Source organism: Lethenteron reissneri, chromosome 44 (assembly GCF_015708825.2).
Source record: "Lethenteron reissneri isolate LAM-NWPU_2019-01 chromosome 44, ASM1570882v1, whole genome shotgun sequence".
In the NCBI taxonomy this organism is placed as follows: Eukaryota; Metazoa; Chordata; class Hyperoartia; order Petromyzontiformes; family Petromyzontidae; genus Lethenteron; species Lethenteron reissneri.
The window spans coordinates 13,730,454-13,955,495 of NC_083822.1; the positions used below are offsets into that span (position 1 = coordinate 13,730,454).

Below are 225,042 nucleotides of genomic sequence, written 5' to 3' on the forward strand. Positions count from 1 at the left end.
AAATGCATCTCCGCTTCATGCTGTATCTTCTGCTGGCATCTGTGAATCGGCAACGGAAATTCTACATTGTAAGGGCAAGGATCGATCCCTCTTAATCAAACAATCATCGTACAGGGTGGTCCATGTCTTGTGCCCCCCCCCCCCTCGTAATTATCTAACGTAATATTTATTAAAGGTTTATTTAAAACAGAAAAGAATATGCAACGGGATAACCATGTTAGAGGTCAATTAATTAGGGGTTACACGACTTCTGGACCAGCCTATAGATGCTTATTAATCCAACCCTGGAGATGGATCAAGACAATACAACACTCGTATGTGGGCTCGTGATGACTTATAATGACGGTGATCCCTATAATCTCCAGTTTATAAGATGCTCCGGAAAGACACACTCCAAACTTGTACTCGATGTCAATAAAGTTATCAAAATCTGGTCACACACCTAACCTATTAATATACAAGGTGAAAAAGTGCCTCGTATTGCGAATACTGCCCAACCCTTGCGTAGGATGATGAAATTGTATGAATTGTGAAGATGCTGATGGAACACTTTTATGAAGCTCATGACGCACCACTTGTATGGTGATCATGATGATGACGGTGAGATTGTCAAGTTGATAGTTAAGATTAATGATGATGATTAACCCCCTGCTGGGATATGAACTGGCTAACCTACCACAATGAGAGCAATGCTACAAAGACCGGACTGGCAGATGTAAAGTTAAGCATTGTAAACCACGTACCCTGCTTCCACTGAACACAGCCAGTGGCTGTCCTTATTTTTACTGCGGCTGTAATAACCATGACATAGTATGCGTCGTCAGTTTCACAGCAGATGTTAAAGATCCTCCAATGGCTTTCACAAATGTAAGCCATTGTGTGTCAGCGTCAGGATATAAATATACCTAATGTAACACAGCAATCATTGATCCCTACTGGCAGAATAATGCCCCAGGTTAATCTTGCAAAATAGACAATCCCAGTCTCTGGTTACACAAAAGAAAGTTAACATACATAACTCATTGTGGACATGACTGTGTCGAAACAAGATGTTACCCTCTTCATAGATGTATGTAGATTTGTATGAATTCGCTGGAATCAGTATACCTATATGTGCACACGTACACACTTCATAAGTGGCAGGACATGTAGAGTGGTTTGTTGTTATTCTGGCTCTATACCATCAATGACATGGGAGATGTCTATGCCATAATTTATCGGGCAGTTTTGGTTTCCGCAAAATCCACCACAAGAAACCAGTCTTGCAAATCAACGGAGACATGTGGAAGCACTTCTTAAAAAACAAAATGTGATTCGTGCATGATAGAGACGGATACAACTGCATGCATAATTAAAACATGCCAAGCAATAGAATGTGGTAAACTGCAACACAAAATAGAGGCTTGCGTAGAGTTCCAACGTACTCTGTACGGTGAACAACACAGTCGTCAACCTCCAATTATCGTCGTGGTGGAGGGGGCAATCACCAGGGCTGGGGGAGGTGGCCCATCGTCTGAATGGATGTCAAACATCGGACTGCATGGAATCTACCTTGGTTGAAAGATGCAGTGATTGACGGATAAAAGTGGAAAGACACTGCAATACATCAATGGTTAAGGAAACAGTCAAGCTCCAACGGCCCTGAAGACTAAATGACTAAAATCGATGTTTGATACACAGCAACCTCACTGATGCGCAGGCCACAGAAAACGTCTGAAGAAAACTCTCAAAGCGATTTAATTGCCTCGATTCTGGACAGAATTCCAATACGTCGGCCCATCGAGTGAACACTCACCATCTCCCCGTGGTAAGGTGATTGCAGACATGAACCAAGGGGCCTGCCATTGCGTTGGCGTGAACGATTCACGCCACACGCTGTTATGTGGAGCCTAAAGATCCAAAAGAGCAATCTGCCCGGCGTGAGATGGCTCATGCGATGCCCATAAAGAGGGGGGGGGGGGTGATCGTTTGTCCCCCCCAGCCCTCGCATCGCAGAGGGCCTCAGGAGGGCCGTAAGCACAACACCTTTTGGCGATCCTGGGTGCATCGCCCATGGCAATGCCTCCATCGTCACTGGAGCACCAACTTTGCCTGCCCTGGGTCAACGTCCCTTCAGCCTGCTTTTGAACATCACTAAATCTTGTCTTTGGGCCCCTTGCTCCACCGAATTATAGATGAGAACCTTTAGGAATTTTGATCCTTGTTACTGTGGAGAAAAGGGCAGGGAAGCAAGTGTAAAAGTGGACTTAACGACACGGCATGCACAAAGCGGGGAGTGATCGCCATGCATCGTGTTACAATAACATTGTTGCAAAAAGTGGCGTGAAGCTCGATACAGGCAGTGAAAAAATAATAAACATCAGCGACATTTTCCATTCAAGCAGGAAAGTAACATTAGCAAAGCAAATTAATTAACATCATATTCTCACTGCGTTACCATTCCGCCTCCCTGGTAGTCATAACGAAAACGTCACGCTCCGTATATCAAGAATATAAATGGTGGGGAAATTTTAATAATTTATATATAGCAAAGATGTCAGTACCCCCACTGCAGAATTCACCATTTACAATGGACTGCAACCTCAACTACCCAAGGCATACATTTATATATAAATATAAAAAGTGTTACATACATAGCATTATTAGTGTGCTCATCAGGAGTGCTTTCCACATTCATGTTACATTTCAACACCCAAAATATTGAACACATAAAACGTATCAATATTGCAAAAAGTGCCAATGCTGTTTAATAAATTATACATTATTTACGGCATGTTTTAATCACCCCACACGGTAGAATGCAACTCAGTCTTGACATCAAACAGCAAGAGTAAATCAAATGCAATGGAAATCCAATGTTGATCAATCTGGCACTTCAAACAAGCGACATGGGAGATGCTCGTTAGCTCCGAGGAACGGAGCGCGGCTGATTAACGGAGTGCTCGACATTGGAAACCATGAGTGTTTTCCATCCACACAGCTCACTTCCATTGTTATGTTAATTAATAAAGACCACAATGCGCTGCACATGATAATTTGTTTTGGGAATTCACTTCTTTTACTGAATTCACAAGTAACTTTGATTTTTTTTATGTGCCCATAACGACTGTGAACTGACAGTCCAACGCTGCACAATGCATTTTCAGAGAATTGCATGTTGGACAAAGAAGGCTGTAGTGTGATGGTAGTGATGAGTATGGAAACTAGGGATACGTGCAGCATTTACCCAATGTGCACAAAAACAAACATCTAGAAATGTATCAAAGCTGCAGCAGTCAACTCTTCACAATTGTATGGCACAGTCCGAACATGAATGCACCAGCACGTGCAGACCGGGCTCCTGCTGTCACCGAGCAAGGAGGGTAGTTACCTCGTCCGATACATGGCACACCGAGCCAATACTGTTCCTGCAAAGCTCGCGAGAGCAGCGTTCCCATTTGAGGTAACTGAATGCAATGCAAGTCACTTTGCAGCACCACAACTGCGTTGTCAGTCCGCAACACTGCCCATATACTGTATATTTTTTTAAAGATTACCAATCATAAGACGCCAAAGATTCACTTCACAGGGATTCCACGTACGCGTGTCCTTCAAACACCACTCATTCAGGGGCGTGGTGCCTGTTACATCCATTGTCTGAACTAAACCTCGTTATTTCCAATTACGGCTGTCAACGTAATTTATAATCTGCACAGCGTGGAAACCCAGCTAACAATAAGCCATCATCGCTTTGCACAGTTTACATTTAAAATTTCGGGAGTTCAGTTTTCAATGTTTAAATTTGTTCCAATTTTTATGGCACAGTACATATACCCACTCACCTGATGTTGAGAACACAATCTACCCGTGTACCCTTTCCCAATAGTGGACCTCTGCACTTCTAGGTAACCGATTTCATTAGAACACCCAGTTCACAGCCACACTTCTTGGACCATCTTAGAACGATAACTTCCACCTGCCAATGTTGTTTTTGGTTCGTCACCAATCCACGGTTGATCTGACTTTCTCTAGCATGTTGCTAGCTTTTGGCGGACACTCTTCCATTTGCCATCATTATACTTTAAATGTTCCAGACAAGCAAAACCAAGTGCATTATAAGCAAAATAAATACATTTCTTTTGCACATAGGCCCCAAAATAAATATACGCAGAGCAAGCACAAAAATGTATAAGAATAAACTGCAAACGAAGGCTTGACTACAGGACTGCAGCGCAATGTTCCATTTGATCGTCACCAAAATCCCGAGGTAAGTTATAGAATGCATGCTCGGCTTTCCTCGTGTTTGGAAACCGATGCACTCTTCGTGAGTAAGATGACAGTGTCATTGTTATCTAGCAGCATTGTGACATGCCACTCAATTACCACTGACAAACATTACTTATCCCATAAAAAATAACATAACAGAATCACCACCCAATATATATATTTTTTCAAATCTCGTACACGTGCGCGCGCAATAATCATGCGGCCGATGAAATGTCCACGAGTTACCAAAATGATAAAACTTGGAACATTGTGATGAAGTCCAAGAAAAACATGGTTTTTTGAAAAGCAGTGTTTGAAAGCCAAAGCCCAAGTGTTGACTGTAATGCATATGAAGATAACGTTGAGTTCCAGGAGAGCCATCCCTCGATTTACGAACGGTATCTTTACGAAATTTTGTGTGAATGCAATTGCCAAATTATTGAATGGAATTTCACTACGGCGCTCGCCGTGAGATCAAAAGAGAAGCGACGTGGCATGCTGCGTCGTCATCGACCCGCGGCAGCGTCACGGTGCGCCTGCGGTGCGGCAGCAGCAGCGGCGGCAGCAGCAGCGGCGGCGGCAGCAGCAGCGGCAGCAGCAGCGGCAGCAACGCCTCCACAGCGCCTCGCCGGTCATCTTTTGGCGAGAGGTTAATTATTTTTTTTTAATTATTATTCAAGAATATTATTCAATCGTTTTAATATGTATGTCCTTTATTAGTGATATAGGTCGTGTATATTTTTAGGCTAAGAGTAGGGCTGGAATGACTGTCCGAAACACATGCCTAATCTTGAGTATTAAATTAATGGGAAAAGCCATTCCGATTTACGAAATGTAGTTTTAGCGTTTTTTTTTAAGAACGCACTGCTTTCCTAAATCGAGGGATCCCTGTTTTCTCACTCGAGTAAAAAAATCATACAAATATACACAGAGTATCTGTAACAAGCTGTTCAGAATCTCATGGTTGACATGCACACAATGACACATTCACGGGCGTTACGCAATGTGCTCAGCCCACGGTCAACTGAGTTTTTTGGGATACCGATGACAGCCCAACAAACCTGCGTACTCGACCCAGAGCCCTCCGATCCACATTCACATTTCTTGTTCAATCAAAAACTTACGATCAGCCAAACAGGTGCAATCATGGTCGTGAATCAACCTGCTCACTGCCACAATATGCATTCTTGGTGTTATTTGAGGGAGAAATTACGAGCAATGTTGGCCGAAACAAGAAATAACTACCGCCTAATAAAAGCCACACTGCCCGAGGATAATGATTACAAATGCAAAGATTTGTTCTGTTTAAACCCCTTAGGCAATGTTTGTCTTTAGGTTCTAAATGACTGTTGTTTCAATGTCCTTGCTTCCATCAGCCGTTAGGCATGGTTACCATTCACAGAGGGATCATTTAATTCTTTGCTCGAATAAAAAGTAAAACTCACCGTGAATTCAGCCACACGCATCCACTCTGAGTGGCGTTTTACGCGAGTCTCAGTCATTTACGAAATTTTTCGAAATTTGTCACCCAACGCGAGATTCTATCTCTCCTCATTTTGCATTCGCAAATAAATGGCACGAGCGGCAAAAGCACCTCGAACGAAAGCGGTGCACGCCGCAGGTGTTGGGTGCAAGTAAGAACACTGCTGCGGCGACAGGGTGCATCCGCACTATTCTGGTATCCACCGCAGCTCCATTACTTTATCTTCCCTTGCGAACACACTGCAGGGAGATGTACGCACAGCATGACAATTCTCCACGGGTCGGCTCACAATTTCCATCAGAGCCACCTTCTAGGGGTTTGTTAGCGATGCCCTAAGGCCGTGTCTCCAAAATAAGTTCTTGCATTAAACAGCCAATTGCCGATTAGGAGATTGGACACAACTGGCATGTGGGGTGGTAGGGGGTGGTTATAAGACCTGCAATAAATGAAACCCGCTTGCTACACGTACACGCCCAGCCCCTGGGGTTACAGGGAGCCTGCTTCAACTCAAAATGGCACGGCTCTCCCGTTACACTCTCCCTGCAGCAACATGTCACGCGACAAGCCCGCCCACCACTCCACTCTGTAACCACCAGCTCGCCAAGGGTGCCCTATGGGGTAGGGCATGCGCCCAGCCAAGCCACGGCAAGGTGAATGCGGACAGCTGCGGCGCGTGGGTTATGAGTGGACGTATCGCACGAGGTTGTCGCGCGACAGAGAAGATGCCACAACCGAGGACCACTGTAAACAATTCCACAAGGAGCCAGTTACCCTCAATGGTCAAATCCAGCACGGTTTGGGGATGACGCACTCAACAGTCCTGAAATGGTTGGGTACAAAAAGTACGCTTCCATTCCTTCGTGGGCCCCAGAGGTCTCACTCTTGCTTGAAAAGACCCCTACAGCCCCAAGTTCCACCATGAGGGGGTTGGTAGCGTTGCAGATAAAAGCCAGCACCAGAGGATTGGGGCGCATCGTCATTCAGCCTGAGCATTTAGTATTCAAAACAATCTCGTGCAGCCTGACAAAACTCATTTAAATAAGAATCCAAGATTTAACAAACGTTAAAGGCCTTTTAAATTATTGCCCACTTCTCATCAGAGAACACACGCCAACGCACGCACGTAGCACAGCACCAAAGGCCAGTCTCCATGCAGCACGTCGCCATGACATTGAGGGAAACCTCTCCCAGAGAGTCGGGTTCAAAGGCTTCGATTTATCCTCGCTCTTCAGCACCACTCGGAGCCACTCCGCCGCTCCCTCATCAGTCGTTCATTCGACAGGAGTCTCATCGGAGGGGGAGCACTTAATTCCTGGAAGCGAGCAAGGACGGGTGGTGGGCACGGTGCCACCCGCGCGCTCTCAGTGGGGGGGGGGGGTCCTGCCCGACCCATTTGCCCGCTGGACTGCGTGGCACGGCACGCGAGTACCCGAGAGGGTCAGCGGCGTCCTCCTCTGCTACCGGAACATGTAGATGGCGATGCTGCGCTCCGGCACGTGAGTCAGGTTCAGAGATTGGTACCTGCGGATGCACCACGCAACCGTTACTTGACACTCGCTCGTACGTTGCGTACAGCCCCTTTTGGTGGCGGATATAACCACATTTGCCAATGTGATGTCACTGATCCTTACTCCCCATGTATCGATCGTTCAATTTTAATGTGTCATTTAATAGAGGGACTGCGAGTTGTCTTGGTGTGATCTGGGAGTGTTGTTGTTTTGCTGCCTTGCACAAACTTTCATTTAAGTGTTTAAAAAAATGGCAAGAATTTACATACTTCTGTACTTACTTCATTCATTTTTCATGACTTGCTTATCTCTATATTTCACTACTATCGTTTTATTTTGGGGTTTGGTTGTCGTTGTAACTTGCTCAGCTGGCCCTTGTTGGACATCTGTTAAAAAGAGCTTCATAGCTCAACAAATTCCCCCTCCAGTCTAAATAATGAGTTATTATTTAGTCAATACACTCCCGGACGAGTGATTTCAACCTGGCTATAAATGATAGCTCAATGAGGTGGCTTATCATGTGAAAATTAACAGCAGCCAAAGACTTGAAACGCACGTTTCAAAATGTGGGGGACCCGGGAGGAAAATCCACACGACCACGGTGAAAACATGCAAACTCCAAATACACAGCAGCAGGCGTCAGGGTCGGGATCGAACCCACGACCCCCTGCATACCAGGCGAGGGAGTTAACATCTCCAAGCCACCACGTTGCCCTATACAGTGTTCTCCAGCTTCCGGAGGCCTCACCACTCTGAACTCTTGTGGAAGTAGTATCCCTCGATGGAGGCGGTGGATTTCTGTAAACAGATGTAATAGAAGCCAGCAAACGATGCCCCGTTGATGTCCCGGATTGTGTGGTCCGGTACCAGGAAGTGTTCCTGTTAAATTGCGCACAGCGGGGTCCCAAAGTTACAGTCAACAAAGTGTTAAAAGTAGAGACAACCCAATAGAAATGACATCTCATCGCGTATCCACAAACGGAGGCTGTTTGTCTCGGACTGTCCAACACAAGATATCTGTGAAAAAGCTTCAAAGATCATTGCATTCCCCCTGTCCAAATACAGATTCTGATTATGAAGCGTCACTACTTTTTAACAGAAATAAATTAAGAGCACCATGGTGACAACCTTTAGTTTGGTGACAGCGTCTTGCAGTAACATCACAGCTCTCCTGAGCATAACTTTAAATCGGATGTTTCTCCTTCCGAAAGCTTCAAACTCATGTTGGACAGCCCAAGATATGCGTCCGATGTCCGTATCATTATTTTTAAAGCAATTTTTAAAGATCATAAAACCCAGAAATTCTTCTCCACTGCAAACTTTTGATAAATCTCCAATTTTATTTATTAGGGCTACTTTATGTATTAAAGATATCTTTCATTTTCTACATTTATTTCCTTAATATATGTTGACATTCACAGCCAAGGTAAAATTGCGACCTAATAAAGACACATTTATTCTGGAAACAGCACCTAACAACACCACAGAGCCATGCCAACTTCCAATTCCTGTACGTAGCCAATTGTAGGTATCCAGTAATGAGCATATTGAAGAATGAGCACATTGAAAACATTTGGTACCCGGTTGCTTAGTGTTTAGAGTAAACTGTTGGAAAATTATCTTCAGTACCTTCCATCGCATGAAGACAAAGTCGCTAATCTGAAGCTCCTGGTAGTCGAAATCGTCCGAGTTGAACACTTTGGCAAACTGGTAGAAAGAAAGAAACTTTCCCTGGAGTACAACAGGGAAATTGGTAATTGTCAGACATCGCATACCAGTTTTTTTTGTTCAAAACAGCCATCAACAGAACTGATAATCATCACACAGCTTAAGTGGAATTGAAGTTAACTTAATTGTCATGTCAGTGCCAGTGCTGCGTTCGGATTTAATCACATTTTACAAAATAATGCGTTGAGTAGATCAATGCCCACAGCCCTGCATGACACAGAACTCGAACCCTCTGCACTCCCGCCGGGACCAGCCATGGCCAATACACGATGCCAATAGAGTAGGCGGACACGTAATCATTTGACTCGGTTGACAGATTACACATTTACTGTACCCAAATGGGTTCTCCCTGATCGCCAGTGGTCGCGAATGTTTTCATGGAGAAATTTGAGACAGATGCCATCCACACATCCACCCTACATCCTTCCTTGTGGAAGAGATACGTAGATGACACGTTCGTCATCTGGCCACATGGCCAGCCAGCACTAAACCAATTTTTCAACCACATCAATTCCATACACCCAGCCATCAAATTCACCATGGAAGTGGAAAAGGATGGCAAGTTACCTTTCCTGGATGTTTTGATCGAGAAGAGACCTGATGCCTCGTTGGGACATTCTGTCTACAGGAAAGCCACCCACACGGATGCCTATCTAAAACCTGACTCCCACCACCATCCAGCCCAGAATAATTCCCTCATCAAAACACTACACCATAGGGCCCATTGCATCTCCGACCAGCACCACCTAGCCAGTGAGCTGGAGCACGTACACCAAGCCCTCAGGATGAATGGATATTCTGACCGTACAATCCGTAAAGCTGTCTCCCCAGCCATGGGGAGACAACCATCCGAGTACCCAATCAAAACCATCACCTTGCCATACATAGCAGGGGTTACCAAAAAGATTTCCAAAATCTTAAACAAACACAAGATCCAGGTTCGTTTCAACACAGTACATAAAATCCGTGATTTAATCCCATCTGTAAAGGATGTGATTCCTGACATGCAATATCCTGGTGTCTATAAACTAAGTTGTGGCTGCGGCAGCAGTTACATTGGGGAAACGAAACGACATGTCTCGGACCGTGTTCGCCAACACAAGGCAAATCTGAGGCACGGTAGGACCAATACATCTGCCGTTACGAATCATTGTTTTAACGCTGTGGGCACACACAATATTGATTTTTCCAAGACGAAGGTACTTTGCAAACCCACTGGCTATCATTAGAGATTTGTTCATGAAGCCATCCAGATATATAAACACGGACACAACTTCAACCAAGAAGATGGGTACAAATTGAGCAATCATTGGAAGGACGTGATTAACCAGGTACAGTCTTAACCTGCTGTGATGTTTCCATCCTTCCTGCGAAATTTAGCTGACTCTCCGAGTTGCATTATTAGGTTGGATGTCTTTGTATTGACAGGCTGGATGTCCTACTCACTCAGCCACCGATGCAGTGACATAGGCAAGTCATCGATGCATCGACATACAATACAATGGCCACTTACACAGCCTCAGGGAGACCATCTCGAGCCCCGCCCTCTCACCCTGAGGCTGCACCTATCTCAGGCCTACACAAGACCTTGTTCCAGTAGCTTTCTCTCTCTCACCTGAAGACGGTCGCTTGTGTTGCGATCGAAACGTCGCGATCTATTAATTTTCTACCTACGTGACTTTACCGAAAGAACCAAAGAGTATGGATTCCTGCAGTCACGAAAGCTTCAAATCTAGATTTCCTGTACTGTTCATGTAAAAGTCACTCAATAAGATGACAAAAAGAATAGGCGTCACCCATTCTGGCAATAATACAGGAGGTGTTAATATTTTCAAACACCAAATAGACACCTATTGCAATGCGTCAAGTCTGCATTAACCAGACATCATACTTGTGGTAAAACATACATAAAAACAAACATGCCTTCATCAAGTCTGCATTAACCAGACATCATACTTGTGGTAAAACATACATAAAAACAAACATGCCTTCATCAAGTCTGCATTAACCAGACATCATACTTGTGGTAAAACAAACATAAAAACAAACATGCCTTCATCATGTATGCATTAACCACACATCATACTTATGGTAAAACATACATGCATACATACATACAAACAAACATGCCTTCATCATGTATGCATTGTCTTTTGATATTGGCATTGCCTTTGTGCTGTTCGCCTTTTTGGCATTCTCTGGTCTAACACTGGTGAGACAAGGTCATAAAGGAGGTGTAGGCCAATCAGTTCCAAAGACAATGCATACATTATCAAAGCACTTTTGTTTGCATGTTTTACCACAAACATGATGAGTAGCCCTGAGTAGCCGCATCGTATAAATGCAGTGGAGCGAGAGATATTCGTTTTATTGCGATGACAAGTGGCCCTCCCACGAGCTGCCCAAGGCCGTGCAGTCCCCTGCGCTGTGCTACCCCCTGTCGTCAGGATTCTGCTGCCGTACCCAGTGCTTGCGATCCACGTCCTCATCGGCATCCCACTTCCTTGTGAGGAACGGGCGCTTTGGGCTGATTATTTCACCGTCAAAAAACGTCGTCAGCTCCGGGTACTCCTTCACACACACACAGACAGATGACACGCACATTGTGCAGAATTGTGCTGTCTGAGACATCGGTGGTCGTGAGACTTACATGTTTATTATTATTCTTTTGTGAAGTTGTGACTGTCTTGGGAGAATTTTGTTGAGGCCATACACATTTAATAATAACCCGTCATAACTAATCACAATCGGCAATGTTGTACATGCAGTACTTTGTTTAATTTGGCCAAGGCGTGGCAGCAGAGCCGCAAAGTTTAATCTCAAAAGTGCCGAGTCGGAAATTTGAAATGCATGAAATCAAATAATAAATATTGCAGCAAGGTTACAACAGCAGCAGTAATCAATCAGTGCACTACGAAGGTAAGTTCAATAAGTAAACGTGTAACAATTCGTTAAACTATACACACCCAACGAGTCAAGATTAAGCAATAATGTGCCACGCATAGACACAATTATGCTGCACGCATTGTAAATTGACAAACTGCACGAAGGGTCTGCCAGACCAAGGCAGCCTCACCTCCGTCAACCCCTTGATCTTGAGGTAGCCGCACAGGAAGGCGCTCTCCATGTCCACGTGCTGCAAGGGATTGGCGACACACACGACACACACGGCGCACACAGCAGCAGCAGCAGCACCGTTAGCCGATGGTGTTTCGATTGGCCCAATTGGCATATGAGGTTGTCCAAAAGTCAAGTCCGTTTGTGAGAACACTAAATTGACAAAGTGCATTATTATAGCACCTTAACATTGTAAATCTTCCTTTAAACATATACTGTAGCTGAAGATTAGTGCTGAATACAACCACATTTGCCAATGTGATTTGAAACTTTGATCCTCATCCGTGTATCGATAGTTCAACTTTAATGTGTAACTTCATTGAGGGATTGAGGTAATTTTATTGAGTGTTGTCTTGGTGTGGTCTGGGAATGCAGTGGTTGTTTTGCTGCCTTGTCCAAGCTTGAAAAATTGGAAGGGATTTATATACTTGTACAATTCGTAATAATGCACTTTTTTTATTTAGAGTGACTTGCTTACATTTTCTCTATTTTGCACTCCTATCGTTTGTTTGTGCATTGTGTTTGTTGTTGTAACTTGCTGACCACCCGCCCTGACTGGAGGACATCTGTGAAAAAGAGATGCATGGCTCATCAGATTCTTCCTGATTCTGGCCCACACCCTGCTCCCATGGGGGTAGCATTCCACACAACTGTGCAACATCTTTGTGCAGTAGAAATTGTTACTTAACTTCATTTTGCCGAGTGCATTATTAACTTTAAAGCAAGTTAAACTTACACTTTGTTTACATTTACTTCCGTCTACTCAAAATAAGCAACACCGACTGCTCCATTGCACTCGTCTGTGGGTCCCCCTTGATCCTGGTTCGTCATGATCAACCCACTGCTGCATTAATATCTTCCCCAAGCTGCTGCACTACCCTGCAACGTAAGAATCCGCACAGCACCTGCTACTGCACCACCCGCCGATATCATTGCTCCGTCTCCACGGTGCAGGAATGATCTGGGGAGGGTGAGGCTCAGCGCGCTGGGCCGCATCCAACACAACCCCAGGGCGCGCTCCACGAGACAACTCAGCCTGGGACCCCCCCGCCCACAGCCCAAGCCGGGACGCGCTTCTCAGCCGTCGGTGTCGCCAAACCCGCGCAGTGTCCAGCATCAAAGTGTAACACAATGCCCGGTACAGCTCATCTCCTGCCACCCCAACGCAGATGCCGGTTCCCGTTCTGGCCGGGTCGACCCCTCACTGTGGCAGCAGCTCTCCTACCTCGGCTGCCCCCTCCGCCTCCCCTCCGACTTAAATCGCCGCCGTCGCCCGAGGGAGGCCGCCGTTCCCCACGCGAGAGCTGCCGCCAACAGCCCCGCGGCCTTCCCCACGCGGCACGCGAGGTGCAGCAGGAGGGGGGTCCCGCCTCCTCCTCCTCCTCGCGGGTCACGCGAGCGGCACTGACCTGCAGCACGACCTCCACGTCGTACGACTTGCCCTTGCTCTTCTGCTGCCCGCGGAAGCGCGCGCCGCTGTACAGGAGGCCCGCCACGGCGCCGGGCTGCGCGGCCCACAGCGGCGGAGGCGGCGGCGCCTCCTCGCCCATCGCCGGCGCCTCCTCCTCCTAACGCGACCGCGCCAGCCACCGCCGCGCTCGCATCTCGCTGTGGCTTCTCGTTGTTTGTCTTGTTGTTGTTGTCGTTGCCTTGTTGTTGTTGTCTTGTTGTTGTTGTCGCTGGAGCGCCCCGCGCGTTTCTCGCCTCACGCCCAACGCCGCCGCCGCTCTCCGCCTCCTTCCTCCTTGCAAAACAACGCGGCTGCCGATTGGCCGACGTGCACCCCACGTGGTGCGCGTCGGGGTACGCCCGGCGTCATGTAAACGCGATCGAGTCAAACTCGCCGCCATATTGGTCAGGGAACAAGATATTGCGTACGCGGAGCAAAGAGTCGCACTGTGATGACGACGGCCACCGCTCCGGGATGCGCGTCGCCACGAGCATCCCTTACAAACATGGCCGCCGCGACGACCCCGGGCGCTCTCCGCCGCGACCCCTCTCGACCCCTCGACCGCAGCGGGTGGGCGGCACGTGGAGCGTGCGGTGCTCTATCCGCTGCTTGCGCCTCCTCGTCAGCAGCGCCGGCCTGGACGGGCAGCCCACTGCTGGCAACCCGCCTGCTGCCTGCAGCCTGAGCTCGTTCCATCGCTGCGTCTCCCCGCACGCGCCCCGCTGGGTCGACGCGTGCCGTGCCCCCTCGCCGCCGCAGCTGCCGTCACCCCCAGAGCGGCACGACGACGACGACGATGCTCAAGGGCGCGTTGCAGGTCTTCAGCGCCGCGTCCCGCAGCTGCGGCTGCAGCGGCAGCCCCGGCAGCCTCCTCCTCTCGGGGGCGATCGCACCGCGGCGGGAGTCGCGCCGCTTCTTCCGAGGTGAGATGAGGGAGGCTCAGAGATCGATGCCCGTGGCGCAGCGCGGTTGGTGTGGGCCATGGCGCCAGTCATCGCACCACGGGGTCCTCGTCCGCTGCGCAGCTTGTCTGGGCTGCGCCCCGAGTACCGGCGCAGGCTCCTCCTGGTACTCACAGACTCGAGAGCCACGATAATCAGCTTCCATCTCCTCGTCGTCGCCGCTCGCCCATCAGCTACCCTGTCAAACCACTGCTGCGGGATCACGTTGGCCGAGACAGCTCACGGGCGAATGCACCTCAATCTATCACAGTGCTTTATGTCCCTCGGTTGAGCAGATGTGTAACATTTAGTATTAATGCAGTCGACATGTGCTGTTGTGTCTCTTGCAGAAAAGAAACGCGTTTACAACGATGTGTCGATAACACACGGGGAAGGTAACTACCATTACAAAACGGCAGTGCCACCAGTGCCATGCATCATTAGACTATGATGACGATGATGATTGTGTACACTTTTTATAATGCGTAGCAGACACAACCAAAGGGTTTCAGAGCGCCGAACTAGGGCAACAAAAACAATCTCTAGTTTATTTCAAATATCCGAGGAAATAAGTCGGATTTTAGTTTCTAAATGGGATAACTTCAGCGACCAGGCGCAGATGTTGAGGCAGAGCGCTCCAACTCCGAGGGCTCTGGAGGGGCGCGGTCACGGCGCGTGAGGCCGTCCAACTCTTAGAACAAGAGTTGTAAAGCTGCAGTTTAAAGGTCAAATGTCGAGGCAGTTGCTGAAAGCGTGCTTGAAAGCGTGCTTTGTGAATTAAGCAACTTGAGTTTGGGCCGTGCACGGAGCTCGGTTGGAAGCCAGTGTCGGTCCAGTCGGATGTGGGAGATCACCACGAATGGCAATGTCTGGGTCCCTTCCATTGTAGAGCGAACCCATGAGGTCGGCATTGACCACGAACTTGGAACTCACCATATTGGTCCCACATCTTTGACGAGTTACCCTTCAACTTCATTTACAAACTTTTTTTTAACGTGGAACTGATTTACATTAAATCTCGTGACAGCGTCGGACGCAATGACATTTCTCGAGATTGAAATAACTCAAAGGAAAAAAAACAACATTACGAGTGTGGGAAATGTGTAAACGCTATTGATCCAAGTTGCAGTTTATTGGCGTAGCATTCCAGACCCTGGGGGCATCACCAGCAAGATGCATCAACAGCGGTAGATGCGTTCCTGAAAAGTGCCGCGTTCAGCAAAAACAATAATCGCCATAAATAATGTAACAATAAACTTTAGTGAGATAGGATGTAATATGCACACAGTGATATGCTGAGAGAAATAACTGAGGGTACGCCGCCGCGTTACTGTATGATTCCGTGTACTGTATCACTGTACCGCTTGTCAGCCGTGCAGCTCAGGAAAGTAGTTCGTCGTCAACCGCTCGGAAACGAAGTTATAACGGTCCGCGTTCCGTGTTATAACGATGCGCGAAAAGTGTTCCTAATGGAAGAACCGTGTTATTATTATAATAGCGAAAGCACGTTGTAGTGTGAACACCGCGCGCTGAGCGAGGATTTGCCGTGCCCTTGATGGTGCAACGCTGCACCCACCCACCGACGGAGAGGCGCGTGCGTCCCAACAGGCGGCATGTTTGAGGTGAACCTGGACCGCCGCAAGCTGCGCACACCGCAGGGGAAGCTGTTCGCCGTGCCCAGCGAGGGTTTGGCTGTCGCCGTGGCCACCGAGTGGGACATGCAGAAGACCGTCATCCAGATGCACAGCATGCACCTGGTGAGTGGTGCATCAGCGCTCAACGCTGCTGCTCCTCCTAAAATCAGCCGGGGATGTCGATATCGCTGTTCAACCCAAGGTTGACAGTGTAAATACTTTAGCTGTACCATCTTTTTGTCTGCAACGTGCGATTATTATTCTTCTCATAAAGAAGATCTAACGTGAATAAAACGCTTGCATAAAGTTGTATAGCTAATAGAGACTTACCCTGGAGAACACCAGCCACATTGATGAAAGGGTTGCTCAAGACTTGGGGATAAATGGATAAGCCTTTCCGGCCAATGTGATGACGTCGCACATCATGTGTGCGCCGCTCCTCCCATTGATGCCATTCGGTTTCGTTAAGTCGTGGTCAAATCATCCTCATGACTCATACAGCGTGGACAGGTTTTCATTTGGCACGCGGATTAACAAAGGCCTGTAAGAAAAATACCGTGATGTATTGATAGGAAACGTTTTATAATAAAAGGCAATGTGATATGCCTCTGACTAAATCACCTGGGGAGCGCCTGATCCGATCCAATCTCGGGAGCTAAGCTGGCTTGCAACTGCATTTGGAGCAGTTGCTAAATATCCTTCGCTGCCTTCACGGCGTGAGCAAGTTCCGATCCGACTGTGGATTGAAATCTGGCAGTGGATTGACAAATGGGCTGCACGTGCACACGCAGAAAAGTGACGTAACGATTGCGACGGAACGACGCGCCATCTCTCGCCGGCGTGTGCAGACGACGCTGTGCAACACGGCCCTGGACAACCCGACCCACCGAGCGCCGGAGCAGTTGGCCTCCGCCGCACTCAAATACCTCGACACCGACACCATCTGGTGAGGCGCCCCCCCTCCTTTCCCCCCCTCCCACTCCCGCACAGGTTGGCAACTTGGAAATGTTTTCCACACGCAGCACACTGCACCGAGATGTTAACTACCTCGCCAGGTGTCCATGAGGTTGTGGATTCGATCCCGACCCGTACGCCTGTATATTTGGACTGTCCATGTTCTCCCCGTGGTCACGTGGATTTTTCTCCGAGTCCTCAGGTTTTTCCCTCCACATTTAGAAATGTGCGTTTACAGAATTTGGCTGCAATACATTTCCACATAAGCCACTTCGTTGGGCTATCATTTGTGGTCAGGTCACTTCTTAAAAAGAGCTACGTAGCTCAGTGGGGCTTACTTCGAAGCTTGTGTGCTACTTTCTCGCTGTACAACTGTAATTGTAATCGACTGCTCTTTTTTTGGTCGATTACTTGGGCCCCTTAAAAACTTACGACCATCTCTATCTACATTGTGCCTCTTGAAGGCAGGGAACCCCCTATTAGCACGGCTGATGATAATGATGTCACTAAGTCCTGTACATCACCACCTCCCGTCCAGCGCCACACATGGGAACCGAGGGAAGACATTTTGATTCTCCAACTATTCACGTGTTCGTCGAGTCATGGAGCCAATGTTCAGTAATCGATTGCTTGATAATCGGCGAGGCCAGCCCTAATGGGACGTGTGTGGTCGTCACAGCTACCGCATGGAGGAACCGCCCGCGTTGGTGAGCCTGCAGCAGGGAGAGTGGGACCCGGTGCTCTCGTGGGCCGAGGAGCGGTGAGTCACCTTCGGCCTTCTGATAAAAAAATATTCTGATTTAGGGTTCAGTGCTATTGCCAGCGGATCAGAGAGGCAGGCCAAAACACGCATAACGTTCTCACGGTTCAACATTCATGCGAAAAGCTGAAAAAAAACATTTTTTGCAGCTTGCTTGTGTTCTAAGATTGTACCCAACTCCACAGAACTGAAGTGCATACGTGAGTTGTGCTCTCCCCGTTACCCATTTCCGCGTGTTATATTTTTTCCGTGTTTTTAGATAACCAATTGAGGCAGGAGCAGAATTCTCCGGGATGATTTGGCTTCTCGCACTGAGATGAATTTTACATGGGAAATCAGGCTCGGCAGAAATATAGATTTGGGGACAGCCCTGCCCAACTCGTGTTATACCTCGAGAAACTCGGAAATCATGGAAACACTTTGTTTTTTTTAAACAAACTCGAGTCATCCATATCATTTTAATTCTGGGAGAAATTAGGGCAGCTGCATTCGAGCTGACTAGTTTTCGTCCTCCATGTAAACCGAGGTCTAGATGTCCTTTGCAATCATTCCTTTGACAGGTACGGCGTCACCATTGGATCCTCCACCAGCATCATGGGGCCAGAAATCCCGCAGGAGACGCGCAACACGCTGAACCAGCACCTGCTGTCGTACAACGCCTGGGCCCTCATCGGTATTGGCACCCAAAGTGACCCAGACCACGAGGCAATTTGGCCCTCCTTTCATCGACCACAGCCGGGCGAGCTGGGTTGATGAGCGTTCGACACTCGATGTGATGCACGCAAAGCACAGAGTTATGCTTCTGCTACCCGCTATATGGCCACAAACCTTTACTCATTTGAGTTGGTGGTCTGAAACAAGACTGCATTTCATTTATTCGGTATGTCGATGTCACAGGACATGCTAGGCATGATGGGAGAACCAATTAATTGATCACAATCACTCATTTTGGCATCTATAAATAGCCTTTAGTGTGTATCATTTGTTTGCAGCGTGCACGCACTTTTCTGTCTGTTTAGTTTCTCATCATTTGCAGAAGTGCAGTGTTCTAATCACAATAATGCGTAATTTTCACTCCATTGGCTCTAACCTGTGACCACTGTCGTGCACGCGTGTGCAGGCCTGGAGTACGTAGTGATGCAGCTGAAGTCTTTGGTCCTGACCCTGGCGCTAGTTGATCGACACTTGAATGTGGAGGAAGCCGTGCTGCTCTCTCGCCTGGAGGAGGAGTTCCAGGTATTGTCCTCGTCTCCCGGCGTGCTTGCACCCTAGACACTGCTGAGCGCTTGACACAGTCTGCTTTTCATGCTGAAAGCAGCTCCGGCCCTAATTAACACTTTCCAAATGAGGTTCAAATCGTTCATGCATTAGCTCTGCCCATCTGCAATGAGGGGGGGGGGGTTGTATTTTAACTTCACTAAAAGATAGTCCAATTGTGAACAACTTGAGTATTTGATTGTATTGCCATTAGGGATTTACTCTTTTGAAAACTGGGTGAATTGATCCAACGGTTGCGGCACTGCCCCCTACTGCCCACATCGTAGCTTCGCAGCAGCAGCAGCAGCAGCACAATGACAACCTCTCTTTACGCATCGTGGTCGCCCATCCAAGCACCATCAATCCAAGCGGCTCAAGCCTGCTTGCTTTTGACGATCTTCCGAGATCGCCACACGCCGGGCGGTTTGGTTGTAGGCTTTGAGTCGCGGGCGCAGGCGTCGTGTTCACCGCGGGTGCCGTCGCGCGGCGTGACGCTCTGCGTGGCGCGCAGATCGCGCGCTGGGGCAACGTCGAGTGGGCCCACGACTTGGACATCCTGCAGGTGCGGGCTCGCACGGCCGCCGGCGCCCTCTTCGTGTGCCTGAGCTGCGAGAACGCCGTCTTCAAGCACAAGCTGCTGGCCAACGAGTCGTGACTGGGGGGCCCAAAGAAGCTTCCCCCCCGTGGCGTGCAAAGCATCGGTGTGTCGACCATAGGCTTGCAATGATGCATCGATTCACAGATTACAATAAGAGTCTTTACTATAACTATTTAAATTTTACCAGGTAAGGCTCACTGAGCTATTAGCTCTTTCAGAAGCGACCTGGCCATAAATGATAGCTCAACGAAGTGGTTTATCGTGCGGAAATTTATTGCAGCCAAAGACATTAAACGCACGTTGATTCTAAATGTGGAGGGAAAAACCGGAGGACCTGGCTAAAAATCCACGTGACCACAGGGACAATTTGCAAACTCCAATGTACAGCGGGCGTCGGGGTCGGGATCGAACCCAAGACCTGCATTCCAGGCGAGGTCGTTAACATCTCGCCACTACGACACCTTTTTGCTCCTGGTACACATACTGCGAAGTGTGAATTTTAAAATAGCTTTTTAAAAGAAATAAACTCGGATTTCTGCAGCACAGGTCGCAACAGGCCTCAAAGTGCTTTACATAAAGCTTGAGGTATGGAGAAAGCCTGCTGTACAAACAAGGGAGTTTTGAGACAATTAAAAAAGTGTAACAGACTCAGATTCTCCCATGAACCGAGGAGGAAAGGAATTCCACAATCGTGGAGCCTGCCTGCAAAAATCTCCATCTCCCATAGAACAACAACGTGGTATTTATGGAATCATAATGAGTAGGAGAGCAGAAACAGATCTACGTTTTCGCAGTGAATTGTAAAACTTTATCAGATTGGTGGTGAGATATTTAGAAGCAAACTCATTAAAGGCCTTTAAGAGTCACACGTCGCATGTAATTGATTCGCGTGACGTCTGCAACCGCCAGTAGCGCCACATTCACCGTATTGGTAAACGCAGATTCTTGAATTGAACCGTACCCGCTGTACTGACAGTCGAATAATGAGGGGGCAGAATCGTTGCAGGCCTATTAACACGCTTCATGATGTTTACCTCTTCACGTAGAATACCTTGCTGATGTCATCAAGGAGCATAAACCATCACACAAACTCCGGTCATCGTTGCAGCAGTGGCTTTTGGCTCAGCCATCGGACAAAGACGGTTACCGCGTTACATGCTTTCAAACGCGCTTCTGCAGCCATCTGGAACCCTCTTCCTTCCAATATTAGGAAGCCACTGGAGCTATGCACTTTGAAATCATCGACATTGAAAACTAATTTCTTTAGAACCGATTTTGGTGTTTTGTTATCCTTCCCCTGCACCTCCGATTAGCACAGTTAGCGACGTAAGGTGCAAAAGAAGTTCAACACAGATACATGCTGCACCTCCAGTGAGCACGGTTGGCTATGTACGATGCGAATGAAGTTCAACACACATACTGCACCTCCAGTGAGCACGGTTGGCTACGTACGGTGCAAAAGAAGTTCATATATACATGTAATAAGGCTTTGACAGAAAATAAATGGGAGGCTGAATTATTTTGTTATGTTTTTGGTTTTGTTGCTTTGTTATAATAAAAGAAGAGTGAGATGTCTGGGTCCAAATTTACCCAAGAAACAATTGCTCTGCAGTTCTCTATATTAAGATGTTTTCAGCCAATCAGATTTCATTATACATGCGGGAGAAAACCCACGCATGCGAGGGGGCAACACTATCCCACACCGACCAAGAGAACATTACGACATGACAATGCTGTCTGAAGGTAACATTTTTCAAATTCAGAGGTTAAGTGGCAGCGTCAATGCATCGGATGCCCACATGGATGTCATTTTTCTCACACTTACGTTTTTTATGACAAACGCAACCCCAGAGGCAATGGCAAGGGCTATAAGCAACCAGAGTCATTAGCATAGACTTAAAACACAACCGTTTGTATTATTATTGCATGATGTTGCAGTCACACCGAGCTCACAGATTAGTGAAATTTACAAGCCTGCTGATTTGTGAGGTTTCCACAGGATGGCCGTACATGGGTCTGTGAACCCATTCGTGCAAACTGGTTAACGTTATCTTCTCAATTGTGGACTTTAAAATGATAGCTGATTGAAAAAAAATAACTGGTCAAACATCTCAATGCAGGATGCTCTTAAACAGAGATATGGGATTCGGTGAGGCTATCCTAGATTAATAAATTACTATAAATGTTATGACATAAATGTAACTATAACGTTTTTATTTCGCTAGATCAGGCCCACTGAACTATGTAGCTCTTTTTCAGAAGCGATCTGGCCACAATTGATACCTCAACGAAGTGGCTTAAGTGGACATTTTTATCATCCAAATATTCTAAACGTATATTGATTCTAAACGTGGAGGGAAACCCCAGAGGACCCGGCGAAAAATCCACGCGAAATGGCTTTGAGCTACTCTGGAAATTAAAGTCCAGGGCGGTTTAAATGTGACACCCACTCGCAACGCAAGCAGTGATGCGGACAGGGACCAAAACCTCCCTCCTCCCTCGCACAGCCAACCCGAGCTCGGGGTGGGGGGCTCCGTAATCCCCCCGAGCTACCGTGGGCCACTGAGCCCTGCCCCTCATGGGTGACCCAGAGCTGGTGTAGTCGGCAGCTTCGCCATCAGGTCCAGCGGCAGAGTCCACATTAATATCAGCAAGCTCATCGTCAACAGCGACATCAGCAACATCAACAGCAGCAGCAGCAGCATCTACATCAACGGTGGCACCAACACGAGCGGCATGTCTTTCATGGAGGTGCTGATGCCTCGACCACTGAACACGCCTCTCGGACGCCTGATAGGTAAGCGTGCTCACACACACGCACACACCTGTCCAACCATAGCAGCAGTGCAGTCTTCACTGTGGCTCATTGTTCAGCTCACGCCAGCAGCCAGTTGCCACCTCTGAGCTACAGTAAGAAGAATATGTCGCAATTCTAGAAGAGGAGAGCACTACGTGTGAATGCCTTGCCGTGAGTGGTGTGCCAGTGTTATACAAATAACAACAGGCGGCATCAATTCCGTCTACGATCCTGGGAAAACCTGGACCTGTGGTTCCTAACTGCAGCCCATTCTTACTTTCTACCGCACCGAGTGTCCGAGTGCTGTGTTCAGTGGAGTCCTGCCCTTGGGCCAGTCCTCAACGTGGTCTGGGCATCCTCTAGAGTCTAGATTGACTCGTTGAAAGTCAGGCCACCATCAGTCATGGAAAGACAAAGGTGGTTTGGACCGTGTGTGGCACTGGGCACCCCACTCTTTATGATGTGCCAAGCATGCCTCAAGAGATGCTTGCTAACAGCACTTGCCCTGACAACCCATGAGGCAAAACGGGCACCTGTGTCTATGTATATACAATATTCCTGTGAGAAAGAGACACTTGATATGCCATTGTGTTCACACATTTGTGATTCTGGGCCGGAATGTTTATTTTATGAAGCGTTAACCACACCCAGTGATAGGCGATACAGTGCAATATAGAGGAACACTTTGTTGAATGCCCCATTATTTTTTATTATGAAACCGCTGCAGCTAATGGATATTGCGAAGCCAATTGACGTTGATTTAATTGCAATGCCACGCTGTTTAAAGTATTTGGCTGCTGTAAATTTCCACAATATAAGCCACTTCGTTTATCGATCATTTCTGGCCAGGTCGCTTCTGAAAAAGAGCTAAACAGCTCAGTGGGCCTTACCTGGTAAAATAAAAATTGTTTTTAGTTTTGTTTTAGTTGTTTAAGCCGTGTAATACAGCACAGTATAACTGGAAGCTCACCTCACTGACGGCACACGCACCTCCCCTACATGGAGCGCTGGAGAGCCCCACTGAAGGGTATCTTTGGCCTACTCTTCCCACCGCACGACTGTGCTTCACTGGTTTGTACTGCTGGGTGGTGGACAGAGGCGTGAGATTTGAATAAACTCACCCCCATTGTTTCAACGAGAAAAACTCAACACACTCGTCAACAACAACACCGCCTTAAAAGAAAAACGTCAAAGGCGACGTTTCGAGCAATGCCCCTCCTTCATAGCACATTTGTGTGTGGTACTTGTGCTTCACTGCCAATGCAGCAGCGCCAAATACGAGGTCCAGGAGATGTTCGGATCACCTGCTCAGGAGTCCCAGGCCGTGGCTCTCTGTTTCTGGGCTGCGCCTTGGCCACTGTGCAGCCCCAAGCCTCGGGGCGCGTTGCCTTTGCTGATAAGACGATCAGAGTCGTTGGCGCTGTTTAAGTTCGTCTCGAAAACTCACCTCCGTAAAGTGGCCTTCACCCCTTAAGTTCTGGCCGTTTACTCTGCAGGTTCTGTTTATTTCCTGCTTTTCATACACGGTGTGCATTGGTGTGGATCTACGGATGAAATGCGTCACTTTACAAATGTAAAGTGTGCTTTCATGAGTATCACTAAATGGCTGTTTCAACTGCTGAGCCGGGAGGTCGCACGCGTGGCCTCTGCATTGCAAGCCTGGCGCGCTCACCACTCCGTGTCGTCGTGGCGCCAGTGTCCGCATTGCCGACGACGGGCAACGTGGAAGCTCCGCTCCTCGGCAATCATTCATCGTGTGACGGCGCGGAAGCGGATTCAAAGCGAAGCGTTCACGACTGAATCTCTTTATTCGCCGGGGATACTGCGAGCGTCGTGGGCGAGACGTCGTGTTCGCGAGCGCCCATTCATAATTGACGGGCGCGGCTATCGGGTGACACCGCGCACGGGCAGTGGCGCGTTAGCAGCGAGACACGCGTGCGACCTGCAGTCGTTCATCTAGCCCTCGTTGGCCACATCTTTGACTTCTCAAGACGCGTGTCTATCCGAGGGATAATCAAAGAGCCTCTATGTGTATGCATGCAGACGCGCTCCTGCAACAGAACACTGATCTGTTGGCAAAGGAATCGGGGGAGCTCAGGACTTTGTTGTGTGACTTCGCAGACATGTTCAGTGAGGGTCCCTGCGATGCTGGTCGCACGACGCCGATGGAGCACCACATTGATACGGGCGATGCGCCCCCCGCTCGGCAGAACGCCTATAGGATGGGTCCTAGCAAGACGGAGCATGTGCGGCGGGCAGTGCAGGAGATGATGGAGTCTGACATCTTCAAGTCCGTGGGGGGCACCGGTTGTATTGGTTAGGAAATCGGCTGGATCCTTGCGGTTTTGCGTTGACTTCAGGCAGCTGAACAAAGTTACCTTGGCAGACGCCTACCCGCTCCTGCGCATAGATGACTCATTGGATGCGCTCACAGGAGCAAAAACTTTCTCCACACTTGACCTTTTGGTAGGATTCTGGCAGCTACCACTAGATGCCGAATCCAGACCGAAAACGGCTTTCAGAGCGCCTCAAGGCCTCTTTCATTTCATCTGTTTGCCGATGGGTTTACAGACGGCTCCCGCCACTTTCCAGCGATTGATGGAGTTGCAGCGGGCGTCGTGTCTCATCCATCGCGCATTCACCAGTGTCGTCTTCGGTGCAGTCAAGGTTGCATTGCCCACCAAACACCATAGTTCCGTAACACAGCGCGTTGCTGCGCTCTGATTAGTCGAGACTTTACAATACACTATGCTTATTTTATTCATGGCAGTTTTAAATTTGAATACTGTACGGTATAAAATCTAACATTATTTGCAGTATAAATTGTATTTGTTTACAATATGAATGGTAAGTTATGAAGTCTGGGAAACGTATCCTCATAGTGCAAATGTTATTCAACAAACGAATTTTCTATTGATGAACGAAGCTCCAGGAACTCATCTATCTTCTTGGTTCTTTCGGTAAAGTCACGTAGAAGGGAAGTAATAAAATAATAAAAATAAAACATAATAAAATTATTCTCACGACGTTTCGGCCACAACGCAAGCAGCCGTCCTCAGGTGAAAACCAGGTCCGTCGAGGCGACAGAGTCTGAATGAAACAGCACACGAGCTTGGAGCATATATATAAGCTGGGCGCATTGACAAAGGAATTTGCATATCAAGAGGAATTTAGCATATTTATGAGAAATGCAGGAATGTGATTAGTACTGCATATGCATGTGCATTATGCAGAATTAACAGCATCAAAGGGAGCTGCATTTGCTGCTGCTGCTGCAGTTGCTGCTGCTGCAGTTGCTGCTGCTGCAGTTTCTGCTGCTGCTGCAGTTTCTGCTGCTGCTGCATTCTACCCACCCTAATGTGTATCACACTGCTATATATTTACTATACAATTACGACACCATACATTACTCTGCACACTGCACCATGCCAGTGAGTGGAACGCGGTCTGAAAGTCACCGTAAACGTGAACACAATCAGTTAAGATCCGAAATGGTTTATTACGTCCTTCCAATGATTGCTAAGCCAGAATCCATCTTCTCGGTTGAAATTGTCTGTGTTTGTATATGTGGATCGCCTCATGAACGAATCTCTCATGATAGCCAGATGGCTTGCAGAGAACCTCTGTCTTGGAGAAGTCAATGTCATGTGAGCCCACTGAATTGTAAGAGTGATCTGCCACGGCTGAGGTGTTTGTCCTACCGTGTTTCAGGTCTGCCTTATCTACTTTGTATATCGAGGTGAAGAGGAGTCGGAATGTAAACAAACATTCTATTAGCCATCGCGATACGCAACACTCAATAAATATATTTATTATTTTTTCATATTATACCGTAGATGGAAATGTTTTCCTATTTATTTATACATTTCAGTTTTTATGTATTACTTTACTTTTTTCCCCCATTCAAATAATGGTAATACATCCAAAGTTCGTTTAACTGAAACTGCGCATATCAAATATTCGCATATCAAGGCATTACTGTACAGCTGATACAGTGCACTGTGCCTCTTGGTGCTGAGAGAGTGCGGACTAAAGCTCTGCCAACACCAATGAAGGCTTAGCTTGGGATTAATCCCTCGACTGTGGCCCAAGTGGGCCCAGAGGGCACCCTCCCCAGCGGTGAGGGCAACGATGGTAATCTGGAGTTTCCTTCTCTGGTGTGATCGTGCATCTGTGTCAGACGCTTAGAAATAAAGCTCCAATCTGTATCTGCATTTAAAATAAACACCGTTATTGATTCACTGTACCTTACATTACCCTTTGGAACGACGAAACGTGAAATATCATGTAATCATTTAGGAAAAGCTTCTGTTATACACTATTTTTTAATTTTACCAGATAAGGCCCACTGAGCTACAAAGTTATTTTTCAGAAGCGACCTGACCACAAATGACAGCTCAACGAAGTGGCTTTTCAGGTGGAAAATTAACAACAGCCAAATACTCTAAACGCATGATGTTGATTCTTAATGTGGAGGGGAAAACCGGAGTACCTGGAGAAAAACCCACGCGACCACGGGGAGAGACACACGCAAACTCAAAATATACAGCAGCAGCAGGCGTCGTCAGGGTCGGGATCGAACCCATGACCTCGTGACTTTTTTTTTAGGGTCCTGCAGGGAGGTGTTTGTCCCATCCCTCATGAAGAGGCGGTGTTTTTCTTGTCGGAGGGAACTGGAGAAGCTGGAAAAACAATGTCTCTGAGAGTAGAGCACTCCGAGGTCTGCATGGATGAGTTTACAAACCCGCTTGCTATACTGCCACATTCTGGCCAGCTTGCAGCCCAGCGGATTTGGGAGCCTTATAAATAAGTCTGTGTGATTCACCAAGCTTTGCTTCCACAGTTGCCTCAATGTTCAGTTTAATACGGTAATTATTTTGTTATTTACAGATTATATTTTTTTAAACGAGACACTAAAATGTTTCACTGACCTCGCGTTCAAGTTACAGTATCTTGAAATCTCATCTCTCTGTACCCTTAAAGGCACAGCCCTGCAATTCCTTGGTCACGCCACCACTGATAGAAGGGGCTTCCACAAGAGGCCACTCCAGAGTCCTTCGAGAGGATAATGTTCCTAACTCTTCCACGCTGGTCAGACTATTGGAAGAGGTGGACATGCCCACACTTGACCCCATCGCACACGACGTACCGGTCAATTGTGGCCATGTACCCATTGATCCTGCTGAATACCCCCACAAGCCCTACGGCTGCCCCAGGCCACAGCGATCGACGCCAAGCACCGCTGCGGCAAGACCGAATGCCGTGTGCAACGCCGGCAAAGCGATCTTGTGGGTTGTTTGTACGTCCCGTGTGCCGTCGGGAGTAGAGCAGGCAACAGATGGCGGGCTCTTACGCGAAGACTGGAGCATGATCCTGGAGATCTGTGACATCGTCAACGAGACGGAGGATGGGTAAGGCCCTGCAGTGCACACATGGCTTCCACCTTGACCCGCACCGCCCATGTGGCCATGGCTGAGCCCGGCTTCCCTGGGGGTCACCGAGGACACGAGTCGGCAGCTACGTTGGCCAGACCTGGCTTTCTCTTCTTCCTAGCATTTCCCCCACTCATGTGGGGTCTGTGTTCCTGATTGTCTTTACTCATTCCTGTCCTAGGCCATCAACTCCACATTCACCCACCCACAGAGACGCCACAGTGGCGAGATGTTAACTACCTCGCCTGGTATACAGGAGATTGTGGGTTTGATCCCAACCCTGACGCCTCTATATTTGGAGTTTGCGTATCTCTCTCTCCGTGGTCACATGGATTTGTATCCGTTTCCTCCGGTTTTTCCCTCCACATTTAGAATTAACATTTAGGGCATATGACTGATATATATTTCCACCTGATAAGCCACATTGTTGGGCTATCATTTATGGCCAGGTTGCTTCTGAAAATGAGATAGAAAGCTCAATGGGCCTTACCTGGTAAAATAAAATTGTTGATAGTTTTAGTAGTCCTTCACATCCTGGTTAATTACATTGAACCAACTGTTTCTTCTAGGACTGCCTCTCGGTCTTCCACCTGCCATGAAAACAATGGGCAGATTGAACTGGTTTTGCACACACCACATGAGACGTAGATACCAAATACACTGCTGGAGAATAAAAGGCTTCCTCCTGTGTGTGATTGTGGCTGTGAACACCATAAGGAAGACAAAGGCGGCCGGGCGTGGTGCTGGCCACCCACCCCCTCGTGTGCCGTGCTGGCCTTCATAGGTGCTGGCTAACAGCACTTGCCCCAACAGTCTGTTAAGGCTACACAGGGCATCAGAGCCGTCCGTAGAGTACGGCGAATCGGGGCGACCACCCCGGGCCTCGCGCTTTAGGGGCCTTTGCGCTTCGATATCACGGTGTCAGATGTAATACTTCCACTTTATTCATTATAAAGGTTTTTGGGTTAGATCACGTTGTTTATAAATGTGTCGTAACCCTCCACCACCCGACACGGCCAAACAGTAAAAAATGTGTCACATTTACAAAAGACAAATAATTCACTACTAAACGTGACACATTTTTTACTGTTTGGCCGTGTCGGGTGGTAGAGGGTTATAACACATTGATAAATAACGTGATCTAACCCCAAAATCTTTATTATTAATAATATTGGTCGCGAAAGCCTACGTGTTAAACTGACTTCCACTTTAGTTTGAAAGTGTTGGGGGGGGGGGGCACAGCGCGATTTGCCCCGGGGACCCCACACCCCCCCCCATGGAAAGCCCTACTGGGGGGGCTGATCTTTGTTTTCTAGTCTTTGTGGCACGATGAGCAGTGCCCCATGTGCGTGTGCGTGCCCAGCCCCAGGGATGCTCTGCGGGCTCTCAAGAGACGTCTGGGTGGCGGTGCCAACAAGAATACCCGGGAGGTCATGCTCGCGCTCACGGTGCGTCACTGACCCTGGGCCGTCGGCACACATGGCGAGCGCACCATGTGTGGGCAGGGCTGTCCGTAGGGGGTGTGTGGGGCCCGGGGAATAGCTCACCGTGTGGGTCACCCCTGAAGCCTTCAAACTAAACCGGAAGTATTACGTCTGACGCTGTGACGTCGAAGCGCGGGGCCCCCTGAAGCGCGGGACTCGGGACGGTCGCCCCGACTCTCCGTACCCTAGGGACGGCTCTACGAGTGGCCTGCGATCACGCGTGGGAAGTGAGAACTCTGCTTGTAGACTCATGGAAAAAGACCGAACACATGGCACGAATGTCCCTGCAGATTTTGTTAATTTAAATTGTAGACCAGATTTACATCCAATCACAGACCGCCCTTGTATTTGGAACCCGGCACCCGCGTGCTCTGCCAGGTGCTGGAGAGCTGCATGAAGAACTGCGGGCACCGATTCCACGTTCTGGCGGCGAGCCGCGACTTCGTGGAGGGCTCTTTAGTGCGGCTCATCCTGCCCAGGAGCTGCCCAACACCAGCGCTGCGAGCCCGTGTGCTACGTCTCCTGCAGGTGGGCACGGCCAGGGGGGCACTGAGGAGACGCCGAAGATCGGTGCCGAGGCAGTCCTGAAGCAGAAGATTAGTGCTCCGATACAAGAGCAGCAGCAGCAGCCCCGTTTGCAAATAAGATTTGTAACCTTGATCCTTACCCGCCCCTCCCCCGTGTCAATAGTTCAATTTTAATGTGCAATTAAATTGAGGGACTGCGTGTTGTTGCCTTGGTGTGGTGTGGGACTGTTTTTGTTGTTTTACTGCCTTGCCCTAGCTTGCATTTAGTGTTGAAAATTTTGCAGGAATTTATGTACTTATGCAATTGGTACTAATATACTTTCTTTATTTCTAATTATTTTTTTTAAGTAACTTGCTTACCTTTTCTCTACTTTGCACTCCTGTCGTGTATTCTGTGTGGTTTGTTGTTATAACTTACCTACCACCCGCCCCTCCTGGACATCTGTGAAAAAGAGCTTCATAGCTCATCGGATTCCTCCTCCAGTCTAAATACAGATTCTGATTCTGTATGTCTGTGTGTGTCGGTCAGGCATGGGCAGACGCCTTCCGCAGCTCAGCTGACCTGACAGGGGTGGCCCAGGTGTACGAGGCACTGAAGAGGAAAGGCGTGGAGTTCCCTCCTCCCATCGCACAGGTGTCTGCTCCTAGGTCGCTCTCAATGCCAGAGAGTAGAGCAGGGAGAGAGTAAAGCTGGGAGAGAGTAGGGCTGGGAGAGAGTAGAGCAGGGAGAGAGTAGAGCTGGGAGAGAGTAGGGCTGGGAGAGAGTAGGGCTGGGAGAGAGTAGAGCAGGGAGAGAGTAGAGCTGGGAGAGAGTAGGGCTGGGAGAGAGTAGAGCAGGGAGAGAGTAGGGCTGGGAGAGAGTAGGGCTGGGAGAGAGTAGGGCTGGGAGAGAGTAGGGCTGTGAGAGAGTAAAAAACGAAACAATTGTTTTCACCAGCCAGGTAAAGCCCACTAAGCTATATAGCTCTTTTTCAGAAGCGACCTGGCCACAAATGATAGCTCAACAATATCTGCCCCCTGACCAATTAACACTGCCCATACCCTTGCGCTGTGTTTGTAAGAATTTAGCAGCTCTGACCAAATTGACCACGATGCACCTAAAGGTCCCGTGTGTGTGCACACGTACAAAGAAGGAGGAGAATTATCATCGAGAAGAAATGGGAGTGAGGAGGGGTTTTATTATTGCAGTATTTATTTTGGGAGGGCTTAACGAGCCACATGGTGAAGGAACGGAGATGACAGTTCAGTTTGGTCAAAGAGAGAAAATAGATTCCTCACTCGAAAGCGGCAATCCCAGCCAGAGGAGAAGAGGAAAGTCTCGAGGTCTGGGCTCCTGATGTGTTTCGCTTTCCTATACTTTGCACTCTCGTGTTTTTGTATTTTTTCTTGTTGTAACTTTCTGACCCGCCCCTACTGGACATCTGCGAAAAATAGTTTTATAGCTCATCGGATTCCTCCAGTATAAATAAGATCCTGATTCTGATATGCGACGGCGAGATACGCGACACGGTCTGCCATGCACAGGAGACAGAAACCCCAAGCTGGGACGAGACGCTGAGCCAGCCGTGTGGCCCCAGGCCCGACCTCCCAGTGTCGTGGGGCAGCACGGCCGTGCCCAGCGACGGCCTTCAGCCACCGGTGGACGAGACCCGCGCAGTGAGACCCATGCACAACAGCCGCCATTCGCCACAAAGTCACCGTGACATCACCACGGCGCTTGTGCCGGGGGTTAGGTGGACTTTAAGGTCATGTGAAGTGTCAAAGGCTCCCCGACAGGAGGTCACGGGACAGACCCAGGTGTCGTGGGTTGACTGAGATGACTGGCATATACACGTGCACTCACGTGCTACCCACGAGACACATGGCCATGTGAGCCACAGACACACACCATTTCGATTAAGTCCTCCCTGCTTAGCTACATCATGTGCAGAGGAAGCTGCCACAGTGTAATGGTTAGTACACCACCGGGCATGCAATCCAGAGGTGAACGGTTCAATCTCCCGTTGTGGCAGTAGACACAATGAGCTAGTTTCTTACCCGCCACCCAGCCTCTGCCAGCCAATAGTATAAATGGGTATAGTACAATGAACAGGTGGGGTAAAGTGTGGATACTCCCCAGTGTGGAAGAGTAGATTGCATCGAGAACTCAAAGTGGAAGTCCTTCCAGCAGCAGTGGCACGAGCGAGCAATTGCAGGGTTGCACCTTTGCACATGTCCAGTGAAGTGGCACGTATTTATTATGTTGGCGAGTTTTAATGTAATGATGGAACTTTGTGTTGCAGATTCATGCCAGAAAGGCACCACGTGTGTAAGCAAAAGTAATATTCACTCGACTCGATGTGTGCCTACAAACCCGGCGGCTTTTGGGTAAGGGTGGCGGGATCATGCGGCGACGGAGTGGTCGTTGTGCGTATTGCTTCACCTGAACGGTTGCTGTGGCCACAGATTGGGGTGATGCGGGGCCGCCCGCTGATCGTGGCGGCTCAGCGGGCGGCACGCGACCTCATGGCGGCTCTTCGCAGCACGCAGCCCGGAGTCCCGCTAGCTCCTTCCGGCTGGGAGCACCTGCAGGTGGATGTGGGTGGCAGTACGCGTGTGTGCGTCCAAGTGCATGTGTGGGGAGCGGTGGTGTAGCGGTTAGCACTCTGCGCTATGAACCCAGCGGCCAGAGTTCGATTTCCGCTCACGGTCAACAACAGTGGCGATTCTCTGAAGTGGTCCTGGGCTTTCGTGAGGTTGATTCAGCTTCACTTGGTACCTGGTATGGTGTGCAAACATCGCCACTCATGAGACAAAGGCAGCCAGGCATGGTGCCGGACACCCACCCCCTCGTGTGCAGTGCCGGCTTTCACGAGCGCTCGTGAACAGCACTTGCCCCAAAGTCTGTTAAGAATTTCCGGGGATCTTTGTCTTTGTGTGTATGTGATCGGTTTTCTTACATATCCACCTGTCAGCTTCAATGGCAAGTCGTCTCTGTTGAGGGTCCTGAGTACCGCACGTCTTAAACTCACAGGGCAGGGGACAAGTCTCCATGTAGAACGGTCTACATGGGGAGCAAGGTACTCAGATGGTAAATGTTGTGGCTTTGCTCTCTAACACGAATTGGCATGTTCTGTTTACATGACAAACCATACTAATTGACTGTGTCGAGTGGTGGCGGGTTTAACGACACTTTATATTTACGTGATCTAACACAAAAAAACCTGTATTATGGATGATATTGATCACAAAAGCCTACGTGTTAAACAGAACTATCATTGTTGACTATCCACGAATGGTACGGAGATGATGAGCTGAGTATACGTCAAGACATGAGAGTTGGGCGTATGTCGCCCTGCATACACGGTATACATTTATGACATACCAAGTTTCTTGCAGAATTAAAATAAAATTGATACGACAATTGGAACTCAGAAACGTCTTAAAACGTTGTGGTGCCTCTCTCTGCCATGTTTGGCTACTATTTTAAATCCCCCCCCCCCCCCAATTATATTGCAATTATGGTGTCATGTTGCGAGACAAGGACATTTCAGTTTGGAACTCTCACAGTGACCAGTGAACCACCTTGTGTAAGAGAATGGTCCCAGACGATGCCAACACAGAACTCCTTCTTCAGTCTCACTGTCTGCACACGAGGGCCACTCCCTGTATGTGTCATGCGAAGAGTGTTTGTCACACACCAAGCAAACGAGATTTGTTCAATCTCAGCACTGGAATAGGCTGATTTATCATGCAAGCCAAGTGTTTGTTGCAGCCATTGGTGAATGGGCCGAGACTTTCGCTACACTTGAGAACAATATTTAATCACGGTGGCCTGATTGAAACTGGCTCTCGGCCACACTGGTCACTCGCCCACGCAGTCACCTGGCCACCTCTTGCGGTCAACACTGCACGCACCACACCGCACCACCCCGGCCTCGATCGCCGTCTCCACCACCGCATGCCCCCCTCGCAGGCCCTGGCCGCCAGGTGTGGGACATTCCGACGCCGGGTGCACGAGCTGGTGTCGGAGGGCGTGGAGCAGCAGGAGACGGAGCAGCTGCTGGCACTGAACGACGAACTCAACCGCGCGTTGCTGCAGCACGAGAGGTCTGCACGTCCCCTCCACTCGCCCCACACATCCCCTCCGCTCACATGAAAAGGGTTATTTAGGATTCATACAAATGATGCACCGATTGGTTGATGGCCGGTGGTCGAGACTTAATGGTGGAGTAGCTACCGAGAAGGGAACACACTTGGGAAGATGGCCACTGAGGAGATGGAGCAATGGAATCGCTTTGCGTGCAGTTGCTGCGTTATTTGTTGCATAGTAAGACTGTGAGAGATGGCACACAGCTTCGTATGGGTCTTGGGGCCATGATTTAAATGGGACCCTCTGTCCAATACCCCCCCTCTATGTAGCCCGGCACCTGGACCCTTCCAGCCCATGACTCTGATGCAGTTGCAACACTTACACACTCTATGGCTATGCCACTGCATGGAAAGGACCAGTCTCTCCATAAGTCTTGCCACAGATTGTTACTCATTTTATCTATTAATTTTGGGGTGGCGAGATGTTAGTTGCCTCGCCTGGTATGTAAGTGGGAGTAGGCTCGATTCCAACTCTGACACTTGTGTATTTGGAGTTGACATGTTCTCACCGTGGTCGCTTGAATTTTTCTCTAGGTCGTCTGGTTTTTCCCTCCACATTTAGAATCAACGTGTGTTTAGAGTATTTGACTGCTATACATTTACACATGATAAGCCACTTCGTTGAGCTATCATTTATGGCCAGGTCGCTTCTGAAAAAGAGCACTATAGCTCAGTGGGTCTTACCTGGTAAAATAACAAATATTTTAAACGGTTACAAAAATCCTAGGGGGTGATATCTGGACATTGCATACGGACTGCTGGAATTTGTGTTTGAGGGTTCCTGCGATGTATTCTGCTCCACGCAGATACTGCCAGGCACACGTGGGCACCGGGGAGCACTCGTCTGGCACAGCACCGGCAAGTCTTGGTGAATCGGAGCTATCGGTGGCCACAGACGATGGCAACGTTTGTTCAGATGATCTGGCACACAGGTACGTGAAAAACAATTGCATTGCTGTGCCGGAGCCAGGTATCGTCATTCAGACTATGACCAACTTGCTCTTGGTGGCTTCTGGTTTTGTGAGCAATGAGCATGGACAAAAAAGGTATTTACAAGACAAGACCTGTCCAATCATATCTTTACTTATGACCGCATAGGTTTTCAGAATTGTGCTGTTCAACTCTCAGATCCGTTTTTGAGTTGTATGGCATTATGTCGATATTTCTTCAGTTCCTGAAAAAGCTCCCAACATATAGAGCAAAACGACGAACATCGTTCCAAACAACGCATGGCACAATCTAAAAACTCATCAGAGAGCTGTAAGTTCAGCCTGAGATGGCCAATGACCAAATCTCCCTCAGTACCCAAAGTGTGAGAAACTGAACAGTATTGAGCCAGCTTCGTAATTGGATGAGAGACAGCCTGGCTATATCAGGTGTTGTAGGCTTGGACTGCAACTGTGTGGAGCTTTTAGTATTGTCTTTATCTCACGTGTGCGGGGTTTCTCCACGTATTCTGATATCCTCTCATATGCCAAACATTAATTAATTGAATTTGCCAAACATCCCATTTCAGGACTCTCCTGAAAAGGAGTATTGAGCCTCACAAAGGGTATTGGATGCTAACGACAGGCAATATATTAAATCAGTACAAGCAAGTCAAGTAACAGTAGCGCACATTTAAAAGACAAGAACGGTAGTTTATATCCACATGACCCTTTTTGCCGGTATCAAGATTATGAAAAAAGAATAGACTTTAACCTTTCCGGAAGTAACACGGGAGCCATTAAGATATTCAAACACCAAATAGACACCTTTTGCAAGGCGTCAAGTCTGCATTAACCACACATGCTTGTGGGAACTGTTCAACCCGAAGTAATAATTCTTTGATATTTGCATAGCTTTTGTGCTGTTCACCTTTTGGCATTATTCTCTGGTATAACACTGGTGGTGAGACGATGCCATGAGGCTGTGTCTGATGTAGGCCAATCAGTTTAAAATACAATGCATACACATTATCAAAGTACGTTTGTTTGCATATTTTACCACAAGTGTGATATGTGGTTAATGCAGACTTTATACCATTCAATAGGTGTCTATGTGGTGTTTGAAGAGCTTAATACCTCCTGTATTATTGGCAGAAAGGTTAAAGCCTTTAATTTTTTTCAATGGCAGTTTATCTACGGTCTACAATGCCAATACTCTCGTGAAATTCTGTGTTATTAAACAAGGACAGATGCCAGTTATTATGCATTGCAATGTGTCTATGGGACATATTTGTCAATAAATTGAGCTTGCCAATGTGGCAAGCACAGTGTACTTTTAATGTTTACTAGACATCAGAATTCATCTTAGCAGTCAACACACATTGACTGCATTAATTTTATACAAATTAAAAAACCCCAGCAGCCATGTGATTATAAATTCTCCTAAAAAATATAAATTTGGCTAAATATATTTGTAGAAAATAATCAGATAGTTAAACATAAACATAAAATATATTTAAATGGAAAGTGACTTGCATTTCATAAGAATCGCCCTTGCCAGGACCCAACTAAATTCGCGTTGTGTATTTAAAACTGGAACAGTTTGTCTTACATGGGAACTTATTTATATATTACAATATCATGTAGCCATTGCAATGATTATTGCATCAGGGAGAGAGAGAGAGTCTGTCAAAAGGCCCATTGAACCAAGCACACAAGCCAAGCTCCAGACATCTCCATTGACACTGAAGTACAAAAAGTATAGTGACTTTACCGAAAGAACCAAAGAGTAAAAAGTATAGCGTTGGGTTTTTGTGAACTTTACATAATTCCAATCATATCAATTAACTTTACACATTCGAAAGCCTCTTTCTTGGTGGGAAGACAATCAGGAAAGCCTTGCTTCTGTATGTGTTCCAAACACTAATAGTTTTAGTGTTTTACACGTGGGAGGAAACTGGAGATATTTGAGAAAAGATATACATAAAAAAGGAAAGAACCTTTTTAAAAAAATGTGAGAATTATTACACTGAAAAACAAGCTGGCCAATAGTCCTCAAATACTGTACGTAGAAAACCCAAAATATATAACACTGATTCACCAGTGGGGTAAACTGCATCGCCTGGTTTGAATGTTGACATTTTTCTTCAGTCGCAATAATGTTCGCACTTTGCGGACAACCGTGTATGGCTGTGCCATCAGGGTTCATCGCTGAGTTCATCACTTCTTCTCCAACTCTTTGACCCAGGTCACGCCCACTGGCAAATCAACTTTTGTAGCAATCAGGCAGCATTTGGCGGGGAGAGCGTGACACGGGCATGCCACTGGCGTGAGAGGTGCTGCTCCCCCCCGCCCCCATGTCACTGCCACCCACCGCCCGTGCGATACCCCCCCCCCCCCCCCCCCCATGCACACGCCTCCTCCACTACTCCATCCCCACCCACAGCTGCATTAGCGATCAGCCGTCACGGCGAGCCTTCTGATACGTCGTGAGCGAAACCAAAAGACTCGCGTGGTGCGCGCCACTCTGGAGGACGTCCAAACTAGCCGACCGCTGGTTGGACTCGAAGCAGTTTTTGAATTCAAGCACAAAGGAAAGTTGAGCTGATGTTCTTGTGGCACTTTGCATCACCGCAATGGCCCCGAAGAGCGTGAAGGTGCTCATCCCGTTCGTGTTGCTCTGCGTGGTGCTCATTGGCGTTTACTACGCCGTGGAGCTTCTGGTGGCCTCGGCAGTCTCCCTGGAGGAGGGCGACGCTGCCTCGGACATCGGCGGCGACCGGGGTTCGCCTAACGCGACCCTACGGGGAAACCTGACGGCGCCTTCGGAACCCTCTCTGGTCTCGGCAAATGCCAGGACGACCGTCAGGGAGAGCTCCTCTGGCATCTAAAAATAAAGCCACGCCGACTCGACAGTTCGATGGACGATGGACGCGCAAGAAGTTGCTCACGGAGAGCCAGCGATACCCATCGACAAGGGGCACAAAGGCAAACATGTTTTGAAGCAGCTTGCAAATTACTTTTTATGATTTCCCAACCCATGTTGAATTTGCAGAGAAGAAAATGCCAGCATTTCTGCTGTTTGGGCTTTCCAGATGTAACTTTTGTGAAACGTAGCAGGACTTTTAGATTTATTTTTTTATTGGTACCATTTAATGTTTTTTTTCAGTTGACTGCAAGTTCCCAAGTGGCTTGAGTGGAAATTGGCATTTGTTTTTGTCCATGCAATGCAGTCGCGTCACAGAGGACCTACGCATGAGAGTGTATGCAGAGCGTCTGGAGGCTGTGACTGAAGCGGTAAGATCGGGTGATGCTGCCCAGTAAATTTGCACACTACATTTATTTGCTGCTTAATTTATTGCAATGCTATTTATTGGCCTACTTACACCAGGCTTAAATTCTCACAAAATATATTTCGGGTCGCATGTAGGATGGAGTAGGCGTGTGACTCTCAGCCACAGCCATAGCGAAGAGATATTAAAGATGTGGTGTGCCGGGTGTGCTAATAGTGTCTGAGTCACTGACCCAGTTAATATGAACCCCTTTACTTAAATGAAGATTAATTGCATGTGTAATGTAATTTGCATGGCTGTACAATGGAGAAGATGCCATTAATTTTAACTTCGCCAGGTTGACACTGTCTCAATACTCAAATGTCACATAAAGCGGTCTGCGTGCAGATAGATGAACGTTATTGGTGCGGCGAGCACTTCCACACACGAGTGATTTGATGAATATACAATTCAGGGTCACAGTCCATTCAGTAATCGATTCTGTATTTACCATTGAGGTCATTGGCAGCACTTTTAGTGGTTGCAGAAGTGAAGCAAACATATTTTGTACCACATACACGCATTGAAGATAGTGACATCCTATGCACTTATCACGAGCATACGATTTAATATGAATATAATAATTTGATGGCACCTTTACTAAAAATGACGATTTAATATCGATCGAAAATAATTCACGGGCCTTTGTCACTCCACTGCTGGATGAAGGCATCCCCATGCCACGTCGGTGATGGGGGTTGTTGAACACACGTGACCACGCTGGTCAGTGTGGGCCAGTGGACGGGCGCAATGGGCACCAGGACCAGTTCGGATATCACTCGGCACCAATATTAGCGTGGCTGAGATTCACACTCAGGTCGCGGGGCTCACGGCACAGTGTGCGAACCACTGCACCACTGCTCCCTCTGTGAGATTATTGTATTTTCTAGTACTGTACTCTATGTAGGAAAATAATAATCTACTTAGAAAAACAATTCTACAACTGCAACACGAGTTTGTGCAAGTGCCATCTCTATCAGTGTTGACCCAGCGACGACTCGAGACATTTGGTCCGCTCACTGATATCCTACACCTTGAAAACAGCGACGACGTGAGGCAGAGCAGGGGGAGCGGCTCTGAGTTGATGGATAGGATGCATCTGGGACTGGACAGGGGGCTGGGGGATGGGCTCAGCAGGGTGGGTGATTAATAGCAGGAGGGAGAGGGAGGGAGAGAGGGATATTGTGGACATTGAAGGATTCTTGGTTAGTGGAAATGTTTTGGCACTACACCGTCTTGTGCTCTCCGATCAGCTCCGATGCGAATTAATTTGAAACCCATCTGTTGTTGCTGCCCAGTACTCTATGTCCTGCATCTGCTTGCTAAAAAACAACCCGCTTTCGCAAGACCTCTGCAATTCAGCAACATGCCTGCTGCATCGGAGCTGTGGTGACATAGATGTGTGCATGCGTGGGTTTGAGAACAGCCAAATAAGGTTTAAGCATGTTTTTTTTATAAACTAAAAGGGCTGATGGTGTCTAATTGTTTAAGCGTGTTTTTGGTACAAAGACCTTTCAAGATGATTGTTTAGCCAGGTGAGGACTCAAGATCCGGATGAATTTCAGTTGTAACCACACATTCAAAGTTACCTTTATCCTTGCCAAATAAATCATGGTACATCATTTTCAATCGAATGTCTTCAGACATTCAACTGCTTCTCTGCGTCTCTCAATTGCAACCTGTGTCATGTTTGTGACAGCATAATACATGATTTGTTTTACAAGTTATCTAAATAGCTGATGATGATCACATTTTTATGGTGGAAATTTTATCCGACACCATATTTTCTATTATCTGCACCCCGCGTAAATCTGTGGACATATCTGTTACCTATGAACAGATTCTTCCTATTATTTATGTATTTCTAAGAATATGAGAACCCATCCCGAAGTGGTGGCAAATTCCTTCTGCTAACTGCGTTCATCTGCAGACGAGTCCCCAACAAGTGGCCTCCTCACAAGTGCCAAATGATCCCTTTTATCCGCCTCTTTTATCGGATGTAGCTGAGAATTATGCTATTTTCACGTAGCCGCTGATAACTGCATGGCAAACAGGAGTTATTAATTTCCATGTATAATTCAGGTAATAGAATCGACAAATCGGTTCGCCCTTATCACCAACGGATAGAAGGAGTATAACTACACGCGACTCTATACTTGGACACATGGCATCATTCCAGCTACCCAGAAAATATTACTGCACCCGATACCCCACATCCAGTATGCCTCTCGCTAACCTGGAAAATATTTGTTGAGAAATGTATTTCATTATCACGTAAAATTTAGCCGCAGAGTTAAGGTAGTAAACATTAAAAAGTATTTATACCAATTTTATCTGCTGTGCTCAATGACTGATCTACCCTCCTGCATCTGTCTCTGTTTTTTACTGTCTCTGTTTCTCTATATTTGGGCCCTCTCTACCAAATGCATGCTGCTGCACGTGTGACATTGATAGTGGCTTCTTCCTGTGCACTTGGAACCCATAGACATCTGGCTAGCCAGCCAGAACATGGTGAGCCGTCCAGCACAATCACATTTCCATTCGGATTGTTTTTCAATAAACACGTTTAAGAATTAGTCTACTGCCGTTATGTAATGGCCAGCACACTGGACTTCCAATTCATAGGTTGCTAGTTCGATTCGATTTCCCAATGTGGCAGTTGAAATAACGGGGAAACTTTCTTAAATCTCGCAGCCTCTGGCATCAGCGCGAATGGGTGCACCACAGTTAGTCGATCGGAAAGTCGCGTGTGGTGGGTGAGTGTGGTTTAGCCTGCAGGCTGGATTGTGTGAGGAGCTCACAAATCCTTGAAAGATCTAGACAAAGTCCCATCGGTGAGCTCCTCCGGCAGGCAAGGCTGCGTTGGCTGGGTCATGTAGCCCGCATGCCCAGCCACCGCATGCCTAAACAGCGTTTGTTCGGCCGGATCGAGGGGGCTAAACGGGCGCGGCACGGGCTAGAGAAGAGATGGAGTGATGTGGTGTAGGAGGATGTGGAGCTGAGTGGACTTGCCGATGACTGGTACCAGCGGTGTCAAGATCGGCCTCTGTGGAAAAGGCTCGTGAAGGATGCTACTGGGCAGTTGGAGGCAGTCGCCCTCCAACAACAACGGAGGGTGGAGGAGCGATGCTCACAACGGGCGTTCGACACTTCACGTGGCCTTAATGTGCACATAGCCTGGCACAAGCGTCGTGGTGACGTCACCGCCACTTAGTGGCAAATGGCGGTTGTTGTCGTTATTGATCTTCGGTACCCCTATCTCTTACAAGAAGTCTGGCCAGCTTGGAAGAGTAGGTCAAATTCTTTCTGGAGGTACTTTCTATGTCTCCCTCTCGTGGAAGTTTTCTGCCAGTAGAGTATTGGTGTAAGCAAGTAATTGCTATTTTAATACAACGGCTTCAGGGTGTTGCAGTTTAACATGCAAATATTCTTTTGATTTTCAGATTCCTTTGGCACAACCCTCTTTTATGGACGACATTGAAAAGTGGCTGAACTCCGATGTGGTGAGAAATGTGTTGTCTCATTCCCCTACACCTGATGCTGATAAAACGATACATACCAATATAATGCACACAGCAGCCACATAGAATGCTTGTGATTAAATCGGGTCCTCAACTGTAGTGAGTTGATCGTCTCAGTCCGGTCACCAACAAATGCACAAACATGCCACCGCAACAAATTTATCGCAGCCCATATACTCTAAATACATGTTTCTAAATGTGGAGAGAAAAATCGGAGGAAACGGAGAAAATCCATGCGACCACAGGGAGAGAGACACGCCAACTCCAAATAGAGAGGTGTCAGGGTCGGGATCGAATGCACGACCTCCTGTATACCAGGTGAGGTAGTTAACATCTCGCCACCGCGGCACTCCTTGTGCTGCTCTTTGAGACATCTTTGTTTGGTGAAATGATGCTGATCACAATGTCAGAATAAATTCGGGGGAAAAATTATTTTATGAAACAATAAAAACGTGCAGGGGTTCCAATTATAAATTGGAAAAACAAAGCACTTACATTAATACACAATATACAGTGTATATCCTGTTTGTCATGTATTGCATTCAGAATGCACCTCTACAAAAGGTACAATTAAATACATGTATACCATTTAATAATGTTGATTTTCCAAAACTTATTTACCCAAGAAAATATAATTAATTCAAGCAAAAGCAACTTCCTAGAAATCAACTGAAAGTCTTTTGAGTTGCAATTCTTTTCTCCGAATATATATAAAAAACTCACTAAAAGTGAAGTTTCCTTTAAAAATATATAACACATTTTATTTGATGTTCAAATGTACAGTGTAGTATTTATGCAAAATACAAAGTGAATGCCTCTTGACATTTCAGAAAGGAGATGTCGAAGATGAAGGTGATACGACTGAGGGTAAGTTAATGGACGCAAAAAGCTTTAGCTATCAAATTTAATGCAATAGAATGGCCTCTTGTCAGGGATGCAACCAAACGTTGGAATGTTGGGTGTGCTCTTTGTGAATAGTTCCCAGTGATTATTGATGAATGTACAGATAGGATCCAAAGTCTGCCCTCAACTAAAAGAGGCGTTCTAAAGTCCTGCATTATGATTATTAAATCAACACAACTGCTGCCTACCGCCTCCGTTCCGAGCCCCACTGTTTGTGCACTACTGTCTATGTGTTTAAGGCTTACGCCATCTCGACAATGAGAACTTATGACACCTTGTGAAAGGGAGAAAAGACAGATTTAAAAATTCCATTATTTTTGTCCAAAATTCTGTAGGTGTCTCTTAGCCATACCTAAAAATGTGGGGGCATCTGGACACCACACAGTGGCTCTGCCCCTGCCTCTCATGGGCTTAGCTATGCATCAACAGCAATATGGTGCATGTGGCATTTCAGCGGGTGGGCCGACAAGATAATTTCCAGGCTCGTTAGTTGGTCAGTTTATTCAGTTTTTGAGTTAGCTGGCACATTCTTTTTCTCGTGGTCCACTTATAGAGTATTTGGAGCATTTGGCTGTCGTAAATTTCCACACGATAGGGCGCTTCATTGGGCTATCATATGTGGACAGGTCACTTTTGAAAAAGAGCTATAGAGCTCAGTGGGCCTTACTGGGTAATTTTTTTTTCTTTTTCTTTTCTTTTTTCTTTAACCTACCTGACTTTACCAAAAAAACCCAAAGAGTATGGATCCTTGCAGTCACGAAAACTTCAAATCTAGAATAAAAAAAAATTGTTTAGTAGTTTTAGTTTAGTTTACAAAGCAATTAAACAGAATAAAATATAAATATAATTTTGATTTGAAGCTTTCGTGACTGCAGGAATCCATACTCTTTGGTTCTTACGGTAAAGTCACGTAGGTATAAAATAAAATAAATCACGACGTTTCGGGTGCAACACAAGCGTCCGTCATCAGGTGGGAAAGCATGATCTGCTACTGAGGCAGACTGTTTGCCCAAAACGTCGTGATTTATTTAATTTTATACCTACACGACTTTACCGAAAGAACCAAAGAGTATAAATATAATTTTCAAAAGTATAGGTGAAGGTGCTGCCCTGATATGCTTGCTCATTTAAGTGCCAGTGGAAGGCCCTCCACGACAGAGAGCTCTAAAGCCAATCTAGAGGATATTCAATGGCCTTCTGTTCCATGCTGGCCAGACATCTTGGAAGAGGTGGGAATACCCACACTTTACCCCACTGCACATGACCAGTCGATGGACTGGTTTACCCATTTATACTGTTGGGTGGACATAGGTGGTTGGGGATTTACAAAACTTGCCAACAGCTTCAATTGCGGCACCAGGAAAATTCGAATTGGCGACCTCTGGATTGCCGGTGCGCTAACCATCACACCGTGGCAGTATCCAGCACTAAAGACGACAGTAAAGTATGAAACAATCAAAGTGCTGTGCCTCGGAAGCAACACTGACAAGGCGAGTGTTTGCATTGCAGAGTTTGAGCGGTTCCTGGGGCGGCGTGCGCGAGCCGTGAAGAGCGACAGGCCCTCAGGACCCTCCACGCTGCCCATCGGAGATGCCAGGACTCGGCAGCCCCCCAGCCATGACACAAAGTGACACGACAGCCCGGTGCCCCCCAGTGGCGTAGCTATCGAGTGTGCAGGCGGTGTACCTGCATCCCCGGGGCAGATGGGCCCAGTTTTCGAGCCCTGGACAGGAGGAAAATAGGACAGGGGGCCCCTTTTATTTCTTACGCCAGGGCCAAATGTTAACCTCACTACGCCACTGGTGCCACCGCCCACTCTTTTAAATGCAAGAATGTGTTTGTTCTCGGCATGCAATGATTCACTGCATGAGCAATTTCGTTGAATTGTCATGAATCAGGATATTTTGTGTTTTTTCTTGTTCTTCCCATCCCATGTGTCGTCTTCTTAAAATCCTTTATATTAAGTTCACTTGCTTGCTTGCGCGCTTACGACCGTGCAAATCTTTCGGTCGTTTTTTTAACCCACTTCCCGTGATCCAATCGAGCTGACATTTTGCACACAGACTCGTTGTGCGTGACAATTTATTTTCGTGAAAAATTTTTAGCAAAATTTTACACTTTTTAGGAAAAAATTAATTATATTTAATTACCAATTGCTTAATGGTGGCAGGCAATCATCTGACCCATAGGTGGCAGCCATCTCAAGCCAGAGGACGAGAGGACTCTAGCCGCCACACATATAAAGGATTTATAGTGAAAAACTTTATTTTTACGGGTTAATTTTTTTCTGTCCTGTTTGTACAGTTTTTCTTGCCCTTTGCCTAGATTTAACTTGAACAAATACTTCCATATATTTTGTCATCTCTTATACGGACAATTTGATGCATATTATCATGAGCATAACAATTATATTAATCAATGAAGCAATGTATCGTCACATGCCTAGTTAGTGCATTGTGAGTTTTAAAACTACATGCTCATCGTTTCTTCTTTGTCTATATTGGGTTCTATTTTGTGAGTATTAAAGCACTTGTTTTAATATACATACGATGTATAAACAAGATTATCTGCAGCTGGACAGCATTTGTGCTGTGCCAAATGCAGCCTCCAGATATTATCATACCCAGGAGCACACTCAGGTTTTATAGATGTTAACTTTGGCAGAAATTCTGGCCGATAGCCTTTATAGTACCCCAACTGGTTAATTATTGCAGCGTGTAGGCAACAGCCACGACAATTACAGTCAAGTGCTCTCTTACCAATGTTTTAATCTCTTTTACTGTCGACTCATTTTGAACCAAAATATTTCTTTCAAACATTTTTCAAAATGTTTAGAAAGCGCAATGGTTCTCTTTGCAAATGTGGATGCGGTATCGAATCGTCTTAAGAATCAACCCTGCCTACCAAATACATCGGTAGGGTTGGCGAGTTCGCAATGTAACCTCAATCAATGAAGGATCGGGCCGTGCATCATTTAGTTTTGCGCCGAGAAGCTCACAAGCGATGGGCCCTCTCCTGGCATTTGTTTGACGAGTGTAGCCCCAAGGATTCCAGCGAGTGATGCCACTGGTTCAAAGTGCTGAACTGAACCGTCACTGCCAGATTCTGGGAGAGTATTCTGGGGTTTGAAAGAAGAGAGAGCTCCCATGAGGAATTTCTCATTGGGGGAATTTAATTTCTGTGACACCAGAGGTGGTAGCTAGTAGCAGGGTGCAATTTTGGGCTGCCTTGCACGTATTGTGAACTGTGCCGTTTGCTTGTATCGACGACACGGGGTCATAACAAGGTTCTGTTGATTACATAGCTCATAGCTGCAAATAGCAGAGTGGTGTAATATTGTCCTTGAATGTTTGACGTTCATGCAATAAGCTCATAAAAACAAGTCTATAACTGTATTCTGTGTTGGTTTTCAAACAAATAAATTAAAATTGTATATACATGCAAATGCTCTTGTATTTTTATTTGTAACCTTCATTAGACATTCAAAAGTGGTATGATTATTGTATTGCAATATCTACATGCTTAAAATTATCTAGCCACTAAAAGATACGTCCACATATCCTGCAGTGGTTAATGTACTGCATAACTACTGCTGAACGCACGTGATACAGTACTACTGGACATGTGAAAAAAAGCTTCGGAACTTATAGGATTCCTCTTGCAGTCTCAATAACGATTCTGGTGCAATACAGTTTGTTGAGGTCACAACGCAGAATAATAAAGATGATGATGGTGGTGGTGTTTGACGATTTGAAGGGAGAGCGGCCTTTCAGCGAAGTAAAACGTTAAAGACTGGACAGGATGCACGGAGTTTGAGCCAATTCTGACATTTAAAAACCAAACCACGAGGCGGCACTACTTTCACCATGAAGCAATTATTAAAAGCGGATCATTAAATCGCGACCTTCCATGGTGATAGTCATCGAATCACCGTGTGGTTGAATCGTCAAGCATTCACAAGAGCTCGCGAGTTGGAGAGACTGGCATTCGTGAGTAACGTCTTAGAAGGATGAACATGCGACCGTTCTGACAATGTCCCTTCGTGGCACGTAAAGAGCCTTGGGCTAAAGCACGCCTCGCTGTTAGATGCGCGTCCTTGTGAAGGCAGTGACACTGACGAATTGGTTGATTCCTGTCGCTATTATTCTATATTATCGGTGCTTGTCGCTATTATCTATTATTATCTAATAATAGCGACAGCGCTGACGACGGCTGCGGAGTGGAGCAGCCGCAGCGGGTCCAGTGGGTGGCGCGCCACTGACGATTGGCGAGAGAGAGAGTGAGAGAGGCGTTCACGCAGCGTGCACGATCCAGGCCGACGTGTAAGAAGACGTCGTAAACAACGACACTCATGCACACAGCAACACGCTCGCCGACGTCAGTCAATGTGGATCGTCTTTAGTAACAGCCGCAATCAATCCACGGCCGAAGGGACGCCCCGAGTTGCAGACCGTCTCTCACAATCCCAATACAAAATAAATTACAATACATATCGCCATATATACAGAAGGCAAAGTTGTGAATGTGTCTGTCCAAAATGTGTGGCTGCTGACATTTGGTCCACGCCCATTTCAAACTTTATAAACAGTTCAATCTTGAAAAATAATACAAATATCACTATTTTTTTTCTATCTACGTGACTTTCCCGAAAGACCCAAAGAATATGAATTCCTGCAGTCACGAAAGCTTTAAGTCCAGATGTAACATGCAGAGTGCGTGCAGTGCATACTTGTAAATACACAACTCAAGGTAAACAACCTCTGACCTGGCAACGGGGTCGCGCGCCCAACCTCCCCCCCCCTCGGTCACTCCGGACGGAACCCAAGAAACTGAGCCGTGACGTCAAATCAGCCCACCGCGGGCTGCGCTCTGATTGGCCACGGCGCGAGTGGCACCACCTCTACGACTTTCGCGTCACTTCCGGCGTCACCCCCCCCCCGACCCCTCCCGACAAGATGGCCGCGGGCGTGCAGGAGCCCCCCGCCTGAGCTTCTCCCGGCTCCTCCGCGTTCTGCAGCCTCCTCGGCCGCCGTCTGCCGCCCCAAGTGCGGGCATGGAGGCGCAGCCTCCCGCGGTGGCCATGGCGTTCGAGGAGCACGGGTTGGACAGTCTGGACCCGAGCCTCGCTTCGTCCAATGAGTTCGACAACGTCCTGCTCAGCGAAATCGACGGTGCGCGGCTTGGGCGGCGGCGGCGGCGGTCACTGGCTGTCAGAGTCGCCGCGTGTGTGTGTGTGGCCGTCTGTCGCAGCGTGTGTGTCTGCCTGTCACTGTCATATTGTGTCACCGTGTGTCGTCACTGTCACCGTGTCACTCTCACCGTGTGTCGTCAGTGTCACCGTGTGTCAGTGTCACCGTGTGTCAGTGTCACCGTCGTGTGTCACTCTCACCGTGTGTCGTCAGTGTCACCGTGTGTCACCGTGTGTCGTCAGTGTCACCGTGTGTCGTCAGTGTCGTCAGTGTCACTCTCACCGTGTCACCGCGTGTCAGTGTCACCGCGTGTCGTCAGTGTCACCGTGTGTCACCGTGTGTCGTCAGTGTCACTGTGTCACTCTCACCGTGTCACCGCGTGTCAGTGTCACCGTGTGTCGTCGTCAATTAACGGAGTCGTACTGTTCGCGTGTCACGGCGTTTGTCAGTCAGTGTCAGACCTTTACACCGTCAGCTGGACTTACACTGCCTGTTAGTGTGGCAAACTTAGTCACTTTTGTCAATGTCAAAGACTTACATTGTTAGCGTGGGACCCATTATAGTGGCCGTCACTGTTGCAGTGTCAGCTTTAGAATGCCAGCTACTGTCTGTGTTCGCTGTTCACCTCACGCGATATAAATATGACGGTGTCCGCCACGTGGTGTCAACCCTCCTCGCTCTCAGCTGTGCGTTTATCCACATGGGGCTGTACACCTGCCATAAATGTCCACATGATCTTTCATTTGTCGTAATATCTTCCTACCTAAGTTGTCTCGCCGTATTTTGATTGGAATCGATATCCGCTTGTCAGTGTGTGTGTATATATGGCTGTTAATCTCCACTAATCAGGTTGTGCATTTATTCTCACAACTGTAAGGTTGACCACCTCTTAGTCTGTCACTGCCTTTCTTCTGTTGTTAGTGGCTTGTGACAGGCGTGTCTTGTCACATTGCCCGCCGGTCGATGAGGCAGGTGGACTGCGAGACATTCATATCTGCGTGTCAGTGTATTCGCCTGCTAGATTACCTGAACTTAATCTTAGTTAACCTGAAAGATTGTCTACCTGTGCCCATAAGGACAGTACAACTTCCACTGATAATTGTCTACATTTTTATTTTCTGTGCGGTTGTCCATTTGTTGGCTTGTGTGACTTTTAAGTTTATCCGTAACTTTTTCAGCCAGTCCGGCTTGTTCAACTGTCCGCTGAAATAATTCTCCTGTCTGTCTCAGATAGTCCACTTGCCCACCAATCATATTGTATGACTGTTCAGCTATCCACCAGTATATGCTCTTTGGACTGTTGGCCTATCTTATTCAGTACATATGTAATCACATTACATGCATTGTAATACGTGTCTGAACATATGGTCAGTGTTAGCATTCATAGTTGCAGGACTCAATGTATTGACTGCTGTCCGTTTGAAGAGCATGGTACAGTATTCTAAAATCTAATTATTTAAAGTGCACCACATTGGTCTGATCCCTGTCTTCCCATGTTTTCTACTGATGCAGAGATGCTGCAATACATCAACACCCAGGATGGTGACTTCCCTGGGCTGTTTGATGGACAATTATCCACAAATGGTGGCTCGGATAATAAAGGTTCCGTACAGCCCCGCTTGACCATGGAGAGCACCTTCTCCCAGCCCATGGCCCGCCAAGCCCAGCAGCAGCAACCAGTGGGATTGCATCACCCCAGCACCCAGCAAGCACAGCCCACGGGAGTGGTGCAGCCTTCACCTGCTTCTACACACACGGCTCCCACTTCACAGAAGCAGCTGCAGCTTACCAACACCCAGGCAAGCCACCTCCCATCACGAGCTACTCGGGTCATTTTACACCATGACCGCCTACTCAGGCAGGGCATTGACTCATGTGGGGCTGCTTTTCAGTGCAGATGTGAATGCCATAAGCTGGCATCGACTACAAGCAGCCCTGTATCGTTTTGGGGAGCGATAGTGTCGCGGTTAGCGCACTGCTACGAACCTAGTGACCCGAATTCGATTTCTGCTTACGGCCAACATCAGTGACGATTATCTGAACTGGTCCTTGGCCTCCCCTAGGTCGACTCAGCCTCAAATGAGTACCTGGTGCGGCGTGTAAACATCGCCACTATGGAGAAAAGGGCAGCCAGGCGTGGTGCTGCCACCCACCCCCCACGTGTGCGGTGCCAGCCTTCATCGGTGCTCGCTAACAGCACTTGCCCCAACAGTCTATTAAGGCTATACGGGAGATCTTTGTATTATTCCAATAACTACTGTTACACATCTGCTATAGTTATTTAAATAATTGCGACTGACCTGCAGGAATTATAACAGAAACAAAATTCATACGTTCCAAAATGGTTTGAAAATATGTAATCCACAACTAACGTGCAGAGTGTGTATGTCTCGGTACCCGCAGACCCAGATCATATCCCAGCTGCCTCAGGCCACTCAGCAGAGGCAGCAGCAAGCGGTGGTTATGACACAGAGCTTCGCGGCCAGCCCCACGCAGGTGCACATCACGCAGCCCACCTTACTCAACTACTCCCCGCAAGGCACGCTTACAGGTAATGTCCGTGAACTTATAGTTATTTTTTAAAACATTTTAAACAAACCCATATCCTTATTATAGTATATTTGTACGTTACTCTCATTTGTTGACAATCTATGAACTTGCACCAAGAAAAAAATATAATGTAAAAATCACTGCCTTTTAAAAATACTGCATTGATGTCTTGTTTACATTTGTGTGTGCACACTATTGCTGGTAGCATAGTGATGAGCACACTGGGCTTTGAACCCAGCGTCTGGAACTTGATTCCTGGCCACAGTTAAGATCTGAAAATTTTCTGAACTTGTCTTGGGCCTCCCCTAGGTCGACTCAGCCTTGAATGAGTACCTATTTTACTGTATATTAACAGCAACATTGGGGAGACAAATCTGGTCGTGGTGCTGGCCTCACTGTCTCCTTGTGCGCCATGCCAACCTTCATAGGTGCATAGGTGTTCGTTGACAGCACTAGCCCCAGCAGTATGTTAAGGCTACATGGGGTCTTTATTTGTTTGCTATTTTTCAAACATAACGCCTGCACATTTCTCGCCCGATTGCACGTGCTGTGTCGCAGCTGTACCAGCGCAGCAGCAGATACAGACGGTCGTGAGCACGCCCTCCCTCCAGCCCGTCACCCTTCAGCACCACCTACACAGCGTCACGCCCACTCACCAGTTCCTCACCACTTCCGCTAGTCCCACCGGCATCTCACCTCACGTGCAGCACGTCACTATGACGCCCCAACACCTCACCATGACCCCGCAGCAGGTCACCATGACCCCACAGCACCTCACCGTTACCCCACACCAGGTCGCAATGACTCCGCAGCAGTTCACCATGACCCCACACCAGGTCACCATGACCCCGCACCACCTGACCATGACACCACAGCACGTGACAATGGCGCCGCATGCGCAGCAGCTGACCGTCTCGCCGCACATGCACCAGACCATCGGGCCGCAGGTGAGCTGTTTGATCTTCCGGAGAATTTGTTTTATCTTTACCTTAACTAATGCAGAGATATGCATGCTTGGGATTCCAATGAGGCAAAGATAAGAACACATGGATGACACATTTTTGACTGTTAAAGAAACTAACTGGGATTGGACAGGACACGTTGCCAGAACGGATGATAAATAACAAGTGGCAGCCGAATGAGAGAACACGCACGTCCCAAGGGACCTCTGCCACAAAGACAGCGATAAGATCAGCCTGTGTGTGCAGGTGCTCGGTGAATTTTTACATCAGGACCATGAGAGATGGTGACAGCTTGGGGAGGCCTTCATCCATCAATTCATTGATTATGGGTAATGGTGGTGATGTGACCAATGCTGTCCAACAGGTTTTTGTTGACTTGAGCTTATCAACATATAGAGCTTGTTTAACACGTAGGCTTTCGCTAAATATATCAATGTGTTGTTATAACCCGCCACCGCCCAACACAGCCAACTAGTAAGGGTTGTCACGTAAACAGAACGTGCCAATTCGTCACTAGTACAGCACACGGGTGTGTTGGAGAGCCAAGCCACAACATTTACAAACGGAGTACAACGTTTCGCCAGTAATTACAACTAGCTTCATCAGGCGACAGCCAGATTTGTGGAGAAGTCTTACTGTTTCGTACCTTATATAGAGGTGTAGATGTATTGACCACCTTTCTGTGCTCTTGCACAATGTGGGGGGGGGGGTGGGGGGATTACCGAGGCAACGTACATTATGCATGTGAATTATGCGAGCCCTTTGAACTTGTCCTTCCTGTCTATTGTGTTTATTAAAATAGCCCCTCCAACGGTAATCCCTATTGAAGTACGCTGCCCTTTGTAGGCATGCAGTTAAATAATGTATTATTTGAGGATTCGCTTCCACGCAAGCACTAAGACGGTAGCTATCCGAACGGTTAAAGTAATTTTTATTTCTTTAAATTTCGATAGATTCTCGAATTAGTCTTGGCCTGTAGTTGCTAGTTTTGAACAAAACTTCAACGTTATCAAAATCAATTGAGTGTCCTTGTTGGTACGCGTGTTATGCTGCTGCTGCCAGTTGCATTTGAGATAATTTAATATTTCTCTGATGTTCTTTTGTCTCGTGCTGATCATTCGTCCTGTTTTCCCAACATAACATTTAGCACACGTGCAGTTAATCCTTACACACCTTCTGTTGATAGCTTCGGTAATACATCTTTTGTACCAGATATTAAATTCTGTATTTTATGTACCGTGCCAAATCTGTGTATCTTTGCCATGTGGCCAGACCAGCAATGTGTCATCCATATATCTAAACCAAGCAGATGGTTTTAGTGTGCTTTTGTTTCAAAATTTTCAATGGACAAATTCGCTATCACAGGAGACAAAGGAGAGCCCATTGCTGCTCCATACTTTTGTTTATAGAAGTCACTTTGCCACAAGAAGTAAATGTTCTTTAGACAGTGGTCAGCTAGTCTTCGGATATCTTTGGCCAAACCGTTGTTCGTTACCAGAGTGTAATTTAATTGATTCGTTGACCAGAACCCTTGTGAACAGAGAGGTCACATCAAAACTTACGAGAATATCATTAGGATTAAGCTTAATATTCTTAATCATATTTATGAGATATTTAGAGTTTTATGGATATGAAGCTTGGCTTGCAGGACTAAATGTTATGAGGTATATTTGTATTTTTTTTGTTTTTTAGTATGTTGTTATCCTGATCACGTGTCTGAAATGCTGCAGTTTCCTGTGCAACAATTCCTCATTTAACGTGGTAGTTGCGATGCACGCACACAGTGATATGGCGGAACAAATAACCGAGGGTACGCTGTGCCACGCCTCTGTATCATGACGCGTACTGTATCATACTGCTCAGCCGCGCAGCTCAAGTAGTTTGTCGTCGACCGCTCAGAAGCCGCGTTACAAATGGTCGCGTTGCGCGTTATAACGGGAGCGTTCAGCATTGTAACATTGCATGCTCGACATTATAATGGGCGCATTTCGCGTTGTGCAAAAAAAATTATCGAATGGATGAACCCCGTTTTGGTACAGCGAAAACGCGTTGTGTGCACACCACATGTTAAGCGATGACTTACTGTACTTGGGCTGATATAGCCTTCCTTCTTTGTCTCTCTTGTTTCCAGGACTTCTTTGTGAAATGTAAAGATTTTTCTGGCTTTCATTTCGAAGGCAGTGATTCTCCTAATTCTTTATTTTTACACACTGCTGTTGAATACACCAAGGAACTCGATGTGTTTATTTGATGTCGGTGAGAGTTACCCTTTGTCAAGCCAAGTCTCGTTTTTATCCTTTTCATTAGTGGAGATGTCAAATCTCGTGTTCGCAGATGCAGCAGGTGACGATGTCACCCCAAGCGATGTCGGTGATGGTATCCCCACAGCAAGTGCAGCAGGTCCACAACATGCAGCAGGTCCACAACATGCAGCAAGTGCAGCGTCTGGCTGTCAATGCTGTCAGCATGTCTCCACAGGTGCAGCAGGTGGGATAACCCAACCACTAATGTCAGAATTAATCTTTCAGTAGCGTCTGCAACGCCACATTTAACACGTAAAGTAAGATATTGCGCTCATATTCAAGAGTTTTAAGATGTTCTTTGTGGATTCGCAGTGTCGCTTCACCACATTATGTATTACTTGAAAGTTCAGCTGTTGATTTGCTGTCCGCAGGTGTCCTCTTTTACTATGTTTCCACAGGTGTTACTGCAGCCCCAGATCATCAAAGCGGACTCTGTTCTACTGACGACACTCAAGGCAGACCCTGGCACGGTGGTGGGCACCCCAAAGGGACCTGGCAGTGGCGGCAGCGCAACAGCGCACGCCACACCTATTCAGGTGGCCCCTGCCTTCACACACAGACTCGCTGCTGTTACAGACACCACTGTGCGTCTCTACTCGCAAACTAGAGTCTTCAATGAAGGCTATTATCTATGACGTTTGTGTGTTGGTGTTAACGTAGACATTTCCAGGAAGTCCTCGTTTAATGCGGAAGATGTGTTCCTGAAAAGTGCTGCGTTACGTGAAAAGATTTCGCCATAAATAAAGTAACGATAAAGTTTGGCGAGATACGATGTACACACACACAGTAAGATGGTGAGACAAATAACTGAGGGTCCGCCGCCACGTTACTGTAAAATTCCACGCGCCATAACGAACCGCTTAGCCGCACAGCTCCAAAAAGTAGTTTGTCGTTGACCGCTCAGAAACCGTATTACAACAGGGCCACATTCCATGTAATAACAGTGTGCGTTATAACGGGCGCGTTCTGCGTTGTGCAAAAAGTGAGGACTTATTATTATTGGTATTGTTCTTTAACAAATAAAGTTAGAGGTGAATTTTTGTTCCTGTTGGGATGGGAGGTAGTCATTTTCAGTCAGTGGTGTAAAATCTTACCTTTGTTTCAATATCCGAGACCAGTCCTGGCACTTGAGAACCATCATTTTAACTCGCGGTGTTTGTCGACCTAGGAGGAGTAATGGGCCAAGTCAACCAAGACGAGGATATTAATGCAAAATGTGTCACCCATGAGCTCATGTAATTGCTCTTGTGTATATTTATATATACTGGATAGTTATGCTTAATTATTTGTGGACCGATAAACCGAGTTGAGCATTAACTGTGCTTATAGAATAAGGATTTGAAATAGAAAATTGTAATTCTTCGCTACTGCTCACTTATAACTCGGTGACACTGAAACAGACATCTTCACCCCGTTTTAGGTAGGTTAGCAAAAACTATGCAGCCTGCCCCTCCCCCATTACCTCAGATAATCATCAGTTCACTTTATGTTTACAATGCCTATTGGCACACTTCACGTGCTCACGACCTGCATTGTTTTATATTTCACTGCGACACTTTTTAGACGCTGATGAGTGGAAACGCGATCCTGACCACGATGCCCATGGTGGTGGACGCGGACAAGCTGCCAATCAACCGCCTGTCGGCGAGCAGCAAGCCCATGGGGCTGCCCAACAAGGGGGAGAAGCGCACGGCGCACAACGCCATCGAGAAGCGCTACCGCTCCTCCATCAATGACAAGATCGTCGAGCTCAAGGACATGATCGCCGGCAGTGAGGGCAAGGTAACTATCTCGGTGAGCTGGGGGGGGGGGGGGTGTGCAGAGGAGGCATTGTGAACACTATTGCCACGATACACTTGAACACATCGACTTTTGCAACCGATTTTCATAATAACGTTTTTTGGGTTAGATCGCCTAAATGTATAAATGATTTGTAAACATACCTCCATCCGACACAGGCAATTAGTAAAGTGACTACAGCTTCACCAGGGAAAACATCGTCAACTGAAATTGTCAATGTTGTGGGTTTGTTCTCCAAACACACCGTGCCAAGTAGTAACAAATTGGTACATTCTGTCTACGTGACAAACCTTACTAATTGGCTGTGTCGTTTGGAGGTGGGTTTACGACACATTTATATTTACGCGATCAAACCAAATGTTTTTTAATCAATTATAGCGGAATCGGTTTGCCATAACTTTTTCTTGTATTTCACTATTTTCCATTGTTTTTGTGCTTTGCTGTACTTCCAGTAGAAATAAAGATTATAATTTAACTGCAGTTCATTCAACACAAGCCTGCCATAATTACTTACTTGACAATATATAATACACATGCTTTCAGTTACATTAGAAATAAATAAATACATAACATGTGGAAATTATGTCATGTATGCAAGTACGTAGCCAACCATGTTAATTGGAGGTGCGGGGGAAGGAACGAAACAAAACACAAACTAAAACAAACCAAAAATGTATTACTTTGGAAAATATTTCGAAAATTACTCATTTAATCGGAATATATACTTTTTGCTAACCTAATTATTCTGATTTCATTATTTCAGAAAAGTTTTATGAGTAAAACTAAACAATTGAACGAGTAATAATAATCACAATGTAAAGGATGTCTTGAAAAACGGGCGAGAGGATTATCGTGGATTTGATTCCGTATGACGAATCACAGTAACGAGAGACGCGACACGTGACACGCGACACATGCACCGCGAGTGCTTTACCTTGTGTGCTCTGTGCTGTTTCAACTGTTGGCGGGGCAGCTGAACAAGTCATCGGTTCTCCGCAAGGCGATTCGAGTACATCCGCTACCTGCAGCAGTCCAACCAGAAGCTCAAGCAGGAGAACCTTGTCCTCAAGATGGCAGCGCAGAAAGGACGTACGTTTTCTCTCCCACCACATTTGCCTTCATTGTAGCTATGATCTCCTGCCTGTCTGCAAACCTGTTTGGATCTCCAGTTACCAACCCAGCTTTGTCGATGTGATTGAATGAATGAGGATTGACTAGCGTCCTTGGGGGTAGGGGGGGGACGTAAAGTTGGATCTAAATAGGCTCCGCAGTGGCGAGATGTTATCTCGCTAGCGTGGATTGCAGGAGTTTGTGGATTCGATCCCGACCCTGATGCCTGCATATTTGGAGTTTCAGATCTCTATGCACTAACATTGCTTCTACGGTAACAATGGTATGCCGTTTTTAATTGTCAAGTTTGGTTTCCTAAATGCACTTAATTTTGCTTGCGTTCTGCTTGCTTTTCATAGTTTTGTTCGTCGTCTACCCTCGATAATTGCGCTCTCTAGCAATTATTTTCTTTAGTATAGCAACTTAAGAGCGTAAAACATGCCACCATAATTTGCCAACTTGGTCTTGTCAAATATTCAGAGTAAGCTAAATTTGTAAATAATTTTTTTAAAGGTTTTTAAAAGATTGGCCGAGGACTGCACACGGCTGGAGCACCAACACATGCAGCCATGACATTTCCATTCACACACCACCTTCTTGGTCTGTTTATGCCTATATCATGATAATGTACACGGCCCTTTGTCATTCCACTCCTATACGAATGCCTGTCCCCGCGTTTTTAATTAAATGGGGTTAATTGACCATACTTCATCATGCCAGTCATTGCGGGTTGGTAAAGGAGGGTGTAGGGGACCCATAGCCAGTCCCGAACTCACCACTGATTTCAGCCATGCTCAGAGATCGAACTCGTGGCACCGAGTTAATAGTGCCACAGTGTGCGTAAACCACCACGCTCTGGCCAGGTTACTGCTGCACGTAGCAGTTTACACGAATGTTGTAAACCCGGTACCTGCAGACACCCTGAAGGAGCTGGTGGACGTGGGAATAACTCCCATGGACACGCTGGAGGGGACGCCCCTGAGCAGCGATCTCAAAGCGGAGCCCCTGGGGCTGCCCACGCCACCCAACTCGGACGCCGGAAGCTCTCCCAACCGCAGCAACAGTCCCTTTTCGAGTGACTCGGAGCCAGACAGCCCCTACTACGACGACAGCAAGGTATGGTGGTCACTGCAGCCCTGAAACGCCGTGGTTAGGATTTTTCGAGCGGGGATTACACATCGTTTAGTTAAAGAAAAGCACAACAACAAATCTTATACATACACACACTCGGTTGGTGTGTGTGTGTTCCGGGGGTTTCCAAACGATAGTTTGAAACTTCATTTATATAGCGCATACTTTTTGGTTCGTTCGGTAAAGTCACGTAGGTAGAAAAAATATAATAGATCACAAGTCCTTATATTTAGAGGGGGGAGGGGGGGTTTCCCCATCGGGCAAGAGGGTGGGGGCTCGAGATTGTGCCTAAGGGAGTGGCAAATCCAAAGATGGGAACCGAGATGGGGGGTGGAAAGGGGGGGGGGTGTAGTTGATGCGAGAGCTGAGGAGGTGGCCATTGTATTGTGAGAGATGAGCATGTCAATGTAAACGAACCAACGCGCAATGGTGGCTGTGCTAGTGAGACATCCAGTTCGTTTTCTAGCTGCAGTCACAACAGCTTCAAATCAAGTTTGTATATAGCGCCGTTATCCAAGGCTCTTTACAAGGGTTATGAGTGGTACAATGAGGGTAGCTAAAAGTGATACGGTGAATATGGATGGGGTATGGGGAGGGAGGTTTAGTGGCTACGGGAATTACGGGGGTACCTAGGGATGGAGGGAAGAACGCGCCAGGGAGAAGAGGTGAGTCTTGAGGGAGGAGCGGAAACTATACAGGGAGGGTGCTCGTCGCTTAATGTGGAGGGGAAGTTTGTTCCAGTGCCTAGGGGGGGCAAGTAGGAAAAGGAGCGGAAATAGGATTGTGCACGAGAGGGGGAACGATTAGGAGTACGAGGGCCTTCCCGCGCCATGGTGTTTGTGGGGGTTATTTGACCATACTTCACCACACCGGTTAAGAGGTTAAAGGCAGATTGAATCACAGAGACAAACAGTGGATATTGCTGCACTACAGCCCACAACACCTGTTTTATGCATGTTAGTCACACATCAGTCCACTGTCCAGGCTCAAACCTGCTGAGATTCTGAGATCTGATGAGATTTGGCACATCCCGAGTGATTGCATCCTCGGCATTCATTACATCTACAATAATGATCTTCCCATGTTCGTATTGAAACTGATTATTCACCGAACGCCGTTAACCTGACCACAGATGCAGATCAAGGAGGAGCCAGGCTCGCCCGGCGGGCTGACCATGGTGGACCGCTCCCGCGTGCTGCTCTGTGGCTTCCTGTTCCTGTGCCTCTCTGTCAACCCACTCGGGTTCCTGCTGCGTGCCACAGGGCTGGTGTCCAACCAGATGCACTACCCAGGCCGCAACATTCTCTCGTTCAACGGTAGCACCGACCCCACACACACAAACCTAAAGCTGCCCAACGCTTCATTCCGGACAGTGTCTAGGATGTAACCAATGACTCTCATTCTCCAAGCTCACATCAGCTTGAGAATTTCTGTACTCAAAATGTGATCACAATGTGTTGTCTAGTTCTAGTTCTGTATACAACTTAAAAAAACTATTTTTTTTCTACATCAGTTTAAATATTCTCATTGCCATCTACTGTCGCGAAAGGCAATTTCCTACAGTGTTATCCTGCAATATAAAAAAGCAGTGCTACAGATAACAGTGGTAAGGTTATCTGCAGCTGTTAATGGCCGGTCAGACAAAATGCCACCGTTGTTTTTACCGATAGCAATTCCCAACTGGCTTGTCATTGCAGATGGGCCCGAGAGCTGGTGGGACTGGCTGATGCCGACATTGCTGCTGTGGCTGGTGAATGGGGTGCTGGCTCTGGCTGTCCTGGCGCGGATTCTCGTGTACGGCGAACCGGTGATGCGGCCACATTCGCCTGCCGCACTGCTCTTCTGGAGGCATCGGAAGCAGGCTGACATGGACCTAGCCAGGGTCAGTTCACAGTATTTAACAGCAGTGAACCCGTGCACCCATCTGTACCAAGTGACTGCCAGCTTTGAGCTGTCATGGTCATTGCCATTGGTGCCATCATTTCCTTCTGCTAGATCCCTCGGCCACTGCAGTCAGCTCCTGACCACGCTTACAGCTTTAGTTCTTACCCTTGGACACAAAGTTATGGGTGATACACCAATGGCTGTCTTGGTAACCTGCCCTCAATCCTGCACGTGTCTCATTCATTACAACCTTCTAATTGTTTTAATTATATCTTTGTTTCTTAGCCCTGTTATATTCCAAACTTCCAAGTTGCTTCCCCTGTGCTGTAATGAAAATGGCAAACTCTTAAAATAATTCATACTATCGCCTAGAAATGGAAACAAACTTTCATATCTTCTTAACCCATCAGGCATGTTGCCCAATGTAGTGGATGGCTATGATTTGTGAGCATTCCAGTCGTGGTGCATACGCCTTGATGTTTTGTGCATGCTGCCTTGTCCATGGGACGTCATCTATTCAGTGTGACAACCTCGTGGTGGAAATTATACTTCCTTTTGTAGAAACACTGGGTAAAGTAGAGCGTGGTTTTCAAGATGGCGGCGGCTGATGGAAGCTTGGCATGCATTTCAATGAGTGTGATCACAATATTGTGAATACATTATACTAAACATTTTCAAAGTATTTGGCAGGGGCGTTTCGACTGAATAACTTCACATTCAAGCGATAAGACAACATGCAGCGTCATAATCCGCGTGCGAGGGGGTCAAGCAAAACTTACTGTGCTCTCTCTCTCTGCGTCCGCAGGGGGAGTTTGTCGCGGCTGCCGAGAACCTGCGTGTGAGCTTGAAAGCGGCGGGCCGTCCACTGCCGACCTCGCCGCTCGATCTCGCGTGCAGCCTGGGCTGGGGCCTGCTGCGGCACCTCCTGCAGCGTGCGGGACTGGGCCGCTGGCTGGCTTGCCGTGCCGGCTCGTTACGCGCCAACCCTGGGGCCCGTGCCGACGCGTGCAAGGGCATGCGCGACGTCGCACTCGTCTACCACAAGCTGCACCAGCTGCACATGACGGGTGGGTGGGTGCGAGCTCGTTTTCGCACCTCCTATTAGCTCGGTTGGCTATATACGGTGTGCTGCCTCCCGTCGCTGATGTCAACGCGAAGTGTAGTTGGAAAAATCCCCAAAGTTTACTGGCCTTGGACTTACAACCATTCTTTGACCTACACAATGCTGGCTGTTTAGGTTGCAAAAAACGTTCTGTAGAAAGTAAAGAACTTCAACCCTGTTGTGCAATTCATAGATTATATTGTGCAGCGTGTACAGAGATAAACATCGAGAAGGCCACACAGTGGAAGTTAATTATTCAGTCCACATACAAACGTGCTGGCTCAGGAATTCATCTGCAATGAGTTTTACACAGTGAATAAACTGAACAAGAAATAACCATGGGACCCTGTTACCAGTATCAAGACTATTGAATGATTAAAAGGCTTTATCCTGAACCGGAAATATAACTTTTTAAAGTTTCCAACACCAAGCACCACATCTATTTGAAACGTTTTAGGATATTAATCCCTAAATGCTATTTAAGCCTCTCCTGGACATAAAAGAACTTCAGCGTGGTGGCAACATGAACCTCAAATTGGCCACAAATCTGCTATGATTTCAAAGTTGAAGAGTTCGGGAGAAGCAACTAAGGAAAGGAACGAATGGCAGACAATTGGGGGAGCCCTTTACCCAGAAGTGCCGAGTGTCAGGCTGACAACGACAACTACTCGCGCTTGAGTTGAAATATTGAGGAAGTGCTTGCGCTTGACTGCGTGCCCTCGCAAGGGCACGCGTCTCCCGTGCACCCGGATGAGTTGGTGGTGCCGCCGTGTGCGTGCAGGCAAGCTGGAGGAGGGCCACGCCTGGGCAGTGACCGTGGCGCTGAGCGCTGTCAACCTTGCAGAATGCGCGGGCGAGACCCTCCCAGCCGACACGCTCGCCCAAGTCTATGTCACGGCCGCCCTACGCATCAAGACCAGCTTTCCACGCCGCACGCACTTCCTGGCCGTGAGTGCTTGCAAACGCCCCAGCGTACGTCAGAACTGCAGAGGTTTTTCCAACTCGTGCTGCGAGTTCCCCGATGCGACTTTTGATTGTACCGTATGTATGTACATATGTTCAACCGTATGTAGCCCACCGTGCTAACTGTCCTAACCCGAGGAGCAGGGAAGGACAAACCTTTCAAATTAATAACATTAATGTTCTGCATTGTGATGTGGAAAATTATTTTAGTGAATTTTGTTTTATTTTACATGGTAATTGTACCAGAGTACCCAAAGAAACCCCATGCATATGAGCAGATAAACACTCTCCTCAGACGTTTACATAGAGAATCACAAACCCACTTGTTGCACTAACATCTCTTAGCCATCTTGTACAGCTCATATTTGGAAGTTTCATAAATCTGTGTGATCCAATAACCCCTGTATTAGATTACAGAAATGACCCGCATACAGTATAGATATTAGTTTTACTCGTTCCTTTGCCACCCCTAATAGAGCCACTCTCTTCGCTTGGCCCGCTTCTATTGCCGGCTGTGAAGTAGACTGGCCCCATCGCTAATGGCGTGCTGTTGCCACCTCTCTTCCCTTCTCAGCGATACTTCCTGAGCGGTGCACGGCAGGTGTGCCTGAACCAGTCGGGCACAGTGCCACCCGCTATGCAGTGGCTGTGCCACCCGCTGGGCCACCGCTTCTTTGTGGACGGTGGGTGGTGCGTTCGCAGCCAGCCCCTGCAAAGCTGCTACTCCACGTCGGCTAATCTGGGTAAGGGGGGCCAACTGGCATCCACCTGCAATCCACAGCCCACCTGTGGTAGGTGCAACTCGGCTACCAAACCTGTCTTGAATTCTCAGCAGCAGTGTGTGGGTGCTTAACATTTGAGTGCAGTTTTCAGCCCCACTATTGCTATTATTTCACCATAATGAAGGTGCTCTTTCCTCTACAACAGTTGTGCTTTGTCTCTCACAGTGGACCCCCTGGCACAAGTGGCTCAGGCTTTCCGGGAACACCTGCTTGAACGAGCGTTGGGAACCATTTTCCGGCCAGGCGATGGCGAGCAGGGTCCATGCGAGCCCGGGTACACGCCCGTGCACACGCGCGCACGCACGCCACGCACAATGGCACTCATACGTAGCTGCCCTAAAGCATGTATGTCTTTTTCCCCATTCGAGGCATCAGCTGTACTTAACGCTGTAGATTCGTATTTTCTATTAAAGAACCCTTGCCTGCAAAAATACATAAATGTTGGCACAACTGCACAGTGCATTCAGTGGCTGTTGCTCAAAAGTCACGAGGGTGGTCGCGGTCTGTCCTTGTTGGACACGAGTCATACGACCCAGCATAATGCGTACTCTTCCACCACACTATTCATTTTCAAATGCAGCCAAACCACAATGTGCCCTCATGGAAAGATGATAACAATGAATCAACAGTTCCGTAGAAGAAACTATACCCGAGCCACCGCTAACATAGCTCACATTTCTAACCGTCCCAACGCATGCTCGCTCACTCACTCGGTGCTATCTGGTTGTGCCCGTCCTGGCAGGGAGTTCTCAGAAGCACTGCAGTACCTGCAGCTGCTCACGGAGTGCGCCAATGCGGCCGTCGTGACCAAGCAAACCTACGCCATCGGCTCCAACATGACCGCCGTCACGGGTGAGTGTCTGCGCTCGGCAGTGCCGTCAGCGTCACAAGCCCGTGGCGAAATTTAGTTTGTGATGCGGCTTGGTGGTGGTGCGTTAGCCACTTGTTGCAGAGGTTCACGGTTCGAATCCAGCGGCCACCCTGGTTATTACTGGGATTGTAATAACCACGATAATATTTATTAAGTGCTGCCTGCTTCACAGTGGACATAAAAGATCCCCCTGATGTAATTCGCAAGAGTCGGCCATTGTGTGCCAGAGTTGGGGTTAAAATTAATCACATTTGTCAATTACCCTCAAATTACACAGTTGGGATTATAAATAGCAATCAGCTTCCTTCTGCCAGACGAATGCCCCAGGTCACTCTTGCAAATGAGACTATCCTGGTTTCTTGAGTTTCCCCTGGTTACACAAAATACACTTGACTAATGCTGCAAGACTGCAAACTATCATGAAGCTAGTAGTACATTTTAGATATAGTATACTTTAAGCTTAACTTGAGAGTGTGCATGGAGCGATGTATGCTTGGCATTAATTTGAGAGATATAATCTTGATTTGAAGCTTTCGTGACTGCAGGAATCCATACTCTTTGGTTCTTTCGGTAAAGTCACGTAGGTAGAAAAAATAATAGATCACCTAAAGACGGTCGCTTGTGTTGCGATCGGAACGTCGTGATCTATTATTTTTTCTACCTACATATTAGAGAACATATGCAGGTTCAAGATAATTAAAACTGTCAAGACAAATGACTGATGTAATGTTACTGCAGTGACTAGGAGGCTATGGCACCTGACATTTTAAATGTCTCATTAACAAAGCTTAAAACTCATGCCAGTCAAGCCGCGATGCACAGCTCAGGTACGTGTCTCCAATCTGTAATACCTCTTTTCCAATTGCACAAAAAAGAGGTATAACCACAATGCCGTTTGGGTTTTGTATTTTCTAACACAATGGTGTTTCCATCCTCTGGCCTACTCACCGTGTGGCAGGCATGGATCCGGTGGCCAAATGGTGGGCGGCCGTGGTGATGGTGGCCATTCATTGGGTGCGTGGCGACGACGAGGCGGCCGAGAGGCTCTACTCCGTCGCCGAGTGCCTCCCCTCCGAGCTGAAGCTGGCGCGGTACGTGCGGTGTGCCGGTGACGGTACTGGCGTGTCTATAACCTCAGCTATTAACGACTTTTATTTTAGCATGAAACTCATATTCACAAGTGACCTGGCCACAAATGATAGCTCAACAAAGTGGCTTATCGTATGGAAATGTATAGCAGCCAAGTAATCTAAACGCATGTGTCAAGATATTCACAATCAGAATTGTATTTTCCCTCGGTAAAGCCCATTAAGATAAGAAGCTCTTTTTCAAGGGCGATTCAGGCGGCCGACAACATCCAAGCATTCCACAATTACAGATTTAAAAAATAACTTAAGTGAGCTTTACCTGGTAAAAAAAAATGCTCTTTGTATTTTTAGTGACTTTTTCTTACCTTTCCTATACTTTGCAGCCCTATGTTTTTTGTTGCTGTAACTTTCTGACCCACCCCTCCTGGATATCTGGGAAAAAGAGCTTAATAGCTAATTGGATTTTTTCAGGCTAAATAAAGATTCTGTCTCCTCGTGCAGGAGCGTGCTGCCGCAGGCCGTGCTGCTGGCCATGCAGGCTTGCCGGGCCCTGCTCATAGGCCGCAAGGACCACTGTGACGCCTGTCTGGCCATGTGCGAGTGCGCTGGCGGCCTCCTGCGGGATCACCTGGCCGTGGCTCTGCACTGCACGCAAGGGCCCATCGACAAGGTGGGGCTGCACGTACAGTTTTTGGGCCACCTGTGTTTATTAACCTGCGGTGGTGAGAGGTTAATTACCTCGCCTGGTATGCAGGAAGTCGTGGGTTCGACCCCGACCCTGACACTGTCTATTTGGAAATTGCATGTACTTTTTGTGGCCGCGTAAATTTTTCTCCAGGTCCTCCAGTCTTTCCCTCCACATTTAGTTTAGTTTATTGCGTGCATTGTGGGCATCTAACGTTCACCCTCTCGCCTTAGGGATTGAGGGATTGTAATGATTTGCCGGTTGCTATTATATCTAACTTTAGTTTATCCAGTCTCATACTATTTTGTGTCTCAGTTATACAGCTTTGTAGTTTACTGCATTACCATAACTGTGGAATGAGCGTAACGTTTGCAAAAATTTCACGCAAAATTTACATTTATTTATACGCATTAAAATGCATATCGCATGAGAATATTCGGTTTTAATCAAAATATCGATGCATCATTACATATCTAGAATTCGGTGACTAGACGTATGCAAGATAGTCATGAAATGCATTTACAAGCCAATTATTTTCTGCTACTTATAAATAGAACATTAAATACAAGTTAGTACTGTAAGTTCATCTCAGTTGTTTTCAACATTTTTTCGTGTGTTTAGTTTGTTGTCCTTTCCCTGCACCTCCGATTGTATTAGCATGGTTGGCAACGTAAGGTGCGAAAGAAGTTCAACATATATACGTATAACATGATGTGCGCTCGATGCGATTTCCTGTCCTGTAATCCACAATGTCCCCTACCTTGCACTGCCAATCTCTTTGATAAACATCACCTACTGATCAAGTATCCTTTCCAGGTGTGAACAGAAGATTTATGACCTGAATAAGTAAATACTGTGCAGAGCTGATATGAACATTGCAGGCCTCTCAAAGTGCCAGACAACTCTACCACGCGGTGGCCCAGCGTGGTTGGCACCTCCCTCTGCGTAGCCCAGCGTCTGGAGCCGAGTTCACGTTCATTGCCTGCGCACTCATTAGCTACGCCGTTGCTACCAGGGTCTACCAAGATTGAGCCGAGAGCAAGCCAGATTAGGAACAGTCTCACGCCCCACGCATTGTGCTTTCCCTCACCAAGCGGAGGTGTGCCCTTTTGAAGATGGATTATTTAAGAGCTCAACTGTGGCTGTGGTGCATTGTAGTTGCATTGTATGGGAAGGGATGTACAATGCATCTGCAGTGCAGCACAGATACAGTGAAAAGGCCTGCTGTCTGACCGAAGACGTACACAGAATGGCCCAAAGGTCAGCAACCTGGAAGCCAAACTACGGTTGAGCGCAAAATCGTGACACTAGCTTTGTGAACAAAATATCAGTTTGATCCTTCACGAATACTGCCAGCAGTATACAAAATGAACATGTTGTTTAATTGTAGCTCACTTTGTTACACATCAAAAACATTTGTGTAATTTTTGTTGCTGTTTTGTTACAAGTGAAATGACCTGTGTGCCCGTTAGCGGTGTATGCCGTGTGATTTTTTGCTGCGTATCAGTTGGCTGTCTCACACAGAAAACTATCGCTTTTAAAATGTAACCATTAATACTCTTTGGTTCTTTCGGTAAAGTTACGTAGGTATAAAATTAAATAAATTACCGAAAGAACCAAAGAGTATGGATACCTGCAGTCACGAAAACTTCAAATCTAGATTGTAACCATTAAATCACAGCTTGTGGGCAAAGCCAAGATCTTTCCATGTCACGGCAGCTTGGCACAGGCGAGAGAGACGAGCGGGTGGCTGCGCGGTCGTCCTCCTTACCACGCCGCGTGTGACGCATGCGCGTCTGTGCGGAGAGCAGGCCATGGCTCTGCTTGTGTGCGACATGCTGCTGAGTACACGTACGCATGCGTGGCAAAAGACGGCAAGCGCCCAGGCCGCTGCGGGCACCTCGCCGCCCGCGGAGATGCGGGGCTTCCAGCAGGACCTGACGAGCTTGCGCCGCATCGCGCAGGGCTTCCCGCCCGCGCATAGGAAGGTGCGGGCATCTTCACTTCATCTGCGCTCGCACGACCGCACTTGTGCTGAGCTCGCGAAGAATAAATTGCGAACCTGTGTGTGTGCGCGCGCAAGTTATTTTCCAAGGGGAGCGGTAGCCAACACCAGTGGCAGTTATCTGTACCGGTCCTGGGCCTCCCCGAGGTTGACTCGCCCTAAAAATTTAGTATCTGGTGCAGTGGTGTGTAGTAAACATCGCCACTAGGGAGACAAAGGCGGCCGGGCTTGGTGCTGGTCACTCACCCCCATGTGTGCCGTGCCGGCCTTCATAGGTACTCAATAACGGCACTTGCCCCAAGAGTCTTTTAAAGCTATACGGGGGATCTTTGTTATTTTCTGAGATACACGTCAGGCTTATACGAATGCATGCCTTTCTTAAGTTCACGATTCCACAACTGCAGCAGCTTGATTTGGTTTTATGAATGCTCGTAAGTAATGCATTTTCGTTACTTATACAACTAAACAGTGACCACTTTTAGTAATACAAGAACTCTCCCTAAAGCATTGCACCCATGATCATTTTTTGGTGTGATATACTTTCTATTTTTGTATACTTTGAGCCCCTTTTTCCTGCTCGCATTCTGTCATCACTGGTAATTCCATTCCCTGCCAGTGTTGCGCGGAGTCTGAAAATATTTATATGCAAATGTGTGATGTTTTCACTTGGTGTGCACGCTCGGGTCAGATGTTTTTGCACGAGGCCACCGCGAGACTGATGGCGGGCGCCTGCCCAACTCGCACGCAGCGTCTTCTCGACAACAGCTTGCGCCGGCGCGTCACTCCTGCCACCACCGCGAAAGGCAAGCGCTGTGCCAGCTACCCACTTGCTGTTTATTTGGTGCAAGCGTGGCCACAACATTCCCTTGGAAACATTTATTGGCATCTGCTGGCAAACGCAACACTGCTATGCTGACTTTTTATGAGCTGACCGTTTTAGAGCTCTGGCTTGGGATGCAGATCAGTTGTCAGATTAATAGCACTCCTAAACATGACATGTTTAGTTAATCCCTGCCAGAAATTGGCTGAGCCGTTGGTCTCTGAGGTCAGTAGACTAATAACCCCACCGCTAAACAAGTGGTGGGGAACGAGAATTATTTTTCATAAGGATCATTCCTGCCATATGAAGATCTAATTTCCACCGCTGGCTCAGGAGCGCCATTGAAGATGAGCAGTGCTCAATGCTCGTTTGAGGACAGGGACACAATTTCTGAGATCCTTTCAGTTTTTCCTTCTGACTCGCTTTAAGCAGGTTTGGTTTGTGCGATTTCACACTGTTTATGCGGCTAACTTATGTCTACCCAAAATTCGCTTCACGCAGTTTGAGTTCACTCCTGCAGCTACGTGGTCGGACGTGGGACAATGTTGTGTGTACTCTGTGCTACTCGGGTTGCTGACCTATCGCATGAAGTGAGGGAAACCTGTATCTAAACCTAAGCACTAAAACTAAAGTGGAAACAATGTTAGAATGAATATGCATCATGGATCGATTCGTCTGTTTTATATGATTAAGAAACACTAATAACACAATCACAAGAACATGGCAAAACATTTAGCTATACATAAAAAATGTATGTCTGGCCTTCAAGGAAATTTTAAGACTCAACGTGCATGTTTAGCTGAAGATAAAACAGTTTACATTCTTGGCACCACCTTCCGAGAAAGCACGTCGGACCTTTGAGCATGAGGTTCTTCTCGTGTCCTGCCACCAATCATATGTTTATCTGGTATCGGGCGCATGATAATATGGCCCAGTCGGTCGCCCTTTGGAGGTCTTCCACGGTTCACGACATGAGGTGTCTTTCACGGTCTGACCAAGCAGCTTGACCGTGTGTGTGCGTTCCCACGTTTGCGTGCGTGCGTGGGTGCTACAGAGAGCCGCGAGTGGGACAGCCAGCCGGGGCAGCGCGAGCGCGCCTCCGCCCTGGTGATGGCGTGCCGCTACCTGCCACCCTCCTTCCTGTCTGCGCCGGGCGAGCGCGAGGCCATGCTGGCCGAGGCCGCGCGTGCAATGGAGAGCGCGGGGGACAAGCGCGGTCTGCGCGAGTGCCAGAAGCTGCTGCTGCGTCTGGGCAGCGGGAGCACGCTTACCAACTAGGCTGCACGTTCACACGCACCTTCACACGATCCCTCTGCACACGGTTGAGCACCCCAAAAGCTGTCCACAATTTCCACCTTCTGTAATACAACCAACTTGACCGGCCATTCAACCTCATACCCGGGTCCAACAGCATTACAATGTCTCGCCGTGTCTGTTAGCTTTGAAACATCCGAGCTGGGCTCTCGTGTTGTTCAGCACAAATAGGTCGTGATGCTTTCAGTAAAGTCACGTAGGTATAAAATAAAATAAATCACGACGTTTCGATTGCAACACAAGCAACCATCATCAGGTGGGAAAACCACAGCAACGAATTGTATTTATTTTATTTTCTACCTACGTGACTTTACCGAAAGAACCAAAGAGTATGGATTTCTGCAGTCACGAAAGCTTCAAATCTAGATAGGTCATGATGCTCCGAGCGGTGAGTTTTGGCGGTGCTGCCTCCAGCAGGTTCAGAGGTGGCAAGGTGAAGGGACCGACAGGGCCAACTTGTGAGGGTGCAAGCGGAGATGGAGGTGCCCAAATAGGGGACGCTTCGTGAGTGCTACCGAGACAAACGCCGCAAAGATAAGCCGAGGTTATAGGTAAAATGTGCCTCAGCTGTTGAGCTCCCAAGTGATGGCCCGATGCATCTGCGCCAACTATCGCCCCTCGACTACAACCACCCCGATCACCTCCCATTCGACCGGCCACTCTAAAAAATATGTTTTGCGTTCCCCTCTTGTGCTACCCCACACAAAGACAGCAGCAACAACAACTGCCAATCATCGATCGATGAATGCCCATTGCGAGTGTATATGTAGGCTACAGAGACAAACTACTCAATTGAGTAAGTCGCACGGCAACATCTCCGTTACTGGCAGACTACCCAGCTGTGAAATGGCGCATTCATGATTGTCGTGTCCTTTCAGAATGGCGCAAATGTCTCAAATATTCTAATTATTAAACCGGAAATGTTAAACACCTGCACTGCATGCACCCATGATGAAGTTGCTGCTGCACCTTCACAGCCTTATGTTTACAGTGCACCTATCCTGTCAGCATTCCCAGCTGTGCTTACGAACTTACACCGTGACTGACGCTTTCCCCCTCCTTAGCCGACATGCCCTCACGCTGGGGACCATGTCGGTTACTTCGATGTAAATATGTAAAGATTTACACCATCGTGAGATTATCCCCCCCCCCCCCCACACAAAGCATTCACCTGGCCAGGTGCAGCCAAGTGGGGCATGCGAGCGGCGTGGCGTTTTGGTAGAAATTTGATTCACAAGTGCAGTGTGAAATATCCACACGCAGGACAGCAGCTGCCGTGATGCACCCTCCCAGTTTTAACTTGGCATTGTGATTGAGGTGCTAATGGTTAAACATCGCAGCGGCTTTTCATCGTACTTTTTGTGAACGCCGTGTAGTAGGGAGGTTACATTGATGCATGTTGTTTGACAGTTTTGTCCCAGGTTTTAACTTAAATTATTTAATTACTGGAGCACCAGCCAAGGATATTTACAATTTAGTTATGGAAAGTACATAAGGTGTTTTTCATTGGAATATTTTAATAGCGAATTCTGATTGGCTATGCCTGGGCTCTTAATGTGCGAAAACGGACGTGGACTTAAAATTCACTGCACTTAGTTGTTGGATTTGTGAAATTAATGTAGCACGAGCAATACTTGGTTTAAATTTAACCTGATTATCCCATTGTACTACAAAGAAGCCGACAACCTTTACTACATTATGCAATTTGCCAGATGGTTTTTTTCCCAAGGTGTGTATAAAAAAAAAGTTGGCAATTCAACTAACAAAAAAATAAGCTATCACTAAATGAAGGTTAATTCTACTCGTTTAGATGCGGTTAATAGTACTTACAGCTTTAATTGTAAAATATACAACTGAGTAATTTTGTATTGTAGATTAGGGTACTTTTATCAGAGTTATTTTATACTGCAGGTTCCTAGATAGATATTAGTATGGTTGTTAGGTGATGTGTATGCGAGTTCTAGATGGGTTCAGTAATATGTTAATTGTTTTATGCTCCTGTGTGTGACCCATAGCAGCCTTGACCCTTTTAGGCCGCATGTGGCTCGCTCGCCAGGCAGGCACGAAAGGGGATTGGCTCCTGTATCTAGGTAATGAGGTCCCTGTATGAGATACAAGTTCACACGGAGCCCTTTGTCAATTCACTGCTGAATGAGTGCCCTTCCCCACACTTTATTTTACCGTGCTTGACACGTGATCATTGCTGGCTGAAGGCAGGGAGCACAGACACGGGAGTGGAGGAGTACGGCACGGATGCCCTCGATTTACAAAAAGGGGCGTGTTCCTTAAAAAAATCGCGTAAAAGGAAATGTTTAAATCTGAACGGCTCTTCCCATGAATGTTATAAAAAAAATTAGGGAAGTGTTTTGGACAGTCATTCCAACTCTACTACTCGCCAACAAATATACACCGTCTATATCACTTAACACAAAAATAAGGAATGGAAACATGAACGATTGATTAATAAGTAATATAAAATGACAACCTGCGTGTTGGAATGACTGGCAAGCTGATGGCTGTGGAGGCGACGCAATCGCGGATGGATCACGACGCAGCCTCCCGGGTGCTTGTGAAATGTCGTGCATCGAAAAGTATCCGTAATTGGTCAATGTTTTTACCGCGAATGTTTGCAACCCGAATGCTGGTGAATCGAGGGACACCTGTACAACGATGGGTATTGCTGCACAGCCCCTTGTCCACCACGTAGCCTCATAGCTCCTATGACAACTTGTTTATGACGTATGGTGATCTCCCATCCAATCTCCAAGCTCAAGTCTGCTGAGCTTCCAAGCTCTGAGGAGGTCAGGCACATCAGGCAGAGTTGGTCACATGTCAGAGATTTTATTAATACACACGGTGCCTCCTGCAGAAAAAAAAATCAGCGTTAAGTTGGTGGGGTTTTCTTTGAGTACGTTATTTTCCCTGGGAAAAGGTTAAAATATATCAAAGTTGTCAACTGCAGCATTGTATGTTTATTCTGAATAAAACAGGTCCAATGGTTTAAATATAGTACTTAAATTATTAGTCTCATTGTACAGTCCATGTGTAACAAAAGCAAAACCGCAATTGTTTTTCGTATATTTGCTGTTGTGAATTTCCTTTACTCCGAGATGGCTTTTAACTTGCAAGATTTAAGTATTTAAACATAACCTTGAAGTGAGTCTTGTTTCACCGAAGCCGCAAGTTACAACTGCTGTGGTCTTAAAATAGCAAGACGAGGGCAAGGCTGCGACGAGCGCGTGACGATCGCGACACGGGCACCTCTTGGCGAGGCCACGCATCGGACCAATTCAAATGCAGTCAAGTGGTGCTGCTGACACCTGTTGGGTGAAAACATGATCCCGGGTTTTCAGATTTCAGGTTAAATCTATGTAACCACGCTTGGTATAACATATAGCCAATGGACCGCAATATATATTGGCAATTAAGTTAAGCAACACAGTGCTCCATTTGATCTTACACAGTGCGAGCAATGCAAACCCCTGAAACCGATTTCTCGCTTGTGAGGCCATGGGTCATCTTTTCAATGTGCCACGAGTGCACCTCGGCCTAAGACAAAGATCCATCTTGGACAAGTGCCCAGCTTTCTTCATAACTTGCCTAATTTCCAAAATTGTATCCAATTTTTCCCCCAATAAATATATCCTGCAAGTACTGCGAAGCCTCCACTCGCTTTACGCAAGCCGAGCTCGGGCTAAAAATACAAACAGCTGCGCCACCAACATCGGGCGCGGCGGAGTGATTGACAACCAGGGCTTGGGAGGTCGTGGGCACGGGATGAGGATTTAAGCCCGGGGGCGTTGCCCGCTCATGGCAGGGCGCGGGTGCAGGGCTCACACCATCTGAAGGTGCAACCCGACTTGGCGGAGCTGTTAACTATTTCTGCCACCACCCGCCAACACCACCCATCAGTCGCCGTCAGCTCGCGGGCATGGAGCACTCCTCACGGATGCCCGAACCCGGGTAAGGGTGGTTACATTTAGTTCTAAAGACGCTTAATCTCTCTCCCACGTCTCGCTCGTTGGACTCTATCTGACTGCAACGCGTATAGCTGTCACGGTATCGTGAAATCAAAGGGAATGCATGCGCCATTAGCGAGGGTTGATCGGATGATTGTTGTGGATTATGGCATTGATGATGGTGATTATGATAAGAATTGTGGTCATTATTCGGATGATATTGCCATAGTGATTGTGGTAGTGTTGATGAGGTTGACCGTTTGTATTGTGCTGATGATGGCATGAACAATAATGATGATGATTCTTGCACGCATATTTTGTATCAAGGCATGCGTCGTTCTTTGCAGTCTTATGCGGCCACGTCCGACGGATGTCAGCGGGCAGTGCTATGGGGGAACTGCAGGGGCAGTGTGCATGGGCAGTGCTATCCAATGGTGCGGTCGTCAACTAGAACAGGGTGCCATGTATAGCCATGTGCTCGCAACCCACACACACACTCTTCAAATCATGCATTAAAGACAGTTACCTGATCACGTAAGAGATTGGAGCCAGAAATATGTGCCACAATCCGTGTCGATCGTGGGGTTTGTTCGGCCATACTTCACCACGTTGGTGATTGTGGCTTGGTGAACAAGGGTTTTGTTTACCATGCGCTGTTATTGACCTCGTCTCGGAAGCGAACTCAAGTGTCCGTGGTTGACAGCGCAGTGCGACAACCACTGCCCCACTGAACCACCACGGTTTTCTATTGCAATCAAATCATACTTCATAGACAATTATATATCACAGGCTAGTGCATTCAATGTACATTTTAAACTACATTACGTCTTCATATACATTGACACATTCCTGGTATGATATTAGTTTTATGTCACGTTAGGCAAATATATTTTCGTCCCAAACTAAAGAGGTGCGGGTAGGGCGTTTGTAGCAGTAAATGTTGACATTCTTTCGCACCGTACGTAGCCAACCGTGCTAACCGGAGGTGCGGGAGGACGACAAACTGAATAGAAAACGCAGTTCTACAGAAACCAAGAATGACGATTCTTCTACCTGTTCGCCCCGTGCCGGATAGCGTGTTTCCCCCTCGCACGTGTGTGGGTTTCCTACAGTGTTCCGGATTCCTCCCACGTGTAGAAACTCATCATTCATTGGCCGATAACATCCACGTATATAGAGGACCGCAGAGCTTGGGCAGTTATTGGCGCTGCGTGGCTGCTGCCTTCCCGCTTGTCCGTGGCCGTCCTCGCTCTGCGAGAGTGAGCGACTACGACCAGCCGACGCGTTTGAAGTTGACACAATCGGTCCGTCTCGCGTCGGGCTGCCCTCATGCCGCCTGCCGGGTCCCGGGTCAGGCGCGTCCCGGGAGGAGCCGCGGCCGGCGGGGACCGCAGCGTCTTCACCGACACCGCGGGCTTCGCCGCCATGGACGCGGCGGTTCCCGGCCTCTCCGGAGTCATCCTGCGAAAACTCAACCTCAGCGGCTTCGATGACTACAGGCAGGCCGAGTGCCAATTCACCCGCTCGCTCACTCACCCAACCACTCTCCCATTACCTCACTCACCCACTCGCTCTTCCATTACCTCACTCACCAACTCGCTCCTCCATTACCTCACTCACCCACTCGCTCTCCCATTACCTCACTCACCAACTCGCTCCTCCATTACCTCACCAACTCGCTCTTCCATCGGCTGAGCATCAAGGGGGGGGGGCTAACGATGACGAATCCCTCTCTCCTGACTGTACATCGCATGCAGGATGGCGCTGCAGGGGAAGAAAAGTCCTCACGGAGTTTGGGATCCACACGTACCGGGACATGTTCCGCAAGATCGAGGACACCTACACCTTCTGCGCCCACTGCAAGAAGCTGCCAGACGGCCTCCCCGCGGGGAGGACTGCTGGCACGCTGCAAACGGTGGCTGCCGAGTGCTGGTTTGGATTAACAGTGGCCCGCCTCCCTCTGAAGTGTTCTCCCCAAGGGCAGGTTCATGGCTCTCGCTCCGCCTAGCACGCCACCTGATCTCACCGAGGGAAGGATGGTTGAGGTGGCTTCCTCCTGTCAGGCCAGAGAAACTATCTCCACCATCGCTCTCTAATTATGTCTCAAGAAAGCCAACGGTGTCGTGAGATGAAGGGGAATGCCATTGGATGGGATGGAGGGAGCTTGGGTCAGGAACCTGCTCTCGGGCAGAGAACGTAAGCGGTGCGTGTGGCTGTAGACTGTGGATTACATAGGGCTACCTTGTAAAAGGTTACAGTATCGGTGATACCTTTTTTCTGGGCATAGTGGAGATGATGCAGGCCAGTCATCCAGTGCTTGGGCAGTAGAGTTGGTGACTCATTAAACGACATCCAACTCTGCAGTAGACAGGAGATCTCAGAAGCTAAGCCGGTTTAGGCCAGAAAAATTATTGTAGAATTTAGCAGCATTGAATTGTCAGCAGAGGGCAGTGTATGAAGATCCATTGCTGTGCTCCCAACCTCTTTACACCTCACCTTCACCAAGCCACACGGCCCAGCATGTTGACGCGTGGCCAACAAACCCCCACGGGCCTGCACAGTGTCTGAAGGCCCTCATCCAGCAGTGGAGCGACAGAGGGCTGTGCATGTACACACTTCAATGCTAAGAGCCTGATGCTTCAGGCGGGTGTTTGTAAGATGCATGTCACCTGTGCCTCCCACTGCTGAAGGTGCCAGAACGTGTACTACTGTGGCACCGAGTGCCAGAGAGCCAATTGGCCGCTGCACAAGAAGTTCTGCAAGAAGCTGAAACACGCGGCCATCGACCGCCTGGTGGAATGGCTCATCTTCACAGGTCTGGGTCCTACCTCCATCGTTTGTCAAATTCCCTGTGCAGTCGCTGTAGTACAAAGATGCTTACGGAAGGTCAGCAACCTTCTTTGCGAGTGCAATCCCGATTGAACAGGGCCCCATTGTTAAAGATGGAGTGCTCTCACCGATAACATCGTCTGTATAGCGAGCTTGATGCTGCGATTGCACTGCAACAGTCCTCGCGTGGCCTCTAGGTTGGTACCACGTGGGCTCTGGGTTGGCACCGCGTGGCCTCTGGGTTGGTACCGCGTGGGCTCTGGGTTGGCACCGCGTGGCCTCTGGGTTGGCATCACGTGGGCTCTGGGTTGGCACCGCGTGGCCTCTGGGTTGGTACCGCGTGGGCTCTGGGTTGGTACCACGTGGGCTCTGGGTTGGCACCGCGTGGCCTCTAGGTTGGTACCACGTGGGCTCTGGGTTGGCATCACGTGGGCTCTGGGTTGGCACCGCGTGGCCTCTGGGTTGGTACCACGTGGCCTCTGGGTTGGTACCACGTGGCCTCTGGGTTGGCACCGCGTGGGCTCTGGGTTGGTACCGCGTGGCCTCTGGGTTGGCATCACGTGCTGTCCGGCACATTGTCCAATGCTTCGCTTGGTGTGCTGGAACTTCGTATCCTGGGAGCTTCTCCTGGCGCATGGAGCAAAACATCAGACTTTGTTTCGAGCAACGTGCGGTATACAACCTACAAACACATTGCAGGAATCTTGGTGAGACCAAGATAGTTGAAACCAATCCAAAGTGTCCTTGTTTAAACCGGATAATATTGGTCTGGCGAGCCCAAAGGCAGGGTAGGCAAAACAAATAAACACAATTGGCGCAAAAATATAAACAGAGGTTGGCAACTGGGGTGGGTCGACAGATGGCTAGAATAATGTGAAAAACTTTATTATTTTAGATTCTGACTTTATTCGACACTACTCATGGCAGTGGTGGTATAAGAGACAAAGGAAGGCTGGAGAGCGACGTGTACACAGAAGAGGAATATCAATCAAGAGATAGGCTCATATTTAATCCCAGCAAGAGGTCACACTGTTGACTTTCACGCATCGCCCCCGTCGTGGGAGCAGACTTCACATTCGTGGAATGGACCACTCATGCCGATGAGTGCCACGTGATGGGCTGGAGGCTTGCGGTAGCATTTGACCGAGGTCAGGATTAGGGACAAAACAATCTGAGCGGCGCGAGCTTAACCTGAAGTGACTGCAGGCATGCGATTATAATGGGGTTAAGTTTAGCTCAGCACGTCACCTCTTTAAATGAGTATCAACGATAACAGAATGGCCTGCGGTCACCCCAATCCCAGCTGTTGGCGATGGACGTACACATTCAGCACCTTGCAGTGTGTTTGGAAATTGCCTCTCTGATTTTTGTTGGAAACGTTTGCCAATGTCTCAATTGCGATGGGGGCCAACCCAACCCATGGTGTGCCACGGTGGCAAGATGGTAACTATCTCGCCTGATATACAGGAGGCCGTGGATTCGATCCCAACCCCGACATCTACTTTACACTTGGAGTTTGCATGTTCTCCCCGTGGTCGCATGGATCTTTCTCCGGGTCCTCCGGTTTTTCCCTCCACATTTCGAATCAACATCACGCGTTTAGATTATTTGGCTGCTGTACATTTCCACGTGACGATAAGCCACATCTTTGGGCTATCATTTGTGGCCAAGTCGCTTCTGAAATAGAGCCACATAGCTCAGCGGGCCCCACGTTTGCCCAACCACGGCACTGAGGTGACAGCGATGCGTTCCCGGCGCAGGGAACCTTCCGTTCACGAGCGGCGCGTGGCCACGCGAGGCGGACGAGGTGCGCGGCTGGGACGACTGGCTGTCCATGCAGCCGGGCGGCGGGGAGGACGCCCTGCGCGCCGTGCTGGCGTGCCGCTACATGGGCCTGCTGTGGGCTAACGCTGGCAAGCCGCGGCCCGACGACGCCGAGCTGCTGGCGTCGACGCTGGCGCGTGCTCAGCGACGCGCTCTCCCGGCCACTCACCGTGGGGTTCGCCCTGCGGCGCTTTGGCCTGGACCCGCGGCATGGCCCCGTCACGGTGCACGTGGCTGGGGCGTCGCACACCGAGACGCTGGACGCACGCCTCACCGACTACGACGAGCTGGGCTGCATGTTCCCACAGGTGCCTCACCCCAGGCTCCACCTTGAGACGCCTTCCGTAGGCCGGACGAGCTCAGGGTGCAAGTTCCCCCAGCTGCTGTCCCTTCTCCGCTTTGTCCTCCTCTTCCCAGCCTCATCCTCTAGTCCTCCTCCTCTTCTCATCTTGTACCGGTTTCCCTGAGCCAGACAGTGCCTTGGAGGTGTCATAAACATGGTCGCGTTCATAAATTGTTCAATTTACACATTCGAGTCAATTTGTTGCGTCCCATTGCATTGGCACGGGAGCGAGGCAAGTGGCTGATATTGCACAGATTCTATATATGTTTAACTTCTTTCACATCGTACGTTGCCAACCGTGCTAATCGGAGGTGCAGAGGAAGGATTTATTTCACTAATCTCATGAGATGAGGTCCACGAGAGGATCCCTGAAAATATATTTTAAAAAGGGTCACACACGTTGTTTCAGCTGCTCCTGCACCACAGCCACTTTCCTGATCTGACTCCAGACACCCCCAACGTGCACAGCGCTCCTCCTTCCCTTGCCAGGGCACCATGATGAACGTGCGTCATAAACATCCGGCATGCGCGGTATGTGCGGTGCACGTATGGTGCAAGCAGCACCGGGGCGTGGAGGTGGTGATGATCGGCCCCGAGGTGGTGGAGGGCACCATGACGCGGACGCCGCTGCAGGCAGGAGCCGAACCAGGCGCGGTGCACATGAGCGGCTGGAAGGGTCTCTACCACGACTACTGGGAGACTCTGGTGGAGACCGGTCGTGCTGCACGGCCGTCGATCGTCGTGAGCTTCCACCCAGGCATGCCGAGGCAACGCCGCCGGTGTCCGCAGACGCCTATCCAAAGGACGCAGTCCAGCGTTTGATTTTATGAAGCATGTATAAGGTGCACAGCGCTGTGCCTTAAACCGGCATTGGGGTTAACGTGCAGGACACGCGATACATTCGTAAATTAAGTAAATTTTACAGTTGGCAGACCTACGCGCCAGTTGCCCTGGCCCAGGATCCGAGTTGATGTACACGGGCGATAGCCGATGATGCGGCACTTGCATGCCAGCGCCATTAAGTCTCAAAAGGGAACGGAATCTGGAACTGGCAGCTGTCATCTCTATTAAAACAAAGGACGCCCATGGTCATGGAGGTTGACGTGGATGTTTGCATGATTTATCAGATCGCCACGCTCGTATCGTGGGCTATACTGCCTACGTTCTTCACCCCCGAGGTCAGCCGGCAGCAGCTCAAGGGCGTAATTAATGCTTCCAGGAAAATCTGACACACGTTAGTGCGTCTGTAATTCAGACGTAACCGGGCAGCCACATCCAGACAACAAATCAGACCATGAGTCACCGATCGTGTGTGCGTGAAACCCACTTGCAGTGCAGGTCGTACATCAAGTAGGCATATTGCGCATGTGTCGTGGGAATCTCGTCTCTTGTATGTGTGATTTTCTCTGGATCCTTAAGTTCGTACAAATATGTTAATATTCCCAAATGAATTATATATATTTATTAAACGTCTCAAACAGACTATTCTAGAAAAAGAGTAGAGTGCCAACTATCATCGAGTTTATAGCTCAATCGCAAAAGAGCATTCACAGATTCGCCATCGATTCGTCTGTTGGCTGCAGAAGAGCCACTCGAATCCACTCGAATCCACTGGGCCGATGCACTCCCATAATCAGCGACTCTTAACCATTACACTGGCCCGGCTAATAGAGTTGTGCTTTCATATGAGTGCACAGATAACATTTTATAAATTTGTTCAACATCATTAGCTTATTGCCAAGTCATTCTCCTGTTTAGATAAAAAAAGTTTTACACGGTCGTGCATGCATGGCTGCTCAAGCTACAGCAGGCTTCGTGTTCTTGTCTGGGTCTAGGTTTCCACGCCAACAAGGGCCTCGTCGAGGGCTGGTTCCCAACCCTGCTGCTCCTTAGAGACTACAACATCCCCTCTCTCTTCACCATGTACAGGTAAGCCATGCAATGCTGCTCCGCATCTTCAGTAACCATCGCCTTTATTTACCACGCACATGTTTGGTCTGTAATATAGTAAACAAGGGCAACGTTTTCTCTTAACCTGATAAACAATGTTGTGGCAATTGCTGTTAGCGAAGCACCTTTTAACGCCTGCAGGGCACATGTGTGATGGGCTGTTGTAACCAGAATCAAGCATACCTAGTTGTCCATCTCCCCAGTGCTTTAGACACCGCATCAGGTACTTGTTCAGCCGGAGCTGACGTAGGGGTGGTCTAGGGCAAGTTCAGACATGATTTGCCACAGACGCTGAACAACATGGCCAGGAAACAAACCCGGCTTTCCAAGATCATTGGACAACAAGCCCTCCGCCGATTCCTGGTTCTCATGGGTAGCCAACTCGAGTTGACTCAAGTTGGTAGGAAAAATAATTCATCTATTCCGCGAGTTAGCGCTCTTCCCCTTGTCCCATATCCGTAGGGCATTTCCAGAAATGCTCCTGAACCTTCAAGACAGCGGTGGTGGAACGACTCAACGTTAATTTAAAAATTAAACGTTCCCGCCACCAATTACATTTTTTGATCGTCACGTTTGGAGACTTTCACTCGACCCTAATTCGAGTGCCGCGAAACGAATGGAAATCGGCCGCGAGAAATTTGGCTCCAGTCTGCGATGGCGGCCAGCTCCGGGTTTTGACGTTGGTGTTCGGTTTGTATTTGTTCTGGTCACGCTATTGTGGCGTCGATGTGGGTGTTCACGCCAGTGCCGTTGTGGTACCCACGCCACGAGTTGGTGAGGTTGCGGTGCTTTTGATGCTAGTATCTTGTGTTGCCCCTAGTGCTGTTGTCGATTAGTTTGGCGGTGTTATTATTGACGTTTGCGTTGGCGTTGATGTGGGCTCTGTGCAGCGAGGCCGAGTTGAAGCCTTCGCTGCAGATCCTGCGCGAGCTGGAGGTGCGCATCCTGTCCCACGGCAGCAATCCCTTCGGGGCGCTGCGTCTTGAGCAGGTGGGGCTCCGGGCTGAGACACCGAGACGTGCGGAGATGGTGAAACTCGTGGAGACACGGAGACAGGGCGAGACGCAGGGGAGACACGGACACGCCGTCACTCAAGACACTGCATCCTCTAATTGTAGCCTGTGCCCATTGTTACTCAAATGACTTTTGCTATTAGAATTTATGGCATAAAAATGCGACTGCATCTGAAAACACGCCATGGTGATAAAACTTGCACTAAAATCAATCTGGCTCGTGAATTGAGGATACAGGTCTCTGTAAAGGACTCGGTGATGGTTTGCAGTGGTCCTGCTCTTATTGGGTTGGGTTGCGCAATATTTTAAAAGCATTAATGCAACTGATTTATAACACAGGGATGCTTTGTGCGCAAGGTACAACAACAAACATCAATTGGGACAGCTATGCTCGGTGCGACCCGCTCCTCCACGGATGTACGTTCAACTTAGTTTCGCACCACACGTAGCCAACCGAGCTGATAGGGGGGGTGCGCTCCTCATTACCGCCTTGTTCCCTTCCAGCTCACGAACCCGAACCCTCGCCGCTGCCCCGGCCGGTGTTTCCCGTCACGCTCTCTCCTCACTTGCACACGCCCCCCTCACTCGCACGCGCCCCCTTCTCGTGCAGGTGCAGTCCAATCCCAACAAGCCGCTCGTGCGAAGCAACGCCAACTACGTCGCTTTCCTGGGCGCCGTCGACGACCCAGAGGGGGGACCGGGCCCTGGCGGCGAATCGAGTGACGCCGTCGTCCCGCTGGACTAACGCGAAGATCCGCGAGGGATTAGCCGCGATGTCCTCTTGATGTCAGGGGGAAAAATAACCTGCGTAACTCGTAAAATGAGCATGCTTTTTGTTAGTCAGAATTGCCTTCCATTTATAAGTGTAGCTGATGGAGTTACCGAGGTGAAACATTTACTACTAGGAGGATGTCAACGTGAGGGAATGATCATCAGAGTGGCCTATGGATTGATCCGGAGGTCGCCACTTCAATTCGAAACAATGGTGCGAGTTTCTTAAATCGCCCTGCCCCTGTCTATCCGCCAGTTTAAATGGGTACACCAGTCAATTGGCAGGTTCCACTGAGCTATTAGCTCTTTCTCAGAAGCGACCTGGTCACTTGGCCACAAATGATAGCTCAACGAAGTGGCTTGTCACGTGGAAATATGTAGCAGCGGCATAGTCTAAACACGTTTCCAAATGTGGAGGGAAAAACCAGGGGACCTGGAGAAAAAACCACGTGACCACGGGGAGAACATGTGTAGTGGCTCAACGCGCGCGTCTTTGATATCGGCTGCAAATCCGCGCTCGGCTGCCAGGGGAGGCAGTTGGCGAGCGTCGCGCTGGGGACGGCGGCGCGACTGGCGGAACGTCGAGAGCAGCCAGGGGAGGGGATGACCGCGTTGGGGGAAATTAAGGGGGGATGTGGACCGGAATTGAAGAGACCGGTACCTGTCAATCACATAGAGGAATCTTCCGGTCAGAATGTTCTGGAAGGGTCGCGAGGGATTTATAAGACGGGCAAACGAGCTGAAGACAGAAGACAAGACGAGCTGAAGCCAGACCCGCACAGGCTCGCGAGAGTATTCCTGGGTGCGAGTGGTCCTGCGTGGACTTGCGGAGGCTCGGAGTCGGAACGCGAAGGGCCTGAGCGCAGTCTGCACGTCGGCACGCTTGGCCCCCCAGGGGCTGCCGTGGTATCGACCCGCAAAGACGGCGAGACACGGCTAGAGGGGTGAGAAAAGGATTGTAGGGAGTGGGATTGGGACGCGGCGAGTGAGAGAGCGAACATGCAGCAGCAAGTGTTGTCGACACCGACTGCAATAAAGTGGCCCGGGAAGCAAGGACAAGAAGTCGGTCCGCCTCAATCTACAACACTGCGCATGCAAACTCCAAATATACAGCAGCAGCAGGCATTAAGGTCGGTATCGAACCCACGACCTCCTGCATACCAGCCAATGGAGATACCATCTCGCCACCATGGCGCCCCGTGGTCTTATAATTACAACCTGAAGTGGGGTCTATCGTAGTGATGCATGGAAGTGTCACCGCATCGCAGACTTTCTGGCACGCTCTTCCTTGCGAGATTAGGAAGCCACTGGGGCTGTGCACTTTAAAATTCACATTGAAAACTCAAATTGTTGAGAACTGTTTTTAGTGTTTCGTTGGTAGTCCTTCCCCCGCACCTCCGATTAGCACGGTTGGCTACGTACGGTGCGAAAGAAGTTCAACATATACAAATGCCATGTAGAGTGGCGGTCTAAAGCTCCCTCTGGTGGAGGGCCGTCTGCCAGCAGTGGTGTAAGCAATTGCAGAGCTGCACATTTCCCTTTGAATTCTCCACTCTAAATATTCTGATTTAACATGGGAGGGTCTGGGGAGCACCATCACAAAAGCCATTCGTTAAACGTTCAGTGCGGACCTCTCGGCTACTTAGTCAAACGATTACAGAGGATTTCCCAGTGACAAATGAAGTAGTGTCATCACCTGTCTTTTGTTGTCGTTTGTTGGCTCCCGCTCAGCGCAGCTGTCGGTAGAAAGCCTCTCTGGGATGTCTGCCTCCAGCCAGCGCGTCCGTGCGTCCACGTGCTCCACCCTGTGCTCGCTCCTTGCTTGTTGTACCGCACGCTCCTGTTTGCCCACGTGGCTTAAAACTTAACGCAGAGTCGTAAGTCATTATTCAAAATAAAGTGTTTTGTTCAGTTAGATCGCTTAAATGTTTCGTGTAACCCACCTCCACTCGACACAGCCAATCAATACCGTTTGTCATATGGTGACTAAAAACCTGATAATTAGTTACTACCACAGCACTAACCGGCTGCGTGTTGGACAGTAAACCCACAACGTTTACAATTTGAGTTAACGACGTTTCGCTGCCGATTATAACAAGCAGCATCGTCAGGCGATTGCCAGAATCACGACAGTCTTCCTGTTTCTGGTCTTAGAGTAAGGTGACGTCATCACTGCAAGTGTGAAATAATCATATTCTTGGTTTTTCGGTAAAGTCACGGAGATAGAAAATAAAATAAAAATAAATACAAAATACGACGTTTCGATCGCAACACAAGCGGTCTTCATCCTGGGTTTTTTGCTTTTATTTTTATTTAATTTTCTATCTACGTGACTTTACCGAAAGAACCAAGAATATTAATTCCTGCAGACACGAAAGTTTTAAGTCAAAATGTGAAATAATCATATTTAAAATATTGCTCGCGAAAGTCTACGTGTTCAATTTAATACTTCTCGTCCACACCAGTTACTTGGGAGGAAATATTGCCATTGCAAGGGAAATGAGAAAGAGAAACATCCGAAGAAGTGACCAACATCAATGATAACACTTGTGGAACAAATTGTTTTGTTCCTGGCTAGTATGTGTTATTTCCTAATTGCGTATGCTTCAAAAGTACAGAAAATGACTATTATTCCCCAAACTTTGCTTTTGTGACCAGGACACATTTAGAAATGTACCTATTTTCCAGAAAATTCCAGATAGATTCAGCGCTGAGTAAACTGGAAGTAACTCCTAGAACATTCTAGAAGTTTCCAGGAATTAAAATAGTAGTATAAATAAGGGGCCTTACGCCTACCAGTTCAGTTTAGTTCTAACTGCCTAAGTGGATACATATCTGCATTTTTCTGAGATGCCATCAAGAGGACTGCAAGCATCCGGCAGACGCATTTTGCTATGTCTGTGGCCAATTTATCAAAATAAGAGCGAAAAAGTACTCTGTGGAAGCATCTGCTAAGATGTGTGAGGCCTACAAGGCATATTTTGTTATGCCTGTCAGGGATCAAGACAAAACCTGGGCACCTCATTTCACCTGCGAGCAATGCAAAAAAACTCTGGAAGGTAAGATGGACAATTGTTGCTCGGAATTTTGTTATAAAATGTATTAAAATTAGAAAATTGTAAAAGCTTTTAATTTTAAAATGTTTTACAATTGTCAATGTTATTGAAAAAAATATATCATATATGAAAAATGTTGCGAGAATATTTACACATTAGTCATGGGTGAAATAAATATTTTTGTAGGATGGTACAGAGGGGAAAAGAGAGCCATGAAGTTCGCTATGCCAAGAATTTGGCGGGAACCCACTGACCACTAAAGCAAATGCTACTTCTGCATGGTGGACCTTTCCAAACGTTGGACTGGCAAGAATGCACCTGCTATCACGTATCCGGGACCTTCTTTCATCCATCGCCCTGGTGCCACACTACCATGAGCTCTCTGTACCCACTCCTCCGGAGAGAGAGCAGCCGTCTTCAGAAGAGAGCAGCAAGTCAGAGAGCGAGGAAGACGTCGTAGATCCAGATGACAATCTCAGAGGTGGAGCTGAGGAGAGAAACCTATACTACCCCAACCAAAAAGACCTCAACGACTTGATCAGAGATCTTGGTCTCACCAAGTCCAATGCCGAGCTTTTGACGTCTAGGCTCAACCAGTGGAACTTGTTGGATAAAAGTGTGCAAGTTGCAGATCAAAGGAAGCGTCACCAACCTTTTTGCAGCTTCTTCCCCCGTCAAGATGGGCTCTGCTTCTGCCACAAAGTAACCAGAATGAGTGGCGCCTCTGCATTGACAGTTCATCCAGGAGCTTCAAAGCCGTGCTGCTGCATAATGGTAACATGTACCCGTCGCTTCCCCTGGCTCACTCGGTGCACCTCAAAGAGGATTACAACAGCATCAAGACCTGGCTGGACGCCTTGAAGTATGATGAGTACGGCTGGGGAGGTCATCGGAGACTTCAAAATGGTTGCATTCCTGATGGGTCTCCAAGGCGGTTTTACCAAGTTTACCTGCTATCTTTGCCTTTGGGATAGCAGGGACACCAAGGCGCACTACCACGGGCGGGACTGGCCACAGTGGACCGAGTTCTCTGTGGGGAGGAACAACGTCAAATGGGAGCCACTGGTGGACCCCCGGAAGGTGCTGATGCCACCACTGAACATCAAATTGGGTCTTATGAAACAATTTGTCAGAGCTGTAGATAAGGAGTCGGCAGCCTTCAAGTACCTTCAAGACTTCTTCCCTAAGCTGTCTGAGTTAAAGGTCAAAGCCGGTGTCTTCATCAGACCACAGATAAAGAAGATCCTGGAGTGCAATTAATTCCCCAAGAAGTTCACTAGTAAGGAGAAAGCGGCTTGGGACAGCTTTGTCGCAGTGGTTAGTGGCTTCTTGGGCAATCACAAGGTCGAAAACTATGTGGAGCTGGAATGAGACTTTGGTGAAGAACTACGGCACAATGAGATGTAGGATGTCCCTCAAAGTCCATATCCTTGATGCTCATCTTGATAAATTCAAGAAGTACCTGGGAGTGTACTGGGAGGAGCAAGGTGAGCACTTCCACCAGGATATACTGGACTTTGAACACCGCTACCAAGGACAGTATAACGAGAACATGATGGGAGACTACATTTGGGGGCTGATTCGTGAAAATGATTTACAGTATAATCGTAAATCTCGAAAAACTACTCACTTCTAAATCTTTTGTAGCAATTTTTGTATTACTTTAGTATAAATACATCTTAATTTCGATTAATGTTGTTTTTTCTGACTTTATGTGAACGAAAAGACACAAATTCGCCCGTTTTCGAAATTGAAAATAGGTAGATTTCAAAATATCACTGTCCTGGTCACAAAAGCAAAGTTTGTGAGGAATAATAGCCATTTTCTATACTTTTTAGGCATCAGAAATTACGAAATAACACTTGCTAGCCAGGAACAAAAATTGCGTTACATAGCGTAATTATTTTTGTCTTTGATCTCACACCCTCCTGTTGGCCAGGTCGTGGAGGAGCACTTTCTATGGCAGCTCCTCTCAAACATCGAAAAGGGCACCCCCAGTGGCAGCTGTCCCTGTACACACAAAGCGACTCAGCACTTGGCCTATAGACAGCCATCAGCCTGCCGGTCGGTAAGGCAAGTGATTGCTACATGTACAGTCCCCCATAGATTGTTTTGCGGGTCATTTTAAATTTGGCCTTCTCTTGCGAATGTCACGGGATCTTTAACGTGCAATGCGAAGCAGACCACGCGTGTTTTGAGCGGTTAATGACGCAGGAATAACTAGGGCCGCCACTGGATTCAAACCGTGCAGCTCTGCAAAAGGCAGCGTAGCCACTCCCGCTGGGATGCCGTCGCTTGCAAGGGCGCAAGCGGTGGGGCAGTGGCTCGCGCTGCACTACGAACCGAGTGACTCACATTCCATATCCAGCCAGGTCCAACATCAGTGCCATCTTGAACACCCTCTACCCTTCACCATCCAGCACGGACCGGCGAAGTGATGTATGGTCAATCAATTCTCATGACTAACGGCGGCATGGGTAGACCTAGAGTAGTTTTGATAATCATGTTCCATAGCAAACCTGACTTGGTACAATACTTATACACTGACAGTGGCTGAATTAAGAACAGCTATACATGTGGTGAAATACAGAAATAAAATAACACGGCGATGGGTGGAGATTCTCGAAACATTTCTAACTTGAGAAGTCGTTGCAATGGAAGCGTGACGTCGGCCTGTTACCTCCCACTCCCTACCAGGCGAAGGCCTTCCAGGTTTCTTTTATTTCGTTTCATTTTTGTCCAGCCGTGTGGCCTCCGAGCTCTGTGAGGGCATCTCTCGGCTTCCGTTTTGCTGACTAAATTGGCGCTGCCCCACACGCAGGAGCAGCAGCAACCAGCGCCCCCGACGAGCAGACCCGTGGCCCCGTCACTTCTGCGACCCAGTCTCGTCTGGGTCTCTCGAGCTCTTGTCCGGTTGGAACAAAACTAAACCTGGAACTGGAAGCGTCCCCACTTGAAGCTTTCGTGACTGCAGGAATGCATGCTCTTTGCGTCTTTCGGTAAAGTTACGTAGATAGAAAAATTATAAAATAAAAAGTTACGTTTCGATCACTAAATGTCTCACTAACATAGCTGCTGCTGCTCTCTTTTCCTCGATGTGGCTGGCGGTGGCTCTCATTGTTCAATCGGCTGAATGTGTCTCATTGACACAGCCGCTGCTGCGGGAGCCATCGCATATTGACATGCTAATCTCTAATCTCTAGCAACACAATGGCTTCTTCAGCACCGTAGTCGTGGGGTTACATTGACATATTGACATGCTAATCTCTACCAATACAATGGCCGAGGTTAATTACTTGTAAATTCCACCTCTAGCCCCCCCCCCCCACTTACCCTTGGCTTGCACCCATCTCAAACCTCTATAACCTCTTGCTGCTGCAGCAGCTCTCCCGATATCTTTATCCTGCCTCAGCAGTCAGCCTGCTGTATTTTTTCACCTGAAGACGATTGCTTGTGTTGTGTCCTATAACTAACCCCACGGAGACGTTTGCTGGAGGCAACGCGTTTATTGAACAATTCTTAACACTCTGTTAATGCTACTCTATTAACACGGAGAGGTACGACCCCTTCCACTCGATATTCTAAGGGAGAGAGAGAGACAGCCTCCCTTCTAGCGTGCTCTACCCACTCCGGGCTACGCACACGCCGGTCCCTTGCGACGGCAGCTCGGGGAAGGCCGGACCGACCGACCCACCCAGGGTACGGGACTCGCCCTGGACCGCTTCAACGCCGGCTTAGCGAGAGCCTCGGGGAGGGTCCCAGGGGGTCCAAGCGACCTCGGCTGCTCCGCTACAACCGGCTTACGAGAGCCACGGTTGAGGGTCCCCGGGTCGCTGGTCCAGTCTTCAGATCTTCAGAGGTCTTCGAGCTTGAGTTGGTGAGGACTGCCACGTCCGTCCCGAGGGCTGGCCTTTCATCCCCAGGTCGGGGTCACCCCTCCTCGCATGACCCCCCCTCCAGAACCTTCTGGAAGGTCTTACTCCTTAAGGGGCCTTAGGAAGTGGAGGAGGGCCATCATCCCCCTCAGCCCCCAGCCCCTGGGGGGTTTGGGGTGTCAACCTCCGGTCACGGAGGGGCGGGGGTTTGACCTTCGGTCAACCCCTACCCACCTCACTCTCTGCCCCGTCGGCCCGTGAGCGTGGCGGCAGGTCAGCTGCCTACAGCGCCTTATTATGGCACAACACTTGTGTTGCGATCGAAACGTCGTGATTTTTGTTATTATTTTTCTATCTACGTCACTTTACCGAAAGACCCAAAGAGTATGGAAGCGTCTTCTCAGTCTGCACTCCGTAGTGAGACGCGTAACTACAGCACAGAAAATAAACTGCAAGCGCAAAATGGATGTATTTTTTTTTGCAGAAAAGCACGTGTCCTTTATTTCGTTACGTTGCATAAACTAAGACAAAGCACTTCACAGTCCGCAATGAGATGCACAATTGTGAAAGGGTTTCGGTTTTTCTGTTGTGTTCTCAGATGAGACCACGGCCTCGCTTACATTGAGAGACAATTCTGCAGTCGCATGGCTATTATTTTCTCCAAACATCCAAGACAATTATTATTATGATTCTGATATCAGGTTTTACCACAAACGATGACAAATGACTGTGACCCGTGCTTCAAGCCGCCACGTGTGCGTGTGAAAAATACAAAAAGTTTTAACCTCCCCAAGGATTCGGCTTCTAAAGTTCATACCGTGACTAACGTTGCACCGCTTAACTGCTCTCCATTACAAAGCTGGCTTTCCTGAGAAGAGTCAAACAGCGATGGCAGGCAAGAGGACAAAAAAAAACCAACACAGCGGGAAAAAAACCCAACGACAACAATATAAACAAGACAAGGTTATGGATGAGAAATACCAACGCTCCTACGTTAAGACAAATCTCCTCTCGGGCAGTAAACAGGTTAAAAACGCAGTTGAACTGTTGTGAAAAGTTGGCACGTCACGGCGATAATGCATTTCATCAAAAGCTACAAACATTGCACTTGTCACGTCAACAACACGGCTATAAACAACAAGTCGGTGTGGTCAGGGAATGGCGGGATTTCACTCGGAGGACACGATGGGTTGTACCACAGACAAAATAAAACAAGGCAGGGTTTGAGAAGATCCACGACACAGCGGTGTGGTGGGGACTGTGGGTAATGGGATGCACTCGTCCGCAATCCTCACCAACAGCTCCTCTTTCGTTGAGTTGTTTTTATAAACGTTCGAGCAACAACGCTGCATGTGAGGAAGGGTTGAGGAGTCGCATGTACTCTTCAATAAACTGCCCGTGCGATAGGCAGGATTGAACCAAATCTTATACTTTATATTTTTTTGAATCACCGAACCCTCCACTTGGAGGTAGCGTACGTGGTAGCCTCTGGACACCGCTAGGCCACGTAAACGCGTCGTGATCGTTCCAAGTGTCTGACGATGATAACTCTCTCATTTCATTGGCGTCCAATAAGCAGATCAAAGTTACCCATTTTCCACTGCACATCAGAGCCGTGCCAGCGTGGGGCCCTCCTTTGACTATTGGCAGAGCCAAGCCAGAACCGCACCGTTAAACTGGATCTGGCTCGAGGTCAAGCAGGGCCAGGGGTTAACCATTTCTGCCACGCGTTAAGTCGGTACAATCGAGGAAGTGTACTTATGCAATGTGATGTAAGTGACACGGTTCAGGCACTCTGTAGTGGAAACACAACCTGGCGACTCCTGAGCCATGCTGAGCTGGCTCAGCGTTGGCTCGGTTGTACAATGGAAGAGAGGTATTTGAGTACAACAAGGGCTCGAGCCACAAATCAACTATTGTGTCGATCTTATATTAATATTATATCAATGCAGAGATACTGGGCTCGTTACAATTTATCCAAACGTGTCAAATTCGCAATGGTGGGACACTGTCTACCCTTACCCGACGACGGTGCTTGGGATTCACTAGAGAAGCCCTCGTGTTGATAAGTCACCTAAAACAGAAGCCGTAACAGACACCCTCGGAGTGATCGCTCTGCGTGCGCGTGCCCTCCCGAGCGTGCTCGAGACGGCGAGACAAAGACGGAGACCACGGACGATTCAGAACCGATTCTTCGGGCTGGGCCACAGGGACTGGATTGGGCGCCGTGACCGTCGCTCAGGCGAGCTGCTCCTTGGCAGCGAGGCCGTTGACCGATGCGACGTCCTTGCCGCCCTCGCTGAGTCGCAGCACTCGGTACCCCTCGTAGTGAACGCACGACGTCACCTCCTTCAGGTCCTGCGTGTGGGACCTGGGGACCACCGACCACCGCAAGCGAAGAAACAAATAGCCACGCCGTGAACGGTGATGGGGAAACAAATAGCCACGCCATGAACGTAACAGGGAAACAACTGCTGATTATATGCTCATGCTATCTTTGGGTTGATGCAAACAGAGAGAGTGCAATCAAACTAGACGCAACGCAAGAGTCAATCGAAACGAGGAAAAGAAAATGATCTCTCGTAAAATGGGATTGCGACTCCAGGTTTGGACGCTTGATTAAACTGCCAGAAGCTCGACTCGTTTTCACAGACAAACTGGGCAGCCCCAGCGCCGTGCTCTACATCAACCACCGTGGCACTGCATTGTATCTTTTTTAAAGCCATCGTTTATATCGTTACATTATATAATCATTGACCAGCTTTCCCCAATTTAATAAACTACAGTCAGCAGACAGTCGTCACACATTACTTAATTGCCTCACAGGAACAGCTGCCCGAGGGGATCCGCTGCCACAGGGCATCTCGAGATGTTCGGCATGGGAGGCAAGGTGCAAATGTTAACCGCCGCTCACGACGAAGACTGACTTAGGCATCCCTCGACTGCACTGGGAATGTCAAGGAGAGGCTGCCCATGTAGTCTACGTGCTAAATGCCGGTACGCCGTCACAGAACAACCTCGTCTCCCAAAGCAAAGCGCTGAAAAGAAACAGAGTACCGACCTGATCAGCAGCTCCCGCAGCTGAGAGAACTCGCAGTGCGCCACGTTCTCAACTGCACAGCGCCACGGGGGGTGAAAAGTGCCGGATGAGTGGGTGGTTTGGCGAGTGGTGAGTGGGTGGTATGGCGAGTGGTGAGTGGGTGATTGGCGAGTGGGTGGTTTGGCGTTGGTGTTGTTTTGGTTGAGATAGGAATCAGTTGGCAGGGAAGAAAGGTTGGAAAAGTAGAAACACGTCACGAAGATTATTTAAACATGTAAACACTGTAACACCAGGCATGTTTAAAAAGTGCCCGAGCATTCTGCCATTTTGTTCCTCTGCAAGGGCAGCCCCTCGGCCCCTCGTGGTGGCAAAGTAACCCCCCCCCACCTCCATGCCACCGCCGCAGTGCGGTGACCCCCCCCCCCATGCCACCGCCGCAGTGCGGTGACCCCCCCTCCCCTCCTCCCCCACGTGCGACCGAGAGGCGACCGGACGACACCCCGGGGCCCTTGCACCTCTGCAGAGGGTGCAAGTTGCATGCCAAGGACAATAACGAACGTGGGCTGTGAGAAGCACAACAACGCAAGAGATGATAGTATCTGCCACACTGTCAACTTGCTACGCTTGAGAACCCAGTTTAACCACAGGAGGCTGCTCGGATTTAGACCCAGGGTGGCTTCGAGATGTTAACTACCTTGTCCGGTATTCAGGAGGTCGTGGGTTTGATCCCGACCCTGACGCCTGCTGTATATTTGGGGTTTGCGTGTCTCTCTCCGTGTGGTGGGGTGGATTTTTCTCCGGGTCCTCTGGTTTTTGGTAAAATTAAAACCGTTACATCGTTTCATCGTTTCTAAGCAGCACTGGCTTAGCGCTCTGACCCCCGAGAGCCACTCGGCCACAGCCTTCTTCCCTCAGTGACACCGCAGGGCCACTCACCCTCGATGATCCCCCACTTTGTTTTCCTCCCGAGCATCTTGCGGCCGTTGACGAGGTAATCCTTGTCGCTGCCGACGACGGCGAACGGCATTAGCTCCTGGGGAGCCACACGACAGAGCGAGACAGAGCGAGACAGAGCGAGACAGAGCGAGACAGAGCGAGACAGAGTGATTCTCGTGCTGCCACAGCTGCCCAACCTGCCCAACGTGCGCTCCGCCGCGTGAGCCGGTGCCCGCAGTGCCCGCTCCATACGGCGATCGGCCCTGGCCATGGTGGTTCGGCCAGAGATGTAGTCCAGTCATTTGGAGACGAGGGTTGCTAGAGAATGCTAATCCAGAGCCACAAAACTAAAAACATTTCGCCACTGCCTCCCAAGCTCGGATCAATGCCAAGGTCGCAGCCTCCATCTTCGAGGTCCTCCACGTCCACTCCACTGCCTGCACCTCTCCCCTCTCGCCCCTCTCTACTCTCCTCCATGCACTCTCCGAACCTTTGAATGCCTTGGGTTGGGGCTGAATCCCCCGGTTAAGGAAATTAATCTATATACTCTTTGGTTCTTTCGGTAAAGTTATACCTACGTGACTTTACCGAAAGAACCAAAGAGTATGGATTCCTGCAGTCACGAAAGCTTCAAATCAAGAATTGAATATATGTTTCACTTCTTTTACAGCGTACGTATGCCCCAGGGTTTGGATTTAATGCCTACGTTGGGGCTAAATGTATTTACAGTGATCCCTCGTTTATCGCGGTTAATGGGGACCGGAACCCCTCGCGATAGGTGAAAATCCGCGAAGTAGGATTGGCCCCCTAGGAATTTCCGTATATAGTGTGTGGGTACCAGAATGTTTAAAATATGTATATTTATACTTTATATATATATTTTACTTAAATCTATTTAATTATAAAACCTTAATATTATACATTCACTCTCTCTCATACGATATGTATGGGAGAGGATGCGATGATGCGCAGCCAATCAGCTCACGGGATACTGTACATCCACTCGTGCTCTCATTCGTCGATCTCGCGCCGGGAACCAATCACGTGCCTTGTCCGAGTGCCCGTGGGTACAGTATGTACAACGCCTCTGAGAGAGTTTCTCTCTTTGTCTGGCATCCTGGGAAACCGTTTCTCTCGCGCATCACGATGAAACAACGCTGCTTTCCGCAATACGGCTGCCGATATGGCGGTATTTTAGAATTTTTATTTTTCGATGAATATTTTTGAAAAATCCACGATGCACTGAGGCCGCGAAACTTGAACCGCGAAGTGGCGAGGGATTACTGTATTTCGGGTTGAATGCCCCAAGTTAATGCTGAATGTCCCGTGTTAGGAGTGAATTCCCTGCGTTAAGAGTGAATTCCCTGCGTTAAGAGTGAATTCCCTGCGTTAAGAGTGAATTCCCTGCGTTACGAGTGAATTCCCTGCGTTAGGAGTGAATTCCCTGTGTTGGGAGTGAATTCCCTGTGTTGGGAGTGAATTCCCTGTGTTGGGAGTGAATTCCCTGTGTTGGGATCGAATTCCCTGTGTTGGGAGTGAATTCCCTGTGTTGGGAGTGAATTCCCTGTGTTGGGAGTGAATTCCCTGTGTTGGGAGTGAATTCCCTGTGTTAAGAGTGAATTCCCTGCGTTAAGAGTGAATTCCCTGCGTTGGGAGTGAATTCCCTGTGTTATGAGTGAATTCCCTGTGTTAGGAGTGAATTCCCTGTGTTAGGAGTGAATTCCCTGTGTTAAGAGTGAATTCCCTGTGTTAGGAGTGAATTCCCTGCGTTAGGAGTGAATTCCCTGTGTTAAGAGTGAATTCCCTGTGTTGGGAGTGAATTCCCTGTGTTAAGAGTGAATTTCCTGTGTTGGGAGTGAATTCCCTGTGTTGGGAGTGAATTCCCTGTGGTAGGAGTGAATTCCCTGTGTTAGGAGTGAATTCCCTGTGTTAAGAGTGAATTCCCTGCGTTAAGAGTGAATTCCCTGCGTTGGGAGTGAATTCCCTGTGTTGGGAGTGAATTCCCTGTGTTGGGAGTGCATTCCCTGTGTTAGGAGTGAATTACCTGTGTTAGGAGTGAATTCCCTGTGTTAAGAGTGAATTCCCTGCGTTAGGAGTGAATTCCCTGCGTTAGGAGTGAATTCCCTGTGTTAAGAGTGAATTCCCTGTGTTGGGAGTGAATTCCCTGTGTTAAGAGTGAATTTCCTGTGTTGGGAGTGAATTCCCTGTGTTGGGAGTGAATTCCCTGTGGTAGGAGTGAATTCCCTGTGTTAGGAGTGAATTCCCTGTGTTAAGAGTGAATTTCCTGTGTTAAGAGTGAATTCCCTGTGTTAAGAGTGAATTTCCTGTGTTAGGAGTGAATTCCCTGTGTTAGGAGTGAATTCCCTGCGTTGGGAGTGAATTCCCTGCGTTAAAAGTGAATTCCCCAGGCTGGCCACACGAACCCGGATTTTGTTGTTGGCGGAGCGATCCTCCTCGTCCTCGTCGTGCTCCTTGTGGGGGTAGATGCTGATGCCCTGCGTCTCCAGCTGCTCCCGGATCTGTGGAGCAATCGGCCAGTGTGGAGGCGGATCTCACCCGGTGTGCGTGTGCGGTAGTGCAGCGATTAGTGTGCTGCGCTACGAACTCAGCGACCCGAGTTTGATTCCCGCTCTCGGCCAATACCCGTGATGATTATCCGGGCCTGGTCCTGGTCCTCCCCTGAGTCCACTCAGCCTAAAATGAGTACCTGGTGCGGTGTGTAAACATCGTGACTTTGGAGATAAAGGCGGCCGGGCGTAGTGCTGGCCACCGACTCCCTCGTGTGCCGTATCGGCCTTCATAGGTGCTCGCTAGCAGCACTTGCCCCAACAGTCTATTAAGGCTATACGGGGGATCTTTGTGCATTTCATCACACAGCAAACAAATGTAACATAATTAACATCCTCAAGGCTGGAAAAAGGTAAATTAAGGGAAAAAGACCCTGATGGCATTGTAGTTTTGTGCAGGCGTGAGGGACCGGGCTGAGACGATCACTGTGCTAAACCTGAGAACCCCATTGGATCGTGGGTGGCTCAAACCGGATTCGAACCGAAGTCTCCGTGTTGTGGGCTCAGAGCTCAGCCCCTGGGGCACCTGATAACCACCACCGCCATTTACCTTCTTCTTGAAGGCCTGCCTCTCCTCCAGCGTCAGCGTGTCCGACTTGGCGATCACCGGCACGATGTTCACCACCTTCCCGAGGCGCTTCATGAACTCGATGTCCAGGAGCCTCAGCCTGCGGGGGGGGGGGGGGGGGGGGCGTGGTGGGAGACCATGGAGGCTCAATGGGACACCATCATCAACATCACCACCACCAACATAATTCGATGAGTTCTCTACGTTTACAAAACACAGCTGGTTTAAAGTGGGCGCTGTAATACAATCGGACAGGCGATGAAATCAGCGATCAGCCCAAATATGGAAGTGAGCGTGGCATTACCCGTAGGGGCGTCTCGACCCATATATGGGATTGTGAACCGTGAATCGAGATGTCCATTGTATCGATTCTGCTTTTAGTGGATCCGACAGCAATGTCAGAGTATCGATTCATCGAGGGTTACTCAATGCATCAATTCAATGGCAAGCGATTCATGGATCGACTAATCCCATTTTTTTACTGAAAGAACCAGAATAAGTATTCTTTGGGTCTTTCGGTAAAGCGACGTAGATAGAAAAATAATAAAATAAATAAAATAATAACAATATCACGACGTTTCATCGCAACAGAAGCAATCGTCATTATGTGAAAAATATATATTGTATATCTTTTTTTCCTGCCTCAGCAGCTCTCCCGCTATATTTTTCACCTGATGACGATTGCTTGTGTTGCGGTCAAAACGTCGTGATATTATTTATTATTTTTATTATTTTTCTATCTACGTGGCTTTACCGAAAGACCCAAAGAATATTAATTCCTGGAGTCACGAAAGCTTTACGTCAAAATCTAACCAGAATAAGTCTACATTACAGACTGCAGGTATGCTCATCAGCTTAAAACAGGCTACATTCTACAATATTATTATTATTTTATTATTTTCTATCTACGTGACTTTACCGAGAGAACCAAGAATACAGTACAGCGTCGTGTGAAACGACCACCTTTTGTTTGATTGGCTAATATCCGCACGATCGGCGGTTCGCTCGCGGTCCGTTCTTGTCGCACAACGGCGCCGCTGGCGCGTCCCGAGCGCTCCGCTTACGAGTGCCCGGTGGCCGGGATGAAGTAGATGCAGCAGTGCACCCTGCTGTCGGGGATGATCTTCTTCCGCGTGATGTTCACCTCCTCCGCGAGGTACTTCTCGTATTGGTCGTTGATGTACTTGAGCACGGGCTCCCAGCTGCGAGGGATGGAGGGTGGGGGCGCGGCACGCGCCGGTTGGCGAGGGGGTCGCGCGGAAGACGGCGGCATCGTCCGCAAGGCACGTAGCCCGCCGCTCTCGGCGCACGACACCTCGCCGATCTCGTCAAGGAGTCACAAACCGTCACGCAAACTCCGATCCTCGCAGCAGCGGCTTTTGGCTAAACATTGAACACGTTCATCGTTGCACCACGTGGCGCTTTCAGATGCGCTTCTGCGGCTGTCTGGAACGCTCTTCCTTCCGATATTAGCAAGCCACTGGAGCTTTACACTTTTAAATCAACTACATTGACAACTCATTTGTCTGTTTGTGTTTAGTTTGCTGTCCTACACCCGCACCTCTGATAAAGCACGGTTGGCTACGCACGGTGCGAAAGAAGCTCAACATACATACGCAGATAACCGTGGCATGGTGTTGGCTGGGCGAGACTCCCTGTGATGTACATTAATACATCACTCTGTCTTGATCCACAGAAGCCGAAGGTGACACTCTCACCACTCTTGACGGTTGTGGCGAAAATGAGATGGCCATTAGCACGACCGGCCACTAGAGGGCCCACAAGGTATAGGCCAGGGGTCAGCAAACAACATTTCAAGATATGAAAAAATAACAACAACAGGTTTTACCCTTTCTAGCAATAGAACAGGTGTTAAGATGTTCAAACACCAAATCGAAACCTTTTGCAAGGAATCAGGTATGCATGAACCACACGTACTTGTGGCGAAGATGCAAACAAACACGCTTTTATATTATATGGCAGTGTCTTTGAAACTGATTGGCCTACACCAGAGACAGCAGCCTTCTTTATGGCCAAGTCTCACCACCAGCGTCAGACCAGAGGACAACGCCACAAAGCGAACAGTACAAGGACAGTGCCACTATCAGAGCATAGCTTGGGTGAGCAGCTACAAAATGGGACCTTTTTGCCAGTATCAAAGTATGAAAAAATAAGAATAGGTTTTACCCTTTCTGGCAATAAAACAGGAGGTGTTAAGACATTCAAACACCAAATAGAAACCTTACAAGAGGAGCCATTTTTTTCAAATTTGGTAAAAACACCTCGATATTTAAAGAGTCGTAATGCACGTGGAATACAAGACGGCGGCCCTCCGTAAATAACGCCACGAAGGAGTCCTCCTCACAAGAGCCGCAGGTTGCCCTGAGCCCTGGAGGACCCCCCCCCCCTCTGGAGGGTATTTGGCCGACTCTCCCACATTGGGCAGATGGCTTGGAAGAGGTGGGGGGACCCACAAATTACCCCACCACACGCAATCTGCCGATTTAACTGGCGTGCCCCTTTTATACCGCCGGATGGACAGGGAAATCTAAGAAACCTGCCCCATTGTTTCAACTGCTGTGCCGGGAGAACGATCTGGATTGTGCCGCGGTGGCGAGATGTTCACTCCCTCGCCAGGTATACAGGAGACCGTGGCTTCGATCCCGACCTTGGTGCCTAATGTATTTTTGGAGTTTGCAAGTTCTCTCTCTCCCCGTGGTTGTGTGGATTTTTCTCAGGGTCCTCCGGTTTTCCCCTCCACATTTAGAATCGACGTGCATTTAGAGTATTTGGCTGCTGTAAATGTCCAGGAGGAGCCACTTTGTTGAGCTATCATTTGTGGGCAGGTCGCTTCTGAAAAAGAGCCGTATACCTCAGTCGGCTTCATCTGGTAAACTAAAAATAGTTTTCAGTTTGCCAACCGTTAGAGTGAACTAAACGTAAGGGGTCCCAGTGCTGTTGCACGTTCTGCACGCTCATTAGCTACGCCGTCACTCTCACCAGTTGTTGTTATTTATTTGGTCCCCAAATCCGGGAGTGTCGATCACCGTCAACTTCATCTTCACCCCCTTCTCTTCGATGACTGCAAATGTCGAGGTGCACAAAAGGACAGGTCAGTGTTTTGTTTGTTGCCAAGTTAGTTTCCTGTTACCATTTCAAAACCTTCAAAACCGTACAACTCTTTACGTGGTCTTTATTTTACGGAACTTTTTCGCTTAATACGTACCGCGCTCGCTAGAACGTGAGTACAGTAGCATTTGATGGGCGACTTTTCTGAGTGGTGTCGGTGTAGGCAGCGTTGTTCAGCGATGCTGGGTGCTGGTACTGTAGTACTGGTACTGTCGTGTTGGTACTGTGGTACTGTAGTACTGTGATACACGGCGTGCCATCCTCTTCCTCCTCACACTCTGTGTTGGGGCAGCATCTCAAGATACGTAGCGTCATCCCACTCCCTTATCTTTTTCACTCGCCATATCTCTCGCTAACACACCTTATATTTAAATAAATTACTGTCACCGATATATCTATATAATATATCAAACTCCAGGCTGGGACAGCACCCCTACCGTCGCCATTAGTCCTTACAGGAAAATCATTCTCACTTAACACAAATTCACTATAAACGGCAATCTTCTGGAACGCAATTCCCCCGTCAAAGCGAAGACCCGCTGTACAATGTATCTAAATGCACGAGAACATTTTACGGAGCATGTACAGTATATAATATTATTTTAAACGCACTGGAATATTCTCTGTGTGCGCCAGCACCGCTTTAAAGCCACGTGCAGCACCGCTAGCGCCCATCCTGCGCACTCGGCCGCCATTGGCCCTCCTCACCGTGGCTCACAGACTTGATCTCCACCGTCTTGGGGATCTTCTCCTCGTGGTTGGGGGTACACGACTTGCGGCTCACAGGAGACTTGAACAGCGTGTTCACCAGGGTCGACTTGCCCAGTCCGCTCTGCCCTATACGTGCAAAGGGACGACAGCGACAGTGAACACGTTTACCGATTCACCATCCGCCATGACCTGTAACAAACAAACAGTTTGAATAATGCTTTCATTTCCACAGAGCATCATTCATGCAAATGCCATCTGAAAAGGCTGTAGAATGTGTAACGTGCACAGTATGTGTAACATGCACAGTATGTGCACGTCACAGTATGTGTAACATGCACAGTACGTGCGCGTCACAGAACGTGCGCGTCACAGTACGTGCGCGTCACTGTACATGCGCGTCACAGTACGTGCACGTCACGTACTGTGATGTGCACGTACTGTGACGGCTGTAGAATGTGCACCGATGCCCATTTTATTGAGGGTGAAATTGGCACATAAAATAAAGATCAACTGATGCATTGACGATGGAAACAATGTTTAAAATTTTTAGTGCGCCCAGTGTTTTCCATCAAGGGCAAGGGCGGGGCCTCTCGCAGCCACAAAAGCGACCGAGGTGCAGTTCACGAGCGGCCCTCTACGGGAGTCCTCGGCATGGCCCTTGGTACGACGACTACTCCCCGTCACCGGTGTGCGGGACGCACCGACCACCATGATGTTGAACTCGAAGCCCTGCTTCATGGCCTTGCGCCGCATCTGCTCCAGCACGGCGTCGATGCCCACGTAGCCGAACGCGTCGAGGTTGGGCTTGACGCGCGTCGGTGGCCGCGCCGCGCCACCATCCTGGCCGGGGGTCTCCGTCGTCATCTCCTCCGGCTCGGCGCGAGGCACCAAACCTACGGCGCAGATCCGCACGTCAACGTGCAAATCCGTGCGTGCGCGTGCGTGTACAAGAAAACGCGTGCGCGCATAACTCACGGATAAACAATCGAAGCCTTTACACGTGAAATGTATACGTCATATGTATACGTATGTATTAGTATCTAAACATTATTAGTAGCGAGGTGGAGTGGTGAAGCAGGAGTGAGCACAATCACTGCACAGCCTTGGGGATTGATTTGTGGCGAGTCATATCTGAACCCATCTCGCCCCGTACCCTGCACGCAAGCCAACCTGCACCGACCAGCGTGGTGAAGTATGGTTAAAGAACACCCTGTGATCGACACGCCATGGAGAGGACTTCATCTAGCAGTGGATTGACAAAGGGCTGTACGTTATTGTTACAGGTAGCATATTCGTACAGAGCTGCATCAACAGCGGCATCTACACAAGAGGCAGTGATTTGTCAGTTGAACAACAACAACCACCGGCATTCACCACTAAGTGCACTTTGAGGCCGCGTGAAGTGTCGAAGGGTCACTGGCAGGAGGTAATGGAACAGACCCAGGTGCCATGGGTTGACTAACTGAGATGACTGGCAGATGCAGTACAGTGGCTTAGCTATTGAGTGTGTAGGCCACGCAACTGCACCTGTGCCTGAGGCAATGAGCTACGCAGAGTGGGCAAATTGGACAGGGAGCCCCATTCAGTTCTTTGTGGCAGGGCCCATGCCAACCGCACTACGCCAATAACAGCCCAACAATATAAAATTTACCGTGAATTTGTGCCAAACTTATTAGCAGAATCTCTGTATTTATCTAACCAGGGCAGCTCTGGGGAGACTCAACTCGTTGCTTTGCACCACTCTTGCAGCCACCTTGGCCTAACGCAGTGTTTGAATTCTATGGGATGGGGTCAAATCCCAGTGTTTAATCTCTCAATCTCTGATTAAACACAAGGGTTTGTACTGCAGGCCCCTTCACCTGCACACCTCATGTTACATGTGTTTCCAGGCTCAACTGGCTCCCAGATCGAGAATCTCATTAATTTTTAACCACATGCTGACAACAAGAGTATGTGCTTAGTACAACGACCCCGTAGGGTTCCGAATTTGTGCTGCGTGGCTCTCCGATGCGTTTGTGGGTTGTACCGCGCGTAGGGTAGTGGTTCGCGGACTGCACTACAAACCTGGCCATCAGAGTTCGATTCCCGCTCACGGCCAACACCGGTAACGATTATCTAAACCGGTCCTGGGCCTCCCCTAGGTCGACTTAGCCTCAAATGAGTACCTGGTGTGGTGTGTAAAAACATCACCACTGGAGAGACAAAGGCGGTCGGGCGTGGTGTTGGCTACCCACCCCCTCGTGTACTGTGCCGGCCTTCATAGGTGCTCGCTAACAGCACTTGCACCAACAGTCTGTTCAGGCTATACGGGGGATCTTTGTGTTTTTTTTGGGCACCAAGTCCGACGTTTCGCTCTGCGTGCTGGGAGCTTCTTATTTGATTGATTACCAGATCCATTCAGTTCCTTGAAAAGCTCCCAGCAAGCACGGCGAAACGTCAAGGCGCATCGGGGAGCTTTACTTCGACCCGACTCGGTCTTTGAGGCCTGCCGCAAATAAGGCAAAATAAAAACTGGTAGTCGCAAGCATGACTGCGTGCCCTATTCCACAGCTACCTAGTCCGAGATCACCTTTTAACAAAGTGGTTTAAGATTTTATCAGAATAAATATTTTTCCTCTTTGTTTTACTTTCTTCCTTCCTCAAAACACACCACCTTCAGCCACCATCTTTGCTGACAACGAAATAATTCACAGATCAAATGGCACCATTTCCAAAAGACTGACCACTCACAGCTTATCAGCTGCGTGCACGTCCGGGTAGCTCCAAACCTACGCCAAAATTCAGATTTTTCCATCACTGCCCCCCCCCCCCCCCCCACTTTTTGGGGTTGTGACATTTCTGTAATCACGTTTCAATGCAGTTAAATGTAGTTTATGCACACATGGGTGGTTATGTTTGGCTTTCCAAGTGGTCAGATGGTTGATAGTGGCCATTGTGAACGCCACCGGCCGTTCCCCTTGGTCGCAGCCAACTGTGTGTGCAAGCGCGTGGAAGGTACGTGGAGGAGCAACGGCTCGCAACAACGACGGCATGGTAACGGCAACAGAAGCTTGTGAACACCAGTGGCTTAGCCATTGAGCATGCAGGTGCTATAACGGCACCGAAAGGGCTCCAGGTACCAGGTTCGAAAGATGGGATGAGACGGCCGTGGGAAGGGGGGGGGGCGCAAATGTAATTCATTCCTTACCCCAGGGCCTGTGCCAACCACGCGACGCCACATGCAGCAGTGTTTACGATAGTTTGAATGCGTGGTTCTGTGTATATCTCTGGGAACTTTTTTTGACAGTATCAAAGTATGAAAAATAAGAATAGGCTTTATCCTTTCTGGAAATAAAACAGGTGTTAAGATGTTTAAACAAATATACCTTTTGTAAAGAATCAAGTCTGCATGAACCGCAACGACTTGTGGTGAACATGCAAACAAACATTCTCTGATTGAGAATGCCAAAAGGCAAACAGTACAGTTGAGCAGCTATATCCCATAATATAGCTGCTTAATCCATGATGTAGCTGCTTAATCCATGATGTAGCTGCTCAACCAGAACTATAAATACTCTGATACGTGCATCGTCTTTGTTCTATTCGCCTGTTGGCGTTCCTCTGGTCTGACACTGGTCAGACAAGGCCATAAAGAAGGCTGTCTCTGGTGTGGTTCTATGTAGTTTTAATCCCAGGCCCCTTTGAGAAATGATGGTCTGTCTGGCCGAATAGATGCAGCTCTGCAAATCCAGGGAGCCAATAGCGGATAGTTTGGCCTCCTCTTTCACGTTGGCCAGACATCTGGGAATGGGTAGAGGAGCCCCCACACTCTACCCCATTGCACACGACCTGCCAACCAACTGATTGTCGAGAACTCATTCGAACTGCGCAGTGGACAGAGGCACGCCAGAAGGTTGAACTGGCAAGTCCAGAGCGCAACTGACCATCACAACCCATGGCAGCATCCCCCCAGTCTCATCAGGAGAATATCTAAATAACAACCGCTGTAGCAGGCCGATGAAGATGCTGCAGTGAGCCAACAGTGTGGTACCTCTCAATCTCTTGCATTGGCTGATAAAACAATATTTGCAAGTCTCAACCTGCAACTAATTACCTGCAGTTGCACTGAGCGCACACCCGTGGCCCTTTGAGAAAATCGACATAACTTAATAAAAACTTAATTGTATTGGAAATCATCAAAGCACCATATTTCTAGGGGTGGACATTGAAGGGTAAAGTACTCCACTTCATCGTATCATTATATGGCAACAGCATAATCTCAGTACCTAATTTTGAAAGATTGACAATTTACTTGACAATGTTACCACTGCAAGCCTACTCAATGCCTTTTGAATGATTCACACTCTGAAAACGAATTACACTTTTACACCACCCCATTTATTATGGACCTCTGGAATGGCTTTATGATTCTACAATCTCTGAGGAGTTTAATCCCTTCAGTTTGACTGATATTATCTCCACCCTTGCTGACAACAGCCACAGAATATTTCAGACTCTCTCACTGTATATCTCAACGTTTCCTGAAGAAGGCTAGTCGGCTGAAATGTTTAGACCTTTCTTCCCCATCAGGTACTATTGAAAAATATATTAAACACTGTAAAGATAGCATCATCTTTGCACCATAGGTGCTGAATAGCAATACACTCTCACATACTTCAAAAGAGGTCAATGTTTTTTAATTACCACGTAAAAGCACAAACCGCTGCAACCAAACTCGGACGGTGGAGTGAAATGTAGTTACGGAGTGACGATTGGGCGGGCGCTCGCACCGAGAGACTGCTCGGAGAAAGCCGCTTCATGGGCATCCAGCTCAGCTCCGAACCCACGGGGGGCGGCTTCGCTAAAACGGCAGTGCCGTCTTCATCCTGACGTTCTACGACCACATCATTCACGACTGCCGCCAAATAATTTTCCAGGTCACTAACTCGGAGAGACCCGGCTGGAATGACACCGATTACAGGCCTATTGCAGGCCTATTTGCACACGTTGGAATTGAATTGTTTAGACTTTTACTTTACCAAATATCTGTCATTGCATTCACATGCGATTTAGAAGGTACACATTACATGTTTGTTTTGGGTTCCGCTATGTAAGGTTTCCACGGTCTACTGTGGTTGACCAGTTGTGTTAAATATTGTGTTGGTGCACTGAGCCACGTGACAGACTTTAGCGGTAAATGCAAATTCATAATGACAACAATTTATTCATCATTCACCTTGCTTGTGTGTAAAACATCAGAGATAACAGGATGATATTCTCCATAATATAGGTTTTTTTGGGTTAGATGGTGTAATATAAAAATGTGTCATTAAACCCTGCCACCACCCGACACAGCCAATTAGTACAGCACATCGGTGTGTTGAAGAGCAAAGCCACAACATTTACAATCCGAGTACGACATTTCGCCAGTAATTACAACTAGCTTCATCAGGCGATAGCCAGATTTGTGGAGAAATCCTCCTGTTTTCCTTAGAGGGAGAGATGTGATGACAACACTTATTGTGCTCTTCTTGCGCCGAGTGAGGGGGGGGGGGATGATATTCCCACCAATCTCTAATTAGGAGAAAAAATGTGCAGGCAATAAGAGTCATTACGTAATTTCCAGGTGCATTCCTGGAAAACATGCTAATTAAAATCCGTAGATAACCCAAGGACAAGAGGATTAATTTTCATACAACTCCACTGATTTACAAAAAATGTGCGGATAAAAGAAAACCGTTCCACAAGGTGGATAATCAGAAGACCAGGGTGCAGGTAATAGGAGTTTTGTGGGCTCTACAGGTCCCACGGATAATAACAGCCGTGGGTGCTTGCATTGGCTGATAAAACAATATTTGCAAGTCTCAACCTGCAACTAATTACCTGCAGTTGCACTGAGCGCACACCCGTGGCCCTTTGAGAAAATCGACATAACTTAATAAAAACTTAATTGTATTGGAAATCATCAAAGCACCATATTTCTAGGGGTGGACATTGAAGGGTAAAGTACTCCACTTCATCGTATCATTATATGGCAACAGCATAATCTCAGTACCTAATTTTGAAAGATTGACAATTTACTTGACAATGTTACCACTGCAAGCCTACTCAATGCCTTTTGAATGATTCACACTCTGAAAACGAATTACACTTTTACACCACCCCATTTATTATGGACCTCTGGAATGGCTTTATGATTCTACAATCTCTGAGGAGTTTAATCCCTTCAGTTTGCTCGCACCGAGAGACTGCTCGGAGAAAGCCGCTTCATGGGCATCCAGCTCAGCTCCGAACCCACGGGGGGCGGCTTCGCTAAAACGGCAGTGCCGTCTTCATCCTGACGTTCTACGACCACATCATTCACGACTGCCGCCAAATAATTTTCCAGGTCACTAACTCGGAGAGACCCGGCTGGAATGACACCGATTACAGGCCTATTGCAGGCCTATTTGCACACGTTGGAATTGAATTGTTTAGACTTTTACTTTACCAAATATCTGTCATTGCATTCACATGCGATTTAGAAGGTACACATTACATGTTTGTTTTGGGTTCCGCTATGTAAGGTTTCCACGGTCTACTGTGGTTGACCAGTTGTGTTAAATATTGTGTTGGTGCACTGAGCCACGTGACAGACTTTAGCGGTAAATGCAAATTCATAATGACAACAATTTATTCATCATTCACCTTGCTTGTGTGTAAAACATCAGAGATAACAGGATGATATTCTCCATAATATAGGTTTTTTTGGGTTAGATGGTGTAATATAAAAATGTGTCATTAAACCCTGCCACCACCCGACACAGCCAATTAGTACAGCACATCGGTGTGTTGAAGAGCAAAGCCACAACATTTACAATCCGAGTACGACATTTCGCCAGTAATTACAACTAGCTTCATCAGGCGATAGCCAGATTTGTGGAGAAATCCTCCTGTTTTCCTTAGAGGGAGAGATGTGATGACAACACTTATTGTGCTCTTCTTGCGCCGAGTGAGGGGGGGGGGGGATGATATTCCCACCAATCTCTAATTAGGAGAAAAAATGTGCAGGCAATAAGAGTCATTACGTAATTTCCAGGTGCATTCCTGGAAAACATGCTAATTAAAATCCGTAGATAACCCAAGGACAAGAGGATTAATTTTCATACAACTCCACTGATTTACAAAAAATGTGCGGATAAAAGAAAACCGTTCCACAAGGTGGATAATCAGAAGACCAGGGTGCAGGTAATAGGAGTTTTGTGGGCTCTACAGGTCCCACGGATAATAACAGCCGTGGGTGCTCGGGCCGTGCGGGCCGTGGATAATGTGGAGTTGTACCGTAGTCAACTGCCCAATTGAATGGACATGTTTGCAAAAGAGCTTCATAGCTCATTGGATTCCTCCAGTCTAAATATTCCAATTCTGAGCTTGAACGATCGTGCCCCGAAACGCTTCGCCTCGCCTGTGTGCGTTAGCCGCATGTATCGCCACAAGCAGTGGTTCTGCGCTTGTGTTGTTAGCAGGAGCTAACGCTCACCACTGTTGGCTCTTAGCCCACATCTGCTGCTGCTGCCACCGTTGCTGTGGGATGCAAGTCACAACTCACGCTGCGGCTACAGAACGCGTGAGCTCACAGACACACACACAAAAAATTCCCCTCCTGTTTTTTCTTCCTCTTGAAAACTCAAAGAAAATGTTTGAATGTGGTGACTTAAGCAAATACAGCTTCTGGGTGATTCATGCTTTCGGCAGAAATAAGTTTCATATGCAATTTCATCTTGACGTGTGCGCACAATCTGCCTTAACGCCTGCAAATGCGACACTGTTGATACACAATACAGTATAAAGGATGTACAGTAATTGAATGGGTTTATTAAACAAACGGGTATTCAGAAATAAAGTAAATATGCTCGAGGGGCACAGGAGGGTTCATTGTACGGTGCTATGAACCCGGCCACCGGACTTGATTTGTGGCTGGCCACGGCTAATATCAGTGCCGAGTGATATCGGAATGCCTCCCCCCCCTCACCACACCGCTCCTCACCAATCCGCACTGACCGGCATGGTGAAGTATGTGCAAGCAACCACTTTGACACAACGGGCAGAGGCATTCATCCAGTGGGCAATGAGAAACGGCTGTAACTTTTATACTCGGTTCTATACAGCCGCACATTTTTATCTATTGCAGCATTTTGTTAAATATTCCTCTATTGTGGGAGCATAGTTGTTTATATTCTTGGCTCTTTCGGTAAAGTCACGTAGAAGGGAAATAATAAAATAATAAAAGTAAAACATAATAAAATTCTCACGACGTTTTGGCCACAACGCAAGCAGCCGTCCTCAGGTGTAGAAACGAGCTGTCGGAAAGACAGTGTCCTAATGTTTTATTTTTATTATTTTATTGTTTCCCTTCTACGTGACTTTACCGAAAGAACCAAGAATATGAATCCCTGCAGTCACGAAAGCTTTAAATCGAATCATAGTTGTTTACTTTAGTTTTTAAATTCATTATTTTTTCCCTCTCAAGCCGGTCGATCAAGATGTGCCATCTCCTCATGATTAGGGCGGCAATGCTTCTAATAGCGTGCAGCTGGTTGTTCATACGACCGACACAAGTCAACAGCAAGACACACTTGCCTCGTGCGTATCCTTTAAAGTTGCCAGCTACATCACAATGATGGTGGTGTAAGTATCCTGTCATGACGAAATATCGACGTGGAAGCCTCTCAGTTAGAGGGGAGGGTTTAATATCAAACCAGGCCCTGGAAGGTGACACGATGGAGCCACTTCTGATGCTGGATTCACTTCTATATGGCTCTCCAAACTAAGCCGTGCTGCTCGATCCCCGCTCTCTAGCGAGTGGTTTACTGCTTGTCCATCGTATGACAATGTACAATTGGCCTGCAGTGCTGGGCAAGCGTTGAGTGTAAAACAAATTAGGATTTTTTGTGTGCGTAGGTTCTTGTGTGGAGGCATCAGTGACGGACCTCGGACAACTGCAGAGTCCACGATGAAACAAATGACGCAAATCTAAATTTAATTAAATTCAATAAATTCATTTTCATACGGTCGTAAAATGCTCAAACACAAAACACTTTTTCCACGCCACATCTGAGATCAAGCCGCCTCGCCGGAGAGCTCCGTTCACGGCGAGAGAAAAATCCCTCAAGATTATTCTTGCGACAAAAACAGGAAATGACCAGTACGAACATCGTACATTCTCCCGCGAGCCAGAGCCCGAGACAATAGACAATGCGTTATTCCAGGGACTGAACCCACACACTAAAGTGCACATGACAGACGAGACAGGAGGAGGTGGAAGCATCGGGAGACAGATTGAGGCTCCGCATCGGGGGAGCCAAGGAAGGGCCCCTGCGCTGGCGCCACGCTGCAGACCGCAGGCGCCGCTGTGCGTGGAGCCGATAGCCGGCGGCCTAAACCGCGGGTGGCGTGAGCCGCGAGCACTGCGGTGCGATAACGATGAAGGTGTGGCGGCCTCGCGCTGGCCTGCCCACGCCACTGGTGGCCCCTCGACGTGAGAATTCGTGGCCTACTTCACCATGCTGTTAACCAGATCGCGCAACGGAATTCTACAAAAGAATTTCCAGCAGCACCAGCAGCCACATTTACACTGCGCGCGACAAGCAGCTACATTTCGATAGTGAGCTCCAGAATGACTCAGTCAAAATATATCACCCGTTTATATAACGCGGCATACTCTATCAGAAAACGAAGTACTGTATTCTATACAGTGTGTATATGGGAAAAAAATATTCCCAACTACTTGAGTCTTAAACTACAAAGATCCCCCTGATGGCCTTCACAGAGTTTTGGGGAAAGTGCTGTTAGCAAGCACCGATGAAGGCTGGCACGGCACAAGAAGGAGTGGGTGGTCAGCACCACACCCGACTTCCTTTGTTTACCCCAGTGGTGATGTTGACACACCGCACCAGGTACTCATTTGAGGTTGAGTAAATCAATTGTCACTGGTGTTGGTCATCAGTGGAAACTCGGGTAGCCGGGTTTGTAGTGTAACGTGCTAACCGCTGCGGTGGCGCACTGGTTAGCACTAATGGATAGATGTCATTTCCTTGGAACAATCCCGAGTTGTCGTTTGTCCAGGTGCTACAGCTTCAGATGCTCCTACAAGATTTTGAAGACATTTTTAGCTGGGACTCATGTACCTCACTTATGGGACACCATATGAGATACAGGAGATGCGGCACCCATGAGACAAAATTTGTACAAGATTAGCCCCACTGAGAAAACCTACGTGCAACGTGAGGTGTTGCAAGCATACATTATGTTGATGTAATGACAGGGCGACACCTGCTGGCCTGAAAAGGGAATCACGGGTACGGGCACGGCTAAGTACCAACCAATCAGAGGAGGAGGTATATCTGGGGTGGGGCTAGCCGAGATACTCCGGGAACCTGCTCGAAGGTTCCACGAGAGGGCGTGGCCGGAGGCGGGGCCTAGCCACGCCTGGGGGATATAAGAGGGAGCAGACCCGGGGCTCGGGGCTCGTGTGTGGGGTCCTGGGTCCTAGCTGCGTCGCTGCTCGCCGACATCTTCCTCCGCCGTCCGGCCACGTGGAAGATTTCCTGCGCGGCTTCCATCGCCGTCATCGTCACGCCGCCAGTCAGCAGCGTAGCCGAGTCAGGGCGATGGGACCACGCCGAGTGATCGGCTGTGTGTGTAGCCAGTAGAGGTGTTAATACCTAGAGTTATACTCAGTGTGAGGAATAATAAGTGTTGGCCTGTGTTGTGCCCAGTGTGAGTAATAAAGAAGAAGTACCCATGACACGACGTGTCGCGGAAGTCGCTCATTACATTTCTATTCACCAGTCCGTGGGGTGCTCTGGGATTGTGGATTTTTACCGCCTCAACAACGTGACATTGGCTGCTGCGTATTGACAATTCATTGGATGCACTGGCAGGAGCGAAACTCTTGAGCATGCTCGATCTCTCGTCAGGAGTTGAAACCCGATGAACTATAAAGCCCTTTTTCACAGATGTCCAGTCGGGGGCGGGTCATCCAATTAACAAACAAAATACAAAAAAACCACAATAGGAGTGCAAAGTAGAGAAAAAACAAGCATAAGTACATGGACATTCCTGCCGATTTTTCAACACTAAATGCAAGCTTGAGCAAGGCAGGAAAACAACAACAGTCCCAGACCACACCTAGACAAGAGACAGCAGCCCCTCAATACAATTGGACATTAATATTGAACTATCAGCACTCGACTGGGGACCGATAAAGACTCCATTGCACAACAACAACAATGCAGCGGCACGCGCGAGGTCGGCGGTGGCCGCCGTTGCCAGGCGGTAGCTACTGGAGGGCGAGTGCCGCATCGTGGCAGCGCAGTCGAGGGAGCAGGAAGCCTCCGAGGCAGCAGCAGCAGCCCAGGGCTGCACGGAGGAAGGAAGGGCAGGCAAGTCACCTCATGACCCTTTCCAAACATCTCCCCCATCTGCAAGCAACGACCCCCACCCCTACCCACCCTGTCTCTCCACCCACTGTCCCATAGATCCCCCATATAGCCTTAGCATGCTATTGGGGCAAGTGCTGTTAGCGAGCAGCACCGATGAAGGTCGGCACGGCAACACGAGGGCGAGGGGGTGGGTGGCCAGCACCACGAGCAGTCGCCTTTGCCTCCCGAAAGATGATGTTTATATAGTGCACTAGGTACTCATTTGAGGCTGAATCGATCTAGGGGAGGCCCAGGACCAGTTCAGATAATCCTCAATGGTGTTGGTGGCCATGAGCGGGAATCGAACTCGGGTCGCCAGGTTTGTATCACAGTGCGCTAACCGCTGTGCTACCACTCCGTACCATCCCAAATCCACTGGGTCACTACGTAAAAAAACACTCGCTTATTTGACAATCACTTATGCTCGTTATTTATGCAATGTTCAGTATTTGTGCTCTGTGTTACTTGTTCCAGATTGGGTTTTTAGTTTACACAACGACACCACGTGTTTTCAATGGCGGAGCCAGGATTTTCAGGTAGAGGGGGCAACCCCTCCAGCAATGAAAAATTATAGGAGTTGTTAGTAAGGACTTGTCCCTTTTTATTTGACGCATGTGCGGCGATGGCGCAACCATCGGTCGAGGGTCGAATTCGTACCGCGTTGTGTGATCGGCATCGCGCTCGCTGAAGGTGAATGCCTTCAGGGAAGTCGTGTACTGTATACGCAACTGCGCACAATTCTGAGTCACTTATAACTGCTTTGCCGTTACTTATTGCCAATTATGGACTCAGACTATTGTCCTATCATCTCATAGAGTCCCTGGCACATAATAATAGGCTACACAGTGGCAGTGGGGGGGGGGGTCGCAAAATGCCGATTTATTACTAATAAACCCCAATGATCCCATCGAAATTATGGATTTCGATCGGATCATGTTGGGGGCACGTGCCACCCCACCCCACTGGCTCCGCCAGTGCGTGTTTCACTTTGGGGCAGTAGATTACTGTAAGCCTCATCTGTGTTTATTATCACAGTTAATAGGTTTCATGCCTCGGATGTCAAAACATCGCAAACTGTGTTGACATTCATGCCTACAGACACGATAAAAAGACAAAGACTCCCCATATATCCTTTACAACCAGTTTTGGCAAAGTGTTGTTAGTAAGAATCTATCAAGGCCGACCCAGTATACGAGGGGTGGTGTGGTTGGCACCATACCCGGGCACCTTTGTCTTCACTGTGCTGATGTTTACACACCACACCAGTATTTGTTTTTCAGACTAAGATGACCGAGACAAGGACCAGGACCAATTCAGATATTTGTCACTGGTGGTGGCCATGAGCGGGAAACGAACTCAGGTCACCAGGTTCGGAGTGCAGCGCACTATCCGCTACACTAATGCTCACACACACACACACGTGGTATATGCGCCAATATTGAGGAATTGCTGTTTTCTGTGATTACTTGAGGAGCCCCATTGCTGGAAAGACAATTAATGAATAAGCGGAATTCTGGGGCTAAAATTAAAACATTTTGGAGTTTAGATTTTTCTCGTTGTGAGAATAAACGCGGTTATATTTGTGTCAAGCTTCACCCTTCCAGCCCTTCTCACATCGTTAGAACTTACACTCACGTTACCGACTACGTGTTAGCCGTACACACACGCATACGTGGCACAGTGTCCATATACTATGTCAATGTTCAGGACTGTAAACGTATCAGTTGATCGCACTATGTCGTACAGGCGTGAACATTCGGAATACAATACGTAAAATAGAAAACAATGTTGTCCACAAAAACAAAGCAGCTGCTTTGACAAAACAGAATGCAGCTCCACAGAAGGCCGCGGCATCTTTTGTTAAATGGCCTTTGGGGACTCTTTTCATCCTAACACAATCTCCCCTCCACCACTCTCCCACTGCTTTCTCTTTCTTCATCTTTTCTCTCCCTCCCCAAATGAACAAATGCCTCAACAGCTGCCTCCAATCCCTTTGTGACGGCTCTGGCGGTCACTCCGATGGTTTTCACCAAACGCTTCCAAGATGGAAATGCGACCATTAACTCAGCAGCAGCAGCACAGCGCTCTCCGGTACAGTAATCGTTACTCCACTCAAACTGGAGAACGGAATTTACGAGATTCCAATGACCCATCGTGAGGTCATAAAAATTATCTCTTAAAAACCGGGTAATGTGCATCAGCAGGTCACGTTTTAATTACCCAGGGCTACGGAACTTCTTTCAAAAGGCAACACATCCCTGAGGATATGTCACTTTTCTATGACCCCAGAAAAGTGACATATTTAAGCTTCAATGCTGAACAATTCCCGTGCCGCCAGGCCCACGCGGTGACGACGGTCACCAGGGGCTGTTGGCGCCGCGACCGTCCTTCGCCGCTGACCTCTGGCACGAGCCACCGCCAAGCGCCGTGCCCTTTTGCTTTACGGCATCTCAAGGACTATTACCGGCACCACAATTTGGAAAGAGCGCCTATATTTACCACAAATAAACAAAAATAAATGCTGCATCAGTTGTTGCTAAACTGTCCGCGTTGCCGAGCGTAGATATACAACGCACGTCCCTTTGTCAATCCCCTGTTGGATGAAGACCTCCTCATGCCGCGCCAGTCGTGGGGATCGTTTTCCCGTACTTCACCGTAATCCATCAGTGCAAGTTGGCGAACGAGGCAACCGCTGGAGTTAGCCACGGGTGGGAATCGAAATCCAGTCACTGGGTTGGGAGCGGAGTGCGATAACCACTGCCTTTACAGTATATTCATCCACAATTGCAGAAATATCAATTTACAAGCACCATTCGGTGCCGGAAAGTCACTAGCAGTTTCGTCTGTGAATTGAAAATTTCCTGTCATAGGGACGTGTAATTTCCACTGCTGGCTTAGGACTGCAAATTGCGATAAGCAACCGACCCTACTGGAATGGGGCCACTGACTTGCAACTAAATGCAGCACTGTACCACGTGCCGCACCGTGCCGGCTGTGTGGAATTACAAGAACGATGCCGGCGATATTACACAGCGAAGAAACGGTCTCTCTTTGTATTGCGTCGACTTGTTGTGAAAGAACATTCAGAAACGATACACAAACAAGCCCAAGTTATGTTTACATTAAAGTCTGTATCAGGTTCCGAGTCCGATGTTCAAATCCCATTACCATGGAAATTACCATATCAAGATACAGGGCCCAAAGATTTAATCATAAGTGCGAAGCGTTAAATTAGACTGGCTAAACAAAGCTAAGCATTGATTATTTTTATTTCAAATACACTGTAGCGTAATAGTGGTCAATTAAGAGCAGGCACTTGATCTATGTGCCCACAGCAAACCTACATGACTTTAAGTGTAAAAGTTTCCATGACCTCTTATGGTTCTGGCCTTTACAGGTCAAAGGGTTGAATCTAAGTGTGTGCCACACAAGTCAAATTAACAAATCCGCGCCCAGACTGAGTACATAAAACCAACACTTTGGAGTTGTTCGTGTTGTTCGACATGATGTTCGGCATTTCACTCTGTGCGCTCGCAGCTTCTTCAGGAAAGGCATTGGACATTATGCCAAACAACACGCAGTACAATGGAGCGCTACAATCGCACAAAGTTATTTTGTTAAAAATCCGGTCACGTGGTAAACATTCACCCGATCTGTCTCTTGCACCCCGTCGGCCGACTCTCCCTTGACCGCTGCTAATTGGCTACCGAGTTGTGGCTCTGGGGGTGAAGTATGGGGGGGAAGCCCTGACACTGTGTGGCCCTGCCCAGCACCCGGAAGCCACTGGGGAGGGATGAGGAGGCCGAGGCCAGAATCCCTCTGCCGGCGTGCTCCGCGCAGCAGCCAGGAGGCAGGAAGGCCGCGGGGTAACGAGTTGGGGCCTCCAGCACCGGTGAGGGGAGCTGGGACCGCGAGGGAGTACCGCTTGGGGTTTTTGGCTCGAGGCCCCCATAGGTTGTTGTTGACTCCACAAGAGCCACGCATTCCATGGAGCAGCTCGTTTATAAATTAAATCCATATTTTACAAATTATAATTATTTTTATTGACAAGGTACATGGCTTTTATTTCAGTGCACATTTACATATACTGTACAGTGTATTTTTTCAGTATATTTGAACTCTGTCACCCTGCAGTATATTCTCATTTCAAATATTTATGGTTTTCCCTGTTGTTTTACAAAAAGAACCATATCCCATATCACACTGCATGCAGGATCATGATGGATAATTAAGTCTTCATGCAGCAGTGGATTGATCATGGCCGATGACGATGATATTACAACATTAACATGTTTGTAGTGAAAGGTACAAATTCGGATGGTGACCATATTTTCTGTCCCAAGCTCACCTATACTTCCAATACATAAAAAATGCAAACTTAAAAATGTAAGTCATTATAAAACCACGAATGAATAAAGGCCTCCCCATACATTGATCATGTGTTTTTACCATACTTCATCACTCTCTCGTCAGTGTGGGGGAGGGGGTGGGACAAGATCGATTCTGATACCACACGCCACGGATGTTAACTACGGCTGGTTATCAAACTCGGGTCACCGGGTTCATAGGACAGCTGGCTAACCACTGTGCCACCACTTTGCTCCTTCGATTACAGTATATTAATTTAAATGAATTTCTAATGGTGAATACCTACAACATCGGTGTAGTGTTTCAAGTTAAATATAAACAGGAAATCCAATACTGGTGAGAAATACTAGTAATGGAACATTTAACCGTGAACGAATCCACATGTGCGTCCCAGCATTTCACAAAAGCCATGCAAAATTTCTGAACCATCACTGTGGTCTTAAAAAAAAACTTTACAAAATGGATTCGGAAGCATTCTTTAAGGCCTCAAAAAAAATTCACATCTAGCAGCACGCGGGGCCACAGCCATCACACTCTGTGCGGAGCCTCTGGCCCTCCTGAGACTTCCATTCATTTGTCAGCAGCAGCAGCAGCGTGGGCAGCACGGCAGGACGTGGTGCGCTCCGCATTCAGGGAGGAAACTCCACTATTTGCGCCCTCGCTCCTCCCGTCCCAAGCGAAGCGAACGAGCAGCCTCTCCGGGCAGAGCCTCGTCGCGCTAATTGGGAAGGGTTGAAGGAGCAGGGATGCCCCGTGGGGATTCCGCGGGGGGTCTGGAGTGTCTTGATGTGCCGCTTTACCCGAGCAAATTAAACTGCGGCTGCCAAGACGCAGCTGAGGGAGGCCCTGCAGATGCTAACGGACAAAAGTGAAAAACAGACTGTACTAAACGTGATCACTGCTGCGTAGGCTGTCGCGGTTTTGCGCAGCGTGCTGAATGATTGTTCAAGGAACTGACCGTTCTTGAAGAAGCGCCCAGCATGTGTAGTGAAACGTCAACATATTCTGCCTAACAACAACGCGCGCTACGAGCCATAGACACCCCAGAGAGTGACTGGTTGTACATTTGAAGGCTGTATACTTTGGACTCACGATTACACTCATGCGTGGCAAGTCTTAAATCAGGATGAAACCGGTACAGATGTCTTGTTTGTCCTTCTGCTGTCTAAACAAGCTCGGCCCCATCCAAAAGGCAGTGTATCGAATATGCTTCAGAATGGTTATGTTATCTTGACATGCAAAGCATGTTGGGATGTGTGTTATGTTCTGCTGCTGAAGACAATGTCAATATAGCTTGGCTATAGAGCACTTAATAGAACGTGGACTGTATTAGATATGCTACATATGAACCTTATGGCGGTACCCCGGGGTACCATAGTACCCCACTCTCGCACGATGTCCGTGATGCAGTCATTCTTAGTCTGTTGATGGTCGGCGATGCGTCAATCGACTCATCTCGACGAGCTGTTCACGATGCACCACCACGGTGCGTACGAGCGTTCAGGGTTTCAGCGCAATCGTCCTCGCTGCGTTTCGACATCCCGGAGTAGCACTGATTTCGGATTGATTGGTACCCCAGTAGCGGAGTGAAGTACACCCCTTGAAAAAATAGTGTTCCAGCAACAAAACATTTAATGCCTCGGACATTTTGTATTATTTGGTACCCCGGGGTACCGCCATTAAGATCATATGCAATACTTTAATACTAATGTTTAGTGCTTATTAGTGCACGCGAACGCTAGCTAAAGGGTTCTGCACAAACCATGACGAACATCAAACAACATTTATATGATCGTGCTCAGAAAATAACCAGAACAGGCCTCTAAATGGACAGGAAACACTTCCGTCGTAAATGCAGTTTCCCAAGCGTCTCCTCAAAACCTACACGCAGTCATTCACCCGTGAAATTCGCATCGTTACTAAGCTGTGGATGGTTGTGGCCGTGGTGCATTGGTGAGAACACAGAGGTCCCCGGTTCGATTTGACCTCCCGGCACGGCAGTGGAAACAACGACGAGCCTGGTTGTTAAAATCCCTCTCCGCCTCTGTCCATCCAACAGCGCGCATGGATATTGAGAGACAGACGCTACCCCAAGGCCTAAAAGTCACGACTGGGCTCTCGTTCTTGCCGTCTTCCCCCCCCACTGTGAGGGAACAAAAGGGAACTTCTCCTCGGGGGGGGGGGGGGGGGAGGTCTGCCAGAGATGGGAGGGGAAGTATGGCAGGCAGCACCTGCTGCGGTGAAGAGCCTTCGCGAGGTCGACTTCGTAAGAATTCTTCCCCACGCACTTTTTCCTGACAATCTGACTGGTGATCTTGAGCCGCAAGCAAAACACGAGTCAACGCGTACAGTTCACACACAGACCTCCCGCCAGTCCTGTCGTGGACGAGGGCCGCCCCGCACCATGCGTGTCGCGGGGGCTATCTAACCGTGCGGGTGGTGAAGGCCTGACGGGATGCGTCGCATTCCGGGTGATTTCCTCATAGCCTCGTAGCCTCCACCGGAGCAGCATTTTTTTTACTTAAGGACAAAGTTTTGAAAGTTAAATGTCTCCTTGCCCAAATGAGCGTGGGACGGTGCTCATCTCCATTGGTGGCCCTTAAAGTGGTGGGAATTCTACATGCCTATTAATTGTTATGGAGAACTACAGTTAAAAGTAAACAGTATAAACAGAAATCTGATCTAAATCCTGTCACAGCTTGGCTATGCTACACAGCGTGTGAGATAAATGCACGGCACGCTTGCTTCTCGCAACACCTCTATGTGGTTGGCCACATTTGACTCAAGAAGAGGCAACGCACGAGGCTATGCGGGGAGCGCAGAGACTATGAACGCCGCAATGTCTGGATAATCGCAAAGCTGCTGCTGCTGTTTAATGGGGCCCACTTGACCTAATAACACACATCCTTCCAAGAACATTTAATAACGACGTGAGGTCTGCGCAAAAAGGAAACACAGACATGTTATGGAAGAGTGATTAATCTAAGAATAACCATAAAAAAAACAGGTCTAAGTCCTATTCCCTATCACGGGTCAATGGAATAAACATAACGCACCCAACTAGAATAATATACATTTTGCATGCATTTTTAGGAGCAGCTAAAGTTGTATCAGGAAATTAAGCCCGTCTTGCATTGCCAATAAAGTACTGTATGAGCAACATTCTTGGCAGCATTTGAGGCCAACCAAGAAACACAAAGGACTCGTGAATTGGCATCTTTGTGACTTTCTCGGACTCAAAAGGGCGAAAGGCTTAAATTATCATTAACACGCTGCTGCATTAACGCATTCACAAAGAGCCGATGCAGGGTGCAGCAAAACCCCCGCTGCCATTGTGCAGTGTGCATTCCCACCTGCTGATGCTGCCATGGCCGTTTCCTGGGAAAGTTTCTGGAGGCTCAGCTCTTGCAATTCTTCAAGAGAAAACAAAAAAAAAACTAAAACTGCTGCCACGAACGCAGCTCAGCGCTCCGAGTGCTTTCCGTCACCGCCCCCACGACGCATCCCACGGCGTTGGACGGTGCAAAATTCTGCTCCTCATTCTGCCGCTAGACACCGAGAATCGTTCTCCTGCTCACCGGGTGCCAAGGCTGCCCGCGTGTTTCCGTTGGCCAGGCTTGCAGCGGTCCGTGGGGCGGCAAGGCGGGCGGGCGGGCCGGTGGGCGAGCGAGCGAGCGAACGGACGGTAATGCCGCCTGCCTCGCGGGAGGCTGGGAGCTGTGGGCTCACGGCGAGGCTGCCCTTCTGGCGCAGCAAGGGCTGTGGTCGCTTCTGGAGTGAGAACTGCCAAGCTCGCTGTGACGTCAACGCCATCCTGCAGCTGCAGCAAGGACGTCACGTGGTGGGAGGGACAGAAACTCCCTCCCGCCCTCCGTGCTCAGAGACGCAGTCCCAGTGCCCTCCCCGATCAGTAACTCGCGGTGTACTTTGGATGCCTCAACAGGGCATTTACTCTGCCAACGAAGGAACTTTTGAACGTTTGTTATTACACTTTTAATACCACTGCGTACTAGAATGATTAGCCACGGCACTGTACAAGTGCCCTCGTTTAATTTTAAGACCGGTGTGCTTGAACACAGTAACTGCTTAGAAAAAATCGTGGCTAGTTTATTCTGGAAAAGGTACAAATCAGGAACAAACTTATCACTGACTTTTCAATTTAACAATTGCATCACAAGCTCTTCAGAAAAATTCCCATGAGTAACTTTCCAGTCATCTTGTTACTACAGACACAATTAATAAACCATTAACCACGTTTCTGTTGGCAAACATTATGATTAGCAAGTTTAGTGCATTACACATAAATACACATATATTGTGTGTAATGCATACAAAGTGGGTATATAAATGTATCCAAAAACTTTACACAAACAACAAAACACACATATCTAACTAACGTAAATCTATACACCATGAATACAACACATGTGCATGCATGCGCACTGGCACTAATTCATAACACAAGTAGTAGTTTGTAAACCGAAAATGTAAATTCCTGGAATAGCTAAATGGTAAAAGAAAACTCAAGGCCAGAGTTTCTAGGCTGATGTGGACAAAGCATACATTTCAGATGCCAGAGTCTGACTCAGAGATCATGAGATCCCGAGGCAGCCCGTTGAGAATGGGGGCCTCTGAGCTCAACCCCCCCCAACTGTGGGGCCCTGCGCATTCACTCGTCGCCCTGGCGAACGCTAATGGCTCCCGCGGCCACTGCCGTTCCCGCATACCGACCAGTCGGCAAGTCGGTGCGTCACCTGGACGCGAGCAGCCCGAACCACGCAGCTCACAACCGCCACCAACGCCGCCACCACCAGAGGCCCCAACGCGCCCTTCACTAAATACGCTCGGCGCAGTCTTCAAACGCACGTTCATGCAGAAACAAAGAGTCCCGAGTAGCCACGCTGGCTATTTTAGGACAAGTGTGGTTAGCGAGCGCCTATGAAGGTAGGAACGACGCACAAGAGGGATGGTATGTCCAGCACCACGCCCTGCAGTACCATGCTGACACACACGCACAAACGGTACCTCTGACTTTCCTTCTGACATCCATTTACATGAAAGCAGTGTTGGAGTAAGTAGACCGCGTTGACGTTGGTGGCATCGTGTGCACTACGCACGGATGGGTGGCGAGCTGCCCACACACCAACTCGTGGCGGTGCTGCTGCTGCATCCGTTACCGCCAGTTCCCACTGTGGCGAGGGAGGGGCCGATGGGCAAGGATCAGAGACCGCAGGCTCCTCCCAAAGTCTAAGGTCTGAAGAACTAAAAATACGCGGCCTTGAGTGTTTACAGCGCCCACTTCTTCAGGGGCACGGAGGAGGGAGGGGCGTTATGGAAATGAGCGGCGGGAGACGCCAGGGAAAAATTATCCGGCATTGAGGCGAGGACCCCAATGCTGGAATGTGGCCACGGCCGCGGCCTGAAGACGCGGCCAAAAGTTACGACATGACACAACTCGGGGGGAGGTTTGCAGAAATGTAAATACGGTTTCACCACGCGACCTCTGGATAAATGGCTATGTCAAGAAATGTAAACACAATGCAATCTAAAATCACGTGCCTCATGGCTCGCCGCACGTGTCTCTCAGGGCGTGTGAAGCACCTGGATTAAAACATTCACAAGGACCCGTGCTCTGGGTCTCCGTCTGTGAATAAGTGACGTATACAAATAAATATGCTTTCCATGCAGCATTGCAAAAATAAGTACATCTAATTTTATCAGATTATTTTAAATTAGGACGAATTAAATAAACGTCCATGGCAATTTCCCATGATTCAAACAATAAATAACGTGGGGCGCCGCGGTGGCGAGATGTTCACTACCTCACCTGGCATCAAGGAGAATCGTGGGTTCAATCCCAAGCCAGACCCTTGTATATTTTGAGTTTGCATGTTGTCTGGATTATTCTCCGGGTCCTCCGGTTTTTCCCCTTGGTTTTGTGGTGAGCGACATCCTGGGACTCATAATCAACGTTTTTGGGTTTAGATCGCGTTTATTTATAAATGTGTCGTAACCCTCCACCACCCGACACGGCCAATCAGTAAAAAATGTGTCACGTTGACAAAGACAAATAGTTCACTGCTTTAGCCCACCGGTGTGTTGAAGCAACAACCTTAACAAGCCTGCGCTGACCAGCGTGAAGTATGGTACAACGACGACTATGACCGACAAAGTGGGGGAGGCCTTATTATTGTATAATTCATTCATACGACGCCAAAAACAAAAGCATTAACGATAATGCGTTCTATCCTAACCCCAGCCGAACAGCTGTGCATCACGTGGCATGCGGTCTGTGGCCATGCCCTTCCCCTCCCTGCCACGGCTGGTGGCTGGACTTTGACGATCGCAAACAGAAGTCCGTATTTAGAGCTGGGATGCCACGGTGGCAAAATGTTAACTACCTCGCCTGGTATACAGGACGTTGTGGGTTCGATTCCGACCCTGACGTCTGTATATTTGGAGTTTGTATGTTCCCCCCGTGTCACGTAGATATTCCTCCGGGTCCTAGATTTTTCCCTCCACATTTAGAATCAACATGCGTTTACAGTATTTGGCTGCTATAAATGTCCAAAAGAAAAGTCACTTCATTTGGATTATTATTGTGGCCAGGTCGCTTTTGAAAAAGAGCTAGATAGCTCAGTGGCCCTTACCTGGTAAAATAAAAATAGGTAAGTTAAGCTTATAATGCATCCATTAAGTCGACGATTCGTTGTAAATTTGCAATTGACTGATTTTCTTCGTGGTTGATTCCTATGCCCTCTTTAAAAATGGCAGCCTCCCCCATACATCCTGCTTTCTGAAGGTGGGAAACCCCTGAGAAGCCACGCCCAGCTTGCCTGATGTCAATAACATCACTAAGCCTATCGAGGGTGGAGCCGTCCCTAGGATACGGCGAATCGTGGCGACTGCCCCGGGCCCCGCGCTTTGGGGGGCCCAACATTTAGACTACACGGTGTCAGACACATGGTGGGATTTGACCCGAGACCCCGCACCTCCCCTACGGACGGCCCGGATCGTGAGCGCCCGCACCGTATTCGATAGTCTTGGAGGCATCCACACACTGGAGCCACCAACAGCACCGGGCGGTACTCATCACCACTGGCTGATGTGAGCCAATGGTGGTAAATTCCTTTATTTCTATAACGTGGGTACATCTTATCTCGCCAAATTTATGGAGAAGTAGTTTTTGCTTAAAGTATTTTTCTCTTGACACAGATCTTTTCAGGAACTCATCTACTCTTACCGTGTTACACGAGAACTTACCATTGTGCATTCTTACTGTTACATATACGGCGAGTTGCTCCACCGTTTACGAAGCCAAACGACAGTATTAACAGAACCGTGCACAGGTCAGACGTGGCTCGCAGATGACAGAGCGGCCCCAACAGCTGGGCAAGTTCTCAGACTGGGTGACCCCTTGCCCTGGGCGGCATGTTCCCTCTCTAAACAAAGAGCAAGCACGGAGCGTGCGGTGGGGAGTCAGTGCAGTGCTCTCCGAGCGACAGGCATCCGGAACTCGGTTCTGAGCAAGTTTGCTACAGCTCAACCGCGAAGAAGTGCCCGAGGAATACGGAGCGGACATGGCTGAGATTCTGGCTTGGAATCCAGTTCCATGATTAAACCGGGTTCTCAATTACGGACGGTCCCTGCCCACTCACCAATGACTAACACAATCTGGCAACAAAACTGACACCTTTTTTACAAGGAGTCATGTTTACATAGACCACAATACCTGCAGTCATAATGCAAAAAAAAACATAACTGATAATGTATGCACTGTCCTTGAAGTTGATTGGTCCACACCCGAGACAGCTTTCCTTAGAGCCTAGTCTCACATGGGTTGGACCAGATGACGCCAAAAGGCGCACTTTGTTGCCAGATAGAAGGGTAAAAAAACACAATTATCATATTTTTTACTGGCAAATGAGGTTCCAATGGTACAATGGAATTTTTCACCGATTATAGCTCCGCATGAAAATGTTCAGGTTCGATTGTGAATTTACCACACAATAGGCACCATTCGCTAGACATCAGAGATACATGTCTGGTGTGGATAATGAAGGCTACCTCTTGTGTGTAAGCACAGGAGCGCATCTTCTTGAGCCACTCACCGTCACAAATGCTTCCGAAGCGCTTTGATTGCCTGCTTGCGGCAGCGGCAGCAGCTGGAGGGGCTGGAGGGCTGCCGTCTGCGAGCAGCGGTTTGTAGGGAAATGCGTCGTCGGGGAGCCTCGGGGCGGCGATGAGCGACTTGAGAGCGGCCGTCACGGGGAAGCCGTCGGCACCCGAGTTCCTCACCGAGCGCCCCGCGTAGCCCTGGCCTCGTCCGTGGATGTCCAACTCGAAGGGCTTCTTGAGATCTGGAGGAGGGATAGAAACGAGGCGTTGCAGGCAGGGGCGTCGGGGCGAGTCCACGTCGCAAATGCTTCCTGATCATTATTGGTTGTTATAAGCTATTAAGCTTATTTTTTTCCAGGTGAAGTGCACTGAGCTATACAGCTCTTTTGCAGAAGCGACCTGCTCAAAAATGATAGCTCAACGAAGTGGCGTATCGTGTGGAAATGTATAGCAGCAAAATATTCTCAACACATGTTTATTCAAAATGTGGAGGGAAAAACCGTAGGACTCAGAGAAAAATCCACGCGACCATGGGGAGAACATGCAAAGTCCAAATATACAGGTGCCAGGTTCAGGATCAAACCCCCGACCTCCTGCGTACCAGGTGAGGGAGATAACATCTCGCCTCCACAGACAGAATCTGCAAAGTTCATCCTCCCTGCATCATCACGGATAACAGTTTCACTGTACCATGCTTATATGAAATCTACACAACTCGTGGCTACTGACCCACTACTGAGCCAACTGTTTGTGCGCCACTGTACACTAAAAGGTTCTATCTGCAGCACAATCAGTGTTTATGTCACACAATCTAAAAAATACCACGTTTTTGTCCAAAATGTGGTGGGCGTTTATTTTACCAAATATAAACAAGTTCGGGCTGTCCGGACACCTACAACACCCACAATCGCTGTTTGAGTAATGTACTCAGCTGTGTGCACTCCAGGTAAACCCAAATTGGAACCAGGAACATCGTCAATCATCGCACTCCCCGGACCTCTTGGCATCACACATAAGAGATCGTTCAACAGTACCAACGTGGTTTACACAAGTCCGCAAACCACATGCTAGGAGGGGTGGTGGTGAAGGATAATTTATGCTTTATTAACGCACTAGATTGTGCGTGTGGCTGGGGTGGATCGGGTGTCAGCGCGATGAGTCACCACTGAGATCCTGGATGTGGATTTCTGTTACGCGTGGTTAGTGCGGAGTCCGTGGTCTCACCCAGGCACCAATAGCTGTACACCAAAAACACATCACATTAAGATTGGTGTTTCACTCAAATGGACTAAATTCCGGCTCTGAGAATTCAAAATGTCAATTTCTCTGTTGCAGAGTTTGTGGGAAAGTATGGCCCGTAATCTGTGGATAAAAATAATGCCTTGAAGGATTCTCAGAAACAGTTCTGTAATATCACTTCCCACTGGTTGTTCTCAAATACATGGGGTTTTGAGCTGCCCTGGAGGACGGTCTGAATGGATACTTCCTCTCATCGTCGTTTCCAAGAGAACAATTTGAATAAAACTAGGGCAGAGAATGTTTTAAAACACTCAAATAAAATGATAACGCACTTTCTCTGACATTCAACTATGCAATGTAAACTACCTGTGAGATTGATGGGTGGAAAAAAATCCACACACCCTTTCATATTGTTTACATGAATACTGAGCAATCCCTTAAGTCTACAGTTGGCGCAATTTCCCAGATTATAAGACGTTCACCCGCAAAGCATAATGTACTCCAAACTCATGCCGTGTCATTAGAGCTACACAAATCTCACCACGCACGCAGCACACAGCTTCCCGATGATAAAACCTTTGTTTTAAATGCAGGGGGAAATATGCATTCCTTAAGGGAGAAAGACAGAAACATTAAAACATTATTTTAAGGCACCACTTGCTTGCACGAGAAGGATGGTCATAATAATCGGTTTTTTACCCTTTTATCTGGCAACAAAACTGACACCTTTTTTACAAGGAGTCATGTTTACATAGACCACAATACCTGCAGTCATAATGCAAACAAAAAACATAACTCTGATAATGTGCACTGTCCTTGAAGTTGATTGGTCCACACCCGAGACAGCTTTCCTTAGTGCCTAGTCTCACATGGGTTGGACCAGATGACGCTCTAAGGAAAGCTATCTCGGGTGTGGAGCAATCAACTTCAAGGACAGTGCACATTATCAGAGTTATGTTTTTTTTTGCATTATGACTGCAGGTATTGTGGTATATGTAAACATGACTCCTTGTAAAAAAAGGTGTCAGTTTTTTTGCCAGATAGAAGGGTAAAAAAACCAATTATCATATTTTTACTGGCAAATGAGGTTCCAATGGTGTAAAAGTATGGTCATCTCCATTGTGGATCCTGAGAACGATTCACTCGTGAACGACGTTGTTGTCGTTCGGCAGCAGCCGAGTACCGCGTTTGGATTTAAATTTGGTACAAGGCAGGTGAATGGTCCAGGAACGTGGACATCGTGTCGCTGAGGTTCCGTGACAGTGGGAGCCCCCTGCTGGGGTTAACGACAAAGCACAGGGGAGGGCCCATCGGCTGGACACGGCGTGAACGTGGTGGTGCAACACATTCGCCCGGTGCTGTGCACGGTTACGTGACGAAGGCTGGCAAGGCACAGGTGCAAGGAATGGAATGGGCCCCACCACGCGTTGTGCAAGTTCGGTCTCTCTTCGTATCCCAATTCCGTGGTGCCACCCACACGCGCGATTGCTCGGTCCGCTGGTTCCGAGAACGCAGATGGGCGCCGGGTCTAATGCCCCTCCACAACAGACGGCGGCCAGGGCTGTGCGTGCCATTAGAATCGCCGCATTAGAGGGGAGCGCAGCACGAACGCTGTGACCCGTAGACAGGGCCGTCCATGGGGGGAGGTGGGGACTGGAGCAAATCCCACCATGTGGGCCTCCTCCTCGACGCCTTCAAACTAAACCGGGACTATTACGTCTGACGCCGTGATGTCGGAATGCGGGCCCCCCCAAAGCCCAGGGCCCGGGGCGGTCTCCCGATTCACCGCACCCTAGGGACGGCTCTGCCTGCAGCTACTAGAGAGGCACGCTAGCCGGGTGATCGCGCACACACTGCATGGATGGCAGCCCTCCAAAGAGAGCGGCGTCATTTCCCTTTTGATTAACCATAATCTGTTACAGTGTGTTTCCATGCTTGTTGAAATACATTTCTATCGCAAAAGGTCGGCGCTTGGAGCTTGGGAAACGTCATCTTAGAGAAGGGCAGTGTTTCATTTATTTATTCATGCTGCTTTCTGTGCAGCGGCGCACTTAGCAGAGGCACAGACCAGAGGCCCTGCACGTCCACTGTGGGGATATCGAGTTCCCAATTACTCGGAATCGCCGGTTTGAGCCTCATCAGATGGTGCACATGAACAAAAAAAAACATGTTGACCTTTGACAAACGCTGCAATTAGCCATGATTTGTAGACTTATTATTTCTGCTGGTAAGAACTGTATTTAAATTATAGGTCAACATGTTGAGAACAATGTGTAAATGCATTAGTCAGAAATCAAAACCCTTACAAACTTGAGCACCAAAATGTATTTTAAGATAGCCGAAGCAAACGCAGCGATTCTTTTTCAGTTGCGAAATTCAAGTTCCCACGATTCGGATCAAGAATCCACCAACAAAACGGCGATTAACTCATAGCATAAATACAGTTCATGATATGAACATTGGGGTGGAGTGGTGGTGCAGTGGTTAGCACCCTGAACCTGGCTGGCAGAGTTAGATTTCTGGCCATGACAAATCTCCATGGCAAGCACTATCTGAATCAGTCATAAGCCTCTGCTCCTTCACCAACCTGTGCCGGCCATCAGAGTGAAGTATGGTCAAACAACTCCAAGCATGGGAAGACCATCGACAGTTTTGACAGAGCTGTAAATTATTTATATAATGATTAAGTACTAACTTACTACTTCAATAACAAAATATTCCCTGTATAGCCTTCCTACAAAGACAGAAATTCCCCGAAAGTTGAAGAACCCTTGCTGCTCTACGCGATGCCGATTCGTGCTGCTTCCCTTGAAGGTGCCCGCTGTTAACTCCTGGGGCGCCGCCGCTGTCAATTTTCTCACCGGAGATTCAGAATGATAATTACAGGACTTCAAATGGTCATATGACGTGTTCTGTGTGCGAGAGATTACAGTATTTTACAACTGGAAGGTCATTTCTGTACTTTAAATTCACATACCTGGTCATGATCCTGGCAGACAGGTGTGTGTGTGTGTACGTGTGTGTGTGTACGTGTGTGTGTGTGAGGGAGGGTGGCATGTGTGTGCAGATTGCCCTCGATGACATCATCACAACTGTCTGGACCACAGGACGGGTTCTGCAGGATTGGAAGGATGCCCTGGTGCCCCCCCCCCCTCTTAAAAAATGGGGGACTGCACAGATTGTAACAACTATAGGGGGCATATCTCTTCTGACCGTGCTGGGAATGGTCCTGGCGAGGATTATTCAACATCGCCTTGCCAGGCACACTGAGGAGAGGCTTGTGGAGCCCCAGTGTCGTTTCAGACCAGGGCAGTCCTGCACGGATGCCATATTCTCTATCGGTCTGCTGCAGCAGAGGTGTAGGGAATTCCAACACGACCTACATCTCTGCTTTATTGACCTGGTTAAGGCCTATGATACCATCAACAGGCCAGGGCTCTGGGAAGTTCTTCGTGCTTTCGGAGTCCCTGACTCTTTGCTCACAATCATTAAGGTCCTTCATGATGTTGGGCAGGCCCGGGTAAAGCTACGAGGCCAGGAGTTGGAACAATTCCCTGTTCACTTTGGGGTGAGGCAGGAATATCCTCTGGCTCTCAAATTATTTAACATCATCTTTGACCACGTATTTGGAAAAGCTTTCCATGGCTGTACTCGAGGAATTTCAATCTGGTGCAGATACAACGGGAGACTGAGCAATGCACGGGTGCAGTGGAGGGATGGCTCCCTATTGGTCAACCATGTTATGTATGCTGATGATCTGGTGATTGCTGCTCACTCAGAGGAGTTCGAGGCGCTGCTGCTAATCCTGGAGTGTGCCACTAAGAGGTGGGGCCTTGCCATTAGCCCCACCAAAACTAAGCACCTCCCTGGGTATTTTGTGCCATCAAAAACTCCACCCCCTCAGCTCCTCACTGGTGATGGAGCAGTTGTGGAGTGGAGTTTCCCATACCTGGGCAGTGTGCTTAGGACCAACTCTGGTTTGACACCTAAGGTCTCACTCCGAATCAGTCAGGCCGCATTATCTTTTAATCAGCTGTGTAATGCTGTGTGAAAGCTACCTGGTCTGTCACTCCGCACGAATCGTCGGGTCTTCTCAGCCACAGTCATGCCCTCCCTTCTCTATGCTTGTGAAACGTGAAGCCCCCTAATGGAACATCTGCACCGGTTAGAAACATTTAGGCTGGCCTGCCTCCGATCCATCCTGGGTATAACCAGGCTAGATTGTGTGAGCTCACAAATCCTTGAAAGATTTGTACACATTCCCATCAGTGTGCTCCTCTGGCAGGCAAGGCTGCGCTGGTTGGGTCAAGCCTCGCCACAGCATGCCCAAGCAGTTTGTGTTTGGCTGCATAGAGGGGGCTAAATGGGCACGACATGGGCTGAAGAAGAGGTGGACTGACGCGGTACGGGAGGTTGTGGAGCTGAGTGGACTTGCTGACGACTGGTACCAGTGGTGTCAAGATCGGCCTCTATGGAGGAGGCTTGTGAAAGACGCTACTGGGCAGTTGGAGGCAGTCGCCCTCCAACAACAACGGAGGGCAGAGGAGCGATGCTAACAATAACAAGCGGAGCGCCGGGCAGCTAAAATGCAGCAAGTTGGCACAGTAGGGGGTACAGCTGGTGCATCTACCAGTCATCTCAATCAGCCAACTCATGGCACCTGCTGGGACTGCCTCGAGACCTGTCAGCGAGCCTTCGACACTTCACGTGGCCTCAAAGTGCACCTGGCCTGGCATAGGCCGTGGTGACGTCACTGTTACTTCGTGGCGAAAGGCGGGTATTGGTGTGCGTGTGTACACGTGCGTGTGCCTAGCTGGGAGCAGTAGCGCAGCGATCAGCGTGCTGCACTATGAACTCGGTCACCCGAGTTCGATTCCCGCTAACAGCCACCCACACCGGTGACGATTATCTGAACCGGTCTTAGGCCTCCCCTAGGTCGACTCGGTCTCAAATGAGTGCCTGGAGCGGTGTGTAAATATCGCCACTGGGAAGTCAAAGGCGGCCGCGCACGGTGCTGTCCACCCACCCACACGTGTGCCGTGCAGGCCTTTATAGATGCTACTCGCTAACAGCACTTGCCCCAACAGTATATTTAAGGCTATACGGGGGTCTTTTGTCTTTGCCGTGCAGCGATAAGGGTGGAGGAGCACTGCAGTAGCCGCAGCAACATAACGACCACGAAGTCATTATTTCACGATTAATAAAGATATGCACACTCTTTGGGTCTTTCGGTAAAGTCACGTAGATAGAAAAATAAAAATCACGACTTTTAGATCGCAACACAAGCGATCGTCATCGGGTGAAAAAATACAGCAGGCGAACTGCAGAGGCAGGATAAAGATATCGGGAGAGTTGCTGCAGCAGCAAGAGGTTATTGAGGTTTGAGATGGGTGCAAGCCAAGGGTAAGTGGGGGGGGCTAGAGGTGGAATTTACAAGTAATAAACCTCGGCCATTGTATCACATCACTACGGTGCTGAAGAAGCCATTGTGTTGCTAGAGATTAGAGATTAGCATGTCAATGTGAGACGGCTTCCGCAGCAGCGACTGTGTTAATGAGACACATTCAGCCGATTAAACAACGAGAGCCACCGCCAGCCAGAGGTCGCAAACGGGTTTTGATTCCTTACCCCGTAACCCGTGCCCGGCCGCACCAGGGTCGCAAACGGGTATCGGGTAGGGTAGCCGGGTATCGGGTAGGGTAGCCGGGTATCGGGTAGGGTAGCCGGGTATCGGGTACCCGATTGCGACCTCTGCCGCCAGCCACATCGAGGAAAGGGGAAGCAGCGGCTATGTTAGTGAGACATTTAGCCTGTTCATGTAAAGATATTTAACAAGGTAAAGTAACTCAGAGAGTCGGAAATAACTGCTAACATAGGCAGGTAGGATGTAAGCAGCTCAGCCAGTTATGACTGTACCTGGTTAATAACGTCCTTCCAATGATTGCTCACTTTGTACCCATCTTCTCGGTTGAAATTGTGTCTGTGTTTACAACACCAACATCACTTTCAAAATCATTGACATCACAAGCATAACTCATCATCGTGATCATAAACATTCGAAAGATCTGTCATCAACATAAACTACATTGCAATCATGACCATCAACCATTATCACCATTATGCAAATCAATATAATCACAAAAACTGCAACCATTATCATTACCATCACCACAATCAAATAACTCAAGACCACCATAACTATCATCACAATCACCATCACGATTACCACCACTCAAACCACAACCAACATTCCAGTATTAAAACGAATGCAATCATAACTACCATCACAATCACAATGACCACACTCATCAAAACCACGATCACCAACTACTTCCCTTCTACGTGACTTTACCGAAAGAACCAAGAAGATACTGTAACCATCATAATTCCCATCAATGGCATCGACGCCACCGTCGCCTGGCGCGCTATTATCTCCCCGTCGGCTCATTCAGATGCCGCTCTCCTCCCCACTGCGACACCTCCTCGGGACTGCTGCAATATCAAAGACAAAGGTCCCCCGTGTAGCCTTCACAGACTGTTGGGGCAAGTGCTGTTAGCGAGCAGCACCTGTGAAGGCCGGCACCGTGGCACACGGGGGGTGGCCGGCACCACGCCCGAACGCCTTTGTCTCCCGAGTGGCGATGTTTACTACACACCGCACTTGATACTCGTATGAGGCTGAGTCGACCTAGAGGAGGTCCATGACCGGTTCAGATAATCGTCACTGGTGTTGGTGGCCGTGAGCGGGAATCGAACTCGGGTGGCCGGGTTCGGAGCGCAATGCGCGCTAACCGCTGCGCCACCGCTCCCCGCGATCTCGCTGAACACCGGCCACGTGCACTGCCGCACGACGCCGCCGCCGCCGCCTCTCACTCCGTGACGGATCACACGGCCACGAGGAGAACCTCGTGGTTTCGTCGCGATTTAAGAACTGCATTATTCCAATATTTTACACAACGCATACTACAGTACAGGAGTGACGCGTTTCACGATTCAGACGAGCACGGTTGGCTACGTACGGCGCGAAGGATGTTCAACATACAGTACATACATTTATGAAATACAAAATCTATCGTACGACGAGTTTCTTACACGCAGCGAAGCGTCGTTAGTCACTAAAACAATATCAATAGATGCCTATAGAATTGCCCAAATCGCATCACGGACACGCCCACAATGTACGCCGCTTGCTCCTCGACGTCCGATGTCCCTGCGGCAACAACCGCCCAGAGGCGCAGCACGCAGAACAGACATTGCACACAAATACAACAATAGACATTGCACACAAATACAACAATAGACATTAAACACAAATACAACAATAGACATTAAACACAAATACAACAATAGACATTAAACACAAATACAACAATAGACATTAAACACAAATACAACAGACATTAAACACAAATACAATAATAAACATTGTACACAAATACAACAGACATTGCACACAAATACAATAACAGATATTGTACACAAATACAACAGACATTGTACACAAATACAACAGACATTGTACACAAATACAATAATAGACATTGTACACAAATACAATAATAGACATTGTACACAAATACAATAATAGACATTGTACACAAATACAATAATAGACATTGTACACAAATACAACAACAGACATTGTACACAAATACAATAACAGACATTGTACACAAATACAATAACAAACATTGTACACAAATACAACAACAAACATTGTACACAAATACAACAATAGACATTGTACACAAATACAATAATGCAGTCTAGAATAGATGATTCACCACAACGTCTAAACGCAACCACATCCCAAGTGAATAGACCACCATCACACGAGATGTAATGCACGAGAGCAACGTGTAGAAGTGCCGACAGCGACGAGCAGCAGCGCCGCTGAAGGCCGTGGGCACGGTGGCACACGAGGGGTGGGTGGCCAGCAGCACGCCCGGCCGCCTTTGTCTCCCCAGCGGCGATGTTTACTGCACACCGCACCCGGTACTCGTTTGAGGCCGAGTGAGCTAGGGGAGGCCCAGGTCAGGTTCCGATAATCGCCACTTATCGGCCGTGAGCGGAAATCAAAGTGGGATGACGACCTCGGTTCGTGGCGCTGTGCGCTAACCACTGGACCACCGCTCCCCACAGTCACCCCCCACAATGTCACCCCCACGGCGTCACCCCCCACGACGCACACAAGACACGCACCACCATCATGGGAGAAGCAGTCCATACAGTGCTTCATCCCCCTCCTCGGCAGCTCGGAGCCCTCTCGCTCTCCAACACGCGGAGCGGCTGGAGAGGAGAGGGAGGAGAGGGAGGTCCTCCTCCCTGGCGAGTGGCTACCGGCCGGCGTGGGGGGGGCAGGGAGGAGACAAAGCGTGTGGGGGGGGGGCAGGGAGGAGACAAAGAGTGGGGGGAGGGGTCCCTGCAGGGAGCGCGCGCTTGGCTGGGCGGGAGGGCGCTCTGTGGTTATTGTCAGGGAGGGCTTTTCTGAAGGTGCAGAGGGGAGCGGTGGTAATGATGGTGGTGATGGTGGTGTTTGGGTAATGGTGATGGTGGTGTTTGATGGGTGGGTGACGGTGGTGTTTAGGTAATGATGGTGGTGATGGTGGTGTTTGGGTAATGGTGGTGGTGTTTGGGTAATGGTGGTGGTAATGGTGGTGTTTGATGGGTGGGTGGCGGTGGTGTTTGGGTAATGGTGATGGTGGTGTTTGATGGGTGGGTGACGGTGCTTGCTGGTCGTGTTAATCATCGGTGGTGTCGCGGTGAGCGCGCCACGCTACGAACCCGGCAACCCAAGTTCGATGCCCGCTCACGGCCAAACACCAGTGAAAAATATCTGAACCGGTCCTGGGCCTCCCCTAGGTCGACTTAGCCGCAAATGAGTACCTGGTGTGGCGGTATGTAAACATCGCTACTCGGGAGACAAAGGCGGCCGGGCGTGGTGCCGGCCACCCACCCCTCCTCGTGCGCCGCGTGTCGGCCTTCACAGGTGCTGCTCGCTAACAGCACTTGTCCCAAGTCTGTGGTGGACGTCTCAATATTACGTCCCACGGAGGGCATCGTTGTCAATCCACTGCCGATCGAGGATCTCCCCACGCCGTGCGGGCCGCGGGGAGTTATTTGATCACCGGTTGAGACATTACTCGCCACTGGTGTTCACCACAATGACAGCTGCCCATGAAGATGTAGATATGAAGAGACATTTCGAGCAAATCGGGGCCATTCGGTTCGTGTCGATGAGACTGGACCGCTGTCCTGGCAGCGCATCGCGACGCATTCTGAAGTTGAGATGCGCATCGTTACCTGTCAAGCTCATGGGATAAACCAGACAGACACGAGACAGCCTACAGACAGCGCTAGGACGAGTCGACACCATCGGAGCATTCAGTCCAGACAGAGAACAAACGAGACAGTACAGGACGAGCCCCTAAAAGCTCAGCGATACAATACAAATAAGAAGTACAAATACACGAATAACGAATTAATTTGTATCGAATGCAATTAATGTAATCGCCGAGGAAGCAAATCGATGTCTGGGATATGAACACCAACATCGATTTAGAAATCGACTTCGATACCCATAGCAGCAGCTGTGACCGTGACACGCGCTCCATGTGGATATCGCCCGACCATCAAAAAAGCCGTGGCATTACATTCCTATTCTACTGCATCTTGTTCAGATATATCGGTACCATTCGTTATCAATCAGACACCCTCGGATCTCGGTTTTATTTAATTACAAATATAATCTCGGTCGTAACTAGCGGTCATCACACAATGGGAATAGCAACGCGAATAAAATACATCCGTGCGTGTCCACCCAGTGCGTGTGGACACGGCATGGCCACGCAACCTGCGTGTGGATGCCGCACAGCAGACAGCCGAGAGGCGTGGCAGCAGCATCATCATCAGCCATGATCCATCCACTGCTGGATGAAGGCTTCGACAAAACACGGTACTATATGTATATCCATGGTGTCCGGGTAGGTTATAACACAGTAACTGCCATTCACAACCAGATATCATTGTGGCCAGGTCGCTTATGAAAAGGACCCATACAGTACTGGGTAGCTTAGTGGGAGTTACATCGTGTGACAAATATAATACTGTCTTCTTTGGGTCTTTCGGTAAAGTCACGTAGAAACATTTCTTTTTTACAAAAGACGACGACGTTTAGATCGCAACACAAGCAATCATCAGGAGAGAAAAAAGATGGGAAAAGCTGCTGAGGCAGGCTGTTTTAAAGGTTTGAAATGGGTGTAGCCGAAGGGTCACAAACGAAGTGGGCGGGGCTGGTGATGTTAAAGTGAGAGATTAACAAGTCAATGTACGATCTGGGAGCTACCCCCATGACGAAGGCGTGGAGGTGGCCATTGTATCGTGAGAGATTAGCAAGTCAATGTACGATCTGGGAGCTACCTCCATGACGAGGGCATGGAGGTGGCCATTGTATAGTGAGAGATTAGCAAGTCAATGTACGATCTGGGAGCTACCTCCATGACGAGGGCGTGGAGGTGGCCATTGTATCGTGAGAGATTAGCAAGTCAATGTACGATCTGGGAGCTACCTCCATGACGAGGGCGTGGAGGTGGCCATTGTATCGTGAGAGATTAGCAAGTCAATGTACGATCTGGGAGCTACCTCCATGACGAGGGCATGGAGGTGGCCATTGTATAGTGAGAGATTAGCAAGTCAATGTACGATCTGGGAGCTACCTCCATGACGAGGGCATGGAGGTGGCCTTTGTATCGTGAGAGATTAGCAAGTCAATGTACGATCTGGGAGCTACCTCCATGACGAGGGCATGGAGGTGGCCATTGTATCGTGAGAGATTAGCAAGTCAATGTAAGATCCGGGAGCTACCTCCATGACTAGGGCGTGGAGGTAGCCATTGTATCGTGAGAGATTAGAATGTCAATGTAAGATCGCAGAGCCACTGCCACATCGAGGACACGAGCGACGGTGGCTGTGTTAGTGCGAGACATTAAAACTGTTAATGTAAAACCAGAGAGTCGAAAGTAACTACTAACAGCGGAAGGTACGATGAAGACATCACAGCCAGTTATGACTTAAACTGGCTAATAACGTCCTTCCAATGATTGCTCAGTTTGTACCCATCTTCTCGGTTGCAATTGTGTCTGTGCATACTGTACTTTAATAGTAAGCGGGTGTGACGTAACCACGGCGCGTGTGTCAGGCAAGGTGCACTTTCGGCCACGTGAAGTTGTTGAAGGCTCGCTGACAGGAGACCATGGGACAGACCCACGTGCGCACATAGGTTGCCCGAGTAAGATGGCTGGCAGATGCACCCCCTGTGCTCCCTACTGCGCCGACTTGTTGCACTTTATCCGCCCGGCGATCCGCCTGGTTGTTGTGAGCGCCGCTCCTCTGCTCTCCGTTGTTAGATGGCGACTGCCTCCAACTGCCGAGTAGCGTCATTAATAAGTCTGCTCTCCACCACTGGCAGAAGTGATCTCCTCTCTAACCCGAGCCGCATCCGTTTAGCTCCCTCTATCCAGTCAAACACAAGCTGCTTGGGCATGCGGGCTACATGGCCCAGCAACTCAACCTTGCCTGCCAGAGGAGCTCACCGATGGCACTTTGTCCAGGTCCTTCAAAGATCTGTAAGCTCTTCACACAATCCAGTCTGGTTAAACCCAGGACGGATCGTAGGCAGGGCATCCTGAATGTATAAAACCGGCAAAGATGTTCATTTAAAAGGGCTCCACGTTTTGCAAACATAGAGTAAGTTATAAATGTGGCCGAGAAGGCCCGGAGCTTCGTATGGAGTGATAAACAGCGTTACGCAGCTGATGAAAATTTGATGCCGCTCAAATGATTCGGTCAAAATAACACTGCGCCTAGGTATGGAAACGTCTCCACTCTCTGCACAACTGCCCCATCACTCATGGGGAGCAGAGGTGGTGGGAGATTCAATTACACAAATGACCCAGGCAGGTACTTTGTTTTGATGGGACTGGTAGTGAGGCTCCATCCTAGTAGCTCGCTCCAGGTTCAACAGCACGGTCTCCAGTTCCTTCTCAGTGAGCAGAGGTCACCAGATCATAGCCAATATAAAGCCATGACTTGACTGCACCCGGGCATCGATCAACCTTCCATATATCTGTACCATGTAGAAAATCTTTCCGGTAGTCACAGAAAGCTTATTGAACTACATGGTCAAAGAAGATGTTAAATAGTGTAGGGGCCACAGGACATCCCTGTCGCACACCAAGGTGAACAGAAAATGGCTCAGACTACCAGGCACGCAGATTTACCCGGGTCAGCTCAACATAATGAATGTCCTTAATGATTGTGAGTAGATGATTAGGGACTCCAAAAGCACGAAGAATACCCCAGAGCCCTGGTCTGTTGATTGTATTATAGGCCTTGACTAGGTAAAAAATTCAGAGATGTAGGTCCTATTGGAATTCCCTACACCTCTGCTGTAGCAGACTGACTGAGAATATCTGTACCCTTTCACAAGTTACAAAGGACTCAGAGGTTACAGGCTATAAGCACTTCTCGCCCACAATATGCAAATCTGTAATGAGAATTCACTGCACGTAGCCGATTTTATTGCACGTATTCCCACTGTCTAGAGGCCATGTTTCGACTGCAGAATGCGTTGTGTATACATACAGCATGCTACAATATATACATGCTAAGAGTCTATACAATCCATAAATGCCACATTATAAATGCATATATAATATGCATAAATAACGTAGCATATTTACATGCATAATGCAGCATGCGTTTAATATGCATATGCTGTATATTAACGTGTAACAAAGCATAAACTATACACAGTATGCAGGCTACATGCAGTACATCTCATTCAAACGCACCCCCCCGCCTTGCATGCGATAGCGGGAAGCAGCGCCACTCGCATTCAATGAAACGTAATTCGACCATTATCGTTAACTGCCGCATTGTAATTTAATGACAACAGTAGAGGCTAGTGCAGCTCAATCCATTGTTGTTCCATGCCCAAGCTTGGATGGACCATGGCTGCTCCTGATGATAATGTATTAGAGAACGGCCCATTGTTGTCGCCGCGCGGTGCTGCTGCTGCTGCTGAGACGATGCGTGCCCACGACGACACCGCCACACGCGGCGCGACGCGGGCACCGTCCCCACCGTCACCACCGCCACGACCCCCGTCTCTCGCACGCACACGGCGGCAGCAACAACAACACCCCACAGCGAACACCGGTCGCGGCCTCCGCCTACCACGTGGCGGTGTGGCCCGATGGCCGGCTGAGCACGGTGAAGAGAAAGCCAGCGGCCCCGTCGGCGCACGCCGTAAGAAGCAAGCAGCGGTGTGCGCGGGCAGGCAGGCCGGCTCACTCACCACGCACTCGTCCGATGCAGATGTGGGGGGATGATCGCGACCACGGAACGCCTCCGCCCGCAGGGCCCCTTTCGAGACAACGGATTGTGGCCAGAGCACACGAACGCCGCCGCCGCCGCCAAATCGCCCAACGTCTGCTGCTGCTGCTGCCACCGCTCTGCGGCTTCCTGATTGCGATTGTTTCGCGTCGTCCTTTAGTTCTGTTACACGAACCACGCGGCACGAGACGCAGCGCTGCCTGCAGCAGCAGCAGCTGTGTGCGCAGTGGCACGGCTGCCGACTGAATGATTCATCTCATCGCCGCTCTGCTATAACGTCGGGATTCCACACTCAGGAGCATCTTTTATTCAATTATTTCAGAAGCTCAAGTGAAAGGTGATTTAAAGCTTCGTGACTGCAGGGATTCACTCTTGGGTCTTTCGGTCAAGTCACGTAAATAATAGATGACGTTTCGATCGCAACACAAGCAATCGTCTTTTAAGACCTTGTCTCGGCAGCTTTCTCTCTCACCTGAAGAAGATTGTTCGTGTTGCGATCGAAACGTCATCTACTTTTTTGTATTTAAGCGACTTAACCGAAAGACCCAAGTGTATCAAATTAAAGGTATTCACAAAATGTTAATTTAAAAAGGCGACAAACTGATTTTATCGGTTAATTTATAACCGTGGGTAGGCGAATTAAATCGCAATGGTGAATATTATGCAAAGTTAAACATTCTACCCAACCCGCCCTTCTCACCTCAGCCACTCCAGAAGGTAATCAATCATTGGCTAGGGTCGACTTGCGTGACCGGTTCTCATAAGAGCCCGTTCGATTGAGAACGGGTTTTAGGAGCTTTCCTCCTCCCCGCCCGCAAACACACCCTTTCTTTATAACCCATTATTCCCCACGTTAAACGTTAACATTGGAATGGCAAATACTGTAATATGGACTGATGAGTCTTTTCAATGTGGCAAATACAAAAATATGTAACATCGCAACTATAAGACTCGTCTCGTAGAAAGACACATTCGTGTGTTTTATTGTCTTGCCAATTTTTTCCCAACAAAAAACAAACGTAAAAATAACAGACATCAAAACGTCTTGCTTCACGTTTATACAGTTGACTTTCGACTTTGCACAACACACTTGAGCACGGATCAGCAGGGGCAGTACTGCAGGCTACAAACACAAGTTCACGGCTTCAGGTTACAATTATTCAGCAGCGAATAACCAAGATTCGGCCAAACAATGGCAACTTCATGATGGTCATGGGTGAAAAGTGTTTTCTCAAATCCCATCGTATGCTTTCTTTAAAACAACCCATTGTGTTCCATACAAGTGTTTAAACCACACTCTACCACACGGTGTATCTTAACTGCGAGATGTCACTCAATTTCACCTACCCAGCTCAAGAGACCGTACAATCCCACCAGGGAGAAAGAATGTACCAGTGTTTTCACAGAATGTAAATTGGAGACATCTCTGCTCACTTAAACCAGAACCCCCAGTAGATTTATTTTCATGAATAATTTTTCAGGATAATGCGGTCTAACAAGGTACTGCTATACAGTTTATATTTATGCACACACCCAAGCAATATTCCTGTGATGTACAAAATACCAACTAAAGCTCTGGGTCGATGTTGATTTTTCACCCAAAAACGATCATTTTCTACTGAGGCTCGTCCCATTCAGATTCGTCTAAAACACATAACTAAGAACCTACATTTAAAAATGCACCATGAACAAATATGTTCACGTGTTAATTAATGTGTATTCTGAAGAGTTCTGTACATTTTGCAATCAACTGTGTGAGATTTCAGGTACAAATACTAACTCCACTTTTTCTATCAATGCTGCTGTCATAAATTTGTATTGTCTGCCCACCCAAAGCAGACATGCTGTGTCGTTTATTCTGCTTACGGTTGGCAAACAGCATGAGGGGGTGTGGAGTTTTAATAGGCAGAATGAGTCAGCCAGAGTTTCCTGGAGTGCTGACGTCAGGCAAGATCGATGGATTTAATTAGGTTCTACTGAAAACTCCCTAAACCATCTAAAGTACCTACTGTGGGCACTCCGGAAACTCTTAGCTGGCACAATGATAATCCTCATTGAGCTAATGTGTCAAATGTGGGGGAATTCTCCAAGTCACCCACCAACAGTGCTTCAACCCTGCCCCTGCTACTCCTGCTGTTATCCCCTACTCCCCCAGACCAATCTATTGTAGGTTGTGGATCATCTCCTCCTTGGCAATAAGATGCGTGGTCTTATTGACTAGGGCCATGAGGGCGTTGAGCTTGTGGGACCAGTCATTAAGCAGGTCGTTGGGATCTTTGGGCCTCTGGAAGTTGATGACGCCAGCCAGCCGGTCCACTTTGGCAAACACAGTCTTGCTCACCACCAACCTGGACAGGAACTCCTCCGATTCCTACGGACAGAGCACAAGCCAAGCAAAGTCGTGCTCTTGGTTTACATATAAAGGGTAAAGATGCAATCCTGCAACAACTCGCTTACGCCGCTGCTGGTGGAAGGGCCTTCACTACAGTAGGCTCTAGACAGTGTTGGCCTACTCTTTCACACTGGCCAGATATATGGGAAGAGGTGGGAGTACTCCCACTTTACTCCATCAATATAAATAACATATGGGTGCCATTACACCTGGTGCTACTTTTTTATATATATACATACACAAGGTTACTATAAATTAAATGATTGGGGGATATGAAAAGATAAGGCTGGGTTACAATGCAGGTGTCCCTTGTTCTTGAAGACAGTCACTAGTGAACCATGGGAAGGTATTCTCAAAGGTCAAAACTTACATCAATGGACAGGTCGAGCAAATCTGCCATCCTCTGCATGCTGATCCTGGTGTAGTACTTGGCCATCACTCGGATATTCTGAAAACAAAAGCGGATTTAAAATCAATTGTTTTGATTGACGGTTTACTCACCGAATATTTTAACCGGTAAGCAATGGGTTTGCAGGACAGTGACAGATGCGATGGCATGGACAGGCCTTCATTCAGTAATTAGACAATGGACGATGGTTATGAGTAAACTACACGATGCGTTTTTCACACATTTTATGTACTAGCAGTCAAGAGTTTATTATGAAGGAAAGCTAAGCCAAATGTATTTTTTTAATATATAAACTATTTTACTGTATGTCTGCCACCGAGTGGGTATATGTTGCAGAGCAGACTGTATTTGTCTACCCTTGCAATAAGCTGACAGAAGATGGAGCTCTACGTATGCAAATACAGCACCTTTAAAACCACGATTAAATCCTGATTGAATGCAGAGAATACTTGACTGAAAGGTATTGTAAAATGCTTTTATATTTTAAGTTGTGTTTTATCCACCACCTAGTTCAACTGTAATTACAACTCTGTTTGAAATGCATTACCAAACTTTTGGGACTAATTAGCACTGTTTTCTTATTGTGTCATTTTGATGGTCTTATTCACAAACACTAAACTATTTTACATCATCATGAGAACCATTGCGAACCGATATCACAAACCACAAGGTAAATTCAAGGTGTGTACACGTAGAGGTTTGGTTTTGTCAATTCACTGCTGGATGAAGGTGTCCAATGGCCTTGGATATTTGACCATACTTCACCAAGGTGGCGAGTGCGTGCTGTGGTGAACTATTGCTCTGCACTGTCGTCTACTACCCACAATGCCTATTACACCCATCTTTTGCTCTTGGTGGTCAGCCATTCAAACACTAATTTGCTCAACCTTGGCTAATTTCCAAGATCCGATGAGATTGGGACACATTCTGGGAGATTACATTCAAGGTAGGACCCCCTAGGTCAGGGGTCGGCAACCAAAATAACAAGAGGAGCTATTTTTTCCGAATTCGGTATTAAACAAAAACCTCTTTCAAGAGCCACAATGCCGCTGATCCCTGCCCTCGGTGAATACAATGTGTACTCACATGCTCCACCACCCTGTTCTTAAGGACTTGCCACCGCTTCTCGCCCTCCTGAGAGTAGGAGAACACATCAGTCGCCGGGTTGTCGGCCGTGCCCTTACGCAGGTCTTTGCCGTACTTCTCCACCAGGGTGCCCCAGTGCATCAGCTCCGATGTGGTAAACAGCTTCAGTATCTCCCTGTGAGAAGAGTGCAGATGCCAAACTCTGCCAACAGGGAGGCGCTTTTAAAACCGCGAGACGAAAATTACGTTAAATTGTTGCAGATATAACACAAGCACGTGTGTGGGATATGAGAATTTTGAATTGTCAGACCAGGGAGTGGTAAAATGCCCATCTAAAGGCAAATTACTTGCATGAAAATAAATCGACGTTGTATTTTCTATCCACGTACTAAAGAATAGTAACACCTGTGATTTTATGTGCTCATATACCATACTATTGCATATCAAGACACATTTCTGTGGGTTTGTTTGGATACTAATCGAAGGCACAACACAATACTTAAGTCCAATAATACCTACAATCCTTTTGTCAATCCACATCTGGATGATAGTCGTCCTACTCTCTCTGGGTCATGGGAGTTGTTTGATCATACTTTACCAGCGCCTTGGACTAAGGCGCTATATACATCTATTGAAGACAATGTTATATAGATACTTTTTTGTTATAGTTCACATGGGTACCTGTATTTGGGAAGTTCCTCCAGCTTCTTGTCCTGGTTAACGCGGTGCACCAGGTCCGACTGCTCATTGTCATAGGCAGCCAGCACCACGTACAGAATGGCGCTCTTCATAACCTGCCATGAAGTTATGAAATCGTGGACTCATGATGGTATGAAAAATAATATAAATTCCCTCCTGATAATTACAGCTCATTACTGTCTTATATTCAACTTGTAGTATTTGTGCTTAAAACAGATGTGGCATTAAGCTTCATACTGATTCCTGGACATTCTAGTATGGTTAAATATCAAGTGGAGTCTCATTGAATTTCGTGATTTTTATGCAATCTTGTTTTTGACTGTATACCAAAGCAATGTTATTTCGTACAATATACAGTCGGTATTTTATTGTTTTAAATGGTTGAGGTAATACATAGCTATTTTATGAGCCAATTGCTTTCCTTTCGTAGATCTGTTCTTAATATTAACTTTCAAAATTCTAAATTAAGAGTGCTTTCGGAAATATTCCTAAACGTAAATTAAGGGCTCAAACAATTAAGTGTTAAACATGTATATATGTTTAAACCAGACACGGCTCAAACGTCCGGACTATTACGGCTCCGGTTATTACAAAACAAACTCATAAATGAGTGAGAAGTCACCTGCTGCCACTTTGCCCTCTCTGCTTGAATGCAGGGTGTGTCGTAAATGGCACGGTAGTGCTTGCAAATGGACAGGTAGGAGCCTTCATGCTGATCGAGTTGAATCATCAGGTCATAATATTTCAGCTTCAACTCCTGAAAACAAAAAAAGCATCATTATTAGGTCACAAGTCCAGTTGGAGCTTCATATGACAAGCAATAGCTCCAAATCATAAAAGTCAAAATGTTACCTCTGTGTTTTCCTCCTGGAAAAATTTTGTGTTGATCTTCTTGCTAATGATCTGAGTGCGGATGTAGTCCTTCACTGCAAGGCAAAGGCGCATCTGCTCCAAAATGAACTCGACCTTTTCTTTCTTTTCCATGGATCCAAATGTCTCCACCTACTCAACATAACACACAAATGTCAGCGTCCGCAAATCTCATCATGTAATCTCAAAATAGTTGCATTTGAATGCAATAAAGAGGCTTGCACATTTTAAATAAGGGTTCACAGACCTGCAGTTCTTGTAGGATATTTGAAGCCTCTACTAGTTCCCCCTTCTCTTCCTTGAATTTAGCCAAAATTCTTGTCAATCTTGCACGTTCAATCTCCACATAGATCTGTCGACAAAAAAATGGGCATACCAAATAAAGCACTTTGACCAGGACAATGATAAAATAAAATGTTTGAATATCATGGGATAACAACACTACCACTTGTCTGATGGTCTGTCAAGCTTACATGCAACTTAAATATTTCAATGGTTTACACACCTTGCCAGCAGTGACGGTCCTTAGTGTGTCGATAAGTTTGAGTTTGGTTTGCAAATCCGGTGTTTTTTCCACATATTCGCAGCACTGTTGCACCATTTTTGCCACCGCCTGTTAAACAACGTGAACAGCACGTGTCCCATTAGTGTGAAGCTGCAACACTACAAGCAATCTGACAACTTTAGCAAATAACACCCAGTGCCTGGCAACATTTCAGCAATTAAGATTGTAACCTGTTTGAGTTGGCTTCTCCGTTTTGTCATGATGATGATGTTTTCATTGAGGGCATCCCAATCTTTGGCTTCAAAACAGATCTGTACGATCCCTACCAGAATCCGTGAGGTGGACACCATATCACTGGCCTGCACACAAACCAACAATCAAGAGGTGTACACACATTTTAACTTCAATTAAATCAAGTTATGATCAGCCTTCATTTCACATTAGGAAAGATTGATAAGTCAAGGCGACTCAGCAGGTAAACTTAAGATTACAATGACAACTTTATGCATTTATGTGAGTTCAACACCATCCAAATATCACATGAGCATGGAAACAATCAAAATTGACTATAAATCACTTTAAGGTGCATTTAATACAATATGTATCTGAAACATCTAAATGCGACATCGTAATACTTTATACAACATGCGTGTACATCTTGAGAGCTTGTCGATGGGGCTAACTTTTAAAACAATATTTTCGAAAGGGAGGGGCTGAAAAGCTGTATGGTAGATAAAACATGGAGATGGGAATATGGAAAGGTGTCAATTAAAATACTTTATTGAGAAGAGCCAGTCACAGGAAGTGACAAGTAATTATTGTGGTTAGGAACATAAAACACATCAAATGATTTTTTGCACATAAACGACAATCTAAGACCCCTTAAGATGTTAAGACTTGACAAGTTGTAGGGAATTTCACACGCGTCATAACAATCATTCATGATACTCAACACTTACGGTTCGCGTCTGCTTCTCTAGAGACAGAAGGTTGTCAATGGCTTCTTGAAGCTTCCCTTCCTGCGAGCACAACACGTCGTTAACACGTTACACTCGATGTCGATCGCGTCCGAACCAAACCCGCCAATCTAACCCGTTACTTTATCAGCGCGAATCACACCGCACGTGCGCCTCGTCACTCAAGGCGCAGGAGTGTTGACCCAGCATGAGGTTATGGGCCGTATGGTAAAATACAGGTGTTCTATTCGCCCTCCGAGTACGTTCTTGTCTTTGTCGTGTCACTCTTCATCTCTATTCGTCTATACCCGTGCATTTGTGTCTCTCGGTGTATCTGTGCCAGAGGTGGGACAAAGTCATTGTTATGCAAGTCCAAGTCGAGTCTGAAGTCATCAAATTCATGACTCGAGTCTGACTCGAGTCCACACCTCTGATCTGTGCATGTCTTTTTCAGTGTCTTTTTTAGTGTCTGTATCTATCGCCGTCAGTCTGTGTCTTCGAGATGCCTCTCAAGTGTCTGTCTCTCTTCATTTCCTAACACGTGCAGCGTTTTTGTCAATTCACTGCTGGATGAGAGCCTCCCACGCCGTGAACTGTGGTTTTATCTGACCATACTTCGTCATCCTAGGCCTACGGTGCATGACATTCCCGATGGGCTCGAGTTTGTGCAAGACTGCCCATGTTGACACGGTTTTATGCGAAACGGAGTCACATTTCTCAAGAGCTCGTCAATTGGCATCTCCCGGCTTCTGCACCCGCCTCGGCCCACCAATCACTGCCGTCCCAAGCAGCACCCTTGTCGGCAGGGTGGCCGGGTAAGTCCACAGGCCACGCAGAGGCCTACCTCACCCATTCAAGAACACGCGAGCAACCCAACACGGCGACTGCGCTGGCGAACAGAAGAGGGACGCACCTCAGCCATCTTTCGAGACTCGGGCAGCCTCTGGTCCACCACGGGACTGTAGTCCACCTCCATCTTCACGATCTTGCCATTCCCGCCGTCCGCCATCGTGAGCGACATTACTCAGCAACTCACAGCGAACTCTGCGATTGTATTTCCAAGCGCGCTCACGCGACCCCGGGTCTGTCCCATTGGTCAGACCCACTCACGTGGTTACGCCCCTCCCACCTATCCCCCACTTTAGACCAATCACGTACACGTCCGCTGGCGTCCAAATGCGCATGCGCTTTGGGAAATCTAAGAGCGTAGTTTGAGGGGCGGAGGCGTTGTGGGGGGGGTAGGGCGGTGCTCTGGGGGGATGGGGTCCTTCGAGCCGATTATTATAATTCAGCCGGGCAAACAGGCGCGCCGCGGACACCTGTGAGAGAGTGAGTGGGGGACGAGTCACGTGGCGCTGAATGTTTAAATGCCCGAGCACGTGTTGGCTCCGCCGTAGTGCCTTGTGGCAAGCATCGAGGTTGACACGCACAGCTCGATTCGTGTTTATGAGTTGCACAGTTGTAGGGGATATTAGTGGGGTATTGGAGTTGCACCGTTGGGGGATAAGCACACAGCGTTTAGTGGTACAGCTATTTTGTGTTGTTAGTGCTGTACACAAGGTACATTATAGTTATAGGGCGGGCAGATATAGGGGGTACAGCTGCAGTGTAGTCAACGAATTGCACTGTTTTATGGTAAATAACACGACAGAGCATATGATTAAGAGCGGTTACAGTTACACCAATACATTGTGAATTAAAAAATATAGTTTTTAACTTTTTGTTTGTAAAGGAGCAAGATGTTTGTAAACGAGTAAGATTTAAGCACACTTTGGAGGAGTTGTGAGCGAAGCTTTGCTTCTCGTTGATATTCATTTAATGACGGATTCTGCAAGGCGTGTTTGAGAAACAAGGCGACCACAATCCTCATTTGGACATGCGAGTGATTTGACAGGTACGTACTGCAATTATACGAGCAATCATTAGTTGCAAGTGTTGTTGTTTGGTATTGACATAAATGCGCGTGTTTAACCGCCAGCGTATATTAGTAAACAATTGTAATCGCAGTGTTGTGAAACGTGGGCTTCGAATTGCATCTGTGAAATGTATTGCGCTCCATATAGATGATCACGATGCCTGTGCTCGCATTGTTTGGTGTTTTCCCGTTTACACCAGAGGGGGAATAAACGGTGAGACTCGCATAACGAAATCCGTGTTTGCTATTGTAGAGACACTCTTTAGATAATTTATATCTGAGCGAAAAGCGGCTGTGATTGCCGCTCTGTTGAGCGAATAGCGAGCACATGGCTGCATACATTGTACTTTGGACCCTGCGTGGCCGATGGAACTCAAATGACAACATTACATCCAGCACCGAGGCACGCTTATACATTGGTCATGTCAGAAATATAATTACCGTGACATGCGTTTAATGCATAATGCACAGCCCTTGTCATTCTATCGCCGGATGAAGTTCTTTCCACGCCGTATCGGCCATGGTAGTTTTGACCATACTTCATCACGCTTGCCATTGCGGGTTGGTGGGTGTATGTTGGACTTATTTCTCACCGTATGTAGCCAACCGCGCAAATCGGAGGTACCGCGTTCGAGATTCGAACTCGAGTGGCCTGGTGTTCAGTGCAGTACGCTAACCACTTGTGCCACCAATACACCCCGGCGTGTTGCAAGTCTACGGCACTCACACGCGGTGTATGCGTCCTCGTGTAAACTGGCCAGTTGTGGAAATTATTCCAGAAACCCCGCGTTAAAGATGGCTTGCTTGCCTCAGTTGCGTACAATGGAGACCGACAGTGTTCCGTCACTGTAATTATTTGCATCACATGAACGTATTTACCAAAATACCAGAGTGATTAAATACATTCAAATAAACAGTGTATTTCACGGTCACGGCTCGCATCAGTGTTGAGAAATTTATCCAAACCAGTTTTGGGCCCCACCCCACTATAACTCGCACTGGGCTATGTGGTGAAGAATTGTGCTTAAAAGTATATTTACACTTACAACACTTTGGTCTCCTTCCATTTAAACAAAATTATTACTTTCCTACCTATGTTAAGCCAATGCTGGATGAAAGCCCTTCCAATGCTGTGTCGGCCCACATGGGTTGTTTGCCAATACTGGACGTTGGCGCACTCGCCACTGACGTTACGCGTGGTCGGGAATCGAATTCGGGTCTTCGGTTCTCAGGCTGTGGTGAGCTATCCACGATGCCACCGCTCGCCCCATGATGGATGGAATTGTATAGATGGATAAGCATATATTTTTTTATGACGCCTATCTCAAACCATCATCACGATCCATAGGCAGATAGCCCATAGGTGCCCATTGCACATATGTCAAATATTATTGTTAATAAAATACTCAATCTTAAAGATTTGCTATAAAAAATATTTAAATATGTTGCACTTCCGATTGGCGACCACCATGCATAACATGTGTTATAGGCTTCAGGGCGACGTTGTGAGCAGCTGAGCCCATTGCAACTGTCCAATCAACTGAAATTATATGCTCCGCTTTCAATGCTCCCCACATTCACCATTCCCTCCCCCACTGACCAGCATGGTGAAGTGTAGTCAATTAATGACCACGACCCATAGGGCCTGCGGAGGACCTAATCCAGCAGTGGATTGACACAGGGTTTTACATGTCCTTACAATCACAAGACCGCATTGTGTTGAGTAGCACCACACATCGCAGCGTGGATAGGCAGTGCGGTGTTCCGTGGCCGCTGCACGTCGTGAGTGCTGTGTTGAGAAGTCCCTGTGTCCGCAGAGCTTCTGTGTGGGACCCGAGCAAGGACTGGGCCCAGTACAAAGGGCGCGAGCCGCGATGCTCGTGAAGGAATACCGCATCTGCATGCCTCTCACGGTCGAGGAGGTGAGGACTGCAGCTCACTGAAGCAACTCGTCCATTCATCCACCTTCCAAACCAATAACTTATTCATTCACCCATAACTAATTTACTCACTTTATTCATTGACTGAGTCACCACAGACCGTTTAATTTACTCAATCACTTATTAACTCGCTTTAACATTCACGCACTTGATAGTTAATTGTTCCTCTAATTCAATCGCTGGCTCGCTTGCTCACTCGCACTCATTTCCGTGTCTCATCCACCCACTCCCCCTTTCAATAACTCAATTAATATGTCAATCACCATCACATTCACGAATTAATTTCAATACCCACTCATCATCCTCATTCATCTCACCCACAGCCACATTCATCTCACTCATTCATCTCACCCATGTACACATTCATTCGCTCATTATCCTCTCATTTGCTATATTGTCTGTCACACTGTCGTATTCATTGACTCATTTTCACAATCACCCTCTCATTCATTCTGCTCTCACCCCCTCATTCACACACTGCAGCAGCTCGCTTGCACTCTATTGAAGATAATGTCTCACCCATTGAAGAATATACCTCAATGGATGTTTCAATGGGTTTTACCCAATCCCCATAAATATGTAAATGTATTATTTTTAGATTCCGTTTCTCACTGCAAGTGAGTGGATAAATACATATAATGTTTAAACACTACTAGGAAATAAAGGTAATGTATTTTAACTGATTGGAAGCTCATTGATACATACATTGATTTTAAAATGAGGAAGAATGTTGCACATTTCAATTTAGATTACAATATACTATAGCAATATTTACTTATGACAAATGCACCTTAAATGTGCCAGACCTCAAGATCTATCAGAAGCTAAGCAGACTTGATGCTGGCTAGTGCTTTGATGGGTGGCCAGAATGCACAAAACCGATGCAATAGGTAGCTCAGATCTGCATTGTCAGCAGAGGGCAATGAAGCGGAATCCATTGTTTTGTTGCATTTCTATGCTCCAACATATTCTCCAACCCGAACTGACCAACGTGGTGAAGTATGGTCAAATAGCTCCACTGCTGGGTGAAGATCTTCCCACGCTACATCGGTCATGGGGGTTGTTTGACCATACTTCACCATTCCGGTAAGTGCGGATTGGTGAAGTGAGGCCCAGGAGCGCTTCAGACATCACTCGCCACTGACGTTGGCCATCGCGGGCAATCAAACTCGGGGCACTGGGTTCGCAGTGCAGTGTGCTAACCACTGCGCCAACGATCTCCTGTTCTGACCAGACTGCCTTTAGATGCTTAATATGTTGATTTCTAGTGCAATTGTGGATCGTATATTGTTTATTAGGGTAATTCCATCACCAGTTCCATTGTGACGAACACCACCAAATGGTGTAGCCTACCAAGGAGGCATTTTGTCAGCAGTGTAAGCAAATACAGAACGTGCTTTATACAATTTTGCATGTTTGTATGTCTGCTTGTAGTATGGCGTTGCTATACCTGTGACCATTACTATTATTATTAGAGATGCGATGTCTACAAAAAGAGACAAGTTTTGTAAAATGGCACACCCTGTTTTTAATATTGAGCAAATGTGTGTACAGGAATTATGTGCCATATTCTATGTATAAATATTAGCATTTCGTGATTTATGCCAATGTAGTGAAATTAGTGTGGCATTATCCATTCATCAGATATAATAAATAAATGGTGATATTTATCATAACTTATTATTCAATACAAACTAAATGTATTTAAATATATGCAATGCGATGTATATAATAAACGATTTAATAGTAAAAGGGTGCTAATGCTTAGCCGAAAACACTAAATTATAGTTGTAGAGTCCAGGCTTTTTTGTACACACAACATAATTATTTGTCAAATGCCGACGCATGGACCAAGGTGAGGAAAGTTGGCATATCGTGTGGTTGCATCACAGGGAGATGTTCTGCATTTCGTTCAGTCCCCGAGGCTCATCTTGTTTAACGTATAATGCCTACACACACACGTGCATACGTATAATGCCTACACACACACGTGCATACGCGGCCCTGTGGGCTGAGACTGCTTAATGCGTAGCACACGCGCGCGTGCGCATTCACACTAAAACACACCGAAACTGTGTGATACATAGTGCGTATACGGGACACGTGTAAAACGCACAGTGAAGGTGTTGAACGCATAGCGCATGCGCGCACATGCACTCCTACTCACTCAGCCTATAAACTAAGGGTTGTTCGGGGGCGACTGCGGCGCGCTCTAATAACCATTTACGCCCTTCGGCCAGGAAAGTCGCCAAAAAAATTGCACACGAACGACCCATTTACACAAACAGTCGATGCTCCGTTTTGAAGTTTTAAAATGAAACGTATTTGAATTGTGTTATTTTTTTAATGATAATTTTATTTATTTATTTAAAAGCTTATATAATTTTACATCTGGAAGACTTAATTGAAAACGACATTTCGTGTGAATTTTCTCTCGTCGTTAAGTAGATGGCCTTGCTGGGGGTTCGGTTCGATGCGGACTTTCACCTGTTTGGGATTGTGGGATCGAGATAAGGTGACAGGTAGCTGCTGGCCGTGCGAGAAAACCGCCGTCTGCAGATCGATTCCAACGTAATCGAAAACGTCTGTCCCTGCGCCTACGTCGTTTATGCAGGGGGTGCGTAGGTTTGCAGCGCCCCCTGCAGGAAAACGACGGAAAGTGCAGCGTTCATCACAGATATATAAAGTTGTGCGCTATATATGAGAATAGTAATATACAGCCCTTGATCAATATACTCCTGGGCGAAGGTATTGATTGTATTTGTCATGGGTTTTTTTTATTTGGTTAATCAGAGTTGGTGATGTGGTGTTATTCATGGTCGGAAATCAAACTCAGGTCCGCTGGGTTTATAGCACAATGCGTTAACCACTGTACCATTGTTCCACCCAAGCCTGTACAACATGTAGCGTATAAGAAGAAGACAAATATCACCTATGAAGGCCAGCACGGAATATGATGTGGTGGGTGGCCAGCACCATGCCTGGCCACCTTTGTCTCTCAAGTGGCGATGTTTGCACATCGCACCAGGTGCTCATTTGAGGCAGCCTACATTGCGGAGGCCCCGGACTAGTTTAGATAATCCGATGAAGTGGTGATGAAATTGGACAAGGGGCGCCATGTAATGACAAGCAGCATGGTCCCTACCAACCGTGCTGTGACACAGAGTACATAATCAGGCATATAATTAGTGAGCACACAAGCGTGCCTCAATACTTGGCTTCATGCTGCAAATATCGTTGCATCCTAAACGAAAAAATGTACAGGAACACCTTTTTCACTTTCGTCTGGTTAGGGACCAGAGCATGGACGAATGTCAAAAATGGACGAATGTCAAAACAGAGCCTATATTTAGCTGGAAAAAAAAATTATTTGGCCGGCGAAAAACGTACATGCAGATAACTACATTCACTATATAACACATGCGTGCGAAACCTAAATAAACAAAAAATAAAATAAAAAATAAACATAAGAATAAATAACAAAAACTAAACAAATAAACAAAAATAAATAAACACAATGATACCTTGAATTTCGATTTCATTTAAAGTTTCCGTGACTGCAGGGATTCATCTTCGGTAAAGTCACGTAGAAGGGAAATAATAAAAGAAATAAAAAAATGCCATATTATTTTATTGTTTTATTTTTATTATTTTATTATTTCCCTTCTACGTGACTTTACCGAAAGAACCAAGAAGATGATATCTTGAATATTTTATTCTTGCGTAAGCACAGTATGAATAGTGTACACGTCTTTTATTATCACGCAAATAACTATGAATACTGTAGTATTATACTGTTATAACAAAAATAACTATGAATTGTTTACAGTATAATTACAGAAATAATTACAGTATTAATAATATATGAATAAATACAAATATAAGAGATGCTCACTGAACGACTTCTATTAAAAGACTTGACAAAAAAGATGGCGCGTGGCGCGAACGTCTTGGAAGATTTGGGATGAAATCGGAGGAAAGAGGGAAGTGCGTGGACGAAATTTGAAATGTGGTTATAATTGAAAACGGCCGAAAGAGTGAAGCGACGAAAGTCAAGGTATCGCTGTAGAATATTAGAGGTAAGACGATTTGGTAAATGTGTTTCCTATTGCCAGGGAAGTGGAACTAGTTAATATACTCTTACTGTACCGTGTTGCTTTATCTCACAGCCAACGAATGCACTGTGCATCTAATGCAACATCGCTGGGGGTGGACTGTGGAACAGCAGCACAGAGCCTTTGTCTGTGTGGAACGTGCAAAATAACAGTAACACTGCGGTCGCAGCATCTCCATCACGGGAGAGCTGCTATCGTGTACCACCTTTTCAAGTATTATTGTCGGCGTCAAACTCCCAGTGATGTGCAGCGTGTTTGGGAACATCTCCCGCGGATCTGGCACGCCCTGGGCACTGCGTTGTGCAGGCGGGCGGCACCGTGTTGCACGGTGCGACTGGGAAGGAAAGTGTTATTTGTCATATTCTTAGGTTTTTTTCGGTAAAGTCATGTAGGTAAAAATAAAATTAAAATAAAAATCACGACGTTTCGGAGGCAACACAAGCTTCCGTCTTCAGGTGGTACCGTCACAGCCACGACAGCTGTATCAAGTAAAATGTGCATTTCTGCAATAATATATGTGCCTTTTACATTTTGTCTTTGATCAAGTCCCACGTAAGCCTGGGTCACCTGATGGTCAGCGTGCTCTTCAGAGGGGTCACTTTGTGCGGAGTCGGCGGTGCGATGCACGCAAGCATCCGCCGGCAATGATTTCTGCGGGAGTTGTAAAAGTGGTGGTGCCGTTGATGTTAATCACTTGGTTCCCTGTGATTTTATAATTCAGAATAATAGTCCACTGCATGTCAGTGTCAGAGCTCAAACTGCATGTACGAATCGTACCTGGAACTAAATTATAAAACACGGTAATATTGTAACGGCACAATCATTATGTTCTTTCTCTGTAGATTTTAGGTAGTAAAATAATAAATAAAGCCGACAAGAGGCTCTCTGTGTGCACGTGTGGTAAATGTTATGTTGGGCAGAACAGGACGATTGATCAGCACGAGACAAAAAGAACATCAGAGAAATATTAAATTATCCCAAATGCAACTGTCAGCAGCAGCAGCAGCACACGTGTGTCAACAAGGACACTCAATTGATTTGATAATGTTGAAGTTTTGTGCAAAACTAGAGACTACTGGCCAAGACTAATTAGATAATCTATCGAGATTGAAATAAATAAAAATAACTTTAACCGTTCGGATAGCTACTGTCTTAGTGCTGCGTGGAAGCGAATCCTGAAATAATACATTATTTAAATGCATGCCCACAAAGGGCAGCGTACTTCAATAGGGATTACCGTTGGTAGGGCTATTTGAATAAACATAATAGACAGAAAGGACAAGTTTAAAGGGCTTACATATTGCACATGCATAATGTACGTTGCCTCGGTAATCCCCCCCACCCACATTGTGCAAGAGCACAGAAAGGTGGTCAATACATCTACGCCTCTATATAAGGAACGAAACAGTAAGACTTCTCCACAAATCTGGCTGTCGCCTGATGAAGCTAGTTGTAATTACTGGCGAAACGTCGTACTCCGATTGTAAATGTTGTGGCTTGGCTCTCGAACACACCGGTGTGCTGTGACGAATTGGCACGTTCTGTTTACGTGACAACCCTTACTAGTTGGCTGTGTCGGGTGGTGGCGGGTTTTAATGACACATTTACAGTGAGGGAAAAAAAGTATTTGATCCCCTGCTGATTTTGTACGTTTGCCCACTGACAAAGAAATGATCAGTCTATAATTTTAATGGGAGGTTTATTTGAACAGCGAGAGACAGAATAACAACAACAAAATCCAGAAACGCATGTCAAAAATGTTATAAATTGATTTGCCTTTTATTGAGAGAAATAAGTATTTGACCCCCTCTCAGTCAGAACGAGCTGAGATTAGGAGCACACTCTTAAAGGGAGTGCTCCTAATCTCAGCTTGTTACCTGTAATAAAAGACACTTGTTCACAGAAGCAATCAATCAATCAGATTCCAAACTCTCCACCATGGCCAAGACCAAAGAGCTCTCCAAGGATGTCAGGGACAAGATTGTAGACCTACACAAGGCTGGAATGGGCTACAAGACCATCGCCAAACAGCTTGGTGAGAAGGTGACAACAGTTGGTGCGATTATTCGCAAATGGAAGAAACACAAAAGAACTGTCAATCTCCCTCGCCCTGGGGCTCCATGCAAGATCTCACCTCGTGGAGTTGCAATGATCATGAGAACGGTGAGGAATCGGCCCAGAACTACACGGGAGGATCTTGTCAATGATCCCAAGGCAGCTGGGACCATAGTCACAAAGAAAACAGTTGGTAACACACTACGCCGTGAAGGACTGAAATCCTGCAGCGCCTGCAAGGTCCCCCTGCTCAAGAAAGCACATATACATGTCCGTCTGAAGTTTGCCAATGAACATCTGAATGATTCAGAGGACAACTGGGTGAAAGTGTTGTGGTCAGATGTGACCAAAATGGAGCTCTTTGGCATCAACTCAACTCGCCGTGTTTGGAGGAGGAGGAATGCTGCCTATGACCCCAAGAACACCATCCCCACCGTCAAATATGGAGGTGGAAACATTATGCTTTGGGGTGTTTTTCTGCTAAGGGGACAGGACAACTTCCCCGCATCAAAGGGACGATGGACGGGGCAATGTACCGTCAAATCTTGGGCGAGAACCTCCTTCCCTCAGCCAGGGCATTGAAAATGGGTCGTGGATGGGTATTCCAGCATGATAATGACCCAAGACACACGGCAAAGGCAAGAAAGGAGTGGCTCAAGAAGAAGTACATTAAGGTCCTGGAGTGGCCTAGCCAGTCTCCAGACCTTAATCCCATAGACAATCTGTGGAGGGAGCTGAAGGTTCGAGTTCCAAACGTCAGCCTCAAAACCTTAATGACTTGGAGAAGATCTGCAAAGAGGAGTGGGACAAAATCCCTCCTGAGATGTGTGCAAATCTGGTGGTCAACTACAAGAAACGTCTGACCTCTGTGATTGCCAACAAGGGTTTTGCCACCAAGTACTAAGTCATGTTTTGCAGAGGGGTCAAATACTTATTTTCCTCATTAAAATGCCAATCAATTTATACAATTATTTGAGATGCGTTTTTCTGGATTTTTTGTTGTTGTTATTCTGTCTCTCACTGTTCAAATAAACCTACCATAAAAATTATAGACTGCTCATTTATTTGTCAGTGGGCAAACGTACAAAATCAGAAGGGGATGAAATACTTTTTTCCCTCACTGTATATGTTTACTTGATCTAACAAAAAAAAAACTCTTGGATAATATTGGTCGTGAAAGCTTACGTGTTAAACACAATTTGCTGCTTAAATTACCTCTGCTGGAGAAAATTGATCCAGAAGATCGATTTACTGATGGATTTAAATCCAATTTATATATTTTTTGTTGCTGAAACAGACCATTCCCTGTTAATTCGTTATTTTTATATTTTAATCATGCATATTAATAATAATGTATAAGCCATACTTGACCAAGTTGGCCACCATGGGTTAATTAAAGGGGAAGGTGGGCCCCCAGGACCAATATTCGCCATTGTCGGGCATTGAACTCGGGTCACTGGGTTCGTAGAGCAGTGCGCTGACCGCTACGGCGCCGCTTTTCCTTCTTGTTTCAAAGTTTAGACGAATACTTGTTATTATTATTATTATAACGACCTGTGTGTAGCACTGTGCCATTGGATATCCGTGAACTGATAATTTTATTCAATAGATTCTCAGATGGTTCACTAAAATACACCACAACTACATGTGCATTAAATACGGTATTATTTCAGTGACAAAGGTTGTTGAAATTTACGTAAAAACAAAAGGAGAAAATTCTGTTTCACAAGTACGTCACAAAATGTAAGTACAAAAGAACCCCACTGCAGTCACCTTGATAACTTCATGGGGTCTTTCGAGAGTTTTGTAAGGGCAATCTCGCACTGATTAGGAGAGAATAACAGCAAGCTGCGATCACAGGGTGTGCATGGGTTTCCAAATGTGGCATTAATCAGCGAAAATTAGCGGGTACATTCTGTTCCCAGAACGAAAAACAAACGTAAGGATGAGAGTAGCGAGTGTATATACGTTAGCACCAAGCACAGAACGTCCAATGAGAACATCACAAATACCGTACAAGTGTTGTTTATGATGAGCGCGAATACCATAATTGTCAAACACTCTTTGGTTCTTTCGGTAAAGTCACGTAGGTATAAAATAAATACCATAATCGTCATTAAATCAATGCCTCTAACAGGCCGCTTATTCCAACACGGATATTGGTCATACTTTTAGCAAGGCCAGGATTACATTCTCTCGTGGCTAGATGGTTGGTAAGTTGTAGAATTACAATATGTATTTGTGTGTATATATTACTGCACTAAATACCCGACACATTTATAGTCGAGTAGAAAGAACATTCATTACAAAATTAGAATATATGTATATCATACGAAACTATAGCTTCAGGAAAATATTTTAGATTATTATAAGTCGTAGGTTTTAAAAACAACGCCGTGTAAGTAACCACCATTTCCACGTATTAATTGACGCATACGAACAACTATGTTTTGCATTGCCTTCCTTGAGACTTCAAGTATGATATGGGCTATGTCCTGTTCAAGTTGCCTCTACGCAAGTCTTGAATGGTCCTTGGTTTTGTCTAGACAGTTGCTTCAAGATACCCCCACAAGAAGCAGAAGGAGACGACATTGGGGCACTCACGTCTGGACTTGTTGCTGGCCATGGAACATCTTCAAGTAGTTGAGTGCGATGATTTGGGAACCTGTGTCCTTCAGGAGTGACACTACCATCTTAGTAACTCTTACAAGACTCATTTATAATCTGAAATAAAAATAATATCGACATTAAAACAAATGAACATTTTACACAACTTAAAAATGTGTCGGGTATTTCTCGCCCACCCTGTACATGAAAGCTGTGGCACAGTGGTCGGAACACGGTGCCACAAACCTGGTGACCTGAGCTCGATTCCTGCTCATGCGCAACATCAATTGGCGAATATTTGAACTGGTCTTGAGCCTAACCTATGTTGACTCGGCTTTTAGTTTAGAAAACAGCAGCATTGGGTAAACAAAGGCGGCCTTTAAAGGTGCTTACGAACACCACTTGTCCCAACAGCCTGCGTAGGCTACCTAGGGGATCCTTGTCTTGTTGTCTTTGTATGCACACACGAGAGAGAGAACACATCTGGAGACGATGCATTAAAGGGCACACATACTGTGTATCCCATTGATTTCCACATCAATGTGCTTATATAAAATTATTATCTCATAAAGCATGGCTTTAAACAGTAATACGTCTTATTCTCAGATGTCATGATCCTAGTTGGTCCTGTATATAAATTTAAATATATTCTAACGTTATCTTGTATTCATTTTTATATACACTCGTAGCATCACACACTTTTTTTGGACGTGATCATCTGTCCCCTTCCTCTGATAGCCAGAAAAACCTTTTTCTCATATGGTATGATTTTATAATGTACAAGACATGATAAACATATGCAAGATACTGTATATAAATTGTAATATAGAGAGTGTACGAGTCATGGACTTTCCAGTGATTAGGGCAAGAGAGGTTTCAAAAGTTGATCCATGACATAAGAATGGGGGCTCCCCTACCCACATACATGCAACAATACTTACCAATGCTTACCGACCCAAAGATTTGCCTACCGAAATAATACAAAGATCCCTCTATAGCTGCGGTGGCCAGCTGGTGTCTCATAATCCACCACGTACAGCTCTATCGAAGGGACGTGACGTAGAGCGTCCTGTCACAGTTGCAGAGAATAACGAATGTCTCCCGTGCTGTGCTGAAAACTATATATAGATATACAACTTGGCTCTTTGCAGAACTCACGGGTACTTTCTGGCTCTTGGTCTGTGACGGGTTGGCCACCCCTGCATCATAGCCTGTGATGCCTCTTTCGGGCAAGTCCTGTTAGCGAGCGCCTATGAAGGCCAGTAAGGCACATCAAAGGGTGGGTGGCCAGCACTATGCCCAGCCGCCTTTGACTCCCCAGTGATGACGTTTACATATCGCACCAGGTACTCATTAAACATTAAAGGCTAAGTCGACCTAGGGGATGACTAGGGCCGGTTCAGATAATCGTGACTGGTGTTGACCGTGAAAGGGAATCAAACTCTGGTCGCCGGATTTGTAGCACAGCATGCTAACCGCTACATTACTATCAACCCACTCGCACACAAGCACACCCACCCAGCAATGTACGAGCAGCGCATCGTGACCACGTGACTCCAACGTCGGGATTTATGCCGACGCGAGGCGCTGGCGGCGAGGCTGCTTGCGTGGCTTGGACTGCTCGCCTCTCCCCAGTGCGACGCCGCTCGGTGCGGTGTTGTGGGGGGGGGGCGTCGGGATGGTGTTGCGCTGGCCGCCAGTACCATGGACAGCGGTTACCATCGGTGACCACTTTCTGCGGCATTAGCGGCTGTGGCTGGAGGACGGTTGGGTGGAGGCTACATTTTTGGGGGGGGGGGGGGGTGGAATTGGACGGGGGGTGCGTCCACCGTTCGCGCCGTCCCATTAGAGCCCCCAGTGCCTAATGACGCGCGGATGACTAACGGGCCGCCTCGTGTTTGGTGGCCTCATCACTTTTCACAATCTCCACGGCAACGGCACTGTGACGATTCTGACCCCCGTGGATATTTTTAGAAGCGGGGGGAGGGGGCATGGGCGCCGGGGCGGGATGTGAGGAGGTGAGTCTACTCGTGGGCGGGCGTCGGTAGTTGCGTGCCGGGAGTTTAAGGGGGCGGGGGGGGCTTGTGACTGGAGGCACGTTCATTAATTCATTTGACACATGGCGCCTAACAAAAGGAGTGGAAAAAACAGAAACCCACTCGATACGTGTGCAACGGAGTGCGAGGTGGCTGGGGAGGAGGGGGCGGCGAATGAATCATTCATCAGTGTCCGTGTCTGTGGTTGCACTAAAATTGGACGGCGTGCTATTTTTAGGGTTCCCTGTCAAAAAAAGAAAGGCAGCCTCCACTCGAGGCGTGCTCATTAAACAGTAAAAATAGAAGAGTCGCTGGCCACCGGATTAGAATGGCAGCTCCCGTTATGCAAGCTGAGGAGGAGAAGCTGAAACGAGGAATCCCAATAGGGAGAGACACCTTTTGTCAAGACATTCAGTGCAGATGCTATTATTGACCCTTGGCAATGCGACTTTTTTTGAAATAATATACCAAATTGCAAGATGACCTTATTTTTAAAATACTCTCTAGAGTCCACGGAGCAGTTAATAAACTAGATCTGAATGAAAAAAAAAACTACTTGAATCTAATTGATACATTTTTTTGTTTAACGTGGTAGTTTTAAATGTCGCATCTGTTTTAAAACCAGAACAAAAAAATCCGCTGATGGAATCGGGGCGTTGACGTGAATGCAGTGCCATCCTGTTTTTTTACTTGGCTTGTCTGGCTTCTCCTTGGCTTCTCCGCGGCTCTCCGATATTCACAATGCCCTGCCTTGTTTCTTTCCTCATAAACCTAGGTACCTTGGCGCTTACTGGCCCTGTCAATACGGTGATGCCCTTTAGGCCAAATCGACACAAGCGTGCACGCAAAACCGCTATCATACTGCACTTGGCTGCTATCGTCCTTGCAGCGGAGTGCCCCATAGTCCTCTTGTTTGGTGGTGTGACCGTGATGTAGCTCTGGATATGAAAACAATACCGCAAGTACAAACGGGACCACTTTTCATTTGACACTGCACTGTGATGTATGATCGTGTGTACAGGTGCATTAACAAATATAGTTAATCGTCACTGTCGAAAGACGGCACTTTTTAAGCCATTGAAAACGTAGGTGAGAGATAAAATAATAATTTCATTTTAAATGGCGTCATTCATGCAATTGCATCCCACAACGCTGCACATCAATTATCCAGTTCCGTACACAAATACAAAAATTATTGCGAATTCTCACGCTGGTAAAATAAAATGCAAAATAAGTTTGCGAAGCCAGGATTGGGTGTACATTGTTTTAGGCAGTGGCCTTATGTCGGCAGAGACAGAATATTCTTTGCTTCTGCATGATTTTATTTTGTCCAATTAACTTAAGCGTTCCTGCTTCAGGCACATGTGCACGGCAAACCACTGAATCCCATCTTGCCGAGGGATTTACAGCCCGCTCCGTCGCAAGACTTTATCCCAAATTATTATTGCTAGAAATTCAGCTCCCACACCAGAAAACCCAGCAGCAGCACGCCTGCTGTTCGGATCAGTTACGTGCACAGCAGCCCTTGCACACAACTCGGGCTCCGTGTCCCACCGCGTACCCCACCTTGCAGCTCTCGAGCTGTTTTATTTGCTCATAGATATGAACATAAAAGTCAAGCACTTTCTCAGCGAGAATTGGCATTCAATTTAAGAACCCCTATACCCAGTTGGGTTGCTTTGCCAACAACACGTGTTTAAAATCACTGCATACAGTAAACCGAATATGGTACAACAAGTGTCATCTGTCGTAAAAAATATTGACTTATGAAGGTCCAGCCATACAAGTGCTTTCTCGCGCCACTTGTGGCAGAAGGGGTCTCCACGAGAGGGGGCTCTGGGAAGGTATTTGGTCTACCCTTATGGGAAGGGGTGGGAGTCTGCATGAGTTACCCCACGACAATAAACCTGCCGGTTGACTAACTGGTGAACCCATTCAGACTGCGTCGAGAACAGAGGTGTGGCGATTGATGGAACTTGCTCTTTTGCTTCAACTGCAGCGCCAGGAGATAAAATTGGCGAACTCTGGATGGCAAGTAATTTGTACTGAACATTACACCATTGCAGCATCGCGTAACAAGTAGGACATTGACTGAAATATGCGAGTATCTGTTGCGTGCTAGTTGTTGGCTTATTTTTTTTCGTCGCCCACTACTCAATGTATTGCACGAGCTTATTTATTGTTTTGCTGTGTAATGTCACCCATTGACACATGAGGATAAAAGGGGATTTTTATATACCCGTACATATTTTTGACCATCTATTTTCAAACCACGTTTGTTGTTTTGGGTTGGCACAAAACAGCTCGCAAAACAAAAGCTTAAAACATTCTGTTTTTCAATGAGGGCAGAAAATAACCCCCGAAATAAAGTTTGTTCCTTTAGGTCCCATCGATTTTCCAACTATTTACGGGCACAAACAGCAGCCCATCATCTACTGTTACGTGCGCACACACCAGGGCCGGGGAACGGAGATGCGCAATAGGGGGGGGGGGAGCGGCAGGCGCTGGGCCACCTCCTCCCCGCTCGCCACAACAACGGGGGCAGTGCAGGAGAGTTAATGAGGTTGATTCTTTGTTTTCCACGCGAGAGAGGGCCATGCCGAGGGCTCCAGCGATCAATGACGGGTGAGATTGTGAGCTTTCCCACCGGCGCGCGCGCATGTGCATAGGCTGGGGAGCCATTGAGGAGCGGATACGATTTGCACTGAGGGCCACATACGATTGGCAAATACCTTTGCTGGACCGCATGTAAATACACACACACCTCCTTGGCGGTGTCCTATAATAATACAAATAATATTGTGTGCTTGGATGGCCCTCGCAGTGACAGAAGTGAATGAGCTCGCTCACCATCCGCAAGACACGCATTGTGGATGAGGCCCGTAGGGTATGAGCTTGCGACTGTGGCCCATGCACCTTTGTTTCCCCACCCTTTTACGTGGAGCTGGGTAAAGGATAGCGCAGCCCAGCTGCATGTCAAGAGTTCAATTCCCAGTTAAGTGTCAGCTCCGCCCATCATCTCTGTGCCCTTGATTACATGAGTACCTCTTTATAGGAAATCAGCACTGGTTGGTTCTGTACAGACGTTTTGTTTAAATGGAAAGTAGAGGGAGGTGAATAATTAAATAACGAATTGAAAACCCTGCTATTTATTTATACAAACATAAACACTGAGGTGCATACTTACCAATCCTATTGAATTAAGCGGTAGGCACACAATTGCTATCTCTGTTACCACGATACAATTTTAAAAGCTAATGATAAAAATGTAGTGGATTCAACTGATTCGCAGATGTACTTCTTGGAAGCAACACATGTATTAACACCAACACATTAACACAAAGAGGTTACTGCCCCTTTACCAGGTAACCTATGGTGGTGGACCACCAGGCGAACTACGCTAGTTACTGGGAGTAGCTACAACGGACAGGACCCTGGCTCGGGTCCTCGTCCACGTGTTGGTGACTTCTTCTTGGACGTAGAACGTAGATCGAAGATCTTCAGATGACGGCAGCAACGCTGAACCCCGCTCCCTGTGGGGACCCGGTTTATACGTTGCTGTGTCGTGGCTGGCCCCACCCTTGGCCACGACCACCTTCGAGAAACCTCTTGTCGTTTCTCGACCCTTACCGTAGGATCTTACCCTGACACGTGACCACCCCCAAGCCCCCACCTGGGGCCCTGGTGTAGATCTTACTCGTCACGTGCCTTCCAGGGTCAACCAGAGTGCCATGGCCCGGGGTAACCTCATCCCATGGCTGACATTCTCACACTCCCTCCTGTAGGAGTCGGCACTGCACGCCACGCGTGGTGCCACTGAGCGCTATCCCAGTGCTCGCCGAGCCCCCTCGAGGGCTGGTACTACACCTACCTACGGGGTGTCCGTGATGACAATGCATCACATGCCGTGCCTCGCTAGAGCCGGCATTACAGTGACATTCACAATGTCGCTACATACTTGATGTCCGTGATGTGAGTACATCGCACGCCGTGCCCCTCTAGGGCCGGCACCACACAGTGACATCCATGATGTCACTACAAAAATATAAAAATAAAATTTTGCTGCTATATTTTTTAAGTTGTGGAAAGAGTAACACGTGGACTGGGGCAGTCATTTGTTGGATAAGACAGAGACTGAAATATACATTTTTTTGTCCAGTCTCAGGCAGCATTCTATTAGGAAATGTGTGGAGGTAGAGTAAGGAGATGGTTGAGTGGCTTTCTTCATGACATCAGGGTTTACGCTTTGGAGACATCAGCCCTCTGTGTGGTTGAGATTAATGGAGAGAATTAATAAAAAAAATAGATTAGAGCTGAATTTGCAGCACCTCACTTGAGATAATTACAACGCCTGTTGCACCACTCTCAAGGGGGGAACTTGAATGCGATGGGGACTTTATAAATTACTGTGTTATTTTGAGTTGGCTAAATGTGTAGTGAGTCCAGCTGAGTCGCAGACGTTGTCTTGGGGAGCAACACATTTTATTAAACTATTAGCACAACATACTCCAGGCTATGAACACAACATACTCTCAGGTGGTGACCACCCAACTAACCACGCTACGGCAGAACTAGACACGGTTCCACTATCCCGGTCCGGACTACAAGCTGGGTCCCGGACCGCGTGGCTGGAGGCTTCTTCAAGCTTGACGTGGATCTCCTGCCTCTCCGACAGTAAGAACCCTGAGCCCCTCTCGAGGCCCCCCTTACATCGGGCCGGGCTGGGGCTGGCTCCACCTCTCGCCCCGCCCACCTTCTCGAAATCTCTCTCGCCCTTGCCCGAAGGCTCTCGAGAGTTCTTCCCGGACCATGTGACCACCCATTGGCCCCCTCCACCGGTGCCCCCCCCCTTCAGTATCATCCGGTCACGTGCCCCCAGGTCAGCCATAGTATCATGCCCCCAACGTAACCTTAGCTGGCTGACACTCTCTTGCTCTCTCAACGGGAGCCCGCACCGCACGCTGTGCGTGGTGCCACCGCGCTTAACCAGCGCTTACTCAAGCCCTCACTAGGGCTGTTACTACACCTCGTGTCTGGGGTGTACCCACACAAGTATACATCCCGCCATGGCCTCGCAGGCCCGGTACCACACAGTGACATTTCCAGTCACTACAAATATAAGAGTCTGCAAGGAAAAACTTGAGCAAAAAAAAAGAGTAAAAACTGACAGACGTGATTAAAAAACTAACTTTTAAAAACCAGTTAATTAGATTTACTTTCCTGAAATCGTAATATGGTTTCGCAGCGTGCGACAAAGTTTATTTTCAGCACGTTGGGATCTGCAGAATAAACAGCGGCGGAGAGACGGTGTGCACGATGATGTTTTGTAAATGAGAAGGGAGCTTCGGTAATTAAACATGGCGCTGGCAAGAGTTTCCGTTAGTGGCGCTTTGCTTCTGTGACATGCCGGCTGCCTCAGGCTAAATTAACTGTCCGCTGCCATAGCTGTCAGGTGTCCCATTGTGTGGTGCACACGGAACTATTCCTGTGCTTGGTCGCTTCGTAAGAGTATCGAGTTGGTACAATAACTCGTAGCTCACCGGTTGTACCACACGCTCCACTGCGTGTTGAACTGAATCTTCAGCTCCTGAATAATCTCCCAGCACATGGTGTGAAACGTCGGACGTCGTGTCGAATAATGCATGGTAACACCCAAAAATCACGTCCGAGAAGGATGCAGCACGACATTAAAAACTTGGGCACAAACAGAATGACTGGTTTAACTGTGAAACGAATTATTATCAGTGGATCATTGGGCATTTTTACCGTTATGATGTGTATAGATGTGCAATTATTCATTGATTAAAATTAATATGCTCAAGGTAAATGCATTAAGTAATGTTGAAGAACTGATTTTCTTGCGAATTATTTCTGATAATTATTAGGGAATCACAGTGAATGGTAGATTTGGGCTTGTGTGGTCGGCAAGAGAGAACAATCCAGAGACAATGAAAACAAACAACATGACAATCACAAGACGAGAGAAGCCAAAGTCTGGAATATAATTGGGGCCCAGAGTTGGAACAGCTCCTCCGTTTGTAAGGGTGAATATTTACATGCCCGTTAGCTTGACGACGTCAATGCACGTTGATGTGTAAATACCGCACACCCTGTAAAATACTTTACTGGCATATGTGTACAGTGTGGCTCACGAGACACACACAGAGGTCTGGAGGCACCACAATTTATTAAACAACTAACAGGGCTACGGGTTAACTACACTCTTGGTTATCCTCAACCCAACCGGGTCTCCACGTAACATAACTCCCCCGACGACCGACGACCGAACATCCAAGACGAAGCGATGTAACACGGTGAGTTCACTCTCCCCGACAACGACGATCGCTCCCTCCTCCCTCTTCTCCTCTCGAGCGTGGCCTCGCTCCGCCTCTGGCCACGCCCCCTGCTCGGTCTCCCCCAACGGAACCACGGCCCGCATCACATGTCCTTCAAGCTTCCTTTTAGGGCCCCCTTCACTATCCCGTGTCGGCAACGTCCCCTCTCTCTCCCTGCGATGAGACCCTGCCCTCTAGGGCCTGCTTCTCCGCCATGTCTCCGCCGGCACCAGAGAAGGGTACATAACATACACATTTACTAGATGTGGGCGAAGCTGGCGTACACACCCTAGAGACGCTATTTACGTCTCTACATCACCCCCCCCCCCCTTTGTAAAACTCAGCTGTCCTGGCTGATCAATATATAACCATAGCAATGTGTGGGCCTCCAACTATTAAAAATGCAACAACAACAACAATAAATAATCCTAAACGAGCAATGAAACGATATTTACAATATATGCAGTACCAGGTAGTGGTAGAGTGTGAGAATGTAAATTGTTACAATATTTTCTATGGCCGACCTCCCTTCCGGACATGCCCACCCCTACACTCCGCATGTGTGTTACCGCACACGAACACGAGATGAGCCTGGTTCAGCCAATGACCCATCTGGCTCGAGCGGCGACCATCAACCACCGGTGTAGGTGCACTTAGATGCCGGAGGAGGGTCATTTAAATGGGACGGTCTTTGACCGGGTCCTTGCTGCCGGGCCTTCCAGCGAGGTGGGTGCGGGCTCTCTGGAGGCTCCAGGGACAGCCGGAAGATGACCCGATGAGCACGGCTACTCCTCAAATGAAGAATCGCCATGGGGTGGGGGGGGTCAGGCGATGGCAGCTCCGGACGCCCCCGTCCGCCCCCGGCTGATACGACCGGTGACGTTGAGAGCGTTAGGCGCTTGGACCCTGTGGGTAGAATAATACAACCATCCTGAGGCAGGGTATCGGGCAACGCACGCCCCAGCACATCGGACTGACCAGACACCCGGCCCTCGTAGTGGAGATGAAGGCCCAACGGCCGGTGAAAAAACGTTTTAGACGCGACGGGTACATAAACCAGCACCTGCGACCGCACTGAATCTACACGCATTGCAGACTTCTCACCTCCACCACTTGGACCGGGCCCTGCCATGGTTTGTGTAATTTCTGGGATGTATCCCATGGGGACATGGGGGCAATGAAGCCAAGCTTTATCCCCTGGCATCCATTGAGTTGTGGACTGGCGGGGCTTAACAAGCCGTTCATTGGCCGTCTGCGGCAAGGCCGAGTTCCCCTGGGACGCCTCCCTGGCTTCTGCTAATTGGTGTAGGGTAAGGTGCATGGGGTTAGGCATCCTTTTACAATCTTGCAGCAGCTTCAGCTGCAGATCAATTGGTGCGTCATGCTCCCTTCCATACATTAAAAAGAACGGAGAGAATCCGGTAGAGGCATTCCGGGCGGAACTATATGCAGCGAGCACACCCGGAACATGCAAGTCCCATTCCGACTGGGCTTCATTGACGCATTGCCACAACATTGAAGTCAGGGTCCTGTGTAACCTCTCCACCATACCGTCGGTTTGGGGTGATAAGGTGAAGTACGCACATTTTGGTACCCAATTGACCACACACTTCCTTCAACAGCTTGGATGAAAATGTTTTTCCCTGGTCCATCAGGAGACGTTCAGGGGCGCCTTTATCCAATACGTAGCCATGAAGGAACGCGTTCGTGATGGTTTCAGCCGACAGGTTTGGTAGCGGCCAGGCCATCGGCCAACATGACAAATACTCCACCTCCACCAATAAATATTTATTCCCCCACGGGGTGGTGGGGAACGGACCGAGAACATCGAGCGCGACGAGTTCATTTACCCGGGAAACGCAGATGGATTTCAGTGGTGGGCGATCCGTTCTCAGCAGGGAGATTTGCAGCGAGCGCAATCTGTGCAACCTTGCAGCACGTTATAAACGTCATCGGCAATGCTGGGCCAGAAAAAATGCTATTTCGAGTAGCCAATGTTTTTTGGATGCCAAGGTGCATTAGAATGGATGGCACCACAATGGCATATCGATGGGATTCCTAATTCCATCTCCTCAGCAAGCCCCCATTAAGGATCACAGGAGATACCCCACGCCTATGTCCCTGACCCTCTGCCTTGCCGACACGGTGTGGCAGTTTGAGCAGGGAGGCGTCCTCCACCTAGAGGTGCCCCTATTCATCATGCGTGAGGATGAGCGACCTATCGCGCATCTGAACCGTGTCTGCAGACGCGGCCACTGCGTTGGGCAACACCGACCACTGACCAGGCCGCCGTGGCCATCCGTCGGCTGCCGATTTTCGCACTACCCGCCCCGAGCGGTCAGCCCCACACGCAAACAAAGGCCGATGCATGAATCGGATGAGTGGAGTGCGAGGGCCAGGTGTGTGGTGCATCACGACTCGCCTGGGGGCCCTGCGGAGTGGAAGGTCAGATGGAGGATGATGGCATCCTGGAGGGTTTCCCATGGTCGGCTCGGCACCCTTTTGAGATGTGGTCCGGGAGGCCGCAATTAAAGCAAATGACGGAGGACGAACTGAGGCTATTGAAGGTCCCCGCCTGCCAATCTTGGTCGTACCTCTGCCCCGCCTCGGCCTTCCTCCACCTGCTGGTGTTGAGCAATGCGACGGCTTGGGAGGACTCGACCTCATCGGATACTGCTGAGTCTTCGGCAGGACCGGTGCACGCTGCCACCTTTGAGCGGCCCTTGATGTTGTAGTGGGCCTGGAGGCACCTCACGACTTTCGGCAATCTCAAGTCGTTTTCGTCGGAGGCTGGCAGCACAATGTCGAGCTCCTGGGCCAGCCCCAACATGCGCTTCAGGACCAGCACGTAGAGGCCGTCTATGTCCATTTTCGGGTCGCCCGCCTGGGCCAATGAGATAAGCGCACTGTGGAGGACGAGGCATCTCGGCTTCCTCTCGTCTCTGCGCAGCAAACTTATGTCGCATGTTAGATGGCGGGTCGAAAAATCCCACCATCTGTGTGAGAGCCTGCGCCAACGTCGCCCAATCCTCGGTAGGAATGGAGCAGAACGCTCCCAACGCGGCGTCATCCAACAGCGTCGGGAGCATGCGTAGCACTTCCAACTCCGTCCATCCCACCAGGTCGCAGGTAGCCACCCAATCTCTTCCTGCTGCGATGAATTATTTCAAAGGGAAGGTGCTTCTTCAGAGCAGACCCCTCCATGTCCAGTTTTGGCGGGATGGTCGTGATGGTGGGATTCCCGTTCTGTGCACCACTCAAAATTGCAGCCGCGTGCGTGGACTGCATTTCCCGCGTTTCCCGAGTCCCCCGTGCGCGGGAAGTAGCAGCGGCGGAGTCTTCACCCCGCGGCTCCGGTCCTCCGACTCACTCGCCCGGCTCGTCCAAGTCCATCTCGGCGACGAGTACTGCCGCAGCTGACAGTAAGTCGGCCAGGTGCCGGCTACACGCCCGTCTGTCTCTCCCTGCTGCGGGCGGCGTGGCGAGGTCACGTTCCTGGCGCTGCTCCGCAGACAAGGAACCCTCACAGTTCATCTCCGGGGCCGCCTCTCCCGGGGCTGTCTGGGGGATCACCTCCTCATCATCCTCTTCTTCCAAAGAAGCCCTGGTAGGTTGTCTTCTCCTCGTGTACATTTTTAAGCCTACGTTATTACCTTGCTATAAAGTGTAGCTGGCATACACGCCCTAGAGATGCCATTTACGTCTCTACATATGCATTAATCTGCTTATCACTGTGTACAAATTTAAGCATCGTGGATGTAATAATGCATCCATTTTTGCAAAGAGGACTTCATGCACTTTTTTTTTAAAATATGTCAGTGGCGACAGTTTGTAAATGGTCGGTAATGACGTACGCTCGCAGTTAATGGATTTTCTGATCAATAATTAAGATTTTCAACATGAAAGAGGCGAATGTGCGTGTGTGTGTATGTTCCCGTGTGCCACGATAATGAATGCTGTGGCAGAGATCGTGGCAGCGCCTTGGAAGACTGCAAGCTGCACTGATGTTTTATGAATGACTTACTGCCGCGGTGTGAATCGGCCATTTCCCATTCACACTTCACAAGCAAATTCTATCAAACGAGCGGAACAAGGGCTCCCAATTCACCTTCGTCACGCGAGATCTGCTGAATTACTGCCACGACGGTCAGAACCTGTTTTTCTTTTGTTGGTTTATTTTTTACCTGTGGACAAAGTTAGTTACGATTTTATTACTGTATTCATCATTGCTATCATCAACCGAAGTCATTCACTGCTGGATGAAGGCCTCCACAAATGGTCACCATCTCATGTTGTTTGCAATGCAGCAATCCATCTAGCACCTGCACACGAGCTTATTTCTTAACTTGGCCTCATTGATAGACGTCCTCTCAAACGCGTTCCGTACGTTGGCAGCCACTCCATCATGGCTCTTCACCCTCGCCCATTATCCCTTCTAATGGCGTATCCTGCCCAAGCCCACAGAATGTTCAGAAAAGTTGGAATGACGTCTTTACCCCGTGTACGTTCTCTACTTGCTACTCTTTCCGTCTGTAAATCCAGGCGTGCATCTCTCCTTGCTTCTTGGCACATTTTTCATTTTTTGTTCAATTATTTATCATAATTAGCATGTTCCTTAACAGTTATAGCAGGTAGTACGCACGATAAATATATAAATATATTTTATAACGAAAATATTTCTTTTTAAATCTACGCGTTTTTGTGCACGAATGAACGGACCATTGTTTCAAAAGTTTCACAGACACAGAGACACACAGACAGACACACAAGCAGAGAGACAACACAGAGACACAGAGAGAGGCACACAACAGAGACACACAGAGACCCAGTGCCTCTGTGTCGAGGCCTTAAATAGAGAGAGGGTCTGTCTGTGTGTCTCCGTGTCTGTGTTTTGTTTCTCTCTCAAATGTAGTTCTACCTGATGACGGTTGCTTGTGTTGCAATCGAAACGTCGTATTATATGATTTAATGTATTTTCTTTCTACCTGACTTTACCGAAAGAACCAAAGAGGATTTTTTATGAATGTGGGTCCGAGATAAAATGCATTAATAAAGGTGCTGGGATAATGAAGGCAGGTGCGCCGTGTGTTAGGGTTGGATGCACGGTCAGAATGCAGCCGCTGCTCATGAGACCTGGACCATCACGATCAGAATCTGTATTTAGACTGCAGCAGGAGGAGGAATCCTATTAGCCATGAAGCTCCTTTTCAAAGATGTCCAGTAGGGGTGGGTGGTCAGCAATTTAGAACAAATAATACAAAAAACGATAGGAGTGCAAAATATAGAAAAGGTAAGCAAGTCACTAAAAGTAAATAAATATTTTTTTAAATGTTAGTACAAATTGCATAAGTACATGCACATTTATGTCTATTTTTCAACACTAGATGCAAGCTTGGGCAAGGCAGCAAGCCCCAGACCACACCGAGACAACCACACACAGTCGTTCCTCAATAAGAGTGTACCCTTCTATGAATGGCTGCTCGTGAGCATTTGCCGATGCGCAGCTTCTTCTTCACGCACATGACGAAGCTGCGCGTCGAGGATCTTGTGAAGCGGTTACATCCCGACAGCGGCGGAGCGGAGGAATTGGGTGCAGGTGGAGAGAAACGGCGAGGGTTGGTACGCCGCAGAGTGAAGAGTAATCAAAACGAGGGTCATAGGGGGTCGCGCGGGATGCGTTTCATGTTAAGGAGGGGTGGCGGCAGCGGAGGTGGTGGGCGTCATGGAGGTGCGTTCTTTGGAGCGGGGTGACGGCTGCAGAAAATGCAACGCTAAAATTAGCATGGAAATTATCGTGAGAGCGAGTGGGTGGAGTGTTGGCAAACGATGTTGTAGCACTGTGAATTCGCACCGAACAGCACCCGTCCTAACGGGGTTCATCATCAATCCCATTAATACATTCTTCATGGGGATTGATACACTTTGTTGCGCATCCAAATGAGCCGCATTCCACTTAGCGAGGTCGACAGGATGGGATGCTCTGTCTGCCGCAAGCAACGTTTTTCTGCAGCAACAATAGACATCCGTCGTGGTGCCTACAGAGATATTCCGCATGGTGTGCCCTCATCAGTTCACCAGCATTTAAAGACACTGCAGCCAATGCGCAACTGATTATACATATGTTCACACATGCACTGCAGTATCAGGGCGATCCATTTATAGATACCTCACTAAAACGGGGATTTGGAATGTGTTGCTTTTTTTCAGGATTAATCTGAATATCAAGTCGAGATGCCATCTAAAGCACTCGTGACGTCAATGATATGATGCCACTGCTGTGCTTTCCTACACAGTTGGTGTCACGTGGCATGGGATGACACTATTTTTGTTTGGGTATACACATGAATATAAAAATGTACAACACATGTTGAACTTTTTTTGCACGGTCCTTAGCCAACGTGCTAATCGGAGGTGCAGCACAAAACGTATCTGAATGTGATAGGAAACTCTGACATATCTTAAATTGTCCTTAAAAATCAGAAAATCATACATTATTTGATCAGAAATACATTCCCAATAGGGAGGGGTTATAGGGAAAGTAGCGTTTGATTTCAGAGCCTCCACACGTGTCCCACCAATCTCAGTGAACCTAAAAAAGCTGTTAACACTCCTCCGTAAGACATGGAGCCATCACTTCCACGGCATTTAATTGGCTGTTGAGAATAGAGTCATTACAAATAATTGGGGTGTATCTCTAAATGGATCGCCCTGTATATTGGATGCATAAGAGGTTGTGTGGGGGAACGTGACGCAGTGGTTAGAGCACTGGACTATGAACCCAGTGACTTGGCCAGCGACCTGGCCAGCGACCGAGTTCTGGGCCCGCCCACAGTATTCCACCAACTCGCAGTGATCCGCGTCGTTAAGTTTGGTCAAACAACCACCATGACCATCGTGGCATAGGCAAGCCTGCATCCAAACTTAATTTTGAGCTTTCGTGACTGCAGGAATTACTCTTTGGTTCTTTCGGTAAAGTCACGTATAAAGATAAATAATAAATTAAATACTAGCATACGACGTTTCGATTGCAATACAAGCAATCATCATCAGGTATAAATGAAATAGAAACACACATCTAGTATACTTAGAAATGTAATGTAATACAACAGAGAGTCGGATAACATAACAGTCAACACCCTACCTGGTTGATTACGTTCTTCCTGAGAATGCTAAATTTGAGAGAGAGGTAAAACACAGAACCAGAGACATATAGACAGACATATAAGCAGAGACAGATATCACAGAGATAGAGAGACACATACATAGGCACACGGAGAAACCACGCCTCTGTGTCGAGGCCTTACATAGAGAGAGGGGGGCGGGGGCGGAGAGAGAGGGAGGGGTTGGAGAAATTAGCATGTCAATGAGTGGCACGGTGCAAAAGCTTGAAAAAAGAGGAGACAGGGAGAGAGACACACTGAATTAAATAACCTAGCAAAATTTCGAAATGTAATGTAATGCAACACAGAGAGTCGGTCAACACACAATTCACGCATAGCCTGGTTGATTACGTTTTTCCAAAGATTTCTAAGTTAGAAGTTAAGTGTGAAATTTTAAAGAGAGGGGGTGCTTTCCAAAACAAGATCACAAACAGTCATGACAGGAATTGTTTTTATTAAAGCCACATGAACCAAAGAAAGTGTGCGTTTTTTGGCACAGCTTCTCTGTAGCCGTATCCCCAGTATCGAGTAAAAAGGGGAAAAAAATTCCGTCTGGGTCCGCTAGCTGCGGTGTTATCGGTTGGCTCTGGATTGATGGGAAATGAATCTGCCTCTGATTTCTGTGATGCCGTCTCTAAGCGCGTGGCCGTGCCGATCGACAGGCCGAATCTGCCGCACCAGGAGCTCGCCTGGGAATGGAAATCCTCACCTCCGGTTGCACAGCGTCAAGCGAACGCCGCCCACGGTTTAACGGCTTCGCAAAGGTGCCATCGCATTGAGCCGGACCGGCGGGTGGGAGCATGTGTGGCAGAATGTAGCTAATAAAATGTTTTACGTTTCGCCCATGTGCTGTGTAAATGCATTTAAACCTTGCACTCGTGCGACCGGGAAAGTACTGACGACAGTGACAGCAACTCCTCTTCCTCTGCATGCAAAACAGAATACATTCAGTGGTGAAAGGTGTTTTGGAATGGCGCCCCGTGTGCTGATATAGAGGATGTTTATAAAGGGGGCTGATATACAGGGTATTTTAAATAAAAGATGGACCTGATTTCAAAGCAGTACTGCTTTGAAATTGGGTCCATCTTTTTGAAACGCCCTGTATTTTATCTATACCTACGTACAATAAGCCGGTTATGTATGGAATGTTACGAGTGTAGAATGTGAGGAGTTAGTGACGTGTAGCGTGCTTGGCATGGGCTTTGTAGCCCGTGGGCCACAGTGCAGATCTATGTCCCTTGCCTGGTGATTGTTTCCATTGATGGTCATGAGCCAATTAATTAAATTCCACATTCCCACGAGAGGGGCCGGTCTTTCCATAATACAAGGGTTGCTGGTTTCTCGACAAGCGGTGGGGTCTTTATAGGCGGTACTGATATATACTTGGTGACGTAGGGATGATGGGAGGCTGATGTTGCGTCCATGCCTTATTTATCTGATCGAGACTCACAACTCGAATATGAACTCGAGTTGTCGTATATCCATACCTTTTTGTGAACTTCGGTTGGCTGCCAATTTGGGATTGGAACCCACATTTTTCTGGGTCAAAATTCTCCTCGTTGGAGACCCGACTCTCTAATGTCAGAATTCAGGCTTAGTGGAAATCGCCAAACACGGCAATCAAAAACGTTGAAGGTGGGAGAGACCATTTAATGTTGCATCCTAGGTATTTCATGACACGAGGAGAATAATAATAATAATTAGGGTTGAAAATGGCAGCAAATAGTGCTGATTTGAAGGTTTTACTCTTGAAGCGTATATATGGCCACCTCACGGGTTAACTCGAGTGGTAACTCTGCAAATCTTGGAAACACCACTCCTTTTTTTAAAGGAATAGATTTGTCCTTAAACTCATGGTGCAAATTAGTCAAATTAAAACAATGTAAAAGCAGACTATGCAATTGGGACTGCACATATGAATCGTCACTCCCGACTTGTAGACGAATGCTCACGTGCTGGTCAGTGCCGAGTCGCCTTCTGCCTCACGGGCACAGCTGGAGTCAAGGGGTCCCCCTAAGAAAACAAAAAAAAACTGCACTCTGAGACGTTCAGTTTACATAATGGACACGATATAAATGCATATGTTAGTATATTATATTATTTCAATAATAACTTGAGTTTTCAGATAAATGATACCAAACTCAGGCCAGTTCGTAGACAACTGATACTGTACAGTATATAGTTATGATTTATAAATCACGATGTTTAGTTTTATATGTTTAGTTTTATATTGCGTTGTTCATGCAAATTGTATCTCGCGATTGCCGAGGAAGCGGAGACCAGCTGGAATGCAGCCAGGTAGGGAACAGGCATGAACAATCGTCCAAGCTCTGTAGGTAACGATATATTCAGATGCTTTCAGACAATTTATGAGTATTTATATATCTGTCATGTATAACACTACAAAACATAGGCATAGTATGTATGCGTATGCACAATTCAATTTTTTTTACAGTATATACCCCAGACCCCATTGCAGTGATATACAATACAACGTGTACACTCCCCATGTACACCATTTGCAAATCCACGACAAGCAGAAAGCCACATCAGTCATGGGGTTTCCTGATACCAGGAGTCATTTTAGCCGAAGATCAGATAAATAGAATTCACCAGTAGCGTCCCACATCCTCACTGATCGGAGTGCTTCACTCCGCATCGTACCTCGTGTCTTGCACGCTCAAACCCTGCCGCACAGAGGTCTGGTTGCCCTCGAGGGCTGAAGATGTCACTTGTGTGGCCGCTGAACACCGAGCCAAGGGTCTAACTTACATTAGCCTCCATTGTAGGGACACGTCCAGCGTCTGCGTACGAAGAGTTGTTACTGGTCACACGCTTAGTAGTGTGTCATGGCACGGGCTCGGTGCGAGGGGAACGAGTGCATGCCCTTTTGATTCTTCACGTCAGATGAGCAAATTGAAGCGGTGTGCGAGTTGGAGAGCGAGTGGGAGAGGCGGGCAGGCGGCTGACGGGGTGATGATGATGATAGCTGCGCTTACGGAGGCAGGCGGCCCATCGTTGCCCTGACAGCTGCCCGGAGTGATGGCCCTCATTATGACGAGTCTCGCTTTCACGCCGCACTTCTGCCTGCCGGGAAGATGATGTGGGAGTCGGTGATTTGATGTGCCGTGACAGGTCACTAGTAGTATTCTGTTCCAATGACATCGTGCGTCTTGCTTTCCCTGTTCGGTTCGTGAGTTCTGGTGTCGCAATGCTTGCGGATGGAATTCTTTTACTTTACTAGTTAAGGCACACTAAGCTATATAGCTCTTTTCAGAAGTGATCCGGCCACAAATTATAGCCATGTGGAAATTTTTAGCAGCCAAATAAACGCATGTGTCTAAATGTGGAGGGAAAACTGGAAGACCCGGGGAGAATATGCGCAAACTCCAAATTTACAGGCGCCAGGGTCAGGATCGAGCCCACGACCTTTTGTATACCAGGCGAGGTAGTTAACATCTCGCCACCGTGGCATCTTGGGAATTATCTCGGGATGAGAGGAAAACAAGTGTAATGTTTCACCGGATAGTTATTGCACTTAAATTGTTTAAATGTAAGCAGGACTGCTTATATTTATATACAGTAAATAGATGCAGGTCAGTTTAATTTATGCAGTTTTATAGATTGACTTCGTGGTTGGAGCACTGCATTATGAACCAAGCAACCCGTGTTGGGATTCCCAGCAATCGCTATAATTATTGATTATAATCGGTGGCAACTAATATTCGAACCAGTCCCATGTCAAACACCTCTTGACCAACCCACAGTGACCAGCGTGGTAAAGTATGGAAAAAAAAAACATAACCAACATGGCATGAGGGTTTTATTCAGCAGTGGATTGACAAAAGCACTGAAGTGATATGTTATTGTCATATAACGAAGCACAGCATTTGAATAAATGACCAAACTATTTGCAATACGGTTTGGTTAATTAAACGATCGTTTCCACCATGTCTGACGAGATGGAATTCTACTTTTTTCTTCTCCTGTGGACGAAGTGTGTTTCGCACGTTTCCTCACCATGCCATACATTCCATTGCTTATCGCCGACTGCCCCGATGGAGGCGGTGTCCACGGATACGAGTTTAGTGGCCACCAACGGCCAGCAGCAGTGCACAGGCCCGTCGAGAGACACCTGGGGCCGTGGTACGTAACGTTGGATGGAGCCTTCACCGCTTCCCTGTGAATCAAAAACTTTGTTTAAAAGTTTGGGGTGCCCTGAGCTTGGGGCCCTGGTACAGTTGTGTACCCCCTTTCCCCACCTCTTGCTTGGCCTGGTGGTGCAGAATGTAAACAGATGTGACCCGATTCAATTTGCTATCAACAAGTACATTGTAAGGTTGTTGTGTACTTTTTTTTGGTTATTGTAGATATTCTGGGGATTAAAATACATGGCATAAGAACGCTAGGTCAAGGTGAAGAAGTGATAGTGGAATGTCGAGACTCGTGTTACAAGTAGATGCGTCTTATGTAATAATATATGTAGTCATGAGACACTTGCACATTGATTCTTGGACCAAACCAATGTCAAGTCAGCACAACGTTTTCCTTTTACGCTGAGAAGTTACTGCACAAATGTTCCTGTGCTTATTAAAATGCCCAAGTTAAATTACCTGATGCTACATCATATCTTGGTAAAAAAAAAAATTCGAAATTAAACAAAGAAACTACAAACGTGACAATATCTCCTCAGATGTTTAGCATTGTTAAGATCGACCCCAATATATAGTTTTACAAAGGTGCTACGGTATTTGTAGTTTGGCGTTCATTATAGTTGTTTGCAAGCGTTTCTTGTTGCTAAGCATGTCATCATATCCTTAATCAATTATGCGTAAGTAATTAAGTGGTGGAAAGGTGACCAGGTGAGTAATATTTAAACATCCAAACAAAAATTAATGGGGCAAAGGATTTTTTTTTAATCTTCAAAGGAATTAATATTTTATTTGCCTGCCTATGGGCTTTCTGTATTTATGTTTCCCATTGCTGTTCATTTTCACGTAAGGAAATCATATCCATACCAGTTTCCCATCACTAAGTCTCATCAGGAAGATGTGACCTAAAAAAAATGCCATCCCAATGCGGAATCCAAAAATAAGTGACAGTGGTGACATTGTAGCCGATGCAGATACGATGACATAGCGCTTTCCAACGTGCATTTGTGTTTGTAAGAACAGTATTAAGATATCGATATGGAAACCGACTGGTAATAATCTGTGCATTTGCAGTTTTCAAGTATTAGGAAACTCTTTCATAATTTTGGCCAGGTTTTCAAAACCACAAGTCCCTTTTCACAACAACTTTATAGTACATTTTCATTTCATATTGGATCTGCTATACGAGGGTTACGGTACCTCCCTGCTACAGACGGACGGTTGTACTAGCGGACATAGCAAAAGCGTGAACGTTTTCAACTGTAGTTGGAAAGTGTCAAGAAAAACGGGAAAACAAAACGATGGGGAGTCGAAACCTCTGCGCAGAGGTTGTTGCGCCTGAGCGGGCCATGCAGGGCGCGTGTGTTTCGGTTGCTCTGCCGCGCCGTGTAATTGCGTCTTTTGCGGCAGAGGCTCGACCGGGGTGCGACGACCCTGGGGTGCATCCCCGCGCCCGCTGCCGATCGAAAACAAAAAAAAAGACGTGGCGTCACATGGCCGCCAGGTTAATTTCGGGGCCCGTCGCTTTATTTAGAAAATGTTTCCGTCACATGCCACGCTCCGCCGTTCCGTCTCCTATTCGCGGCAAGCGGCAAAAGAAAGTGCTGGTGGCCTGCGTGTATATCAGGCGCCGTGGGCAAATATAACCACCGGCGTTCTCGTCGTCATGTTTGCGTGGCAGGCTAGGGTTTCTCTCTCCCGGCAGCCACTGTTTGTTTTCCACGCTGCTTGGAGACGACTGCTGCCGCCCACCGTCGCTCGGCCTGATCACGCAGGCCACGCTTTCTCAAGGCGAATCTCTTCCATCTGATAATGACAACGCACCGATATGAGTCTGGGTGTGTCTCCCTGCCTGAAGGGAAACGTGGGGCGGTGATGATATTCCATCAGTGGCTCTGAGCCAGTGATGGAAGTTCCATGTTCCGATGAACCTGAGCAAAACCATTGCCAACAAATCATTTTTCCATGCGACTGACGTTGTGCGATGTGTGCACAGATCTACATTCAGGATGCATTACGTTGCTTACGTAGAGGCTTTAACGCAATATTAATGATGTGATGTACGTTGCTTGATCGAATGAACAAAAAATGTCAATACTAAAAAAGAACTGTATAGTTATATGATGTGCTGTGAATAACGGTGGGCTATTTACGAATGATGTGTTAAACCCACTACCCACATCATATGTGATCACAACTGGCTCGGTCACCTACAGGAGTGGTTCTGACACAATACACCAGGGGTCCTCAAACTTTTTAAACAGGGGGCCAGTTCACTGTCCCTCAGACCGTTGGAGGGCCGGACTATAGTTTAAAAAAAACTATGAACAAATTCCTATGCACACTGCATATATCTTATTTTGAAGTGAAGAAACAAAACGGGAACATATACAATATTTAAAATGAAGAACAAGTAAAGTTAAATCAACAAACTTGCCAGTATTTCAATGGGAACTATGTGCCTGCTTTTGGCTAATGAGATGGTCAATGTCCGGTTCCATATTTGTCACTGCTAGTCGTAACAAGTGATGCAAGTGTGCATCCGTTAGTCTAGATCTGGTTGGAGATTTCAAATGTTTCATTCTGGAAAAAGTTTGTTCACAGACATAAGTGCTGTCAAAGATGGTTGCCATTTTGAGTGCATGGTTCCTGAGATGATGATATGTCTCAGAGGGGAGAGATGCATAGAAATTATGAAGGCTGCTTGACTTGAATGCGTCTTTCAGAGAGTCACAATTCTGCAGTTCAGCCAGTTCCATTTGGTAAATTGTATTCACATTTTCAATGTCAATAGAAAATGGGTTACGGAAAAGCTGTATGTCCTGTTCATGGAGATGAAGCTCTTTGAATCAAAATTGGAACTCCTTTTGCAATTTTTCCAGTGAATCCACACATGTTTTGTTTGGGAATGCAACCAATGGTTTTTCCGCTAACAGATTTTGAGTTGTGGGGAGATGGCAGAAGTTTTCCTCCTTCACTTGTTTGATGAGGAGGCCTAATTTTACTTCAAATGCTTTGACATGTGATTGCATATCACAGATGAGCTTCCTCTTTCCTTGAAGTTGCACATTGAAACTGTTGAGTAGCTCTGTTACATCTGTCAGAAAGGCAAGGTGCCATTTCCATTCTGCATCATTGAGCTCTGGTACGTCTTTGTTTTTTTAAAGCAGAAAAGCTGTAATCTGTGGAAGTAAGTCATAGAAACGTTTCAAAACTCTCCCTCGACTCAGCCAACGGACTTCTGTGTGATACAGAACATCTTCATAGTCAACATTTAGCTCAGACAGAAATTCCTGAAATTGTCTGTGGTTTAGTGCATGAGCTCTAATGAAGTTAACACAAGATACCACAGATTTCATAACAGAGTCCCACTTCAGTGATTTACTACACAGCGCTTGTTGGTGGATGAGGCAGTGTATGGCTATTGGATGAGAATGGTTATGTTTGTCCATCTCTTGGTTAATGCGAGCAATTACTCCTTTCTTAGACCCCACCATGCTAGGAGCACCATCAGTTGTCACACTGGCTAGTTTAGCCCAGTTCAGCTTCAAACCATTCACAGTTTGGCAAACCTTTTCATAGATATCCTCTCCTGTAGTTGTTCCTTTGATGCTTTGCAGTGCAGCAAGCTCTTCTGTGACTTCGAAATAGTCATTCGTCCCACGAATAAAAATTAGAAGTTGTGCAGAATCACGAACATCATTGCTTTTGTCGAGTGCCAAGGAAAAATAGGAAAGTTTTTTTGTGGAGTTTTGCAAATGCTGATGCAAATTGTCTCCCATTTCTTCAATCCTCCGTGTAATTGTAGGTCCTGAAAGACTCACTGTACTAAATAAATCGGCCTTCTCTGGACACATCTCTTTGGCAACAGAAAGAAGGCATTCTTTAACAAATTCTCCCTCCACGAATGGTCTGCGAGTGCACGCTATTAGCTTGGCAACTTGAAAACTTGCTCGCAGTGATGAAATATTTAGCTGCTTCTGCTTCACAAAAGTATTTTCCTGAGTTGTTAATGTATTTTTCAGTTTTAATATTTTATCTTTTCTCACTTCTCCGACCAAACAATCATATTTATCTTTATGTTGAGTTTCATAGTGTCGACGTAAATGGTATTCTTTGAACACAGACACTATATTCTGGCATATCAGACACACAGCTCTTTCCTTGTACTGCATGAAAAAGTAATCATAAGTCCACTGTTCTTTGAATATCCTACACTCCGAGTCAATTTTTCTCTTTCTTGACATCATTGTTTCCTAGGTAGTCAAAATTGCTATTAGTAAAATACCAATATATATACAGCGCTACAAAAACAATATACCAGCAATAACTTTGCCCACACAGAGACATACAGACTGCACTGCCCATCAATGCAGTCTGATTGGGGGGAACTCCGCCCCCTCTCCCTCTTCCACCAATGACCGTCCTTCTCATGTAAAAAAAAAGTAACAGACAGGCAGCGGCGGCAAAAACACCCGGCGGGCCGGATAAATGTCCTCGGCGGGCCGCATGTGGCCCGCGGGCCGTAGTTTGAGGACCCCTGCAATACACTAATGGAGGGCACCGTGTAATCTGTGGGTGGGAGGAGGAGGAGCAGACCTTGGAGCTCGGATGTCGACTGGGCCACTGGTATGGGATCTATTGGTAGGAATCTGAGGAATTCAGAATCGGATTATATTTTTATAGTGGAGGAATCTGATGAGCTGTAAAGCTCTTTTTCACAGTTGGCCAATTGGCAGCGACGTGCAATGGAATGAATGGCATTGCCTGTGATCTCTGCTTTAATATCTCAACCACCAAAACCCAGCACAATAAAAACAATTGTTCAATGCCAACACTCGGTTTTGTCGCAAACACTCTGAAGGTAATTTAAAACCCCCGACTCTCAACGGCTTCACACTGGTGCCTAATAGCGCTCATTAGGGGGCGATGTGCCTTCTGGGTCCTGTGCAGAGACCGCCACTCGTCCAGTCCTGTAGCGTGACAGTTCTTAAATGGGAGGGACACAACACATTCAATGTTAAACCAATAAAAAAAAAGCTAAATGCTGAACACAAAATATCAATATTATCTGCTTTGTTATATCGTGTTCTATTCTAGCTCTCACCCCCTATGCATATTGTAAGCTCATTGCGAGTGTTAAATATTGTCCCAAAACTCGAAATTTTACAAGGAACTTAGCAGGGGTCGAAGCCTTCAGCATTGGGGGATCGGGGGTTCAGCTCCCTCCAGCCCCCCCGATGCTCCGGGCTGCACTTGTCACCTGTAAACAACTTGGGATGGATTTTTCGACATCTATTTTAGTTAAGCACCAGGGTGCAGTGTGGTGTCAGCGCCAAGGGGAGGGGGGGGGGGCAGCTGGAAGGCACTACGCTGTGGCTTGCGACTGTGATGCATCACGTATTTGGCAGACAGATTCATGTTCTCCGCAGATGGCTGGTGACCCTCAAAGGCTAAAGATGTCACGAGCGTCTCTGTGCAGACATTTCTGCAGCCGCTGAACACTGAGCAAGGGGCCTACCTACAGGAGCCTCCATTGTAGGGTTATGGATTTCCCAGGACAGCTAAAAAAGGACGCTCCTGGACAGGTGGAAACCATAGCCCATATTGACGCTTGCAAAATGGTGATTATGCTCATCATCATCACCAGCATCATATTCATCAGCCATGAAGGCCTCTCCAAGCTGCGGCCTCCTTTCACAATCTTGTGATGGAATAATTCACCTCGCACAGGAATTGATTTAATCGGTCTGTCTCCTTCAAGGATGTCCTCTCAGGTGCCTTCTATTCCATGGCTGCCACTCCGTTCTTCACTGTTGGCCATCCATGTCCTGCCCAAGCCCACTTAGCTCTCTTACAAGTTTGAATTGTATCATTTAACCTGCATATGGTCTTTATTCCATTTATTCATTTCCATGCATAATACTAATTAGCGTAGCGAGTGCTATTTGCATTTCATTATTCGGCAACGTGTTAATTGCTCTGTGAAAATTTTAACTTTAAAGACACATCACATGTGGACTGATGAAGAATTCTTTCCAGCTGTAAGGTGTTAAAATTGCTAAATGTGATGCATAATCCAATATACTTAACATAGAAGGTGAATGCAATTTAAGGGGTCTTGAAAATAATGTATTTCCCCAAGATAAATGAAAAACAAATTTTACGTAACTTAAAACTTTGTTGAATCTGCCTCATTATATATTGCGGCAAGCCTCTGTTCAACAAAAAATACTTCAAGTCTCATGTTTAGCTGTTGTGGCTTTGTGTCACGAGCTCTCAATACGTGTTTACTTTATCTTATACATTCAACATTCACAATAATAATTCGCTCCATTGTGGAGAATATAAATAGTAAAATATACGGACAAACCAGGACATATTGTCTGCTCTTCTCGAGTCAGACTTGGTGTGTTTATTTTTTGTACGTTAGCATATGCCCCGATTTGTTTAGTAGCTTTCCATGCATTTTGACACAAATGTTACTGTACTTGTAATCGCAAAACAGTTTTAACAGCCATTACCCATATTTGTTTTAAATATAATGCAGCATGTCTTAATGATGATATTTCTACGGTGTTCAGCCCACGCATCCAAACACCAGTACTGTACTGCAATTACAATAATTCGTTTTTGGAATATTTTTCTTAAGTCAGCAAAATTACGATAAAGGGAGCAGAGAGACGGGGGGAGAGCAGGGGACCGCTCACGAAGCCCCCCCCCCGCCCGCCACGTGTGCACCGAGCAGCCCCTTTAAAAGTGACCCCTGTGCGGGATTGATCACCGTGTGTTCAGCATGTTTGGGGCGGTTGCGTGATTGACCGGCTTTGAGGACTCGCCGACGCGGTTATAAGTTCGGCAGACACTTTGTGCCGCCATATGGGCGAGTGGCTGCTCAACTCAATCGGCAAAATCCAATATTTACTCAATCTGAGAGCTCCTCCTACCACAACACCACAACCGGCACCACCATCGCTCCCGCCACAACCGGCACCACCATCACCACCGCCACCACCGGCACGATTGCCACAACCGCAGACGACGCAGCCGCCACTGCTACTCGTACTTGGCACCGTTATGGAGCATAGCAGGAGCTATCGAGGGCGAAGGTCTGAGACATACAAAGGAAGGTAGTGGGCTCAATGTGTCGGCGTGCCTGTTGCTCGACCGTGATAACGATAACCGCAGCCCTGGAAACTATTTTGCCATGAATGAGAATAATGCTCGTATTAATGCACTGGTCCATTTATATAAAAAAAAGAAATCAGGTGTTTATCTTAAACAAAGCTCTGCTTGCTAATCTATTGGCTCTCATTCAAATGCATGGGATTGATCTTTCCAGGAATTAATTAAAGTGGCTTGGTGGAGCGCAGGACACGGATGGGGTGCTCGTAAAGTGACGCACGAAGCGGCTATCCCCCCCACCACCACCCTCCACTATGCCGCGGCTGCCGGGGCAGGACATGGGAGAAGGTTATTCCAATTGTGGGAACGATAAAGCTCGGTGGGACAAGAGACATCAATCAGAGACCCTGCTACCCCCCCCACCCAATCCTCCTCAGTTCCCCTGCCTTCATCCCTGCCAATGCTTCCCTTTGTGCCGCTCCCACTGCTGTGACATCAGCAGCAGGCCACCCGTTTTGAGCGGCTGCCATAAGTGGCCGCCGCTCACTGTTTTTTTGTTTAGTTTTTTTGTAATGGAGCCGCTGCTATTCTCGGAACGCGAGTCCGCTTGAAGAATGAGATGGGCTCCTGCTTTTTTCCAGCCTGCGGGCAGGGGCTGTGTGAATCAGGGGTGCAGGAGGAGGGAAGAGCGGGGGGAGGTGTGAGTTGGTGTTGGTGGAGGGGGGTATGGAGGAAAGAATGAGTTGATGTTTGTGGAGCTGGAAGGTTTCCCGCGGGTTTGCAGCTCCCTTGTAGTTCCATCGCCTACCAAGCTTGGGCGTGCGTCCAAGTTGCACTCGCGCTGCAGCTGTCTCAGGGGGGTTCAGACGCACCGTGGAAGTTGGGGGTTGCCCTGCCAGCCAACAGCGCCCGGTGGTCACTGGGTAGATTACAGATGCACGCGCACGCCCCGTGGCCAAGTTAGCGTTCGCAACGCACGTGCAGATCATCCCGCATGTGTGCTCAGCGGTGGCTCGCTGTGTGTGCATACTGTGTTGGTGTACTGTGCCGGCCTTCATCGGTGCTGCTCGCTATCAGCACTCGCCCCAACAGTCTGTTAAGGCTACACGGGGAATGTTTGTTGACCAGGAGCAGCACAACATTCTGTTGGTGTCTCACGTTGGCGGTGCCCATTGTGGCTGCGTTCCTGACACGTGTATGGAACCCGGACATGTGGTTGTAGCGAGAAGTCTGGGCAGAAACCAATCGTGTGCGGTGGCTCGCACGCGGCATGCTGCTAAATTCAATCGCTGCACGGTCAGACACCGGCAAATGTCGGTGTCTGCTGCGGCGGAAAATCAGTTCCTTGGCTAACGGCCAAGACTCGCATTTAGAATTCTGTTCTTTGCCTGTCAGCTGAGTTCCCTGTACTCAGGGCTGTGACTTGGAATGTCCGGTATGGCAAGGACCTTGATAAGGGCACTCCCGTAGGCAATTTCCATTCGCCAGCCAGTAATTCAATGGTTTCATTGCCTCTGATTAGGGTGTGCATTGTGTGCTGCATGTGTTGTTTATTGTAATTTTGTGTATACAGTACACTGTTGTGTATTGTATTGGTTGTGTGTCATGTGCTGAGGAAGTTGTGCATGTAGTACATGATTTCAGATCATTACAGGTGTTTGCATCTTGTTGGCATTTCCATCTGGTAAAGACTATTCTCAATGAGTGCTGATATGTTGCTGTCTTTTTGTCCACCTTGAGTGGGTAAAGGAGGTGTTTTTCATAACTCGATTCATAAAGTTGAGCACAAGAAATTGAGATTCAGTGCCTGCAAAAGCTCCCAGCAAGTCGAGAGAAACGTGGGACATCATGCCGGACATCGTGCAGTACGACCTGAAGGTGCATGGGAGAGTCACGAGAAGGTGACATTATCATCACCAGGCCTCCTTCATTAAATGCTTCACGATGCATCAATTTACCTATACAAATAGGTTCTTACACTCATAATACGTGCATCAAATTAATGGTGAGAATCGATTATTGTTTTCTATTGGCATGCCTCGTATGTAATGGGTTCAATAGACCTCTGTTTCCACCCAGAGACCACTACGTTCAACCCATTTAGGAAAAACACCTGAATTGTGAAAATTCATGGAATCACAAGGGGGGTGAATTGTTACAGGCCGATGATTGTTTGTGAATTATTACAGGCCGATGATTTTTTGTGAACGTAAAAAGTGGTCTAAATTCAAAGGAAATATGAGGTAAACTTTCCCCTTTGATGTATCTTTAACTGGCAATATCAACACAAGTCAGGAATGTACAACAGCATGTGTCTGTGTGTTGGTACCGTGTCTCTGCTCTGCTAGTGATCATGCGGAACGGTCGTCCCGTAATGTCGTCGCATGTTGGGATCCGTGTGAACACGTCTGCTTTATAACGGTTGTAACGCAGTATTGTGGCGCTGGGATCCATCCTCCGGGTAATGGAGTAATTAAATACGTTGCATCAAAGCCTGTTAAATCGCGAAATTAAAACCGTTTGTTTTAACGTTGATTTAACTCGACAATACGTGTATCACGTTTAAAATCTAGAACTGAAGTAACGAAGGTGAATAACAGTGGAGCGTTTGGCATGATATGTGGGTGGTAGTGAAAGGGGAAGGAACAGAATCTACAAAGAGGGGTCCACAAAACGATAACGGCCCGCACACAAAACGCATTCCAGCCCTGTCCCGCGTTACCGTGCTGTCCCTGAATGGCACACTTGGAGACACGCATGGCCCGGATCGGCAATCCTCACTTTGTGGTGCTCGCATCACAAATTATTATTGACCATAATTATCAACTGCGCTGGCATGCCGCTGTGATACCAGAGATGTCGCGAACTGCGTTTGAAGCTGTCGACACCCAATTTGCCGTGGGTTGCGAATGCAAACATGCATGTGGAGTGCATACCGAAGCCAGACTGACATTAAATAGGGAATTGTTTTGTGTTTAAAGTGACAGCTGTAATAATGTGGTTTTTAAGTAAATGGAGACAGTAAAATGTTGAATATAAATAGGGGCCTTGTTACTCAAGGCTTTGCGAGGCCAATCAACGAGTCTAAATTGGCTCAGGAATATGCCAATGTTGATATTATCACGCTTGCTGAGCACAGCCCCAAAGGCACAATAAGCCAAGCTGCCAGCAACAAGCGGCACTCCAAACATTTTGATCGATGAATTTTGACACGTCTCTGAGAGCAAGGTTATAAGAACTTTGAAAAAGAGACGATGGGATGGATTTTTCATATTATCCCGAGCCAAAGATGGAGAAGTGTTATGATTTGCAGCATGGTGAGAGTGTGTGTTGTTGTTGTTGACCTGCATTTTGGTGGTTAATATTTAATCCATTTCTGTTCATGGATTTGTTTATAAAATCCAGATTTCTAATGTGGCTAACTGTTTCAATGAAAGTTTTCGATGGTAGACGTACAGCCCAGCGATTTCTTGCTCACTCCACTGCTGGATGACGGATCTTCACTGGCGGATGCTCTCAGGAGCTCCTCTCGTGGACTTTTGTCTCACTCTTCCATGCCGGTCAAATGTTTTGGAAGAGGTGGGATTACCCACAGTTTGCACCACCACATGCGACCTGCCGATGAACTAACTGCAGTGAACTTGCCCTGCTTGGTGGATAGAGGCGATGGGTGGTTGAAGAAACTTTCACCATTGCCTCACCAGCCGATCTGAGAGATCCATCTAGCAACTTATTGATTGCAATTCTGCGTTTGCGTTTATTATATTTGCAGCAGAGCAGCAACAAAAATAAAAGACAACAACATGAATATTTCAGAAAATTAGTACTGGATTGAAAAACTAACAAACACGGTATTGAACAATCGTAAATGAAATAAACGCGAATAAAAAACCCAACATCCCTAGTTCATATGCTTGCTTTTACAGAATCGCACGTTTTTTTGTAAGTGGAGAGATTTTGCTGTCGGCTTTCATGCCTATTTTCACCATTAAATGGAATTGTATGCTAATGATAGTGGTGTAAAAGTCGCAGCAGTGACGTGGCACTGCTGAGATGTTGGGGTTGAGTCTGGGCAGCTGCCCATAGTTATACTCGTTTCTCAAGTGAAGTGAGTTGATGGTTTCAGCCCTGGTCATGACAGACAAAAAAACTCATTTAAATCACCCCTTTTTACTTAATTTGACAAAATTCCATCTGTAAGGATGAAATGGAGAAGTATAAATTGCAATTTGACTGCCCTGCAACAAACGGCTCTAGAGCAAGGTGCTTAGGGAAGTGCAGTGCCACTGATGGCTAAATCTCAGATGTACTTCAGTGATATCTTGTTCTGCAGGGCATCTTCTAACAATTGGTGGTGTGCTGCTCTGACAGTGTTCTGAAGAGACGTGTATACATCTCGCAACGTGGTGCCGATAGTACAAATAATAGAATTGGGAAAACACTTTTTATCGCAGATTTTCTTTATCATTGTCAAAACTGTTCATAATGATAATCGAGATGTTTCCTTCAAATAATTTTGGGCCCCGGAACTTTTGTCAGGACTGTTGCGAGCCATCCCTTGCGCACGATCTCTGCGCTCACTCGCGGAGACGCATGACGGCAGCGAGCGACGCCTTCACTTTCGCCGCTGCCGTCCGTGTGGCCGCTCGGCCGCTGTCACCATCGCTCGGGTGTTTCCGTGGGGTTGCTGGGAGGCGGCGGAGAAGCTGATAAGAGCCGCTGGAGGCCACACTGACGTCAACCGCGGCCACATAATCCGCGGTCTTGTCAGCCGCCACCTGGCAGCGGCGGGGCAGGCTGAGCCCACGTCACTGGTAATGTATCCACGGTGCTAAAGACGTGGCATATGGACCCATTAAGTCCACGGGAAATATAATTTTTAAAATAGACGCCTACCCTTTCGTCCCCCCTTGCGCTCCGTAAAAAACATCAACCACCCTTGACGTCATCAGAGCCCCTTTTATCGATAATTTACGCACCGCGCTAATTTCCCCGTTTTTTCCCATTTAATGTTTGCAGCTCGTAAGTTTTTGTTGTAATTAATGGCCCGGCGTCGCTGGTGACCATGTGATGAATTTGCTTTCGCTCACTTGGTCTGATCGCCAGAGCCGCTCTCGGGGATGACTGCGCCCGTGTTGGTGTGACGGTGATCGATTGCCGTGCCGAGCATTAAACCTACCTCGCACCTCAAATCGCGTATCATGCTCACATTTTCCACTTTTGCATCAAGTGCCAAGTATCTGTGACAAAGTAACTCGCTTGGAACTTTGACAATAAAAATAACGCGTGTCAAATGTGCCACGCTTAATAGCAGTGCTCTCCTGACAAGCCCCTCGCCCCTTTATCCCTGCCAGCGCAGCTGCTGCCTCGGCGCTATGCTCACTCCTGCGGTTGTCCCCGTGGCACGGAGGCGCCGTCGAAAATGAATAAAGGCCAATAACCCTGCCGTGGTGTCACAATGGACTTCCAAAGGTCACCGGTTTGTATCGGTCTCCTGGCGCGGCAGTTGAAAGAACGGTGCAAGTTTCTTAAATCCCCCCACCCACGGCCGCTTTCCACCCCAGCAGTGGAAGGTCACCGCAGGTCGTGAGGTGTGGGGTAACGTGTGGTTACTCCCTCCTCTTCCAAGACGTTTCACCCGTGTGGAAGAGTCGGACAAGTTCCTTCTAGAGGGGTTCTCGAGCTTCCTCTGGTGGAGGCCCTTCTGACCACAGCGGTGTGAGCAAAGCATTTCAGGTCCTTACAAAGGAGCTATTAATAGTGAGAAAATAAATACAAATTAAACCACATTTCGCGTGTAAATGAAAGAGTGTCATCGACTATGGTATTTAATGAATATGCCCTTTAAGTAAATGGGTGCACAAAAATAACTTTAATGTGTAATGAAAGACTGGATAATGAATTAATTTTATGAATGACACTATTTAAATTAACGGATATGTAAAAAACACAAACAAAATTATGAGAGCCTAAATGCGATTACGCGAGTTGGAAGTGATATCCCAACCCAGCCATGGGGCTGGTTTAACCGTACTTCACCAGCACCGATTCAGATGTCAGTTTCACTGATGTCAGCCGTGGATAGGATTCAAATTCAAGTCACTGCATTCATAGTGCAGTGTGCTAACCACTGTGCCACCGCTCCATCCCTAGAATCAACATATAATTCGCATGTCGTGTTTCTCCATCCTTCCGTTTGTCTTCAGAGGTTGCTGATTCAATCTGCTCGTTTGCAAGTTGAAACGGTGCAAATCTCTTAAATCCCCACGCCTCTGTCCACCAAGCAGTATAAACGAGTAGACCGCATGTCGCGTGTGTTGGGGTAACTGTGGCCAATCCCACCTTCTGAAATGTCTGGACAGTTTCGACTGCACATTTTACACTTTTTTTGTATTACCATCAATCTGTTTGTAGACCATCAAAATCAGAATCTGGAGGTATCCGATGAGTTAAGAGCTATTTTTCACAGATTTCCAGAAACTAAGCGGGGAGAGGGTGGCTTCGGTAGACTCCAACGTTTACCGTTCTCGTGACCGAGCCGATCGACAGTCAGAAGCTGTACACAGTGCCTGCCGCTAACTTGCGTGTAGGAGACCTCATTGTTGGACTGGTTTGCCGGCTCGCACTGCGCCGGGGCACGCGCTGCTCCGGGGCATGCGTTATGCGCGCGCAAGGGGAGCGGCCACCGCTGCGTGCGTCAGAGAGGCTCTCTGGCCTGATTGCGGCCGGCCCTCTGGGACGAGGCCTTCGTCAGGCTTTCAATTAATCTCCAGCTGCTTTTTCGATTGGCTGGCAGGCGACGTGGCCATAATCTCAATTGTGCTTTTCCACAATTGTAGTGTCCCCCTTTGGGTGTCTCCGGAATGCATTCCTGTTTGTTTCTTGTTTATTTTGAAATTGGGTTGACGGTATTAACGGTTGAGGGAAAATCATAATGGCTTGGATGCGTGCACCTCTTCCACATTATTTTAAATCCTCTTTCCTTTCCTTTCCACAGTGCCAGACTTTTGTTGAGATTTGGCCATCTGGGGGCTGGAAGGGCTCCCTGCCAGGCCAAGAGCTCTTATTGACCTGTAGTTGGATATTAACTGGGGCTCTAAGGTTAACAGCTCTGCTCTTATCAAAGTGCAGCAGGGGAGCAGACGGGACCTCAGTTTAATGTCTCGCCAGAAATAATCGCCCCCTTGGCAGATGTCCACATGGGTCTGTGCACTGGCATGAGTTAAGCTCCACTGCAGAGAGGATGTTCCTCTTTGCATCCTTTTCTTTGTCCAACAGAAACCTAATTTGCTTTTTGTCTCGTTGCCCATCTGTATGTTGAACGAGTTAATAATTTAACTTGACCGGTTTTAGCGGTTGTTTTGTGTAGCTCTCCAATGTGTTTTCTGGTTGTACCGCGATGTTTCACTTCACGTGCGGGGAGCTTTTCCAGGAACTGAATTCAGCCGCTGAGGTGGTTCCAAGCATGTTGAGTGAAACACCATGCAGAACAACACGTGGTACAATTCTAAAACACAAAAGTGAGTCCAACATTGTTGTCTGGGCTGCATGACGAATTGATGTTTCCTTTGTTGCAAACATAACTGATAAAAAAAAAACGAATAGCCCTTGCGACCCACATAGTATAGAGAAGCTATCATCTAGCGGTGGAGGTTTGGAAAAGGGCTGTGCATGCACTAGCTAATGAGATAGGCAGCCAGGTGGCACTGTGGCAGAGTGCTGGCCTCACAGTCAGAATATTGAGTTTAAAGCGCCGGGAGAATGTTGAATCAGCTCATCATCCCTCCGGTGTTGATAAAATAAGCACTACTTCTGTAGAAAGTCAACAGGAGTCCTATAGAGACACGAGACCCCACATAAATGTAACATTTTCACCACTGGCTCAGAGCCACAGAAGGAGGCAATCACCACCCCACACTCACCGGCCGTGCAGCTAGAAACATTGACTCGACTTTGCCGAAAATGATGCGAAGTGAGCTTGTATTTCACTGCCAACCGCAGTTTGACTCTACAAGGGTTTATAAATAACTGTTCCCACTACCAAAGGCCACCTTCCGGTGGGCGTTTGCACCAAACTACAAATAAGCCATCACTCCGGCTAACTGGCACGGCCGTTATCCGTCAGCCAGCTCAAGATAAATGAGAGCGGTGGGGCCGAGATGCCGAGCGTGAACACAAATGAAGGCGAATTAAAAATGAAAAAGTAATTTTTATATTTATTTATTTAAAACTTCCGACCATTGGGCGGAGGATCTTGCGCGCACCATCGCGTACCGCGCGGAAGGCTGCTCGTGCAATCAAGGAGCTTTAAAGGTGAGCGCAGCGTGAGGGACGTCACTCGCGGGGGGAGTCTGAGGACGGTTGCCGTGACTTTGCTGGGCGCCGTGCGCGCTAATTCATCACGGCCGGCGCCTCGGTCTCATTAATTGCCTTCCCCACTGGGAGGGCGGTTTTAATTGGCTTGGGCGCCTCCAATGCATCCCCAACACCAGATCGTGCCGGCTCGCGTGGAAGTCTACGATCACGTGCAGGGCGAGTGCTTAGCAAATGCACGAGTATGCCGAGCGGCGCCAAGTGCCGGTGGATCAACCTCGGGTGGCTCCAGAGCATTCGAGGCACCGCAAATCTGCATAATTCACTTTGGCTCATAAATCTCAGTTCTGTACATCTCTCTCTCTCCGGGCTGGTAATCGGTGCCGAGCCACTGCGGCGCGTGTGGTGCCTCTGTGCCACGGGTCACACTGCCTCTTGGAAATCTGGCCGGGGCCAAGCTGCACGGCCATCTGAAGCAGCTCAGCAAATCGCACGTCTTTCTCTTCTTACGTGTGGTTGGGAGTTGAGGTTGAGGAGTGAGCCAGTGGACGGCTTCAGGAGTAGCCTGGTGAATGTCTGAAATGCAACCCGGTGAATGATCGTAGTGGGTAGTGGCGTCACTGTGGTTCGTGGTTTGAGATTGGTAACAGCAGTTGCACTGTGGGTTCTTCTGAATCTTTCCATTGGTTTAGGAGAAACCTGCGTCTGACATGCAGTATTCTGATGCGGTTCCATACAGACTGTTGTTTGCACGGAAAATTACAACCCGGCGCTGTTCTTTGGGGATGGAGATGTTGCGCTCATTCAGGGCATTGACATTGCCTCAGGTTGCTCTCCACTGAGGCTCAGGACTGAATGTGTAGGCTCTTTGAGAGCCCGTGCTCGATTTGAGAATCGCACGTTCAAAGTGTTAACCGAGGTTTGTTGCCCCGAATGAGTCGCTCCCGCCTGGATGAGCTGGGGCAGGAGTGGGAGCAAGGGTCAGAGGTCCAGAGGGTGGGGAGGTCGGGACCTGTGGGGAATAATGCGCAGAAGAGACGTGAGTTGCTGTGGTCAAGGGTCTGGCCACGCACGGCGTGTGGTGCAGTGTCTGGGGTTGGTGTTGACAGAGCGTGGCTCGGCGTGGGTGCATGGGTTATTTCCATTGGAGAAGTGGTGGGTGGAATTTGGCAGAACCAAGGGAAACATTGATCAGTCTGCTTGCCAATGCTATTAGCGAATGGCTAAAATGCATTGGCGACGGATCCATATTTGCTTTCACTGTTAATGAGACGCTGCATACCCCCCCTCTCCACTTAATATTTCATTTATTATTCAATTCCACGTTTTATTTGCATTCTTAATGCACCATACATCGCGTGGTGCACACCCGCGTTCCGCGTTTGGCTCGGGTGGCGCTCGGTGACGTGTGGTCAGTGGCGGCCCTGCGTGGTAATGATGGCACGGCACGTGGGTGCCACGCGCATATTTTAGTCACGCTGGTGTCAACTTATAGAACCAGCTTTTCTTTTTTTAAACCAAGAGTTCTATTGTTGCATGGAGATAGCTTCTTAATTTTTTTGTTCTGTGAATCCTCTCACATCCCCACACCACTTGCCACTTAGATCATTCGCTGGCAAAACCTCAGCTATTCATCAGGCGACTCCTCCGGTAGAGGGAGCCCACCGCACGTAACCTGCCAATCGACTAACCGTAGTGAACCCATTTATGCTGCTGGATTGACAGAGTTAGGCAGTTTTAAAAGACATGTCGATTGTTCCCACTGTCACACATGACTGGTATTACAAATGTACATACGTGTACTGTACTCGAATGCATAACATAGACACGCGGTGCATGACTTGTTGTACACTTCGTACTTAGGGACACATTCACAACTTGTGCGAAGGCTGGAGCTAGAAAGTCGCGAATGGCTGTGCCAGGAGCTGTGTGTTTTGATTTCGACAAGGTCCGACACGCCACTCGTGCCACCACTGCCAGCTGCTCCTAAAAATGTATTGCCACAGACAGAGCCGAGCACCCTGGTGGGTTTTCCACGGTGATGAATGCGGTGCCGCACGAGGAGGTGTTTGCTTCTAAAATTGGAAATGTTGGCGGCGGCGGCGGCCGGGATCCTGATGTCCCGTGGTGGGCAGCGGTGGCGGCTGCCTCGTTACTCTCGCCGCCTCCGCCAGTCGGGGTGATTGATACGCGGGGCCAAATGAACTCGTAAAGCTCGTCCGCTGACCTGGCACCACCACGTGCTTGCCTCCAAAGTACGTTAGCGACGCCTCTGATTGCTCGTGCTTCCCTGAGGCGATCAAGACAAAGGTGTGCTGGCAACAAAAGAGAAAGCGGAGAAATGTCGACCAGAGAGCCGTGTGTGTACCCTGTGAAGCGCACGCCCTTCCTGCCATCTTTCTCTGCCACGAGGCAACCTTGCACTGTAAGCAGGCACGTCAAATACAACTCTATGAAAGATGGGGCGATGGACAGAAGAGGAATCAACAGCAGATTCACCATTGATTGCCAGGATCTCAGTCAAACCGATAATGACCCCATGACATTGACAGAACCTGGTCCACTCAAATACCCGACTTACACAGTGGTTTTAAAGTAATGAAAGTAGCACTCACTTGAAGTAAAACTTTACTTGAATTTGTTACGTGAGATTATTAGCCACTTTAAGGTAGCATTCCTAAACTATAGCCACATCACAACAACATTTATTGCTATGTGAATGCAATTGGAATCAGACAGAATTAATTTATATTTTCTTATTCTTCGGGTCTTTCGGTTTAGTCACATAGGTAGATAGGTTCTACGTGACTTTACCGAAAGACCCAAAGAATATGAATTCCTGCAGTCACGAAAGCTTTAAGTCAAGATTTAATTTAGGGTTTAAGATTAATTTGCATTGCGTGCGGTGTGCTTTGAGCGTGTTTGGCAGGATACCCCTTAATTGTGTTTTAAGGGTGGACTCAACTTTAGCAAAAATTAAACGGAGTGAATGGATTCAAAAACTCTCCTCCAATAACATCCGTACTTGCAGGAAAGTCCACCGGCACACGCAATCGTGGCAAATAAACACTGCCGGAGAGTTCTCGGCACAATCCTCGTGCAGGTCGAGCCAGAAAGTTAATCGAGAGGTTGTAGGCGGCTCGTCACGGGACGCTCGTCGCTCCGGTCGGCGCCCAGTCGGAGGTGAGACGTGCTGGCGACGTAAGGCCCACGGCGAGCTCGGAGCCATGCCAGATGGAAACGTCCGTGATGACGACTTGGTACCGTGCCTCGAGTGGGCCTTCACTCTTTGACGCGTAAACCAATGCGATGGATTATTTTCTTCTGAGCTGCAATTTCATTGACAAAGCCGCACACAAAAGTGAGACAAAGAAATCGATATCCCGAGCGTGCGCACGAACGCACGCCCACGTCTTCTCGGCAGCCTCATTCAGCCATTGGTCGTGTTTCAGTTTAAAAGGTTTGCGCATCTCCGTTTGCAAGCACAGGACATAAGATATGGCTAAGTGATACCCATAACAATTTGGACGAATGTGGTATTTTTAGGCTATGTTTTTCTCCCTTCAACCAGGTGACGTAAATGCTCATTGTGCTGATGACGGAAACGTTAAATACAAAGGAGCCACGGATCCTATCTGTAAACTCACCAGTAACCTCCAGGAACTATTTGCTAGGAGGACACCCCTAACTGTCAACGTGTGACTAAGCCCCTGGTTGCAGCTGATGTTAAATTGCCTGTATCATGAGTTTCTCGTGGTGCAGTGGTGAAAATTCGACCACCCATGGAGGGATTATGACAGAGGGAGAGAAACCACAAAGGCGATACTGCTGTTTTCTGCCATTTTTTCCACCCCAAGTTGCATGACCGTGGGTTCATCGCCTGTTGTTCTCAATGCTGGTCTCGCACTAATTATTTCACGAGGTTTGTACGACTAACGCAATTGTCGGTGGTGGAGGGGGAGAGTGCACGCGGGCGTGTGGAGGAAGTGAGTAATAGCAATGGATGACAATATCGCATTTTGGCAACAATAAAACTGGCTCGCTCACAAAAGCTTAGACGTTAAGGTTCAAATTGTAGGGATTGAATTGTAAATTGTTTTCGCCACGCTGCAGTAATGAAAGCTCAGAGGCCCTGGCGTGGTCCCTCGAGGCCTCACGTGTGACAGGGCCCAGGTATCGCCGCGCGTTTTGTCCGCGACGAGCCAAATGTCCGTGATTGGCGCCGCGAGGGTCGGGCCCATTTTGCGCAATTTGGCTGAAAAGCGCCACGGGATGAGTTTATCTCCCAAACCGCGCGTAAGTGTGGCTTCAAAAATTACCTTCGGAGCGACGAGCAAGGCGACTTTGCACGTTTCTAAAAAATTACCCAGATTAGCTGCGCGGCGCGGCGCTGGGGCCCCCACGGCACCGGCGAACAATGCCAAGTGACGTGGCAATTACGCGGTGCAGAGGTCAGGCTATTTATAGCGCCGCCACTCGCACGCCCCCGGCCGAGAGTGCACAAACGAATAAACTGGCGTGGCGTCATTTGTTTATTTATTTCGTTATTTTTAGAGGATCTTGTGCCTTGTGTCCCTGGCTGGGTCACAGCGGCTCACTGACAATCCGAGCACTTGGGATGTGCAAGAGCCTCGCACAGATACATCACTCCCCACAATATTACTTTGGATAAGTAACATCGCTCAGTGGTCGTCTGTTGCACAATTATTGGCATGAGATTTCAACATGAAACAGTTTTTTGTATTCTCTTGTGCAAAGGCTGGTGTGATATTTTCACAATTACATTGTATTATAACGTAACATATACACTTTAAGAATACCTACTTCGGTAGAAGTTTTCCCTTAAATGCTCTGTACGCCTCTTGGATAAATTGATGCAGTGTATGTTGCGTGTGTGATGTGAACGTATGTGTGTGGAAGGGTGTGGATGTAATGGGAGGACCCGAGTTTGATTCCCGCTCGCGGGCAACACCAGTGACGATTATCTGAATCGGTCCTGGGCATCTCCTAGGTCGACTCAGCCTGAAATGACTACCTGGTGCGATGTGTAAACATCGCCACTGGTGAGACAAAGATGGCTGGGCGTGGTGCTGGCCACCCACCCCTTGTGTGCCCTTCTGGCCTCGCTATCAGCACTTGCCCCAACAGTCTGTTCATCGGCTCAGTGGGGTTCTTTGTCTTGTGAATGTGTAGTGGGTTCAACTGAGTCACAGACGTACTTCTTGGAGGCAACACATGTATTACCACCAACACATTAACACAAAGAGGTTACTGCCCCTTTACCAGGTAACCTATGGTGGAGAACCACCAGGCTAACTACGCTAGTTACTGGGAGTAGCTACAACGGACAGGACCCTGGCTCGGGTCCTCGTCCACGTGTTGGCGACTTCTTCTTGGACGTAGAACGTAGATCGTAGATCTTCAGATGACGACAGCAACGCTGAGACCCGCTCCCTGTGGGGACCCGGTTTATACGTTGCTGTGTCGTGGCTGGCCCCACCCTTGGCCACGACCACCTTCGAGAAACCTCTTGTCGTTTCTCGACCCTTACCGCAGGATCTTACCCTGACACGTGACCACCCCCAAGCCCCCACCTGGGGCCCTGGTGTAGATCTTACTCGTCACGTGCCTTCCAGGGTCAACCAGAGTGCCATGGCCCGGGGTAACCTCATCCCATGGCCGACACTCTCACACTCCCTCCTGTAGGAGTCAGCACTGCACGCCACGCGTGGTGCCACTGCGCTATCCCAGCGTTCACCGAGCCCCCTCTAGGGCTGGTACTACACCCACCTACGGGGTGTCCGCGATGACGATGCATCGCACGCCGTACCTCGCGAGAGCCGGCATTACACAGTGACATACACGATGTCACTACATATGTGATGTCCGCGTTGTGGGTACATCGCACGCTGTGCCCCTCTAGGGCCGGCACCACCCAGTGACATCTGTGATGTCACTACAAATATAATAGTGGACCATACACTGAACCACAACGACCTAGGTTTTATTCCTTGCCATTGTGCAAGTCTAGTGATAATTTCCATCTGAACCTGGTCTCGACCTCTACTAGGGTGACTCAATGAGGGCCACTCGGAGGGGCAGGCAAGAGGAAATATTCCCCAGGTCTCACCCAAAAGAGGGCATTACAACAGGCCTGTGGATCGTGGTTATTTGGGGGCTACTTGTGGCATTCTCCCCCAGGCCTCGAGGGACCTTTGAGTGGCCTTAGACTAACCCTCACAGGAGCATCCACACTGAGGCCAAGGCAGCCATGCAAGTGTGGAGCCTATCAGACTGCCTTAAGACCCTTGGCCTAACAGTCTGAGGCCAAGCTATGAGAGTGTAGCAATTGCATTAATTGTGCAATTCAGTATCATAATTGGGTTCATTATCTGCAACGTGGTGAATAACGTGGTCAATAGTAGCTGGAGTGGGCCATGTATGTAAGTAGAATTTCTTTCGCACCTTACATAGCCAACTGCACTAACATTTACGAATGGAAAGATACATTTGATTCTGACTGGCATGTATAGATGAGTGCGTCACAATCGATATTAATTGGTGCATTGATGCATCGTTACTTCCTGGCTCGGGCTAGATGGGGGTGACCTTTATGTGTGAACTGTGAAGAAGGGTATGTTAAATGTATCTTCCATGCTTTGGAACCAACAGGCTTGCAATGGAGATAAATTCTCCGGCATTTCAAAGCCTTCCATTAGAGGCTCGTGAGCATCCTCTCTCCACGCGGTATATCCATACAATTGAGTACGACTCCTGGGATGGGGCAACGTACACAGTGTAGAGCCGTTGTGGACGGCCAGATTTAGACTTGCCGCGGATGGCAAACAAACACAATGGGCGTGGCTACGTCGGTACGCGGGGCAGGTGCTCGCAGCGACGTCCTCGCCGTACGCTGGGATCCCTCACAGCCCCTCCACTCAGGGGGGAGATGGCTATTTAGGGCGGTGAGCCGAAGGGCTCGGGGTCTAGTGTTAAGCTGTAACCAGTGAAGAAAAAAGACCAGCTAGACCGGCCCTAGAACTCCCTGGGATCGCTGTCCTTTTAAGGACCGACAGGCAAGCCAGCGGCGTGGCCCCCAGAGCCCAGAACCGACGCTCTTCTAAGAGCGGGTCTGGGTATTCGGGGTGCCGTAACCTAAGGGTAAGCTAGCTGTGAGCTAGGCTGTTGTGTTCCGTAGCTAGACGGGTGAAGGGGCCGATACCCCTTCAGTTACTGTAAGCTTCCGAGTTACGTGCTGGTGTTAATAAATAAGCGTGTGCCTCCAACTACATTGTCAAGTCTCCCTGGAACCATACTACATCTGGTGTCGGAAGTGGTTCTACAAGGATGGAGACACGACGGACAACTCGTACCAGAGCGACGGGGGCGGAGGAAACCGCGGCCGACTTTGAGCCAGAAATGGCTGAGGGCGGACTCGAGCAGCAGGAGCCAAGTCCACCCACACCGCAACGTCAGGACGAGTGGGGACCGTCGTTTGAAGGACTGCGGCTGGCCCACTCTCGACTGGAAGAATTGCTCTATGCTGCAGCCGCCACACTGGAACAGATTACCCGACTGGGGGCGGGAGGAGCTGCACGGAGCGATGGTGGCCAACATACGATGCCGTTTCCCGCCATTCCCAAGGACGCTGAGTTTGAAGTTCCCGCCATAAGTACAGTGCAGGCTGACGGCGAGGCGGGGCTACGTCACGTGGCCGATACTCACCAACCACAAGCCACGTCGGCAGCGGCAGACAGCGAAACGTCACCACAGCAACCGCCGTTGCCACGCGACCAGCCCGCCAAAGCTGCACGGAGTGACGGAGAGCGTTTTTCGCCTACGGATGCTGCGCTGCAACAGCGACTGCCACCTCTCAAGGAATTCGTGGGAGGAGAAGGCGACTGGGGTGGCTTCCGGAGGCGCTTCCTCGCCCATCAAGAGATGGCGAAATGGACCGACGACGAGGCGTTGCGTGCGCTGCCGGCGATGCTTGACAGTGATGCCCTCGCCACTCTCACCTCGGCACCAAGGGCGAAGCGCGCCACGCTGCAAATGGCGCTGCAACTCCTCGCCGCGGTCTATGGACCACCCTCGGACTGTCGCCAGCTGTTTTACGATCGCCAGTGGGGCGCCAAGGAGTCGCCCCTGGCGTACCGCACGGCTCTCCTGGCCCTGGCGAAAACGGCTTTTCCACGGATGGACGAGGATGGGGTGGACGCCATGGTCATGGAGAAGCTGCTGCTGCTGGCCGATGATTTGGACATCGTCGTCTTGGCTGAAGACGACACGGAAATATGTTCGTTGAGGGCCGCCCGGTATATCCATGTCAACCTGCTGGACCAACGTCGGAAGGCCAGCAAAGCGACGGCCAGCCATACCATGGCTGCATCCGCCCTTCCAGCGGAAGACATCTGCGCTGTGGATCGCCCGACGGAGTGGAGGTCCGGAGTACGGCCAGCTCGGGACAGACCGAGCCGCCGGGATCAGCCCAAGTCATCAGCAGCACTCACGCGATGCTACAACTGTGGCCTCCGGGGCCATGTGGCTTCGGGATGCCGGGCTCCTTGACAGCGTGGTGCGACGCCTCACCAGGACGTCGCGCCTCGACCCAAGTCTCCCCAGCAAACTCCGGCGAGTCGTGGCACCCCACATGTTTGGCCTACACACACACCTGCCACTCACACACCGCAATGAACAGGGGTCAGAAATTATCCATTGTCACGCCAAAACGTACCTCCGTGGGGTGTGTGGTCCAACCGACCCAGTGGTCCGAGTTGGCTCATCGTGTTGTTGCCGCGTCGTCGGGGTCGTCGGTTGTTGTGAGACATATTGATGGGGTCGAGGTACGGGTCTTGATTGATACGGGAGCATCGGCAACTATTGTGTCCGATTTGATTTACAACATTCTCCCCATTCAAAGTCGTCCCTTGCTCCCTGTTGATGTTCCATGTTACGCTGCTAACGGGGATTCGTTGGGCATTATCGGACAGATCCGCGCGCAAATTTGTATTGGGGACATTAAATTATCCGGCCCGATATTGGTCTCCTCCTCGCTGGCGGTTCCGTGCTTGTTGGGGACGGATTTCTTGGCCAAAATGCCCATTCGTATACTGATTGACCAAGGATGCATTGAACTCCCGTCGGGCTGACGTATGGCCTTTTTGTCATCCCCCGCTACCACTGTCCGTACGGCGTTTGCGACGGTACCGGCGCTGGTCGCGAGGATGGTACGCGTACCGCCGGGAGCTCAAATGCTCGTACCTCTTAGGCTGCGGCGACCATTTGCGGAGGGCGTCGGGGATCGGGGGGTTCTGTTGGGACCATCGAGGGCCGGGGTCAACGGACCCGACTTAGTAGCGGCCCAGACCATGGTCAAAGGGGACGAGGACCCCTTCATCGCGGTCCTCAATGTGGGGTCGCGAACGGCCGTGGTTCCTCAGGGGACCGTGCTCGCGCACGCGACGCCGGTGCCTCATGAGGAACCGGTTGTTGCTCAGGTGAGCGCTGGTTCGCCCTCGCTACCAACTTCGGATCGTGATGAGGGGTGGCTCAATGCGCTTTGCGCGGGATCGGTGGACCTGTCCGATCCACAACGTGAGAGGCTTCGAGTCCTCCTTCGCGAATTTTCAGACGTTTTTAGTCTAAATAAATACGATATTGGCTGTACTAAATTGCTGAAACACCATATTGACACGGGTGACAGCGCGCCAATTCGCCAAAATCCCTTTCGGTTAAGTCCCGCCGAAAAGGAGCATGTTAAATCGGCTGTAGACGACATGCTAGCTGCGGATATCATATCCCCTTCCACCAGCCCTTGGGGCGCGCCGATCGTTCTGGTTAAAAAACACGACGGATCATTGCGTTTTTGTGTGGATTTCCGTCGGCTTAACAAAATTTCTGTAGCCGACGCGTACCCGCTTCCCCGAATGGATGAATCGCTTGATGTCCTGGCAGGGGCGTGGTTCTTCTCCACATTGGATTTACTGTCCGAGTTCTGGCAGCTCCCTCTGGATGAGGAGTCCAAACCGAAAACTGCTTTCCGTACGCCGCAGGGCCTTTTCCAATTTAATCGCTTGCCGATGGGATTACATTCCGCGCCGGCAACTTTTCAGCGATTAATGGAATTGGTTCTGGCTGGCTTGCAGTGGGATTCGTGTCTGATTTACCTAGACGATGTCATCGTCTTTAGTAGAACATTCGATGAACACCTCCAGAGGTTGCGTGCCGTTTTTCTCAAAATTTCGGGCTGCTAATTTGAAGTTCAAGCCCCAGAAGTGTTTCTTGCTCCGCGAATCGGTGCGCTATTTGGGGCACATTGTGGGCCGTTCAGGTATTGCCACTGATCCCGCCAAAACGAAATGTGTCAGCTCCTGGCCGACTCCCACCTCGGTGGGTGAGGTCAGGAGTTTCATCGGATTCGCATCGTATTACCGCCGGTTTGTCACTGATTTCGCTACCATTGCAAAACCCTTACATGCCTTGACATCTAAGTGGGTCAAATTTCATTGGGGTAAGGAGGAAGATGCTGCTTTTTGCTCGCTCCGGGACGCCCTAGTCGGGGCTCCGCCATTGAGTTACCCGGATTTTACGAAACCCTTCTTGCTTGATACAGACGCAAGCAACACGGGCATCGGGGGCGTTCTCTCCCAGGTTATTGGGGGCGTGGAACATGTGGTTGCGTACGGCAGTCGGGTGTTGTCTCCGGCGGAACAAAGATACTGCGTTACCCGTAGGGAACTATTGGCAATCGTGTACTTCACTCAACAATACCGCCCATATCTGTACGGTCGGCGTTTCACCGTCCGCACAGATCATGCGGCGCTGCAGTATGCTTTGCAGAGGCGCGGGAGGCGGCCATGCAGAACTCTGAACTCCGCCAGAAGGCGAATGAGAGGCTCAGGCTGGGTCGGGTGCACGTGCTTCAGTGGAAGCCGGGTGACCAGGCGTGGTTGCACTGTCCCCAAGTCCCGCTAGCAACCTCGTCTAAACTGGTGCGGCCATGGCGGGGGCCCGCGAAGGTGGTGCAGGTTTTGCGGCCACAATGTGTGCGTATCCAATGGGGGAAACGTCGGTGGTTTGTGCACCCCTCCAGGTTAAAACCGTTCGTTGCGCCCCATGTTTCTACTTCACACACGCGTGGCCAAACATGTGGGGGGTCCACCGACTCCTGGAGTACGACTTCTCTGCTGTCACCTGACTTAACACCGTCTGTTCCACCTCCAGGCGCACCAGGAGTGACACGCTCACGACCGCCAACCCCCCCCGGGGGGGTCGGGGGTCGCTCTGCAGCGGAGCCAGACACCCTCACACCCGGACTGTTAACCGCCACTGGCCGAACCAATGGGGTCCCTTGTGACGGCCCCGCTGCAAGGACACGCGCCAGAACGCGCAGACTTTTGTGAGGCTGGCCGCCAATGCGACCCTTGCGGGCAACCGCCTTCGGTTCTTGTATATATGTTGTTTTTACGGGATGGGGTATTTATTCGGTCGGGGTGCGTCGTGTTGGTTTGTTCTTTTTCTTGTTGTTGTTGTTAAAAATTTGTGAGGCACACACGGGTTCAAGGGGGGGATGCATCTTTATTGCGATTTTGTTGCAGCCGGGACGGCTGCGAGCTGTACAGGGGGGGGGGGGGGGGGTGATGTAGAGCCGTTGTGGACGGCAGGATTTAGACTTGCCGCGGATGGCAAACAAACACAATGGGCGTAGCTACGTCGGTACGCGGGGCAGGTGCTCGCAGCGACGTCCTCGCCGTACGCTGGGATCCCCCACAGCCCCTCCCCTCAGGGGGGAGATGGCTATTTAAGGCGGTGAGCCGAAGGGCTCGGGGTCTAGTGTTGAGCTGTAACCAGCGAAGAAAGAAGACCAGCTAGACCGGCCCTGGAACTCCCTGGGATCGCTGTCCTTTTAAGGACCGACCAGGCAAGCCAGCGGCGTGGCCCCCAGAGCCCAGAACCGACGCTCTTCTAAGAGTGGGTCTGGGTATTCGGGGTGCCGTAACCTAAGGGTAAGCTAGCTGTGAGCTAGGCTGTTGTGTTCCGTAGCTAGACGGGTGAAGGGGCCGATACCCCTTCAGTTACTGTAAGCTTCCGAGTTACGTGCTGGTGTTAATAAATAAGCGTGTGCCTCCAACTACGTTGTCAAGTCTCCCTGGAACCATACTACAACAGCACCGGCACGTTAACTCAAATCCCTGTAAACGCCAGCGATTAATTTACCACGCTGCTTGTTCCTCACGCTGGTGCGTTAATGACTTCCCGTGTCGCCCTAGGGTGTTGCGAATCGCTCATCACCCCCCACCTCCACCCTTCCATTATTTTTTTTTCTCTCTGCACAAAAACATTGGTGTGTGTGTGTGTGTGCTGCTCGTTCATTCGCACCGCTGACACGGCCCTATTTTGGGATCCGGATGGAACGCGATTACACGACAGCGCATCCTCAAAAGCAAATGACGAGAGACGGGGGAGTGAGCGCAGCGAGATGGGAAGGACCTCTGAGTCACAGAAGTGATGGCTCGGCATAATGGAAGCGAGTGCGTCCAGGTTGGTGGTGAGGGCGATAGGGAGAGGGTGGGAGCAGGCGACGAGGTGGAAAGAGTCAGTGAGCATGCTACCGCTGAAGTGCAAAAGATGGAACGTATTGTGGAAGGAAGAATATCTCAACATCAGAAGATGGGAGGACCACGTGGAAATGCATTATCTTAATTTATATTATTTCGCAACTGGCAATCACCAGGACTTTTAATGCCCAATTGGAAGACTTACAGATGATTTCCCAGCACATATTCCTAAAAACTAAGACAATCTTGGGGAAAGCAGGACAAGTGCCAACCATAACAGTAAGGTGTTTGGAGATGCGTGGAGGCCGGCAAGGCTGCAGCCAGCACCTTGCTGATGTACGACAGTGACCTTTGGAAACCACATACAGAGGGGAAAGCATTATGGCCAGAAAAGGAAAATGCATATTGTTCGGATTCATAATGCACAACAGAAAGAGCTGCTACCCTGTGACATTATAAATCCCCGCATCTTAATGTAGATCTGAAATCTGATCGTAAAATGTGAAGGCTGCTGGCGCCACGCGCGACGCACTAACGGCGCGCCTTCCCTACTTAGCACTTCCGCTCAGCCGTGCGCAAACAATTAATCTAATTGCACGTGAATGCATTTACAGGGGGAGAAAGTGTGTAACTTGAATACAAACAAATGCCTTTATACAATGACTGCATGTGCACGGATGACGTACTGTAACATATCAGTTGTAAAGTAACGTGTCACTATGGCCTTGAGGCATGTGAACAGCGTGCTTATTAGCTTTAACGTTGTTTAATAGTTAAACAAATAACGCATACATTTATCATGCTGCGATTTACGGCTCTCAGAATTTTATGAAATTGTATGGGTTGGGGTGTCATAATTAGGGTTTCCACACCTGTCCTGGCATTCCCACAATAATTCTCTTGTTTAGATAACTGCTGTGTCGTGGGAAATCTGTAGCCTTCCCGTGACATTTAAAGTCCCGGGTTTTGTCATTCACATAAAAAAACATTGCACTCACACCAATGGTGTTCTTCCCTCTTCCATTACTGTCAGCTGTTCTTCATCCCATGACATGTCTGGTTGTTTTGTTCTTCAGAGGTGACAACCCTGTCGCTATTTGATGTATGAATTCATTCTCGTTTTCCCACTGATGTATGTAGAACCTAACGTGACAGCAGGGTGAACCTGCAAAATGTCTTTGAACCATTCATAAAAACAGACCAGACTCAGAAATAATAGATTCTCACTTGCACAATTCAGCCCATTTATAATGAGTAAAACATTCTGATCGATGCATCAAACCGCTGACCGCCTAGCACGCGAGCTGTTCAGTGGGCGGTTGTGAACACTGATGGGCCTACTGAGTTGTCTCTCGACTATCCATGGGTGGATTATTCGAGTTGCGAAAAAGATAAATGCAATATTTCTACATGTGCAATGGTTTGTAATTGGCTGTTGAATCACGAGGCTCAGTTACGCAGTTTGGCAAATAAACAAATTACTTTAACAACAGGTGACACGTTGCACGTATTGAGCCCGTTCTATACAGGCCAATGATGAACACGTGTAGCCTTATTTTCATGCTCTGCATTTTGTCTGGACCCCCCCCCCCAAAACCATTCACCCCCACTCTAATATGTATTTTCCATCAGAGGTTTTTTGGGTGGGGTCGCGTTAATATATAAATGTGTTGTTAAAACCCGCCACCACCCGACACAGCCAACTAGTAAGGGTTGCCACGTAAACAGAACATGCCAATTCGTCACTAGTGTAGTGGATCAAATTACTCGCACTGACACTGAGTAACAGGTCGCCTGCTAACACTTTATCAATCCTACTCTCGCACCAGTTGTAGGCACACCTATGACTGCCTCTCACTGTGATCACACACGCCGCTTCCTCCTATCTGCTCTCTTTTTTTCGGGCAACGTTTAATTCGATCGTCCAGTCTTTCACAATGACGGCAACGTCCAGGCAACTTCCAGGCAACTTCCAGGCAACTTCCAGGCAACTTCCAGGCAACGTCCAGGCAACGTCCAGGCAACGTCCAGGCAACGTCCAGGCAACGTCCAGGCAACGTCCAGGCAACGTCCAGGCAACGTTCAGGCAACGTTCAGGCAACGTTCAGGCAACGTTCGTGCTCAGGGGCTCCGCACCCCCTCTCCACGATCGACGGCCCAGGGTACGGGGTTCATGGCTACACCCGGCATTGCGGGCTAGGATTTGGGGTTAGCGGTCAGCTGAGTTGGCATGGTTAGGAGTTTGCGGTTAAGGGTTAGAGGGTAGGGGTTATCGGTTAGGGGATAACGGTTAGGGGTTAACAGTGGTTAAGGGTTAGAGGCTTACTCCGCCCCGCACCTACACTTCTTTATCTCGCCACTGCTCCCTGCTCTCACCTATGCTGCCTCACACCCACTCACCTGTCTGTCCCGGGCAGGGGGTTCAGCCAACACCCACCCGGCGACGAGGTGAGGGGCAAGGTCCCTTTGACGGTCCGAGCGGCAGCGGCGAGACGTCTCTTCTCTTGATCCCCGAACAACACCTCCCGCTACTCACACACTCCTGCTTATATACCCCTCCTCATTCCGAGTCCTCACGTGCCCCCTCTATACCCCGTCGATCTCCACCCCCCTCTGCCTCCTTGACACGGCGTCATAACTTGAACAGGGAAGTGTCCTGCCGTCTCCACGGCGACTCTCACACTCATTAATTATCGCCTCCAGCTCCCGCCTCTGGGGCGCCTTCTCCGTGCCCCAACTCTCACACATGCTTGTCTCCAAATGCACCCTCTCAACTACGCTCACTGCGTACATCTCTTCTCTACACTAGCACAACTTGTCCTTCCTGTCTATTGTGTTCATTGAAATAGCCCCACCAACAGTAATCCCTATTGAAGTACGCTGCCCTTTGTAGGCATGCATATAAATAATGTATTATTTGATGATTCGCTTTCACGCAGCACTAAGGCGGTAGCTATCCGAACGGTTAAAGTTATTTTAATTTCTTTTAATTTCGATAGATTCTTTAATTAGTCTTGGCCAGTAGTAGCTAGTTTTGTACAAAACTTCAACATTATTAAAATCAATTGAGTGTCCTTGTTGCCACGCGTGTTCTGCTACTGCTGACACTTGTATTTGGTGAGTTTAATATTTCTCTGTTCTTTTAGTCTCATGCTGAGCATTCGTCCTGTTTGCCCAACATAACATTTACTACACGGCAAGTTAATCCTGTACACACCTTCTGTTGATCGCTTCGGTAATGCATCTTTTGTACCAGATATTAATTTCTGTATTTTATGTACCTTGCCAAATCTGGCTCGGATGTTTTGTTTTTCCAAACATCTGGCTAGTTCATCAGTTACTCCTGCAATGTACGGTATTTTTTATCGTTTTAATTACTTGGGCAGTTTCAATGCTCGTGTGTAGTGAGTTCAACTGAGTCGCAGATGTACACTTGGAGGCAACACATTTATTTAACACCAACACACGGGGTAACTGCCCCTTAACAGAATAGCAACCAATGGTGGTGACCACCAGGCTAACTACACTGATTACAACTGAACTAGCTACTACGGACCGGAACCACAGCTCGGGTCCAGGTCCACGTGTTGGAGACTCGGTAGAGCGCAGAGCGTAGACGGTTTCTTTAGGATTAACAACAACGCCAGTCCCTCTGGAGGACCTGGCTTATATTCTCTGCGGCGTGGCTGGCTCCACCCTTGGCCACGACCACCTTCCAGAATCCTCGAGCAGGATCTGGACCCCGACCACGTGACCACCCCTAGCGCCCACTTGGGGCCCCTTTCTAGACTTAACTGGTCACGTGTCCTCTCGGGTCAACCAGAGTGCCATGGCCTTTAGTAACCTCATTCTTACGGCCGGCACTTCCACACCCTATCCTAATAGGGCTGGCACTGCACGCCAAGCGTGGTGCCATCCAGAGATATCAATCAGCGCTCACCGAGCCCCTCTAGGGCCGGTACTACACCCACGCCATAGTGGCGTCCGCGATGTCGTTACACTGCACGCCGTGCCCCTCTAGGGCCGGCACTACACAGTGACATACGGCAATGTCACTATACTCGTGTTATTTGATTTGGTTTTGGCATTCAACGATCTGTCGCGAAAGCCTACATGTTAAACCAATATGTATTTTGTTGCTGAATGCAATATCAGTGTTGATGTTTATATATATTTTTAAAATACATCTTTTTATTGAGGCTTTGCTTTGTGAGAGCTCTGACTGAATCCATTCACACTGACTCGGTCTACAAATGCTAGGTATCAAGGTAACTGGTAATCATTTGTCTTTTTCAGAGCCTGCCTAATGGTATGTATATGGTTGATGGTAGATAACCCTTTCCTAAACTTGGCTTGTTCATGTGATTGGTTGGTCTCTACATCTTTTACAGATTTCTGTCAATGCCATCGTTTTTTTTAGCATCCCTGTCTCTTTACATCTCTGCTCCTAATCGTGCCTTTTTCCATTTCAGACAATGTGTTATCCTTTTACTTTTTAACCCTTGCCCCCACTTTAAATGCACCCGTTACCCTGCCAATCTGTTACCCTGCCAATTGCTACACTATTTTAATTGGTGATAAATATTTAATCACCTCTCACCTCGAGGCATTTTAATCTATCGCCTAGAATTGGTCTAAAATTGGCTGCCTCGTGACCTAGATTTGTTATGTTAGCTGTCTTCATTGTTTTAGTGCAATTAGCTTTTCTGTCTCTTGGGCTATGTTGAAGTGCAACTTGCCCCCTGTTAATAACAAGTTTAAATTTGGGGCGCACTGGAGACAGCCCTATTGCTGGATATGTAAAATGCACTGATTGAAGTTAGGGGGAAAAATTATGAATATAATGTTGGCTCTAAAAAAGCCAGTCAGCCGACACAACAAAAATGTTTGGGTTCGTGATAGTTCATCCTTCTGGTGGTTACTGGGTTTACTGCTACCTTGTCATTCATCGCTGATGTTCACTGATGCAGCAATATTTTACGTCGTGCAAAGAATGGACACGTATCTGCACGTGGATGTATAGAAGGGGTGTAATGATTTTCCACCTTCGTGATGCAGTCATTTGTGGCAATTCAGAGTTGTGATTCAATCAAGAATATTTTTTTACGTATCCCATACATCGTGGTGAATGTAGCTGCCACTAGTGGCTGCCGAGGTCATGTGAATTCTGGACATACGAATTGAAACAACATTTTGTTACACACGTGATTCCTCGCACACGTCATAAACTTAAGCATAAATATTAATTGTTGAATCTGCAACACTGCACGGCGAATGCATAGCATCCACACGTGGTACGTTTTATGAACTGACCATGTATGGTGCCCCATGTGGACACACATCTATTGTTGCAACGCACTCACACGGCATTGCGGAAATTATTTTTAAATGGGAAACTGCAGGGCGATGGCTTCACGTCAACGTCAATGGGGCACACATACGGATGCCAGAGTGTGTGTGGCAGCGAGCTTACCGCCACCATGATCATCACGGTGTTGACTGCAGCAATATGGCAGGGCGATGCAGCGCAGACACTACAGGGTTTTTACGGCCGGGATAGAATTATGAATGCTGGGTGTGATGGCGTCACATCAACAACGTTGCCACCATAACAAGACCTTCAAAATAAAGGCACAATGGGCAAAGATGTTGTTTAGTATACCTTCGAGAGGACTGTTTGTTGCCAGCCGCTTGGTGTTGAAAGGTATTTTTAAGCCGTTGGGCTTGTGTTCAGCACCTTAGATTCATTACTCGAAGAAAAGAGAAGGCTTATAATAATGACAGAGTGGTAGCCAAAGCAATGCATATTCCACCGTGGAGATAATGGATTGTGGCGTTGTGAGACTGTGACAGAGGGCAGGAGCTTGGGGAGGCTTTCATCTCACAGTGGGTCATGGCTGATGATGATTATGAATGGGAGTTGCATACATAAGTTGCATACACAAGCCATCCGATTCTCGTTCCTTTTCGATTAATTTAGCGGTCCCATTTATGTTCCCAGATAGTCATGGATACTAGTGTAGAGGAGAGAAATACGCAGTGCGCACAGCTAAGTGGGTGCAACTGAGGTCGAACAGATGTGCATGTTGCAACATGAGATTTGCACAGACAAGCCACCAGTAATTAAGGGGAGAAGCGGGTGCAACCGAGGTCGAACAGGTGCTACGCTGTGACCCGAGGTTGGCGCCGAGGAGACGGGAGATGGGGGTGATGATAAGATATTAATGGGACAATTGGCGCCGACCTGGAGGCAGCTTAAGTGGATGCACGTGAGGACTCGGGATGAGCAGAGGGGGATATAAGCGGGAGTCTGTGTGAGCGAGGGGAGTTGTTGCTGGGAACCAAGAGTGAAGACATCTCGCCGCTGCCGCTCCAGCTGTCAATGGGACCTCAACCCTCATGCCGTCGCCGGGCGGGTGTTGGCTGAACCCCCGGCCTGGGACAGACGGGTGAGCGGGTCTAAGGGAGTGTAGGTGAGGGCAGCGGTGGAGATGCGAAGATGCTGTGTGCAGAGTCGCTGAGTGCGGAGACGCTGTGTGCAGAGTCGCTGAGTGCAGAGACGCTGAGTGCAGAGATGCTGTGCGCGGAGTCGCTGAGTGCGAAGACCCTGTGTACGGAGGGCAGGATTAGTGAGTTGCAGAAGAGATTAGAGCGGTAAGAATTTAAGTATATGTGACCGTACAGATAGTTACGGGTGTGCCTATAACTGGCGTAAGAACAGGTGAATAAAGTGTAAGCAGGTGACTTGTTACAATGTGTCGGTGTGAGTAATTTTTGAAGACACTACACTAGGTTCCACCAATAGCCACCACTCCACATCGTCGCAGCCTAGCAGAATTCTAGTGCAATACACAAAGGACATGTTATTCAAAGTGTGTTCACACTCACTTTTTACTGAGTAATTATCTCAAATACTCCTTTTGCTTTGGTGCCTCGAGATGTACTGCGTGGGAGGCTTAGCGGTATAAATATTAAATGATGATGTAATGGTGTGTGGCTGGCATGGTCACGTCTCCCCCCCCCCTCTTGCATGTATGTGTGTGTGCTGGCAGTACCGTGTCGGACAGCTGTACATGATCAGCAAGCACAGCCACGAGCAGAGCGACCGCGGGGAGGGCGTGGAGGTGGTGTCCAACCAGCCACACCTGGACCCCACGCATGGCACGGGCCAGTACACTGAGAAGAGGCTGCACCTGTCCAGGTGCTACGAGCACTTTGTCAGCCAGGCTCCGTAAGGGGGAATTTGTGGTCCTTATTTAGTCCCACAAAACTGAGAGCAGCACACGTGTTAGTTAGAAAGAGGGCTTTCACCCATATGGCCAATGAATTTGTACATTTAAATCAGGCTCTGGCTCTCGCCCGCTCACCAAGTGCTCTCTCATTCCCAGGAGTATGGCAGGAAAAGTGGAAGATAATAAAAGTGATGATGGGAAATGAAAATGCAAATGTCATCACTACAACCAGGAACAGTACTGGTGGTGGAATGTGCGATGTGCATACTTTTGCATCATGCAGTATAAACCCCACCATTCCCAAAGCCAACTGCATCAGCCTCAAAACTATAGCTTTTACGCTCACCTATTTCCCGTTTAATTTGTTTCATATTCCTTTTAAGCTCTAGGCTCGCAGTGCAGCTCGTGCTGTCTGACAGTATTTTCACGATCAACGCACCCCAGCGCACGTTGCACCTGTTTACTGCACTCTCTCAGCCCAAGGATGGACGGACGCGTCTTGCCTCGATATGCAGGGTGTTCTGCAGCGTAAACGTTAATTTGACCCGTCCTGGATTTACCTCGAAAATCAGAGGCTAGCGACGACTGTGCACGACATCCACGCTTGGTTGCCGAACCACCCACCCAACCCTGCATCTGCCTTCTCTTCAGACACCGAATCCATTACTGCCACAGTGCTAAAAATAAACGTTTGCTGTTGCCACCGATAGTGGATTCAGCTGCATGTAGCTGTCGAGTGTCCCTTGTACACTGCTAGAGATCGTTAGTGTTGTATTCTTTTTGCTCTAAACTCTGCACTTGTTCATCAGTTTTTATTTTAGAAACTTGTTTTCTAAGGCAATAAGGTTTGCACTCATGAGCAACTGCAGATTTCTAATAAAAGTAAAATTTGATTAATTTTGATAAGTCCTACCATGTAATAAACTGCGTTATCGTCCGAGATATACGTACATTTATATAGTTTTATTTAGTGCGTATTGGGTAAAGGTATGTGTGAACATTTAATAAAAAGCTAAATATTTGATCTCTTCCTCTTACAGTATCCTGAGATGTGGTCTCATTGTGATGCTCTCAAAATTCTATTTGTTTAGGATTTGTGAATATTTCGAAATAAATTTGTAATGACGACTTGACATACCTCTCTTGAGATGGCACTTTATTGAAGACACAGTCGTGGCTAGGGGCGGAGCGAGTCCCGCCACACAGGATAAAAAGCCGGGTCCCCAGGGGGACAGGCGGCTGTTGTCTTCATGAAGAAACCTACTTTCTACGCCAGAAGATGATCTCCAACTTTTGGACCCGGACCCGAGTTGGGGTCCGGTCCGTGATAGCTTACTCTGAGTGTTAGAGTAGCTAGCCTGGTGGTCTACCACCCTAGGTTATCTGGTAAAGGGGAAGTTACTCCCCTGTGTTATAGTGTTGAGTTAATAAATGTGCTTCCAACGTTAAGCTTGAGTCTCCGTCTGTACCCACTACAGCTGGTCGGAAGTGGCCAGACGTTCTTGAGTTAAAATAACTATAGATTATGGAGACTAGGCAAAAGGTTCGTACCAGGTCTCCGGATGAAGAGGACGATGATCCAACAGCCCCAGGGATGGCAGCCCCGGAGGAGGGAGGAGAGGCGCCGCCGGTGGAGCAGCACGCCGCCCGGCCATACAACGTCTCACCACCGTCGGGAAGGGTGTTCCGGGCGGCACACTCCCACCTTGGCCGAGCTTCTCCATGCCACAGCATCCATTCTGGACGAAATCCACCATGGGGATCCAGTGGCAGAGGAGAGAGAGCCGAGTGGGGCTGCAATTCCCACCAACGTTTCCGGGTTTCCCGCCGAAAACGTTGCAGTTCCTGCCGAAACTCTACACCAACCGGGAGCCTCCGCAGTTCCCTGCCCAGGAGTCCTGCCAATTGGGAGCCGCCGCGGTGCAGCCCGCACATATGGCCGCCATCTTGCCTGCTGAGCAGAGCGGAGTTCCCGCCAAAATCGAAGTTGCGCCACCATCGCTGGCACACGCCCCATCACTTCAGTGTCATCTACCTGTCCTGACGGGAGTTCTCAGCCACGGGAGGTGACTGGGTGGCCTTGCAGCAGCGCTTCCTCTCCAACTGCGAGATGGCGGGATGGACGGAGGCGCTGGGGACATTTCTCGCCACCCTGGACGACGATGCCCTGGCGGCGCTGGTCACCATCCCGCCGGGTGACAGGGCAACGCTGCAGCAGGCGCTCCAGCAGATGGCGGCGATTTACGGGCCACCGTCCGACACGCGCCATCGATTCCCTGCACGGAGGCGGGGGGAAGCCGAGAAGCCCCTCGCCTTCTGTAGCGCGCTGCTGGCGTTGGCAAAGGCCGCCTTCCCCAGGATGGACCAGGAGGGACTCGACTCCCTGGTCCTCGAAGCTGCTGGCGTTGGCGCGGGACCTGCAAGTCGTCATCCATGCCATCGACGACGACGACCTATGCTCTCTCAAAGTTGCAAGGTGCGTCCAGGCACACTTGCTCTTGTAACGGGAGACGGGACTGGTGGCATGTGCCGCGCCTTGTGAGGTGCGGAATACGCCAGAGGATTTGGAGCCCGTCCAAGCCTGCCAATCCGGGGCGGAGGCTGGAAGCGGGATGCTATGGCGCAAAGGGACGGCTTCCGACACCAGTGGAGGATATCGCCTGTTCTGGAGTGCGGCCTCACCATCTGTTTCAACTGCGGCCTACCAGGCCACGTCACGTCAGGTTTCCGAGCGCCACGACAACGCCTCTCCGGATCACAGCCGTCGTCCGCCCGACCATCTTCCTCTCTGTTGCAACCTTAAGGCGAGTCGCGACACCTCACTCACTCGGCCCCTAAACCCCCACCTCATCTCATCGCGTCAGTTCTCGTTTTCGTCGTGCGTCGGTGGGGGGGGTGTTCGGATCGCGATTGGACTGACTGGCCCCTTCGACTGGGTCAGTGGTCTGAGCTGGCCCATAGGGTTGTTGCCTCGACCGTGGTTTCATTGAGGGGGTCGATTTTAGGATTCTCGTCGATACTGGGGCATCAGCGACCATAATTTCAGAGCTCATTTATCAAATTTTGCCCACTAAATGCCGTAGCCTATGCCCCGTTGAAGTGCCGTGCTTTGCTGCAAACGGCAGCTCATTGGGTATCGTGGGTAAAATAACAGCGCAGGTCTGTATTGGTGACGTTAAATTGACCGGTCTGATTCTCGTCTCCTCGTCCCTTGCCGTTCCATGCTTGCTCGGGACTGATTTCTTGTGTATAGTGCCTGTAAAAATTATAATTGACCAAGGGTGCATTGAATTACCGTCGGGCCATCGTTTGGCATTTTTATTCTATCTCACTCGGACGTGCACGGCCAACGCCACCGTGCAAGCGCTAGCGTCTAAAATGGTGCGGATTCCCCTTAGTGCGAAAATGTTGGTCCCCTTACGCTTGTGCAAGCCCCTCGATCCGGCGTCGACAGCGGGAGGGATCCTCCTGGGACCTTCCAATAAGGCTGTTCAGGGATTGACGTTGGTAGGAGCCCAAACCCTGGTGTCCAACAACCAGGAACCTTTCATCCAGGTCCTCAATGCCGAGTTAGAAACTTACATTGTTCAGCAAGGCACTGTGCTTGCCCATGCATCACGCACACTTCACGGGGGTTGTGTTGGAAATGTTGGGGTCGAGTCACACGCACCGCCGCGTAAGGGTTCAGATGAGAAGTGGCTGGATTCACTTTGTTCGGAGAGTGCGGACTTGTCCGAGTCCCAGAGAGATAAGTTGTGGACGCTCTTATGAGAATTTGCAGATTTTTTGAGTACAAGGAAATTTGACATTGGCCGTACTACGCTCTTGAGCCAACATATCGATACGGGCGACGCCGCTCCCATCCGGCAGAACCCTTACTGGCTAAGACCTGCAGAGAAGGAGCATGTTCGGCTGACAGTTGATGAGATGCTAGCCACAGACATCATTTTGCCATCCATAAGCCCGTGGAGAGCCCCTATCATCCTTGTTAAAAAGCATGATGGCAGCTTGTGCTTGTGTCGATTTCCACAAGCTCAATAAGATAAATGTGGCTGGTGCTTACCCTCTCCCTCGTATGGACGATTCCCTGGATGCCCTAGCGGGCGCCCACTACTTCTCGACCCTTGATTTCCGATTTTGCCAGTTGCCACTCGACGAGGCCTCCAGGCCCAAGACAGCCTTTCATACGCCACAGGGCCTATTCAAATTTAATCGGCTTCCGATGGGGCTCCACTCCACGCCGGCTACGTTCCAATGGCTGATGGAGCTGGTCCTAGCTGGACTTCAGTGGCATTTATGCTTAATATACCTTGATGTTATCGTATTCAGCCGTACGTTCAATGAGCATCTTGATCGTATTATTAGTAAATCAGGCATTGCGATGGACCCCAACAAAACTGCGTGTGTTCGGGCCTGGCCGACCCCCACGTCGGTGGGGGAGGTGCAGAGTTTTATAGGGTTCGCGTCTTATTATCACCGTTTTGTCGCCGGGTTCGCTACCATCGCAAAACCCCTCCATGCCTTGACAGCTAAGGGTCAGAAATTTCATTGGGGGGAGGAAGAGGAGGCCGAACAACGCTACTGCATCACATGCTGGGAACTCCTGGTGATCGTTTTTTTTGTTCAATAGCATCGCCCCTATTTGTATGGCAGACACCTTTTTGGTGCGCTCTGGCCATGCAGCACTACAGTATGCATTCTGGATTGAACAGCTGTCAGGCCAACTTCTCGCGTTGGCTGGAGGTCCTCCAGGACTACTCCTTCACAGTGTCCTACCGGAAAGGCACCCAGTCGTGATTACCACCAAGCGACAGGTGCGCGTGTTTCTTGGGCTCGGGGCGCTGTAGGGCGCCGACCGATGACTCACCCTGCCCCTTGCGGCGTCAGCTGAGGTAGCCTCCTCTGAGGTGACCGACGGTCCCATGGCAAGCGACGCCATCCTTGGCCTTGACCTTGCGGAATGGGGGCGCCTCCAGGTGGAGGATGCCTCCCTGATTAAGTTGTTCCGCCGCATCAAGGAAACAGATGGGGGTAGGGACCGTAGGGGCGTGGCCTCGGTCATCCTGAGGGACGGCCTGCTGATGTCCTGGGACGGCGGCTTGCGCATTTACAATATTGTTGTGCCCTCTGCCCTGCGGGGAAAGGTTGTGTGGGAGGTGCACGAATGACTGTTGCACTTGGGCGTGCACAAAACTCTTTCCACACTCCGGCTTGACTTCATCTAGCTGGGTATGGCAGAGGATGTAGCAGATTTGTTGAAGGGGTGTGTACAGTGTGCATGGCAAAAATGCCTGGCCAGGCCCTGTTGTCCGCCCTTGCAATCAATTCGGGTCTCCCACATTAACGAGTTTGTTGCTCTAGACATCCTTGGTCCGTTTCCCGCCACCCCTCGGGGAAATAAATATTTGCTGGTTGGCGTCGAATATTTCGCTGGCCGATGGCCTGGCAGTTGCCAATGGCTGCCATCACCGAGGCTTTCCTCGATGGCTATGTCATAGACAAGGGTGCTCCTGAGCGTCTCTTGACCGATCAGGGCAAGATTTTCTCGTCCAAATTGCTGCGGGAGGTGTGCAACATATTGGGCACAAAGAAAATCCATATGTCACCATACCACCCCCAGACGGATGGTGGAGCGCCTGCACCAGACTGACTTCGATGCTGAGCCATCAGGTCAGCGAGTCCCAGGTCGACTGGGACTTTCAGGTTCCCGGAGTTCTGGCTTGCCTACCGGATGGGTCCTCATACATCCACCGGCTATTCTGTTCTTTTTAATGTACGACAGGGACGTTGACCCCCCCCAATTGATGTCCAACTACGTGTTGCGCCAGACAAGGCCAAATCAAACCTTTTAGAATCCATGGGCTTTAACCTCCCAAAGCTATTGGAAGCGCGTGAAGCTTCAAGGGTAAATTCTAATTCGCACCAATTGGCTAATGAGCGATTATAGGGTCTCCATACCTCTGACCACGACTGGGTTGCGGGTGACAGAGCCTGGCTTCACTGCCCGCAGGGCCGGTGGGTACGTCACCGAAATTGTTTAAACCCTGGCGAGGACCAGTCGATGTTATTCGGGTTGTCCAACTGCAGTGTGTCCAGATTCAGTTGGGCCGGCGGAGCTGGTTTGTTCACCCATCGCACCTCAAGCCCTTCATCACTCCGTGCGAATGCATCCCATCTCCACAACGCAGGGTCCGAGTGTGTGATGTGACGGACGAGCTGAGGTGTTTGCCCACTGAGGTTGGTCCTCAGCGGAGTCCTATAATCCTGCCTTCAGGTGCCGCACGACTGACGCCCCCCAAGTCGCCACCTGCTCTGGCTGCGGATGACGTGAACCCGTCTGCCCGGCCGACTGCTCCCCGTAGGGAGCTGGGTTCGTCAGGACACTTGCATGTTCCCTCCGGGACCTCTGGGGAGGGTGAGCCCACCTCCCCCGGGGGCCCGGCTACGAAGACTCGATCATACACACACACACTCCCATACTGTCACTTGTGTTGTCGCACTCGGCGGGCCGCATCGCTATTGGCTGATCCTAGCCCTCGTTGTGCTCGTGGGTGTTGATACACGGTGTGGGTGGGAGATGTTGGTGCTGGGGGGGGGGTCCGAGGGGTTGGTGTTTTTCTGCATTCTTTTCTCTCTCTCGCCTTGCTTGTTGTTTGTGCTTCCACCTTTTCCCCGTTCGTTACTGTACATTTGTAGATAGTATATATATATTGTATATGTGGGTTGGGGTATTTATTGCTGTTGTTGGTTTTGTTGAGGCACACATCGTTCTTGTTGAATTGTTCTTTATTGTTAATTGCTCACTGCAGGGGAGTTGACAGCCGGGACGGCTGAGTTCTACTAAAGGAGGGGGGGGGGGTGATGTAACGACATCGCTGCATGTCGCTGTGTGTGGCCAGCCTGGGAAAGGCACGACATGCAATGTATTGCCACCACAGACACCACTTATTGGGGATGCAGTACCGGCCCTAGCGGGGCTCGGGCAGCACTGACCAACAATCAGGTAATGGCACCACTCTCTACGTGCAGTGCCAGCCCCTACAGGATAGGGGGTGAGAGTGCCGGCCTCGGAACGGGGTTGTGGGGGGCCATGGCACTCTGGTGGAACCCGGAGGACACGTGACCGGAGGTGTCTACCCGGGGACCCCCAAAGGGGGGGCTGGGGGGACCACGTGTCCGGTGGAGAACCTCCTCAAGAGTTCGAAAAGGGGGTCGTGGTTAGGGGTGGAGCGAGCCCCGCCACACAGGATAAAAATCCGGGTCCCCAGGGGGACAGGCAGCTGTTGTTCTCATGAAGAAACCTATATTCTACGCCGGAAGAGGATCTCCAACTCTAGGACCCGGACCCGAGTTGGGGTCCGGTCCGTGATAGGCTTACTCTGAGTGTTAGAGTAGCTAGCCTGGTGGTCTACCACCCTAGGTTATCTGGTAAAGGGGCAGTTACTCCCCTGTGTTATAGTGTTGAGTTAATAAATGTGTTGCCTCCAACGTTAAGCCTGAGTCTCCGTCTGTACCCACTACATATGTATTTACACAGACTGCTTACATGAGAGCAAACATCTGCAATTAACTAAAATAAGACTACACATTTTACATCTTCACCACCATTCGGTGTAGGTAAATAACAAATCATGTTTTATAGCCTGGTGTACGTACAAATTAACATGTTCAGGGTGCTGGTGTTGTGCTGCCACCCTTCCCCCATTAGCCCATCCAGCACTGACTGGCAATGAAATTGGCCAAAGTTGAAGAGAGGAAAAAAAATCACGCTTTCAGAAAACCTCTCTTTGCACGGCAGAGCACAGGCAGCTACACTTCGTGTGGATTGTTGTCAAATTGTAGCCAGGGCTAGCGGGGACTCCTCTTTCTCACGGGGCCTATGGTCTGCACTCCCCAAGCACGCTGCAAATTGGAAGCTGGCATCGCAGCTGTTTGTCAACTGCCTCTGCGGGGCTCTCTGCTTGTTGCACAGACGCACAGTCTCTGTGACACACACACATTTATAATAGTTTGTTTGTAACCCTGTTAAATTAGGTGCATCTGCCATTGGTTAATTCCAAAATTATTCTATCACAGCCTAGGATCATGAAATCTAAAAGGCTCTGTAATGGCACTTTGGCTAATGCAATGGACAGTGAAACACAAGACGCTGGGAGAAAAAATGACACCGAACAGCATTGTGGATTGTCGTATTCATGTCGCAAAATGGCATTATGTGTAGAGGCATATCAGGATATGAACAAGTAAGTGGAAGTGTATGTTTGCATGCTCTTCCCCACTTGATTGCCAGGATTAGACCGCAGGACGTAACAAAGCCTCCATCTGCACTTCAAACAACCAATTTTAAAATTGAGTTTGGCATTCAGATTTGTTTATTTTCTTCTTAATATTAACTGTTATTTTACAGCAAGCAATTTGAGCCAGTGTGAGCAATTATGGAACTGCGTGCAAAATGCCATGATGGATACTAATCGGGGTATTAAAGTCTCCCAATGTGGCAGTTCAAACAGTGGGAAAGTCTCTTAACTCCCCCCCCACCTCTGTCCACCCAGCGGCGTAAATGGTTAACGCTGCCATTAATCGATCGGCAGGTCGCATATGGTGGAGTAAAGTGTCGGTAATCTCACCTCTTCTTAGACGTTTGGCCAGCATGGAAGAGGTAGCCAAAGTACCCCCAAGCGTGGCTCTCGAGAGTTTTCTCGAGTGGAGGTCCTTCTGCCAGCAGTGGCGTGGACGAGCAATTGCAGGGCTGCACCATTTAAAATGCAGAGCTCAGTGTAGCTACGGGTGGGCTCATTGTAACCATGTAAAATGTGATATTTTTTTTTAAACAGGTAATTGAGCGAGCATGGGTCTTGACATGAGTGATAGTTGGGGTCTTCATCCACCAAGTTCTCCTGATTATGGCGAGGAGAGTCATGGTAAAGACATAAATCAGGTCTGTGATGTTTGATGCAGAGCTTACAGCATCAGAGCCCTAGGTATTGGAGACCTGACTCCTTAGCTGCGTGAATTATATAAAAATTGTATAAAATTATATAAAAATGCACATTCCAAATCCCCACTCGGTAAAAGCACAGAGAGAAGTGGAGGTTAATTAAACAGATTCAGTCTTCACTTGGAACTTGAGATAAAACACGAGTAGCGATGAACGCAAGCGTTGCATGGCGATAGCAAGTCCGTGATGTGCAAGTGGTTTACTCTGAGGTCACATGAAGGAGATCAAGTTAAGTCAGACCAGGTCTGTGCAGTTTACATCATTTCTGATGTGGACCAATGCTTTTGTGTAAATGCTTCCACATGAGTGTACAGGTGTCATTGCCCTCACAGTAGCAGTGCACCTCGTGCAAGACACTAACCATGCACGACAATTGATCGGGGCGGACCCAGTGGCATAACTTACAGAGCCGTCCCTGGGGTACGGCGAATCGGGGCGACCGCCTCGAGGCCTGCACTTTGGGGGGCCAGCCCGTGCTTCGACATTACGGTGTCAATGTAATACTTCCAGTTTAGTTTGAAGGCCCACACGTTGTGATTTTCCCCGGGCTACCCGCACCCCCTATGCAGGGCCGGATCATGGTCCCATGAGGCCCCTGGGCACATGTCTTTTGGAGGACCCCCCCCCCCCGCATTCCTATATTGGTGTATTTCATGCCTTCCTCCTTGCAAATTCATCCACTAGATCGTCATCCACTAGAAATCTAGATGTCTGACAAAGTCTGACTTAACATAAGTGACAATGAGCTGAGACGTGTTTGGCACATGCTTCTCCGTAGCTAATTTTTTATTCTGCCTAAAAGGGAAAATGTGCGCTCACCCTCGGAGTTTGTGACTGGCAAAGATAGAAAAATCCGAAGTGCCACGAAAACATTGGGGAACATTGACTGCAGATGAAGTGCCTGCAACGTCTCAAGCAATTTAGTCGGGCACTTTCCACCCTCAGTCAGACATGAAAGACTTGAATTGGATGAGTTCATTGGCAAAGCTTATGTCCAGGTCTGATGGATATGCAGCGGAGAGTGCATTTACATTTTCCACTGACATCAATGTTAGACACCTGATCTGACATAAACAGAACTCCAAAGAAACTGGTCAAATGCGTGTAAGCGCCCAAGCTATGTTCAAGGCATGCCACCAGCTTATCAATGACCACATATAATGTTTTTATTTTGAATTTCTCCCTCCCCTCAAGTGTCAAACCTGGCTCTGAGCTCTCATCTGCAAATGTTTTGCATTTCCTCTTTCGCTGAAGAGCGTGCTTATATGACTGAGAGACACCTGTCACATCTAAGGCTGCCCTTTCAAAAGCCTCAAACTGGTCTCGCTGTCCCACCTCAAAATCCCTCAACGAAGACAAGAGCTGTGCTGCTACAGAGAAGTCAATGCCACTTGTCTGTAGGTGCATGCTTGTCGCGTGGAACCGGTCAAGTATGACGTCCCAGAAATGTGTCATGAACACCATCTCTAAGGTGTCCAATTTAGCACACAGTCCAGCGGCCTCAATTCGAGTATCTATTTTCTCATTATAATCGTTGCACACACCACCGAAGGCCTCTCTAATGTGGGTGTAATTGCTCCACAGTGCCTTGGTTGACTCTGCCCGAGCACTCCACCGAGTACTGGACAGCGATTTTAATGCCAGTCCGACATCTGTCTTCCGAAAGACTTTCCCCCATCTCTGTATGGATGAAGAGCAAAACGTGTACAGTGACTGCAACATGTAAAAAAACTCGTCAGCCTCTGCCGTCTAAGGTGTTAACACCAACTAAGTTAAATGAATGCACTGCGCAAGGCACATACTCTATCAGAGGTTTTTTTTAAGGTGGGCCTGTAGCTCATTGTATTTTCCTGACATGTTGCTTACATTGTCATATGACTGACCTCTACAGTTTGAGAGGTCCAACCGAAGGCCCTCCACCATCAAAGTCACACAGTCTGCTAAACTTTTACCAGTGTGGCTCTCAATTGGCTCAAAGCCCAGGAATCGCTCCACCACATTCCCGCTGCTGTTAACAAACCAGAATATGAACGTCAATTGGTCCACATGTGACAGGTCTGGGGTGGAGTCAACAATTATTGAAAAATATTTGGCGTCCCGAATCTCATCTGCTATTGTTTGGTGAGTTTTCTGACCCACTAGCTCGATGAGGTCTTCACATATTGTCGATGACAAATAGGACATTGTGCCTCTTCCTTTTCTGCCAAACTTTTTAATATGTTCAGCTAAGAATGGGTCAAATTGTGATAGCAATTCTAGGATGTTAAGGAAATTACCGTTATGGGTTGACCCAAACCATTAATCATCTCCCCTAAACGCAAGTCCTCTTTCACCCAAGAACTTGATCACTGCTACAACTCTTTTCAAAATGTCCCTCCAGTATTTACGTTCCCGCGCCACCACGAGAGACACTTCCATTCATTCATCGCAGAATAACAAAAACACATCCTTAACTAATCCGCCTATGGTAATGGTACAACTTATATGACTAATCTTAATTTCCACAGACGTATTTTCTGTATTTGTACTACAAATAATTTCAGCATGTGATATCCTCGATCATGATGTTTTCAAATGGTCACAATAGGCTATGTGGTAGATATTGACACCTGGTCACTAAAAGTTAATTTTGTCTCATCATCCATTTAGTGTCAAACGAAGTTACGTTAGAGTACAATATGTTTCAAATGATTATTATAATGGAATCTTTGTTCAGGAAATGAGAATACATTTAGAATATAATGGATTTGGTCAGGACAAATTTGCATATGGCACTTATTCGTGGTACAGTGTGCTGGAGAAATCACAGCTTCTCGGTATCCTTGCTAATTGCCATTTGTATTCCGTTGAGACGTCTACAAAAATAACTATAAAGGCAGAGTTATTTTTAACCAGTTACCTAAAATACACTTGAGGTAGTTTTGCATAAAAATCTAATTGAAGAACTGCTGAAAACAAGTCGTGTTATATTATTCTTTACAACTCTTGTTTAACACTTTACAACTCGGGTTGAAAGCGTTCATGCATTAGCTCTATCCGTCTCTCGGGCTGTGTGTTTGTTGGCAAGATACGGGCATGATAACTCGTAGTATTATCCATGCCATTCGTATTTAAAACTGGCCAAATTGATCCAAGCCTTTCCCAAAACCCGGCGATATTAATTCGTT

At 48.1% G+C, this 225,042-nt stretch overlaps 8 protein-coding genes and 2 long non-coding RNA genes across 16 annotated transcripts; 6 read left to right on the plus strand and 4 right to left on the minus strand.

Moving 5' to 3' along the window:
• Nucleotides 1–2,289: 2,289 nt before the first annotated feature.
• Nucleotides 2,290–13,795, minus strand: GID4 (GID complex subunit 4 homolog). Its single transcript, XM_061570065.1, has 6 exons — nucleotides 13,491–13,795; nucleotides 12,041–12,100; nucleotides 11,428–11,535; nucleotides 8,866–8,967; nucleotides 7,985–8,115; nucleotides 2,290–7,249 (listed from the first exon to the last, which is right to left on the minus strand). The coding sequence occupies exons 1-6, from the start codon at nucleotides 13,629–13,631 to the stop codon at nucleotides 7,186–7,188; spliced, it is 606 nt and encodes a 201-aa protein (XP_061426049.1). The 5' UTR covers nucleotides 13,632–13,795; the 3' UTR covers nucleotides 2,290–7,185.
• Nucleotides 13,796–14,127: 332 nt separating this feature from the next.
• On the plus strand, nucleotides 14,128–21,194 carry ATPAF2 (ATP synthase mitochondrial F1 complex assembly factor 2). The gene is made up of 8 exons (XM_061570064.1): nucleotides 14,128–14,454; nucleotides 14,823–14,867; nucleotides 16,081–16,229; nucleotides 16,955–17,052; nucleotides 17,740–17,820; nucleotides 18,381–18,493; nucleotides 18,941–19,056; nucleotides 19,589–21,194. The coding sequence occupies exons 1-8, from the start codon at nucleotides 14,328–14,330 to the stop codon at nucleotides 19,730–19,732; spliced, it is 873 nt and encodes a 290-aa protein (XP_061426048.1). The 5' UTR covers nucleotides 14,128–14,327; the 3' UTR covers nucleotides 19,733–21,194.
• A 1,080-nt stretch (nucleotides 21,195–22,274) lies between these two features.
• On the plus strand, nucleotides 22,275–46,173 carry LOC133353646 (target of Myb1 membrane trafficking protein-like). 2 transcript variants are annotated; one of them, XM_061570048.1, is made up of 14 exons: nucleotides 22,275–22,472; nucleotides 27,799–27,883; nucleotides 29,268–29,352; nucleotides 29,767–29,916; nucleotides 30,445–30,549; nucleotides 31,440–31,571; nucleotides 32,361–32,492; nucleotides 33,871–34,004; nucleotides 34,853–34,978; nucleotides 38,206–38,269; nucleotides 40,759–40,815; nucleotides 41,748–41,807; nucleotides 42,656–42,692; nucleotides 44,238–46,173. In XM_061570048.1, exons 1-14 carry the CDS (start codon nucleotides 22,412–22,414, stop codon nucleotides 44,357–44,359), a joined length of 1,350 nt encoding a protein of 449 aa, XP_061426032.1. In that variant the 5' UTR covers nucleotides 22,275–22,411; the 3' UTR covers nucleotides 44,360–46,173. The 2 variants fall into 2 exon arrangements, with proteins under 2 accessions (XP_061426032.1, XP_061426033.1); XM_061570049.1 differs by lacking the exons at nucleotides 22,275–22,472; nucleotides 27,799–27,883; nucleotides 29,268–29,352 and adding an exon at nucleotides 29,428–29,615.
• LOC133353657 (uncharacterized) lies at nucleotides 30,620–47,551 on the minus strand. The gene is made up of 3 exons (XR_009756425.1): nucleotides 47,494–47,551; nucleotides 32,338–32,480; nucleotides 30,620–30,813 (listed from the first exon to the last, which is right to left on the minus strand). It is a non-coding gene; the product is annotated as an uncharacterized LOC133353657 (long non-coding RNA).
• Nucleotides 47,552–47,665: 114 nt separating this feature from the next.
• On the plus strand, nucleotides 47,666–72,296 carry SREBF1 (sterol regulatory element binding transcription factor 1). Its single transcript, XM_061570041.1, is given in 22 exon segments — nucleotides 47,666–47,899; nucleotides 49,430–49,716; nucleotides 50,321–50,468; nucleotides 51,026–51,414; nucleotides 53,737–53,916; nucleotides 54,104–54,268; nucleotides 55,296–55,525; nucleotides 56,496–56,538; nucleotides 56,540–56,621; nucleotides 57,559–57,758; nucleotides 58,906–59,089; nucleotides 59,471–59,655; nucleotides 60,463–60,724; nucleotides 61,541–61,707; nucleotides 62,297–62,465; nucleotides 62,670–62,778; nucleotides 63,247–63,356; nucleotides 64,334–64,466; nucleotides 64,965–65,133; nucleotides 66,960–67,136; nucleotides 67,842–67,956; nucleotides 69,028–72,296. Coding segments are annotated over 22 exon segments (3,846 nt in total). The 5' UTR covers nucleotides 47,666–47,781; the 3' UTR covers nucleotides 69,252–72,296.
• Nucleotides 72,297–73,100: 804 nt separating this feature from the next.
• MSS51 (MSS51 mitochondrial translational activator) lies at nucleotides 73,101–83,891 on the plus strand. The gene is given in 10 exon segments (XM_061570066.1): nucleotides 73,101–73,250; nucleotides 74,602–74,754; nucleotides 75,017–75,143; nucleotides 75,905–76,061; nucleotides 77,836–78,032; nucleotides 78,034–78,207; nucleotides 78,804–78,999; nucleotides 80,078–80,171; nucleotides 81,083–81,182; nucleotides 81,816–83,891. Coding segments are annotated over 10 exon segments (1,365 nt in total). The 5' UTR covers nucleotides 73,101–73,218; the 3' UTR covers nucleotides 81,951–83,891.
• A 1,602-nt stretch (nucleotides 83,892–85,493) lies between these two features.
• On the plus strand, nucleotides 85,494–87,649 carry LOC133353656 (uncharacterized). The gene is made up of 2 exons (XR_009756424.1): nucleotides 85,494–86,519; nucleotides 86,972–87,649. It is a non-coding gene; the product is annotated as an uncharacterized LOC133353656 (long non-coding RNA).
• A 1,727-nt stretch (nucleotides 87,650–89,376) lies between these two features.
• Nucleotides 89,377–133,381, minus strand: LOC133353647 (septin-9-like). Of its 6 annotated transcripts, XM_061570055.1 has the most exons (12): nucleotides 133,227–133,308; nucleotides 130,941–131,004; nucleotides 123,779–124,027; nucleotides 100,560–100,751; nucleotides 99,856–99,984; nucleotides 99,019–99,100; nucleotides 97,083–97,220; nucleotides 96,001–96,118; nucleotides 95,307–95,402; nucleotides 92,884–92,980; nucleotides 91,969–92,020; nucleotides 89,377–91,278 (listed from the first exon to the last, which is right to left on the minus strand). In XM_061570055.1, exons 4-12 carry the CDS (start codon nucleotides 100,720–100,722, stop codon nucleotides 91,146–91,148), a joined length of 1,008 nt encoding a protein of 335 aa, XP_061426039.1. In that variant the 5' UTR covers nucleotides 100,723–100,751; nucleotides 123,779–124,027; nucleotides 130,941–131,004; nucleotides 133,227–133,308; the 3' UTR covers nucleotides 89,377–91,145. The 6 variants fall into 6 exon arrangements, with proteins under 6 accessions (XP_061426039.1, XP_061426035.1, XP_061426034.1 ...); XM_061570051.1 differs by lacking the exon at nucleotides 130,941–131,004 and having other exon boundaries at nucleotides 133,227–133,381; XM_061570050.1 differs by lacking the exons at nucleotides 123,779–124,027; nucleotides 130,941–131,004; nucleotides 133,227–133,308 and adding exons at nucleotides 119,021–119,080; nucleotides 119,246–119,487.
• A 5,994-nt stretch (nucleotides 133,382–139,375) lies between these two features.
• Nucleotides 139,376–146,428, minus strand: PSMD12 (proteasome 26S subunit, non-ATPase 12). Its single transcript, XM_061570047.1, has 11 exons — nucleotides 146,250–146,428; nucleotides 145,340–145,399; nucleotides 144,611–144,739; nucleotides 144,381–144,488; nucleotides 144,123–144,227; nucleotides 143,858–144,007; nucleotides 143,628–143,762; nucleotides 142,988–143,100; nucleotides 142,307–142,481; nucleotides 141,182–141,259; nucleotides 139,376–140,790 (listed from the first exon to the last, which is right to left on the minus strand). Exons 1-11 carry the CDS (start codon nucleotides 146,355–146,357, stop codon nucleotides 140,581–140,583), a joined length of 1,371 nt encoding a protein of 456 aa, XP_061426031.1. The 5' UTR covers nucleotides 146,358–146,428; the 3' UTR covers nucleotides 139,376–140,580.
• Nucleotides 146,429–146,747: 319 nt separating this feature from the next.
• Nucleotides 146,748–214,010, plus strand: LOC133353553 (cytoplasmic phosphatidylinositol transfer protein 1-like). Its single transcript, XM_061569875.1, has 3 exons — nucleotides 146,748–147,230; nucleotides 149,069–149,173; nucleotides 212,698–214,010. Exons 2-3 carry the CDS (start codon nucleotides 149,126–149,128, stop codon nucleotides 212,878–212,880), a joined length of 231 nt encoding a protein of 76 aa, XP_061425859.1. The 5' UTR covers nucleotides 146,748–147,230; nucleotides 149,069–149,125; the 3' UTR covers nucleotides 212,881–214,010.
• Nucleotides 214,011–225,042: the final 11,032 nt, after the last annotated feature.

What these genes read in the sequence shown, in the direction of transcription:
- GID4 (XM_061570065.1), bottom strand. Translation starts at nt 13,631, where the DNA reads ATGGGCGAGGAGGCGCCGCCGCCTCCGCCGCTGTGGGCCGCGCAGCCC. An exon ending in ACGTGGAGGTCGTGCTGCAG is followed by an intron (nt 12,101 to 13,490) that starts GTCAGTGCCGCT and finishes AATCCCTTGCAG; the next exon opens with CACGTGGACATGGAGAGCGC. An exon ending in ACGTGGATCGCAAGCACTGG is followed by an intron (nt 8,968 to 11,427) that starts GTACGGCAGCAG and finishes GTTGTACTCCAG; the next exon opens with GGAAAGTTTCTTTCTTTCTA.
- ATPAF2 (XM_061570064.1), top strand. Translation starts at nt 14,328, where the DNA reads ATGCTCAAGGGCGCGTTGCAGGTCTTCAGCGCCGCGTCCCGCAGCTGC. An exon ending in CTCGACACCGACACCATCTG is followed by an intron (nt 17,053 to 17,739) that starts GTGAGGCGCCCC and finishes TGGTCGTCACAG; the next exon opens with CTACCGCATGGAGGAACCGC. An exon ending in GCCTGGAGGAGGAGTTCCAG is followed by an intron (nt 19,057 to 19,588) that starts GTATTGTCCTCG and finishes CGTGGCGCGCAG; the next exon opens with ATCGCGCGCTGGGGCAACGT.
- PSMD12 (XM_061570047.1), bottom strand. Translation starts at nt 146,357, where the DNA reads ATGTCGCTCACGATGGCGGACGGCGGGAATGGCAAGATCGTGAAGATG. An exon ending in GGAGAAGCCAACTCAAACAG is followed by an intron (nt 144,489 to 144,610) that starts GTTACAATCTTA and finishes GTTGTTTAACAG; the next exon opens with GCGGTGGCAAAAATGGTGCA. An exon ending in ATATCCTACAAGAACTGCAG is followed by an intron (nt 144,008 to 144,122) that starts GTCTGTGAACCC and finishes TATGTTGAGTAG; the next exon opens with GTGGAGACATTTGGATCCAT.
- LOC133353647 (XM_061570050.1), bottom strand. Translation starts at nt 119,480, where the DNA reads ATGGCGTTGACGTCACAGCGAGCTTGGCAGTTCTCACTCCAGAAGCGA. An exon ending in ATCCCGGCCACCGGGCACTC is followed by an intron (nt 96,119 to 97,082) that starts GTAAGCGGAGCG and finishes CCCCCCCCGCAG; the next exon opens with GCTGAGGCTCCTGGACATCG. An exon ending in CTGCGGGAGCTGCTGATCAG is followed by an intron (nt 91,279 to 91,968) that starts GTCGGTACTCTG and finishes GGTGGTCCCCAG; the next exon opens with GTCCCACACGCAGGACCTGA.
- LOC133353553 (XM_061569875.1), top strand. Translation starts at nt 149,126, where the DNA reads ATGCTCGTGAAGGAATACCGCATCTGCATGCCTCTCACGGTCGAGGAG. An exon ending in TGCCTCTCACGGTCGAGGAG is followed by an intron (nt 149,174 to 212,697) that starts GTGAGGACTGCA and finishes GTGTGCTGGCAG; the next exon opens with TACCGTGTCGGACAGCTGTA.
- LOC133353646 (XM_061570048.1), top strand. Translation starts at nt 22,412, where the DNA reads ATGTCTTTCATGGAGGTGCTGATGCCTCGACCACTGAACACGCCTCTC. An exon ending in CGGTGGACGAGACCCGCGCA is followed by an intron (nt 31,572 to 32,360) that starts GTGAGACCCATG and finishes CTGTGGCCACAG; the next exon opens with ATTGGGGTGATGCGGGGCCG. An exon ending in TCAGATGATCTGGCACACAG is followed by an intron (nt 34,979 to 38,205) that starts GTACGTGAAAAA and finishes CATGCAATGCAG; the next exon opens with TCGCGTCACAGAGGACCTAC.